The 288,358-nt window shown below is 44.1% G+C and overlaps 1 protein-coding gene across 1 annotated transcript; it reads left to right on the top strand.

Annotated features, from left to right (window-relative positions):
* The first annotated feature begins 123,331 nt into the window (after positions 1-123,331).
* On the top strand, positions 123,332-288,156 carry LOC126412918 (head-specific guanylate cyclase-like). Its single transcript, XM_050082807.1, has 7 exons — positions 123,332-123,733; positions 148,415-148,594; positions 163,641-163,779; positions 176,185-176,351; positions 269,487-269,630; positions 274,917-275,071; positions 286,785-288,156. The coding sequence occupies exons 1-7, from the start codon at positions 123,332-123,334 to the stop codon at positions 286,969-286,971; spliced, it is 1,374 nt and encodes a 457-aa protein (XP_049938764.1). The 3' UTR covers positions 286,972-288,156.
* Positions 288,157-288,358: the final 202 nt, after the last annotated feature.

Here is a 288,358-nt window from a genome sequence, read left to right as displayed (position 1 = left end):
CTGTATACCCGCACGGTAAAATTCTGCACCAACCTGTTGGAGCCACTGTTTGGCAGCGTGCACAAGGCAGTCATCATCTTCAAACCTTGTTCCACGAAGAGTGTCTTTCACCTTCCGAAAGAGATGATAGTCACATGGAGCCAGGTCAGGACTGTAAGACGGGTGTTTCAGTGTTGTCCATCCGAGTTTTGTGATCGCTTCCATGGTTTTTGACTGACATGTGGCCGTGCATTGTCGTGCAACAGCAAAACATCCTGCTTTTGCCGATGTGGTCGAACATGACTCAGTCGAGCTTGAAGTCTCTTCAGTGTCGTCACATATGCATTAGAATTTATGGTGGTTCCACTTAGCATGACGTCCACAAGCAAGAGTCCTTCGGAATCGAAAAACATCGTAGCTATAACTTTTCCAGCAGAAGGTGTGGTTTTGAATTTTTTTTTTCTTGGGTGAATTGGCATGATGCTACTCCATTGATTGCCTCTTCGTCTCTGGTGAAAAATGATGGAGCCACGTTTCATCACCTGTCACAATTCTTCCAAGAAATTCATCTCCACTATTCTCGTACTGTTCCAAAAGTTCGCTGCATACCGTTTTTCTTGTTTCTTTGTGAGCCACTGTCAACATCCTGGGAACCTACCTGGCACAAACCTTTTTTAACGCCAACACTTTCAGTATTCTGCCAACAGTTCCTTCCCCTATCCCAACATAGCGTGACAATTCGTCCACTGTGATGCGTCTGTCCGTAGGCACCAATTCTTTAACTCTCTGTACATTGTCTGGAGTGTGTGCAGTACGAGGCCTGCCGCTGCGAGGACAACCCTCAATATTGCCGTGCCCGCTTTCATCACGTAACCTGCTTGCCCACCGACTAACTGCACTGCGATCAACAGCAGCATCTCCATACACCTTTTTCAACCTCTTGTGGATGTTTCCCACTGTCTCGTTTTCACGGCACAGGAATTCTATGACAGCACGTTGCTTCTGGTGAACGTCAAGTGTAGCAGCCATGTTGAAGACATGCTCTGACGGCGCCACTCACGGGAACAGGTTGAACTAAGTTTGAAAACAAGCGGGAAGTCTGTATCTACACAATGTAAAACTCTCACACATGCAGAATGAAAACTGTATTTTTACAAAAAGAGTGTGCATTTCCTTTGGAGTGACCCTCGTAGATCAGATCAGGTCATGCCCATGCATCTGGAAAATCTGTGGGAATAACACGTTCGTAAAAGGCTGCATTAATCAGGTCTTTCACTGGGCGAGTGGCGTGGGGTGTTGCCCACCATGCATGAAAACAGTAGTTTCCATACAGTTGCGCCCTTCCAAATGAGGGATCACATGCTGTACAAGGAGGACTCGATGAATCTCAGGCTTCACGGTACATCTGACAGGCACTTTGGGTGTATTCTCTTCAAACAAGAACAGGCCGAGAATCCACACGACACAGACTGCAATGGCTCTTCGTGCACAACACGTGGTTCAACAGTATTCCGGATTTCGCAGTTGTGTGTATTCACTGCACCCTGTAGTGTAAAATATTCCAAATGTCGTTCCATAGAATGTGATTCCATAGAATATTTCGCGGCCACATGTCGTCAACTTCGATACGTGTCAGAAACCGAAGAGCAAATTCAGAACGTTGCTGTGGATCATATGGTTCCTTTTGCTGCACTGTTTGATCTCGTTCGGGCGCCAGTGTAAAACAGACCGCAAAACTGTTGACGCAGGCACTACTCGGGGTAAGTGCTGCACGGTCAGTTACAGCAACAGCAACGTCATCAATAACTGCCACCAGGGTAGGAGGTCTCCCTCTTCCAGGTGCCACACCAAGCTCACCCCAGTTTCCAAATTTCATCATCATCTTCCTGAAGCCATTAAATGAAACCGGGGCTCTCCTCATACCTTTCATTCGGTGATACTCCTTCAGTGCAGCTCTGTAAATCTGCCGTCCACGTAAATCAGTTTCAGTGGCAGCGCGCGGTCTCTCTTCTCGACAGCCATATTGTTCACTCACGTTATGGCTTGTCAAATCCAGCGTGAATGTCATAGCGTCCTCCAAACCGTGTAGAGCACCAGATTTGCACTTGGTGGCCAAAATTGGAACTAATTTTTTTTTTTTGGGGGTGAATCGTTCCGCATATCTACCAAGTTTCGCTGTCGAACAATAATCACAGCTCACACTGGACCTCTACGAATAGCTGCACTTCGATTACAACCACCCGGTACTTAACTGACTGCGGGTGTGTAGAGAGAGGCCTTGCACCGTCGTTTGTTCTGGGTGCTGGACAGGGGGCGAGAACTGCGGGGTGACATTCGTGTGCGCCAGCCTTAACCCTGATGCGGAGGCCGCCCTGGAGGGCCAAGAGCAGACAGCGACGCAGACGCAGACACAGCTGACGGTGTCGACAGCGAGTCGCGCCGGCGCACACCTGCTGGCGGGCAACCTGCGCGGCGTCGCCCGCCTCGTCTACGACACCGCCGTCGATGTCAGCGTCTCCAGCGGCGACGACCCCGGCGTCTACCGGTGAGTCCACATCCCGTACTCCTGGCCACAGTCCTGAGGCCGACTGGGTTTTATTGCTCTCGTTATTGGTTATTCAGCCATATTGGTATCGAAACCCATGGGTGCGAGAGTAGATGGGCGTCTCTAGTGTGGTGAATCCTGAGTTCCCTCAACCCTCTAATCCCCTTATCTTTCAACTGAGCTAAAATACACGTTTCAGTCCTTAATGTGACAATCGCCTCCGTTCGATTTCAACGTGCATAGCCACTCACAGACAACACATGACAGCACTAGCAGTGGAAGGTACACGAGTGGCCATTAAAATTGCTACACCACGAATATGACGTGCTACAGACGCGAAATTTAACCGACAGGAAGAAGATGCTATGATATGCAAATGATTAGCGTTTCAGAGCATTCACACGAGGTTGGCGCCGATGGCGACACCTACAACGTACTGACATGAGGAAAGTTTCCAACCGATTTCACATACACAAAAAGCAGTTGACCGGCGTTGCCCGGTGAAACGTTGTTGTGATTCCTCGTGTACGGAGGAGAAATGCGTACCATCATTTTTACGACTTTGATAAAGGTCGGATTGTAGCCTATCGCGATTGCGGTTTATCGTATCGCGACATTGCTGCTCGCATTGGTCGAGATCCAATGACTGTTATTAGAATATGGAATCGATGGGTTCAGGAGGGTAATACGGAACGCCGTGCTGGATGGCAACGGCCTCGTATCACTAGCAGTCGAGGTGACACGCATCGTATCCGAATAGCTGTAACGGATCGTGCAGCCACATCTCGATCCCTGAGTCAACAGATGGGGACGTTTGCAAGACAACAACCATCTGCATGAACAGCTCGACGACGTTTGCAGCAGCATGGACTATCAGCTCGGAGACCGTGGCTGCGGTTACCCCTGACGCTGCTTCACAGACAGGAGCGCTTGCGATGGTGTGCTCAACGACGAACCTGGGTGCACGAATGGCAAAACGTCCTTTTTTCGGATGAATCCAGGTTCTGTTTACAGCATCATGATGGTCGCATCCGTGTTTGGCGACATCGCGGTGAACGCACATTGGAAGCGTGTATTCGTTGTCGTCATACTGGCGTATCACCTGGCGTGATGGTATGGCGTGCCACTGGTTACACGTCTCGGTCACCTCTTGTTCGCATTGACCGCACTTTGAACAGTGGACGTTACATTTCAGATGTGTTACGACCCGTGGCTCTACCCTTCATTCGATCCCTGCGACACGCTACATTTCAGCAGGATAATGCACTACCGCATGTTGCAGGTCCTGTACGGGCTTTTCTGGACAATGAAAGTGTTCGGCTGCAGCCCTGGCCAGCACATTCTCCAGATCTCTCACCAACTGCCTCGTCACAATACGCTAGTCACTACTCTTGATGAACTGTGGTATCGTGTTGAAGTTGCATGGGCAGCTGTACCTGTACACGCCATCCAAGCTCTGTTTGACTCAATGCCCAGGCGTATCATGGCCGTTATAACGGCCAGAGGTGGTTGTTCTGGGTACAGATTTCTCAGGATCCATGCACCTAAGCTGCGGGAAAATGTAATCACATGTCATTTCTAGCATAATATATTTGTCCAATGAATACCCGTTTATCATCTGCATTTCTTATTGGCGTAGCAGTTTTAATGTCCAGTAGTGTATATAAAGCGTGTCGGGGGACGTGGAAAACAGTGCAGCCGTTCTCGTAAAGCGGAAACAGAGCGACTTATACGACGTTCAAAGGGACATGATCGTTGACTTTCGCGCCATAGGTGAAAACATCTCCGAAGCACTTTGTAATTTTTTTTTTCATACAGTGGTGGTTGAAGTACACCTTGCATAGTAAAATGGCGCTGTGGCGCCAAGGCAACTGTGATACGTGACAGAACGTAGATGACAAGGTTGAATGACGGCTGCAGAGATGAGAACAACAACATGAACCAAGGGGCTACCAACGGAGTCTCCTCACTGACAGTTCAGTGAACACTGCTGTGTACGGGCCTCCGCAGCAGGCATCCATGCTGACTGCTGTTCACTGGCGACGAAGGCTGGAATTTTCACACCATTACCGAAACTGGGCGTCCACTGAGTGGCGACAGGTGGCCCTTTCAGATGAATCACCCCGAGCCGTGGCTGGCTCATGTTATGCGCTGGATTAAACCTTCGTTGCGATTCTGTGTTTAGTCTCCCGCGGTTATCGCGATTATACTGTTATCCTCTCCTTCCGTCGGTGGCAGCACCGGTGTGTATCGATATCCGCACCTTGGACTATGTTTGACCTGGCGCTTATAGTTTGCGGCTGGGTGGAGTGCGACCGGTCGGTCCGTTGGCGTGGAGCAGCTAGGAATCCCGGCCGGACGTAATTTGGTCAGGGCCGCTGGCAGACTCTACCCGTTGCCGGAGTGTGTGGGGCTGTTCCCATTGCTACGAGGTCCGTGGCTCACCGACTCCGAATACGAAAGTTGAGTTTTGATTTACTCTACCAGCAAGTCAAGGCTGTTCACACTGTGTCGTTTGCAGTTCTTTGTCGGCTGTTGGGATATTCTCACGAGCAACTACGTGGTTTTTAAGTTGGAAAATTCTAGCCACCCTCCGCTGGAGTTTCACTGTATTTGGTTATTTGAACTGAAGTGCATCAGCGGAATCTTCTGCCTTGTGGCCGTTAACGTTCCGTTTACCTGCCCTGGCCGTTGACGTTAATTTGAGGCAGTGTAGTTTCCTCATCGTGTTGTTGGTGTCCAGCACGGTGTGTGGTTTGACAGCTCCATGTATCATTGGTTGTGGGCGCCAATATCTTCTACGTTGTTCCGTTGAACTCCCCTGTTATGTCCTGGTAGGGTGAAGTGGAAGTTATGTTGTCGATGAATACTCGTGTAACACGTCATGCTGATTTTAGGCATTCATAATTTTGCAGCCACACAGAAAATCCGGAATTCGCAATTTCGTTTTTACGGTTTATCCGCGATTACTCTCCGACACTCCGCCATCGACTTTAGACCACACTTCCGCAAAATTAAAAAATCTTTTCAGATCTGATGTAAACACGTCAGATCTCGATGGTAGCTGACCTCCGAAGCCACTCCAGTCTCCACAAAGTCATTCTCTACCCCTCAAAAATACGCTCAAATGTCCTCTCTCCTGATTGGCGGAGGAACGTCATACCCACTCAGCTTACAGACCTAAACCGCACTATCCTACGTCTTATACTTTAGATCAATCACAACGTAGTATCTTTTCAGAGAGATTTATTGAATAAACAACTTAAGAATACCCACAAATATCAAAATAATTCTGTCTCTGGATTGTCGGAGTATATTACTCATTTCCCCAGTACCAGACATTGGTGAAATATGCATTAGAAATTTATCCTGAACATATGAATGACTCACGCTGAAACTTCCCCTTTGAACAATTTATACATGACTGTGCTTAAACTGACACACAATATTTTGTTAGCGCAACGCAATCTGACTTTCAATAATCCCTACAAAAGAATGGGCCCTGACTAACAGTAAACTATACCTTTCACAAATCACTTACCTCACAAAAATCTTCGCTACTCAAGCTACTGCAATACAGCGAGCGCCACTACTGCCAGCTAAATAAAAGATTCAAACTACTGAAGGCACTAACTACTGATAGGGATAGTTAGCAAATGAAAGATATTAATAGAGAACAAACAATGTATTTACCTTGATATCATCATATATAAATATAGCAGTTCATGACAAATTTCAAAACTCCGCCATCTCTCTCCCCACATCCACCACTGCTGGCGGCTCACCTCCAACTGCGCAACGCTACGCGCTGTTCACAGCCAGCTGCCGCTGCCCAACACTACAATGGCGAGTATTACAACAATGCAAAGCAGCCACAGACTGCACACAGCACAGCCAGTGATTTTCATACAGAGGTGGCGTTACCAATAAAAAAACCTAAACAGCTTACTTACATAGCCCCCATACTCCCCACAAAAAATTTTACAAATTGGATTGGGCAGTGGCCAATACAGATTTGAAAAAAAATTTTCATAATTACAATAACAGAGAAATCAAATGCACACACTTATTGATACAATGTTGGTCAAAAGCTAAAAATTTCTCACAGTCCATAAAGACAGTCCAGATTGTTCATCACAGTAAAAATGCAGAGTTTTTTTTTTCAAAGTCTGAGCAGTAAAAGAAAATGCACACAGAAGTAGTGGATTTCCATGCAGTCTTGAAGAAGCAGTGTTGTCCTTCCAACGGAAAGACAGTGCTGACTCTTGACATGCATACAGGTAATGGGCCACAACAGAGCAAACCCACAGCAGAGTCAGTCGAAGTTTTGAAGAATATTGGTAGGTAGGTCATCACAGAGTAGACCCACTGTAGTCCTGGTAGAGAGTATGGTATTGGTGGGCCACCATAGGTGCAGACCCACTGTAGTCCATGTAGAGATAGCTAGCAGCCATCTGTTGCGACTGTGCAGGTGCACAATCATCGAAGAGTCTTGCAGAGAATATAGCAAGTCCATAAACCACAACTTGTGCAGTCACAAAGTTTCTGGAATTGTCCTTAGAACCAGCAATGCTGTTATCCAGTCCCTTGCTGAATTATTAACACACATGCAAACACTATCAGTCCCTACTTCTCACATATTGTCCATATACTATGACCAACAGAAACGTGTGCAGTGAAATGTAACTTACAAGTTAATAATAAGATGAACTGGTGTCAATTACAATTTTATAACATGAGAATACAATTACAAAGGGACAAAATACATCATTAAAAACATAACAATACAGATAACATTTGTAGTAAAACAGGCGTTACAAAAGAATAGAAATAGACATATACGTCAGTGTTACAGGAATTATGACATGAGTACATACATAAAAGATCAGAATAACTTTCGAAACATCAACTTCACACATGAGCATTAACACAAAACAAAATAAATAATGTCTAAACATCTTTACAAAGTAAATAACACATTCTTAAAGCCAATTGTATTTGAGGATAACAGTATTCCTCATCATAGTGAATGTAACTTAGTATTAGAAGAGAAAAAAGTTCTATGAAACAGTACACAGAGACAGGAAGAAAACAAATACACAAGGGTACACAAACATATAGTGGGATAACACAAAAGGGAAAGGACAGGGTTTGTTTTACTGCAGTATTTTGCATGGAGATCTCCCTTTGTTCATCATTATTCCCAAAAAGTCCTATCTAAGCCTGCTTTCTGTATTCTGTTCATATTTCTTTCAAAATAATTATTTCTGATTGTACAATACTCATTTGGGCCCAAATCTTTTTCATATAACTTCGCAATGCATTCTTTACCTATTCTCCATAGTCAGTTTCTTATATAGTCTACCCCCTCTTAAGCTAACTTAAATCTACTGAGCTCAGATGCTAAACTAAGGGACGAGGCAATGCAGCAGCACATAAAACAATTAATATAAACAGCAATAAAAAAAATGGAAAATCGCAAAGCAAGCTACAGTAAATCTAAATTACCAAGCAATTCAACATTACAACTAATATGAGGCAATGCGCAGCAAACAAAAAAAATAAATCTGGCTTAGCAGTGTAACACAAATTAAAGTTCAGTAGCACTATGCCTGGCAAACAGCAGCCTATATCTAAACATGACATAGCTCAAGCAAAAAAATATTACACTAAAAATGCCCATGTCTGATACCTATGTCACATCTTAACACTAGAGTGATGCATCACAAAAACTTACTCTGCAAGAAAGTTACCAAGTCAATAAAAAAATTGTTTATGCAATTCCTGTGAAAGGAAATGTCTATTTGTGCTCTCTTTTCTAAGAAAGTATATCATAAACGTATTCTTTACTGGGTCTGTAGACAGAAAATAGTGATATTAGTACATATATTAAATTTTATAATAACCAATGCTGCAGTGCAGCTAGAAACTAGATATGAAAGAAAATGAGCAAATATATACAAAGGAAGGCATGAAACATCATTCATTAGCCATATGGCATTTCATAAGGTAGTAAAAAAATTCTCTCAATTCTCGAGAAAGACGCTTGTCATAATCAGGTGGGCAGATGTAAATATCTTTCCAAGTAATGAGCGTGTCGTATTTGCGGTGCTTTCTACAAAGGAACGTCAATAGCGAGGAGAATGGCCTCCCCCTTTTTTCTTTTTTCTACCTGTGCCGCTGAAAGGCTAATGGCTTTTTTTTCGGGCGGCTGTCGCCCAGGTGGGTGCCCGCGACGCATTACGTGCAGGTGGTCACTTAACTTTCTTACGGAAATATTTACGACAGCAGTTTCCGCTACAGTGACAGTCTCACATAAAAATATTTCACAGGTCAAGAATTAGCGTTACAAATGTGTAGAAAGAAAATCCTATAAATATAAATGTCCAAATAAAATATTCGTCAGCATTGTGACACAGTCACGCATTTACGCACATTTCATAACTCTTAAAGTACGATTCTTGGTTTCCAACATACTTCTTATTCCTCATATATGGTAGCATCATCTTATTGATCATAAACATATCTCAACAGCATAGTACACATCGTCGTCGTAATAATAACATCATAACACCTCAGTCAAATCTCAAAATCGTCGTAGCTTCCTCCAATAATTTCAAAACCCAAAAAGAATTCTCTGCTCATTTAAATAGTGTCACCTACCTCAAACGTACTTTAAAATCATGCTCTCTTACCAAATACATCATTCAAAGCTCTCATAGTATCACAATGATTCCGAAAAAATATGATCAGTTTACAAAGTACAGACAAAATACAGTTTCATAAGTGTGAAGTTACCCAACTGTGTATTGCGTAAACATGTGTCACTGATGTAGTAAAAAAATGTTTATCTCTCAGTTAAATGATCAGATAGCTGTGTAATTTGTGTGTTAGAGAAATATGGTACCGATGTGTAAAGTTGTATAAGCAAATACCATATTAGCTAGGGTTCCTTGTGGTTGCCACACACATGGTACACAAAGTAAGCGTGTACCCCCCTGAGGATTAATGAATAATGCCCTCAGGTGTTACAGATTATTGCAATGGAATGAAATGTGTCACGGAAAACCTTCTTTGTAATTCAAAAATCTTTAAAAATAAATGTTTTAAGTACAAAATTAATCACTCAAATACGTGTACTGTAGCGCTAAATGTGCGTCTTGTTGCAACATAATCTGTGTGGAAGTGTCGTAGTTATCGTCCTCCGAAAGCTAAGTTCTGTAGAAGTCTATGTACTTACCTCATGATACACAAAAGTGAAATGCTTTGTGTATAGATATCGTAGTTATTACGCTTATTGTTGTGATGAAGAAAGTACTGTGCTGTAACGTATTGTTGTGCTACGGAAAAGGCAGTCTCATTGTAGCTATACCACAAAAGTTACTACTAAAACATGTTTTACTTTCCAGAATAATTCAGAAAAACTGTGCAGATATAAAGCAGAAACACCGCAAAAGCAACATTGTAAATTGTCACTCATTAGTAGCGTCGTGATAAAATCGTGTAGTTGTCACATAAACTAACCACTGTGTCGTCTGGTATCTCACAGAAAGTACTTTAAATCCAGAATGTATTTTCAAGTAAACCAAAATGTTGCATTAAAATCTCATTAGCAGTACTGATAAATGTTCTAAGTATGTAAGTCTTATAGTCATTCCATAATCGTGCAACTAACAAGCAAGAATGTACACACACAATAACACTGTGACGTCTGTTCACTCTAACAATGCATTCGTCATTTCTGTTTCAATAAGTTCTCTTGGTTCTTGACTGGATATTTAACTTCAAACATTGTTGCATGTTAACAGATTCTAAGTCTGACAAGCATACTAGTAATGTAAAGTGAAAAGTTTTATGGCAATGACAAAGTTAAAAATCCGATTATCTTTCAATAAACGGTTTTACATGTGAAATGTGGTGTAAACCTTTACTCTTCCTAGTACGCAGAGTTTCAACTTCAACGCAATCATCATATTGTATACGTCGGTAAGGAATGCTAAAATTTTTCTCAAGGTTAGTGTGTATGCTATTTTTTCCTGAGCCAGCCGGCGCAGGTGTCTGCCTGCGGTGCGAGTCATTGTCTTTTTCTTTGTTGGCGCGCGCCGTTATTGGGATTAGGAGACCGAACTTCTACAAATTCACCTTGCCCAGAGGGCCCAGCCCTGTTTAAATCCCGCCAGTTCTGATGAAATTCGGGTCTGTCGTTATGATTATATCCTCTGTCGTCATGTCGGTAGTTCCTGTAGTTTCTTGTTTGTCGGTCATGTGGTGGAGAATTTCTCCCGGAATCGTAACTGCGCGATGAAATGTTGCGTCTGAAGTTGTTCTGTCTCCCTTGATAATAATTATTTTGGTTCCCATATTGTCTGTTTCTCCTATTGTCTCTGTGATAGTCATTACCACGGAGAGGTGATCTTTCCCTGTAGTTATTACTACTCTGCCAACAGTTGTCATACGGGTGGTGTCTGTTTTGGTCACGATTTGTGTTGTGAGAATAGCCTTGTCGTGTCAAGTTATTGTTTCTGTCGTCACGGAATTGTGACGGATGTGACCTGTAGTGATTGTTTTCCTGTTTTCGCATCCCGCGATTGTCAGTGTCAATTTCTAATTCTTGTAACAGTCCCTGAAAAGCTTCAATGTCGTCTTTGCAACGTCCTGCCAAAATAATGTGTCGTAAATGTTCAGGCAATTTGATTAAGCAAATGTGGATAAGTTCTGAGGGGCTGTATGGGTTTGAAAGATACTGATTCTTATGCAACATGTCTTCAAAATATTTCATAAGACTGGAAAATTCAGATTGTTCGAAACGTTTCATCATTATGATGCTATGTTTTACTCGGTCTTGTGTGGCTTGAGACCAATATGCTGAGAGGAAGGCATGGTAAAATTCTCCTTCACTGTGACAATCGTGAATGACCGATCGCATTCTTACAGCTGGTTCATTCTCTAAATAGCCACACATAAATTCTAACCTGTGCTCCAATGACCAGTTGGGAGGAAAACAATGAGAGAATTGATGGAGCCACGCTTGTGGATGAATGTCGTTGCCGGAATTCTTAAAGGTTTTGAATTTACGTGTAGTAATGAACAGCTTATAGTCAAAATCAAGATGTCGGCGAGTCGCATATTGGTCATTGTTACGTCGTGTCGGCTGTTCAATCTCAAAATTCGGTGCACATTGCCAATTTCTTTCATAATTTCCGAAATGCGCTGTGTTATTATTTTGTGGCTGTTCCGTATTTCTGTGTCCCTCTTCCCGTATTGGGGTGCGAGTATCCTCTGAAATACGTATTTCTTGTACTACTTGTGCCAACTGATCTTGCACTTCCCGGATTTCTCTTTTGTACTGTGTATTGATTTGATTTTGATTCTGTTTGAATTTTCTAATTTCTACATACTCTTCAGTGTCAGTGAAGGCTACAGGTGTTGTGTTATGCAGATCATCATCTACCTTTGTAGATAAGTTAGTGAACTGATCTGAAAGTTCGGCTACTTTATCCGATAGTGAAATTATTTCCTCTGTATGTTTTTCTGAACCAAGTTTCAGAGTACCTACTGTGTCCGTTAAGTTTTCCTGAGTTTTTGCAAGTTGCGTAACCGAATCGGTAGATGCAACTGAGTCAATTTTAGCTTGCAAGGTGTCGTGATTTTCATGAACAATGGTTTGCAGTTCTTTTATGGCTGCTTCGTGATTCTGTAATACATTTTCATGCCGCAAGAAAATAGGTTGAAAATGCTCACAAATTTGTGTTTTTACGTCATTACAGACTTTTCGACATTTCGATTCAATGTTATGTAACTCAGTAGTTAAATCTTCACGTGTTTTTTCAAGTGTGGTCTCTAACTGTTGAAGCTTTTGCTGTGTTTGTCTCTGATTTTGTTCCATTGTGTCTAACTTTTGAAGATTTTGTCCCATTTGTTTCTGATTTTGTTCAAGTGTTGTGTCTAACTTTTGTAGCTTTTGTCCCATTTGTTGCATTAACTGTAATAACAATGCACTGGTGTCTGAAACATGTTCCCCAGTGCTTTTCGGCAGTGAATTTGCACCGGCAACATTCACATTTTGACAAGCGGAAAACGTGTCTTGACTCATTTGGGAAAACGGTGAGGACGCAAAACCTGAATCTACAGTATTTGCAAAATTGTGTCCTGTCATTTCGGATTCCTGAGGCGAGCTGTTGCCGACCGATCGATCGATAATGCTTCCCTCTTCACTAATTGTTTCACTGACCACGCCATTGTTTGCCGCCCGCTCCATTTCCCTATGCACAATTACCAAATTACTACTTTGAACATCAGTTAATTCATTACTCGGTGGCGCTAACACACTGCTTTCATTTTCACTGTCATTTCTCAGTTTACTTTGGAGCCTAGTATTACGTTTTTCACACGCCATTATTGTCACAGTATTTCACACGACAACACAGAAAAACACAATTTGAAGATCAAAAATAAGAGAACACATTAACATAGCACTGAAAATAATATCTAGTTAATTGCAGCTGCGAAATACTTGGTGCAAATCTACATGCATGCCACAACTGTTTTACAACAATGAAAAACCACAACTACCAAGGAGATTCTCTCTACAATTACGCAGTAGCAATAAACAAAAGCTACACTAATTACGCAAACTACAAGAAAAAATCAGAAGATTCCAGTGAGGTATCCTCGGCTAAGGGTCGACATATGAAACTTCCCCTTTGAACAATTTATACATGACTGTGCTTAAACTGACACACAATATTTTGTTAGCGCAACGCAATCTGACTTTCAATAATCCCTACAAAAGAATGGGCCCTGACTAACAGTAAACTATACCTTTCACAAATCACTTACCTCACAAAAATCTTCGCTACTCAAGCTACTGCAATACAGCGAGCGCCACTACTGCCAGCTAAATAAAAGATTCAAACTATGAAAGGCACTAACTACTGATAGGGATAGTTAGCAAATGAAAGATATTAATAGAGAACAAACAATGTATTTACCTTGATATCATCATATATAAATATAGCAGTTCATGACAAATTACAAAACTCCGCCATCTCTCTCCCCACATCCACCACTGCTGGCGGCTCACCTCCAACTGCCAACGCTACGCGCTGTTCACAGCCAGCTGCCGCTGCCCAACACTACAATGGCGAGTATTACAACAATGCAAAGCAGCCACAGACTGCACACAGCACAGCCAGTGATTTTCATACAGAGGTGGCGTTACCAATAAAAAAAAACCTAAACAGCCTACTTACAACGCTATCCAGTTACTAATCTCAAGCTACCTTATGCGCAGTGGATTACTTGCTATTCACACCTTCATTCTATCTAATAATTGAACACATGAAATCAGCAGCAATGAATGGTAAACATAGAATTAATAAGAGACAAAAATTATTTACGAAAATACATTTTTTTTCTTTTTTGACTGCTTAGGATTTCGCTGCCTGAATGGTAGCGGCATTTCTCGGCTGCAGCCGTAAAGTATTAGCGCCAACTAGACCGTAAGAGCACATCTACCATGACTCAACGGTATCTGTATGTCAGTACACGGTATCGTCAGACTTCTATAATAATGATGCATGGTGCTGAGCCGCAATCTGTCGGGGTCTGAAGAGTGGACCTTCAGATGTCATTATTCGATCAACTTTTCGGCTAGTGGCCGACACATGACGACTTGCCTTTCCCTCGTCTGTCTGTCGTTCCTACTTTGTCTGGTTACTACAGACCATGGCGTCATTTGGATGTTTGTAACTCTGGCATATCTACCATCCAGAACAACAAAGGTGGGTTCAAGGTTAATCTAGACGCCCAGCAGATTTAGCCGAAGCAACTGACGGTAAAGGTATTGGCCGACAGTGCGGTGGTAGAGGCAAAACATGAAGAGAGTCAAGATGAGCACGGCTACATACCGCGCTACATGCAGCATCGCTAATTGCTGCCGAAGGACGTAGTGACTGAATAGGTGGAGACGCAACTGTCATCGGGAGGTGTCCTCACTGTCACGTCGCCAAAGAAGGCTCTCCCTCCAGTGGAAGGCGGTGAGCGAGTAGTACCAGCAGTGCAGACGGGTGTTCCAGCAGTTACCAACCAGCAACAGCAGGGAGAGAAGATGGAGCAGTGAATAATCCATTCCTGGTGTGTAAGCTTATTGGTCCGTCACTGACATAGAAGACCGCAAACCTTCTTTCATTCCCGTCTGAGTAAGCTGTGCAGTGACTAGAATACATCTAAAGCTTACTGGGACAGGGTAAATGCTAGCTACAATGAAGTCGATAATTCGATTGTAATATTGGCATTTTCATTTGAGATCCCCCACAATTCACAAAATTTACAAAAAAGATGTGAATTTCTTTGTCCACCCACACACTCCTGTAATGGCACATTAACAATTTGCAATTACGCGCCCCTATTACCGGCAGCTGCGTTGATAAATACTCGGCACCTCGCAAGGATAACTACCAGATCAAGAATAATAGGTAAGTTGTTGGAAGTGGTTAAGCGTTGATGAAAATCTCACTTCTGAGCTCACAAAGAACTCTAACCACAGAACTCTGCACGGGACATGCGTTGGTGAAGTGCTGCGGTACAGACCGTATATCTCCCCTCGAAGATGATGGCCAAGACTCCGTCTCCAAGTCAGTACCGCTCGATGGCTGAAGGCGAAGTCCTCTCTCTCCACAATTCTCCCGTCTCCCACGTGTACGGAAACGCGGCGGAAGAATACTCAGTTTCGGGCAATGTCGAACTCTCTATCACCGCCGAAATCCCTCCAACGGCATTTCTGAGATCTACCGAATGATCGAGTAGGTCTCAACACCCCTAGGCAAACGAAATTCCCGTCTTCGTCACGTGTTGCCCAGCACAGGTGGCTCCGGATGTGGGCTATCCCCAAAAGCACCGTATTGTCCCACGTTTCCGGTGACCGCTACCTGCCGCCCACGGCGACCCGGCGAGCTACGACCATCTGCAGACTTTATATTTCACAATTCTCAACTTCCGACAGTTTTCACCAACGCTTTAAGTTAGTGACTTAATCATGCAGACATTCAGGGAATACTGCTCGAGATTGCCTCATATTTATCATAATTCAATAAAGTCATCATCTGATGCCCTTGCCAGTCCCTTTATTATTAATACTAATGTTGGCAAGCTAACGTGTAAATGCCCGTGTCCTGGCACCTTACAGGTGTATGAACTAAGTTTTATTTTTTATTTTTTTTTCATTGTTCCTCCGTTCCAGAACTTCAACACTTCTCTTTTCTGCTTCCCATCAAGGAGGCGTTTTCTCTAAGTGCAAAACTATGTTTAATACACAACTGTTCCAAGAACATATTTTTTGTACTGTTTGTAGTGATGTTTAATTCTCACATTGTAAGACTGAGCGTTTTTTGTACTGCTGTTCAATAAACACTTTCTATTAAAAAAAAAAGTAGGCGACAAGGTACTGGACGTCGACGCCTGATCAAAGACGTGGAGGTGGAAGGCTTTTCCACTACGTAAGGAAGAACTGGAGGTCATCTGTGACAGATGGAATGACAGAGTACTATGAAAGTGTAGGAACAAACAAAAAAAGGGCATGATGAGGCACGTGATCATCGGTAAATCTTGGCAGCTCATGCTTTTATCAATCTCAACCCAAAAGGTTTGTGAATCCCAGAGCTTGCGATCAAGACAACTATTTCGGGTGCCGATTACGTGCCACTAGAGCCCTTCAGTTTCTAATCAATATCGACAGTTGACACCTAGTGTCACTATATTCATTTAATCTAGAGTGTTGCAGGCTTTGACACGCCATGCAATCTGCAGTGCGGTTTGGTGGAGAGCCCATCCATATTTGTTCCCCACAGTGAAGTCTATTAAGATCGTTATCTAATATGAAATCTACCACCAGAAACACGGTGTGAACATCTAGATCGCTCATTCTGATCGATTCCATAATCCTATTGAAATAAGACTAAGAGGTCTCAGTCTAGTTTTTAGTAGAGTCACCTATTATAATACATACGGGAAGTGTGGCTATTATGGGACAGACGAATGCAGCGAGTAGAGGACAATGAAGCAAACAATGGACCCAATTGATTTTTTCTGTCAGGATATTTCAAAGCTTTAGTATATTCTAGCCCTGTTGATAGTGCCGATGAGTCCGGGAACGCAATTGTGGATGGTGGACAATGTATTCGGAACACGCCTTGGATTTTTGAACGTTAAGAAAACCGGTCAGGAGACGTATTGGAGACTGCCTTCACATGAACGGTGGCCACAGGGAGCACTCGTTTGAATGCGTTTGTCCGCAAATGCTTTTCTGCAGTATCTTCGGGGACTCTGTTATACGGTGTTCACGTACTCAGTTATAACATGCCATATCGCGAAAACCATTGGTGTTCGAACCAAGGACCATTGTGATTATTTGCTTGTTTCATTGTCCTCTGCTCACACATTTCGTTTATACCTGAAATAGTAAATCATTCTGCACTATTTTTAACAAAAGTTATACAAAAATTTTCTCGTTGGATAATTGCTTTCAAAATCTTCTGTCCTCTTCTTTGTTTCGGAGAGATATAGTATGGGAACAATGCCCTACAAGTTTCGTGACTTCCGAAGGCATTCAGGACGAGGAGAAAGCGTGGCAGGGGGTGGGGGAGGGGAGAGGGGATCCTTTGGTTGCAGAGGCTTCACGTGTGAGTCTTGAGTCTCTAGCAGGCCAGCCAGCGTCACGTAACGTGATGAAGGGCGCTTCTGTGAGCGGCCGCTGGCGCCTGCTGCCGTCCTGGGCTGACGCGGTCGCTTAACTGCGGGTCTCAACGCCCCCTTTGTCCTCGGCAAGTGCCGCGCGTGAGACACACACACACACACACACACACACACACACACACACACACACACACAAAACGAAACGCGTTAACTCTGTGTGCTTTTTTCTGTCCCAGCAGCGGTGGAGAATGTTTTTGGCCCGTTAACCACGCTATGAGAGGGAGGACTTGTATGATGAAGTGACAGAAGAAGAAATAGGAGTCGACACGGAAGACGTAGCTATCCAGTATTAGAGTCGGAGTGTAACAGGGCTTTGGAAGATTTGAGATCAAATAAAGCAGGAGGGATAGATAATACACCTTGGGGCAAGTGGCAACCCAACAGCAACATAACTTCGTGTGTAGAACCTACGCAACATACCATCACATTTTTGGGAAAATATCAGTCACACAGTCTAGGAGACAGCAAGGCCAAATAAGTGTGAGAACTATCTCATAATCAGCTTAACAGCTCATGTAACCAAGTTGTTGACAAAAATAATAAACAGAAGAATGGAAAAGGAGATCGACCAGCCGTTAAATGACGGAGAGTCTGCCTGTGTGTTGAATCAATGAGAATGGAGACTTATTATCAGACAGCCGGAAAAGTATCATCCACACAATACCGAAAACAGTAACGGCAGATAAGTGCCAACTATATCGTACTGTCAGGATAACATCTCGCGCATCCATGTTCTTGACAACAAGAATGGAATGGGAAACTGATGATCTGTTGCATGACGATTATTTCGGATTTCAGAAAGATAAAAGTAAAAGAAAGACAGTTCTAACGTTGCACTTGACTGCGAAACGAAGATGTAAGAAAAATCAAGACACCTTCAAAGGAGTTCTCGCTCTGGAAAAAGCGTTCGATAGTGAAAAATGAAACGAGATGTTTGAAATTCTTGAAAAAATAGCAGTAAGGTACAACGAAAGACGGCCAATATACATTATGTACTCGGACAAAAAATAAAACAGCACAATAAGAATGGAAGACAAACAATGTAGTGCTCCGATCAAGAAGAGGATAAGTTTGGGTTACAGACTTTGGTCACTCCTTTACAGTGAAGAAACAATGGTGAAAATGGAAGTTAGTTTCAATAGTGGGATTAAAATTCAAAGTGAAAGGATATCAATGACAAGATTCGCTGACGTCATTCCTGTCCTCAGTGGAAGTGAAGAGAAATTACAGGACGTGTTGAATGGGATGACAGCCTAAGGGGTACAGAATATGCACTGAGAGTAAACCGAAGAAAGACGAAAGTGACGAGGATCTGCAGAAATGAGTTTATTGATAAATTTAACATTAAAACTGATGATCACGAAGTAGATGAAACCAGTAAATCCTGCTCTCTTGGAAGCAAAATAACACATGACGGAAGAAAAAAAGGAGGATATAATAATCAGACCAGCACAGACCTTAATTATATATGTGGTGTCTGTTCTGCCGGACACCACACACACACACACACACACACACACACACATTTACATATACATATAGCTGAGGCGCGGACAGCCAGTGATTCACTCAGTGCAGATGCGCACTAGGCTTGAACTCTTACGGGAAGTCCCGCGAGTAATAAGGATAATGGAGAAGAGGTACTACATTCGTAGTGTGTGGACAAGTTGAGAATTTGGGTCAGCCGGGAGGCGTGGTAGGGTAGTCAGTGAAGCTGTGATGACGACTGTGCCCGGATGGCGCAGTAGTCGACGCAACTGCCTCGTAAGCAGGAGACATGGGTTCGAATCCTGGTCTGGCACAAATTTTCAACCTTACCCATTGATTTAAATAAATGTCCTCTGGCAGTCAATGTCTATAATTCCTTTGTATCTTAAGTCATAGTTGCTGCTGCTGGATCAAATGTAAACCTTAATCTCACTAAGAATTTCTGTGAATGTATGTTTGGAGCACAGCATAATATGATACTGAATCTTTCGATTATTCCCTTTTAAGAGAGCTATTGAACTTGAGTAGTCATGATTTCTTATTCTTTCTTCGTTCTTCCCAAATTCTCTTCATATGTTCACTGTGTTCTCTCTTGCGTTCTTCCGACTATCTTTTTCCCGTTCGGTTCTCCGTATGTTCTTGTTCAGGTGTGTGTTTCCTTATGATGTTTCTAAACTGTTCTCTCTTATTTATGTGGTCTTACGTGATCCTCAGTTCTTTAATGTCCTCTTCTGTTTCAGTGATTCACTTTGTCATGTTTTTACTCTTGTTTACTATCTCAAAGATTTGCCTTGTGAGTCTGCTTTTATTCCTCCTACTGATATGTAAATAAAATTTCATCCTTCTCTTTCTAATAGTGTCTTTTATTGTTTCTATGTCTTTGTAAATCTCTGTAGTTGGCCACTTCATCCAAATTCCTTTCCGAAACACTGGTCCATATATCTTCCTCAGACTTTTTGTTTCCTGCTTTTCAATCTCTCTGACCTTCGTACGACCGTGAACCACTGTAGTTTCTGCAGCATAAAGTGCTTCTCGTTGGACTAATGTGCTGTAACGACTTAGTTTAGTATTGACAGAAATTGATTTCTTATTATAGTGATTCCAAGACAGCTTATATGCTTTTTGTAATCTGGAGATTCTATTTTTATTGGCAATGGAGGGAGCTGTAGAGGGTAAAAACTATAGGGTAAGACAGAAATACGAATATCTCCAACAAATAACGAAGGACGTAACGAACAAATACCACTTTGAGGAAGAGGAGATTAGTGTTTAACGTCTCGTGGACAACAAGGTCATTAGGGACGAAGCACATGCTCGAATTAGGGAAGGATGGAGAAGGAAATAGACCGCACCCTTTCAAAGGAACCATCCCGGCATATGCCTGAATCGGTTTAGGAAAATCACAGAAAATCTAAATCAGGTCGGGTGGACGCGGATTTCAACCGTCGTCCTCCCGTACGCAAGTACTCCAGTGTGCTGATCACTGCGGTACCCTGCTCGGTAAAATGCTACTCTGAAGTGAAGTGTTAGGCACAAGTGACGAATTAGTGGCAAGCAGCGTCAGACCATTCAGAAGATTGATAACTCAAAAAATGAATAAAGAAAGAAAACTTGGGTTTAGAGCAGAGGGAACAGTATCGTGTCGCAGACAGCGTAGAATACTGACGAGGGAGCAGATCCGCTGTATCAGTCCGCTTTCCCCATACAAGTGTGTTCTCTGTAAACGTGTTAACTCACTTCCATCTGATTTGGCGTAGATTTCTGTGAAAGACCGGAAAATTTAGTTAGGGGGAGGATTACTATCTTTGGCCCGAAAAAAGCATGTTCTTTGAGAATTTTGTTCTCGGGATGTGTTACAGATATAAATGTCAAATTTGGTCAAAATGTTTATTGACATTTCGTCTACAAACTGGAATTTTTTCAAACGGAAATGTCGAAGAGCAAAGGCGGAAGTGCTGTCGGAACGAAACAAAATTTCGATGTAGACCTCCGCGTGCGGTATGTCACAGGTCAGCCGGCTCTTCTGAAATCAAAATTGAGTTGACGTTAGCGAAGTATATAATATTCTTTAAGAGTTGTACCTCGCTTAAGCTATTTGGACCATAGGAAACAAAATGGATGCCATTTGAAAAAAAAGGGTTTTTTCATCGATTTTTCGAATTCGTCGGCCAAGTAAAAATATTTATAGTTGATGGATCGGAATAAAAATGCTACAGCTCCTAGACAATTTAGTTAGCTTCGTCTGAAACAAAGAATTATGCCAATCGGTTCACTATATTTGAAGTTACCGTACCGCGTGATGAAAAAAACGTCATTTCGAGAAAAAAGCGTTTGAAGTTTTGACTACGTATAAATGCAATATTATGCAACGTACGTTCAATCGGCTATTCCGGGTCCATAAAGTAGTCCTTCCTCTTCCTCATAGAGGGCGTTCTGCTTGACCTGGGTCATCCTGTGCTGCTCCAGATCCGCTCGTACGGCCGGTGACAAGCGGTTTTCGGCAGCTTGAATCCGGTGGTCGTCCAAATGCTTGGCGAACTGCGTCGAATAGAGTCCCAGGGTAACGTCCATCGTTGTCATGGTATTCAGAATTGCTGAATACCCTTCGTTGAAGCTGCTCACTGCCAGCAAACTATCGATCTCCACAGTCTTCGCATCAGAATGCAAATGCTTGGGGGCTAACTTCCAAACACACGCGTTAAAACTTTCATTTGAATTTTGTGTGTTTCCTCCCAAGTACAGGTACAATAACTCTTACTCCGAAAGAAATAAACTGGCGCGTAAAAAAGGACGATTTCAGGCCGGTGCATTTTTTTGTTCAACCGCGAATAACAAACATATCAGTTCCGTATTCGGAAAAACCTTTTCAGGGCTGGATTCTAAACACTTTTATGGATCCAAAAATGCAATTTTTAAAAAATCGATTTTTTGAACCAAAAGATAGTAAACCTCTCCTTAAATCGTACCTGTGCTGGTAGATAAATTTTTCGCAACATTTTTCTGGAAAGTTTATAATGGGAACGGGGTGAACTTCATTATCTGAAGTGTTTAGTGTCACTTATGGCGCGAAATACGGAGAAGACGAGACTCTTGTACTTGATAAGTAGTGTCATTTGTAAGGTTCTACAGCTGTTCTTCAGTTAACCATCTCGTCACTTTGTCAACTCATGTCATGAACTGTTTTCTGCCGAAATATCAGACTGTGGCTACGTCTTTTGATTTGGAGAAAGCCTACGACACTTGCAGGAAGACTGGTATCCTCCACACTCTCTGCACGTGAGGCTTCCGAGGCCGCCTGCTCCGTTTCCTTCAAGAATTTTTAAAAGACTGAGTTTTCAAGTTCCGTGTGGGATCTGCCTTGTCTGGCACCTTTATCCAGGAAAAGGGGATGCCTCAGGGCTCCGTTCTGAGCGTCGTCCTCTTCGCTATCGTCATTAACCCTACTACAACCTGTCTCCCACCGGGCATCTCCGGCTCCCTTTTTGTCGATGACTTTGCGATCTATTGCAGTTCTCAACAGACTTGTCTCCTTGAGCGGCGTCTTCAGCGATATCTGGATCGGTTTTACTCGTGGAGCATCGACAATGGCTTTCGATTTTCCACTGACAAAACCGATTGTATCAATTTCTGACGGCGCAATGGGTTTCTTCCATCGTTCTTACATCTTGGGCCTGTTGCTCTTCTGTTCGCTGAAACAACGAAATTCCTGGGGATCATGCTTGATAGAAAACTTTCTTGGTCCTTCCACGTGTCTTACTTGGCCTTCCGCTGTACCCGGTCCCTCACTGTCCTAAGTGTCTCAGTGGTACTTCCTCGGGAGCCGATCGGACCAGCCCCCTCCGTTTGTGTCGATCCATTGTCCGTTCAAAACTACACTCATGCTCATAAATTAAGTAGAATGCTGATACATGGTAAAACAACGCTCTGGTGGACGGTTTGCTGGTTTAAATCACCTCGGGATATGACCATGCGGTGCATTTGACCTGCAGACGTCGCACGGTGGCGCTGGCAGCACTCCACATACGCAGACTTGTGTTGGTGCGTGTCAGAGTACGGTGCAGCGAGTAAGTGTGCAGGCGTTTTCAGACTTGCTAATGGTGACTGTGTGTTGAAAATGGCTCAAATAACACATATTGATGACTTTATGAGGGGTAGAATACTAGGGCGACTGGAGGCTGGTCAAACACAGCAAGTCGTAGCACAGGCCCTCCATGTTCCACGAAGTGTGATCTCAAGATTATGGCAACGATTCCAGCAAACGGGAAACGTGTCCAGGCGCTACAGTACGGGACGTCCACAGTGTACAACACCACAATAAGACCGATATCTCACCATCAGTGCCCGCAGACGGCCACTGAGTACCGCAGGTAGCATTGCTCGGGATCTTACCGCAGTCACTGTAACAGTTGTCTCCAGACACATAGTCTATAGACGACTGAACAGACATGGTTTATTCGCCCAGAGACCTGCAAGGTGCATTCCACTGACCCCTGGTCAAAGGACAGCCCGTAAAGCCTGGTGTCAAGAACACAGTACATGATCATTGGAACAGTGGTCCCAGGTTATGTTCACGGTCGAGTCCAGGTATAGTCTGAACAGTGATTCTCGCCGAGTTTTCATCTGGCGTGAACCAGGAACCAGATACCAAACCCTCAATGTCCTTGAAAAGGACCTGTATGGAGGTCGTGGTTTGATGGCGTTGGGTGGGATTATGATTGGTGCACGTACACCCCTGCATGTCTTTGACAGAGGAACTGTAACAGGTCACGTGTATCGGAACGTCATTTTGCACCAGTATGTCCTCCTTTTCAGGGGTGCAGTGGGTTCCACATTCCTCCTGATGGATGATAACGCTCGGCCACACCGAGCTCCCATCGTAGATGAGTACCTTGAAACAGAAAACATCAGGCGAATGGAGTGGCCTGCCTGTTCTCCAGACCTAAGCTCCATCGAGCACGTCTGGGATGCTCTCGGTCGACATATCGCTGCACGTCTTCAAACCCCCAGATCGCTTCAGGAACTCCTACAGGCACCGGTGCAACAATAGGAGGCTATACCCCAGCAGCTGCTCGACCAACTGATGGAGAGTATGCCAACCCATTGTGCGGCCTGTGTACGTGTGTATGGTAATCATATCCCATATTGATGCCGGGGTACATGAGCAGGAAACAGTGGCGTTTTGTAGCACATGTGTTTCGGGACGGTTTTCTCAAATTATCAACAACACCGTGGACTTACAGATCTGTATCGTGTGTGTTCCCTAAGTGCCTATGCTATCAGCGCTAGTTTTGTGTAGTGCCACGTTGTGTGGCACCACATTCTGCAGTTATCCTTAATTTATGAGCATGAGTCTAGATTATAGGTGTCTCCTTTATACATCTGGACGTCCGTCCATCTTACGTCTAAATATAATCCACCATTGTGGAATCCGATTGGCCACCAGCGCCTTTTACACTACCCCAGTTGAAAGTCTCTATGCAGAACGCTGTGATACCGGTGTATTGTTCTACTCAGTGGATATTCACGCCCTTTGTCTGCCACGCGCTGCCACCCATCCTATGCCTCCTTCTTCGATGACTCCTTTGACCGCTAGTATGGGGCACGTCACTCTTCTTTGTTACCTCCTGGTGTTCGCTTTCAGCTGCTGCAAGGTTAGCGTAACGTCGCGCTACCTGGCACTGTCCCAATGTATGTGCACCCTTCCTCACCTTGGCGTCGAGCGGTGGCCAGTGTTTACCTTGGACTTCATTGGCATCCGAAGGAAACTACTCCAGATTTGATCTATCGCTGTACGTTTCTCGATTTTGGCACTGAAGTTAGCGGTAACACTGATGCCACTCGGATTGACCGTGGTGTCGGGTGTGCCTTCGTCATTGGCACCAACGATTTTTGGTATCGGCTTCCGAAACACAGCTCAGTATTTACAGCAGAGTTCTTCGCCGTGTATCAGACCACGCAGTACATCCTGCAACACAGGTTTCCAATTGTGTCATCTGCTCCGAATCTCTCAGTGCCCTTCAGAGCCTCTGTGTGCTGTACAAAGTCCATCCCTAGTGCAACGGGTCCAGGAAAGCATCCACTTGCTCACTCTTGAGGGAGCCACTGTGATGTTCATGTGGGTTCCTGGTCACGTCGGTCTGATGGGAAACGTGGCTGCTGAGGCTGCTGTAGTCCTCCTACCTCGGCCTGCTGGTTCCTCCACTCCTTCTGACGATCTGCGATTGGCGCCAGTCATAAGGTTGTGCCAATTTGGTATCACCGCTGGTCTTCCTTTCATAGGAACAATCTCTGGGAAATTACACCTCTCCCAGCGACTTGGCCAACCTCCTCTCGGCCCTCTAGCCGCAAGGAGATGATTTTAGCTGCGTTGCGTATTGGGCACTGTCGTTCTAATCATCGCCATTTGTTATGTGGTGATCCCCCACCGCTTTTTGCTCATTGTCATCAACCTTTAACGGTTCGCCATTTACTGGCTTACGTTCTAATGTAAGTTAGCTGACCCGTCAGGGTAGCCGAGCGCGCTAACGAGCTGCTTCCTGGACTCGGGTAGGCGCGCCAACCCCGGATCGAATCCGCCCAGCGGATTAACGACGAGAGCCGGTGTGCCTTTTTAGGCGGCTTTCCACATGCCGCTAGATGAACACCGGGCTGGCCCCCACGTTTCGCCTCAGTTACAGGCGTCGCAGACATTTGAAACCACGTTCGCACTATTTCACGATTTACACTAGACACAGACAGTTGGGCTACACTCATTCCGTCCTGGGGGGGGGGGGGGGGGGGGGGGGTTCAGGGTGGCGGCAGGAAGGACATCCGGCCACCCCTTACCATTAACATGCCAAATCCGTTTAACCATGACCAACCCTGCGTAACTGCGGGACAAGGCGCAAGTGATAATTCTAATGTAAGTTAGCCGTCTGGGTTATGGGCCGTTTTAGCGAAAGACGCATGGGCTGTCGACCGCGTTTTCTTTTTATCCATCATAACAATACATTGAAGGACATTTAATTCGGAGCCTTCGTTGTGTCTACGGCATATGTTGTGGACCGCCGGCCGAAGTGGCCGTGCGGTTAAAGGCGCTGCAGTCTGGAACCGCAAGACCGCTACGGTCGCAGGTTCGAATCCTGCCTCGGGCATGGATGTTTGTGATGTCCTTAGGTTAGTTAGGTTTAACTAGTTCTAAGTTCTAGGGGACTAATGACCTCAGCAGTTGAGTCCCATCGTGCTCAGAGCCATTTTTTTGTTGTGGACCTTTCTCCAAGAGGAAGTCCTTGTTCTTAGCCCTATTTTCTTCCATCAACTGGGCTTAACATGTAGTTGTATTTCATTCCTTTCTCGCGTTCCAAGGTTCTAACGTGGTCGCGTATGACCTTTGTTATTATTGCGCCGTAAAACAAAACAAAATAAAACGAACAAAACAGCTGTGAAAATCAATATTTGACCAAGTTCATGTGAAACCTCCGTTGCAGCGTTGAGGTATTTATTTATGGCTTGATGAGTTTAGTACGTGTTTCGCACAGTGATTCGGATTCCCCGCGAAGCCGCACTATTGACACGGAGTCTGAGATACGGCGGCTGCCAAGCGGACAGAGTTCTCCGCGTCTCCACGGACGGCGCAAGCCGAGAGTACACTTGCCGTGTCCTCTGGCGGAGTTCGAGCAGTCACGTCCGGCCATTTGCCTGTTTCAAGCCTTCAGTCCTTGCTATTCGATACTGTACTCGACTGTTGCTTGTTGTACTGTACTGTTTCTTCTCTTTAGGTATTCACTCTTGAGTTATCTTTTATGCATACGATGGTTTTGCTGTTTTGTACTCTGTTTCTAGCCATCCGTCCACTACGTGAACTTATCCGTCACTGACCACTCGGCATCAGTGTATGTGTGTATGTGAGTGTGTTTGTGTGTTTTTGTGTGTGTGTAAGAAAGAGCCCCTAGCTGTTCGCAAAAATCTGGACATGAAGAAGCCTTGTGTGCCATGGTCAGTGAATTTTTATAAAAAAAGTACGAAGAAGAAGATTTCAACGCAAAAGGTGACAATTTTAGGCACACTCCAGAGGGACAGTCCTCGGATTAGTGAGCTTGGTTAAAAGATGAATTCATCATCACATTCCTCTGTCCTCAGTTAATCAGTCAATCAATGCCCTAAACGGAAGATTCAAGTAGCACCGCGTTCTTTGGTGACTCAGAAGTTAAATGCGAGAGTCTATTTTGCACTCACAGATATCGTGGTGTGTACCACGTTGATAGAGGGGTTAGTCGTAGGCGATTGTCTGCACGCTCGTTTCGCAACTCAGCTGTTCGTTTCTGGTCAAGGTATTAGGATGTTACTCAGGTTGTAAGGCGAATACCTGAACTGTCCCCGACAGCACCTTCCGAATAAATCCTCAATTAGGAGACATAATAAACGCTCTAGCATCACAAAAATGGTTCAGATGGCTGTAATCACTATGGGACTTAACATCTGAGGTCATCAGTCCCCTAGACTTAGAACTACTTAAACCTAACTAACCGAAGGACATCACACACATCCATGACCGCGGCAGGAATCGAACCTGCGACCGTAGGGGTCGCGCGATTCCAGACTAAAGCGCCTAGAACCGCTCGGCCACAGCTGCCGGCCAAAAAAATAATAATAAAGATGCGAACAGCATAAAAAGACCTACAGCCGAAATAAGCATAAATAAGCCGTCAAATAGCACGCCCTCCTCCATAAGATAAGGGAATGAAAATTACATTTTATTAAGAAAAAAAGGTACGGTGTCGAGCCAGATCCCACCGTAGAACATACTGCAGTCCCTGATGAGTTTTCTCCGCCTGCTATGGTCTTCGGCGAGCTCCTTTCATTTGTCTACTCTGCATTAAAAGCGTTCATATTGTGGTTTCGTGCAATCTTTAAAGCGCAGTACATGTCTTCCGAGTGGTCGCTTGAAAAGGGGCATCTCACGTAGTAGGGAGCGTCGGGGAAGATGGGAGTGATGCGTACGACAAGTGTCCTAGCCACTGCAGGCGACTTTCTTTGGGATGGGCTGTGATACTCGGCAGATTCGCAGCATTCAGGTCCGAGTCATTTTTGACATGGTCCCTCTATATTACGCCTAGGATATGTCGAAAGGATCGTAGATGAAAGGTGCTAAACTTACGTTATTGTTTGGCATATGTTGTCCAAGACTCGGTACCATGCAAAATTGGGCCCTGCACACCTGCTTGATAGACGAGTACTTTTGTGGCCACTGTAAGGTGTTCATTGTCCCATACTCCTGCGCGAAGCTTCCCGAAAAGTAATCGCCGATTTGCCAAGTCTCGTGTTTATTTCGTCGTACAGGGAAAGTGATTCTGACACTAGCGAGATAAAATAATGTCTTGGCTAGGGCCTCCCGTCGGGTAGACCGTTCGCCTGGTGCAAGTCTTTCGATTTGACGCCACTTCGGCGACTTGCGAGTCGATGAGGATGCAAGTATGATGATTAGGACAACACAACACCCAGTCCCTGAGCGGAGGAAATCTCCGACCCAGCCGGGAATCGAACCCGGATCCTTAGGATTGACATTCTGTCGCGCTGACCACTCAGCTACCGTGGGGGACCCTAGCGAGCTGAAGCAGCAGAATTTGTCAGCAAGGTTATCTTATCTTATGCCATCATATCCATGTTTTCTTACGCCATAATCACTATCTTCTTTTCACTGGCCTTTTCTTTTCAACTAAGTTTGTTAGATATTTGCCATTAAATATGGATTATTATTTATAAAAGTCCTTTGGTTTGGGTTGACCGGTGTTGAAAAAGTAAAGAGCTTGCGCTCAGCTGCAAATTTTTCCACCAGCCTTTGAAGATCGTTTTGATTGTATGCTAAGAATGCTGCATTGCCATCGAATAAAAGGTTGTTAACAAGTAAGATAACTCTTGGATCTGAGTAGACAGAAGATGCAAAATTTTCCTGTCAGCTCTGCTATATGAATGGATGTCAATGTTTGCTTCGCTGAAAGCAACTTTGAATCTCGTTTCAAATTGTATCGAACGGATGGACGTTAAACAGTTCTGCTGGCCACCAGACTCCTAAAACATTAACATTATTGAACATATCTGGAATGCCTCGTAACGTGCTGTTCAGAAGAGTTCTCCACCCCGTCGTACTCTTATGGATTTATGGACTGCCCTGCAGGATTCATGGTGTCAATTCCCTCCAGCACTACTTCAGACATTAGTCGAGTGCATGCCACATCGTGTTGAGCACTTCTGCGAGCTCGCGGGGGCCTACAAGAAATTAGGCAGGTTTACTACTTTCTTTGGCTCATCAGTGTATTTTGAGTTTCAGCATGATCCACAAGAACACACGTTTTACGAAATTTCAAAAGCGCAGAACATTAAAGACACAGAGCTGTAATTTGGATTTATCTTCCTTTTTATGTAAAAACACATTGTACAGGGTAGAAGTCACCTCTTCTTTCAAGTTATTAAGTAAAACCTAATTTTTGTACTAAAATTCGTAAAATTATGATAGATTAACTGGTGTTTACAAGTAAGTTGCGATGATAAAATTACAGAACTAAGTTAATTATAAGTAGTGATGGAGTCGTACCAGATTGCAAGACAATTATGTACACTACTGGCCATTAAAATTGCTACACCACGAAGATGACGTGCTACAGACGCGAAATTTAACCGACAGGAAGAAGATGCTGTGATATACAAATGATTAGCTTTTCAGAGCATTCACACAAGGTTGGCGTTGGTGGCGACACCTGCAAGGTGCTGACGTGAGGAAAGTTTCCAACCGATTTCTCATACACAAACAGCAGTTGACCGGCGTTGCCTGGTGAAACGTAGTTGTGATGCATTTTACCGAGGATAAATGCGTGCCATCAGGTTTCCGACTTTGATAAAGGTCAGATTGTAGCCTATCGCGATTGCGGTTTATCGTATCGCGACATTGCTGTTCGCGTTGGTTGAGAACCAATGACTGTTCGCAGATTATGGAATCGGTGGGTTCAGGAGGGTAATACGGAACGCCGTGCTGGATCCCAACGGCCTCGTATCACTAGCAGTCGAGATGACAGGCATCTTATCCGCATGGCTGTAACGCATCGTGCAGCCACGTCTTATTCCCCGAGTCAACAGATGGGGACGTTTCCAAGACAACAACCATCTGCACAAACAGTTCGACGACGTTTGCAGCAGCATGGATTGTCAGCTCGGAGACCATGGCTGCGGTTACCCTTGACGCTGCATCACAGACAGGAGCGCATTCGATGGTGTACTCAACGACGAACCTGGGTGCACGAATGACATTTTTTCGGATGAACCAGGTTGTGTTTACAGCATCATGATGGTCGCATCCATGTTTGGCGATATCGCGGTGAACGCACATCGGAAGCGTGTATTCGTCATCGCCATACTGGCGTATCACCCGGCGCGATGGTATGGGGTGCGATTGGTTACACGTCTCGGTCACCTCTTGTTCGCATTGACGGCACTTTGAACAGTGGACGTTACATTTCAGATGTGTTACGACCGTGACTCTGCCCTTCATTCGATCCCTGCGAAACCGTACATTTCAGCAGGCTAATGCACGACCGCATGTTGCAGGTCCTGTATGGGCCTTTCTGGATACAGAAAATTTTCGACTGCTGCCCTGCCAGCACATTCTCCAGATCTCTCCCCAACTGAAAACGTCTGGTCAATGGTGGCCGAGCAACTGGCTCGTCACAATACGCCAGTCACTGCTCTTGATGAACTGTAGTATCGTGTTGAAGGTGGATGGGCAGCTGTACCTGTACACGCCATCCAAGCTGTGTTTGACTCAATGCCCAGACGTACCAAGGCCGTTATTACGGCCAGAGGTGGTTGTTCTGGGTACTTATTTCTTAGGATCTATGCACCCAAATTGCGTGAAAATGTAATCACATGTCAGTTCCAGTATAATATATATGTCCAATGAATACCCGTTTATCATCTGCATTTCTTTTTGGTGTAGCAATTTTAATGGCCAGTAGTGTAATTTTTCAGAGGTTGCAAACTACCCTCAGTTCCGTTAGAAAAGTGTTATAAGTCGGAATTTAAAAGTTATCTATCTATATTTTTATGGAAAGTGCATAGAGAACAGTACTGCTCTTAGAAAAGTTGGGAAAATTGTTAGTCTTTAACTAACAACGATATGGTAAGATGTTGTACGGTATCATTTGAGCATTGCTGAAGTCGCTCAGTGCATTCTAACTGCAGGTGTTCTGTTTACAGTCCGGTGCGAAAACGCACCGTCAGTATGAAATGAACCCGTGTTGTTATACGGGGTGTTTTCTATCATTGTCAGTTGCCCGTCATGTATCTCTCTACAGTTCAGGGTGTGCTGTACTTCCGTCCGCGACCGCGTACGCTAAGGCTCGCGTGGCACTGAAGGCGACCTGAGCGTTTATCAGTGGAATTAGTTATCGCTCATTTTGCGTAAATGTGTGGAGGTGAACTTCGTTCGACTGATAATTTACTTGAAAGCCTGTTACTTTCGATGTTTTTGTGCGCCAGCTGTAGTGGTGTAGAAAACTGCGTGGAAAGTGGCGAAGCTTATTCACTACTCTTAAGGCGAGCAAATAACTGCACTTCATTAAAAGTTAGAGAGGTAATTAGCAATACTAGAAACTTCGAGGAGAGGTCGTCTCTGTATTGTATCGAATGTTCATTACGATAGCAAAACTTTGATGAATTTGAAAAAATACTAATCTTTGTATGTGAACTTTCCTTGACTGTAGTGATCTGTTAAAACAGGCAACGTTCATATATCGGCGTGTTGATTATAAATATGAGTTAGGACATTTTATTTCAGTTCGGTGAGCTCAACTGTTCAAATGGTTCAAATGGCTCTGAGCACTATGGGACTTAACTTCTGAGGTCATCAGTCCCCTAGAACTTAGAACTACCTAAACCTAACTAACCTAAGGACATCACACACAATCATGCCCGAGGCAGTATTCGAAGCTGCGACCGTAGCGGTCGCGCAGCTCCAGACTGTAGCGACTAGAACCGCTCGACCACTCCGGCTGGCAGCTCAACTGTGCACCTATGTACTGGAGATTATATGTAGCAGGTTTCTCGAATACTTCTAGCTGTCGGCACAAGTAATAATCAGGTCCTTGTAAACAGTAGCGGTATTAAAAATCGCACAAACGCATAGTAAATGCACCAGAAGCAAACACTACCTCATGAAGCAAAAACAAAACTTTTAACCGTCGGTGACAGAACGATAGTTGAGCGTATGTTTCTTAAGAACCGTGTAATTTTACTCAAACATCGATTGCAAGATCACCAAAATTTATTGATAAAAGAAACTTCTAATGCGAGTCTACGATCACTTCGCGTATTAATATGTATTTCCCGTTTAGCTCCTAACATAAGTTTATTAGCTGTCATCCGTGAATGAGCAGCCATAAATTTATTTTGAGTGTTAATGTCAATTCCGGGCTCCGGCCCTGGGGGACCAGTCATTGCCGACCGGCTGTCCTGTAATCCTCTGTAACTGGCGTCTTTCGGATGCAGCTTGGAGGGGCATGGGATGAGCACACCGCTCTCCCGGCCGATGTCAGCTTCCCAGACCTTGGAGTCCCTGCTTCTCATTAAAGTAGACCCTCAGTTGGTATCACAAGGCTGTATGGATCCCGGTCCAGCCGTCACACCGGCCGGCCGTTGTGACCGAGCGGTTCTAGGAGCTTCAGTCCGGAACCGCGCTGCTGCTGCGGTCGCAGGTTCGAATCCTGCCTCGGGCATGGATGTGTGTGATGTCCTTAGGTCAGTTAGGTTTAAGTAGTTCTAAGTCTAGGGGACTCATGACCTCATATGTTAAGTCCCATAGTGCTTAGAGCCATTTTGAGCCAGCCCTCACACCAAGGAAAAATCGCTGGCGTTAAGGGAACTGAACACGGAGCCTCCACGTGGCAATCTGACACGCTGATCACCTAGTTGCTGATGAGTAGAACGCATATTAATAAACCACAAAATAGCGAACATTGTAGTACTCTTTCATAGTAAACGCAAACTTCGCAACAAATTAGCATCCACAATTACTCAAATGCGTTAGTTCGCTTTTCAGTTGGTTGGTCTGATGACTCCGCTATGACAGGTCGTCTTGGGCAACACGAGTCACCCAATTCAGTCATCAAATACAGCGAAATTCAGTCCTGTGTGTGTGCAATGTATGGGGAGTCCCTCGAGGTGACACCTGTGTGAAGTTTGTTGGCATTTTCTTGTAACTGTGCCCCAGCGAGAGCCACCAAAAGCAGGAAAGTCTGTTGAAATTAAACATTGTTTTGTCGTGTTGCTAAAGTGACAACGATGAGTATGAGGTGTGACAACCGCATCCTCAATAGAACCACATGAAGCTGGACCTTCAAGCAGCGTGACAGTCAGCAATAAACGGTGTTACTTCGCTTTGTCTAGAGCGCCCTCCCGCGCGAATCCACTGGTCGTCGCTACCTATATAGTGGTGGAACTCAACACCACCTGCCCCGGCTTCCCGACTCATCGTCAGAGAAGCATTTGCTGTCATTTTCAGATTTCGCGTAGCCCTCATCAACTCCACAGTTAGCTAAGTTCTCTGCCATAAAGATGTGCCGTAATGGAGCGGCGCAAAAAAGTGAAAGTTCACTGCTGGTTTCATAGCACTCTAAAGACCCAAAGGCGAGGATACCTGTATAATAAGCATAAAGTATGCAGATCATCTTGCTCCTCATCTAACAAAAATCTATCGCAGGTCACTGGACGAACAAAGTAGTTCAAGTGACTGGAAGGATGCGCTGATTACTCCCATTTCCAAAGATGATTGTTGAACAGATGTGCACAACTATAGATCCACATAGGTAACGTCAGTCTGTTGTATAATACTGATACACTTTTTATGCTCGCCAGGTATGACCTTACTGGAGACCAAAATCCCCTCTACAGAAATCAACATGGATTTTACAATGATATCGTAACACCCAACTCACTAACTTCATCCACGAGACCCAGATACAGTTGACACGTTGATTCCATGTTTGTCGGCTGCCGGAAGTCGTTCGATACAGTTCCACGTTGTGGCCTTATTAATAAAATACAAGCGTACTGAGTATCAGACCAAAATTGTAGTTGTATTCACATGTTCTTAGCATGTAAACAGAGTATGTCTTTCCTAATGACGATAAATCCTCAGTCATAAAAGTACCCCAAGAGAGTGTTACAGAACAGGACCAAATATTGAAACACTTAGGTTTATTCACGTTTCTCTCGCACGTGAATAGAAACTTTCTGTGCAATATTCAGTCGTTGTTTACGTCCTGAAATGTATATTACTGAAAGTCAGAGTAATAGTAAAAAACATAAGTTGCAAACGCAAGAACACTTGGAAAATCTGCATGCAAATAGCATCTGTGGGTGTAGGCAGAAATCAGACGAAAATGCAACCACTGACGGCATTTTAAGTAAATAAAAAGAAACGCTAAGGTAAAATAAATACATATTTAAAGTATTTGCGAACACTTAAGTAACTTAAATAGTTGTTCAACAAGTAGTAACACAATGCCCGAAGAACCTACTTGCCTGTTGATAGTTGCAAAGTAGACATGTCACGCACTCTCTCCTTCACACAGATGTTTGCGGATGAGGATATCAAGTGCTTTGATCGAGAAAGGATTTCCTGTGGTGGACGTTGAATTTTTAGGAAGCGTGGTCGCTTGATAAAGTAATACATTACAGAGAAAGCACTTTCGTAAACACAACTGTGCCTGAGGCCAAAGCAAAGAGAGTCAAACCGACAAAACCATCGCTTTCCACATGCACTGTTATTACCTTCACTGTACTTTTCTGGACAAACTGGTATACCAAAGGTCCTGCTCCCACATCTACTACGTGGGTCTTACACATAAACTACACACAAAACAGTTTCTAATACTGGCGATAAACTATCGTAAATCACAATTAGTAAAACATCACTAAAAATCTGAACTCTTTCGTGTTAGCTACACTAATCGCAACTATCTGATGATCAATGATTCAAAAAATGACCGCCAAAATGACTCAGACACGAGGCGCTAGCAAGTTGCACTGTTGCTTGAGAGGTGTGGTAGGGTGGTGTGCGCACTCATCCTCGCGCTAACGGATGGCGCTGCGTCAGCTGCGAAGTACGGGGCGGCGTCTGAGCTGTTCTCAGCTTGAGAGCCATGACAAATTATCGAGATAATAATGCTGCTTCTCCGAGGATAATGGTTGCACAAGCTTCAAAAAACGAATGTGTGTCGCGCACGACGCCTCCTGCCGAATTCCTCGCCATAAAGTAAATGGGGACGCTTATAATTAAACTTTATGCTATCTACATCTACATCTATACTCCGCGAGCCACCTTACGGTGTGTGGCAGAGGGTACTTATTGTACCACTATCTGATCCCCCCTTCCCTGTTCCATTCACGAATTGTGCGTGGGAAGAACGACTGCTTGTAAGTCTCCGTATTTGCTCTAATTTCTCGGATCTTTTCGTTGTGATCATTACGCGAGATATATGTGGGCGGTAGTAATATGTTGCCCATCTCTTCCCGGAATGTGCTCTCTCGTAATTTCGATAATAAACCTCTCCGTATTGCGTAACGCCTTTCTTGAAGTGTCCGCCACTAGAGCTTGTTCAGCATCTCCGTAACGCTCTCGCGCTGACTAAATGTCCCCATGACGAATCGCGCTGCTTTTCGCTGGATCATGTCTATCTCTTCTATTAATCCAACCTGGTAAGGGTCCCATACTGATGAGCAATACTCAAGAATCGGACGAACAAGTGTTTTGTAAGCTACTTCTTTCGTCGATGAGTCACATTTTCTTAGAATTCTTCCTATGAATCTCAACCTGGCGCCTGCTTTTCCCACTATTTGTTTTATGTGATCATTCCACTTCAGATTGCTCCGGATAGTAACTCCTAAGTATTTTACGGTCGTTACCGCTTCCAATGATTTACCACCTATGGCATAATCGTACTGGAATGGATTTCTGCCCCTATGTATGTGCATTATATTACATTTATCTACGTTTAGGGAAAGCTGCCAGCTGTCGCACCATGCATTAATCCTCTGCAGGTCCTCCTGGAGTACGTACGAGTCTTCTGATGTTGCTACTTTCTTGTAGACAACCGTGTCATCTGCAAATAGCCTCACGGAGCTACCGATGTTGTCAACTAAGTCATTTATGTATATTGTAAACAATAAAGGTCCTATCACGCTTCCCTGCGGTACTCCCGAAATTACCTCTACATCTGCAGATTTTGAACCGTTAAGAATGACATGTTGTGTTCTTTCTTCTAGGAAATCCTGAATCCAATCACAAACCTGGTCCGATATTCCGTAAGCTCGTATTTTTTTCACTAAACGTAAGTGCGGCGGAACCGTATCAAATGCCTTCCTGAAGTCCAGGAATACGGCATCAATCTGCTCGCCAGTGTCTACGGCACTGTGAATTTCTTGGGCAAATAGGGCGAGCTGAGTTTCACATGATCTCTGTTTGCGGAATCCATGTTGGTTATGATGAAGGAGATTTGTATTATCTAAGAACGTCATAATACGAGAACACAAAACATGTTCCATTATTCTACAACAGATTGACGTAAGCGAAATAGGTCTATAATTATTCGCATCTGATTTATGACCCTTCTTGAAAATGGGAACGACCTGCGCTTTCTTCCAGTCGCTAGGTACTTTACGTTCTTCCAGCGATCTACGATAAATTGCTGATAGAAAGGGGGCAAGTTCTTTAGCATAATCACTGTAGAATCTTAAGGGTATCTCGTCTGGTCCGGATGCTTTTCCGCTACTAAGTGATAGCAGTTGTTTTTCAATTCCGATATCGTTTATTTCAATATTTTCCATTTTGGCGTCCGTGCGACGGCTGAAGTCAGGGACCGTGTTACGATTTTCCGCAGTGAAACAGTTTCGGAACACTGAATTCAGTATTTCTGCCTTTCTTCGGTCGTCCTCTGTTTCGGTGCCATCGTGGTCAACGAGTGACTGAATAGGGGATTTAGATCCGCTTACCGATTTTACATATGACCAAAACTTTTTAGGGTTCTTGTTTAGATTGTTTGCCAATGTTTTATGTTCGAATTCGTTGAATGCTTCTCTCATTGCTCTCTTTACGCTCTTTTTCGCTTCGTTCAGCTTTTCCTTATCAGCTATGATTCGACTACTCTTAAACCTATGATGAAGCTTTCTTTGTTTCCGTAGTACCTTTCGTACATGATTGTTATACCACGGTGGATCTTTCCCCTCGCTTTGGACCTTAGTCGGTACGAACTTATCTAAGGCGTACTGGACGATGTTCCTGAATTTTTTCCATTTTTGTTCCACATCCTCTTCCTCAGAAATGAACGTTTGATGGTGGTCACTCAGATATTCTGCGATTTGTGCCCTATCACTCTTGTTAAGCAAATATATTTTCCTTCCTTTCTTGGCATTTCTTATTACACTTGTAGTCATTGATGCAACCACTGACTTATGATCACTGATACCCTCTTCTACATTCACGGAGTCGAAAAGTTCCGGTCTATTTGTTGCTATGAGGTCTAAAACGTTAGCTTCACGAGTTGGTTCTCTAACTATCTGCTCGAAGTAATTCTCGGACAAGGCAGTCAGGATAATGTCACAAGAGTCTCTGTCCCTGGCTCCAGTTCTGATTGTGTGACTATCCCATTCGATACCTGGTAGATTGAAGTCTCCCCCTATTACAATAGTATGATCACGAAACTTCTTCACGACGTTCTGCAGGTTCTCTCTGAGGCGCTCAACTACTACGGTTGCTGATGCAGGTGGTCTATAGAAGCATCCGACTATCATATCTGACCCACCTTTGATACTTAACTTAACCCAGATTATTTCACATTCGCATTCGCTAATAACTTCACTGGATATTATTGAATTCTTTACTGCTATAAATACTCCTCCACCATTGGCGTTTATCCTATCCTTGCGGTATATGTTCCATTCTGTGTCTAGGATTTCGTTACTGTTCACTTCCGGTTTTAACCAACTTTCCGTTCCTAATACTATATGCGCACTATTTCCTTCAATAAGAGATACTAATTCAGGAACCTTGCCCTGGATACTCCTGCAGTTTACCGATATTACGTTAACTTTTCCTGTTTTTGGTCTCTGAGGACGGACGTTCTTTATCAACGATGATAATGTCCTCTCTGGTAAGCCGTCAGGTATTTTATCGTTTCGCCCAAGGGGGGGTCCCTCTAACCTAAAAAACCCCCGTGTGCACGCCACACGTACTCTGCTACCCTAGTAGCTGCTTCCGGTGTGTAGTGCACGCCTGACCTGTCTAGGGGGGCCCTACAGCTCTCCACCCAATAACGGAGGTCGATGAATTTGCAACCATTATAGTCGCAGAGTCGTCTGAGCCTCTGGTTTAGACCCTCCACATGGCTCCAAACCAGAGGACCGCGATCGACTCTGGGCACTATGCTGCAGATATTAAGCTCAGCTTGCACTCCGCGTGCGATGCTGGTTGTCTTCACCAAATCAGCCAGCCGCCGGAAGGAACCAAGGATGGCCTCAGAACCCAAGCGGCAGGCGTCATTCGTTCCGACATGTGCTACTATCTGCAGCCGGTCACACCCAGTGCGTTCAATAGCTGCCGGAAGGGCCTCCTCCACATTACGGACGAGACCCCCCGGCAAGCACACCGAGTGCACACTGGCATTCTTCTCCGACCTACCCGCTATTTTCCTAAGGGGCTCCATAACCCGCCTAACGTTGGAGCTCCCTATAACTAATAGGCCCGCCCTCTGTGACTGTCGGGACCTTGCCGGAGAATCGGCCACTGGCCCAACAGGCGAGGCATCCTGTGGTGGCTCGGAAACGATGTCATCACCACTAGGAAGCACCCCGTACCTGTTGGAAAGGGGTAAGGCAGCTGCCACGCGGCCAGATCCCACCTTCGCCTTTCGGCCAGGCACGCGCGAGCCCACCACTGTCCGCCATTCACCCTGGAGTGATGGCTGACCGGTAAGATGCTCACTGCCGGAAGACGCAGCGACATCAGGGGTTTCATGTGATTCCAAGGCCACCGAAGTAGGCATAGGTCTCACCACAGTTGCCCCAACGCCACTACGAGCCGACGCCTGCGCCTCGAGCTCGATGAGCCTAACAGACAAAGCCTCCACCTGCCCCCGAAGAGTGGCCAATTCTCCTTGCGTCCGCTCACAACAACCACAGTCCCTACACATGACTATGTTTACCCTACTCTATACGGTGACAAATTCCCAAGATAATCTTCTGATGAGCTACTCTGATAATCAAGAAACACTCACTGAAATACGAGACGCGAAAACTACGCTAGGTTTTCCCAGAAAAACTATTTAAAAGCTAAGCGCAGCAAATAAGTACAAAAACGCTTTATACAAACAGTACTCGCTGCTGCTGGTGCTCTCGCTCTGGCTGTCACAAGACAACTGCTGATTCAAGTGACTAGTGGCTAACGGCCGCGAAACAAACAAAAGACGGTTTTAGGGCGCTATCTGTTCTAAACGATCAAGAAAACACTAAGAAATCTAACACGAAAACTACGTAAAGTTTTATCAAGAACTGTTAGTTACTATGCAGAGCAGATAAACACAAATAGAATCCCTTCCTTAGTGGAAGGTCGTAAACAAAATGCAAAATAAACGCTTTATACAAACAGTACTCGCTGCTGCTGGTGCTCTCGCTCTGGCTGTCACAAGACAACTGCTGATTCAAGTGACTAGTGGCTAACGGCCGCGAAACAAACAAAAGACGGTTTTAGGGCGCTTTCTGTTCTAAACGATCAAGAAAACACTAAGAAATCTAACACGAAAACTACGTAAAGTTTTATCAAGAACTGTTAGTTACTATGCTATTTGGGCCAGTGTAGGCGGAAAACTATTAACTGTGTGGTTACCCAGCTTTATAGTCAGTGTAGGTACCCAACTTGATAGTCAGTGAAGGCGGAAACCTATTTACCGCGTGGGTACCCAACTTCATAGGAATGATGTTCAGATTGTGCGCTACAGAATTTGCGTTGTAAGTCTCGATGCTCATGAGCGAGTAGCAGCCGCGCCTGCTCGCAGTGAGATCGCAGCATCAGAAGCCGTTTCGACACGCGGCGGCATCGCAGCGATAATTGCGCAGTAGTAATAGATTGGAAGCCAAACAGTATGCACGCAGGCAGAAGGAAACATGCAGTGTTTGCTAATTTCGCTTACGAATACATTAAGAGACGCTACAGGATGTTTTGCACTCACCGAATGATTAGTTCCCGGCTGCTGAAAGGAGCGTTCGTGACACTGCTTATAGAGTTAAGCGAAGATGAAAGTCCATTCTTTATTTTCGAATGAATGTGCAGACGTTCCATGAATTAACAGTAAGACAACAGCTACAACGTCAACTGATAATCATTTTCAGAGACCTGGTGTAGCGATTTTTTGTGTATGTATGCGTCCGTGTATGGGTGCGTATCTTTGTGTGTGTGTGTGTGTGTGTGTGTGTGTGTGTGTGTGTGTGTTTGTGTATATATTTGCGCTTTTAATAATTCGTCGTGAGACCCCGTGAGGCTACATACAACACATTCACGAAAACTTCATTCCATTGGCAGATAAGCTTTCCATATTCAAGTGCCCGATAAATAAATCACTTAAATTAAGAACAGCTCCGTGTCAATACTTTTACTTTTAGTTATATCTCAGGCTTCTAACGGAATGTCTTTTCACATGAATAACAGTTTATCTTTCGTAAGTTAGCGTGTAGAAACACCTTTTCCGTGGTACACTTATTATTAATTCAAAGTTGAGATCTTTCTTACTACTCTTTGAAAAATGAATGAAACTAACTTGACTTTAGTCTGTTTATTCAAGAAATTAATCGCACCCATCTCCCTTTTGCTTTAAACCACGTAATATTGAAATTACAGCTCGCGCTGTAACGCACGTTATTAATCTCTGAAAAAAATGTACAATTAATTTTTTATATATGTAGCGATACTAATGCTACTTAAACAAATGGTTTGGTTATTAATGACAGGATCTATTTACCACGTCTGCCCGTAGTAAGATTCGAACCAGAGTAAAATGGCAATGAAAATCTGTTTCTCTTGTTTTCATTGTTCTCAGTATCTTTACCACAAAACATAAATTATCATGAAATATCGATACTGATTTTCATATACGAGTACATTACGGTGGAGTAATTAATATTTTTACGTACTTTTTCGTATACAGAATAACAGTTCGTTTTATTACGTTAACATTTCGAGTCAACCATAAATAAATGTTTCTCGTTCCCAGAGGATCAATACACTGGGCAATGGCTGCACTCTAATTGATCTGCATTGTCAATAAAAAATCGGTCACGCAACATTGTGTACCACAGCAATTAAAGTTTGTAAAACTGTGTGAGAAGTCTTGCACAAATTCACAGAAGAAAAGCGGCTAAATTTTCCAGTAACTTTGAAAAGCATTCAAACTTCCCCAACTGTTTACGTGCCTTCGATGACAAGCATGTGAGAATAATTAAACCAGATATCAGTTATTCTCGGTACTTCATTCCGCAATCCTCTTTGTGGTTGCAGGCGCCAACTGTCTGTTCAACTACGTAGAAGTTTGATCTCGTAGTAGAGAATCTGACAGCACTATCTTCAAAACCCAAAGCTGCATAAAATGCTAGAAAGTGGCCAGGCAAGCCTACCAAAAGAACAGTCTGTACCTGGAACTACAGAACTTACCATGCCTTTTACTTTATTGGGGGAAGAAACATTTTAAAGTATTATTTTATAATGAAACCATACACTGGAACTTTCCCCTCCTACAAGAAATGGATTTTAACTACCTTTTAAGTCGGCTCAGACGTATGTGAAGTGGTCATTTCGAACTCTAATGAATAAATGGAGAATATTTCACAAACCTATGAAGTTTGAGCTGAATTTTACTCTTAGAATTACGACATGTTGCTGTGTCCGTCACAACTACTGCTGTTTTAACTTTGAATACTTTTTAAGTATGGAGGGGCTGTGTAATTTGGATAATGAAATTCAATTAGCCCAAGGAGGAAGTTCACTTAACAGTAGAAGGAATGTTTTTCCGCTGATTACTTTGCAGATGGTGGTGGCAAAATACCATGGCAAGACATTTGTCTCTGATTTTATGTTCACTACAATTGTTATCGACCAGATTTAATGTGTTCCCAAACATTAAAGACTATTCAGTTTATACCACTATTCAAATGTGTGGAACCATGTATTTTGTGGGTGAAACACTATAAAGCATTGATTACATTCAACCGGCTGAGGTAACAGAATATAAACAGTTATTGCTAACTGAAGATTTGTTCCTTCACATAAACTGGCCCCCATCAGGGAGTAAAGCATTTGCTGCTTAGCACTATTTGAAGTTTTAAATGCCGACATTCGAGGAAAAACGCCACCTCCAGAACACTAACAAAAAATTGTTTAACAGCGATGTTGACCTGTATCATTCCTCTCCTGATACGGTTTCGCAGCAAAAACCTGACAAAACTTCACACACACATGGAACCATGAGGCTCTCCTCTTATTTCTATAGTGATAGTTCTTGCGAAATGTGTCCCATATTTCAGGGTATTTTTTTACCCCTTCATTGAATAATTCCCTGTTTACATCGGTTGCATCCATGGCAGGTTGACGTTAGCTGCTGCCGAGATTTCGAACGCGTCTGCACTGCCCATTCACTTCAACGCTTCTCGGCAGTGAGCGAGATCGCTGCGATGTTGTACCGTCACTGCCGTAGTGTGCTAGGCTCCAATGTTTCACATACACTGCTGAGTAGCGCGAGAAACTCACGCAAGAAGCTCACGATAATAAATCGTTCGTGTGAATTGAGTCTTATTATTACTAGTACTAGTGTCATGACTTGCCGTTAGGTACCGGTATTGGCACTGTGACGTAGACAGAAACCCAAGAATTACACTCCTGGAAATTGAAATAAGAACACCGTGAATTCATTGTCCCAGGAAGGGGAAACTTTATTGACACATTCCTGGGGTCAGATACATCACATGATCATACTGACAGAACCACAGGCACATAGACACAGGCAACAGAGCATGCACAATGTCGGCACTAGTACAGTGTATATCCACCTTTCGCAGCAATGCAGGCTGCTATTCTCCCATGGAGACGATCGTAGTGATGCTGGATGTAGTCCTGTGGAACGGCTTGCCATGCCATTTCCACCTGGCGCCTCAGTTGGACCAGCGTTCGTGCTGGACGTGCGGACCGCGTGAGACGACGCTTCATCCAGTCCCAAACATGCTCAATGGGGGACAGATCCGGAGATCTTGCTGGCCAGGGTAGTTGACTTACACCTTCTAGAGCACGTTGGGTGGCACGGGATACATGCGGACGTGCATTGTCCTGTTGGAACAGCAAGTTCCCTTGCCGGTCTAGGAATGGTAGAACGATGGGTTCGATGACGGTTGGGATGTACCGTGCACTATTCAGTGTCCCCTCGACGATCACCAGTGGTGTACGGCCAGTGTAGGAGATCGCTCCCCACACCATGATGCCGGGTGTTGGCCCTGTGTGCCTCGGTCGTATGCAGTCCTCATTGTGGCGCTCACCTGCACGGCGCCAAACACGCATACGACCATCATTGGCACCAAGGCAGAAGCGACTCTCATCGCTGAAGACGACACGTCTCCATTCGTCCCTCCATTCACGCCTGTCGCGACACCACTGGAGGCGGGCTGCACGATGTTGGGGCGTGAGCGGAAGACGGCCTAACGGTGTGCGGGACCGTAGCCCAGCTTCATGGAGACGGTTGCGAATGGTCCTCGCCGATACCCCAGGAGCAACAGTGTCCCTAATTTGCTGGGAAGTGGCGGTGCGGTCCCCTACGGCACTGCGTAGGATCCTACGGTCTTGGCGTGCATCCGTGCGTCGCTGCGGTCCGGTCCCAGGTCGACGGGCACGTGCACCTTCCGCCGACCACTGGCGACAACATCGATTTACTGTGGAGACCTCACGCCCCATGTGTTGAGCAATTCGGCGGTACGTCCACCCGGCCTCCCGCATGCCCACTATCGCCCTCGCCCAAAGTCCGTCAACTGCACATACGGTTCATGTCCACGCTGTCGCGGCATGCTACCAGTGTTAAAGACTGCGATGGAGCTCCGTATGCCACGGCAAACTGGCTGACACTGACGGCGGCGGTGCACAAATGCTGCGCAGCTAGCGCCACTCGACGGCCAACACCGCGGTTCCTGGTGTGTCCGCTGTGCCGTGCGTGTGATCATTGCTTGTACAGCCCTCTCGCAGTGTCCGGAGCAAGTATGGTGGGTCTAACACACCGGTGTCAATGTGTTCTTTTTTCCATTTCCAGGAGTGTAGTTTGCGTTACAATTGCAGACAGTCAACATGGGTCTGGGCAACGTGAGCAGCTCTTTACTCGTAAAACAACAGCAATGTTTCCGCGAAGTTTCACTGTCCTATGCTCACTCGTTTCCATTGAGTCCCCTCAGTTAGCATATGTTTCATAACAAACACCCTGTTTATGTCATGAAATATTTCATCACGACCTCTTTTATTTTTAATCAGTCGTTCCGCCCACGAATTTCTCTCCCGTACTAACTTCGTCACAGAACAGCACTTATATCCAACGTCCGTAATTATTTGTTTTATGTATTCCAATCTCTGTCTTCCCCTAACGTTTCTTCCTGTACAGTTCCCTCGAGCACCATGGAATTATTCCTCGATGCCTTAACACGTATGCAGTCACCTTGTCCCGTGTTCTTGTAAGTGTTCTCCATATGTTTGTCTCCTCGCCTACTCTGCAGAACCGGCCAGAGTGGCCAAGCGGTACTAGGCGCTACAGTCTGGAACTGCGCGACCGCTACGGTCGCAGGTTTGAATCCTGCCTCGGGCATGGATGTGTGTGATATCCTTAGGTTAGTTAGGTTTAAGTAGTTCTAAGTTCTAGGGGACTGACGACCTCAGAAGTTAAGTCCCGTAGTGCTCAGAGGATTTGAACCATTCTTTTTTTTTCTCTATTTTTTTAAATTTTTTTTGACCCTGCAGAGAATCTTCTCGTTTCGTAACCAGTCAGTCCACCTAAGTTTTAACATCTTCTATAGCACCACATAACCTTTCGAATCATCAGTGGAACTTCTAGCAGGCAGGCAAAATCAACCGAAAGAAACAGCGATAGTTCTGGGCTGTTAGGTGACCTAGGAGGAAGACTGGGAGGAAAATACTGTCGCCAGTTATCCCGGCCCACACATTCCGGCTGCACCAACGCTGATGATTCGCTGTTTTAACATCTTCTATAGCACCACATAACCTTTCGAATCATCAGTGGAACTTCTAGCACCCAGGCAAAATCAACCGCAAGAAACAGCAATAGTTCTGGGCTGTTAGGTGACCTAGGAGGAAGACTGGGAGGAAAATACTGTCGCCAGTTATCCCGGCCCACACATTCCGGCTGCACCAACGCTGATGATGTCTGTGGCAATATCTCTCCTATTTCGCGATAATACAAAACGAGCCGCCCTTCTTTGAGCTTTTTCGATATCATCCGTCAGTCCCACCTGATGCGGATCCCACATCGCCTAGCAATATTCCAGAATAGGGCGGACAAGTGTGGTGTAAGCAGTCTCTTAAGTTCTATTGCACCCTCTAAGTGTGCCAATGAACCGCAAAAATGGCTCTGAGCACTATGGGACTTAACATCTGTGGTCATCAGTCCCCTAGAACTTAGAACTACTTAAACCTAACTAACCTAAGGACATCACACACATCTATACCCGAGTCAGGATTCGAACCTGCGACCGTAGAGGTCACGCGGTTCCAGACTGGAGCGCCTAGAACTGCACGGCCACAGCGGCCGGCTACAATGAACCGCAGTCTTTGATTTGCTCTACCCACAACATTATCTGTGTGATCGTTCCAGTTTAGGTTACTTGTTAATGGGATCCCTAAGTATTTACTTGAATTTACAGCCTTAGCGCGTAATCGAAATTTAGCGGATTTCCTTTCCACACAGATATCTTATCTAAATCATTTTGCCATTCATTTTGGTCATCTGATGATTTTACAAGACAATAAATGACAGCATCATCTGTAAATAATCCAAGAGGGCTACTCAGGTTGTCTCCTATGTCGTGAATATGGATCAGGAACAATAGAGGGCATATAACACTTCCTTGGGGAACGCCGGACATTACTTCTGTTTTACTCGATGACTTTCCGTCTATCGCTACGAACTGTGACCTCTCTGACAGGAAATCAAGAGTCCAGTCGCACAGATGAGGCGATATTCCATAGGCACGCAGTTTGGTTAGAAGACGCTTGTGAGGAACGGTGTCGAAAGCCTTCTGGAAATCTAAAAATATGGAATCATTTTACATCCCTTGTCGATAGCACTCATTACTTCATGAGTATAAACAGCTAGATGTGTTTCACAAGAACGATGTTTCCCGAATCAGTGCTGAGTATGTGTCAATAAAACGTTTTCTTCGAGGTAATTCATAATGATAGAATACAATATATGATCCAAAACCCTACTGCAAATCGACGTTAGGGATATGGGCCTATAATTGAGCGAATTACTCCTATTTCCCTTTTTGGGTATTGGTGTGACCTGAGCAATTTTCCAGTCTTTAGGTAGGGATCTTTCTGTGCGCGAGAGGTTGTATATAATTGTTAAATATGGAGCTATTTTACCAGCATACTCTAAGAGAAACCTGACTGGTATACAATCTGGACCGGAGGAGTTTCCTTTATCAAGTGATTTAAGCTGCTTTGCTACTCCGAGGATATTTGCTTCTATGTTTCTCATCTTCGCAGTTGTTCTTGATTGGAATACAGGAATATTTACTTCGTCTTCTTTGGTGAAGGAGTATCAGAAAACGGTGTTTAATAACTCTGCTTTAGTGCCACTGTCATCAGTGACTTCGCCGTTGTTACTGCGCAGTGAAGGTATTGATTGCGTCTTACCACTGGTGTGCTTTATGTATGACCAGAATCTCTTTGGGTTTTCTGCAAGGTTCCGAGACAGAGTTTTGTTGTGAAGATCATTAAAAGCATCTCGCATTGAAGTTTCGAGCTTCTGCAAAATTTTGCCAATCTTGGGGTTTTTGCGCTCTTTTAAGTTTGGCATGCTTTTTTCGTTGCTTCTGCAACAGCAATCTGACTCGTTTTGTGTACCATGGGGGATGAGTAATATCACTTATTAATTTATGTGATATATATCTCTCAAGTGGCGTCGATACTATCTCCTTGAAATCATTCCACATTTTTTCTACGCTTAAGTGATCAGATCGGAAAGAGTGGAGACTGTCTCTTAAAAAGGTGTTAAGAGCATTTTTATCAGCTTTTTTAAATAGATATACTTTCCGTTTCTTTTTGATGATTGTAAGAGTTACGGTATTCAATCTAGCAGCTAGTGCCTTGTGCTCGCTAATCCCTGTATTCGTCACGATACTCACTATCTATCTATGATTCTTTGCTGCTAAGAGGTCAACCATTTACGCTTCGAGTGAGCTCATGAACTAGTTGTTCAAAATAATTTTCTGAGAAAGCATTCAGTACAATTTCGGATGACGTTTTCTGCCTACCGCCGGTTTTAAACGTATAATTTTCCAGTACATCGAAGATAGGTTGAAGTCTCCACCGACTATAATTGCATGAGTGGGGTACCTATTTGAAATGAGACTCAGGTTTTCTTTTAACTGTTCAGAAACTATATTTTCTGAGTCGAGGGGGAGGGGGGGGGGCTGTAAAACGATCCAGTTAATAGTTTAGTCCGATTGTCAAGTATAACCCATAGTATTTCGTAGGAACTATCTAATTCAGTTTCACTACAAGATAAACTACTTCTGATAGCAATAAATACTCCACCAGCAACTGTATTTAATCTATCCTTTCTGAACACTGTTAGGTCGTTTGAAAAAATTTCGGCTGAACATATTTCCAGTTTTAGCCAGCTTTACCTACTTATAACTATTTGAGCTTCAGTGCTTTCTATTAAGGCTTGGAGCTCTGGTTATTTCCCGACCCAGCTACGACAAGTTAAAACTACAATACCGATTGTTGTTGTGTCTGGGGGGAGGAGACCAGACAGCGAGGTCATCGGTCTCATCGGATTAGGGAAGGAAGTCGACCGTGCCCTTTCAAAGGAACCATCCTGACATTTGCCTAGAGCGATTTAGGAAAATCACGGAAAACCTAAATCAGGATGGCCGGACGCGGGATTGAACCGTCGTCCTCCCGAATGCGAGTCCAGTGTGCTAGCCACTGCGCCACCTCGCTCGGTACAGTACCGATTGTTTCTACAACTACATTACTGTGTTTCACCTGCCCCCTTTTAGATGGACGCATTTCTGTGGTCTAGTGAGACCCTATAACCATTAAAAAACCGCCCAGTCCCTTCCAAACAGCCCCCACTACCCGTGTAGCCCCTTCCTGTGTATAATGGACTCCTGACCTATTAAGCGGAACCCAGAACCCCGCCAGCCGCTGGCGCAAGTCAAGGAATCTGCAGCCTACTCGGTCACAGAACCGTCTGAGCCTCTAATTCAGACCCTCCACGTGGCTCTGCACCAAAGGACTACAGTCGGTTCTGTCTACGGTGCTGCAGTGCGGAGTGATAACAGTATAAAGGAGGCCCGCCGTAGCGAAGACGGTCACTCTAAATACACTGAAGAGCAAAAGAATCTGGTATACCTGCCTAATATCGTGCAGGGCTCCCACGAACACACAGAAATGCCGCAAAACGACCTGGCATGCACTCGACTAATGTCTGAAGTAATGCTGTAGGCAACTGATACCCTGAATCCTGCAGGGTTCTCCATAAACCCGCAAGAGTACAAGGGGGCAGAGATCTATTCTGAACAGCACGTTGCAAGGCATTCCAGATATGCTCAATAATGTTAATGTCTGCAAAGTTTGGTGGCCAGCGTAAGTGTTTAAACTCGGAAGCGTGTTCCTGGAGCCACTCTGCAGCAATTCTGGAGGTGTGTGGTGTCGTGTTGTGATGCTGGAATTGCCCAAGTCCGTCGGAATGTACAATGGACATGAATGGATGCAGGTGATCAGACAGGACGCTTACATACTAGTCACTTGTCAGAGTCGTATCTAGACGTATCAGTGGTCCCATATGACTCCAACTGCACACGCGCCACACCATTACAGACCCTCCACCAGCTTGAACAGACCCCTGCTGACATGCAGGCTCCATGGATTCATGAGGTTGTCTCAATATCCGTACACTTCCATCCACTCGATACAATTTTAAACGAAAATCGTCCAACCAGGCAACATGTTTCCAGTCATCAACAGACCAATGTCGGTGTAAACGGGCCCAGGCAAGGCGTAAAGCTGTGTGTCGTACAGTCATCAAGGGTACACGAGTGGGCCTTCGGCGCTGAAAGCCCATATGAATGATGTTTCGTTGAATGGTTCGCACGTTGACACTTGTTGATGGCTTAGCATTCGGTTGCTGTTTTGTCACATTGAGCGATTCCCTTCAGTCTTCGTTGATCCCATTCTTGCAGGACCTTTTTGCGCCCGTAACGATATCGGGGATTTGATGTTTTACCAAATTACTGATATTCATGGTACACTCGTGAAATTTTCGTACGGGAAAATCCCCATTTCATTTCTACCTCGGAGAAGCTGTGTCCCATCGCTCGTGCGCCGTCTATAACACCTCATTCAAACTCACTTAAACCTTGGCAACACGCCCTTGTAGTAGCAATAACCGATCTAACAACTACGTCAGACACTTGTTGCCTTATATCGACGATGCCGACCGGTACACTTTATTCTGCCTGTTTACATGTGTCTCTATTTGAGTACGAATTTTACCAGTTTTTTCGGCGCTTCAGTGTGTATCTACATCTACATCAATGCTATGCAAGCCACCGTATGGAGTGTGGCGGAGGAACCTGTGCCATTACAACTCATTTCCTTGCCTGTTCTACTCGCAGGTAGAACGAGTGAAAAACTACTATCTATATGCCTCCGTATGAGCCCTAATTTCTCGTCCCTTGTCTTTGTGGTCCTTATGGGCAATGCATGTTCGCGCCATTAGAATCATTCGGCAATCAAGCTTCAAATGCCGGGTCTCTAAATTTTCTCAATGTTTTTTCTCGAAAAAGAACGGCGCCTTCCTTCCAGGGATTCCAATTCGAGTTCCCGAAGTATCGCCGTAACACTTATATGTGGTTCGAACCTACCGGTAACAAATCTAGCAGCCCGCTTCTGAATCACTTCGATGTCTTCCTTCAGTCTGACCAGGTACGGATCCCAAACACTCGAGGAGTACTCAAGAATAGGTCGTATCAGCGTCGCTCTTTCCTACAATTCTTCCAATAAACCGAAGAAGACCATTCGCCTTCCCTACCGCTGTTCTCGCATACTCGTCTCACCTCATTTCGCTCTGCAACGCTACTCCCAGATATTTCAACGACTTGACGGTGTCAAGCAGGGCACTAGCAACATTGTACCCTAATATTAAAAATTTGACCTTCCTACTCATCCTCATCAACTTACATTTTTCCAAATTTAGGGCTAGCTGCCTTCCATTCATGACACCAACTAGAAATTTTGTCTAATTCGTCTTGTATCTTTCTACAAACACTAAACTTCGACATCTTACCGGACACCACGGCAGCTTCAGCAACTGTAAATTGCTGCCCATCCTATCCGTCAAATCATTTATGTATACAGGGCGGTCCATTGATCGGGCCAAATATCTCACGAAATACGCGTCAAACGAAAATAGTACAAAGAACGAAACTTGTCTAGCCCTTAGGGAGAAAACAGATGGCGCTATGGTTGGCCCGCTAGATGGCCCTGCCATAGGCCGAACGAATATCAACTGCGTTTTTTTATTACATATTCGTGTAGTACGTAAAGAAATATGAATGTTGTAGTTGGACCACTTGCTTTCGCTTTGTGATAGATGGCGCTGTAATAGTCACAAACATATGGCTCACAATTTTAGATGAACAGTTCGTAACAGGTACGCTTTTTAAATTAAAATACAGAACGTAGGTAAGTTTGAACATTTTATTTCGGTTGTTCCAATGTGATACATGTACCTTTGTGAACTTATCATTTCTGAGTACGCATGCTGTTACAGAGTGATTACCTGTAAATACCACGTTAATGCGATAAATGCTCAAAATGAAGTCCGTCAACCTCAATGCATTTGGCAATGCGTGTAACGACATTCCTCTCACCAGCGAGTAGATCGCCTTCCGTAATGTTCGCACATGCATTGACAATGCGCTCACGCATGTCGTCAGGCATTGTTGGTGGATCACGATACCAAATATCCTTCAACTCTCCCCACAGAAAGAAATCCGGGGACGTCAGATCCGGTGAACGTGCGGGCCATCCACCTGTCATGAAATATGCTATTCAAAACCGCTTCAACCGCACGCGAGTTATGTGCCGGACATCCATCATGTTAGAAGTACATCGCCATTCTGTCATGCAGTCAATATCTTGTAGTAACATCGGTAGAACATTATGTAGGAAATCAGCATACATTGCACCATTTAGATTGCCATCGATGAAATGGGGGCCAATTATCCTTCCTCCCATAATGCCGCACCATACATTAACCCGCCAAGGTCACTGATGTTCCACTTTACGCACCCATCGTGGATTTTCCGTTGCCCAATAGTGCATATTATGCCAGTTACGTTACCGCTGTTGGTGAATGACGCTTCGTCGCTAAATAGACGCGTGAAAAAAATCTTTCATCGTCCCGTAACTTCTCTAGTGCCCAGTGGCAGAACTGTTCACGACGATCAAAGTCGTCACCATGCGATTTCTGGTGCATAGAAATATGGTACCGATGCAGTCGATGTTGATGTAGCATTCTCAACGCCGACGTTTTTGAGCTTCCCGATTCTCGCGCAATTTGTCTGCTACTGATGTGCGGATTAGCCGCGACAGCAGCTGAAACACCTACTTGGGCATCTTCATTTGTTGCAGGTCGTGGTTGACGTTTCACATGTGGCTGAACACTTCCTGTTTTCTTAAATAACGTAAATATCCGGCGAACGGTCCGGACAATTGGATGATGACGTCCAGGATACCGAGCAGCATACATACCACACGCCCGTTGGGCATTCTGATCTCAATAGCCATACATCAACACGATATCGACCTTTTCCGCAATTGGTAAACGGTCCATTTTAACACAGGTATAGTATCACGAAGCAAATACCGTCCGTACTGGCGGAATGTTACGTGATACCACGTACTTACACGTTTGTGACTACTACAGCACCATCCACCACAAAGCGAAAAAAGTGGTCCAACTAAAACATTAATTTTTTTTTACGTACTACACGAATTTGTAATAAAAAATGGGGGTTCCTATTTTAAAAAAACGCAGTTGATATCCGTTTGACCTATGGCAGCGCCATCTAGAGGGCCAACCATAGCGCCATCTGGTTGCCCCCTTCAAGCTAGACAGTTTTTTTTCCGTTTGACGCTTATTTCGTGAGATATTTCGCCCTGTCACGATCAATGGACCACCCTGTATATAGTATAACAGCAGTCCTATCACTGAAGACTACGGTACGGTACGCTATCGAAATATCGTGTTACGCAAACGACTGCAACCGTCAGGACACCCGACAACAACGCAAAAAATTTATTTGTCAGGAAAGCTTAAGATCATGTTACAAAAAAGTCGTTGCTGTATCTTGCTACGCGTTCATAATTTTCTGTAGTGAACTAATTTTTCAGGCGACATGCTGCATAAAGATGGAATAGGGTGGAATGGACCATGGACTCGAGGGCACTGCCACTCAAGGAAGGCGCACTGCATAAACTGGCAAAAGGAGCAGACCTAGAAGCTGCATGGTCACTCATTAAGAAACACCTCCTTTGCATAATTTCTGACGTCCCACCAACACGACACCCACCTACATTTCAATCCTCGCAGCGTAAACCACTCGCGGAGTTTGACTTGAGAAAATATCACCTGGATATCTCGTCGAAGTAAGACAAATGTCTTGTGCTCGGAGAGTGACCCAAGTGCTCTGCCTTGCACGCTCCGCTGGCGCCAGGAGCGCGGAGACATCTACTCAGACATTCAACTGTGCTCCCCAGCTGCGCAACTTTCTTGGAACGTGGGCACAGATCGACCCGCGATAGGAATACACCTGGCAAGCGATGCTGCAGCGAAGGCGCAAACATCATGACTGTGTCTCCAGGCAGTTCTTGGAACTTGTTAACGTTATCTGAAGTGGCTGATAAAATCGCACTACAAACGCTCTATCTGTTTAGATCGTAGCACACGTCTCAAAAAAGAGAAGACAGAGGTGAAACCTCAATTTTATAATCTCAATTAAATTTTCCGTGGATTCTGCAATCCAGTTCAACCAGACGTGTGGAATTTTGTAAAGAAGTTCACTGCTTCTTCACTTACCATAAATTTTCGTTACTGGGCAAATATTCATATTCTCGTGACCTTATCATTGGAGGGACAGTACACTAACGAAACGTAGATGTTAAATTAATTGGTGCAGTAATTTTAAGGACATGTTTATAGTTTTATTCTTGCTAAACACATTTCGTGTGGGACAGTCACCTTCAGTGTCTTCGTTGCTTTCCTTACACTACAACAAGTAGACATACATGGTCTGACAGTTCAACAGGTAAACTGAAGAAAGATTTCGTCCTGTAATAGCGATGAGGTTAATCATTTTTTCCATGCATTAATTATTCTTCTGGTGCAAGTAAATATCAGCATACGGATATATTTCATCAGTTTAATCGTAGCATCACAGATGTCTTTATCAAGGCCGAAAAAATTAACAAAAAAGAAATAGCTCTGCCCATAATAAAGGTAACAGAAAGCGTGTACCAAGGATTAGAAATCGCCACTGCAGCAAATAGAAAATCTAAGACCAGAACAAAATAGGGAGTAAGACAAGGATACAGTTTGTCTCCGATTCGTTTTAATATTTATACTGACGGCATGCTGAGGCATTGGATAAGTAAGTTAAGGTTTTATAATTATAACTTCAACGAAAAGAATTATTCTGTGACATTAATCTTTGCTGATGATCAAATTTTGATTGCTAATACCGAGTAAACACCCTAAACAGCTGCTCATATTTTATCCACAACAGCTAAGTTATATAATTTATTAGAATCTTCAAAGAAAACAAAAGTTATGACTTTCAGGGGCCTGGATCACAAAGTAGAAAGAGTAAACTCATTCAGCTTCTTAGGAAACACTATCACATTCACGACAGAAATGAGCATACAAAACGAAGTAGAAAGATTTAAGTACAATAACGGAATAATCTACATAGCCCTCAGAATTACAATAGGAAAGGAAACTACTTCATTTCGACGCAACGATGTCAGTACTAACCAGGACATATGGAAGCGAGTCGTGCACTGTAACAAAAAGAAGTGAATATAGAACATAAGTATGAAAGATATGATTCCTAAGAATTGTATCTGGGTTCACAGTATCCGACAGGAGAAGGAATGGTGACCCCAGAGAAGAACTGGAAGTGGCAACCATAAATACAGAGTTTAAGGAATACAGGAAAAACTGGAAGGATCATGTCACAAGAATGGAAAACGAAAGTGGGAAGAAGAACTTTAGGAAGACCGACGGAAAGGCGGAAAAGATCAGCAATTTCAACCAAGAGAACATAGCAGGTAAATGCCTAATACATGCAGAAAAGTGAATGAGAAATTCTCATCACTTTGGTGGTATTGTCAACAAACCTAACCGGCACGATCAATGATTCCTGTGAGGTCTCACACGAAATTTGGTGACACTGTCCCAACAATACGAGTGCACAGCAGTTCCACATAACAGAACACATGTAATGTGTGGCACACGAGGAAGGAAACGGAAGCAGCACTGTTGCCCTACAACTTTCGTAAATTCTCAAACGTGGGGAGTTCGACTGTTAAGTCTTTCACGCTGGCTGCCTTTGTCAGTTCTGCACCGCTTAGGTTATCAGGGTGCAGCAGCTAGCCGCAGCGATGACATCACCTGTTTACCAACCAGAAGTACGGGCGAGAAGTACGGGCCCCACAACGAACTGGTTACGTCACACTATTCGCGTTGCCCGCTATACTTGGCGAATGCTCGGCTTCGTACAAGACCCGTGGGAAATCAGTATGTCAGTGGAAAGGTAGTCACTAAACGTCGTTACTCTAGCGTGTACTATCGAGAGCTTGCATGCATTTAAAAGCACAGTCAAGCAAACTACTCCGAATTAGCTACTCACCCTCCGCCAAAGGCGGCTGCTGGCACTCGTAAGACCTGCAGTGTTATGTGCCGTGATGTATGCGCCATGGCCTTTCTTATTCATGAGCCTCGTTTACCAACAAAGAAGGCACCCAACTCTAGGCGTTTGTGGCTGAGCATGCTACCGTTTTTGGCTCCTCGTCGCCTCACTTCCAGGCTGTCCAGACCCTACTGTATCAGCCCTTTCCATAGGAAACGCTACATATGAAGTTTTCTGGGTGACGTGAGCTTTAGCAAAACCATTCTGTATTAAGTTAAGAGTGAACGTCAGATGCCCTGGGAATTACAGAAGTAATATCAAGTTTAGAATTTCAAAATTGAAAGATGGTTGTTCTGGGCCTTCAGTCCGAAGACTGGTTTGATGGACCTCTCTGCGCTAGTCTGTTCTATGCAAGTCTCTCAATCGCTACCTAACTATTGCGTCTTAAATCCTTTTAAAATGCAAACTATATGAAAGCCTCAGTCTCTCTCCACAATTTTTAGCCATCACCGAATTAAAAATTCGCTAAGGTCTCATGACAATCCCTGTCAACCTTTCCTTTCGTTTAGTCAAGTTGTGCCACAAAGCTCTTTTCTCCTCGATTCAGTGCAGTACCGCTTCTTCAGTTATCCAATCTATCTATCTATCTTCAACCTCGTCCTGTAGCATCACATTTTAGACGCTTCTGTCCTCTTCTTGCATACACTGTTTCTCGTCAGTAGATGACTCCCATGCAAAGCAACACTCCACACAAATATCTTTAGGAAAGACTTCCTAACACTTAAATTTTTTATCAACTGTCAAAATATTTTTTTTTCTTTTTAGGAAAGATTATCTTGCTATTTATAGTCTACATTTTATATCATACGCTCTATTTTTGTTGACGTCACTTATATTCTGCCAAAATTGCAAACCTCATTTACTACTTCCAGCATTTTATAGGCCAATCTCTACCCTCTGGCATCACCAAACTTCATTAGTCCGCCCCGGTAGCTGAGTGGTAAGCGTGACAGACTGTCAATCCTAAGGGCCCGGGTTCGATTCCCGGCTGGGTCGGAGATTTTCTCCGCTCAGGGACTGGGTGTTGCGTTGTCCTAATCATTATCATTTCATCCCCATCGACGCGCAGGTCGCCGAAGTGGCGTCAAATCGAAAGACCTGCACCAGGCGAACGGTCTACCCGACGGGAGGCCCTAGCCACACGACATTTCAATTTCACCAAACTTCATTTAATTACACTCCAATACCATAATTTTAATTTAATGGTGTTAATCCTGTAACACGCTGTCAAGACACTGTTCATTCCACTGAACTGGCATGCCAGCTCATTCCTGTCACTTCCAGCACCATCGGTAAACCTAGAACTTTTTAGTTCTCCTCCCTGAACCTCAATTCCTTCTCCAAATTTCCTCGCTTTCCTGTGCTGCTTGTTCTATTAATTTTCTTCCCTCGGTTATTAGTGCTCTGTTAGCCTCCAAAGCTGAGACGTCAGCCCGTCTTATTGGCATGTGTGGCATTCGGGATCTATTCCCGGTAGTGACAGGGATTTTTTGTTGGCAGGATGATTGGCGCGGGGTCCACACGGCCTCCGTGATGCCCGCTGAACAGCTACTTGAATGAGAAGTATCAGCTTCAGTGCCTGCAAAGCCTAAAGCGGCAGGGAGAGCGGCGTGCTGACCGACCGGTCTCAATAATGCATGCAAATGACGCCACGACACGGCGGTCGATCGCTCCCGATTGGTCCGTTTGCATCCATAACGGCGGAGCTTTAGTGTTTGTTGTTGATTAGTCTTTTAACTGACTCATACAGGATGCCAGGATTTTCTCTTCTGCGCTGATCTCAGGACACCACTTACACTCAGCATTCTCAATTTACAGATTTATAAATATTGTGGTCCATTGATAGTGACCGGGCCAAATATCTCGAGAAATAAGCATCAAACGTAAAAACTACAAAGAGCGAAACTCGACTAGCTTGAAGGAGGAAACCGGATGGCGCTATTGTTGGCCCACTAGATGGCGCTGCCGTAGGTCAAACGGATATCAACTGCGCTTTTTTTAAATAGGAATCTCCATTTTTATTACATATTCGTGTAGTACGTAAAGAAATATGAATGTTTTAGTTGGACCACTTTTTTCGCTTTGTGATAGGTGGCGCTGTAATAGTTACAAATATATAAGTACGTGGTATCACGTAACATTCCGCCAGTGCGGACGGTATTTGCTTCGTGATACATTACCCGTGTTAAAATGGAACCGTTTACCAATTGCAGAAAAGGTCGATATCGTGTTGATGTATGGCTATTGTGATCAAATTGGCCAACGGGCGTGTGCTATGCATGCTGCTCGGCATCCTGGAGGACATCATCCAAGGGTCCGGACCGTTCGTCGGATAGTTACGTTATTTAAGGAAGCAGGAAGTGTTCAGCTACATGTGAAACGTCAGCCACGACCTGCAACAAATGATGATGCCCAAGTAGGTGTTTTAGCTGCTGTCGCGGCTAATCCGCACATCAGCAGAAGACAAATTGCGCGAGAATCGGGAATATCAAAAATGTCGGTGTTGAGAATGCTACATCAACATCGATTGCTCCCGTCGCATATTTCTATGCACCAGGAATTGCACGGCGACGACTTTGATCGTCATGTTCAGTACTGCCACTGGGCACAAGAGAAATTACGGGACGATGACAGATTTTTGCGCGCGTTCTATTTAGCGACGAAGCGTCATTCACCAACAGCGGTAACGTAAACCGGCATAATATGCACTATTGGGCACCGGAAAATCCACGATGGCTGCGGCAAGTGGAACATCAGCAACCTTGGCGGGTTAATGTATGGCGCAGCATTTTGGCAGGAAGGATAATTGGCCTCTATTTTGTCGATGGCAATCTAAATGGTGCAATATATGCTGATTTTCTACGTAATGTTCTATCGATGTTACTACAAGATGTTTCACTGCACAACAGAATGGCGATGTACTTCCAACATGATGGATGTCCGACACATAGCTCGCGTGCGGTTGAAGCGGTATTGAATAGCATATTTCATGACAGGTGGATTGGTCGTCGAAGCACCATACCATGGCCCGTACGTTCACCGGATCTGATGTCCCCGGATTTCTTTCTGTGGGGAAAGTTGAAGGATATTTGCTATCGTGATCCACCGACAACGCTTGACAACATGCGTCATCGCATTGTCAATGTATGTGCGAACATTACGGAAGGCAAACTACTCGCTGTTGAGAGGGATGTCGTTACACATATTGCCAAATGCATTGAGGTTGGCGGACTTCATTTTGAGCATTTATTGCATTAATTTGGTATTTACAGGTAATGACGCTGTTACAGCATGCATTCTCAGAAATGATAAGTTCACAAAGGTACATGTATCACATTGGAACAACCGAAATAAAATGTTCAAACGTACCTACGTTCTGTATTTTAATTTAAAAAACCTACCAGTTACCGACTGTTTGTCTAAAATTGTGAGCCATATGTTTGTGACTATTACAGCGCCATCTATCACAAAGCGAGAAAAGTTTTCCAACTAAAACATTCATATTTATTTACGTACTACACGAATATGTAATAAAAAATGGGGGTTCCTATTTTAAAAAACGCAGTTGATATCCGTTTGACCTATGGCAGCGCCATCTAGCGGGCCAACCATAGCGCCATCTGTTTTCCCCCTAAGGGCTAGACAAGTTTCGTTCTTTGTACTATTTTCGTTTGACGCTTATTTCGTGAGATATTTGGTCCGGTCACGATCAGTGGACCACCCTGCACGCTAACGGCCAAACCCGCAATACCAAGAAAGAGCTCTGTGACATAAATGAAAGTTGGTAGGCGTATTTCTACATTTGAAATATGTTGTGTTTTCAACTTTCGCGCCAGTCGCGTTGTAGCGCCACTATGACGATGGAAGTCAGGTTGCTTTAAATACACACGCCGTAACGGTCATGAGCGATAGCTACCTTTAAGACTGAACCTGCTGAGTTGATATTAGTCAAGCATGCTCTTAAAGCGACAAAGACGCCATTATCAACACCTCACAGAAGTGTAATGGGCCTATGAGAGGATGAATCTTCCTTCTGCCATATTGCAGAATGATTTGGCAGGAATGTAGCCATTGTACATGATTGCTAGCAGCGGCGGTCACGAGAATGTACTGTCGCAAGAAGACGCGGGTCTGGACGAAATGGTTCAAATGGCCCTGAGCACTATTGGACTTAACATCTCAGATCATCAGTGCCCTAGAACTTAGAACTACTTAAACCTAACTAACCTAAGGACATCACACACATCCATACCCGAGGCAGGATTCGAACCTGTGACCGCAGCGGTCGCGCGGTTCCACACTGAAGCGCCTTGAACCGCTCTGCCACCATCGGCCGGCTGGGTCTGGACGGCTACGTGGTACTACCGAGAGTGGAGACCATCGTGTGAGGGTGGGTCTGGCGCATCCTTGCAACTGCAGCAGCAATTTGAGCAGCAGTTGGCATCACAGTGACACAATGAACTGTTACAAATAGGTTATTTCGAGGACAGCCCGGAACCAGGCGCCCTGTAGCGTGCATTCCACTGACACCAAAATACCGCCATTTGCGATTTCAGTAGTGTCAAGCGAGAGGTCATTGGAGGCCGGGTGGAAGCCTGCTGTTTTTTTCTGATGAAGGCTAGTACTGCCTCGTTGCCAGTGATGGCCGAGCGTTGATCAGAATGAGGCCAGTTGAAGACCTGCAACCAACGTGTCTGCCTGCTAGACGCACTAGACTTGCACCTGGAGTTGTACTCTGGTTATCCCACGCACCCACACTGAACATGTGTACGTCAGTCTGGTGATTCGACCTATTGTGCTGCCATTTATGAACAGCATTCCACGTGGTGTTGCCGGCCGGAGTGGCCGTGCGCTTCTAGACGCTACAGTCTGGAGCCGAGCGACCGCTAAGGTCGCGGGTTCGAATCCTGCCTCGGGCATGGATGTGTGTGATGTCCTTAGGTTAGTTAGGTTTAATTAGTTCTAAGTTCTAGGCAGTTAATGACCTCAGAAGTTAAGTTGCATAGTGCTCAGAGCCATTTGAAACATTTGAACCAGGTGGTGTTTCCCAAATATACTGCTCGCCCACATACCGCCGTTGGAACCCAACGTGCTCTACAGGATGTCGACATTTGCCTTTGGCTGCACGACCACCTGATCTGTCTCCAATCGAGGACATTTGGGACATCATAGGACCACAACTCTAGCTTCATCCACGACCAGCATTAACCGGTCATTTATTGACCAACCAAGTGCAACAGGCATGGAAATCCATCCCATAGACAGCCATCCGGCACCTGTACAACACAATGCATGTACGTTCGCGTGCTTGCATTCAGCGTTCTGGCGGTTACACCGGCTGTTAATCTATCGGCATTTCACATTTTCAATGGTTCATCTCACTCTTACATTAACCTGTGATTTTGAAATTTTAATCAGTTAGATATGATACATACACAAATGTATTTCCGAAATTTCATTACTCTACATTAATTATTTTTTGGTGATGAGATTTTTTCCGTAATTCTATTTATGGTTACCATACCTCTGCCAGGCACTTAAATGTGATTTGTGGAATATCCATGTAGATGTAGATACATTTTAAGCTGAACTGACCGGTTAATGTCACACTGGCTGTGATCCAAAAGAACTAGGATTAAAGTTTAATATCCCGTCAACGACATGATCATCGTGTCGGAGCCGAGTTCAGGTTGGGGAATGGAATCGGCCTTTGCTTTAGGGGAAACTTGCAAAACCTAAATGCTGACACTCTGGAGGAGATTTGAGCGACCGTCGCCCCGAATGCAGCTCCAACGTCTTAAGCGCTGCAGCAGCTCAGTCTGTTGCCTGTACACTGGGAGCATCGGTATGAAATTGAGGATGTACAGCGCTAAGATGGCCCGAAATTATTGTGGTTGAATGGAGCTCTCTGTTTAGAAAGCTTTTTGTTACACTTTGTTCGATCAACAATGTTACTTGTACTGATGGTTTGATGTACGTTAAAATAATGTCTTAAACAATTCCGTTTCAAAGTTGTGACGAATTTAAAAAAAAAAACATAACTTCTTCCTCTTCCAATTTGAAATAATCTCACTATTTCCTTTCATCAGATTAAAAATTAGTGATTTTAAATTGGGAATAATCTTCTCCTTTAAAAGATAAAATGAAAGAATTCTCTCGTAGTTTCACTGCTTACTGCAATAAACATTCATAAGCTTCGTCCCTCCCCCTCCTCTTTGTTCGAAGGAAATTCAGGCACTGTATTTGTAGGTAGGTAGACATAACAGAATCATTAACCTAACTGACATAAATCTTATCAGACAAGAAAAGAGCCTACTAGAAAAAGGACCGAAACACAACATTATCATAAACATATCACACAAAACAATAGCAAACCTCATAACAGAATCAGAACACATTATGAAAGAACAAGAATAGACTTAGCTCACCAAATTTTAATGCAAAGTTGACAAGAGAATTAGTAGCTGCAGAAATAACACAGATAATCAGAACTCACAAATCCAACATTATTTCTAATAACAGAACATCAGAGGAAATCACAGCCAAATAGCTAAAAAAATTAAAACAGATCAATGCCCAAGTAACAAGAGCAGACTAAGAGAATATTACTGTAATTATGGATGAAATGCAATACATAGAAAAAACACTAGATTTTGTCAAAGACAACAACATCACAAAACTGACCAGTGATCCAAGAGCAAGGTACCAGAAAAACATTCAACAGACACTGAAAAAGATAAAAAATAGACATTTTCTAAAGGCCAGGTAAAAAGGATGACACAGAAAAATCCAAAAGCACCCACCCTAAATTCCCTACCAGAGGTTCTAAAGGATAATATCCCATTAAGGCCCGTCATCAACTTCCGAAATGTTCCATCCTACCACCTAACCCAACAGACACACACATTACTAAAAGGAATGGTACACTTTTGATAATAACAGGAACCTAGAAAACTCAAAGGAATTAATCGACAGAATCAAGAACATGCACATACCAGACACAGCAACCCTTATATAATTTGATGTCACATCAATGTACACTTTTATTCCAATAAATGAAGCAATCAACACCATCACACAAAGATTAAAACAACAAGGAACCACACAGGGCACACACATCAATGAAATAACAACCATACTCAAGACCATAACATCACAAAATTATTTTGTGCTCAACAAAGAATTTTATTCTCAACATGAAGGACTGCCAATGGGATCACCAATTAGTGGCCTCCTAGCTAACAAATTTATGAACAACCTAGAGAACATGATCTTCAGATACATAATAAAACAAATAAAAAACTACAAAGTTGTATGCTGGTACCTGACTGATGAATGATATACACACATAGAACAGCTACACAATCAAATAAACAACTTACATCCAAAAATTAACTTCACATTAGAAACAGAAACTAACAACACACTACATTTTCTAGATCTCACCATATATAAAACAAACAACACACACAACTTCACAATATTCGGAAACTGACAACCACAAGCACCACTATTCCCAACTTATCGAACCACCCACTGAAATACAATCAAGCAGACTTCAGATTCATGCTCCATAGATTAAACAGAACACCCATGAACAAACAGAACTACACACAAGAACTAAACACAATAAAACAAATATCAGTAGAAAATGGTTATGAAACCCAAATTAAATCAAAAAATATGTAAACAGTACAAAAATGAACACATAAGACACACACACACACACACACACACACACACACACACACACACACAAAGTCCTCACCCAACATAGAACAACACAAAATACAAACAATGACCACACACAAGACAACAGAGCAACAACACACACACAGAACGAAATGGCATATACTCAACTAGAATAACAAGATTGTTCACAGAATGAGCAACATATTAAGGAAACAGGGACTCCAAATAGGATACAGGACAGTGAACACAACACAGAAAAAGATCAGAACACAAGAAACACCCAAGGATAAATTTAACATATCGGGAATATATGAACTCACATGCAACACTTGCAGTCAGTGTACATAAGACAAATATTCAGAACATCTCAGAGCTTTAAAAAGCAACAGCTCCCATAGTACATTTGCTGACTACCTAATAGCCCACAATCACCACCCAACTATAATAGAAACAGACTTAAGAATACTAAAACCCAGCCACAGCCTATACAGCAAACTGACTATTGAGGAAAACTTCCACATACAGAAGGCAACAGCAGAAGAAAAACAGGTCATAAATGAATACACACACTCTGCATGGGCACACTATGTAACACATTAAAGGAACTTTACAAGAAAGACAACATAAACAGCTAAAAAGCCTACACACACACACAAACACACACACACACACACACACACACATGATAAATGGAAACACTATACTCTGCAAAGACTCGCCACTTTACACACAAAACGAACGCCACGTAAAAGATAACACAAACAGATAAGAAGTGTACAGAACAAACATACACACAAAGATAAATGTAAACAAAATTCAAATTTGGCGCCAAACTCAGTGGTGAACAAATGAACACTGCCTTGGCTGGGCACACACCAACCACAATTTCTGTGTGTTTTGGTGAAGTGCAAAGTGCTTTTACAACCATATTTGTGAAAATACGTCTTATATTTATGTGTGCTTCACAACACCTCACCATGACGCTGAGAATAAAAGTGCATGCCACACAAAGACATAAGAAAACAAATATAGGCGCGAAATACCGCGACAAACTAAATTACGTTTAGAGCATAAAATGGTAGGTTAACTCACAACAAAATTTCTCATCAACATCGTTTTGTTGCAGATGACAAGCTACCTGTAATAAATAGTACACAAGTGGTCCTGAAAAACCATGCAGACCGAGTCTAAAGGTATTAATAAAAAGAAACGATTTGTTGTTTGAACTAATTATTCCCATATTTTTGTAATCATGTAGTAAAAATATTCACATTACAAGTTATATAAAACAGAAACCCACTGATGATGGCACAGGTGCTGAAACATGTTTGGGAACTTGGAACAAACGGTGTTTTGCATAACTGGCGGACCTTACATCCAACACCTTTCAATATATCTCAGACCTGGATGGCACTATTAAGCCGCTTTCGTGTCTGATGTGTGGTAGAGTGTACTTTGTGTACTACTGCTGTATCCCCCATTTTTCCCGTTCCACTCGCGAATGTTTTGCGGTAAAAACGATTACTGGTACAGCTTCGTATGAGCTCGAATCGCTTTCATTTTTATCTTCACGGTCTTTTTGCGAGATATACGTAGGAGGAATCAATATATTGATTGAATCAGGCAAGTACGAACTGAAACAAACGTGAAATTTGTAATCTCATCAGATGTTTGAAATAGAATGAAAAATTCTCTATACACAAGACTAAAAAATATAAAATAGCAATTTAATTTAAATACTTTTTAATATAACATGCTTTCAAAAGGGACTAAAGGTACAAAATAATTTCTCCTAGGCCCACACAGAGCCCTAACGCTGTATAGATAGTCCCGAAAATTTGTGCTTGTGAATTTTTAATACCTATGACAATTTCAAATGAAAAACGTAGAGCGCTTGTTGTAAGGAATGTGGAGAGTAGCTGTCGTTGAGAAAATTCACACAGCAGTTTGCATCATTTGCAGTGCAATAAAATTGTAGCTTCGGCGAATTATTCATGTGTCAGTTATCATCTGCACGCGCTCCTTGTTTTTCGTTTGAAATTTTACACACTTTGTTATAACTATTAAAAATTCACAAACACAAATTTTCAGGGCTACCTGTATGGAGTTAGGAATCTCAGTAGGGCTAGGAGAAACTATTTTATACATTTCAAATATTGTTATATTACAAAAGTTTTATTCAAATAATTATTTTTTAAGTACGTCTGGTGTGCAACTAAGTCGCAGTCTAGCAGGATGCTGCGATAGGTACGCATCGCAAGTTCGCCTGCAGTGTCGTTCGCGATCACGTGATGCATATGCTGCAACATATAGCGTGGAGACGTAACACTGAAGACGCGGCGCGGAACGCCTGCGCCAGCGGAAATGAGTGGCTGGCCCGGAATAGTGGGAGTGACGGGACAAGACAGGGTGTGGAGTCGTGACGTCAGAGGAAGAGTTGCGCAACTCCAGGTGCCGTCGGGCGGACGTCGTCGCAGCTACCGGCGTCTTAGGCGGCGGCTGTCGCTCCTCGAGGGATAAGGCGGAGAACAGCAAGCAGACCCACAGCAGACACCAGGCTTCACGAGAAAACACGCACATACACACTACCGCTGAACCTACCTGACCAAGCCAAAGTGCGTACTGTGGCATGAATCGAGGAGGAGAAAGGAGGAGATTAGCGCTTAACGTCCCGTCGACAACGAGGTCATTAGAGACAGAGTACAAGCTCGGATTAGGGGCGGATACGGTAGGTCATCGGCCTTGCCCTTTCCAAGGAACCATCCAGCCATTTTCGAGAGGTGATTTTGGGAAATCACGGTAAATCTAAATCACGATTGTCAGATGAGTGTTTCAACCGTCATCTGCATGACTCGAATCATGTCCTTGTCTCTCGTTGGCATTTCTTTAAAATTCTTTTCTTTGCGTTTTTTGTTCTCCGTTTACTCCTTCGAGTCTTCCTCGATGTCGATGAATAACTTAAGTCTCCTCTAATAATTATTCCTTCGGAAGTTTTCATATCTTGCTATAGGCATTCTATGAAATTAAATAGAAATAAAGAAGCAATGGTGCCTTCAGGTGGTATCAACATGAGAAGAAGTAAAATAAAATATCAATATTTATGAATCTTCTTGGCGAGGAATGATCTGGTCATAGATACATCTACATCAGTATTCCGAAAGCCACCCGATGGCGTGTGGTGGAGAGTGTTTCTGGTACTACTAATTGACCTCTCTCCTCCATGTTCCACTCGCGAATGGTGCATGGGAAGAATGATTGTCGGTGAACCTCTGTATTAGCTATAATTTCCCGAATTTTCTCGTAGTGGTCATCTCGCAGGACGTATGTGGGAGGAAGTAATATGTTGTCCGACTGTCCCCTTAGCGTATTCTCTCGGAATTTCAATACCAAATCTCTCCGTGATTCACAACGCATCTCTTGCAGCGTATGTCAGTGGAGCTTGTTTAGCACCTCTGTAACGCACTTGTGCCGATTAAATGATCCCGTGATGAAGTGCGGCGTTCTTCACTGGATCTTCTCTTTCTCTTCTAGTAGTCCTATCTAGCAAGGGCCCAAGGCCCGAGAGTGATGAGCAACATTGTAGAACCGGTCCAACAAGTGTTTTGACACGTCTTCCTTGAATGAGCTACATTCCAGCAAGATACGTCCTATTAATCTGTCTGGCATCTGGTTTACCTACTATTGGTTTTATGTGGTCATTTCCATTTGAGGTCGCTCCAGATATACTTCACGGTCGACACTGCTTCCAAAAATTAGTCATAAATGATGTGGTTGTACAATAGTGGATTTGTCCTCCTACATACGAGCAATATGTTACATTTATTGACGCACAGGGTCAATTTCCAGTCCCTGCACCACCCATTAATCCTCTACAGATGTTTTTGTAAATCGCTGCGTCTTGTGATGCTGCTACCTTCTTATAGATAACCGCATCATCTACGAATAGTCTTACGAACCTTCTGACACTTTCTACTACATTATTTATATATATTATAAACTGTAAGGGTCGTATCATACTTCTTTGGGGTACTCCTGAAATTGCCAATACGTCTATCGAATCTGTTCCGTTAAGAACGACTTGTTTAGTTCTACCTGCAATGAAGCCCTGAATCGAATCGAAAATCTTTTCCGATACCCGTAAGATCGGTTTTTTTGCTTGGTTTTACTAAAAGGCAATGCGGGACACTAAAATACCTTCCTGAAGTAAAAGAAGACAGCACTCAACGTGAGCGCCGACGTTTACAGCACCGTGGAAGAGTGCGAGACGAGTTCCACAAGATCCGTGTTCCTGGTGCCAGTAACTGGTGGCCATGTTGTTTTCCACAGAAGAGGTTTTAGTTCCCCAAAAACCTCAAAATACGTGGGCACTAAACATGTTTCGCAATTCTACACCGCATTGGCGTCAGCGATACAAGCCTATAATTGCAGGCGTCTGTTCTATGATCCTTCTTGAAAACTGAAATGACCTGCCTTTTTTTCTAGTCTCTATATACTCTTTGTTGCTCCAACGACCTACAGTAAACTGCCGCCAGAAGGGGAGCAAGTTCTTTCGCGCAACATCTGTACAATCTTATAAGTATCTCATCTGATCCTGATGCCTTTCCACTTCTAAGGGATTTTACTAACTTACCTTCATGTAGTTGTCCCAACGATGTAATTGGGCGAACGTTGTTTATACATATGAAGATGGTATCTGTTCTTTCGGACATGTTCTTTGTTGATCCGTTCACTCAGTTTTTTATTTTATTTTTTTTATTTTTATTACAGAGGGTAGCTAACCGTCTGACTAAGCACGCTGAGCTACCGTACCAGCTGTACATCCGAGCCACCGAGGACACAGAAGATAGTGCGAGTGCAGGGATTTATCTCTGGCACGCCTCCCGTGAGACCCACATTCCCAGCTTATTTATAGTGCCCCTGCCCATTATACTCATTACTAGTGGCGTTTTTGCCGTTTCCCATAAAAGTTTGGGCACTGTTTGTGCATCCGCACAAAAGAAGACGGTCAAATGGCCGGTGAGCCTTATATATATAGGGTGTTACAAAAAGGTACGGCCAAACGTTCAGGAAACATTCCTCACACACAAAGAAAGAAAATATGTTATGTGGACATGTGTCCGGAAACGCTTGCTTTCCATGTTAGAGCTCATTTTATAACTTATCTTTAATGTGATGTATCATGGAATGGAAACACACAGCAACAGAACGTACCAGCGTGACTTCAAACACTTTGTTACAGGAAATGTTCAAAATGTCCTCCGTTAGCGAAGATAGATGCATCCACCCTCCGTCGCATGGAATCCCTGATGCGCTGATGCAGCCCTGGAGAATGGCGTCTTGTATCACAGCCGTCCACAATACGAGCACGAAGAGTCTCTACATTTGGTACCCGGGTTGCGTAGACAAGAGCTTTCAAATGCCCCCATAAATGAAAGTCAAGAGGGTTGAGGTCAGGAGAGCGTGTAGGCCATGGAATTGGTCCGCCTCTACCAATCCATCGGTCACCGAATTTGTTGTTGAGAAGCGTACGAACACTTCGACTAAAATGTGCATGAGTTCCATCGTGCATGAACCACTTGTTGTGTCGTACTTGTAAAGGCACATGTTCTAGCAGCACAGGTGGAGCATCCCGTATGAAATCATGGCGGCGAATCGAGGAAGTACAGTACATACTGACAAAACTAAAATGAGCTCTAAGATGGAAATTAAGCGTTCCCGGACACATGTCCACATAACGTCTTTTCTTTATTTGTGTGTGAGGAATGTTTCCAGAAAGTTTGGCCGTACCTTTTTGTACCCCTATATATATATATATATATATATATATATATATATATATATATATATATATATATATATATATATATGGTATCAGTTCTTTCGGACGTGTACGAAAGAACAGATACCATCGGTAACCATGCAACTCGTTAGAATGAAATTACAATGAAATGAATACCCCTAGCTGCATACAGGCATTGATATAAGTCAACGGGGACAATTGAAAGAACAGATACCATCTTCATATATATATAAGGCTTACTGGCCATTTGACCATCTTCTTCTGTGCGGATGCACGAACAGTGCCCGAACTCTTACGCGAATCGGCAAAAACGCCGCGAGTAATGAGTATAATGGGCAGGGGCACTATGAATATAGTGCGGGACAATAAGTAGGGAATGTGGGTCTCACGGGAGGCATGCTACAGGTAAATCCCTCCAGTCGCACTATCCTCTGTGTCCTCGGTGGCTCAGATGGAGAGAGAGTCTGCCATGTAAGCAAGAGATCCCGGGTTCGAGTCCTAGTCGGGACTCACATTTTCAACTGTCCCCGTTGACTTATATCAACCCCTGTATGCAGCTAGGCGTATTCGTTTCACTGAACATTGTTTGTGGATAATGTGTATACAGTTTTTAAGTACAGTCGCTTCTGAACAGGGCGGCTATAAGGTCGAAGCGATACAAGCGGCAACTTGGAGCACCAAGATATTCATAGCCACTTGCAAAATGTCTACGGAGACCTGGCAGTTAATAAAAGCACGGTGAGTCCTTGGGCAAGGCCTCTGTCAACATCGCGACAAGGTCGCGCAGCCCTGTTCGGTCTCCCACGTGGCGGCCTACCGCACACTGCCGTGACCCCTGCAGTACTGGAAGGGTCGGACTCTTTCATTCGAGGTGTTCGACGGATCGCAATCAAACGCCTCGCTATTGGTAGTGCTGACACACTCGTTCACAGTTGTGGTACTCAAATTTGTACGCCTGCTCGGTTTTTCGCCACCTAACAGAAGACCGCAAAACAGCAACGAAGGACCATCTGTGCGGAACTGCTCGGGTTTTACGAGGCCGATCGTGACAATTTTTTTGTCGAACATCGTCACAGGCGTTGAAACATGGGCTCACCTCTTCAAAACGGAAATAAAACGGCAATCCATGGAGTGATGCCACACCACCTCTCCTCCGAAAAAAAAGTTCAAAGCCGCTCTCTCAACAGATAAAGTCTTAGTGATGGTCTTCTGGGACTCTAAAGGGGTTATTCTGTTTGATGTCCTCCCTCATGGTGCAACGATCAACTCTGAAGTGAACTGTGCTACACTCAGGAAATTGAAGAAAAGACTTTGGCGTGTTCGTCGCCACAAAAATGCAAGCGAACTTCTCCTTCTCCATGTCATCGGAAGGCCCCTAAGCAAATTTCATTGGACTGTTCTTCCTCATCCATCCTACAGCCTGCATCTCGCACCTTCCGACTTTCATTTATTTGGCCCAATGAAGGATGCACTCCACGGGAAGTGGCAGGGTGGTTGGCGGGGAGGTTATTTATGCAGCAAGTTGTTGGCTGCGACGTCGATCAGTGGATGTTACCAAACGGGAATACATGCCCTCCCAGTAAGGTGGCGCAAGACCATCGCATTGAACGGAAATTGTGTTGAAAAATAGCATTTCGTAACCAAAAGAGTGGGGAATAACACGGCGTTTTAGAATCCTGAATACAACCAACCTATCAGAAAAAAACGTATTGCATTACTTATTGAACACTCCTCGTAGAAGCAAAAACTTCCCAGTAAACATTGGCCCGCAAATGAACCTTTTGCGCGGTAGTTGTGAATTTGTGGTTACGAGACATCATTGACTCCGTTGTGGTGTATAGTCCTAGTTTGCAGAAAAGTATTTGAAATGTAAACTAAACCCACCTAGTTTAGCTCAGATTTCGTCCAGGGCGTACCTTAATAAGAAATGCAAAACCACCTCAGCATGTTAAATGTTTTGGAGGTAACACATTTGGAGGTAACACCAATATTTTCAAATAACCTCAGATCATATCGTAAATCTTCACAGCAGTGCACAGTTCGGCGCTCCATTTCTTCAACCGCACAGAGGGAGTGCTGTACACTTCACCTTCGAGGTAACTCAAGATACAAAAACCCAGAGAACTGAGATCAGGTGATTTTGCAAGCCATAGTACACGCCCTTCCCGTCATATCTATCGTGCGTTATACAAGCACGTTACGTGTTCCTTTACGTGAGCACCAAAATGTGCCGCTGCCTCATCATGGTCTCTGTGTCTCTGTAACATATAACCTGTGTATGTGAGGTTGACCGATGTTGTCTCCACTATGGAATTCTGACGCCTACAAACGAGTAAGATGATACTGCCATTGACAACGTAGATCTATGGATTTCCGTAAAACGAAGTATCCTGTTGTGGTTATACTTCGCTTCAGTTTTAGCACATCAAACCAATCATTCCTTTTGACTGTTGTGTTGTTGTTGTGGTCTTCAGTCCTGAGACTGGTTTGATGCAGCTCTCCATGCTACTCTATCCTGTGCAAGCTTTTTCATCTCCCAGTACCTACTGCAACCTACATCCTTCTGAATCTGCTTAGTGTATTCATCTCTTGGTCTCCCTCTACGATTTTTACCCTCCACGCTGCCCTTCAATACTAAATTGGTGATCCCTTGATGCCTCAGAACATGTCCTACCAACCGATCCCTTCTTCTGGTCAAGTTGTGCCACAAACTTCTCTTCTCCCCAATCCTATTCAATACTTCCTCATTAGTTATGTGATCTACCCATCTAATCTTCAGCATTCTTCTGTAGCACCACATTTCGAAAGCTTCTATTCTCTTCTTGTCCAAACTATTTATCGTCCATGTTTCACTTCCATACATGGCTACACTCCATACGAATACTTTCAGAAAAGTTAGCAGCTTTCACTCAGTTAATACTAGGCAGAAATCAAATCTGCATGTGGAAAGCACTTCCTTGACTCTTGTGTAGAATGGGGTGCAGTCTTCTGCTGCATCCATTTTCAATAAGCTACCACAAGAACTCAAAAATCTTAGCAGTAGCCCAAACACTTTTAAGTCTAAACTGAAGAGTTTCCTCATGGCTCACTCCTTCTATTCTGTCGAGGAGCTCCTAGAAGAGCTGAAAAATTAAGCAAATTCCAGTGTTACATTGTTGATTTTCTTTATTTAAACTTACGACTTGTCGCCTGAATATCTTTCATATATTTCATTTTATCTGTTTCTACTATCGTGTTATAATTTCATGTATTGACTCGTTCCATGACCATGGAGACTTCTCCTTTATTTGGTCCCACGGAACAATAAATAAATAAATAAAAAATTCCTACCGGGACGCTATTAGAATGCATCAGAACGTGAATGCCGTAAATTATTTACTGTCAAAAAACATGTAGAGGCAACAAAATGTGTAAATATGAAGTACACAATGTGAGATTCTAACCTGCATATAATTTCGAGACTGGCAGAACTTACATTTGACTTTCTTTAGACCCCCATGGTTATTAGAGGTACTAGATGAACACAGAGGCGCCTGCTGCTGGTTAGTGGTAAGAAACAGAAGACTTTCATGCTGACTGTCACTTTCAGAAAACGCTCAGTGCACAAGCAAACGGAACTGAACACATTTACTATTAGTGTATCTCTGATCGCCAGACCGGAGTGTGCATGTCACCTACTGAAATACTTACAGCGGTAGTATGGCACCAATGACCTGCTACCAGGGTCGTTGACCTCTCTGTAGACGGCGTACGTAGCATACCTGCAATTCTCTGCCTACACAGTGCACTCCTTATGTCGTCTGGAAACTCTTAGGGCTGAAAATACCTCAAGTCGCGAGTCCGCCCCTGCAGAACATGGCAAGTCTCCTCCCAGCCCATCTTCGGCAGATAGCGACTTCTGAGGAATGTGTGACCCACTTCACCCTCCCTGTCAGTCCTCACTAGCCAGGAAAGAAATTCGACTAAAGTCCTCCACCATAACGAAGCACTTCAGTGTGTGTCAGACTCCACAGAGAGCTAAAGAATCTTTACTTTGCGTCAAGAGAATAACAACTCTGTTACAGAGAAACGACTTCTTGCACTCCGTGTGTTGAAAGCAACACTTGATAAAATTTATACGCCCGATTCTCCACTGTAGCTCTCATCAGCGAAGTCTCTAGGTCGATTCCTGGAGGGAACTGTTTTCAATCGATGCTGGCCGGGATGTGCCATCCATCGTTCCCCGGAGGGACGGGTTATCTCCACATCATACCCCGCCCCCTCCTGGACACGCCGCGACTACATTTGCACTCAGGCGACGAATCCCAGCGGCCATTACAAAATCGTTACCTACCACTACGTGGGTCACAAATCTGCCAGCCAATTACCCGAAGCTCGTACGCCTTTCAGATGATTTTCCGAAAGATTCTGTCCCCCCCCCCCTCCCTCCCTCCTACAACCTTAGCAGTCTGCCAATCAAAAACGCGCCTCTGCATTTTGGAAGGAAGCACGACCCAGCGCTTTCCGTGGGAAGATTCCTCCGAGGTCAGCCCATGGCCATCGTTCGTGACACTATTCGTTCTTCACACTAAAAGTACGTCTTTTCGCCGTGTTCCGCCCCCAATGCTTTTTCTTCAGGTATACTATTCTGAATTTTTTTACATTCCAACACCGAGTAATATCCTACCCATTCTGTCGGTGCTAAGGGGGCTCTGCAGGCTTCTGGAATTGTAAACGGGTGGCTCTATGCTTTTCTCTCTATCAGGGCAGTAAACGCCCGCCCCTGCAGAACATGACAAGTCTCCTCCCAGTCCATCTTCGGCAGATAGCAACTTCTTAGGAATGTGTGACCCACTTCACCCTTCCTGTCAGTGCTCAGCTGTAACTCCCGGATACGTAGTACTACAGAAACTGTTAGTACATGGTGGTAGCCAATAAGATGATTAATAATTGGGTTTTGCATCAGAAACAGTGATCTAATATAAATATAAAAGAATATTAAATGTATCGTTGCAAAATCTTTCTGCCTTGCGGTATACACTGAAGCGCCAAAGAAACTGGTATAGGCATGCGGATTCAAATACAGAGATACGTAAGCAGGCAGAATACGGCGCTGCGGTCGGCAACGCCTTTACAAGATAAGTATCTGGCCCAATTGTCAGATCGGTTACTGCTGCTACAGTCAGGTTATCAAGATTTAAGTGAATTTGAACGTGATGTTATAGTCGGCGCACGAGCGATAAAGTTGGGATTTTCCCTTACGACCATTTCACGAGTGCACCGTAAATGCCAGGAATCCGGTAAAACATCAAATCTCCGACATCGCTGCGGCCAAAAAAATATCCTGCAAGAACGGCACCAACGACGACTAAAGAGAATCGTTCAACGTGACAAAAGTGCAACCCTTCCGCAAATTGCTGCAGATTTCGATGCTGAGCCATCACCAAGTGTCAGCGTACGAACCATTCAACGAAACATCATCGATATGGGCTTCCGGAGCCGGGGGCCCACTCGTGTACCCTTGATGACTGCACAACACAAAGCTTTACGCCTCGCCTGGGCCAGTCAACACCGACATTGGACTGTTGATGACTGGAAGAACATTGCCTGGTCGGACGAGTCTCGTTTCAAAGTGTATCGAGTGGATGGACGTGTACGGGTATGAGGCCAACCTCATGAATCCATGTCAGCAGTTGACTGTTCAGTCTGGTGGAGGCTCTGTAATCGTGTGGGGGCGTGTACAGTTGGAGTGGTACAGGATCACTGATACGTCTAGATACGACTCTGACAGGTGACACGTACGTAAGCATCCTGTCTGATAAACTGCATCCACTCATATCCATTGTGCATTCTGATGGACTTGGGTAATTCCAGGAGGACAATGCGACACCCTACATGTCCAGAATTGCTACAGAGTGGCTACAGGAACACTCTGCTGAGTTTAAACACTTTAGCTGGCCACCAAACTTCCCAGACATGAACATTATTGAGCATATCTGGGATGCCTAGCAATGTGCTGTTCAGAAGAGATCTCCAGCCCCTCGTACTCTGGCTGATTTATGAACAGCTCTGCAGAATTCATTGTGTCAATTCCCTCCAGCACTACTTCAGACTTAAGTCGAGTCCATGCCACGTCGTGCTGCGACACTTCTGCGTGCACGCGGGTTTATGCAGGTGTACCAGTTTCTTTGGCTCTTCAGTGTAGTTATTTCGGTTTCCACTGAAAACTTTTAAAGATTTTAGGAATTACTTAAAGCGAAAATAAATTGTTTTCTCTCTTAATATTTAGTACTGGAATAAGATTCGTAAAATTAATTCTGTTACAAAAGTAAAATAAAAAGCAACCCATTTCTACTACCAATTAATTTAGATTTATTTTCAGTAGTTCAAGGAAGGCAACTCATGTCTGGCGGAGGTGGCTGGGACAGAGGAGGTTTGGTGGTCGGGGGGCACAGGGATAGTGTCGTCAAATGATTTGTCGACTGTGAGGAAAAACGATCTCGAACCAGTCTACACCCAGGATGTCTTTTACTGCGGGCGCCTTTAGAGCCTGGGTAATACATTCCATCAGTATGGTTGAAAATTTACTTCATATTTCCGCTCGAGCTTATTTACTGTACTGCTGACCATTAAAACTGCGCCGCGCGGGATTAGCCGCGCGGTCTGAGGCGCTGCAGTCATGGACTGTGCGGCTGGTCCCGGCAGAGGTTCGAGTCCTCCCTCGGGCATGGGTGTGTGTGTTTGTCCTTAAGATAATTTAGGTTAAGTAGTATGTAATATTAGGGACTGATGATCTTAGCACTTAAGTCCCATAAGATTTCACACACATTTGAACATTAAAACTGCAATATCACCTAAGCGACATTTAACAAATGGGATCCTCGAATACGCTAATAACTAGTGTTTCAGCGTAACCGCATAACGCAGGCAGGGATAAAATAATTTTTTCATCAGTTACCTGACTGGTTTTATGTGAAATGATTTATTACCATACACTCAAACAATGCTGTGCTCCAAACGTGTATGTCAGAATATTCTTTCTCACATTAAGACCTATTTTTGATATTAGTTTGATACTAGTAGACTTTCTTTTTACTAGGAATGCCATCTTTTCCTGTCCTAGTCTGCTTTTTACCTCCTCGTTGATTCGTCAGTCATATGTTATTTTGCTTCCAAGTTAGGAAGAGTCCTTAAAGTCGTCTGTCTCATGGTCACCAATTTTCATGTTGAGTTTATTTCACCAATTTTAATGTCAAGTTTATCGCTAATCATATTTCTGCTGCTCCCCATTGCTTTCGTCTTCTTCCGATTCTCTATCAATCGGTAATCTGTGCTCGTTAAACTGTTCATTCTATTCGACAGGAACTGTAAGTCTTCACATTCACTGAGGACAGCAATGACTCTTGTTGTCACTGATATCATTTCACCATGAATTGCAATCCCACTCTTAAACGTATCTTTTATTTTCGTCATTGCTTCCTCGGTGTATAGATTGAAACATAGGAGTGAAAGACTGTATAGCTGTCTCACACATTATTTTGATTGGAGCACTTCGTTCTTGATCATCCATTCCCTCTTGATTCTTGTACCTGATGTATATTATTCTTGTCAGAAACTTGGATGCACGAGCTGTTAAGCTCATTGTATGATAGTTCTCACACTTATCTGCCTTTTCTGCCTTCGTTACTACTGTGTGCATGATACTTTCTTGAGAGTCTGATGGAACATTTCCAGTCTCACAGAATCTATACAACAGCTTGAATAGTCGTTGGGTTGCCACGTCCCTAACGATTTTAGAAATTTGGAAGGACTTTTATCTATGCCTTCTGCTTTACATGCTTGCAAGTCTTCCAAATCTCTGTTAAACTCTGACTAATACTGGATCTCTCATTTCTTCTTCTATCACGTCATTTGGCAACACGTGTCCCTCGTAAAGGTCTTCAGTGTACTTTTTCCAACTGTCATATCTCTGCTTTGAACTTAACAGTGTTAATTCCCATTGCACTGTCTGCCCTGCTTTTAATTTCACCTAAGGCTGTTTTGATTTTCTACATGCTGCGTCATACCTCCCGACGTTCATTCGTTTTTCGATCTCTTCACATTTTTCTTGCAGCCACTTCGCCTTAGCTTGTCCGTATTACGTATTCGTTCCTAAGCGACTTACATTGTTGTATTCCCGTCTTTTCATGAACATTTTTCTACTTGCTTCTTTCATCGATCAGTTGAGGTATTTCTTCTATTACGAAAGATATCTTTGCATTTACCATCCCTGCACATGCATTTCTTTGTTCAGTATTTGTAATTGTCCTTTTTGGAGATGTTCAGACCTATTCAACTGAACTGCCTACTCCGGTATTCATTACCACAGTATCAACAGCCTTAGAGAATTTCAAACGCATCTCACCATTTCTCGGTACTTCAGACTCCCACTTCTTTCCTCATTGATTCTCCTAAACTTCAGCCCACTTCTCACATCACTATATTCTGATCTGAATCTATATCCGCCTCTAGGTACGCCTTACAATCCAGTCTCTGTTTGACCATGATGTAATCCAACTGGAATCTTCCATGTCCGCGGGTTCTTTTCAAGAATACCATCCTTCACTGTGATTTTTAAATAATGTATTTGCGACCTCTAGGTGAAATTTGTGGAAGAACTCATGTTGTCTTTCTCCTATCTCACTTCACCAAGTACATATTCCCCCGTAACTTCTTTTTCTATTTGCTCCCCCATTTTCGAGTTGCCGTCTCGCAAGAATACGTAGTGCATTACTCGCCCAGTATCCTCATATACATGTTTTCCCACTTCGTCTTCTGCTTGTGACGTCGGCTCGTATACCCTAACTATTGCTGACTGCGCTGATTTGCTGTCGATTACGATGAGAGCAACCGCATCACTGAACTGTCCACAGTAACTCAGTCTCTGCACTAGCTTCCAATTTATGACAAATCCAGCTACCGTTACACCATTTCTGCTGCTGTTGAAGTGATTCAATACTCTTCTGACCAGAAATCCTTACTTTATTTCCATTTCACGTCGCTGACCTCCACTATACCTAGATTGAGCCCTTGCATTTTGCTTTTCAGATTTTCTAGCTTCCCTCAAACACTCAAACTGCTAGCATTCCTTTCTGACTCGTAGAAACTAACCTTTCGTTTATTATTCAGCCATTTTCTCATGTTCAACTCCCTCTTGGCAGCCCTCTCCTGGAGATCCAAATGAGGCATTAACCCGGAATCCTTTGCCAATGCGCTACAGTCTGGAACCGCGCGACCGCTACGGTCGCAGGTTCGAATCCTGCCTCGGGCATGGGTGTGTATGATGTCCTTAGGTTAGTTAGGTTTAAGCAGTTCTAAGTTCTAGGGGACTGATGACCTCAGCAGTTAAGTCCCATAGCGCTCAGAGCCATTTGAACCTTTGCCAATGGAGACTTTCTCAATTACAGACCACATGTCCTGCAGACACAATTTATGTGTCTTTTATGCAGTGATTTCCATTGCGTTCTGCCCGTTAATCACTGCTGTTTCTTCCGGCTTTTAGGTGCAGTTTCCCATACCAAGAGCATGAGAGTGTTGGGAACCTCTGTGCGCTCCTCAGCCCTGTTTGACAAAGCCGCCGGCAGATCCTCAGATGGCTCTTTATGCCGAAAGTCTTGGGCCGCCATTGCTGACGACTTTTATTCAAAATTTATGCAGTGGCTATCATCCAACCCAGGACGTCTTGTTTACTAGTCAAAAACACTGCCCCTATATCACAGACTATATTCTATCCTGCAATTTTGGCTGCTTGAGAGACGATAGTGTTATGGCACGTGTAATAAAATGAAACCTCTACCAAAGGGTCAGCCATACTACACGCCAGCCCGATATGTAGATCTAGACTCTGCCTTTCTCGGCTTTGCTCGGTACTTCTTGGATACACTCGGTACAGCGCGACGTGTCAATTAGCATTTTTCGGTCGGAACGACTTTCTTCAGTTTGGCAGATCGCTGTTTACCCTTTGCTATTTATTTCTGGTGTAAAAGAAGTTCACAGGCTCAGGGGTTCTTTGCATAAAAAGAGGCAATGTAGCGGTCTATTATCATTAGCCTTTAAAAATGAGTGGGAATGACAAAAAACAAGGATCTACAGAGGGGTATAAAAATGTATCCACTGTTTAAAAGTCCATAACTGGCAAACTAATTGACGGAGTTGTCTCATCTTTGGTAGTGTAATAGTTTGTAGTTCCGGCAATCGCCACACAAGCGTTGTATTGCGTTGTTTTGTTTTGTCAGACAACAGTCGACAGATAGTCATTGTTTTGTTCTTAGTTGCACCTAGGTACTCGAATAAACATGGCTGGCGCAAGGCTTACATTCGATGAAAGGAAGTCAGTTTTGAAGTGGTATTTTAAGTACGAAAACATTAATGAGGTTCAACGGCAATGGCGAAATGAGTATCAAACAGAGCCACCGACACGTCGCATTCGAGACAAATTTGAAGCCGAAGGCTGTGTTAAAGATGTACACAAACAACGATCTGGACGACATGTAACAGTAACAAGTCCAGTTAACTCCCGTCGTGTGTTGCAACAATTCACTCGCTCACCACAGAAGTCTGTGAGACAGTGTGCCCGTGAAACTGGAGTGAGTCGCTCAAGTGTTCGGCGAATTTTGAAGACAGCAGAGTGGAAGTGCTACATCCCACGATTGCTACACGCAATGAACGAGGACGACCCAGATCGTAGAATGGAGCACTGCGAGTGGTTTACTAACATGGTGCGCAACGATGAAGAGTTTGCAGCGATTGTGTGGTCTGCTGAGGCACAGTTCAAACTCAGTGGTACAGTAAATCGCCACAATTGCATCTACTGGGCCGCCGAAAATCCGAACGTCCTTGTAGACAAAACCGTGAATTTGCCAGGAGTAAATGTGTGGTGTGGGTTGTCTTACCGGGGCTTGATTGGGCCATTCTTCTTTGACGGCACAGTTACCGGTGAGGTGTACCTTCAGAAGCTTCAGACATACATTTTACCTGCCATTCGAGACTTGTATGGAGACGGAAGAGTTTACTTTCAACAAGATGGTGGCCCAGCCCCCTACCAAAATCGTGTTAGGGCGTATCTCGACGAAAATCTACCAGGAAGATGGATAGGCCATAGAGGTGCTGTGGAGTATCCACCACGTTCCCCTGACATAACTCCTCTAGACTTTTACCTGTGGGGAACACTAAAGGACGTCGTTATCGACAAAAGTCACGCACACTGGATGAAGTTCGAGAATCCATAGTACTTTCATGTGCAAATATCCAACTGAACACGCTGCAGTCAGTAGTTCGTGCTGCAGTTCGGCGGCATAGTTTGTGTGTGGGTGTTAATAGTGACCATTTCGAACACCTACAGTGATATCTTTAAGTTGGACTTTAAGCTACACTTTCACCAAAAATGAGACAACTCCGTCAATTAGTTTGCAAGTTATGGACTTTTTAAAAAGTGGATACATATTTTGGACCTCTCTGTATTGTGCGATACACAGTTGCATAATAGACGGGTACTGCAGATTTGCTATGGAGTGACATTACAACAGCATGCAGAAAGAAAATAAAGATTTAGTTCACGAAGGAACAGAAAAAAATTACGTATAACAATTGACAGACGATATTCATTTTTTCGCTCATCAAGAATTGGCTGTACGAATAGTAAATTATCTGAAGTCGTACGCGCATTAATCCACTATCAGTTGGAACAGTTTTTGGTGGACTTGAACGAAGAATATAGAGACTTTATATATTATTGCGAAGTACGTTGGTTACGTCAAGCGAAGCGCATGGAACGGTTTTTAGATTTAAAATCCTATATTGCAGAATTTATGAAGGAGAAAGGAGAGCAGGAAAGAAAGCTAGAACATCCGAAATGGATTTCAGACCCAGCATTTTAAGTGCACTTGACTGCACAGTGCCCATAGTAACATACTGCAAGATAAGAAACATCTTATTTCTGATTTGACTGGGATGCGTTTGAAGAGAAAATCGCATTTCGGAAGGAAAAATTCTGACACGAAACTTCATCCATTTGCCTAAGCTCACTGGCGTCAAAGAAAATTCAAGGTTTGAGGAATTCATTGTGACCTTTAAAAATTACTACGATTCTTTTATAAACGTTTTGAGGACATTGCCAATTCTAGATCTGTTTTCGAGACCGTTTGCCATTTGAGTTGAAAGTGCCCTTGTGCATATGAATATGGAACTGATTGATCTGCAATGTAATTTCCATTTAAAAGGCAAATTCGTTCACATTAAAACTGTCCATGAGGAATACATTGTTTACCTCAGGCAGAGTTTCCACGTTTCCACAAAGAGGTTGCAAACGTGATAAAATATTCCCATGAATGTGTGTGTGTGTGTGTGTGTGTGTGTGTGTGTGATTGGGTTTTTTTCAATTATCAGACAACTAAGTAGATCACGATTACATGGAAGCCTGAGTGCGAATATCCGGCAAACAAACTGTATCTGCCCATATGCCGACATTTTGTACCAGACAACAATTATATTGTATTTTACGTTCGACAAAGGGAATTAAATAATATGGAAAATTTGTATTTTTGTGACCTATGATGCTGAGATATATGATATATTAAATCAAGTAGTATGCAGTGCTATTACATTGCCATTTAAATGCGGCGCTTTTACAGTTTCCCCCTCTTCCGCTCTTAAGCTCAGACAGCGTCGTGTGGCGGTGTGCAGTCAGGTCGCAGGGCTGTGGCACACGAGCAAGAGCACTGCTCGCATGCCGATTTCTTGGCTGTCTCTGATCTACCAGCAACTGTCTGAATCACACGGCACCAAGATCGTACCCTTCGAGACTACAGTTTACATTCCAAAATATTGCTGCCTGCTTTGGTTGGGATCCCGTGTCTGTCATGCGAATATTGAATCAATGGGTTCAGGAGGGCCGTATTCACTGTCATGCAGGGACTCAATATTCCCATGTTAACAGCGCCAGAGAGGGCAGCCTTATTGTTTACACATTGGATCGTGCATCTACATCACGTAAGTTAAGTCAGAAATTGAACTTCTCTGCAGCAAGACAAGTGTCCACAAAAACAGTGGGACGGCGCCTGAGGCACTACAAATACACTACTGGCCATTAAAATTGCTACACCACGAAGATGACGTGCTACAGACGCGAAATTCAAACGACAGGAAGAAGATGCTGTGATATGCAAATGATTAGCTTTTCAGAGCATTCACACAAGGTTGGCGCCGGTGGTGACACCTAAAACGTGCTGACATGAGGAAGTTTCCAACCGATTTCTCATACACAACCAACAGTTGACCGGCGTTGCCTGGTGAAACGTTATTGTGATGCCTCGTGTAAGGAGGAGAAATGCGTACCATCGCGTTTACGACTTTGATAAAGGTCGGATTGTAGCCTATCGCGATTGCGGTTTATCTTATCGCGACATTGCTGCTCGCGTTGATCGAGATCCAATGACTGTTAGCAGACTATGGAATCGATGGGTTCAGGAGGGTAATACGAAACGCCGTGATGGATCCCAACGGCCTCGTATCACTAGTAGTCGAGATGACAGGCATCTTATCCGCATAGCTGTAACGGATCGTGCAGCCACGTCTCGATCCCTGAGTCAACAGATGGGGACGTATGCAGGACAACAACCATCTGCACGAACACTTCGACGGCGTCTGCAGCAGCATGGACTATCAGCTCGGAGAGCATGGCTGCGGTTACCCTTGACGCTGCATCACAGACAGGAGCGCCTGCGATGGTGCACTCAACGACGAACCTGGGTGCACGAATGGCAAAACGTCATTTTTCCGTTTGACTCCAGGTTTTGTTTACAGCATCATGATGGTCGCATCCGTGTTTGGCGACATCGCGGTGAACTCACATTGGAAGCGTGTATTCGTCATCGCCATACTGGCGTGATGGTATGGGGTACCATTGGTTACACGTCTCGGTCACCTCTTGTTCGCATTGACAGCACTTTGAACAGTGGACGTTACATTTCAGATGTGTTACGATCCCTGGCTCTACCCTTCATTGGATCCCTACTAAACCCTAAATTTCAGCAGGATAATGCACGACCGCACGTTGCAGGTCCGGTACGGGCCTTTCTGGATACAGAAAATGTTCGATTGCTGCCCTGGCCAGCACATTCTCCAGATCTCTCACCAATTTAAAACGTCTGGTCAATGGTGGCCGAGCAACTAGCTCGTCACAATACGCCAGCCACTGCTCTTGATGAACTGTGGTATCGTGTTGATGCTGCATGGGCAGCTGTACGTGTACACGCCATCCAAGCTCTGTTTGACTCAATGCCCAGGCGTATCAAGGCCGTTATTACGACCAGATGTGGTTGTTCTGGGTACTGATTTCTCAGGATCTATGCGCCCAAATTGAATCCAGGTTCTGTTTACACTATCATGATGGTCGCATCCGTGTTTGGTGACATCGTGGAGAACGTACATTGGAAGCGTGTATTCTTCATCACCATACTGGCGTATCACCCGGCGTGATGGTATAGGGTGCCATTGGTTACACGCCTTGGTCACCTCTTGTTCGCATTGACGGCACTTTGAACAGTGGACGTTACATTTCAGATGTGCTACGACCCGTGGTTCTACCCTTGATGCCGGCCGATGTGGCCGGGCGGTTGTAGGTGCTTCAGTCTGGAACCGCGTGACCGCTACGGTCGCAGGTTCGAATCCTGCCTCGGGCATGGATGTGTGTGATGTCCTTAGGTTAGTTAGGTTTAAGTAGTTTCAAGTTCTAGGGGACTGCTGACCAGAGATGTTAAGTCCCATCGTGCTCAGAGCCATTTGAACCATTTTTCTACCCTTGATTCGATTCCTGCGAAACCCTACATTTCAGCGGTATAATGCACGACCGCATGTTGCAGGTCCTGTACAGGCTTTTCTGGATGCAGAAAATGTTCGACTGCTGTCCTTGCTATCTCATTCTCCAGATCTCTCACCAACTGAAAACGTCTGGTCAATGGTGGCCGAGCAACTGGCTCGTCACAATACGCGAGTCACTACTCTTGATGAACTGTGGTATGGTGTTGAAGCGCATGGGCAGCTGTACCTGTACACGCCATCCAAGCTCTGTTTGACTCAGTGCCCAGGCGTATCAAGGCCGTTATTACGGCCAGAGGTGGTTGTTCTGGGTACTGATTTCTCAGGGTCTATGCACCCAAATTGCGTGAAAATGTAATCACATGTCAGTTGTAGTATAACATATTTGTCCAATGAATACCCGTTTATCATCTGCATTTCTTCTTGGTGTAGCAATTGTAATAGCTAGTAGTGTAGTTAGCTGGGCGACCACTGTTGCGGTGTTTTCCTCAACGCTGAAACACAGAGAGCCACACGGATAGCGTTGTACCCCACGACAACACTGGATTTAGGAGTAGCACAATGTTATAGTTTAATGTACACCGTCACGATCGACGTATCCGTGTGTGAAGTATCTGAGGAGAACGAACGCAGCCAGGTAGCATCCGACATCGCCATCGTCACATGGGACCAGCGTCTGGCGTGATGGTATGGGGTGTCATTAGCCACATAACACGATCAACTCTCGTTCACATACCTGGTAATCTGAACAGTAGCCGTAATTTTTCTGAAATGTTAAAGCTGGTAGTAGTGTTCTGTCTTAGAAATTTGCGTGACATTATCTTTCAATGAGATAACAGAAAACCCCATGTTGACCGTGCTGTAAAAACCCACCACGATACATAGCGTTTCGATGGTTTCCCTGTCCGGCGCGTTTGCTGATCTCTCATCCACATAAAACATCTAATCATGGGTTGCCGCGGAACTGAAAGTGTTGCTCGTACAACACTGTTATGCCCAGTAACTAAAATTTCGTTAGTCGTTATCCTGCTGGTGCTGCAGTGTTAATGGACAACAGTGTAATCCACGTACTATTGTGTAGAACACATTTGGATCGGTTGATTTACATCGCGAGGTCGAAAGGTTTGTAATGTTTGGTCTGCGGCTATATGCTGTAATGATTTTAAGGTAAAGTGGTTGTGCAATGTAAACAGAAATTTTTTTGAGATCTAGCTTCCCCATATCACATAGTGTTTTCACATTTAAAAACAGGGAGCTTTCAGTAGGGCGAGGCACCACAAAACTAAAAGTCAGCTTACAGTTTGCCTTGTGATCAGAACTGGCCTTGGTAACATGACTGCAATGTGCTGGATCTTAGACAAAACATACTTGTTCACGAAGAAATGTATACGGTAGAGTTTGTAACACCTATATCGAATAGAAGTAGGTTTATACAAGGTAACTTTGTATCTGTGATTATGAAGTGTTTGTTCTTTGTTACTTAAGGTAATTGATTTGTGACAGGAAATTTAAAGTTTGTAATGTATGTATGGAAAAAACTAAATAATGTATAAAATAATTAAATTTTATAATATATGTATGTTTATAAAGAAAATATTGTGTATTGGAAGCTGGTTACAGCTTAGGACACTTGTATTGTTTAAAGTAAAAGGTGTAGAGAAGTCCCTCCGCAACGGAAGCGGTTTGGAGCGATGTGAAAGGTGGTTTTGTCGGTCGAACTGGGCGGCTCCTCGGTGTGAACGGCTCGCGGTCAGTGGCTTCCCGTTGCACGGAACACATCGAGGGTGCCAAGGGAGGCATTTCGAAGCCGTTTTCCAAGGAATTTTGCCTCGGATGTGGATTTGGCTGTTGCATGGTACTCCCGGCAATAAAGAATGGAAAATTTGGAAATTTGTGGTAAGGTCTTATGTGACCAAACTGCGGAGGTCATCGGTCCCTAAGCTTACGCACTACTTAAGTTAACGTCAACTAGCTTACACTAAGGACATCACACGCAACCATGCCCGACGAAGGACTCGAACCTCCGACGGGGGGAGCCGCGCGGAATAAGGAATGGCTCTAACACGTTAAAAATCCGTCGCCAAGAGGAAATTGTAAAGAGCATTCAAACATGAAGAGCCGTGTGTACAGTTAGCCGCCACGTCGCGTGCCACCACTACTTTGCCACTGCTCCATCTACTTCATGCATACGGATATGCAGCAGAGCATGGACCAGTTAATCTGTGTGTTTTCAATAATAATCCAAGTGCTATAAACCTGTGTTTAGAACCGTATCTTTTATTCTAATCATGAACCTATTAGGATCCCCTCCTAAGTGTTCAGAAAACAAACTATCCTGTTTTAAACAAACTAGCAATTTGTGATGTTTAAAGCTTTCCCGGCGTACTGATTGTTCCATAAAAACACGGGAGAACTGCCGGATATCAGTAACGTCCTACCCCGATATTTCGGCGCAGAGTCTTCTGGCCATCTTCAGGTGAGCACCATTGCAGTAGTACTGGCGAGTACGCACTGAGCTCTGCAATTTAAAGCTTTAAATAGCAGAGCTCAGCGCGTACTCGCCAGTACTACTACAGTGGTACTCAACTGAAGATGGCCAGAAGACTCAGCGCCGAAATATCGTGGCAGGACGTTACTGATATCCGGCAGTTCTCCCGCGTTTTTATGGAACAAACTAGTAATTTATTTCTGTGTGTTAAATGTGCTAAAATTCAGTGCCACACTGTGTAAATGTTGCTGTCTAAAATACCTGCTTCACAGGTGATGAAAAAGGCACATAACTTAAAAATTATTTGAAACACAATTAGCGTTTATTGCTATAATGAACGATTTTTTTTAGGTTAATCGAGCTCAGTGTTGAGTAATTTGCTTTGAATGATGAAAGCATAAACTATTCCAAGTGAGGCTAGGAACTGAATTTAGTTGAATTGAATTTTGTTACTGAAATAATCATAGAGTTTGGCTGGTGAGACAGTATTAGTTTATGGGTCCCCACCATATTCTTCTCCTATTAGAAAGATAATTGGAATATTATTGCTACTAAAGATATCTGATACATTTTTATAAATGGGAATATAAACAGTGTAATTGTAGTATTATTTAATTTTATTTATGGTATTTATATGTCAGTCAAGCCCACATCCAACTTTAGTTCGGTGCTTCCTGCAGTAACATATCAGTACTGAATCATGTAATGATCGTGATGGTAACTGTCATTATTATGGGTTGGGTATAATTTTGCTTTCTATGATCGCAGGTTTGTGCATTTATGGTAACTACTGCTACCCACAAATTAGATCGCCCTGTATTCATGTCTATCCATGTGCTATTCAAAAGGAATCTTAATGAAAGTCACTTCAACAACTAATATTCAATTTTCTTAAACATAATATTTCAAAGTAATGTGCCTAATTGGGCTGGCGATCGTTTATTATTTCTACTTTCATTAGACCCAAAGTAAAGCCTGTTTAGTTTTTCTATAAATTGCAATATATTCAAAATTCCTGTCCGATACACTTTATCCATTAGACAAACACGCGGTCAAAACTCAAAATCCTCCCAGAGAGTAATATTGGTTTGCGTCACAACAAGCGAGAGTTATAAGCTCTTCATTTCCATTCAGCAAAGTTATAACGAGAGCTATGTTGGGCTAATTCCGTGCGGTCATCTATCCCGTCTGCGCTGTGACACACACTCCGAGTTATTTCCTACTGATAATCTGGGACATCCATGTACGCGATAAACTATGTTCACCTTGCCCTAAGGTTGAAGCGACGCGTTTGTTTTGCGATTAGACGCCATCCGTTGTCTGTCTGGCAGACAGCCAACCTCTGCACTCCGTACCAGCCGCCTCAGAGCTCCGGTCTGCCGTAACCAGTTGTCCACTCCTCTCCCAGCTTCGCAGAAACTCTTGTGTGACCGTTGCTGAACTAGCACTCTTGTAAGAGAAAGTGCAGCAAGGAGTAACGAAAGGAAAGAATATTAGAGTACAGTGTCCAGTCGATGGGGTGGTCGCTATAGACGGAGCACAAGCCTGGATTGTGTGAAACTTTTCTTACACCGCTCCTTAGTTTCTCTGGCGAAGTCTAACTAGCGACTGAGGCCAGAATCCGCGCATTCTTTTGCAGTGATCGGCGTACTTCTCCATAGATTTACATGACATTTTGTTGACGGCCTTAGATTAATCCAGTGTACTGATACAGATATGGAATCAGTCTATAAGGAGTATTCAAAATTAAACGGTCCAGAGGAATGATTACAGAAACAGAAACCAGTACCTGTATGTTAGAAGTACTGACCCTCGCTATTGAGACACTAGTCGCACTACGACACAAGGCGGTGAATGGCTGTCTTATAAAATTGCCGGGGCTGCGATGTTAACCAGTTCCGCACGTACAGCTGGACGTCGTCGTCCGAGGTGAATCGTTTGCCCCTCAGAGCTTTTTTAAGGGGACCGCCGCGCTGTCTAGCCGCGCGGTCTCAGGCGTCTTGCCACGGTCCGCGAGGCTCCCTCGTCGGAAGTTCGAGTTCCCCCTCGGGCATGGGTGTGTGTGTGTCGTCCTTAGCGTAAGTTAGTTTAGTTAGATTAAGTAGTGTGTAAGCTTAGGGACCGATGACCTCAGCAGTTCGGTCCCGCAAGACCTTACCACAAATTTCCAATTTAAGGGGACCACTAGTGGCCCCCTTCTGATTCACTTCCTGCAGCACGGGTCAACAGTGAACGCCCATCGTTACTCGCAAACGTTGACCACCCTTCACCAAGCGATCAAATCAAAGCGACCAGGCAATATCACCAGTGGGGTCATTCTGCTCCACAACAGTGCAAAGCCTCATACGGCCAACACAGTCGTGGCACTCCTGCATAAATTCAAATGGGAGGTTCTCGGTCACCCTCCATGCAGTCAGGACCTATCTCCCTGTGATAACGCCATTTTTGGTCCCCTTAAAAAAGCTCTTAGGGGCAAACGATTCTCCTCGTCCGGCCGTTGTGGCCGAGCGGTCCTAGACGCTTCAGTCCGGAACCACGCTGCTGCTACAGTCGCAAGTTCGAATCCTGCCTCGGGCATGGATGTGTGTGATGTCCTTAGGTTAATTAGGTTTAAGTCAAGTCTAGGGGACTGCTGACCTCAGATGTTAAGTCCCATAGTGCTCAAAGCCATTTGAACCATTTTGATTCACCTCGGGACGTCCAGCTGTATGTGCGTAAGTGGTTGACATCGCAGCCCCAGGAATTTTATGAGACAGCCATTCATCGCCTTGTGTTACATTGCGACAAGTGTCTCAACAGCCAGGGCCAATACTTCTTACAGGTATTGGTTTCTCTAATCATGGCTCCGGATCGTTTCTTTTTGAACGCCCCTTATAAATAAGGGCCGTGGGCCTCGCTTTGACCCGCGATACAGGATTAAAACTGACCATACAGTACACGTTTTCATGGCTGGTATTATGCCTTCTTGGTGATTTTAGTTGAGTGGGAATTAGGTTGTGGTTTAAGGAATGTTTCTGTGCTCAACATTTTATCTCAGGGAGGCGCTGGAAAATCCTCAGAAACCAGGATTGAGAAAAAACGCGCATATTTAAAAAAATGGGTAAAGTTGAGTTTTATTGTTTTTTGGATTTTTTCAACTTTGTGATTAAATACTCCGATTTAAATACGTATGATTAATTTATTCGAAACATTAAGCCATCATTACAACTACTTTATTAGCTTTTTTTCTTTCCCAGCCAGCACTGCATCCATTGAGATTCTTCTCTATGAGCTCGTTTGGTCAAAATTAAGAAATAATTTAGAAGGGAAATGACTCGCGAAATTAGTGAACATCCACAAATTTCTGTACTTTTCAGTCGTTACTATTCTACATCAAGTTTGTCTTTTCTGGGAGTTATTTAACTCTTTTTCTTATAATGCAAGAAAAGTTAAAACACAATAATACATACAACTAAAGCTACGAAGAGAGATTAAAATTGCCACTACTGCCACACCACTAACAAAGGGCCTGTAGCATCTACATTCAGAAAGTTTCAGAGTCCGCCCTTTGAAATGGAAAACAGAGATCACTTCCAGCTCGTGACTTCTGCCGACGATTCCACGATTACAAAATAGGAGTACAATTCAAAGTCAATAATTAAAAGTGACACAAAAATAGCACACTTCAAGTTTCCACAACAACATTTATTCTACTGGTAACAATTAAACCTCGACAAGCCTGCCACTTTTATAAAACACCACCTCCAACTAGCTGTTTGCTTCCCGCTCCTCTACGAGGCCTCTTCCTGCCGAGCGCGTTTGACGTTTCCCGTGGGTGGGGTCGATAGAAATAAATTCTGAGCTCCCATTCAGTGACGTCACAAATACAACTTGTCGATTTCATCAATAACATGTGAGTTTATCAGACTGCAGTTAAATCCTTGTTTCTGGTCTCAGATCTCATTGCTATCAGTTTTTCTATGTCTCATGTGAACACTAGCAAGCTAAATCACGTATTTTTATCACAATAATTATTTCGTAAACACATTAAACAAGTATTTCATAGTAACTACAGACATCCGACATATTTAGGCACTGTTGCCAACCGACATTTTGGTAACACTGACAGAAATAAAAGTATTGAAGGCATACACGACTTATTGTAACATCAGTTGACTGAACTGCATTTTGGCGTCTCCCTGAAACGTGTTTACATACATCCCTGTCCCAACCAGAGTAAGGGATATGAGGTTGCAAAATTGAAGTATAAATATACACTTCTAAAATGAAGTGGTTGGCTATGACTGGCCACAGTTGTGTTAATTTATGTTAACGTTAGTTTAAAAGAATTTCCTCTTTGCATGTTTAATTTGACTGAATGTGTGTTAATGTGGTAGCAATCACACTTCAGTCCATTATTCTTTCAACAACCCGCTCTGCCATCTAAGCAAAACAAAATAAATATAACTTTCTAAGAAATTTAAAACGACTGAGAACTGGTGCGTGAAATGTCTCATCTTGAAGGAATTTTTGTGCTGGTTCCAAGATTGGTCTTAGAATTTGTGAGTGTGTAATATTTCCCAAATTGAGGAGAATTTAATATTATGATTAATATTTCAGAAATATTAACTCAGATGATGCGTTTGGGTTACAGTTGTATGACTAAAACTTGAGCTTTTGTCCACCATCATCGGCTGAATAAATGTTACTCTTGAAACCAGTCGTGTAACTGAAATTTAATGTTGCACCATAGCTTAGTTTGTTGATATGTAATACAATTTTGAAATTAACCAAGAGTAAGCCCCATGAAACCTATTACCCAGTTAAAGTTTTTCGTTGTCACAGATCCACAATCCCTGATAGCAAAATATGGGACGATGAATTTAACTGGTTTCAACATTCGAAATATGGATTTCTCTCAGGATTCCTAAAATACAATTTCAGAAGGATTGAATGGTATCTATGGATTCAAATGGTTCAAATGGCTCTGAGCACTATGGGACTCAAATGCTGAGGTCATTAGTCCCCTAGAACTTAGAACTAGTTAAACCTAACTAACCTAAGGACATCACACACATCCATGCCCGAGGCAGGATTCGAACCTGCGACCGTAGCAGTCGCGCGGTTACCGACTGCGCGCCTAGAACCGCTAGACCACCGCGGCCGGCTCTATGGATTCAGTAAACAATCAGCAATGTTGTGCTTTTGTTATAAACATGTCTTATGTATAACAAAATTGAATTTACGTCATATCGATGTACACTACTGGCCATTAAAATTGCTACACCACGAAGATGACGTGCTACAGACTTTAACCAACAGGAAGAAGGGGCTGTGATATGCAAATGATTAGCTTTTCAGAGCATTCACACAAGGTTGGCGCCGGTGGTGACACCTACAACGTGCTGACATGAGGAAGTTTACAACCGATTTCTCATACACAAACAGCAATTGACCGGCGTTGCCTTGTGAAACGGTGTTGTGATGCCTCGTGTAAAGAGGAAAAATGCGTACCATCACGTTTCCGACTTTGATAAAGGTCGGATTGTAGCCTATCGCGATTGCGGTTTATCGTATCGCGACATTGCTGCTCGCGTTGGTCGAGATCCAATAACTGTTAGCAGAATATGGAATCGGTGGGTTCAGGAGGGTAATACTGAACGCCGTGCTGGATCCCAACGGCCTCGTATCACTAGCAGTCGAGATGACAGGCATCTTATCCACATGGCTGTAACGGATCGTGCAGCCACGTCTCGATCCCTGAGTCAACAGATGGGGACGTTTGAAAGACAACAACCATCTGCACGAACAGTTCGACGACGTTTGCAGCAGCATGGACAATCAGCTCGGAGACCATGGCTGCGGTTACCCTTCACGCTGCATCACAGACAGGAGCGTCTGCGATGGTGTACTCAACGACGAACCTGGGTGTACGAATGGAAAACGTCATTTTTTCGGGTGAATCCAGGTTCTGTTTACAGCATCATGATAGTCGCATCCGTGTTTGGCGACATCGCGGTGAACGCACATTGGAAGCGTGTATTCGTCATCGCCATACTAGCGTATCACCCGGCGTAATGGTATGGCATGCCATTGGTTACACGTCTCGGTCACCTCTTGTTCGCATTGACGGCACTTATTAACACAGGACGTTACATCATATGTGTTACGACCCGCGGTTCTACCCTTCATTCGATCCCTGCGAAACCCTACATTTTAGCAGGATAATACACGACCGCATGTTCCAGGTCCTGTACGGGCTTTTCTGGATACAGAAAATGTTCGACTGCTGCCGTGGCCAGCACATTCTCCAGATCTCTCACCAACTGAAAACGTTGGTAAATCGTGGCCGAGCAACAAGCCAGTCACTACTGTTGATGAACTGTGGCGTCGTGTTGAAGCTGCATGGGCAGCTGTACCTGAACACGCCATCCCAGCTGTGTTTCACTTAGTGCCCAGGCGTTTCATGGCCGTTATTACGGACAGAGGTTGTTGTTCTGGGTACTGATTTCTCAGAATCTATGGACCCAAATTGCGTGAAAATGTAATAACATGTCGGTTCTAGTATAATACACTCCTGGAAATGGAAAAAAGAACACATTGACACCGGTGTGTCAGACCCACCATACTTGCTCCGGACACTGCGAGAGGGCTGTACAAGCAATGATCACACGCACGGCACAGCGGACACACCAGGAACCGCGGTGTTGGCCGTCGAATGGCGCTAGCTGCGCAGCATTTGTGCGCCGCCGCCGTCAGTGTCAGCCAGTTTGCCGTGGCATACGGAGCTCCATCGCAGTCTTTAACACTGGTAGCATGCCGCGACAGCGTGGACGTGAACCGTATGTGCAGTTGACGGACTTTGAGCGAGGGCGTATAGTGGGCACGCGGGAGGCCGGGTGGACGTACCGCCGAATTGCTCAACACGTGGGGCGTGAGGTCTCCACAGTACATCGATGTTGTCGCCAGTGGTCGGCGGAAGGTGCACGTGCCCGTCGACCTGGGACTGGACCGCAGCGACGCACGGATGCACGCCAAGACCGTAGGATCCTACGCAGTGCCGTAGGGGACCGCACCGCCACTTCCCAGCAAATTAGGGATACTGTTGCTCCTGGGGTATCGGCGAGGACCATTCGCAACCGTCTCCATGAAGCTGGGCTACGGCCCCGCACACCGTTAGGCCGTCTTCCGCTCACGTCCCAACATCGTGCAACCCGCCTCCAGTGGTGTCGCGACAGGCGTGAATGGAGGGACGAATGGAGACGTGTCGTCTTCAGCGATGAGAGTCGCTTCTGCCTTGGTGCCAATGATGGTCGTATGCGTGTTTGGCGCCGTGCAGGTGAGCGCCACAATCAGGACTGCATACGACCGAGGCACACAGGGCCAACACCCGGCATCATGGTGTGGGGAGCGATCTCCTACACTGGCCGTACACCACTGGTGATCGTCGAGGGGACACTGAATAGTGCACGGTACATCCAAACCGTCATCGAACCCATCGTTCTACCATTCCTAGACCGGCAAGGGAACTTGCTGTTCCAACAGGACAATGCACGTCCGCATGTATCCCGTGCCACCCAACGTGCTCTAGAAGGTGTAAGTCAACTACCCTGGCCAGCAAGATCTCCGGATCTGTCCCCCATTGAGCATGTTTGGGACTGGATGAAGCGTCGTCTCACGCGGTCTGCACATCCAGCACGAACGCTGGTCCAACTGAGGCGCCAGGTGGAAATGGCATGGCAAGCCGTTCCACAGGACTACATCCAGCATCTCTACGATCGTCTCCATGGGAGAATAGCAGCCTGCATTGCTGCGAAAGGTGGGCATACACTGTACTAGTGCCGACATTGTGCATGCTCTGTTGCCTGTGTCTATGAGCCTGTGGTTCTGTCAGTGTGATCATGTGATGTATCTGACCCCAGGAATGTGTCAATAAAGTTTCCCCTTGCTGGGACAATGAATTCACGGTGTTCTTATTTCAATTTCCAGGAGTGTATATTTGTCCAATGAATACCCGTTTATCATCTTCATTTCTTCTCGGTGTAGCAATTTTAATAGCCAGTAGTGTAATATAGGGTTAAAGTGGCTCTTGCAAGGGGTCCCGATCGACTTTGCTTCAGTAATCGGTAATCGATTGTTAAATCATATTTCAATGTGCCGCTAACTGAACTGCACCACTCATCTAGAAGCCGGGAAGTGTCTACACAGAATTCCGGGCCTGCAGACGGAAACCCACTTAACAGTGCTTGTAGGATTTTCATACTGAAGAAGTAGCGCAATGACTACCACTTAAAAACTCCATCTCCTCCCCAGTGAATATATCAATTGCCTCCTACATCTGCAGGGGCAGTCGGCCCACTCCACCACTTTCTGGCCTCCAAGCAGCTGCAAGAAATCTATCTCTTCCAGCCAGGAACAGAATTAACACAATTCAGCCATTTCCACTGGCCATCTTCTGTTCCTCCTGACAGCACTCCTCACCAAGGATCTGCTTCCTACCAGAACTTTTGAAAGTTTACTTCCAGCAGCTGCTGGAAAACATCTGCCGTCACAGAAAAGTCAGCCATCATAGTATGCACCGAGTGCAACCGATTTGGAAGCAATGTTTTAGCAAGGTTGTGCTCCACAACTGTAATACGTTTAATGAAAGCACCATCGGCTGCTGAATAAACTTTATTAAAACGTGCTACTACTTTCGATCCGTATCGGTCATCTGAATGGCAGTGGTCAAAAATTTGTTGCAGTGTTCCACTTTCAGATGTATTATACATCTACAACTACATCTACATACATACTCCGCAAACCACCTGACGGTGTGTGGCGGAGGGTACCTTGAGTACCTCTATCCGTTCTCCCTTCTATTCCAGTCTCGTATTGTTCGTGGAAAGAAAGATTGTCGGTATTCCTCTGTGTGGGCTCTAATTTCTCTGATTTTATCCTCATGGTCTCTTCGCGAGATATACGTAGGAGGGAGAAATATACTGCTTGACTCCTCGGTGAGGGTATGTTCTCGAAACTTTAACAAAAGCCCGTACCGGGCTACTTAGCGTCTCTCTTGTAGAGTCTTCCACTGGAGTTTATCTGTCATCTCCGTAACGCTTTCGCGATTACTAAATGATCCTGTAACGAAGCGCGCTGCTCTCCGTTGGATCTTCTCTATCGCTTCTATCAACCCTATCTGGTACGGATCCCACACCAGTGAGCAGTATTCAAGCAGTGGGCGAACAAGTGTACTGTAACCTACTTCCTTTATTTTTGGACTGCATTTCCTTAGGATTCTTCCAATGAATCTCAGTCTGGCATCTGCTTTAATTTTATATGGTCATTCCATTTTAAATCACTCCTAATGCCTACTCCGAAATAATTTATGGAATTAACTGCTTCCAGTTGCTCACCTGCTGTATTGTAGCTAAATGATAAAGGATCTTTCTTTCTATGTATTCGCAGCATATTACACTTGTTTACATTGAGATTCAATTGCCATTCCCTGCACCATGCGTCAATTCGTTGCAGGTCCTCCTGCATTTCAGTAAAATTTTCCATTGTTACAACCTCTCGATATACTACAGCGTCATCCGCAAAAAGCCTCAGTGAACTTCCGATGTCATCCACAACGCCATTTATGTATATTGTGAATAGCAATTGTGCTACGACACTCCCCTGCGGCACACCTGAAATCACTCTTACTTCGGAAGACTTCTCTCCATTGAGAATGACATGCTGCGTTCTGTTATCTAGGAACTCTTCAATCCAATCACACAATTGGTCTGATCGTCCATGTGCTCTTACTTAGTTCATTAAACGACTGTGTGGAACTGTATCAAACGCGTTGCAGAAGTCAAGAAACACTGCATCTACCTGGGAACCCGCGTCTATGGCCCTCTGAGTCTCGTGGACGAATAGCGCAAGCTGGGTTTCACACGATCGTCTTTTGCAAAACCCATGCTGATTCCTACAGAGTAGATTTCTAGTTTCCAGAAAATGCATTGTACTCGAACATAATACGTGTTCCAAAATTCTACAACTGATCGACGTTAGAGATATAGTTCTGCACATCTGTTCGACGCTCCTTTTTGAAAACGGGGATGACCTGTGCCCTTTTCCATTCGACGTCCCTTCTTAAAAACGGGGATGAGTTGTGGCCTTTTCCAATCTTTTGGAACACGACGCTCTTCTAGACCTACGGTACACCGCTGCAAGAAGGGGGGCAAGTTTCTACGCGTACTCTGTATAAAACCGAACTGGTATCCCATCAGGTCCAGCGGCCTTTCTCTTTTGACCGATTTTAATTGTTTTTCTTTCCCTCTGTCATCTATTTCGATATGTACCATTTTGTCATCTGTGCGACAATCTAGAGAAGGAACTACAGTGCAGTCTTCCTCTGTGAAACAGCTTTGGAAGAAGACATTTAGTATTTCGGCCTTTAGTCTGTCGTCCGCTCTTTCAGTACCATTTTGGTCACAGAGTGTCGGAACATTTTGTTTTGATCCACCTACCGCTTTGACATAAGACCAAAATTTCTTAGGATTTTCTGCCATATCAGTACATAGAAACTTACTTTCGAATTCGTTGAACGCCTCTCGCATAGCCCTCCTTACACTACATTTCAACATAATGTTGAATACTGTAACCCACTTTTGCTACTTCTAGTGCTATATTTTGCAGTTGATACGATTAACGTATCCAAATAGTCTGATCCCTGTCAGGAGCTTTGTAACTGCATCTGTCTGTATATTGCAACTGATGCTTTGTTTAGGGCAAGCAGGTAGTCCCGAGATGCCACAGCGAGCTGACATAGGTCAGTGGCCATCATAGTGTACCTTCTAAAGCATTCACGAAAATAAACGTATTTGATGCCTAACGATTAATGTTTTTGCAATTAATCACAGTGGAAATATGGGGAGGGCAGTGAGTCCTCTCACACTATATCCTCTTAACTTAACTGTGGGAATGGAGGAGCCAAAGGCCTGAATGTGTACAGTTTCTTACACATAGATTCTTTAATTTTGACTTCAATAGGCTAACATCAGTTACTGATATGTAATACAAATACTAAATACGAATGTTTGCATTTGTAAGTCAGAGGAGATTCTCGACCTCCAGAAAGGTCACAACGTAATAAGGAATTATCCGAATCGGGCGCAAATCGGTAGATGTGATGTACGGGTATAATTAAAACAAATGGTTACGATTACAGAAAAGTTGGTTGATATTTTGAGAAAGAGCATCACAAACAGAGCAAGTCAATAACGCATTGCTCCACCTCTGGCCCTTATGTAAATAGTTATTTGACCAGGAATTAATTACCAGAGTTGTTGGATGTCCTCCTGAGGGATACCTTGCCAAATTCTGTCCAACTGGCGCGTTAGATCGTCAAAATCCCGAGATGGTTGGAGGGCCTGGCCCATAATCTCCAAACATTCTCAATTGGGGAGAGGTCCGGCGACATAGATGGCCAAGGTAGGGTTTGACAACCATGAAGATATGCAGTAGAAACTCTCGCCGTGTGCGGATGGGCACAATCTTGCTGAAATGTATCCCCACGATAGCTTGCAAAACGAGACGTAGAATACACTCCACGTAATGCTGTGCTGGAAGGGTGCAATGGATAACAACCGAAAGGTTTCTGCTATGAAACGAATTGGGACCCCAGACCATCACTCTTGGTTGTCTGATCGTATAACATGTGACAGTCAAGCTGGTACCCTACCGCTATCTGGGTGCCTCCAGACGCGTTTTCGTTGGACATCGGCGATGAATTCGAAGCTACCCTCATCGCTGAAGACAATTAGATTTCAGGCCGAAGATGTGTCTAGAGACGCCCTGGACAGCGACGGAATACCAACACTACTGTCGTCCACCATGCGGTCGACAACCAGCAGTTGGTATGCCATTACTTATCATAGCAGGACCCCTTTGGTTGTCATCCGAGGCACTCTTACAGCACAGCAGTAGGTCGATGATATCAGACGCCCAGTTTTGTTGCCCTTAACGGCAAACCGCCCCGGGCTTACGTTTCAGCAAGATAATGCCGGCCCACACACCGCGAGAATTTCCAGTGCTTATCTTCCTGCTTGCCAAACCATACCTTGGCCATCAAGGTCTCTGGATCTCTCCCCAATTGTGAACTTGTGGTGCATTACGAACAGTGTCCACAACCAGCTCGGGATTTTGATGATCTAACGCGCCCATTGGACAAACTTGGGCACCATATTCCTCAGGACCTCCGCAACCACAATCGATCAATGCCAAACCGAAGAACTGCTTGCGTAAGGGCCATAAGTGGACCAGCGCGTTGCTGACTTGCTCAGTTTGTGTAGCTCTTTCTCCTCAATGAATTATCCAACTTTTCTGAAAGTGTCATCATTTGTTAGTCTGTATACGAATATCACATCTACCAATTTCAGTCCCATTCGCATAATTCCTTCGTAGTGCGTCGATTTTGTTTGTCGTCGAGTGCACGTTACCTCATTTTTCTCACTTACCAGGGTGTTTAAAAAATGTCACGAACTCCTACATGCGGTAGTATTAGTTAAAACCAGAAGGAACCTTCCTACTTTTATATAATTATACGGAAACTAATATCTGTTTATATATGGGCCGTTTTACTTGTGACAAGTAATGTTTAGTATATACAGGTGAGGCAGGACTTAAACGATATAGCACAGTAACTTACCACCGTTTGCACTTGTGGGCAGATGCAAACCCTCTATCAGTCACGGACTGAAGCAACAGGACCGCTTCGGTGTCAATAGATGAGCAGGAATCATCCGTACAGACACACAGGGCCATACACTTTACCAAATAGATTAAAAGGTGCCGTGCGTCTTCTGCCAATGAATTACTGCCGCTATTGGGAAACTTGATTATTGCAGAAAGATAACGGCTGTGGCTTTATAAACGAAGAGGCACACACCATATTTTGTACGAATCGCGAGATGGATTGGTCGAGGATGTCCAGAAGCAAGGCGACCAAAATTCACCGGACCTCAATGCATTCGATTTTCGGCTATGTGCAAATGTAAAGGCATTGGTGTATGTATAATCCATTGTCAATGTGGAGATATTGCAGGAGCGTATGACTGTCTACTACATTTGACGTAATCTGAATGCAGCGAGATGTGCACTACTGGCCATTATAATTGCTACACCACGAAGATTACGTGCTACAGACGCGAAATTTAAGCGACAGGAAGAAGATGCTGTGATATGCAAATGATTAGTTCTTCAGAGCATTCACACAAGGTTGGCGCCGGTGGCGACACCTACAACGTGCTGACATGAGGAAAGTTTACAACCGATTTCTCATACACAAACAGCAGTTGACCGGCGTTGAATGGTGAAACGTTGTTGTGATGCCTCGTCTCAGGAGGAGAAATGCGTACCATCACGTATCCGCCTCTGTTAAAGGTCGAATTGTAGCCTATCGCGATTGCGGTTTATCGTATCGCGACATTGCTGCTCGCGTTGATCGAGATCCAATGACGTTAGCAGAATAGGGAATAGGTGGGGTCAGGAGAGTGATACAGAACGCTGTGCTGGATCCCAACGGCCTCGTATCACTAGCAGTCGAGATCACAGGCATCTTATCCGCATGGCTGTAAGGGATCGTGCAGTCTCGTCTCGATCCCTGAGTCAACAGATGGAGACGTTTACAAGACAACAACCATCCTCACGAACAGTTCATGGACGTTTGCAGCAGCATGGACTATCAGCTCGGAGACCATGGCTGCGGTTACCCTTGACGCTGCATCACAGACATGAGCGCCTGCTATGGTATACTCAACGACGAACCTGGGTGCACGAATGGCAAAACGTCATTTTTTCGGATAAAACCAGGTTCTGTTTACAGCATCATGATGGTTGCATCCGTGTTTGGCGACATCGCGGTGAACGCACATTGGAAGCGTGTATTCGTCATCGCCATACTGGCGTATCACCCAGCGTGATGGTATGGGGTGCCATTAGTTACACATCTCGGTCACCTCTTGTTCGCATTGACGACACTTTGAACACTGGACGTTACATTTCGGATGTGTTACGACCCGTGTCTCCGCCTTTCATTCGATCCCTGCGAAACCCTACATTCCAGCAGGATAATGCACGACTGCGTGTTGCAGGTCCTGTACGGGCCTCTCTGGATACAGAAAATGTTCGACTGCTGCCCTGGCCAGCACAATCTCCAGATCTCTCACCAATTGAAAACGTCTGGTCAATGGTGGCCGAGCAACTGGCTCGTCACAATACGCCAGTCACTACTCTTGATGAACTGTGGTATCGTATTGAAGCTACATGGGCAGCTGTACCCCTACACGCCATCCAAGCTCTGTTTGGCTCGATGCCCAGGCGTATCAAGGTCGTTATTACGGCCAGAGGTGGTAGTTTTGGGTACTGATTTGTCAGGATATATGCACCCAAATTGCGTGAAAATGTAATCACATATCAGTTCTAGTATAATATATTTGTCCAATGAATACCCGTTTATCATCTGCATTTCTTCTTGGTGTACAATTTTAATGGCCAGTAGTGTATTTGAAATAATGCGTGATTCGCTCCGAAGAAGTGAGAGATCCTATCAGGATTCGTTTTAACCGCATGCAGCACTGCTTACTGTGCCTACTTCTGTGTAACAGTCGTATAAGAATGAGAGAACAGACTGGCTCACAATCTCAGTAGACATTAGTTACGGACACATAATTACACCGAAATTTTCTTCTAACTTTGACCAATACTACTACTTTTAGGAATATGCAAACTTCTTTATTACACACTCTGTACAGGTTACAGTTGTCCCCGTCTTGAAATTTAGCGGGTAGAGATTGACAAGGGGTGCAGACGAATCTCCATCATTTGAACGCGGCACATAAACCATAAGTCCCAAAACGCATTTTCAAGTGTATTCGCGGAAATCAGTCTCGTCCCGAATGTTGCTACACTGCTCGGATGATCCATCCCGTGTCGCCATTCTTGTCCTTTTTCTTCTTCTTCTTCTTCTTCTTCTTCTTGGTGCCTTACACTTGTAATGTGTCGGCTGCTCACAGCCGGCGTTCCCTTGCTTCGTGAACCAGCTCTTCAAAGTTGTTGATGCTAGTCCATGTCTTGATATTCTGTGACAGTGATTGCTTCCTTCTACCTGGTAGGCGCCTTCCTTCTATTCTTCCTTCTAGAATTAATTGCAGAAGCTCATATTTCTTTCCTCTCACAATGTGCCCATTAGTTCTCTATCCACCCCGGCTCCACGCAACACTTCAGCATTGCTCTCTTTCTCAATCCATGGTATTTTTAGCAATCGGCGCAGGAACCACGTTTCTGTTGCTTCTAATCTCATTATAGTAGGTGCTTTAATTCACGAAGTTTCCGCTCTATAGCGTAGGACGGGGATAACATAGCATTGTACCACCCTTATTCTCTGATGGAGTGGTAGGTCTGTGTATATCAGCAGATTTAGTAGTTTTCGGAACGTTTCTTTGGCAATCCCACAGCCAATCATAATTTCCTCATCACAATAAAGTTTAGAGTTTATCACAGATCCTAGAGATTTAAATTCGGTTACTTTATCGATTTTACTACCATTAATGACCAGGGACTCATTTTCACCAGGGGTTCTTTCAATTGGCATCAATTTAGTTTTCTTGGCATTTATTCTGACACCAAAATGTTGACCAGCTTTATCTATTTCTGTTAGTATTTTCTGTAGCTCGGCTACGGATGGCGCAACCAAAGCTGAGTCGTCGACATACCGTAAGTTCCATACTCACTCCATTTACTTTTATACCAAATAATTCCGAGTCTTGACTGGATCGAAAAATCTTGTCCTGATACAAATGGAACAGTAATGGGGATAGTATACAGCCCTGGCGGACTACTTTCAGTATTTGCACAGATTCTATTTTTAAATTTTTGTTAATTCTGATCTCTGCTCTCTAATTTCAGTATATTTGCTAAATGATTCTTATGTCTTTACCATCCAATCCTATTTCTCATAAGATTGTGATAAGGGGTCATGCTTAACGGTGTCCAGTGCTTTCTCATAGTCGATAAAGCTTATATGGATATCCTGGTGATAGTCATAAGTACCTTCATGCCAAACAACGCTTCTCGGGTTGCTATTCCCTTCATAAAACCAAACTGGGTTTCTCCACAATGCTCCTCACATTTATGATAAATTCGGTTACGTATAATTCTTAGAAAAGTTTTCAGAGCATGACTCATCAACGACATCAATCGAAATTCTGAGCACGTTTTTGCATTTGCTTTCTTTGGTAATGGGAAAAACGTTGATTTCAGTCACCCATGTGGGATCTGGCATGAGCTGTAAATTTCATTAAATAGGACTGTCAACGTTTTTGGGTCTATGCATTTTAAAATTTCAGTGCGCAACTTGTCGCCACCAAGCACGTTCCTGTTCTTTGTTACTTTCAGCGCATATTCTGCCTCTGATTGTAAGATATGTGGATCAGATTCTTCTTCATTTTGTTTTAGTGTCGTGTCTCTTTTGTCGCGAAACAGAGATGATATGTAATTCTCCCAGTATTTTGACATTTTTTCCTATTCGAGAATAATCCCATTATCCTCATCTCCTAAAGCAGTTAGATTCTGCTTCTTAAAGTTTCCGGATACAACCCTGATCATCTTATGAAAACTATATGAGTCATGGAAATTCAGCATTTCTTGCGCTTCAGTGCGTTGTTCCTCAAAAAAATGGCTCTGAGCACTATGGGACTCAACTGCTGAGGTCATTAGTCCCCTAGAACTTAGAACTAGTTAAACCTAACTAACCTAAGGACATCACAAGCATCCATGCCCGAGGCAGGATTCGAACCTATGACCGTAGCGGTCTTGCGGTTCCAGACTGCAGCACCTTTAACCGCACGACCACTTCGGCCGGCGTTGTTCCTCAATCCACTTCGCTTTTGCTTCACTAACCATCTTCTTTATTTCTTTATGCGTCTGTTGGTATTCCATATTTTATGATGCATCTTCTGTATTATACGTTCTTCCATTTTCAGTAGAATATCTTCTGTCATCCAGGGCTTTGACTTCTGTTTCTTACATGTACCAATTTTGGCTGTAGCAACTTGGATGGCTGCATTGCGTACCTCTTCCCAGGACTCATTCTAACTACGCCTTTATCGACGCTTTCCGCTCTACCAGCTCTATTGATAGCCATCCATAAACGATCTCTAAATAAAGTGTAGAATGCAAACGACGGTGGTCGCTGGGCGTACACAAAGCGAGCTTCACACAGATTCGCAACTGAAATCTCTCTGTAGTGCAACGACAAACAATGTGCCCTCGCCTGCTGGAATTCTCTCATCAAAATGCGGTACAATCGGAATAATAACGCATTTTTTAACCTTTTGTATCGAATATCTCGCGTATGATTTCCAGTTCTAACTCTTCAACATTATGCATGTATTTCCGCCAGATATCAGACAAAAAACGTGCAGATGCTCAGATAAAAAGAAAAAAATACACTAATCATCCAGAAAAATATGACTACCTACCTGATAGCCGGTATCTCCCCTTTGGCACGGATAACAGCGGCGACGCGTCGTGGCGTGGGAGCAATGAGGCCTCGGTAGGTCGCTGGAGGGAGCTGCTGGCACCACATCTCCGCACACAAGTCACTCAAATCCCGAAAATTCCGAGGAGGGGGGCTATGAGGTCTGACGCCACCTTCAATCACATCTCAGATGCGTTCGATCGGGTTCAGATCTGGCGAGTTTGGTGGCCAGCACATCAACTGGAACTCTTCACTGTATTCCTCGAACCACTCCATGACAATCCTGGGCTTGTCACATGGCGCATTATCTTGACGAAAAATGTCACTGCCGCCGGGAAGTCGGCCGGTGTGGTTGAGCAGTTCTAGGCGCTTCAGTCTAGAACCGCGTGATCGCTACTGTCGCAGGTTCGAATCCTGCCTCGGGCATGGATGTGTGTGATGTCCTTAGGTTAGTTAGGTTTAAGTAGTTCTAAGTTCTAGGGGACTGATGACCTCAGATGTTAAGTCCCATAGTGTTCAGAGCCATTTGAACCATCTGAGCAACCGGGAAACATGATCGTCATGATGGGGTGTACGTGGTCTTCAACCAGTGTACGATAATCCTTGGTCGTCATGTTACCTTTCACGAGCTCCACTGGACCCATAGATACCCACGCGAATATTGCCCAGACCATAATGGAGCCGCCGCCAGCTTGTTTCCGTCCCTCGTACAAGTGTCAAGGAGCTGTTCCCCTGGAAGACGACAGATTCGGGGCCTCCCATCGGCGTGATAAAGAATGTATCGGGGTTCACCGTAACATACAACGCTCTACCACTGCTCCAGCGTCCAGTGCCGATGGCCACGTGCCCATTTCAGTCGTAGTTACCGATGACATTGTGTTAACATTGGCATATGTAAGGTCGTCGGCTGCGGGAGGCCCATCGTTAGGAGTGTTCGGTGCACTGTGTACTCAGACACACTTAGACTCTGCCCAGCATTGAAGTCTGATGTTAGTTCAGCCACAGTTCGCCGTCTGTCCAGCTTTACCAGTCTGCCCGGATTACGACGTCCGACTTCTGTAATGAAGGGTGGCCGCCCAACCCCACGGCATCCAGACGTGGTTCAGAATGGTTCAAATGACTCTAAGCACTATAGGATCTAACATCTGCGGTCATCAGTCCCCAAGACTTAAAACTACTTAAACCTAACCAACCTAAGGACATCACACACATCCATGCCCGAGGCTGGATTCGAACCTGCGACCGTAGAAGCAGCGCTTCCGGACTGAAGCGCCTAGAACCGCTCGGCCACAGTCGCCGGCTTCAGACGTGGTTTCGTCCTGGTTTCACCACGTGTTGAAGACACTCACCACAGCACTCCTCTAACACTCGTGCAGTTTCTGCAGTGCTCTTACCGAGCCTTCGTGCAATCACAATCGGTCATACTCACAAGGGAACCTCCCCATCGCACCCCTCTCAGATTTAGTTATAAGTTGGCACAGTGGATAGGCCTTGAAAAACTGAACACAGATCAATTGAGAAAACAGGAAGAAGTTGTGTAGAACTGTGAAAAAATAAGCAAAATATACAAACTGAGTAGTTCAAGGGAAGATAAGCAACAATAAGGACGACAGGAACGCAGGAGCGCTGTGGTCTCGTGGTAACGTGAGCAGCTGCGGAATGAAAGGTCCTAGGTTCAAATCTTCCACCAAGTGTAAATTTTAATTTTTTATTTTCAGTTTATGTGACAAACTCTTATGTTTTCATCACTTTTTTGGGAGTGATTATCACATCCACAAGAAAACCTAAATCGGGCAAGGTAGAAGAATCTTTTTACCCATTCGCCAAGTGTACAAGTTAGGTGGGTCGACAACATATTCCTGTCATGTGACGCACATGTCGTCACCAGTGTCGTAGAGAATATATCAGACGTGTTTTCCTGTGCAGGAATCGGTTGACCTATGACCTTACGATCAAGTTTTCGGTTCCCATTGGAGAGGCACGTCCTTTCGTCTACTAATCGCACGGTTTTGCAGTGCGGTCGCAAAACACAGACACTAAACTTATTACAGTGAACAGAGATATCAATGAACGAACGGACAGATAATAACAACGCAAAAATAAAGAAAGTAAAATTTTCAGTCGAGGAAAGACTTGACCCAAGGATTTCTCGTTCAGCAGCTGCTCACGCTACCACGGGACCACTACGCTTCTAAGCACACTTCGTCCATGATGTTGCTTATGTGGCCCATGGACTACTCAGTTTGTATATTTTGCTCATTTTTTCACAGTTCCACACAACTTCTTCCTGTTTTCTCAATTGATCTGTGTTCAGTTTATCAAGGCCTATCCACTGTGCCAACTTATAACTAAATCTGAGGGGGGTGCGATGGGGAGGTTCCCTTGTCAGATAGATCGCGCGCCTTCCCCATTCGACACTGATACTTACTGAGTCTTACTAATTGTCATTCCTCGACAGGTGACGCTGATATCGCCTGGACGTGTATATATCAATAGTAGGGCGGTGGTCATAACGTTCTAGCTGGTCAGTGTAAGTTTCTTGCTGTAGCACATGTTGGACGTGGTGCCCCGTGCGCCGAAACTGCCTGTTGTTCCTGCGATGCAACCTGCTGACGCGCAGAGCGCTACACTCCTAGCCTAAGCTACACGGGCGTCCGTGCAGATCCTCATACGACTATGAGGCTAGGTAGATGACCGCAGGATTGGGCGACACCCATCGAAGGCTCTGAGTGCAGCACCTTTTTTTTCCTAGAGTAACGTTATGAGCAAAGAATAGTTTGAAATGTCAGGTATGGATCAAATTATAAGCTGAACGTATAAGAGTCATGTCATTAAACAGCTTCATTTTGAAAGCCGACACCAGCTCATACACTTCTTGGTTTCCAATTTCCGTTGTTTAGTGGCATCTATCACAGACGTTCATCCCGTCTTGTTCTATAATAAACTAATCAAAGTCAGTTTTGGAAACCATTCAGACGTGAAGAGATAAGAATCAGTCAGCTGTAGTTAGCAGACTGTGCTGCGATAGTGCTTGTATGTACTCTTTAAACTAAAGCAGACTGAAGACGCCGGCCGCTGAGACCGAGCGGTTCTAGGCGCTTCAGTCCGGAACCGCGCTGCTGCTACGGTCGCAGGTTCGAATCCTGCCTCGGGCGTGGATGTGTGTGATGTCCTTAGGTTAGTTATGTTTAAGTAGTTCTAAGTCTAGGGGACTGATGACCTCAGATGTTAAGTGCCATAGTGCTTAGAGTCATTTGAACCATTTTAGACTGAAGACACGAGGAGGAATATCACTACTATATTATAAGTAATTACATTTGAAAAGGCTTAAATGTGTTGATACTCTGTTAACGATATGCACACATACAGAAGACGGTACTATCGGCCACATAAGGTATAAAAGGGTAGTGAGTTGGCGGAGCTGCCGTTTATGGTTTCCGACGTGGTTATGGCCGCACGAACAGAATTAACAGAGTTTGAGCGTGGAATGGTAGTTGAAGCTAGAAGCATGGGACATTCCATTTCGGAAATCTTTAAGGAATTCAACATTCCGAGATCCACAGTGTCAAGAGTGTGCTAGATGTACCAAACTTCAGGCATTACCTCTCATCACGGCCTTCCCTTAACGACCTAGAGCATTGGTGTCAGCGTTGAGTTGTCAGTGCCAGCAGATAAACACCATTGAGTGAAATAACAGCGGAAATCAATGTGGGGCGTACGAAAAAGGTATGCGTTAAGACAATGCTGCAAAATGTGACGTAATGAGTTACGGCAGCAGACGTCCGACGCGAGTGCCTTTGCTACCTGCACGACATCACCTGCAGCGCCTCTCCTGTTCTCGTGACCGTATCAGCTGGACCCTTGACGACTGGAAAACCGTGGCCTGGTCAGATGAGTCCCGATTTCAGTTGGTACGAACTGACGGTAGGGCTCGAGTGTGGCGAGGACCCCATGAAGCCATGGTCCCAAGTTGCCAACAAGGCACTGTGCGAGCTGGTGGTGGCTCCATAATGGTGGGGACTGTTCTTACATGGAATGGCCTGGGTCCTCTGTATCAAAAATGGTTCAAATGGCTCTGATCACTATGGAACTTAACATCTATGGTCATCAGTCCCCTAGAACTTAGAACTACTTAAACCTAACTAACCTACGAACATCACACAACACCCAGTCATCACGAGGCAGAGAAAATCTCTGACCCCCCCGGGAATCGAACCCGGGAACCCGGGCGCGGAAAGCGAGAACGCTACCGCACGACGACGAGCTGCGGACTCCTCTGTATCAACTGCATTGATCATTGATTGGAAATGCTTATGTTCGTCTACTTGGAGACCATTTTCTGCCGTTCATGGAGCCGGCCAGTGTGGCCGAGCGGTTCTAGGCGCTTCAGTCTGGAACTGCGCGACCGCTACGGTCGCAGGTTCGAATCCTGCCTCGGGCATGGATGTGTGTGATGTCCTTAGGTTAGTTAGGTTTAAGTAGTTCTAACTTCTAGGGGACTGATGACCTCAGATGTTAAGTCCCATATTTCTCAGAGCCATTTGAACCATTTGAACCTTCATGGACTTCTCTTCCTAAATAACTATGGAATTTTTATGGACGACAATGTGCCGCGTCAGAACATACTGGAGAATTCGAAAGAATAATTTGGCCACCCAAATAGACCGACATGAATCCCAAGGAAATATTTGTGAGACATAATCGACAGGTCAGTTCGTGCACAGAATCCTGCTCCGGCAACACTTTCGCACTTATGGACAGCTATAGAGGCAGCATGGCTGAATATTTCCGCAGGGGATTTCCAATGACTTGTCGAGTCCGTATTAGGAGATATCACGTGACTTTTGTCACCTCGGTGTACATTCAATGAACGTACTCTCCGCACACAATGTTGGAAGCTAAGATTGTTTAGTGACCGGAAACAATTGGTTATCAGTCCGAAGTCATAAAAAGTCTTTACACATGTGTCTAAACAACTGCTCGTCAGCCACTGTTCTGAGAGTATTGTTAGAGTGAACGACTCATTTTGTAAATTCGAGGAATACCAATAGCGTAAAAGGTAATGTACAAACAGTACTTATCACCTTAAATTACTTGCACCAACAATGACGATTATAGTGCCAGGACTATTGCGCACAGATTTCATTTGATCGCAAAAGTCGGCAGCGAGAAGAATTAGTATATATATTAGTTGCTCGAATTCCAACGACATCTACCGATTCTGATCTAGCCTGACGAGAAGCCAAGAAAATGTGGGTTGTCTACTGGAACTGGGTATACAAACTGCACTGGCACAAAGACGAATGCTCACACGCTCTATTTAATTATATCTAAGCAGAAACAAAAATGACATATCGCACTTCTCTCCGTTTATAAAACGCCTTCGCTTTAAAATTCGTATTAAATTTCTGACAAAACTACAGCTTACTGTTTGAAATAAGTCCACAATCGTTAGCAGTTTTTTTCAAAAATCTAAATTTCTTACGAAATGTCCACGGGAACCGTGCTTTTTAAGACGCCACGGTGACACACTCGATTTGCCGAACAATTTCTATGCAAGCGAATGCAGAGACTACAGAGTGCGGAAACCTCATAGGAGAATGTATAATTTGCAGTTTTCCGATGTTCCTGTGATTATAAGATTAATAAAATTTGTCCTTTTCCAGCACAAACTGCGTCAGGCAAACATTGATAAAGTCTAAACGACTGGTTTGCACAATAAAATTACGCTAAATATAACTGCAGCGTCTAAGACCTCCATATTCATTAAATATGCATACTTGTGAGAATGTATGTTTTGCGAGTGCAGAAAGATGCAATCGATTTGACGCTTTTGGTGTTGGTGCCACGCACTGGTGGAACTTGGATCTGAGATGGCTTACCTTCTGACTGCTGTCGTGAATCCATGTTCTTACTGCAATTGGCGGTTTTCGTAAGATTTTGCCCACTGGGAACGGATACGTCCATGTTGCTCGACAGTCGTCTGGTCCCAGACTGATGCCTAGCAACTGCGTGGGCCGCTGCAAGGAACACCTGTATTGTTGAAAATTGCGTCACATCGCGATGTGTTGGTTACTCTAAAAGGATATACGAAAATTGGTAACACTCATTTCACAAGACTTTCTGCAAATGTGATTTCATTTTGATGCCACGCACAAAATCGACAACTGCAGTAAATGCTATCGACTTTCGTTAGCGTTCGATACGGGCCTCTCATAAGACTTCATGCACGCGTAGCAGAGATTTATATACACATGTCGTTCTTGGTACGATTTAATATAATTATTGATAGAGTTAAACGTCATACAATGATTCATCGACAGTTAATGCTTTCGTAAAGAGTGCTCTATCAGGAGTGAGTTGTTATCGACAATAATTTACAAATTAAGCTTGAAACACGTTTGTACTGTAACTTGGTGTATGCTATTGAAAATTTATAACAAACATGTCACAAGTATCGTTAAATGTCAGTTAATGACTCATCAACGATACAAGCCTTCAAGAAATACTACGATATCCAAGACAGGAGACTACTATTACATGACGAAGTGCTAGCCTAATGGACAATGTCATGGTTTATGGTCTCGAAAGATGTAGTTTCACATTCCGCGACATGCAAATACTTTTTTATGACACATTCTAGAACTTTCGTAAAATTGTAATACAAGCATGTTGTGCAAAATTCGGTGCTATTTACGCTTCAGTCTTATTAGAGAACGAAGGATAAAACAAATATTTGTCCATTTCCGGTTGTGTGGTTAGGCAGCAACCTAACAGGACAGGTGAAATTGGTGCCAGTGAAAGCAGAAGCAATAATATTCATATTTTTACTCGTCACAAAGTCGACAGTAATTCCTGAGGTTGTCGATACTGCATGTGACGTCAAAGTGCAGTACCCTACGAAAATAATCACCATACAATTAGGAAAAATATACAATGATAGTACCAAGGGGGTAACTAGACTGGGACGACCGGGGCAATTACTCCGAGTACAAGGTAAGGCGCCTCTGCAAAGAAAAGAAAATCAGGAAAAACTAAAATGGATAGAAACCCAGAATTCACTCTGATGAAAAGACGTGTTAACCATCTATCTTCTTCACCCAGCTCAAAGCTCAATCTTCACTGGCACACGAACATTAGTTAATTGAGCATATACTACGAAAGCGACTAGATGTGAGGAAGCGTTTTGACCAAAACTATGATGGAGCATCCAAAAATAACTAGGCAAAAAATAACCAGAAAAAATAATCAGGCTGCAGTTTAAATTTAGACCGTAAGGCGCTGTAGGGGCAAGGAGGCTGATCAAGAAACATCTCTGTATTTCGTAACAGTTGAGAACACCCGCATATTATTTTTTTGGCCACGGCATGCTATGGTGGTAGGATTCAAACACTGGCTCCGAGAGTACTTTCAAGGTAACACTAAAACTATCGAATCCACGCGGTGGACTGACTGACAAGAAATCTTCTACACACTTAAAGAGAGATTCATTGACTCTTTTAAAGCTCTGAGAACCATAATTCGTAAGAACAAGAAATGTAACGAACAAGGTGTAGCAATAGGTCTTCAAAACATAATCTTACTCTCTTCAGATTTAATATAAACCACTTGAATGAATTAAACATCACCTAAGGCACTTCAGTCTGAAAGTGAGGACATTGCACTACATACGACTTCTTAGGAACAGCGCCGTCAGAAATAAAGACGGACGATAAGGGTTTAACGTCACGTCGACGACGAGGCCATTAGAGACGAATATAAAACTCGGGCAGGAGAAGGTCTTATAAGGAAATCGACCATATATGGAGGGGGGGGGGGGTGGTGAATGACGGAAACTCTCAATCTGGATAAACGGATGAGGTTACGAATTGCTGTCCTTCCGAATTAGAGTACAGTGTCTGTCTTACCACTGCAAAATATTGCCGTCAAAAGAGGATATACGGAAAATAGTCACCACCCAAGTGAGGAAACTTTTTACAATAGTAGTAGAGGCGAACTAGATTGGAACGAGTGGGGGACTGCTCCCGAGGATTGGATGCCTCTGAGAAGTAAACATATCAGGTAAAATTAGAATTGAAGGAAAAGTGAAAATAATTGGTAAAAGCCATCAAATAAGACAAATTTCTCGCTACGTTAAAACAATGAAATATTTTTGTTTTTGGTACCCATTCTGATGTAAAGATGTACAAATCGTTCATCTTCTGTACCAGGGTGAAATATCAAAGTATCATACGTTAAACTGCTTGGTGAAACTATCAACATCTGTGAAAGATGGTCTATTGATTTTAAATTGTCAAAAAAAAAAAAAAATAAAGCAGTAGAGAAGCTCTTCGGAAAGTTTTGCGAGGAGACAGGCTGACAGAGCCAGCAACAGGACTTACGTCAACACTTTTCTTGTGCATTGATTGACAACATATTTTATATACAATTAAGTACCTGGTTTTAGGAAATTATGTATGTTACACAGATGTACAAAACAGTACCTACAGCCTGTGACGAAGATCTTAAAAAAGAAGCACTTAAGTTGTCCCATGACATTTCCCCATGACATTTTATCTCCTTTGTCCAACATAATTTATATCGATGTAAACTTTACTTAAAGTACTAATGTAAAAAAAGTCTGGTGTAGAAGACTTATCAGAGCTGATGTCGAGTTACTGTGTCCTATTCAGAACCGTACCGATATATCTACTCCTATAAAAGGTACAGTCGTTGCAAAAACTGAACTAAAATTTTTCTTAAACGATATATTCATTTTACAACGAGTTTGGTGTGGTTATCCGATTTGGCAGTACTTTCAATAGAAGAAGGGCAACGCGAATGATCACAGACTCGTTTGACTGGTAAAAGTTTAACAGAATGTTTAAAAACCTTAACTGTTAGAACTCAAAGCAAGACACCTATGTTTCAGTGCAGAAACAATTAATGTTAGTCCCCTACATAGTGGTCCCTTAGAGATCGTGCATATGAAATTAGACTCGTACATAGGCTTAGAATTATTTATTCTTCACATCCTGCATTCTCGATTGGAAGAGGGGCAGATTTCAGTGAGTTGTTCAATAAAGAGTATTATGTGCGACGTACTTAATAGTGATCCGCACAGTGAAGATGAAGATATAGGTGTATTAATTTATGCAGAAAATCAAAGGACACGAAACACTGATTTTTTTCTAAAATAACGAAACATTTTGCACATACGAGAAAAAACACATTTGGGTAAAGCTTGTTTTATCGGCATTAGGCTGTGGTCCACGCATGTTTTTGCGCTTGACGTTGCGTCTCCTAATGCTGGAGACATCATCAGAGGCTATAAAGACACGTTCAGTAGTTACAAACTTAAACAAGCTCAGTGAGCCCAAATGTTTCCGAGCTCGTAGTGAGCAGTTGTTAGCGCTGTTCGCGATATTTAGCACTAAGGCTCACAACTTATCTAATTTCAGTCTTTCAGAAGCACAGAAGCAGGCTGAAAGAATCGTCCATCAGAAAAGAAGCCTTCAAAAGTGTGAAAACATCTTTGACAGAAAACCTCGCCACTTAGGCAGTGTTCTGATGACGCCGCCAGCCGACCGTTGGGCGGATACATCTATATTTATACTCTGCAAACCACCTTGCGGTATGTGTCGGAGGGTACTTCTTGTAGCACTGTTAATTCCCCCCCCCCCCCCTCCCGCCACCGCCCTTTCCAGATCCAGTCGCGAATGGTTCACGGGAAAAACGATTCCCAGTAAGCCTTCATGTGGGCTCAAATCGCTCCAATTTTACCTTCGTAGTCTTTCCCCGAGAAACAGGTAGGAGGAAGCAAAGTATTTGTCGACTCTTCCAGCAACGTACGCTCTCGGAAGTTTAACAGTGAACCACACACTGATGCAGAACACCTCTCTTGCAGTGTCTGCCACCAGAGTTGGCTGATCATCTCCGTGGCGCTTCCATGCTTGCTAAATGTACCTGTAACGAAACGCGCTGCTTTTCTTTGGAGCTTCTCTGTTTCCACTGTCAATCTGGCCTGGTAAGGATACCATACTGACGAGCAGTATTCAAGTATTGGTCAAACGAAAGTTACGTAAGCTACCTCCCTTGTTGACGGAATACCTTTCCTGAGGACTCTTCCAAAGAACCTCAGTCTGCCACCTGCGTTGCTGTGGTTAGTTTTATGTGGTCGTTCCACTTTAAGTCGCTCCGTACGTAAGGAGGAGAAATGCGTATCATCACGTTTCCGACTTTGATAAAGGTCCGATAGTAGCCTATCGCGATTGCGGTTTATCGTATCGCGACACTGCTGCTCGAGTTGGTCGAGATCCAACGACTGTTAGCAGAATATAGAATCGGTGGGTTCAGCAGGGTAATACGGAACGCCGTCCTGGATCCCAACGGCCTCGTATCACTACCAGTCGAGATGACAGGTATCTTATCCGCATGGCTGGAACGGATCGCGCAGCCACGTCTCGATCCCTGAGTCAACAGATGGGGACGTTTGAAAGACTACAACCATCTGCACGAACAGTTCGACGACGTTTGCAGCAGCATAGACTATCAGCCCGGAGACCATGGCTGCGGTTACCTTGACGCTGCATCACAGACAGGAGCACCTGCGATGGTGTACTCAACGACGAACCTGGGTGCACGATTGGCAAAACGTCATTTTTTCGGATGAATCCAGGTTCTGTTTACAGCATCATGATGGTCGCATCCGTGTTTGACGACATCGTGGAGAATGCACATTAGAATCGTGCATTCGTCATCCCCATACTGGCGTATCACCTGGCGTGATGGTATGGAGTGCCATTGGTTACACGTCTCGGTCACCTCTTGTTCGCATTGACGGCACTTTCAACAGTGGACATTACATTTCAGATGTGTTACAACCCGTGGCTCTACCCTTTATTTGATTCCTGCGAAACCCTGCGTTTCAGCAGGATAATGCACGACCGCATGTTGCAGGTCCTGTACAGGCTTTTCTGGATACAGAAAATGTTCGACTGCTGCCCTGGCCAGCACGTTCTCTAGATCTCTCACCAATTGAAAACGTCTGGTCAATGGTGGCCGAGCAACTGGCTCGTCACAATACGCCAGTCACTACTCTTCATGAACTGTGGTATCGTGTTGAAGCTTCATGGGCAGCTGTACCTGTACACGCTGTCCAAGCTCTGTTTGACTCAATGTCCAGGCGTATCAAGGCCGTTATTACGGCGAGAGGTGGTTGTTCTGGGTAGTGATTTCTCAGGATCTATGCACCCAAATGACGTGAAAATGTAATCACATGTCAGTCCTAGTATAATATATATGTCCAATGAATACCCGTTTATCATCTGCATTTCTTCTTGTCGTTGCAATTTTAATGGTCAGTAGTGTATAAACAGTTCGGCTTGTTGAGCTTGCTTAAGTTTGAATCTGTTGACCTAGTCTTTATAGCAGCTGATGATGTCTTCAGCACTAGGAGACGAAACGTTAGCTATATAGATATGCCGTGAACCACGGCCTAATCCACATAAAACAAAACTCACCAAGGCGCAAATACCGGCCGTGAAAGCCTGAGTTGTACGATCACAGAAATAAGACAGGACTTGAGATAACTAAGAATGCGTTTGACTAGCAGTTTACAGATTTACATGGATATTCAAACTTAAGTATTTCTCTGAAATTATATATCCTATTTCGTTTCATGTTGCAGTACAGTATTAGATGTTATTTCAGTTTTTGTGACATTAGTCAGTGTTGTAAATAATTAATTTTTAATATTTTTTCTCAAATCTAAACGCTTGCCTTAATAGTTAAGTGCAGATTCTCATAAGAAGTAGTTTGCTTTTGTACTTATTTAACATGCACTTTGGGCAGTGTGCAGTATCTGTTACGTTCATCGGCGCAATGCTGCAAGGAAGAAATATTGTTACGATTAAACTTCGCTTAACCAAAGCATTCAAAATGAAATAGACTTTATGAAAAGTTTATTTTATTTATTTCACTTTTTGACTCAAGTGACAGAAGAGCTACCTAGAAATGATGTAATATAGTGTCCGTGTATGTGACGAGATAAAAAGGGGGGCTGTGAGAGACGACGAATGGCCGGCGGTTTGTGGATTTGGGGTAGGATGGGGTAGAGGTAAGCATATAGGAAGGGGAAGAGCCCTCACTTAATGCAGTTCCCCCGCGACTACCATGACTGTACTGTCGCCTTCAAAAAAAGTTCGTAGCACAATAAAGAGAATCATGACAGTATGATTTTTCACAGAACACTTCACAGTTACGGAGTACCACCTACCAAGATTATTATAGTGATATTTTCATTGACCTAGTTCGTCTCATGTTGCATGTGTGGTTCCACAACACTGACGATATGTCGCAAGAGACCTCTACTTTACGGTGTTGTCCCACTTCGAGGGAGGTCTGACAAACTTGCGAAAAAACGACCGCATCTTTCATGGCCAAGGGCAAAGATCATAACTACTGCGATGCCATGGTCTCTGAACACGTTTGAAATCAAGGCTCTGATTCGTGACGGTCGCTTCCCTTGCGTCTGATCTAGCGGTTACGAAACAGCCTGTTTGATTTCATAATGAATGATACTTCTGTGCGTACTATTTAGAACTCTTTATTTTACTTTTACAATCATCATCATCATCCATCAAAATGTCCCTCCTTTTGTCCTTTAAAATATTTTTTACCAGTCTGTCGATAATGATTAGTTCGTTTTGGTAGCCGATTATTGCCCATTCAAAGGACATGAGCGAGCCACTTTTGCCTATAGTATTCGATTTTTCCACCATTTACAAGATACTCAGTTCCCTTAGTATGTCCTCTTCGTGGATGTGTTACGGTCTGCAGCAACCCTCGTGTTCTGTCGGAAACTAAAGGCAGATATTGCGTTAAGGGCACCACCTGATGCCTGCTGAGATATGGCAACTAAAACTTCAGAAACGCTTTATCACTTAGAACCTCTGCCAGCAAATAATCCTACTCTCGCGTCCTCGAAGACGGAAGACTCGTGGGTCTGGATAATGCACTCGGAGTGGAACAGGCGCTTCCTTCAGAATAAGCGAGGGAATCCTCACAGAAAATTAGGCAGGTCTTGGATGCCTTGAAGTGGTAACAACCATCGCCTTCACAGTCTAATTAGGTGTTGGTGACCTCTAATAGGTAAACAAATATACTCGTAATTCGTCAAGAAGTTTTAGACGACTTTTGTATTTAAAATTGTACTAGATGTTACGAGAGACGAACTTTCCAGTATAAAAACAGGCGGGAAGTGTTGTGTCGTTACCAAAGAAGTTCAACGGGTCAGTCAGAAGAGATCAGTGACTTCGAAACTGCGCTAGTCACTGGACCTCACCAGAGCAACAGATCCACCAGGGAAATTTCAGCCCTTCTAAAGCTGTCGAAGTCGGCTGTTAGTGCTGTGACTGTGAAGTGGAAATCCGAAGGAATAACTACAGCTAAACGAACACCAGGCAGGCCTTATATAGGCCTGTTCACGGACAGGAACCGTCTAGCACGGCGGAGGGTGGTTGTGAATTCAGCAGAAAAAAATCACTGATGAGTTCCAAAGTGCTACCAATACTACAGTTAGCACAAGGGAGCTACAAAGAACGGTGTACAATGGTTGTGTTCTTCATAAGCCATACATTCCTGTAGTGGTTCAGATGGTGCAATGAGCGACTCCACTGGACAGTGAAACGACAGGAAACGAGTGATATCGAGTGATGACTCACTCTATATCCTTTGGCAATCCTTTGGAACGTTACCTGCCATCGTGTATAGTGTCAACAGTGAAGTACTGAAGACGTGGTGTTTCAGTACGGCGGTGTTTCTCGTGGCTAGAGTGTGCAACGAAACGAAGCATTTGAATAAGAGATTAGGGCAGGACGTGTTGAAATCGTTCAGATTTGCGTGGGCGGTCTGGCTGGAGCGTGAGTAAGATGTAGACAGTAGACCTTCGTAGAACTGAGTAAGGCGAGCGATGTTGTGGCGCCTATGAGGGCCAGAGCCTTCCTATAGTCTTTGAGAGCAGCGAACGTCAGCCAATCGTCCTTCGTTGCCCACCTAAACAAGATGGTAACTGCCGAAATACAAAAGGGACAAATCAAAACGCGGCATTTGAGTTGTGTACAGTATAAAAAGAGTTTTCATATTCAGAATGTATAGGCAAAGAGGTGTATCATCAGCATACTGTTTCTGAATGATTGTAATAGGGTTTTACTTGTAGTTCCGTAAAACAATTGCAAGTGGTGAATGATTGTAGCAATAAAATCTAGTTTTATCTTGATTTCAATTTGCCGGCCGGTGTGGCCGTGCGGTTCTAGGCGCTTCAGGTTGGAACCGCGTGACCGCTACGGTCTCAGGTTCGAATCCTGCCTCGGGCATGGATGTGTGTGATGTCCTTAGGTTAGTTAGGTTTAAGTAGTTCTAAGTTCTCGGGGACTGATGACCACAGATGTTAAGTCCCATAGTGCTCAGAGCCATTTGAACCATTTGATTTCTATTTGCTTATTTCCGAGTTCGGATTCGGTGGAGACCTTGGCGCTTTGATAATGACTGCTGATGTTGTGCGCCTACTGTATGCAAATGTGAAGTATACCTGTTCTGCGTCACGGCACAGAAGTGAAAATATGAATTGGGAACAGACGCGTTAGGGCATAATTAGGCGGATCTCGGTCCACTACTTCCGAAGGCGACGGAATTCAGCATACGCTAAGACAGCTCGTTCACGGCGTTACACTCGCAATAATGCTACCAACACTATATTCTTTCATAGGTGCACTCCCCTTACTGCATTTAAAAAACGCTGCTTTTGAACTATGTGGACACTTTTTGCAGCATTGTGTACTGAGTACTGTTGAGCAACAGTCGGGAGACTGTGATTGTATCAGTAAGACAATTCACAGCGTCATAAATCAGTATCTGTGAGGCAATGATTTGTGGACAATAACATTCCTTAAACAGACTAGCCTTCCCAGAGTTCCAGCTGGAAGCGAAAGGAACAGCTTTCGATGACGTAGAACGTCGACTTCGCTGCATGAACCCAGCGTCCAACACCATTACCTTCTCTTGTTCGGCTCCTGAGGAAGAAAGGGCTGCCATTCCTCCGCAGATATTCGCCATCTCACTATTAGTGTCTCCAGCACAGTTCAAATCAACAATAACAAAGCGAGTAAAATAACGGACATGCCTGATAATAATTGGATTAGTAACTTTATACACTATCTAATCCTGAATATCCAAGTCATCAATAGTAGCAGTTCGTTTTAGCCAACAATCTCTGATTAAGATCCGACGCATCACCTTTCACTGTGCTTGGACTACATGGAGCGAAACCACCAGGTCCGTGCATTTTTCAGAATTTTTTTGTGATCTTTCTCGATACGTCAGGACCCACCTGTTACCCCACAAGGATTGCAGTTCCATAACGAATGAGACCAGTACGGTGGACACAGTGGTAACATTTGTAGAGGGAAAGTTATTACACACAATCAGTCACTTTACCTCGTACTTCCGAGCCTTCTTACTGTAAACGGGATTAGTGACTGAACATTCTAGACTAGCGGAATTGTCCTGTTCATGGTTGGACACACAAGCGTTTCCTATGGAAATGCACTGAAAAACCAAGTTTACTTCGACTTCCATACTTCTTGTGGACAAAATAGTATGACAAAGAGGTTTCTGACCACATAAATTTTTCAAATCATGAGAGTGTTGCAAAGTACTTCTTGTGCAGATTGAAAGATGTGTGTTACATTGGCAAATTTCAATATTTAGTTTCCTACTTTCACTGTTCAGTTATTTCACTTATAATTAACGCAGGTTACATGCAAAGATGCAAAGAAGTAATTCTGTACCCAGTTATCCATAGATCACAAATTTATCTTTGGAACAATAAACAAGGCTTACGGGAAGTATAAATTGAACTCTGGCTCAGCAGACCAATCAGTGCACGGCCCGCCTTGCCACGAACGCTGAATCGAGAGTTTGAATAAGCACTTTGAGTCCTGGCGTGCTTGAAGTATGGCTGGTTTTGGAGCATGATTTCAAGGGTTGCTGTTTGCTGTACATTGTGGTGACAAGATGTAGTTTAGCTTCGTGCAGGTAGACCACACACGCAGTTCGAATTATAACAATCATACACATCATATTTCCTTTACGAAATTATTGAAACCTACATGATTTGGACGAATGTCTCACATGTGGAGATCCTATTTTTGTGTCTTTGTGGGAAGATTATATATCAAAGCCCGATACAGAATCTGTTTGTTATTAATTCATCCTAATGGTGGAATTTTTAATTTCATCACAAACCCTACCAGTAAAGATTTGACAGTGTTTTGTGACTTTTTGGAACTCTGTACACCACACATTTTCATAGCATTAATATTACACGTGCTCTTGTGATTTAATTACTTTTGGGAGGCAAAAACAGGGATTTACACTTAAATGTTCTTTCAAATCGCTTTTCCTTGTCAATCACTCTCCTATTTCATGACTTTACGCCGACTCCCACAAGGGAGTTAGCATATGATCATTCGGCGTGAACTATTTGCCTTCAGCATTTAATAGAACCTTTATGAACTGCTTACTGCCGTCAATTTCAAAACTGGCATCAGTTACTGTGAATATCATACTCCGACTTTTTTGCGTGATTTTCCGGCAGAAATTGATGCAGCTTATGAACAGACGTCAGTAAATAGGGTAGAAAGCTCCAAATTTTTGGTTGTGCATACTGATGGAAACTTGAATTGAAAGAAGCACATTATTGAACTTATAAAACAATTAAGTTCACCTACTTTGCTCTGTGTTTAATTGTTAGCCTTGGAAGCAGATAAATCAACCCCTTGTCAGACTCAGCAATGTCTTACGGAATAATTTTCTGTGGTAACTCATCACTTAGATAGAAATTATTGATTGCACAAAAGAAAGCAGTAAGAATAGTATGAGTTCACCCACGGTCGTCATGTAGGTACCCCCTCAAGGATCTGTGGTTTTAACTGCACCAGAACAATACATATATTCGCTAGTGAAATTCGTCACAAATAATGCACCACAATTTGAGAAGAATAGCGATATCCGTAACTACAACCCTACAGGAAAACATTACCTTAATTACCCATTATTTAAGCTATCAATGGCTAACAATGGTATTTAATATGCAGCAACAAAAATTTTCGATCATTCGCCCAATACCATAGAATATCTGACAGATAGCAAAAACAAAGTTTTAAATAAAACCTAAAACCATTTCTCTTGGACAACTCCTTATATTCCATGGACGAGATTCTATTTAAAAATTGGTATCCTGCAGCAAAAAAGTAATAAAAAGTAAAAAAGACTTATCATTTATATCTGTAAAATGATTTGTTTCAAATCATTACTATAACAGAATCGTTCAAATAATCTTTGGAACATGTGACTAACTACCTGAAATGAGGGGTTGTGGTATTGTTACTGGCGTAGCGGGAAGAGCCTTCATTCTGCATAAAGTGTGGCTGGCTGATACCTTGTAATATTGAGCTATCAGAACAGCTCTGCAACCAGCTATTACCCAATTTGCTATAGATATTTTTCACGCATGGTGAATTGCTTGTTACTACGTATTATTCTGGTTCACCTAAACTCAGTTTCCTCTCGATATGCCGATTATATATCGTTGTGCAGAAAAGTAATCGTTCACTTGTTAGACAATTTTATAAAAACTCTTTGCAGCCATTAGCTTTACTAGTTTTATTCATGGTCTAAATATTGTTTACTAGCCTACTCCCGCAGCTGCACCCGCATATCTGTTCGACATGAACACTGAGCATGCCTTCTCCTGCTCCTCCTTTTCCTCCTCCTCCTCCTCCTCCTCCTCTCTGTGTCCACCTCTTCCTCCCTCTGTGTCCACCTCTTCCTTCCTCTGTCGACCTCATCCTCTCACCTCTTTCTATCTCCTGCTCTACACTATCTCTGTCTCTTCATATCGTCCTCCTTCTCTCTTTGTCCATCTCCTCCAGCCCCTTCCTCTGACAACATCCTCCTCAACATCTCTCTCTCTCTCTTTCCATATCCAATCGCCCTCTTATTTTTCCACTTGCCCACTACCCCTCTAAATCTTGCACCCGCCTCATGCCTCTCCCCCATCTATCCCATCCCCGTGCATTTCTTTCTTCCCCTCACTCAGTCCATCCCCTTCTCTATCCATCTCAACATTCCCCAGTTATTCTCACTATCACATGTAGCTGCTTCAATACAGCTCAATAAAGGAGGATACTACTCCCATAACACACCTGTCATGAAATACAGCCTACACTACAGTGGCTTGAAAACCATTTATTTGCCCCTGACGTACAGGCTGTGGTGCAAAGCAGGTCAATAACGCAGTCCCATACTACTCCATCGGAACACACCACGCTGGTCATCCTGGGCAGCCTACATGTCGGACCCAGAAAACTGTTTTTTGCCTCTGGCATGTAGGCTGCCTCCACAGCAGCTTGATTTGGTAGGTTGGTGCTGTCCCCACACAACATACCTGTCATGCAGGGCAGACTATACACCAGGGGCTGGAGAAAACCTTTCTATTGCCCCCACGTCCGCTCCTACTGGAGCCAGGATGTTATAAAAAACATAGTTCTGACACTCATGAGGCCCACTGTTTGAGTGCCTAACATGGTTTAAATCGATCCACACGTTTGAGAGGAAATCCCAGACATATGTGCAAACACACATAGCCTCTGCCTTACGTATAAACATTAAAAAACCAAAAGACTGGTTCACCTGCCTAATATCATGTAGGGCCCCGCGAGTACACATAACTGCCGCAACAAGACACAGCATGGACTTGACTAATGTCCTTAGTAGTGCTGGAGGAAACTGACACAAGGAGTCCTGCAGGGCTGTCCATAAATTCATAAGAATACGACGGGGTGGAAATCTCTTCTGAACAGCACATTGCAAGCCATCCCAGATATGCTCAATAATGTTAATGTTTGGGGAGTTTGGTGGCAAGCAGAAGAGTTTAAACTCTTCTGTGTGTTCCTGGAGCCACTCTGTAGCAATTCTGAACGCGCAAGTGCATTGCATTGTCCTGCTGGAATTGCCCAAGTCTATCGGAATGCACATTGGACTTGAATGGATGCAGGCGATCACACAGGATGCTTATGTACCTATATATACATGTAAGTGATTCCATATCACTCCAACTGCATAAGCCCCACACCATTACAAAGCCTCTACCTGCTTGAACAATTCCCTGCCGACATGCAGCTGACATACCCGTACACGTGCATCTGCTTGATACAATTTGAAACGAGATTCGTCTGACCAGGCATGATGTTACCAGACATCAACAGCTCAATGTCAATGTTGACAGGCCCAGGCGAGGGATAATGCTCTGTGTGGTGCAGTCGTGAAGAGTACAGGAGTGTGCCTTCGGCTCTGAAAGCTGATATCAATGATGTTTCCTTGAATGGTTCACACACTGACACTTGATTCTGGCCCAGCACTGAAATATGCAACAAGGGTTGCACTTATGTCACGCTGAACGATTCTCTTCAATCGTTATTGGTCCCATTCTTGCAGGATCTCTTTCCGGCCGTAGTGACGTTAGAGATTTGATGTTTTACCGGATTCCTAATATTCACGGTACACTCGCGAAATGGTCATACAAGGAAATCCCCTCTTTATCGCTACCTCGGAGACGCTGTGTCCGATCGCTCTTGCTCCGACTATAACACCACATTAAAACTCACTTAAATTTTGATAACCTGCCATTCTAGCAGCAGTAACCGATGTAACAACTGTGCCAGACACTTGTTGTCTTATATAGGCGTTGCTGACAACAGCGCCGTATTCCCCCCGTTTACATATCTCTGTATTTGAATAAACATGCCTATACCAATATCTTTGGCGCTTCAGTGTATATAGCTTCAGGGCATATACAGCCTTAACTTTCATCACTAATCCATTTTCAAAATTTAGCAGGAATCTCGCAAACTCATGAGAATAGATGCAAACTTGCGTTTCAGCATCCTGGTGACGACTTTTGCTGAGGCCAGCGAGCAGCCCGCGGATCTGGAGGAGACGGTGGCCGACGCGGACGCGGCGGCGGAGCGCGAGGCGCCGTCGACGTGCGCGTCGGCGCTGCCTCTGCCGGTGCGCAGCTTCTGCCGCGCCTTCCCCTGGCACCTGGTGCTGGACGCCGAGCTGCGCCTCACGCAGCTGGGCTCCGGCTTCGCACGCCTGCTGGCGCCCCTCCGTCCGCTCGCCGACCCGCCGCCGCCGCTGGCGGACCTGTTCTCGGTGCGCCGGCCCCGCGGGCTGCCTCTGCGCTTCCGGGACCTGGCGGCGCGCGCCAACTCCACGTTCGTGCTGCAGCTGCTGGCACCCTGCGCGGCGCAGGTGACTTAGCGGTGCCTCCTCAACCAGCGGCGTGAGCGCGCTACAGTCTGTTCAGAATTACACTACTGGCCATTAAAATTGCTACCCCAAGAAGAAATGCAGATTATAAACTACATTCGACAAATATATTATACTAGAATTGACATGTGATTACATTTTCACGCAATTTGGGTTCATAGATCCTGAGAGATCAGAACCCACAACAACCACCTCTGGCCGTAATAACGGCCTTGATACGCCTGGGCATTGAGTCAAACAGAGTTTGGATGGCGTGCACAGGTACAGCTGCCCATCAACTTCAACACGATACCACAGTTCATCAAGACTAGTGACTGGCGTATTGTGACAAGCCGGTTCCTCGGCCAGACGTTTTCCATTGACGAGAGATCTGGAGAATGTGCTGGCCAGGGCAGCAGTCGAACATTTCCTATATCCAGAAAGGCCCGTACAGGACCTGCAACAGGCAGTCGTGCATTATTCTGCTGAAATGTAGGGTTTCGCAGGGATCGAATTAAGGGTAGAGACACGGGTCGTAACACATCAGAAATGTTACGTCCACTGTTCAAAGTGCCGTCAATGCGAACAAGAGGTGACCGAGACGTGTAACCAATGGCACCCCATACCATCACGCCGGGTGATACGCCAGTATGGTGATGACGAATACACGCTTCCAATGTGCATTCACCGCGATGTCGCCAAACACGGATGCGACCATCATGATGCTGTAAACAGAACCTGGATTTATTCGGAAAAATGACGTTTTTACATTCGTGCAACCAAGTTCGTCGTTGAGTACACCATCGCACGGGCTCCTGTCTGTGATGCAGCGTCAAGGTAACCACAGCTATGGTCTCCGAGCTGATACGCCATGCTGCTGCAAACATCGTCGAACTGTTCGTGCAGATGGTTGTTGTCTTGCAACCGTCACCATCTGTTGACTCAGAGACCGAGACGTGGCTGCTAGATCCGTTGCAGCCGTGCGGATAAGATGCCTGTCATCTCGACTGGTAGTGATACGAGGCCGTTGGGGTCCAGCACGGCGTTCTGTATTACCCTCCTGAACCCACCGATTCCATATTCTGCTAACAGTCATTGCATCTCGACCAACGCGAGCAGCAATGTCGCGATGCGATAAACCGCAATCGCGATAGCCTACAATCCGACCTTTGTCAAAGTCGGAAACGTTATGGTACGCATTTCTCCTCCTTACACGAGGCATCACAACAACGTTTCACCAGGCAACGCTGGTCAACTGCTGTTTGTGTACGAGAAATCGGTTGGAAACTTTCCTCATGTTAGCACGTTGTAGGTGTCGCTACCGGCGCCATCCTTGTGTGAATGCTCTGAAAAGCTAATCATTTGCATATCACAGCATCTTCTTCCTGTCGATTAAATTTCGCGTCTGTTACACGTCGTTTTCGTGGTGTAGTAATTTTAATGGTGAGTAGTGTAATTTACAATTTACAGCTACGAAGAAAGTAGTGGGTGAGGATCTCGAGGAAGACGTGGCACGAGGTACATAGACTAGAAAGGCAGGCCATTCCTGGGCGTAGGCTCTCAGTAGTCGGCAAAGTGTTACGCCACTTGACAGCCAGATCAGGTGCAGTCGCGTACTCTCTTGCAGCAATCTCACACGGAAATATAATTTTTTGCTCCTCTTCTTTTCTTTCGATTTTGAGCATCTCACTGATAAGGTAAAAGCCGTTACGAAAGAATTACTGTCTGAAGTATTCGAAAGGCAAGGCACGCATCAAGTCGATGTCACGAGACCTGTGGCCGCTGCAGCTACCCGTGGTTTCCAGACATTCGCCCCTACTACGACACCACTTGCTCCTTGCACTGTGATTCAGATTTATAGACAGCTGTCTGTCGTGTATGATTGTTCGTCGGGCGGTGAGACTTCGTTTTCGTTATTTAAAGTAGCAGGATTACATATTTACTATTGTGTGTTGTGTGATGGCAACGGCCTTGCTGCAGTGGGTACACCGGTTCGCGTGAGAGCACCGAAGTTAAGCGCTGTCGGGTGTGGTCGGCACTTGGATGGGTGACCATCCAGGCCGCCATGCGCTGATGCCATTTTTCGGGGTGCACTCAGCCTCGTGATGCCAATTGACGAGCTACTCGACCGAATAGTAGCGGCTTCGGTCAAGAATACCATCATATCGACCGGGAGAGCGGTGTGCTGACCCCACGCCCCTCCTATCCGCGTCCTCCACTGAGGATGACACGGCGGTCGGATGGTCCCGGATGGCCTGAAGACGGAGTGTTGTGTGATACTTAACGATATCACAAGCATGCGCGTCAAATGATATTCGGTGCAAATGTTTGATGTCACTCTCTCAGCCAGGGCATTGTCATACGAGGTCAGTCGAGAGAAATGGATTACGCCTTACGTGCCTACACAGGAACAATTGTTCTCGGTATGTTCCCAAACAATCTGTGGTTCTTGTTGACGAGATATCTACCATGACATACCGCGTAAGTGATAAACGTGAAGAGGACGAGCTCATGGATTTAATAGTGCTCTCCAAAAATTAGGGACGAGATACATAAAGTAACGCAATATATTAACTAGTCAGTGGGAATGAATGAAAGTACGGTAGCATGTTGTCGGAGGTCTGTCTCATGCACAGAAAGCTGGAATCACATGGTGAGAGGTCAGCGTGACTACAGCGCCAATTGGGGCAGGCACCACAACACGAGGTAGTTGAAGGAACAGAAAAAGAGTGAGAGTCAATCAGCGAACAGTCACTGTGCACTGTGGTGGTGTTCTTTATCACGACATGACGCGGGGACAACATTTGAATGAAATTTCGTGGCCATTAAAACAGTGGGCTGGATCGAGTCTCGAACTCGGGACTTCTGCCTTTCGCGAGCAAGTGTTCTTCGAATGAGATACCCAAGCACCACACGCAACCCGTCCTCACGGCTTAAATTCTGCGATTACCTGGTCTCCTACCTTCCGAACTTCACAGAAGCTCTCCTGCGAACCTTGCAGAACTAACACTCCTGGAATAAAGGATACTGCGAAGACAAGGCTTAGCCACAGCCCGGGGAACGTTTCGGGAATGAGATTTTCAGCAGGAGAGCTACTGTGATGTTTGGAAGGTAGGAGATGAGGAGATGAGGTACTGGCGGAAGTAAGGCTGTCAGGACGCGACGTGAGTCGTGATTGGGTAGCTCAGTTCGTAGACCACTTGCCCACAAAAGGCGAAAGTCCAGAGTTCGAGTGTCGGTCCGGCACATGGTTTTAATCGGCCTGGAAGCTTTACATCAGCGCACACTCCGCTGCAGAGTGAAATATAGTTTTGGGAATGTCCCCCAGGCTGGGCTAAGACATGACTTCACAATATCCTTTCTTCCAGGAGTGTTAGTTCTGCAAGGTTCGCAGGAGAGCTTCTGTGAAGTTTGCAAGGTAGTAGGCGAAGTATTGGTAGAACTTAAGCCGTGAGAACGGGCCGTGTTGGTTTAAATGGTTCAAATGGCTCTGAGCACTGTGGGACTTAACTTCTGAGGTCATCAGTCCCCGAGAACTTAGAAGTACTTAAACCTGACTAACCTAAGGACATCACACACATCCATGCCCGAGGCAGGATTCGAACCTGCGACCGTAGCGGTCGCGCGGTTCCAGACTGTAGCACCTAGAACCGCTCGGCCACCCCGGCCAGCTAAGGGTCGTGTGTCGTGCTTGGGTAGCTCAGTTCGTAGAACACTTGCTCGCGAAAGGTAAAAGTCCCGAGTTCGCGTCCCGGTCCAACAGACAATTTTAATCGGCCAGGAAGTTCCATATCACCGCACATTCCGCTGAAGAGTGAAAGTTTCGTTCTGGGAACATTTGGATGACTTCACAAGAGGAAGAATCATCGGGAAACTGGAAGACGGACGGGCTCTGATGAGTATAGGTCAGCAATTTGGTACTGCTCACAGTTCTGTTTCACGTGCATAGGAAGCGTTCCGAACAACAGGTACTGCTACAGCAGCAGATGACCGCTACGTTGTGCAAGAGAGGACCCTCGTCAAACTGCGGGTGCAATTGTAACTACATTTAAGAAGACTCTAAGGCATACAATCTCACACTCCATATTGGCATGACGACTGCAATGGAGTGGTATCTTTGCGCGACGAACATACGTTGTGCAATGTTGACACACCCACAACGGCAGCACCGTTTACAATGGTGCGAAGAACATAGGGACTAAACCAAAGACGAATGGGGTCGCGTGCTCTTCTCGAATGAAGCAAATTCAGTAATAGTAACGATTTTGGATGTACCCCCGTACGGCGAGAGGTGGAAACAGAAACATTGTCGAACGTGATTCTTTTGGTGGACCAGGTGTTACTGTCTGCGGAGGCACGAATTACCGTGTTACGTACTGTCCTCCAAATGTTTGAACACGGCACACTGACCTATCAACGTTATTGTGACACTGTACTCCTTCCCACATCCGACTTTTCAGGGGTGCATTCGGCCCTGGCTGCATTTTTATGGATGATAATGCGCTACTTCATCGAATAGTGGAGGTGGAGCAGCTCTTGGAACAAGATGAAATGCAGTTAAGAAAAGGACCTACCCGTTCCCCCAACCTATCGAGCGCGGTGGCGCAGTGGTTAGCTGTTAGTAGTAGTTTATCCTGTAGTGAAGTAGAAGTGGATAGTTCCTGTGAATTATTATGGGTGGAGGTTACACTAAACAACCGAACTAGGTTAATAATTGGCTCCTTTTACCGACCTCCCGACTCAGCAGCATTAGTGGCAGAACAACTGAGAGAAAATTTGAAATACATTTCACATAAATTTTCTCAGCATGTTATAGTCTTAGGTGGAGATTTCAATTTACCAGATATAGACTGGGACACTCAGATGTTTAGGACGGGTGGTAGGGACAGAGCATCGAGTGACATTATACTGAGTGCACTATCCGAAAATTACCTCGAGCAATTAAACAGAGAACCGACTCGTGGAGATAACATATTGGACCTACTGATAACAAACAGACCCGAACTTTTCGAATCTGTATGTACAGAACAGGGAATCAGTGATCATAAGGCCGTTGCAGCATCCCTGAATATGGAAGTTAATAGGAATATAAAAAAAGGGAGGAAGGTTTATCTGTTTAGCAAGAGTAATAGAAGGCAGATTTCAGACTACCTAACAGATCAAAACGAAAATTTCTGTTCCGACACTGACAATGTTGAGTGTTTATGGAAAAAGTTCAAGGCAATCGTAAAATGCGTTTTAGACAGGTACGTGCCGAGTAAAACTGTGAGGGACGGGAAAAACCCACCGTGGTACAACAACAAAGTTAGGAAACTACTGCGAAAGCAAAGAGAGCTCCACTCCAAGTTTAAACGCAGCCAAAACCTCTCAGACAAACAGAAGCTAAACGATGTCAAAGTTAGCGTAAGGAGGGCTATGCGTGAAGCGTTCTTTGAATTCGAAAGTAAAATTCTATGTACCGACTTGACAGAAAATCCTAGGAAGTTCTGGTCTTACGTTAAATCAGTAAGTGGCTCGAAACAGCATATCCAGACACTACGGGATGATGATGGCATTGAAACAGAGGATGACACGCGTAAAGCTGAAATACTAAACACCTTTTTCCAAAGCTGTTTCACAGAGGAAGACCGCACTGCAGTTCCTTCTCTAAATCCTCGCACAAACGAAAAAATGGCTGACATCGAAATAAGTGTCCAAGGAATAGAAAAGCAACTGGAATCACTCAATAGAGGAAAGTCCACTGGACCTGACGGGATACCAATTCGATTCTACACAGAGTACGCGAAAGAACTTGCCCCCCTTCTAACAGCCGTGTACCGCAACTCTCTAGAGGAACGGAGGGTTCCAAATGATTGGAAAAGAGCACAGATAGTCCCAGTCTTCAAGAAGGGTCGTCGAGCAGATGCGCAAAACTATAGACCTATATCTCTTACGTCGATCTCTTGTAGAATTTTAGAACATGTTTTTTGCTCGCGTATCATGTCATTTCTGGAAACCCAGAATCTACTATGTAGGAATCAACATGGATTCCGGAAACAGCGATCGTGTGAGACCCAACTCGCCTTATTTGTTCATGAGACCCAGAAAATATTAGATACAGGCTCCCAGGTAGATGCTATTTTTCTTGACTTCCGGAAGGCGTTCGATACAGTTCCGCACTGTCGCCTGATAAACAAAGTAAGAGCCTACGGAATATCAGACCAGCTGTGTGGCTGGATTGAAGAGTTTTTAGCAAACAGAACACAGCTTGTTGTTATCAATGGAGAGACGTCTACAGACGTTAAAATAACCTCTGGCGTGCCACAGGGGAGTGTTATGGGACCATTGCTTTTCACAATATATATAAATGACTTAGTAGATAGTGTCGGAAGTTCCATGCGGCTTTTCGCGGATGATGCTGTAGTATACAGAGAAGTTGCTGCATTAAAAAATTGTAGCGAAATACAGGAAGATCTGCAGCGGATAGGCACTTGGTGCAGGGAGTGGCAACTGACCCTTAACATAGACAAATGTAATGTATTGCGAATACATAGAACGAAGGATCCTTTATTGTATGATTATATGATAGCGGAACAAACACTGGTAGCAGTTACTTCTGTAAAATATCTGGGAGTATGCGTACGGAACGATTTGAAGTGGAATGATCATATAAAACTAATTGTTGGTAAGGCGGGTACCAGGTTGAGATTCATTGGGAGAGTGCTTAGAATATGTAGTCAATCAACAAAGGAGGTGGCTTACAAAACACTCGTTCGACCTATACTTGAGTATTGCTCATCAGTGTGGGATCCGTACCAGGTCGGGTTGACGGAGGAGATAGAGAAGATCCAAAGAAGAGCGGCGCGTTTCGTCACTGGGTTATTTGGTAACCGTGATAGCGTTACGGAGATGTTTAATAAACTAAAGTGGCAGACTCTGCAAGAGAGGCGCTCTGCATCGCGGTGTAGCTTGCTCGCCAGGTTTCGAGAGGGTGCGTTTCTGGATGAGGTATCGAATATATTGCTTCCCCCTACTTATACTTCCCGAGGAGATCACGAATGTAAAATTAGAGAAATTAGAGCGCGCACGGAGGCTTTCAGACAGTCGTTCTTCCCGCGAACCATACGCGACTGGAACAGGAAAGGGAGGTAATGACAGTGGCACGTAAAGTGCCCTCCGCCACACACCGTTGGGTGGCTTGCGGAGTATCAATGTAGATGTAGATGTAGATGTAGAATGGGCTCAAACACGCGACCGGCCATTCTGATTTGGTTTTTCCGTTGTTTCCCTTACTTGCTTTAGGCAAATGCCAGCATGGTTTCTTTTAAAGAGCATAGCCGATTTCCATCCCCGTCCTTCCCTAATCCGAGCTTGTGCTTCATCTCTAATGACCTCGTTGTCGACCGGACGTTAAACACCAATATCCTCCTCCTCCTCTTCCTCCTCTTCGTCCTCCTCCCACGACTTAAAATGCCATCGAGCACGTGTGTGATGCGGTGGGGAGACGTATTTCAGTGTCTTTACATACACCAGCGACCACCTTGCAGTTGTCAGCTGGTGGAGGAATGGATCACTACCACAGGAACTCCTCACCAACCTTGTGGCCCGAATGAAATCACAGTGCAGAGCACGCACTGCTATCCGTGGTGATCACACACACTATTAAGAACCATGCCCCGCCTTTTAAAATGCTCATTCGGCCATCATAAATTGTGGTGGCTTCAGTGTAACGATTGTATTTTAATAAGAACCTCGTATCTGTTCGTCTTGTTAGGAAAATACAGGCTGTTGATGTTACCGAATTTTCGACATGCGAGAACCTCTAACGTTATCGAATTCCTATGAACACATTATGCCAATGAAGTCTTAAGTAAACGGCATATTCTTATCTGATTCGAAACAGAATTTTCCGAGGATCCCTAACAGGAGATAATTTGATTTAAATGTGACGCCTGGTGCTGCGTTCGCACGTCACTACTTCAGCAGCGGCCCGTTTGGTTTCATCGAGAGAAACCTAGCGCTAGTTAATGATTTACCTATGGTTGTTGCAAAATACTAACACGAATTCCTTACAGATGAATGGAAAAACTGGCAGAAGCCGACCTCGAGGAAGATCACTTTGGATTCCGTAGAAATGTTGGAACACGTGAGGCGATACTGACCCTACGACTTATCTTAGAAAATAGATTAAGGAAAGGCAAACCTACGTTATATCATTTATAGACTTAGACAAAGCTTTTGACAATGTTAACTGGAATACTCTCTTTCAAACTCTGAAGGTGGTAGGGGTAAAATACAGGGAGCGAAAGGCTATTTACAATTTGTACAGAAACCGGATAGCAGTTATAAGAGACGAGGGCCATGAATGGGAAGCAGTGGTTGGGAAGGGAGTGAGACAGGGTTGTAGCCTCTCCCCGATGCTATTCAATCTGTATATTGAGCAAGCAGTAAAGGAAATAAAAGAAAAATTCGGAGTAGGAATTAAAATCTATGGAGAAGAAATAAAAACTATGAGGTTTGCCGATGACATTGTAATTCTGTCAAAGAAGGCAAAGGACCTGGAAGAGCAGTTGAACGGAATGGACGGTGTCTTGAAAGGAGGATATAAGATGAATATCAACAAAAGCAAAACGAAGATATTGGAATGTAGTCGAATTAAATCGGGTGATGCTGAGGGAATTAGATTAGGAAATGAGACACTTAAAGTAGTAAAGGAGTTTTGCTAGTTGGGTAGCAAAATAACTGACGATGGTCGAAGTAGAGAGGATATAAAATGTAGACTGGTAATGATAAGGAAAGCGTTTCTGAAGAAGAGAAATTTGTTAACATCGAGTATAGATTTAAGTATCAGGAAGACGTTTCTGAAAGTATTTGTATGGAGTGTAGCCATGTATAGAAGTGAAACATGGACGATAAATAGTTTGGACAAGAAGAGAATAAATCTTTCGAAATGTGGCGCTACAGAAGAATGCTGAAGATTAGATGGGTAGATCACATAACTAATGAGGAGGTATTGAATAGAATTGAGAAGAAGAGAAGTTTGTGGCACAACTTGACTAGAATAAGGGATCGGTTGGTAGGACATGTTCTGAGGCATCAAGGGATCACCAATTTACTATTGGAGGGCAGCGTGGAGGGTAAAAATCGTAGAGGGAGGCCAAGAGATGAATACACTAAGCAGATTGAGAAGGATGTAGGTTGCAGTACGTACTGGGAGATGAAGAAGCTTGCATAGGATAGAGTAGCATGGAAAACTGCATCAAATCAGTCTCAGGACTGAAGACCACACCAACAACATGTTTTCTGATTAAACTTTTTTGCCACATCGTGTCATCTTCTCTACTATACTGTAACCGTTCTTCCTATGTATGGTCTAAGGCTCATCGAACTATGTTACTTGGCAGTGCCGCATCACACATAAGTTGCTATCGTCGATTCTTCATAATTCACAGTTTTCCATATATGAATTCGAAGAGGTGGCAAAAGCATACAGGCATACAGTCACAATGCTGCCACCTTCCCACTGCTGTTTCAACCTAACAGCGTTAGTATATTTTCAAATTGAGCTTTAGGTCACCCGATATAATGAAAAATAAGTTGTCTGCAGCCGAGGCACTCAGAAGTTGTAAGGAAAGTCACTTCTGAAGATTGGACATTCGTGCAACCAGGTTCGTCGTTGAGTACACCATCGCACGGGCTCCTGTCTGTGATGCAGCGTCAAGGTAACCACAGCCATGGTCTCCGAGCTGATACGCCATGCTGCTGCAAACATCGTCGAACTGTTCGTGCAGATGGTTCTTGTCTTGCAACCGTCACCATCTGTTGACTCAGAGACCGAGACGTGGCTGCTAGATCCGTTACAGCCGTGCGGATAAGATGCCTGTCATGTCGACTGCTAGTGACTGCTAGTGACTGCTGTGACGCGAAAATGGAGCATCGTACGTCACATTTAAATCAATTTATCTCTTGCTGCAGATCTCCGGGAGAGTTCCGGTTTGGAGCAGATGAGAACTTGCTGTGTACCTAAGGCTTAGTTCGCATAATGTTTTCATCTAAATTCAATAACCGTAAAGTTTCACGCATGTCGAAAATTCGGTAGCATAGACAGGCAATGTGCTGTATTTTCCTAAACTTTCCGTGTATCGTCTCAAAAATAGCTGATGCAAAAAAAATTAAACGAAAACATACGGCAGCTCTTCTAGAAGACAGATTCGTCAGTTTCATCTTTGTACATCGAATAGTTTGCGAGTCTGAGCGGGTTGAATGAAATGTAAAATTACGTGTGTTCTCTGCGATGCGTTGCTACATATTCCTGCTGAAGAGTCGATCCGAAAGTAATTTTCAACAGACTATACCTACGCTACTCAGAATTAACATTACTACATCAGGGCGGAAAGTAAATAACGACATTTTATTTGCTATGATTGTTTGATGTTTCCTTAGTTCCTTTTACATGATTATTATTATTATTATTATTATTATTGGTAGTAGTAGTAGTAGTAGTAGCAATGCCTTTTTGACGATGTGGTCCTTCTACGCAACTACACAATTAAAAATTTTCACGAACAAAGAGTCCTTGCGATGGTAAAGAAGGTAACAACTGACCAAAGTAAAATAAGTAATGAGTCACTGATCATCTTGGCCACAAAAACAATAACAAGCCGAGATGTAGAACATGTGGTTGTCGTGATCTTCAGTCCGAAGACTGATGTGATACAGCACTCCATGCTAGTCTATCCCGTGACATCTTTCTTCATCTTTCTATAACTTCGGCTACCTACATCTATTTGAACCTGCTTATTAAATTCATTCCTCGATCACACGAATCAGTTCTTATCCCCCACCCCACACATACACACACCACCACACACACATACCACAGACCACATTACCAATATGACGAATGCCTGAAGACGTCTCCTGTCAAACGATAGTTCCCTTCAGTGAGGTTCTACATCTACGTGATTACTCTTCTATTCACAATAAAGTGTCTGGCAGAGGGTTCAATGAATCACCTTCAAGCTGTCTCTCTAGCGTTCCACTCCATAACGGCAAGCGGGAAAAACGAGCACTTAAATTTTTCTATGCGAGCCCTGATTTCTCTTATTTTATCGTGATGATCATTTCTCCCTATGTAGGTGGATGCCAACAGAATGTTTTCGCAATAGGAGGAGAAAACTGGTGATTGAAATTTCATGAGAAGATCCCGTCGCAACGAAAAACGTCTTTGTTTTAATGATTGACACTCCAATTCACGTATCATGTCTGTGACACTATCTCCCCTATTTCGCGATAATACAAAACGAACTGCCCTTCACTGAATTTTTTCGATGTCATCCGTCAGTCTCCCCTGATGCGGATCCCACACCGTACAGCAATACTCCAGAATTGAGTGGACAAGCGATGTGTAAGCAGTCTCTTTAGTAGACTTGTTGCACCTTCTGTGTTCTACCAATGAATCGCAGTCTTTGGTTTGGTCTACCCACAATATTATCTATGTGATCGTTCCAATTTAGGTTATTTGTAATTGTAATCCCTAAGTATTTAGTTGAATTTACAGCCTTCAGATTTGTGTGACTTATCGCGTAATCGAAATTTAGCTGATTTCTTTTAGCACTCATGTGAATAACTTCACACTTTTCCTTATTCAGGGTCAGTTGCTGCTTTTTGCACCACACAGATATCTTATCTAAATCATTTTGCAAGTCGTTTTCATCATCTGATGACTTTACAAAACGGTAAATGACAGCACCATCTGCAAACAATCTAAGACGGCTACTCAGGTGGTCTCCTATGTCGTTAATATAGATCAGGAACAATAGTGGGCCTATAACACTTCTTTGGGAACGCCGGATATTACTTCTGTTTTACTCGATGTCTTTCCGTCGATTACTACGAACTGTGACCTTTCCGGTAGGAAATCACGAATCCAGTCACACAACCGAGGCGATAATCCGTAGGTACGCAGTTTGGTTAGAAGACGCTTGTGAGGAACGGTGTCGAAAGCCTTCTGGATATATAAAAATATGGAATAAATTTCACATCCCCTGACGATAGCACTTATTACTTCATAAGTATAAAGAGCTAGTTGTGTTTCACAAGAACGATATTTTCTGAAACCGTGCTGACTATTTGTCAATAAATCGTTTTCTTCGAAGTACTTCATAATGTTCGAATACAGTATACGCTCCAAACCCCTGCTGCAAATCGACGTTAGTGATATAGGCCTGTAATTCAGCGGATTACTCCTACTTCCTTTTTGGGTATTGGTGTGACTTGAGCAATTTTCCAGGTACTGATCTTTCTGTGAGCGAGTGGTTGTATATAACTGCTAAATATAGAGCTATTTTATCAGCAATCTCTGAGAGGAACCTGACTGGTATACAATCTGGACCAGAGGCCTTTATTAAGTGATATAAGCTGCTTCGTTACTCAGAGGATATCTACTTCTGTATTTCTCATCTTGACAGTTGTTCTTGATTAAAAATCAGGAATATTTACTTCATCTTCTTTGGTGAAGGAGTTTCGGAAAACCGTTTTTAATAACTCTGCTTTAGTGGCACTGTCATCAGTGACTTCACCGTTGTTATCGCGCAGTGAAAGTACTGATTTCGTCTTGCCACTGGTGTGCTTTATGTATGACCAGAATCTCTTTGGGTTTTCTGTCAGATTTCGTGGCAGGATTTCGTTGTGGAAATTATTAAAAGCATCTCGCATTGAAGAACGCGCCATATTTGGAACTTGTGTAAAACTTTCCAATCTTGGGGATTTTGCAATCTTCTAAATATGGCATGCATTTTTCGTTGCTTCTGCAACAACGAACTGACCCGTTTTGTGTACGCTGCGGGAACAGTACCATCACTTATTAATTTATGTGGTATATATCTCTCAATTGCTGTCGAAACTATTACTTTGAAAACATACCACAACTTTTCTTCACTTACGTGATCAGATCGGAAGGAGAGAAGACTTTCTCTTAAAAAGGTGTTAATAGCATTTTTATCAGCTTTTTTGAATACATATACTGTGCGTTTCTCTTTGATGGTTTTAGGTGTTACGGTATTAAGCCTAGCAGCAACTGCCTTGTTGTCGCTAATTCCTGTATTCGTCACAATACTCACTATTTGGCCAGGATTATTTGTTGCTAAAAGGTCAAGTATGTTTTCGCTACCATTTACGCTTCGAGTTGGCTCATAAACTAATTGTTCAAAATAATTTTCTGAGAACGCATTCAGTACAATTTCTGATGACGTTTTATGCCTGCTGCCGGCTTTAAACGCATAATTTTTCCAGCATATCTAGGGTAGATTAAAGTCACCACCGACTATAATTGTATGAGCGGGGTACTTATTTGAAATGAGACTCAAGTTTTCTTTGCACTGTTCAGCAACTATATCTTCTGAGTCGGGGGGGGGGGGGGGGGGGTCGGTAAAACTATCCAATTAATAGTTTAGTCCGATTGTCAGGTATAACCTCTACCCATACTATTTCACACGAACTATCTACTTCAATTTCGCTACAAGGCAAACTACCTCTGACAGCAATACATACTCCACCAACAACTGTATTTAATCTATTCTTTCTGAACACTGTTAGATCGTTTGAAAAAAATTCGGCTGAACTTATTTCCAGCTTTAGCCAGATTTCTGTACCTACAACTATTTGAGCTTCAGTGCTTTCTGTTAGGGCTTGTAGCTCTGGTTCTTTTCCAACACAGCTACAACAGAATGAGATTTTCACACTGCAGTTGAGTGTGCGTTGATATGAAACTTCCTGGCAGATTAAAACTGTGTGCCGGACCGAGACTCTAACTCACGACCTTTGCCTTTCGCGGGGAAGTGCTCCACCATCCGAGCTACCCAAGCACGACTCACGCCCCGTCCTCACAGCTTTACTTCCGCCAGTGACTCGTTTCCTTTCTTCCAGGAGTGCTAGTTCTGCAAGGTTCGCAGGAGAGCTTCTGTGAAGTCGGGAAAGTAGGAGACGAGGTACTGGCGGAAGTAAAGCTGTGAGGACGGGGCGTGAGTCGTGCTTGGGTAGCTCAGATTGTAGAGCACTTGCCCGCGAAAGGCAAAGGTCCCGAGTTCGAATCTCGGTCCGGCACACAGTTTTAATCTGCCAGGAAGTTTCAAAACTACAACAATTTACAACTACAATACCAATCGTTTCTACAACTACCTTACTGTGTTTTCCCTGTCCACTTTTAGACGGACGTCCCTTCAGTGGTTCCCTGAGACCCTCCAACCTAGAAAAACCGCCCAGTCCCTTCCACACAGCCCTGCTACCAGTGTAGCCACCTCCTGTCTGTAGTGGACTCCCTACCTATTAAGCGGAAACTGAAAGCCCACCACCCAATGGCGCAAGTCAAACAAGTCAAAGAATCTGCAGCCTAGACGGTCACGGAACTGCCTGAGCCTCTGATTCAGACCCTCCACTCGGCTCTGCACCAAAGGGCCACAGTCGGTTCTATCGACGATGCTGCAGACTGTGAGCTCCGCCTTAATCTCAGAAGCAAGACTGGCAGTCTTTACCATTTCCGCTAGCCGCCCGAAACCAGACAGAATCTGCTCTGATCCAAAGCGACACACGTCATTGGTACTGACATGAGCCACCACGTGCAGATGGCTGCGCCCTGTACTCTTCATGGCATCCGGAAGCACCCTTTCCACATCCGGAATGACTCCCCCCGGGATGCGCACGAAGTGCACACTGGCTTCCTTCCCCTCCTTGGCAACCATGTTCCCAAGGGCCCCAAAACGCGCCTAACGTTGGAGCTCCCAACTGCCAGCAACACCACCCTCTGTGAATGCCCAGACCTTGCGGGCCGAGAAGCTTCCTCTGGAACAAGGGTGGATGACTGCATCCAGCTCAGAGACATCGTCAGCCACAGATAACGCCCGAAACCTGTCCGTCAAACGAACCGGGGAGGCGCTACGATCGGCCCCCTGGAAAGTTTTTCACTGCCCCCCACTCGACCACAGGTGAGGGGTCAGCCTCAGTGCAGGCAGTACCCGGGGCAGCCACAGCAGTGGACCGATCGGAGGACACGTGAACTTTGCTCGACGCCCCTCGCATCCCCACGTTCGATCCACCACAGTGATCCCCCTTGGCAGCAGCCTCAAGCTGTGTGACGGAAGCCAAAGCAGCCTGGAGCTGTGAGCGAAGGGCTGCCAACTCAGCTCTCATCTGTACACAACAATCACAGTTCCTATCCATTACTGCAGTCGCTCCTGTTTGATTCTCATAAAATTATGTAACAAGCGAAAGGTGTAATCGCCTTATTAGTAGCAGGAACTCGTGGCACTGCTCTCGCTGACGGTCTAACCGACACTGTGCTGTTCTAACCAAACAAACAAAAGCCTGTATGATACGAGGGTCGATACAAGCGTTGATAAGAACGGTGGTACTGTACACTACAATGTTATTGAAATAAAAGGTTGTGCCTAGTAAGCACCCAAACACGCAAGAAATTACAAAAATAAACTAGTAACTACCCAGATAACTGAAAATAAGTCGCTCCTGTTTGAGGCTCGTAAAAATATGTAACAAGCGAACGGTGTAATCGCCTTATTAGTAGCAGGAGCTCACGGCGCTGCTGTCGCTGACGGTCTAACCGAAACTGAGCCTTAAACTGCTTTTCTCCCCAATTCAATCTAGTATATCTTCATTAGTTACTCGATTTACCCATTTAATCTTCAGAATTCTTCTGTAGCACCACATTTCAAAAGCTTCTACTCTCTCCCCATACGAACTTCTTGTCGCTCATGTCACAATACACAACAGCCAAGAAAAATACCTCCAGGGTAGACTTCCTACCACTTAAAATTACATTAGATGTCAACAAAGTCCTCTTTTTCAGAAATCATTGTATTGTTGTAGCTAGTCTGCATTTTAGTGCCCAAATAGCAAAACTAGTCTATGGTTTCTAGTGTCTCAATTTCTAGCCTATTTTCCTCATCATTGCATAATGTAATCCGGCTACATTCCATTAACCTTATTTTAGTTTTGTTGAAGTTCACCTTATAACTTCTTTTCAAGATGCATTTCTTTCTGTTCAGCTATTCTTGCAACTCCTTTCTCGTCTCTGACAGAACTACGTCATCGCCACTTCTCAAAGATTTCATTTCTCCTCTCTACACTCTAACCCCATTCTCAAATTCTTCTTTGATTTCCTTTACTGCTTTCCAGGTTACAGATTGAAGTAAGTCAGAGATAGGCTACAATCCTGCATCTTTCCTTTCTCAGTCATTGCTTCGCTTTCATGTCTTTCGACTGTTGTAACTGGTCTGATTTCTATATAAGCTGTAAATAACCTTACGTTCTACGTATTTTACCCCTACTACCTGTATAATTTCAAATGGTATATTCCAGTGCACATTGTCAACAACTTTTTCTAAAATGGTTCAAATGGCTCTGAGCACTATGGGACTTAACTTCTGAGGTCATCAGTCCCCTAGAACATAGAACTACTTAAACCTAACTAACCTAAGGACACCACACACATCCATGCCCGAGGTAGGATTCGAACCTGCGGCCGTAGCAGCAGCGCGGTTCCGGACTGAAGCGCCTATAACCGCTCGGCCACACTGGCCGGCGAAGTTTGATGGTATTCCGCCTGTTTCACATGTCTTTCACATCAGGTGTGACACATCACCAGGTTAAATAATAAGCTACTTAGTCCACTCACCACTAGCCTACTATTTAAAAAAATGCGGCTCCCTCCACTCACTTTTCCCTCCTTTCCCCAGAGCATCCATCACCACACAAAATAGCACAAAAACCTCCACAACAAAACAAATCAGTGTCAAAATGCATGCGGATGCCACAAAGCAAACAAAATACCGAAAAAGATACTGCGACAGGTGGTGACACTGTACAGTAAACATAGATAAGCAACACAGGGGTTAGAAAAACATACACTGGAAGCGGTTTTCATGTGAAATGTGCTCGCAAAGGCCAAAAATTGGAGATCCTGGGGCACGCAGGCCAATGAGATACAATTCCAGGGCGATACATAGGTGATAACAAGATCTAAAAAAATTGTAAACAGAACCCGACAGCAATTTAGCCTCACGAAATTTGCGCTCCAGAAAGTTGTTTCTCACCTAAGAGTAGGAGAATAACGAAAAAGCTGTAATACAGTAATATATCTAAAAACACATTTATTATATGCGTGCAACACACAAATATTACAGGTCACTGAAGATGCTCTGCAACAGAAACGCATATACCATAAAAACAAACAACCACTTATTTAGTTGCGCAGACGGATCACATCTCCAAGAAGATAATTATAATTTACTTGTTGTGCACATACATATATCTTGATCACTCCAAATAACGTTTTCCCCAGAAGAAAAATAAAAAAATTTCTGAAATAAATCTTACTTAGCTATCATGTTGACATTAATCAGGATGATTGCCCTTCTTGTAACTATTTGTTACGAACATATGAACAGCAGTACGTCTTTTTTAAATAGGGCCCTATATTTTTTATTCGATAATCCACTTCGTCTCATGAAGACCAGTTCAAAAACGCATCGCTGTGTATCATACACGTAAACATGATTTTGTTGAAAACGTAACATAAAATTAACTTTTGACCTTCCTGTACTAGTGTAGGAACCCAGGGTAACGTAACTCGTCTACTTGTTGGAGTTTCCAGCAAGTAAATACACTCCTGGAAATTGAAATAAGAACACCGTGAATTCATTGTCCCAGGAAGGGGAAACTTTATTGACACATTCCTGGGGTCAGATACATCACATGATCACACTGACAGAACCACAGGCACATAAACACAGGCAACAGAGCATGCACAATGTCGGCACTAGTACAGTGTATATCCACCTTTCGCAGCAATGCAGGCTGCTATTCTCCCATGGAGATGATCGTAGAGATGCTGGATGTAGTCCTGTGGAACGGCTTGCCATGCCATTTCCACCTGGCGCCTCAGTTGGACCAGCGTTCGTGCTGGACGTGCAGACCGCGTGAGACGACGCTTCATCCAGTCCCAAACATGCTCAATGGGGGACAGATCCGGAGATCTTGCTGGCCAGGGTAGTTGACTTACACCTTCTAGAGCACGTTGGGTGGCACGGGATACATGCGGACGTTCATTGTCCTGTTGGAACAGCAAGTTCCCTTGCCGGTCTAGGAATGGTAGAACGATGGGTTCGATGACGGTTTGGATGTACCGTGCACTATTCAGTGTCCCCTCGACGATCACCAGTGGTGTACGGCCAGTGTAGGAGATCGCTCCCCACACCATGATGCCGGGTGTTGGCCCTGTGTGCCTCGGTCGTATGCAGTCCTGATTGTGGCGCTCACCTGCACGGCGCCAAACACGCATACGACCATCATTGGCACCAAGGCAGAAGCGACTCTCATCGCTGAAGACGACACGTCTCCATTCGTCCCTCCATTCACGCCTGTCACGACACCACTGGAGGCGGGCTGCACGATGTTGGGGCGTGAACGGAAGACGGCCTAACGGTGTGCGGGACCGTAGCCCAGCTTCATGGAGACGGTTGCGAATGGTCCTCACCGATACACCAGGAGCAACAGTGTCCCTAATTTGCTGGGAAGTGGCGGTGCGGTCCCCTACGGCACTGCGTAGGATCCTACGGTCTTGGCGTGCATCCGCGCGTCGCTGCGGTCCGCTCCCAGGTCGACGGGCACGTGCACCTTCCGCCGACCACTGGCGACAACATCGATGTACTGTGGAGACCTCACGCCCCATGTGCTGAGCAATTCGGCCGTACGTCCACCCGGCCTCCCGCATGCCCACTATACGCCCTCGCTCAAAGTCCGTCAACTGCACATACGGTTCACGTCCACGCTGTCGCGGCATGCTACCAGTGTTAAAGACTGCGATGGAGCTCCGTATGCCACAGCAAACTGGCTGACACTGACGGCGGCGGTGCACAAATGGTGCGCAGCTAGCGCCATTCGACGGCCAACACCGCGGTTCCTGGTGTGTCCGCTGTGCCGTGCGTGTGATCATTGCTTGTACAGCCCTCTCGCAGTGTCCGGAGCAAGTATGGTGGGACTGACACACCGGTGTCAATGTGTTCTTTTTTCCATTTCCAGGAGTGTAGAAACCCAAGGACATCCTCTGCTTGGATAGCATTGCGCCTACCCCAACAACAATACAATCAAAGATATGATGAGATAATTTTTAATGAAGGACTGCCTTTACTATACAGAATATAACGTTTGAAAATACTACAGTACTGTACTACGTGTGCCCATATGGTAAACAAAAATACATTATTGCAATTAGTGTTCCGCTAACTTCCATTCTCCACAGATGATTAGCATTTGTGCTTTCTTTCCTTGGTGTGCACTGTAGTCACACAGACCTTCAACTGATGACAACTGAATGGATGAGCAGTGGGCATTTTCCTTGTATGACGACTGGGACGCGGTTACAACAGGAGGAGGCGTGTATGAATTCTTCCTAAGTTTGAGGGAAAGACTTCAAATTAAGTACATTCACCCATCGAGGGATATGATCCATTTTTTACAAGACGTGAGCTTATCCCACGTATCTTAATAGCATGGTACAACAGCTTAACGGTAAGTCTGATTGTAGAGTAATTTGAACTCTTTTCGCCCCTGTGTCCATTTCAGAGACTTTGCTGAATGGAGGACTGTACATAATACAGTATAGTACGGGACGAATCACTGTACCACACGTTAATCCAAATTTCTGAGAAGGTATCCAGCAGAGAGATGGAGATTTACCTTCAAAGGAAAGAGAAGACAATGATTAAGTGACCAAAAGGAATAAATTATATAAAAATGTAAGTGAAGACATGTAATAGGTGATCTGGACCGCCAGGAGTTACAACTTTTGTGTACCCTGGGTATCCTCTACGACATGTTGCATTAGAGAAAATATGTTTCTTTTCTGGAGTCATGAAATCAACGTCAGTGCCAGAAGACGTATAGTAAAGACATAGACACAAAGTGGGACTCTGAAACTTAGAATATGTTCTAAAACTATTGAAAATCAGTGCAAATTTTTAAGGGAATCCAGAAATTGCATTATTTCGGCTCTACAACCTGGTAGAGATCTGAATTCTAGAAACGCTGTACTAGTGCCGGCAGCCGCAAACCTAATGCTATCTACATTCTAAAACGAAAAAACGAAACATCACAATGGAATTATCTGAAATCGATAGATGTGACGTACAAACAAACAAATGATTACAGCTTCAGAAAAATTGGGTGATTTATATAAGGGAAGGAGCTTCACAACTTGTACAAGCCAAGAATGCGTTCGTCCACCTCGGATCATTATGCAAGTAGTTATTCGGCTTACCATTGGTTGGCAGAGTTGTTGGACTCCTCCTGAGGAATATCGTGCCAAGTTCTGTCCAACTGGCGCGTTATATCTTCCAAATCACGGGGTGGCTTGAGGGCCCTACACATAGTGCTGCAAACGTTCCAATGGGGCAGATCGGGCGATTATGCCCACAAAAGCATGGTATGGCAACACGAAGACCAGCAGTAGAAACTCTTCCTATGTACGGACGGGCATTATCTTGATGAACTGCAAGCCCAAGATGACTTGCCATGAAGGGCAACAAAACAGACATTGAATATCGTAGACGTAGCGCTGTGCTGTAACACTGCCGCGGATGACAGCCAAAGGAGTCCTGCTATGAAAAGACATAGCACCCCAGACCATCACCGTGGGCCGGCCGCTGTGACCGAGCGTTTCTAGGCGCTTCAGTCTGGAACCGCGCTGCTATTGCGGTCGCAGGTTCGAATCCTGCCTCGGGCATGGATGTGTGTGATGTCCTTAGGTTAGTTAGGTTTAAGTACACTCATGCTCATAAATTAAGGATAATTGTAGAATGTGGTGCCACACAACGTGAAACTACACAAAACTAGCGCTAATAGCATAGGCGTATAGGGAACACACACGACACAGATCCGTAAGTACACGGTATTGGTCATAAGTTGAGAAAACCGTCCCTACACACATGTGCTACAAAACGCCCCTTTTTCCTGCACTTGTACCCCGACATCAATATGGCATATGATCACTATGCACACGTACACAGGCCGCACAACGGGTTGGCATACTCTGGATCAGATGGTCGAGCAGCTGCTGAGGTATAGCCTCCCATTCTTGCACCAGTGCTTGTCGGAGCTCCTGAAGTGTCCTACGGATTTGAAGATGTGCAGCGATACGTCGACCGAGAGCATCCCAGACGTGCTCAATGGGGTTTACTCGTAGATCTGGAGAACAGGCAGGCCACTCCATTCGTCTGATATCTTCTGTTTCAAGGAATTCCTCCACGATGGCAGCTCGGTGGGGCCGTGCATTATCATCCATCAGGAGGAAGGTGGGACCCACTGCACCCCTGAAAAGGCAGACATACTGGTTCAAAATGACGCCCCGATACACTTGACCTGTTACAGTTCCTCTGTCAAAGACGTGCAGGGTTGTACGTGCACCAATCATAATTCCACCCCACACCATCAAACCACGACCTCCATACAGGTCCCTTTCAAGGACATTAAGGGGTTGGTATCTGGTTCCTGGTTCACGCCAGATGAAAACCCGGCGAGAATCACTGTTCAGACTATACCTGGACTCGTCCATGGACATAACCTGGGACCACTGTTCCAATGACCATGTACTGTGTTCTTGACACCAGGCTTTAAGGGCTGTCCTGTGAACAAGGGTCAGTGGAATCCACCTTGCAGGTCTCCAGGCGAATGTATCATGTCTGTTCAGTAGTCTGTAGACTGTGTGTCTGGAGACAAATGTTCCAGTGGCTGCGGTAAGGTCAGTCTTCGTGTGGTGTTGTACACTGTGGACGTACCGTACTGTAGCACCTGGAAACGTTTCCAGTCTGCTGGAATCGTTGCCATAATCTTGAGATCACACTTTGTGGCACATGGAGGACCCGTGCTACGACTTGCTGTGTTTGGCCAGCCTCCAGTCGCCCTAGTATTCTACCTCTCATAACGTCATATGTGTTCTTTGAACCATTTTCAACACACAGTCACCATTAGCACGTCTGAAAACGTTAGCGCACTTACTCGCCGCACCGAATTCTCTGACATGCACCAATACACCTCTGCATATGTGGACTGTTGCCAGCGTCATCGTGCGACGACCGCAGGTCAGATGCACCGCATAGTCATACCCCGAGGTGACTTAAACCCGCAAAACGCCCACCACAGCGTTGTTTCACTATGTATCGGCATTATCCTTAATTTATGAGCATGAGTGTAGTTCTAAGTTCTACGGGACTGATTACCTCAGATGTTAAGTCCCATAGTGCTTAGAGCCACTTGAAACATCACTCCTGGCTGTTGGGGCTGTATAGTGGGCGACCGTCAGGATGGAACGTATTGCTGTCCAGGACGTCTCCAGACACGTCTTCGGTGGTCATCGGGGCTCAGTTCGAAGCGGGACTCACCACTGAAGACAGTTATACTCCACTCAATGAGATTCCAGTCCGAGTAAGTGTCTGGAGACAGTGGGATACCAACCTGAGTGTTGCCTGCCATACCGCCCGACAACCAGGAGCGATGATCTGGGGTGCCACATCTTTTCATAGCAGAGCCCCTGTGGTTGTCATCCGCGGTATCCTTACGGCACTGCGGTATGTTGACGATATTCTATGTCCATTTTTTCCCTTAGTGGCAACCAACCTCGGCCTACACATCAGCAAGTTAATGCCCCGCCAGCACACTCCTAGAGTTTCTACTGCTTATAATCGCGCTTGCGAGACCCTACCTTGGCCAGCAAAGTCGCCAGATCTAACCGCAATTGAGAACGTTTGGAGCAGTATGGGCAGGGATCACCAACCAGATAGGGATTTTGAGGCGCCAGAGATGGACCAACGCGTTATTGACTTGCTTATCTGTGGAGCTCTTTCTCTTGTTCTGAAGTTGTAATCACTTGTTAGTGTTGTTAAAACTGGTAAAAGTATGTAATCTAGGATGCAAGAAGAAGAAGATTTAATGATATGAGTCAGTTAGCGGGTAAAATATTTTTTATGGACATGTAACAAACAAGTCTTCTCGAATTACGCGTGAAGCGATTTCTTCCTTTTATTTTGTTGTTTTCGCTAATACCTCCACAACTACTTCTTAGTCTGCTCTTTATAACCCGTACTGCGTTCTCTTGTTTCTAGTTACTAGGTCAAAGGGCATATTCCTAATGTTATTGAAAGTTGCGGCGGCGCGATTCTTTCCGTCCCTTTACGACGAACGTGCACCAACCTGTGAACATTATCTCAGAATATCATCAGTAGGGAAGCCGAGCGAAACCTACTGTACTTCGACGTGAACCAGGCTGCAATTAAAGTCACTAATCTACGTTTCGGGAGAAAGTTTTCACACGAAATGAAAGGTTGGAAATTTTGTCCTCAGTTAATATATTCTGAAACTTATGTGAACAAGTATCACTGCCAAGCCCGTGCTAGTCTTAACACAGTCACTCACAATCCCTTTCACTCACGTTAGCAAGTTTATGGTGTTGCATTTCCCGAAAACGTAATAGCTACAAGAATACTGATTGTTTTTGATTGATAATGCTCGCCAAATATTAAGTCTGTCGGTACCACATGTAGTCACAGTTTTTAGCCACTGACCTGCTCAATACGCGACGCGGAATATATGTCTTTTCTCGTCACAAAACTTACTTAAAATTTCCGAAATTTCTACACGCCCATCGGAATAATTATGCCGTCACTTTACCACACTTTCGATGTATGAAACACTGTTAGATCCGGCAACTTCTCATTTCCAACGGAACTACTACTACACACGTCCGAACTGTTTCATGGCCAGGCTCCCACTCTTCTCCAGAATACTCTAAGTCTTCTCTACCAGCAGAGAAAGGCGCGCGAAGAATACTGCGTTACCATTGGTCAGTTTACTCAACAGCCAATAGCAAAACAACACTCTCCCGCGTCAGTCCGCGCTTTTCATCAATAGCCAATCGCAAAATAGTAAACCTAACGACTGCACGTTTTACCGACGTAATTATCTAATATGCTGAAGTTTTGTTTATTCATAAAGTTATTTACTATTGTTATTTATACCTGAATTAACTTTCTCTTTACCATAAACTTACTTTACAAATCTATGCTACAAAAATCCCCTTTGTCCATATCCATACTTCTTCGAAATGTTCCCGCACTAAATCCTAGTACATAACACGTTAAACAATTATCTTCATATTAACCTTAAACCACACTCACGCGTCATTCATACTGCTAAAACACGTTTATAATATTTTACATACAAAAAAAGACGTAATAACACTCTATGAAAATACTAGAATAGTTTATGAAAAAGATTCTATTACTTTAGTGCACTCTGGTGGGCACAATCGAAACTAAAATCACAGTCCCCCTATCCAATATTGTCCTCTATCGGCTGATACATGAACTACGTGCGCGTCCAGTTTCGCATCACCATCTGTCTCTATCCAGCTCTGAGACACATCTCCCACGTAACCGCCTCCAAGGCAGGATCGGTATACGGCGCTACGCCTCGAAGTGTCTGCACGAAATTGGTGCTGTATACGCCTGCAAATCTCAGTAGTATGCTCCTCCTCTGCACTCTGTGTAGGATTTGTTTAGTTGTAACTAGTCTTGCCGCGAGGTCTCACACACCTGCAGCCGGCTGCAGGACAGCTGTTGAGAGAGTGATACTTGCCGGCAGGGCTTGGAGCTGAAGGGCCAGATGGTGCCGTGTCCAGAGTCGGGGTCGCTGCTGTTCGTGGGCTCGCCCGACCTGGACGGGCTCGAGGGCCTCACCAGCCACGGGCTCTTCATCTCGGACATCCCGCTACACGACGCCACGAGGGACGTCATCCTGGTGGGCGAGCAGGCGCGAGCGCAGGTGAGCGGGCGGCCTCGTTTGGTCTCCTCGCTGGTCTGGCACTGTGCTCCGCTTCCCTGTAACCCACAGCCGTCTCTTCACCTCACCTTCACCTCAACAGCTGCCCTACCCAACTCCAGGCCTCCTCATTTACTGTTGTCACTGGCTAGATGAACAGATACGAGGTGCGACAATAAAGTAATGAGACTGATGTGAAAAAAAAAGTTGCTGACCGTTTTAGTCAAGTTTAGTGTTGTATCCTTCAAAGTAGTTCCCTTCTGATTGCACACACTTTTTCCAGCGCTTCTGCCATTGATGGTAACATTTCTGGAAGTCATCTTCTGTGATATGGCTCTGAGCACTATGCGACTTAACTTCTGAGGTCATCACTCGCCCAGAACTTAGAACTAATTAAACCTAACCTAAGGACATCACACACATCCATGCCCGAGGCAGGATTCGAACCTGCGACCGTAACGGTCGCTCGGCTCCAGACTGTAGCGCCTAGAACCGCACGGCCACTCCGGCCGGCGTTCTGTGATATCCTCCAAGACCGTCGTCACAGCTTTTTGGACGTCTTGTGTTGTTTGAAAATGGTGTCCCTTGGCCGTTGTTTTGACTCTTAGAAAAAAGTCGCACGGAGCGATATGTGGTGAATAAGGTGGCTGTGGTACTACTGAAATTTGTTTTGAGGTTAAAAATTGTTGTACCGACAGAACAGTATGGGATGGCGCATTATCGTGATGCAGAATCCAATTATCAGCAATGTTGGCACAGGCACGAAGAACTCTTTTACGAAGTCTTTCTAAAATTCCTTTGAAGTTATATTGGTTAGCTGTTTGTCCAGGAGGCACCCACTCTTTATGAACAATTCCCTTGGAATCAAAGAACCACACAAGTATTCATCTCACTTTTGACTTTGACATACGAGCTTTTTTAGTCTGGGTGACCTCTTTGAGCACCATTGCGAACTTTGGCATTTTGTCTCTGGATCGTACTGAAAAAAACAACTTTCATCACCAGTGATAACACGGCTCAACAATTGTGGATTGATTTCCGTCTGCTCTAACAGATCGGCTGCCACATTTTTCCGTGTTTCTCGCTGTTGTGGTGTGAGATTTTTGGGGACAGTTTTTGCACAAATCTTTCTCATACCAAGATCTTCAGTTATTATTAGACGAACCCTTTCTCGATTGATGTTCAGTTATTGTGCAATCATTTTTAGGGATAAATTTCGATCAGATCGTACGAGTTCACCCACCATGGCCAAGTTGACATCGGTCAGTGAGGTTGATGGTCGTCCACTGCGGTCTTCATCGTAATATTCGTTCTACCTTCACTAAACATTTTATGCCAACGAAAAACTTGAACTCTTGACATAACCTCCTCTCCAAAAGCCTTCTGAAGCTTACCGTAAGTTGTCGTCGCGTTTTCACCCAATTTAAAGCAAAAAGAAATAGCATACCGTTGCGCAGTATTATGCGGTTCCGTTTCCGTGACGAGAGACACAAACACGTGTTAACTTATTACAGCACAACTCACGACTGAGCAGTTGCATCGATGTGCCGCTTGGACTAGAAGCAGCTTATAGACCAAGGTCAAAGATATTGTGCCTACGCAAGCCTGCAGGGATGACACATCTTGCAAAGAAAATGAGTCTCATTACTTTACTGTCGCACCTCATGTACCTTTTGTTCCATAGGTCCATAGTGAGTTGATCCTCAATGATGTACTGGGTCGTCACTTAAGTTCGTGCCGTTATTACAATGTCACCATTTTATTTCTGTTGTTAATATGCACTGCGTTACATTACAGCACACAATAACAAGCCTGATACACTAATTATTGATGTGATCTCCATCTTCGTCTATGACCGCCTGCTAGCGTTGAGGCAGGAGTTCTGTGCTTTATCTGCGTAACTGTTGGGGTTTCGAGTTGAAGAAATCTTCTAGCCAGTTCCTAAGAGAAGCTTCATCATGAAATACTGTAATTGGTTTACAAAACTTTTTATTTTATTTTGGGAACTAAAACTTTAACTGAACTGGTTTGCTAGTTTTTGACTTTGTGTGTGTGTTTCTGTTGTAACCCTGGACAATGCAATGTAATTACGAAAACGCTAGCTGATAAAAAGAGTCGTCAAATGTTTGAAACTGCGCAACTGTAGTTTAATTAACTTGTACGAAAATAATCAGAAAAGATAAAACTGTATACTAAATAAGTTGTCCAATGAAATGTGGTATTGCGTAGTGCTGTGAATGGTGCTAAATGCGTGACGTCACAGTACACGACTTGCAGTTCCAACACTCAAAGTCTAAAGAACAAAAATGTTACACAAAATTGCAAATCGTATTTTGAAACAATAAATAACCAAATTGCTTTTCCAGAAAAGCCCTGTGAATTTCCGTGTGTAAACTGACTACTGACTAAATAAAATTCCAAACACTAGATGACACAAACGCAAATAAAGCACTCCACTGTAAGCATAAGAAATGAACTCAGAACTGACCTTCACCTAAACTGAGCCTGATATTAATTTTCAAAAAGAAAGCTTAACTGTGAATGACTTTATTGTCCTGACTGTAATGTAAATCTGGCCCTAAGAAATTTTCATAGCTTGCCTGTGGTAACAGAAACTCGTTACTGCTTTAAAGTGGTCAACATTAAAAATACAGAACAGCAACAAACCAGCTAAGGACAAAGAAAGCCTTGCGTAGTGCAACGCAATGACATGCAACTATGCTAAGCCCATTTGGCTTTAGATTTACTTTTGTGCGACTGTGTTCCGCTCAATTCAATACAGCGACAATATTATTACAAAACCAAACTTTCGTGAAGAGACAGTGAAGAACATTCAGTTTACCGAAAGATTTAAAAGACACTAACACTCCAAAACTGCACTGAAAACTGCATTGAACCTCTGATACCTTAACTGTTGTCATCATCTTTACAAAAATCACTTACACAAATATACATCCTCCCCCACCCCCACCCACCCCTGAATGATGGACCTAGCCGTAGGTGGGGACACTTGCATGCCTAAGCGATACAGATAGCCGTACCGTAGGTGCAATCACAACGCAGGGATGTCTGTTGAGAGGTCAGACGAACGTGTGGTTCGTGAAGATGGGGAGCAGTCTTTTCAGTAGTTGGAAGGGCTGACTGATCTGGCCTTGTAACATCAATCAAAAAGGTCTTTATGTGCTGGTACTGCGAACGGCTGAAAGAAAGGGGAAACTACAGCCGTAATCTTTCTTGGGGGCATGCAGCTCTACTGTATGGTTAAACGATGGGTAAAACATAGTCCCCCATTCGGATCTCTGGGTGGAGATTACTCAGGAGAAACAAAACTGGCATTCTACGGATCGGAGGGTGGAATATCAGATCCCTCAATAGGGCATGTAGGTTAGAAAATTTAGAAAGGGAATTGGATAGATCAAAGTTGGATATAGTGGAAATTAGTGAAGTTCGGTGGCAGGAGGAACAAGATTACTGGCCAGCTGAATACAGGGTTATAAATACAAAATCAAATAAGGGTAATGCAGGAGTAGGTTTAATAATGAATAAAAAAATAGGAGGGCGGATAAGCTTCTACGAACAGAATAGTTAACGCATTATTGTAGCCAAGATAGACACGAAGCCTACCCCTACGCCAGCAGTACAAGTTTATATGCCAACTAGTTCCGCAGGCGATGAAGAGATTGAAGAAATGTATGATGCGATAAAAGAAATTATTCAAATTGTTAAAGGAGACGAAAATTTAATAGTCATTCGGGACGGGAATTCGACGGTAGGAAAAGGAAGAGAAAGAAAAGTAGTAGGTGAATATGAACTGGAGGTAAGGAATCAAAAAAGAAGCCGCTTGGTACAATTCTGCACACAGCACAACTTCATCATAGTTGATACTTGGTTTAAGAATCATGGAAGAAGGTTGGATGCATGGAAGAGACCTGCAGACACTGGAAGGTTTCAAATATGTTATATAATGGTAAGGCAGAGATTTAGGAACCAGGTTTTAAATTGTAAGACATTTCCAGGGGCAGATGTGGTCTCTGACCACAATTTATTGGTTATAAACTGTAGTTTAAAATTGAAGAAACTGCAAACAGGTAGGTATTTAAGGAGATGAGAATAAACTGAAAGAACAAGAGGTTGTAGAGATATTCAGAGCCCTTGGGAACGATTGACAAGAGCAGGGGAAAGAAATACAGTAGAAGAAGAATGGGTAGCTTTGAGAGATGAAATAGTGAAAGCAGCAGAGGATCAAGTAGGTAAAAAGACGAGGGCTAGTAGAAATCCATGGGTAACAGAAGCGATATTGAATTTAATTGATGAAAGGAGAAAATATAAAAACGCCGTAAATGAAGCAGGCGAAAAAGAATAGAAACGTCTCAAAAATGAGATCGACAGGAAATGCAAACTGGCTAAGGTGTGATGGCTAGAGGACAAATGTAAGGCCGTAGAAGTATATGTCACTAGGGTAAGATAGATACTGACTACAGGAAAATTAAAGAGACCTTTGAAGAAAAGAGAACTACCTATATCAGTATCAAGAGCTCAGATGGAAAACCAGTCCTAAGCAAAGAAGGGGTAGCAGAAAGGTGAAAGGAGCATATAGAGGGTCTATACAAAGTCAATGTACTTGAGGGCCATATTATGGAACTGGATGAGGAAGTAGATGTAGACGAAATGGGAGATATGATACTGCGTGAAGAATTTGACAGAGCACTGAAAGACCTAAGTCGAAACAAGGCCCCGGGATTAGACAACATTTCACTAGAACTACTGATAGCCTTGGGTAAGCCAGCCATGACAGAACTATTCCATCTGATGAGCAAGGTGTATGAGACAGGCGAAATACCCTCAGACTTCAAGAAGAATATAATAATTCCAATCCCAAAGAAAGCAGGTGTTGACAGCTGTGAAAACTGCCGAACTATCAGTTTAATAAGTCACGGTTGCAAAATACTAACACGAATTCTGTACAGACTAATGGGAAAACTGGTAGAAGCCGATCTCGGGGAAGATCTGTTTTGATCCGTAGAAATGTTGGAACACGCGAGGCAAGACTGACCCTATAACTTATCTTAGAAGATAAGGAAAGGCAAACCTTCGTGTCTAGCATTTGTAGACTTAGAAAAAGCTCTTGACAATGTTGACTGGAATACTCTCTTTCAAATTCTGAATGCGGCAGGGGTAAAATACAGGGAGCGAAACGCTGTTTACAATTTGTACAGAAACCAAATGGTAGTTACAAGAGTCGAGGGGCACGAAAGGGAAGCAGCGATTGAGAAGGGAGTGAGACAGGGTTGTAGCCTATCCTCAAAGCCTATCCCCGATGTTAATCAATCTGTATATTGAGGAAGCAGTAAAGGAAACAAAAGAAAAATTCGGAGCAGGAATCAAAATCTATGGAGAAGAAATAAAAACTTTGAAGTTTGCTGACGACATAGTAATTCTGTCAGAGGTAGCAAGGGACCTGGAAGAGCAATTGAATGAAATGGACAGTGTCTTGAAAGGAGGATATAAAATGAACGTCAACAAAAGCAAAACAAAAATAATGGATGTAGTCGAATTAAATCAAATGATCCTACGGGAATTAGATTAACAAACGAGACATTAGAGTTTCGCTATTTGGGCAGCAAAATAACAGATGATGGCTGAAGTAGAGAGGATATAAAATGTAGACCGGCAATGGCAAGAAAAGCATTTCTGAAGAAGAGAAATTTATTAATAGCGAACATACATTTAAGTGTTAGTAAGTCGTTTCTGAAGGTATTTGTCTACAGAGTAGCCATGAACTGAAGTGAAACATGGACGATGAACAGTTTAGATAGAAACAGAGTAGAAGCTTCCGAAATGTGGTGCTACAGAAGAATACTGAAGATTCGATGGGTAGATCACGTAACAAATGAGGAGATAGTGGCAACTATTTATTTACAGCTCATACAAAAGAGATACGTGTTTAAAAGTTTTACTGAACTTCAAAGAAGTCACCAGCATTGAGTTTAACCCGTTTCCAGCAATGTGGAAATCTTAGGATACTCTTAGCAGTGCCTGTTGTGTTGGCAGTTCTAGCGGCGCGGTCTATTGCCGGACGAAATTGTAGCAGTTCTGAAGCGAATGCCGTGAAGTATTTCCTTCAGTTTAGAAATCGAGTTGAGCTCACGAGGGCTTAAGTCAGGGGAGTGCAGTAGGTGGTATAGCACTTAGCAGCCCCATCAGTGAAACAAATTAGTAACAACTTGCACTGTACGTGCTTGAGCATTGTCCTGCAAAACGATGGCCAGGTCCTGCAGAAATTGTCATCATTTCTGTCTCTAAGCTGGCCGTCGGTTGTGTTCCAAAAATGAACAGCATAGAGACAGAAGTGATGACACTTTCTGCAGGACCTGACCATCGTTTTGCAGGACAATGCTCAAGCACGTACAGTGCAAGCTGTTACTGATTTGCCGGCCGAAGTGGTCGTGCGGTTAAAGGCGCTGCAGTCTGGAACCGCAAGACCGCTACGGTCGCAGGTTCGAATCCTGCCTCGGGCATGGATGTTTGTGATGTCCTTAGGTTAGTTAGGTTTAACTAGTTCTAAGTTCTAGGGGACTAATGACCTCAGCAGTTGAGTCCCATAGTGCTCAGAGCCATTTCATTTTCTGTTACTGATTTGTCTGACTGATGGGGCTGATAAGTGCTGTACCATGTGCTTCACTCCCCTGACTTAAGCCCTCATGAGTTCAACTTGATTTCTAATCTGAACGAAACACTTCACAGCATTCGCTTCAGAACTGCTACAAGTTCGTCGGGCAATAGACCGCGCTGCTCGAACTGTCAACACAACTGGCACTGTTAAGAGTATCCTATGACTTCCACATCGCTGGGAACGGGTTATACACAATGCTGGTGACTACTTTGAAGGTCAGTAAAACTTTAAAACAGGTATCAATTTTGTACGTGCTGTAAATAAATAGTTGCCAGTATTAAAGTTATAACCCTCGTACAACACTTAATACAGCATGGGAAACAACCAAAAACGCAGATCTAGAAAATAATTTGTGTCGAAATTTCTTACGGGTTTGGTTTTATAATGTCGGTTTGAGATGCAAAAAATAATAAATGCCGCAGTTTACAGTGCCAAGAAGATGTTAGTTGTCCATAAGCCCAAAAAAATTTGTGTGAAATCTTATGGGACTTAACTGCTAAGGTCATCAGTCCCTAAGCTTACACACTACTTAACCAAAATTATCCTAAGGACAAACACACACACCCATGCCCGAGGGAAGACTCTAACCTCCGCCGGGATCAGCGGCACCGTCTATGATTGTAGCGCCTTAGACCGCTCGGCTCATCCCGCGCAGAGGTCCATAAGTAATTTTATGAATTTTCTGCTGTCTGCCCAAGCCGATCGGTGTAGAGGATGCCTAGGCACTCCACTTGTGAAAACTCTTCTTCCGACCTTGCAACCAATATCACAAGGCAAAGTTCTCTCTTTATAGCGACTAGTGACTTACAAAACAATCTTACATCCATTAAAGACTGTTTTACTAAAACGTGTCCATTAAGCACTGTTACACGACTATGATCGCCAAAATAACTGCTGCTGCGTGGCTGCCACAACGTGTAGCGTGCTTTCTTATGGATAGGTGAACAAATCTTAGATTGCCAGAAAAAAAATTGACTCACTTGTAGAAGTTTCCATTTCAATCAATATTTATTGTTGCTACAGTGCACGTGGAGTGCATGAAATGATAATGTTTACAGAACTACAGGATAAGTGGTGCTGAAGTATCCACTCATACTGAAACACCCAAGTGCCGGCCGAAGTGGCCGTGCGGTTAAAGGCGCTGCAGTCTGGAACCGCAAGACCGCTCCGGTCGCAGGTTCGAATCCTGCCTCGGGCATGGATGTTTGTGATGTCCTTAGGTTAGTTAGGTTTAACTAGTTCTAAGTTCTAGGGGACTAATGACCTCAGCAGTTGAGTCCCATAATGCTCAGATCCATTTGCACCATTTTTTTTTGAAACACCCAAAACAGTACGTGATGTAGCGTCCACGGGCGGCAAAGCAGGCGCTGAATCTGGCATCCAGTCGATCGTACAGATAGCGAATACTGTCCCGGAAGACGTAATTCCACACATACTCCACCTGTTCATGTAGTTCAGTAAGAGTTGTTGACTGACGAGTCGTACGGGTCGCTTCTCGTCCCATCATATCCCACAATTGTTCGATTGGAGACAAGTCCGGAGATCGTGCTCGTCTGGGAGATTGCTGCACGTCTTGTAGAGCTCGATGTGTTTCATGGGCTGTGTGTGAGTGAGCATTACCCTTTTGGAACAACACTTCACCTTCCTGTTGCGACAAGGGCAAAGGAATGGGTCTAACAACATTTTGCATGTTCCGAGATCTGATTAGCGACTCCGCCAGAAGCGCGAAACATGAAATCACTCAACAGAGGAAAGTCCACTGGACCTGACAGGATACCAGTTCGATTCTACACAGAGTACGCGAAAGAACTTGCCCCCCTTCTAACAGCCGTGTATCGCAAGTCTCTAGAGGAACTGAAGGTTCCAAATGATTGGAAAAAAGCACAGGTAGTCCCAGTCTTCAAGAAGGGTCGTCGAGCAGATGCGCGAAACTATAGACCTATATCTCTGACGTCGATCTGTTGTAGAATTTTAGAACATGTTTTTTGCTAGCGTATCATGTCGTTTCTGCAAATCCAGAATCTTCTCTGTAGGAATCAACATGGATTCCGGAAATGGCGATCGTGTAAGACCCAACTCGCTTTATTTGTTCATGAGACCCAGAAAATATTAGATACAGGCTCCCAGGTAGATGCTATTTTCCTTGACGTCCGGAAGGCGTTCGATACAGTTCCGCACTGTCGCCTGACAAAGTAAGAGCCTACGGAATATCAGACCAGCTGCGTAGCTGGATTGAAGAGTTTTCAGCAAACAGAACACAGCATGTTGTTCTCAATGGAGAGACATCTACAGACGTTAAAGTAACCTCTGGCGTGCCACAGGGGATTGTTAAGGGACCACTGCTTTTCACAATATATTTATAAATGACCTAGTAGATAGTGTCGGAAGTTCCATGCGGCTTTTCGCGGATGATGCTGTAGTATACAGAGAAGTTGCAGCATTAGAAAATTGCCGCGAAATGCAGGAAGATCTGCAGCGGATAGGCACTTGGTGCAGGGAGTGGCAACTGACCCTTAACATAGACGAATGTAATGTATTGCGAATACATAGAAAGAAAGATCCTTTATTGTACGATTATATGATAGCGGAACAAACACTGGTAACAGTTACTTCTGTAAAATATGTGGGAGTATGCGTACGGAATGACTTGAAGTGGAATGATCATATAAAATTAATTGTTGGTAAGGCGGGTGCCAGGTTGAGATTTATTGGGAGAGTCCTTAGACAATATAGTCCATCAAAAAAGGAGGTGGCTTACAAAACACTCGTTAGACCTATACTTGAGTATTGGTCATCAGTGTGGGATCCGTACCAGGTCGGGTTGACAGAGGAGGTAGGGAAGATCCAAAGAAGAGCGGCGCGTTTCGTCACAGGGTTATTTAGTAAGCGTGATAGCGTTACGGACATGTTTAGCAAACTCAAGTGGCAGACTCTGCAAGAGAGGCGCTCTGCATCGCGGTGTAGCTTGCTGTCCAGGTTTTGAGAGGGTGCGTTTCTGGATGAGGTATCGAATATATTGCTTCCCCCTACTTATACCTCCCGAGGAGATCACAAATGCAAAATTAGAGAGATTCGAGCGCGCACGAAGGCTTCCCGGCAGTCGTTCTTCCCGCGAACCATACGCGACTGGAACAGGAAAGGGAGGTAATGACAGTGGCACGTAAAGTGCCCTCCGCCACACATCGTTGGGTGGCTTGCGGAGTATAAATGTAGATGTAGATGTAGAACTGGAGTTGCAGCTTATCGCACCCCAAACCATCAGTCCTGGGGTTGGCCCAGTGTGTCGGGCGAATGCACTCAACGATACAGCGCTCACCAGCTCTACATCGTACACGCAAATCGCCATCACCTGCGAGCAAGTAGAATCTGTTTTCATCACTGAAGACCACGGCGCGTCATACCATCTCCCAAGTGATCCTCTGGCCATTCGAGCCATGTACGGTGATACTGTGGGGTGATTAGAAGACAGGCTAGAGGTGAGCGTGCCCATACTCCCACTGCTAATAATCGTTTCGCAACAGTTCGTGTTGAAATGTCTGGGCTCACAAGCCTTCAGCCTGTGGTGTGGTAGCTGTATGATCTTCCACTGCCGCGCTTACAATGCGACGATCCTGGCGGGGGTGTGTGCTATGTGGACGTCCAGTACCTGGTAAACGGGCGTGAGGATGGCCATGTGACCAATGATAGCAGCATCGTTGCACAGCTGACGCAGCACGTGTAACTTGTGTGGTAATTCTCCGAAAGGACCATCCCTCCACTCGGAAGGCCACAAGCGTACCTTTCAACTTCGCTTTTGCTGTAGGTAGCACGAGTGCCTCTCCGTGGCGTTGTTACCTGCTTCCTTCACAGGTTTGCATCACACTGAACCTTCTGGTTGTGAACATTTCCTATTAAAGTGTAGACACAGATGGCACTCTGGTAGCAATACTGCTACGCTGTTAGCGGACGACTTTGAAAGCATTATCAGTACATCTGCTATCCTCCAGGTGACATACGCCGTTATCGGATCAAAATCGTCGTCGTCTTTCGAGGGCTACTAATTTGTTTTTTCTGGAACTGTATACTCCAGAATTTCTTCTGAAGCTAGTGTACGTTCAAGTCTTGCTAGCCACCCCTCTAACTGTTAAGCAACGTTAAGAAACATAGCATTAGAAATTTCTAAATTAGTAGCTCCCAAGAGGGGGGCAATTGCCCCTGGGGTGGAAGCGGGAGATTAAATTGATATTTGTTGTGGAGTAAAAATAATAAGGATTTGATTATGGCTCAGTTATCAGGCTAAATTATTTCAGTAAAAATCATCATTGCTATAACTGTTTCGTTGGAATCTAATCTTTACAAGTGACTAACCCTTAACTAATATTTTCAAATACGATCATTAGCGAATGACGAAACTTGGCGGAAGCCGCAAGCTGTGAAATGAAGGTCCGCACAAGGGCGTATGAAATTCACGAAGCCAGTGAGCTGGGTTTGACCGAGTTATCGTCTCGCTTGTCGCTTATCGTTTCCATTGTTTCGTTCTTCGGTTCTTTGCTCGCCGACCCTGTCGAAATAAGAGAGAATGTTTTATTGTTTCCAGATGGGTATGCCATGCAGAAATAACTACGCTCTAGCTTCGAGTACAAGGAAATATCGTGTACGTTTTATTAAGAATAATGTTGTCAGTTTTCTTTAGCAACTGGAACTTCAGTACGCAGGGTTGAAGTTATGGACAGTTCTTCATTTTCAGTACAGGTCACGATGATCTAAGCAAGTAATGAAAAATGCTCACTCACAGGTTAAATAACTGTTCACTTATCATAATAAAATCTTTTTCAACTACTTTCATGATGTGGAAAATCGTCAGGAAATACCTGGGCCCACTTCGTGAAAGAAGGAGTACTTTCAAATAGCGAAATTCGATACGCAGTAGCTACAGTTTCTTCTTTGTGTCGCTCTCGGGTGTCTAGCCGGGAGCAGTCGTTTACGAAAGATGATATTTCGACAGCGTACCTCGCTGACATCTTCAGATAATAGCTGTCGAAATATCGTGTTTCTCAATCGACTGTACATGGGCGGAAACGCGAGAGCAGTACAAACAGTTGTTCATTGAGAAAGCTAAAGACAACGCACAATTTCTTGGATTCTGCGAAGACAGACAAAGAAAATAGATAGAGCTCGTAACATTTTAGTGAAAGGCTGCTGGCTACCGTCCACTAACAGAAAAATCCTACAGACTATATTTTCATGTCCCACAATTTACAACGCGAAAGGAGAATTCCTACTTTGGTACCAATGAAAAAAAAAGTTAGGAACTGAATGTACTTGGAGGATGACTCACGATGTTGTTTGGCGAAGACCAATCCCAATATAAGAAACATTGTAATAAATACACAGTAATCCTGCCACTTTTTTAATTGTTTTTTATTTTAAAACATGCGGATATCATTTGTTTGATCAGTAACTAAATGTTACTTATCATTCATCATTTAAAAAGCAGCGGGGCTAAAAAAGGGCTACTTCGATGACAATTTTAGGTAGCTGCTTAATTTTATTGAACCCGTTCAGTGGCAACGGGCTCAGAAATGTTATGGCATTTGGTGGCATCTACAGTTCATGGCCTAAAGTTCTGAGATAGTTTTCACTAGGAAGCAAATATTGCAGCTTACTCTTTCGTTATCAGTGAAGAAAACTGTCGTCTCTCTATCTAGGCGTCTCTTTTCCTTCTGAGAGCACGGGTACTAAGAGCATTTTTAAGAATTCGTAAATTTTCCATTACTCCAGCATAGAATTTTTGGATTGATTCTCACGTTCAATGCCTCCGAATGTCTTTACACACGTCCTTCAAATCAGTCCCTCCAGATAAATAGTTTTCTATATACATTTTTCCTCGCATATTCCTTGTAATACTTTTTAATTTAATGCACTGTCGATGAATCCATTCAAACTCAGAAGATGAAATAATTAGAAACCTTACAAACTCATAAACAAAATATTATAATAATTTATTTTCTGCAAGAGTAGGACATGTGTACATATCAGTTTCAGAAGGCACGTCCTTAATTTCCTGCTCCACTCCATTATACATCAGTTTCAGAAGGCACGTCCTTAATTTCCTGCTCCACTCCATTAAACCTACACTGCACACACTACACGCGTACTCATATCTGACGATAGTAACATGTGAAATCAATGCGTAGCTATTCTCGCGTTCCGGATTATCAGAAAATAAGTCAGCATTTCTCCATTATGAATGATCTGCTTAGCTCAGAAAAATGAAAAAGATTTGCATCAATACTGTAAACTAGACAGTCATTTGTATTTTCTTTAATACGACTGTTTTTTAGATTACATAAATTTATTGCGAGATACACTTTAACGTCTCTTTAAAGCAAGTCTGCTTCATATATCTTGTTAATCTACTTAGGTCATTCATTGGAGTCTTATTCCCTGGCAGAAAATCCTATTTTGGTGATTAGTTTCCTTTTTTTGCGGTAAATGTAAATCTGAACGGTTTGTTACAGCCTTCTATATTACACTCCTGAAATGTTTCTATTTTTTTCTTCAACAGTTTTACTAATCTCACGTTAGCATTTGAATCCTTAATCTTCTTCTACAAAAACGAAATTTTAAGAGTGATTTTGAACCATTTGTTGTATTGACTCAAGCTGAATTCATTATTAAAAGAATGTACAGGGTGAACCAGAAATCCACCGACAAACTTTCAGAGGTGGTAGTATGGACAAAAACAACAAAAAAATGTCAAGTAAACCAGGGTTCTAAAATGCATACCTTAAGAGCTATGAGCACTTGTTCATCTTGCCTACAATGAAATACTCTTCTTCTACTGAACAAGTGCTCATAGCACTTAAGCTATGCATTTTAGAGCCCACGTTTACTGCAAGTTTTTTCTTGTTTTGGTCCTCACTACGTGTTCACAAAATATGGAACTTAAAGCAGAAGAGGTGTATTTCAAAGTACGAAAGAGGAAGAAGCACTCATAATCCTTAATGTATGAATTCTGGAGTCCATGGCCGGCCGTGGTGGCCGAGCGGTTCTAGGCGCTACAGTCTGGAACCGCGCGACCACTACGGTCGCAGGTTCGAATCCTGCCTCGGGCATGGATGTGTGTGATGTCCTTAGGTTAGTTAGGTTTAAGTAGTTCTATGTTCTAGCGGACTGATGACCTCAGAAGTTGAGCCCCATAGTGCTCAGAGCCATTTCAACCATTTGCAGTCCATGTTTACAATACATTATATTCTCATTTTGGTACACATTACGACCTCTGAAAGTTTGTCGGAGTTCTGGTTCACCCTGTAGACAGGACCCTTTCCTTCTTTAGTGTCAGCTATATTTCAGGCACACTGCTAACATTATTCGGCTACACTCGCTAGTATGACCACCCCACTACGTCTAGAATGCAAGTAAATGCCAATATCTAAACTTCAGACTTCCCTCTCTGAAGCACAGTAAGATCATGTTTCTGTATCTTGTCTTGGTGGAAACTAATTATATCACTCAGAAATTTATACTGGAACCTCACTAGAAATATTTCTGCGGTTCATTGAACCGTATTCATATGAATCTTTCAGACAACAGTGAGGTGTACGGGTTCGTGATACTACCTGACGCACTAAAACTGTAATACTAAAATTCGAACACGAACCCTCGCTCTGCGCCATTAATGCTCTTACCAATTGAGCTAGATCCCAACTCAAAGATTCGCAGTGTCTACAACTTGTGTACCACTCTGGATTAGCCCTCTTGACTTCTTAGCGTCACCCTTTCAAAAGATGAATTTGCTGTCAACCCTCCACTTAGAAATAAGAAAATGAATCTTAGAGGCATTTCCAAAGTTAACTGGATCAGAGTGTGGTTCGCTTCTCTGTCCTTCACATATCAACGATCAGTGTAGAATCTAAAATATCATTTCCATTGCTAGCCTCAAATTTTACAGTTCAGTTCTTGTTGCCCCTCGCTCCGTGAAGGACATGGCTACACAGACGTGCGACCTCAAATTTGGCTCTGAGGTTGTGAAGTCACGCAGTGTCAAGGCATCATCACCGTCACCCCGTCCTGCTGTGCAACGAACTGTCAAACTCTCGCCTCATGAGGTGAAGCTGCCCACTACACAACCGGCAGGCAGGACAGGCCAGAGGGTGTACTCCCAGGAACACTTCCTCCGTCCCTCCAGCCAAGCGTCCAACGATTGCAAAAGAGTAAAAATTTTACAGGCCGATATTTTGAGATACGTTAGAAAGATTTGTACTAAAACAGTGTTTTTCTTTTATTGTTTGTATAAAATATTAAAAGGTGGTCCCAGTACCATGGCATGTCCAGTAGTGAGAGTTACTCGTCGATGGATGACACTAGTACTGCTTGCTACTGTTTGTCTGCTAGGACGGACTGCGGCGGCGCATGGACAAGCTGAAGGGCCGCATCGAGGAGGCGAACCGCGCCGTCGATGCCGAGCGCCAGAAGAACGTCAGCCTGCTGCACCTCATCTTCCCGCCGCACATCGCGCGCCGCCTCTGGCTCGGTCAGTACACTACTCCCGTATGCACTGGCCTTGCTCGCCTTCACACAGATGGCACGACGTAGTACTGTTATCACTCTTTCCTTATATCCGCGGTAGATGACACGGAAATTTCAATTCTACACTACTGCCTATTAAAATTACTACACCAAGCAGAAATGCAGACGATAAACGGGTATTCATTGGACAAATATATTATACTAGAACTGAGATGTGATTACATTTTCACGCAATTTGGGTGCATAGCTACTGAGAAATCAGTACCTAGAACAACCACCTCTGGCCGTAATAACGGCCTTGATACGACTGGGCATTGAGTCAAACAGAGCTTGGATGGCGTGTACAGGTACAGCTGCCCATGCAGCTTCAACACGTTACCACAGTTCATCAAGAGTAGTGACTGGCGTATTGTGAAGAGCCAGTTGCTCGGCCACCATTAACCAGACGTTTTCAATTAGTGAGAGATCTGGAGAATGTGCTGGCCAGGGCAGCAGTAGAACATTTTCTGTATCCAGAACAGCCCGTACAGGAACTGCAACATGCGGTCGTGCATTATCCTGCTGAAATGTTGGGTTTCGCAGGGATCGAATTAAGGGTAGAGCCACAGGTCGTAACACATCTGAAATGTAATGTCCACTGTTCAAAGTGCCGTCAATGCGAACAAGAGGTGACCGAGACGTGTAACCAGTAGCGTCCCATACCAACACGTTGGATGATACGCCAGTATGGCGATGACGAATACATGCTTCCAATGTGCGTTCACAGCGATGTCGCCAAACACGGATGCGACCATCATGATGCTGTAAACAGAACCTGGATTCATCCGAAAAAATGACGTTTTGATATTCGTGCACCCAGGTTCGTCGTTGAGTACACCATCGCAGGTGCTCCTGTCTGTGATGCAGCGTCAAGGGTAACCGCAGCCATGGTCTCCGAGCTGATAGTCCATGCTGCTGCAAACGTCGACGAACTGTTCGTGCAGATGGTTGTTGTCTTGCAAACGTCCCCATCTGTTGACTCAGGGATCGAGACGTGGCTGCACGATCCGTTACAGCTACGCGGATAAGATGCCTGTCATCTCGACTGCTAATGATATGAGGCCGTTGGGATCCAGCACGGCGTTCCATATTACCCTCCTGAACCCACCGATTCCATATTCTTCTAACAGTCATTGGATCTCGACCAACGCGAGCAGCAGTGTCGCGATACGATAAACTGCAATCGCGATAGGCTACAATACGACCTTTATCAAAGTCTGAAACGTGATGGTACGCATTTCTCCTCCTTACAAGAGGCATCACAACGTTTCACCAGGCAACGCCGGTCAACTGCTGTTTGTGTATGAGAAATCGGTCGGAAACTTTCCTCATGTCAGCACGTTGTAGGTGTCGCCACCGGCGCCAACCTTCTGTGAATGGTCTGAAAAGCTAATCATTTGCTTATCACAGCATCTTCTTCCTGTCTGTTAAATTTCACGTCTATAGCACGTCATCTTCTTGGTGTAGCAATTTTAATGGCCAGTAGTGTAAATAGCTCTGGTTTTGACGTCACGTTATTTTTTTGCTGTGGCGTAAGGAAACTATTTTTAAAACAATTGATACCTTCGTGTCTTATAGTCGTACATCGTAGATAAGTAACGAACTAGTTATCTTTGCATTATTGGTCACAACTACCATAATGCTTGGAAGTGGCAAGTCCTACGCGCAGTTATGGAGAGTGAAGAACTGCTGGATGAAATGCACGGATACGGCTGTTCTTTATTCGACATTAAGGAGGAAACTCTTAACATCGCTCCCTTTGCGAAGTGTGTGTCTGGATGCGTGCTTTGCGATGGTTCAGCGACGAACTTTGCAGGGCTGTAGTAAGCGACCTCTGTACCTCAGGGACCATCCAGGTATCAATTATTCAAAAACAGTTTTAATCGCATTTATTATTATTATTATACCGCCAACCGGTTTCAACCCGACGTAGGAGTCATCTTCTGGGCGTTTACACCATTGGTCAACTGCTGGTGGTGTCACTCCTGTCTACATAACGGCATATAGTTTCCTGCCGTTGTGTAGACAGGAGTGACATCACCAGCAGTCGACCAATGGTGTAAACGCCCATACGTCGGGTTAAAACCGGTTGGTGGTATAATAACAATAATAATAATAATTGCGATTAAGACTGTTTTCGAATAATTTGTTAGTCATACTAATCGCTGCTTCATCTCCACAACCATGTTGTCCAAAAACCATCCAGGTAGTCTGCAGGGCGCTGTATACGAGTTTCCTCAGAAACGACCCACGTTTGCTGTTCCGGTTATTTTACCGGTGGTACCATTCAAGACCGTTAGAGCCGACTGCTTAAGAGCACACAGCACTGGAGCACTAGCTGCTTGGCTGCCGGAAGCGCCGACGGCAGGGGAAAGCACTTCACCCGTCGCCTCAACGCAACCGATAGCTCAAGAGCTTCCGGTGGCGAGGAGCACTGCGAAGAACGGGAACTAGACTTGGCCACGGCAGAGATACCGGTCTGCTCACAAAATACCCGATACAAGAACCAGTAAACGAGCCATCAGTTTCGTAGATAAAGCACATTGACAGAAAAGTAGTCACCTGCAGTAGACATCACACTAGTCGCTTGCAACCTCACCTCTAACAATTGGCGAGGAAGAGAGCCTACAGGTTTCTTCAGGATTTGTGTATATGTGAATTACTTTACACTGAGGAGACAAAAATCATAACTCCTAATATCGTATCGGACCGCCTTGTGCCAGCTTGATGTGGTGTGGACTAAACATGAAGGTCGCCGTAGAAGTGTTGAGCCACCTGCCTCTATAGTCGTCCATAATTGTAAAAGTGTTGCCGGTGCAGGATTCTGTCCTCGAGCTGACCTGTCGATTATGGCCCACAAATGTTTGATGAGATTCACAATCGGCGATCTGGGTGGCCAAACAATTCGCTCGAACTGTCCGAAATGTTCTTCGAACCAGTCGGGTACAATTGTGTCCCAGCGACATGACGCATTGTCATTCATAAAAATTCCATCGTTGTTTGGGAACATGAAGTCCATGAACGGCTGCAAAAGGTCTCCAGGTAGCCGAACATAACCATTCCTAATGAATTATCGGTTCAGTTGGACCAGAGGACCCAGTCCGTTCCAGCCCACACCGTTATGGAGCCACCACCAGTTTGCACAGTGCATTGCTGACAACTTTGGCCCCTGGCTTCGAGGGGTCTGCCCCAGACTCGAACCCAACCGTCAGCTTTTACCAACTGAAATCGAGACTCATCTGACCAAGCCATGGTTTTCCACATCCAACCGATATGGTCACGAGCCCAGGAGAGGCGCTGCAGACCATGCAGCGGTGTTCGCAAAGACAATAGCGTCGGTCGTCTGCTGCCGTAACTCATTATCGCCAAATTTAACGGATACGTTCGTCGTACGTTCCACCATCATTTCTGCGGTTGTTTCAGGTATTGTTGCTTGTCTGTTAGCACTGACGAGTCTACCCAAACGCCGCTGCTCCCGGCCGTTAAGTGAAGGCCGTCGGCCACTGCATTGTCCGTGATGAGAAGTAATAGCTGCAATTTGGTACCAACGGCACACTCTTGATTACTGTCTGTCTCGGAATATTAGTTCCCTAACGATTTCCGAAATGGAATGTCCCATGCTTCTAGCTTCAAATACTATTCCACGTTCAAAGTCTGTTCATTCCCATCGTGCTGCCATAACCTCATCGGAAACTTTTTCACAGTGATCAGCTGAGTACAAATGACAGCCGCGCCAATGCACTGCCCTTTTATACCTAAGGTACGCGATACTACCGCCATCTGTATATATGCATATCGCCATTCCATGACTTTTGATCCTGAGTTGAATTTTGTTGCTCTTCAGTTATAATACCAAGACATGGCCAATATCCCAAAAGTACTACTACATTCAATTGAAGCCTCACATTGATGACTAATTCCTTTAGAGCTACTAAATTACAGGGATGTTGATTACTACACTCCATTCATTATTACAACTGTCCCAGACATTTTCAGTCTGATACAGAGTTCGAGATATCCTGCGCCAGACGAGGTATGATAGATTGCATGAATAATCGTCAGCCCAGAACATTAGCGAGAAGTATCATTAACGAAACTGTTATCTTCCTGGAAGACGCATCCTGAGGATATAAAAGAAAAAGCAACGCTTCGTCACCGAAGATGTTGACATAGACATCAAAAAATGTTCAAATGTGTGTGAACCCTTATGGGACTTAACTGCTAAGGTCATCAGTCCCTACGCTTACACACTACTTAACCTAAATGATCCTAAGGACAAAGACACACCCCCATGCCCGAGGGAGGACTCGAACCTCCGCCAGGACCAGCCGTGCAGGCCATGACCACAGCGCCTTAGACCGCTTTTTTTTTTTCCTTTTTGCTCCTTGTTGATCGTTGTGTTTGGTCGTTGCGGACGTCACATGACATCCGTTAAGGTTCGTTTGTTGATCGTTCCATTCAGTTTTTGATCACAGAGGCCAACCAGCTCTCTGAACGAACACGCTGAGCTACCGTGCCGGCTACCGCTCGGCTAATCCCGCGCGGCACATACACATCGTTGCCCATGTCCACGGTAACTTGAATTAGTGAGCTCAAGTCATGGCACGAAAAACACTCGTACCTTTTATCTCGTCAACTGTGTGTAATGATTGCAACAAAAAGATCACAATGGAGGGATGCAAGATCAATGGCCCAACAAGAACCAGTATTCAGCCCTTTGCTCTTATCATTATAAGTTAATGATGTGTCAACTATTCTCCCGAGCACGGAGTCCCGGGTTCTATTCCCGGCGGGGTCAGGGATTTTCACCTGCCTCGAGATCACTGGGTGTTTGTGTTGTCCTGATCGTTTCATCATCATTCATGAAAGTGGCGAGATTGGATTGAGTAAGGGTTGGGAATTTGTACGGGAGCTGATAACCGCGCAGTTGAGAGCCCCACAAACCAAACATCATCATCAGCTATTCTCTCCCACTGCATATATCACCTGCACGTTGATAACATTCATTTACATCTAAGTGCAGATCCAACAAACCTGTGTACAGCCATCCACCATGTAAATGCCGATTTACTTCCCCTATCAGTGTTGGTGCACAGCACAGGTTTAAAACTTAACCCATCAAAACGGAATCGATCTTAGACGCTCATTCAGAGAATCTCTTCCACCATTAATCCTAAACGGCACACAAATAAGCTTTTCTTCTTCTGCAAAGAGCTTGCGGGCATAATTATGAACTATCATTCAGACTGGATTGAACTCACAAGTGCAGTCTGTAAGAAAGTGTCAGCTTCACTTCACTCAGTACAGGAATATAAAAATGTAGTTCCTCTCGAGCTTAAAAACTAGCTTTTAGAGACCCTAGGATTCCCCATACCTGACTGTGGTGATACTATTCTCCAAGGACTTTTATACGAAAGCTCATGCGGACTGGAACTGGCGATGAATGCTTATGTACGGTATAGTTGTGTCTTAAGCTTTTTCGACAATGTCACACCGGCCTACGAACAGCTATCATGGCTACGTGGCTATAAGCGTAGAGGCTCTCATACTCTGTGTTTGCTCTATCGTCTTCCAAATCATTGCACTCCGTCTTATTGGTCTTCAGCTCTCACTATCTGAACAGCACAGTAGAAATACTCGTTCTCAACAAAGTAAAATTCTCTCTGGACCATCACCGAGCACTGCCATGTTTTCTAAACCATTTTCTGTATCAAGGACCTGACTTTGGAACAATAGTCCTCAAAATAGGGAAATTAGATTCCTTCTAAACTTCAAAAGACAGATAATGGTCCACCTTATCTCTTGTATTCTGTGCACCTCATTATGATCAGTCCCCCTCCAGAACTTGTCGGCAGAGTTCCTGAACTGCATTCTGTTCTTTCCTAACAGGCATTCTCACTATCATTTCAGTCTTATTCTCTTCCTTTATCCATTCCGCTTCTAATGATACTAAACATGGCTTCAGATGTGCTAAGCTAATCTGTGCCACTCTCAATGCTCTATTCTGTTATAATTACAATTATTTTCATTTTGTTATTAGTGTCAGCTACTATTACTGTTATTATTATTATTATTATTATTACTATCATTAAAGGAATTTTTATAATATCTTTTGTGTGTGTTGTGCTCCTAGTCAGATGTAACAATGGGCCAGCGGCCGTTCAAAAATGGTTCAAATGGCTCTGAGCACTATGGGACTCAACTGCTGAGGTCATTAGTCCCCTAGAACTTAGAACTAGTTAAACCTAACTAACTTAAGGACATCACATACATCCATGCCCGAGGCAGGATTCGAACCTGCGACCGTAGCGGTCTCGCGGTTCCAGACTGCAGCGCCAGAACCGCGCGGCCACTTCGGCCGGCTCCTAACGGCCGTAATCTGGTCAGGCCAAATAAGCAATAAATAAATAATAAATAAGGCGTCACAGGACCCCCTGCGGTCTGAACTATACCCTCCACACAAAGCGAGTTAAACGCCTCATTGCACCTTCGATGCACTCGACGGTATATTTCCTTTGAAAAGTGGCAAAATCAAGACTCCTCGAATCACACTGGACGCCTCCAAACAGCTAACTTTCCAGTTCCTGTGTTGTTAGGCCCATTGAAGACGTACAGACGTACGTGCTATTGTGAGCAATGCTTTGCAAATGTCCCTTTCAGGTAGTCGCCTTTGCAGAGTTCACTATGATGCTGATTGATATGGACATGTAGTCACAGAGAACAGCAATTCTTGTTATGTTTGAAACCGGTTGTCATTGCAAGGCAAGACACATTCTCCGGTTCTTGTTTGTTTCGACCTCTTTGCGACCACTCTTCTTATTCCGCGTGTCCGCATGTCTGGTCTAGTGCTCAGTGTCATTAGCTCTAGATCTACAGTCCCAGGTTCGGTTCCTACCCAGGTCGCAGATTTTCTTCAGTCGGGGAACTGGGCGTTTGTGTTCTCCCAGACATTTCATCTTACCTTCAGCTAAGCGCAAGTCGACAAAATGACAGGCGGCCAAACAAGCGCAGAGGGGGGTCTCCGGACAATAATGCCATATGATCATTTATTTCACTCCGTGATACGTGGCTGCGACTGGTACACTATTCGTTGTAGACATGTAGGACATCCACACTGCCATGCCAACAAATCGGAAAACTTTATTCACTATATGGTCATGGGCAAGTCTAAACATGACCAATAATTTCTTGTCAGCTATTGATAATGAATAAGAAGTCTGTCAAAATCGGTTGGCCATTTAATAATTTTCGCGAATTCACTGAAATAGACTTTGATGTCAGGAAATAACGGAACGGAACTGTGGAGGGCAAAATTGTAAGGAACGACATAGACCGTATCATACAAAACAAATACAGTGGAACCTCGCTTATCGAGCACCTCCCGCAGCGCACAATTTGCACAAGGAGCATAACAAATTGTAAAACATAGACTCGCTTAACGAGTGATGTTTCGTATAAAGACTGACGACGATTTAGTGTGACGTCACTAGCCGTTCGCGCCTCCCGGTGGGAACGTTCAAGAATATGAACACTTTTCACTGTCGAACGTAACTCTGAGGCATTTGAGGCAGTACCTGTGAAGCCTGTAGTCAGCGATATTGTGTCTTTGGCCAAGAGCATGGGACTAGAAATGGATAACAATGATATCGAGGAGTTTGTGGAAAATCACAACCAAGAAATGACCACCAAAGAACTTACGGAGATGCAGTGTGTTTCACAGCAGGAAGTTGTGGAGGTGAGTTTTTCAGAGAACGAGAAGGCGGCTGTAACATCAAAACAGCAATCTTCTGGCGCAATAAGAGAAATGCTGAAAGCATGGGAATCGGTTGCATCGTATGTTGAATTTCGTCAGCGCAGTAAACCAGTGGCAGCCGCGCGGGGTGGCCACGCGGTTTGAAGCTTCTTGCACGGACTGCGCGGCCCCTCCCGTCGGAGGTTCGAGTCCTCCCCCGGGCAGGGGTTTGTGTGTTCTTGTTAGCATAAGTTAAAGATAGTTTAATTAGTATGTAAGTCTAGGGACCGATGACCTTAGCAGTTTTGTCCTTTAGGAAGTCACACACATTTAAACATTTTTTGAAACCAGTGGCTACGTGAGCTACAAATTTATTTGTCAATAATGTTGTGTCGCATTTTGGCTGGGTGAGGTGCGCGGGTTTGAATTGTATTTGGTGTCAGTGATGTATGGTTTATGTGGGTGTGCGTGTGTGCGTTGAGGACTTGGGCAGAGAGGGAGAGAGAGAGGAGGGGGGCCGAGGGAGGGAGAAGGATTTCTTTTTTTTCCATCAGTACTTTTGGTGTGGGTTCTGTCGTGGCGAAGAGGGTTTTGTTGCACAGTAATTGTATTCATTGAGTGCTTTCTTTCCTTGGACTATTGACTTTTCGATGTGATAGTTTTCTTCTATGGTTAATTTTTGGTATAAGCTGCTACTAGTTTTTATGATGTGTAAGGCAGTTTCAATGTTTGTTGGGTGGTGATTGTGTGCTATCAAGTGGTCTACAAATGTTGAGTGTGAGCTATTGCTTTTCAGTGCTCTGAGTTGTTCTGTATACCTGGTTCTGAAATTCCTACATGTTTGGCCCACATACACAGATTGACAGCAGTTGCAAGGAAGGTGGTATATACAAGACCTGCTGTATTTGTCAGTGTTGGTGGTATTTCTTCCAAGTCTGCTTTGTATTGTGTTGTTGGTTCTGTATGCGATGTTGAGTCCTTGTTTCTTTAGTATATTACCCACCATGTGTGTGACTTTGTTGTTGTAAGTCATTATGTGCCATTTGTTGCCTACTGTCTGCTGATTTTTTTGTGTTGTGTTGTGTTTATGTGTGTGTTTCATGGTTCCGTGTTGTTTGTTTTTGTATTTTGTGGTTTATTTTGTCTACTCTCTTTACATCAATTTTACAGTTAAAAATAAAAAATTTAACCCACTGATGATAGCACAAAAGTGCTGAAACATGTATGGGTGTAACAAAAAAGGAAAAAAAAGGGCCGGCCGCGGTGGTCTAGCGGTTCTAGGCGCTCAGTCCGGAGCCGCGCGACTGCTACGGTCGCAGGTTCGAATCCTGCCTCGGGCATGGATGTGTGTGATGTCCTTAGGTTAGTTAGGTTTAAGTAGTTCTAAGTTCTAGGGGACTGATGACCATAGATGTTAAGTCCCATAGTGCTCAGAGCCATTTGAAAAAAAAGGTGTCTTGCATAAGGCGGAATTTCTCATCCCAAGTAGATTCCTTTCTGAAGGTCATCTTCCTTATCTGCTAGGATCACTGCATCATCAGCATATAGTAAATTATTTAAAAGACTGTTCCTGTCTAGGTAGATCCCTTGATGCCTTAATGCATAGATGCCTTGGTCTTGTTGGTTTGTTATTTGTTTAGTTATTTTCTTCCATTTTGCGAAAAGATCTATTCTGGAGATTAGTAAGAAATTATCTGATCCTATATCTTGTCCCCTATAAACTCTTGTAACCCTTACTTGGCCCGCTAGCTAATCATTTACTAAGATGTAGTCAATTATTGATCTAAGACCTCTGCTGGTCCAAGTATACTTGTGTATATCCTTTCTCTTAAAAAGTGAATTTGTGATTTTTAAATTGTTGCAAGTGCGAAATCTCTTAGTAATTTTCCATTTTCATTACATATTGGTTCTCCAAATGGACCTATAACGTTTGTTACTGGGATATTTCCTATTCTGGCTGGTAACCAACTCTCAGAAAACACAGACTACTCCCAGTACTCAAACGAGCCTCGGAAACAGGATCGTCTCAAAGGTAAATGACAAGGCTATGAAAAAGTACAAACGAAGATGGATAAATGGCCACATCAAAGTAGAAACATGGAATGTGAGAGGAATTTCCCAAAAGAAGGTAGAATTAGTAAATATACTAAGCGACATGAATGTCGATGCTGCAGCACTCACAGAAACTAAAAAACATTAAGAGGAAATAAATATGTAGGGGATTACATTATATGCTATAGTTGTTTTGAACAACATAAAAGACCAAGCAAAGGTGTAGCACTACTCCTGCATAAAAAATGGGAAAAAGACTTTCAAGATTGTACATCCGTAAGTGAAAGAATACTTGTAGTCAGGCTGAAACTGATAACCGTATATGCACCTGAAGAAGGGAAAAAAGATGAGTCTGAAAGCTTCTATGAAGAACTAGAGAAGACTCTGAGTAAATACAGTGCTACTGATCAGATTATTATGATGAGTGATTTCAATGCCCCCATCTAGGAGGACCAGGATTTTCTTTCCGTGTTATCTCCCTTAGCCAATATGTTCCGGTTATATAAACGCGCCGGAAATAAGTTCGCCTTTCATCCTCTCCCATTGGCTTTGTAGCCTGTATCCACTTTGTGTCATACATTGCCTAGGGGTTCCTCACGACTCATGCCTTCTAGGATGTGGGAGTAGGGTTTATTGGCAGAGCTGCATTAAAATCCATGAGGTCCGATTGATTTCTCAAATTTCAGTGGACATTTCCGAGAGGTTTGTTTCTGCAAACAAGTATCGGCAACCTGAGTAGACTCCAGTGTCCTTTGCCAACCTTTGATTGTTGGAGAATAGAATACGAGTCTATTCTCCAACGCATGATCGTATTTTACATTAATTTATATGGGATAAATTGATTCGCTTAACGAATGTTTCGCAGTACGAGTAAGATTCTGGAACAAATTATGCCCGCTAGGCGAAATTCCACTGTAATTGAGGACGTTGGTGTCGACTTTGGTGTAGGTGCTACTCTGAGAAGAAGATAATGGCGGGAATCGTCGTGAGCCACATGGTACCATCCAGAAAACTGATAAACATTTCCTCCACCTCAATCCATTTTCCCACACCTCTGCCCCCCAAAAACATTTAAAAACTGGGCAAACTGTTTCCATGCAACTAAATGATAGTGCATGGTGTTTCAAAATGAATAGGACAGACTACAGTAACAATTTATTTCAGAAATAGACTTGTAGACTGAAAGCATAACTCTCACAGTTTGGGTTGGCAACAATCAAACAAAGGAAAGCTGTCGTCATTGTTCACTGCTGACGTTAGCATTAGATTAAATTTGATCAAGTGGCACAACACTGCTAGATGGGCAAAGTAACTCGGAGAGACAGGATGTATATTGCGCAAGCAAAAAACCACAAGACGGCCATCTGCCGATAATGATGTATTGGAAGACATCCGTACGTTCTACGAAAGAAGCCCCTGAAAATCCACGCCTCGTGCCAGCAAAGAAGTGAATGTGTCGTAATCAACAGTGTAATGCCTGTTGCACAAGCGCCTGCAATTCACGGCTTACAGAATTCAAATGTTGCAAGCGCTAAAACCAGCCGATGACCGAAAACGGAGGCGATTTTGCATTGATTTTCAAGCGCGGAAGAGGTGGATGGTTTCGCAAAAAGATTTCTGAGGCAGCCATATTTCACTTAAGTGAGAAGATGAACAAGTATAATCTGAGAATATGGGGTGCACAAAACCCTTGAGCCTCTGTGAGACATCAGCGTCATCCTCCGAAATTTAATGTTTTCTGCGCCATAACTAATCGTAGCAGTCAGACGTGAGTCTAATGATATGTCGTTCCTGTTGTGTCCCGCAAGTTGCCCGACCTTACACCATTAGTTTTTCTTTTGGGAACGTATGAAGGATATGGTTTATGTACGCACCTTCATTTCCTCAGGACTTACAGCAGCATCGGATAGTTGGCACGGTTAACTCCGTTGATTGGGAATGGGTCTTACAGGAAATGAAGTGCCGGATAGACATCTGCCGTCTCACAAATGGAACATCTGTGAATGCCAATGGAAACTATGAGAATTAACCTTTCAGTCTACATGTTTATTTCTGAAATAAGATCATAACTGCAGTCACAGAAATACTTTGTGTCCCATTAATTTTGAACCACCCTGTATTCATTCTCCCGCGTGTGGCGGGTGAAATGCGGTAGCAGTTTAGTGCGTCTTGCATATTTACAAAGTAATACTGTGACACCGTCCAGTTCTAAGACACACACGGCGCGTGCAGAGATCACGATCTTCCACAACCCGCTCCACGACTGAAACAGCTGTCACCACTGATCGTCTTACTCGATTAATCGGTCAGTATTTCTCAGACAATTAGAACCGTGTCACCAAAAAGGTTTATCAGTGTAAAACATCTTCTTTCAAGTGTTTGTTCGTGCACCATATGTACCCATGTGGGCCTACGTTCCTATTTATTATTATCTTCCCACAGTCTTCTACTGTCCCAGTAAATGTAAGGAGAATTTAAATATATCCCGTACAGTTTGTGAATAGAAACTGCATGCCGTTTCATCGCGTTAACTGAGTGGAGTTAAATAAGAGTCGGTATTTATGCTTGGGAATGCCACCATTATAGGTAAAACCATCGAAGCGACGACGCACGACAATGTGACGATGTTGTTCAGCGACATCGTCGGCTTCACGTCCATCTGCTCCAACGCCACGCCCATGATGGTCATCAGCATGCTCGAGAGCCTGTACAGCCAGTTCGATGTCTTCTGTGGCCAGCTGGATGTTTATAAGGTAAGTATACTCAGCTTTTATTAATTAGTTAGTTGGTCAGTTACTTTCATGTTCCATGGAGCATGTTGCACTATAGATCGTAATGATGTGGAAAGAATCATTTTACATTCACATCGAAAATTAATTTATACATATGGATACATTTCTAACTTTTTCCAGAAAGGAAAAATGATATACATATTTTGTGAGTCAGTGAGTCCCACCCACCACCTGTTACACGTTCAGTAATGGAAATTCTTCTACGGAACAGAACGAATTCTCAAGGAGAAATTTTCTCAGTTTGTTTTCAAATTTTAATTTGCTGTCTGTGAGATATTTTATATCGCTGGGTAAGTGATCAAAACAAGTCTTTGCAGCACTGTGCAGCTCTTTTTGTCTTAAAGACAATCTTCCTGTGGAGTAATGATTATCATTTTTCCTACTGGTATTGTACAGTAATTGCGTACATCATCGTTCATTTTTAACTGTAGTGGATTATTTACAAGAAACTTCGTGAAGGAATAAATTTACTGTGAAGCAGTAGCCAGTATGCGCAACTTCTTAAACAGATGACTACAAGAGGTGGTAGGTGAGCACCGCATATTATTCTTTAATAATACATCTCTTTTTCCAACTAACTGCTTAGTACACAGTATCAATACTAGGAATAAGAACAATACACATAAAGATTTAAAATCACTTACTCTTGCCCAGAAAGGAGTCCAGTATTCAGCAACGCACATTTTCAATAAGTTACCAACAACCATTGAGAGTTTAGTTTCAGACAAGGCACAATTTAAACATAATTTTAAAAAATTTTTGGTGGCCGACTCCTTCTATTCCACCCATAACTTTCTCAACAAGTGCAGTGGATCATTTTAATGAAAATTTATTATACTTTAATTTTTAACAATAGTTGGTTGTAACAGCCAAGTAACTACCTACTGTGTGAATGATGGATGTATGGAATGATGGATGTATGGAAAGCAGATGTAAGTCTTAAGTCTGTAAATAGTGGAAGTTTAATTTTAAAACTTGTACATAATCTGACTGTTCTTAACTGAGGATCACTGAAATGAATAATTTACTTTAATTTATGACAATACTTGATTGTAATAACCAAGAAACTGGCAAATGTCTGAATGATGGATTTAATGAAAGCAGATGTAAGCATTAAACCTGTAAATATTAGAAGTTTAAATTTAATTCATGTACCTAATTTTACTATTTATTGACTGAGGATCATTAAAATTAATGAAACTCAAGTTTTTCTAATTACGTTTTTGTACTGTGTCTATCTGACATGTTCCACACCGAGGAGGATTCCCTATTTTATGGATCTATGTAATGAATAATTAATCTAATCTAATCTAATCCAACAGCATGTTTTTACGCAATGAATACTTTCTTTCTTAAAGATGAGTTACCTCAGAACATTGTTCAATATGACATTATCGAAGGAAATTATGCAAATCTGCCAGCTTGCTGATTTCTCTCTCCCCAAGGGCGGGAGAGCGCTGTTCTGACCACATGCCCCATATCTATATCCAGTGTCGCCTGTGGGCTGAGGATGACACGTTGGCCGGTTGGTATCATTGGACCTTCGTGGTCTTATCGGCCGGATTTTAGTTTGTAAGACTGGGTATGGCTCCAGGTGAAAACATAGCTGAACTAAGTTGTTTGATGAGGTCCAGAATGTGCTTTTCCCAGTTTAATCCTCATCAATATGTACATCTACAATTCTGAAGTTTCCACCCTATTTATTTCCTCGGCAGGTGTTACACTGATCATTGGTGTAATTCCCTTAGATGAGCTGAACTGAATATGTTATGTCTTTTTAAAATTGGGGGCGAAACTATTCGCAGAAAACCAGTCAACGATACTTTTAAACATTTTGTTTACAATTTGTTCTGTTTCTGTATGTATGCTTGGGCTAATTACAATACTAGTGTCATTTACGAAAACAACTAACTCTACTTGTTGTGTGTTAGACGGAAGATCGTTTACATATATAAGTATCAGTAATGGACCTAAGATAGAGCCTTGGGGAACCTCATACATGTTTTTCTCCCCAGTCCGAATTACGAACCCACACTATATTCACTGAATTACTGATTGCAACTTTTTGAATTCATTTGGTTAGATTTGACATTATTCATTGGTTGGCTATACCATTGGTCCTATAAAACTTCAATTTATCTACGAGAATATTATGATTCATACAGTCAAATGCCTTAAATAAGTCGCAGAAAATAGCAACCGGCGCTATTTTATTATTTAATGCTTGTAAAATCCGGTGACTGAACATGTAAAAGGCATTCCCTTTAGAGCAACACTTCTGAAATCCAGACTGGGATTTTCTGCGTGTATTATTGTTGCTAAGATATCAATATTCTTAAAGAGGGGTTTAACAACGGCATATTTCAGTCTTTCTGGACAAATGCCTTGTATTAGTGACGCATTACATATTTCAACGGCACGTCACCGCAAAAGCAGGTTACAACGTGTACCTGGTGCTCAGCTGGATCAAAAGAGTTAACCATCGCAAAGTATAACACCAAACGACAGTTTGCAGTTACGCAAATGGCATATGATTACGATCCAGCCATAACATGAACTTCTACGCATCGTAATAAAAACGATCAGTACCGGTCTGTTTTGCTTCAATACAAGTGCGCGAAGACCAGTGTTTAGACAAATCCCAACCGCATTGGACGCTGCTCTCATCGTGATCTCGTGGTAGCAAAATGTTCAAGAAATAAATAAATCAAGAAAATTGTCTGAGAACTTATAAAAGTCCCGCTGACAGAAAGAAATAATGGCACTGAGAGATTGATAACAGACAATAAATATTCACGGTAAACAGACAAAGAAGAAACAAATCCGATTGATCAGTAATAGAAAATTAATTAAAATGAGTCGCGCGGAGTGGCGGCGCGGTTTGAGGCATCACGTCACGGACTGCACGGCGTCTCCCGCCGGAGGTTCGAGTCCTGCCTCGGGCATGGCTGTGTGTGTTGTTTTTAGCATAAGTTAGTTTAAGTAGTGGGTAAGTCTAGGGACCGATTACCTAAGCAGTTTGGTCCCTTAGCAATTCAGACACATTTGAACATTTTTTTAAATTAAAATGACTCATGTTCTCTCTCTCTCTCTCGCTCGCTCGATTTTGTACACACATGTATTTGCACAATAAACAGGCTGATTACACAGTAATGACGTCATAACAGAAAATACTGTTTCGTTAATCTAGTTGAGTCAGTATTGTGCAAGGTGGTTTTATAGTGATTTATTAATTATGAAAACACTAAGGCGTTGCTTCAGATAACGAACTGTGCAGTGCGCCACATTGGTGTAATATGGCGGCACTAATTAACCAAAGCACAGAGAAAATTAGTCAAGACGATATTGTGGAGAGTGAAAGCGTCGGAAATCGCACGTATGTTCATAATTCCTGATAATGGATACATAGTTGTGCTAAATGATGATGTGATGCATGTTACCGTCGAATAGATATATAGCTGTGATAATGGGATAAAGGCCTTTTAGAGAGCAAACCTACATATGGTGTAAATGATCTGGGCCACTCTACCAAAGGGAGCATTGTTGCATGTGATGGTAGCAAATGGTGCGTTGCTCATTTGTCTAAACCTCACTTAGTATCACATTTTGTACGGCCCGTCTATTATTGTTGCACTATTTGATAAATCCTGGCAAATTACATAGGTTTGCAGGAAACGTTCACGACAGGCACGCTACAACACGATTTCTAGTGGCTAGTTCTCAACTGTCCTACAATCGCTGCTGGAGTCACGCACTCAGGTTTCGAACAATAGTCGTGTTTAACCTAGTAATACCTTACTTAGACCTTCACGCAGTCATACTATTTTGCGTATGCTAAACAACTTTAGACTATTGCCATGTTTACATTTCCTACCACCTACCAGAAAGGTCAGCACTTCAACATCATATACGGTTATCGATTTCTGCACTGTGTGATATGAGAAATATCAGGTTGAGTACAAATTTTATCAGTTTCGCTGCAGGTAGCAGCATCATCCGGCTACACTTCGTATAAAATAGCTCTGTGACTCACGTTCGGCCAGTCGAGTTGTTAGAGCCAAGTGCACTCGAGCGTACACAAAAGCACACACACACACACACACACACACACACACACACACACATGCACGCACACAGGCGCGCACGTGCACGCACGAGGGCGCGTAGCACTCTCTCGCTGTGTTGTATATTTTATAAGTACATACGGAGGCAAGAGAGGCTAGTTACACGAAGCCAACACTGACACTCTCCACCCCCGCACATCGGTCTGTCAATCACAAAGTTGTTATTTATTCGAGCTACACACCCAAATACTGCTCAGCGTCAACAGATAGTACCGCTAGCAGCACAAACTAAATATTACATCAAATACCAAAATGACAAGCAGAAAAACAGAATACATCTCTAGAGACGAATATGAAGTCGTAGGAGGGTAGCAAAGCTTCCGTTCCAGAACAGAAAACATAGCTTCTGTTATGAAATATAAAGTAGGATGAGAGAACATCTGGAAACATCACATGCCACGGGTGACCGCTTAATGCTCTCAGGCACCACTGAATATACTGACCTGCTCACTTGCTGTCATCTTCAAGGAGGGACCATAGAAAACTCAACATAGGGTCAGACATCAGAGCCACAACTTGTCTCCACAATGGTCCTTATCCTGGATTCCATTCGCAATGACCAACAACGTCCATACCAAATACATGAATCCTGAGAATATTAATTCACTCGACTGTGTTGGTTCAGCAGCGAGAACGCTATTGTGTGTGCACCATCTATCTACAAATTTCAACTTCATCATTGCCCAGAGTAGTAGAGGAATGCACTATCTAAGCTGCATGGCTGTAAACGTTTATTGCCCAATAAGGTTGCTACGATAATGTATTGTGAACTGCAAAATGCTGACTCGTAGAAAAAAATGAGTATACAGGGTGATTCAAAAAGAATACCACAACTTTAAAAATGTGTATTTAACGAAAGAAACATAATATAACCTTCTGTTATACATCATTACAAAGAATATTTAAAAAGGTTTTTTTTCACTCAAAAACAAGTTCAGAGATGTTCAATATGGCCCCCTCCAGACACTCGAGCAATATTAACCCGATACTCCAACTCGTTCCACACTCTCTGTAGCATATCAGGCGTAACAGTTTGGATAGCTGCTGTTATTTCTCGTTTCAAATCATCAATGGTGGCTCGGAGAGGTGGCCGAAACACCATATCCTTAACATACCCCCATAAGAAAAAATCGCAGGGGGTAAGATCAGGGCTTCTTGGAGGCCAGTGATGAAGTGCTCTGTCACGGGCTGCCTGGCGGCCGATCCATCGCCTCGGGTAGTTGACGTTCAGGTAGTTACGGACAGATAAGTGCCAATGTGGTGGCGCTCCATCCTGCTGAAATATGAATTGTTGTGCTTCTTGTTCGAGCTGAGGGAACAGCCAATTCTCTAACATCACCAGATACTGTAGTCCAGTTACAGTAGCACCTTCGAAGTAAAAGGGACCAAAAACTTTATTGGCTGAAATGGCACAGAAAACTGTTTATACCAACGTTTAATACACCACCTATCAGGAGGTTTAACACCATACTTCGTTCGAAATCCACGCTGAACAACTGTCGTCGATTGACTTCTGCCGTACTCAATAACACAAAAAGCTTTCTGTTGAGCGGTCGCCATCTTAGCATCAACTGACGCTGACGCCTAGTCAACAGCGCCTCAAGCGAACAAATGTACAACTAAATGAAACTTTATAGCTCCCTTAATTCGCCGACAGATAGTGCTTAGCTCTGCCTTTTGTCGTTGCAGAGTTTTAAATTCCTAAAGTTGTGGTATTCTTTTTGAATCACCCTGTATAGTAAGACATGACTGCAACATAGTGATAGTGTAAAACTGTTTGGTAGTGAGTGGATAAACAGTTTTGAAAAGTTATTAGTGATGGTGATCTGCTTTAAGGCACAACAACGCACTTTTCGTAAATATGCCTTTCACAGATATCTGTTTAGGGCAAATCGTGTGTTCATTTACAAGAAAATGGCAAACAGAAAAATAATTGTAGTTCAGGCACATAAACAAACGCATACGTATAACAAAAAATGGTTCAAACGGCTCTGAGCACTATGGGGCTTAACATCTAAGGTCATCAGTCCCCTAGAACTACTTAAACCTAACTAAACTAAGGTAATCACACACATCTGTGCCTGAGGCAGGATTCGAATCTGCGACCGTAGCAGCCGCGTGGTTCCGGACTGAAGCGCCTAGAACCACTCGACCACAGCGGTCGGTGTGTAACAAGCTCCGGAGGGCGTACAGTTATACTTTTTTAGCTATTGACACTCATTTTTTAATTACAGGGAAGCCGTTACAATTGCTTTGACGTTGCTGTTGTTGTGGTCACCAGTCCTGAGACTGGTTTGATGCAGCTCTCCATGCTACTCTATCCTGTGCAAGCTTCTTCATCTCCCAGTACCTACTGCAGCCTACATCCTTCTGAATCTGCTTAGTGTATTCATCTCTTGGTCTCCCTCTACGATTTTTACCCTCCACGCTGCCCTCCAATACTAAATTGGTGATCCCTCGACGTCTCAGAACATGTCCTACCAACCGATCCCTTCTTCTAGTCAAGTTGTACCACAAACTTCTCTTCTCCCCAATTCTATTCAATACCTCCTCATTAGTTATGTGATCTACCCATCTAATCGTCAGCATTCTTCTGTAGCACCACATTTCGATAGCTTCTATTCTCTTCTTGTCTAAACTATTTATCGTCAACGTTTCACTTCCATATATGGCTTCACTCCATACAAATACTTTCAGAAATGACTCCTGACATTTAAATCTATACTCGATGTTAACAAATTTTTCTTCTTCAGAAACGCTTTCCTTGCCATTGGCAGTCTACATTTTATATCCTCTTTACTTCGACCATCATGAGTTATTTTGCTCCCCAAATAGCAAAACTCCTTTACTACTTTATCTTATTTCCTAATCTAATTCCCTCAGCATCGCCCGACTTAATTCGACTACATTCCATTATCCTCGTTTTGCTTTTGTTGATGTTCATCTTATACCTTCCTTTCAAGACACTGTCCATTCCGTTCAGCTGCTCTTACAAGTCCTCTGCTGTCCGTGACAGAATTACAATGTCATCGGCGAACCTCAAAGTTAGTGTACGCAATATCTAGTCACAATAATGTGACAACATGCCAAAGCCTGGATAGAAACCTTTTTCTGCACGGACCGCAGCGAAACGTGCAGAAATAGAGTCAATGAGGTTCTGGAAGGTACTGACAGGGATGTGGAGCCGTGCCGACTCCAGTGCTGTGGCCAGCTCCCTTATGATTCCCTGTTGGAGACCCATGCCGCGAACAGCCCGATCGAGTTGGTCTCACAGATTCTCGACTGGGTTCAAATCCAGAGAATTTGGTGGCCAGGGGAGTACGGGAAATCCATCCCCGTGTTCTTCGAACAACTCACGTTCACTGTGAGTTCTGTGACACGTCGCATTGGTTCAAATGGCTCTGAGCACTATGGGACTTAACATCTGAGGTCATCAGTCCCCTAGAACTTAGAACTACTTAAACCTAACTAACCTAAGGACATCACACACATCCATGCCCGAGGCTGGATTCCAACCTGCGACCGTAGCGGTCGCGCGGTTCCAGACTGTAGCGCCTAGAACCGCTCGGCCACACTGGCCGGCACACGTTGCATTGTCCAACTGGTAGATGTCATCGTGCCGAGGATAACCGAAATGCATGTAGGGGTAAACATGGTCCCTAAGGACAGATGCATACTTGCGATGATCCATTGTGCCTTTCAGAAAGGCGATATCACACAGGTAATGCCACGGAATCATTCCGCAGACCATATCGCTCCCTCCTGGTTGCACGGTGTTCGGTTCAGGGCGTTTCACGCCATACACGTCAACGGCTATCTGTATGACAGAGCATAAAACGTGATTCGTCTGAAAAGGTTACCTGTCGCCACTCAGTTGACGTTCAGTTGCTGTACGGCGTGCAAATTCGAAACTTCGTCGTCGATCGATGGGTGCATGAACCAACCGCCTGCTGTGGAGGCTCATACGCAGCAGCGTTCGCTGAACTATCGTTGACGAGACACTGTTGCTAGCCCCGTAGTTCGTCTGGCTGCTCAGCTGCTCAACAGTTGCTCGTCTGTTCGCACGTACTCATCTCTGCAGCCGATGTGATCCGTCACCCATGATGCACCACAGTTGCTTTGGAGGCCGTTTGGGTAGTGCCAATTTGTGATGCACGGTATAATTTAACCATGGCTACGCGTGAACAGTTTGCATACATAGCCGCTTCAGAAATTCATCCCCCCTTGGCCCAAAAACGAATGATCATGCCGTTTTGTATCTCAGATAAATCATTCCGTTTCCGCAACACAACGGCTGGATTGTTTTTCGCGTCACCCCGACACGCTTTATACGCTCTCCACTGGTAGTGTTGCCACTTTCCGTCGTTGAGCATTTATTGCATTTTGACGTCAACCGTAGGTGGTATTCACAGAAATGTGACTGGACCGTGTATAGAGAATTATCATCTTCATTTACGACGCTTTTTGTGCAGAAATATCAAGCTTCAGGGACCAAAAATCCCTTTATAACGCAACACTTAGGTTTTCAGAGTTTTATAGGCTTCAGTTTGTCACTTAACAATAAATCATCGAGATCATTATCAACTTTAAGAAAATAACGAATCAGACGGAAATTAATGTACAAGTAGAGAGTAATGATGACCTTCAGTCAGTCTCTGGATGTTTGCCGTCTGTACAATGAATAAATGACCTCTACATTTACATTCACACTTTACGAAAGTCAATATTATGACCTAGCACTGAAGGAATCAAATGCGTTCTCACAAATTGCTATTTCTAAACAGATCCCCATGGTTCTTAGATGTAGTGCAGTTATACAGCGTGGTCCATTGATCGTGACCGGGCCAAATATCTCACGAAATAAGCATCAAACGAAAAAACTAGAAAGAACGAAACTCGTCTAGCTTGAAGGGGGAAACCAGATGGCGCTTTGGTTGACCCGCTACATGGCGCTGCCATAGGTCAAACGGATATCAACTGCGTTTTCTAAAATAGGAACCCCCATTTTTATTACATATTCTTATATTACGTAAAGAAATATGAATGTTTTAGTTGGACCACTTTTTTCGCTTTGTGATAGATGACACTCTAATAGTCACAAACGTATAAGTAGGTGCCATCACGTAACTTCCCGCCAGTGCGGACGGTATTTGCTTCGTGATACATTACCCGTGTTAAAATGGACCGATTACCAATTGCGGAAAAGGTCGATATCGTGTTGATGTATGGCTATTGTGATCAAAATGCCCAACGGGCGTGTGTTATGTATGCTGCTCGGTATCCTGGACGACCTCATCCAAGTGTCCGGACCGTTCGCCGCATAGTTACGTTATTTAAGGAAACAGGAAGTGTTCAGCCACATGTGAAACGTCAACCATGACCTACAGCAAATTATGATGCCCAAGTAGGTGTTTTAGCTGCTGTCGCGGATAATCCGCACATCAGTAGCAGACAAATAGCGCGAGAATCGGGAATCTCAAAAACGTCGGTGTTGAGACTGCTACATCAACATCGATTGCACCCGCAACGTATTTCTATGCACCAGGAATTGCATGGCGACGACTTTAAACGTCGTGTACAGTTCTTCCACTGGGCACAAGAGAAATTACGGGACGACGGCAGATTTTTTGCACGCGTTCTATTTAGCGACGAAGCGTCATTCACCAACAGCGGTAACGTAAACCGGCATAATATGCACAACTGCGCAACGGAAAATCCACGATTCCTGCGACAAGTGGAACATCAGCGACCTTGACGGGTTAGTGAATGGTGCGACATTATGGGAGGAAAGATAATTGCCCCCTATTTTATCGATGGCAATCTAAATGGTGCAATGTATGCTGATTTCCTGCGTAATGTTCTACCGATGTTACTACAAGTTGTTTCACTGCATGACAGAATGGCGATGTACTTCCAACATGATGGATGTCCGGCACATAGCTCACGCGCGGTTGAAGCGGTATTGAATAGCATATTTCATGACGGGTGGATTGGTCGTCGAAGCACCATACCGTGGCCCGCACGTTCACCGGATCTGACGTCCACGAATTTCTTTTTGTGGGGAAAGTTGAAGGATATTTGCTATCGTGGTCCACCGACAACGCCTGACAACATGCGTCAGCGTATTGTCAATGCCTATGCGAACATTACAGAAGGCTAACTACTCGCTGTTGAAAGGAATGTCGTTACACGTATTGCCAAATGCGTTGAGGTTGACGGACATCATTTTGAGCGTTTATTGCATTAATGTAGTATTTACAGGTAAACACGCTGTAAGAGAATTCGTTCTCAGAAATGATAAGTTCACAAAGGTACATGTATCGCATTGGAACAACAGAAATAAAATGTTCAAACGTACCTACGATCTGTATTTTAATTTAAAAAACCTACCTGTTACCAACAGTTCGTCTAAAATTGTGAGCCATATGTTTGTGACTATTACAGCGCCATCTATCACAAAGTGAAAAAAGTGTCTAACTAAAACATTCATGTTTCTTCACGTACTGCACGAATATGTAATGAAAAATGGGGGTTCCTACTTTTAAAAAAACGCAGTTGATATCCGTTTGACCTATGTCAGCGCCATGTAGCGGGACAACTATAGCGCTATCTGGTTTCCCCCTTCAAGCTATACAAGTTTCGTTCTTTGTAGCTTTTTCGTTTGACTCTTATTTCGTGAGATATTTGGGCCTGTCACGATCAATGGACTACCCTGTATATCACATACTTATTTAATCTTCACTGAGTTATGGGAAGATGCAACCTTTGTAATGAGCATTCCGACATTATGTTGATTAATTGGGTTTCTGCCGGTTATTCACGTCTTTCCTGCACGGTATTTCAACTACGTGACTCGCAGTCTTCTTCAGGTGCCGTCCGCTGAGTATCGGACTGAACCTGAAGAAGACTGCGAGTCAAGTAGCTGAAATATCGCGCAGGAATGACGCGAATAACCGGCAGAAACTCGATTAATCAATATGACAACGCCACGCCGGGAAAGCCTGAAGAATTGTATTCCGATATTACGTTGTACCCTCTTGACTTCTATAAGACAGTAGAATACCAGGATTTTATGTAAGCATTTAGCAAACAGAATGGTATCATCTACGAATAGATTAAGTATTCTTGACCATAACATTGTAAATAAGAATATTTTATTGTAGTTACTGTTTTGCCAACTTACATTCGCCATAGATGAGTAGCATTTCTCCCTTCTCTTCGTTGGTGTGCATTGTACTTATACAAACCTTCAACTGAAGACGGGTGACTGAATGACCGTTGTGCATTTCCCTTAAGCTTCCATTTGTTTACTGTCGGCTTCAGCAAGTGGACGAGTTACATTGCCCTAAGTTGTTGCAGTGTGTACTGGTAAAGGAGAGTCAGAGTTAGCTTTGTGTAACGTTTTTAATAACGACATGTTTACGGGAATGGTACGCTGTGATACGTTTTTGAACTGGTCTTGAGAAGAGGAAGTGGATTACCGAATAAAAAATACAGGGTGCTATTTATAAAAGACGCACTGCTTTTCATATCTCAGTAGGGAACAAAGTTAAGAGAAACGCAATGATGCTGTTTAATGTCCCCCTGGTTAGCTAAACAACATTTCATCACAACCACAGTGACTGGAGACATGGGTCGTGTCTGTGTGTGTGTGTGTGTGTGTGTGTGTGTGTGTGTGTGTGAGTATGTGTGTGTATGTGGGTGGGAGGGAGAGACAGAGAAAGGGAGAGAGAGTTCCGTTCTTGGTTGTGCATTTTCTACATCCAAGGTAGGACTTTCTCGTCGGAAAGCTTAAATGTTTAGAACTCTTTTCATTCTTCCTGTCTGTGACTCTACTCCCCCTCTCTGCAGTGAGAAGCAATCTATCCTTTTCATAATATTGTTGTATATACACAGGCAGATTCTGCGATGATATTACAAACTTTCACGGATAATAGAGAAGTATAAATGTATCAATTTGAGATAAGGGACACTGCTCTAAAGCCGGCCGCTGTGACCGAGCGGTTCTAGGCGCTTCAGTCCGGAACCGCGCTGCTGCTACGGTCGCAGGTTCGAATCCTACCTCGGGCATGGATGTGTGTGATGTCCTTAGGTTAGTTAAAGTAGTTCTAAGTCCAGGGGACTGATGACCTCAGATGTTAAGTCCCATAGTGCTTAGAGCCACTGCTCCGAAACCACCGAGTCGAAATATAGAAGCGAAACCGTTCTGCTACTTCTGACACTGGAATATTTGCACCAGTGCTGTTGTTGCTAAGCCTGTAGCGAGACACCTGTCAGGGGTGGTAGTATGGGACACAACATGAAAAAATGCCCAATAAACATAAGATCTACAATGGATTCCTTAAGAGCTATGTGCTATTGTTGATGCTGGATACTGTGAAACACATCTCATCTGCTGAAAGCTCTTTAGTTTGCATACTCGTATTTTTCGAGGAAGTAGTATGGACAAAAGCAAGAAAAATATCTCCAGTAAATATCGGCTTAAAATTACATACCTCAAGCTATGGGCACTTGTTCTGCAGAAGAGATGTTTTTCACTGTACTGAAGCTTAACAACTGCCCATACTACTTAAGGTATACATTTTACAGCCCATATTTAGTGGACAGTTTGCACTTGTTTTGATCCACACTATCATCTATGACAGTTAGCTGCCATAGAAACTTAGCAACAACAGTATCGGTATATGTATTCCACTGCCAGAGGTATCATAACGATTTTCACTTGCAATTTTCGAATCAGTCGTTTCCGGACCAGAGTATCTTTCCTCAAATTGATATAGTTACGCTTCTCCAAATTTCTTAAAGTTTGCAACATTATCACAGAGTCAACATGTGTGTGTGTGTGTGTGTGTGTGTGTGAGTGTGTGTGTGTGTGTGTGTGTGTGAGTGTGCGTGTGTGTGTGTGTGTGTGTGTGTGTGTGTGTGTGTGGAGTGTGTGAAGAGAGAGAGAGAGGGGGGGGGGGGGGGGAGAGAGAGTGATAGGGAGAGAGAGAGCGAATGTGTCAGTGAGTGAATGAGAAAGAAAGAATGAGAGTGAGAGCGCATGAATGACTGCGTTTAAGAAGGAAAGAGGCAATTTGTGTGAAAGGAACAGAGAGCGACTGTACTCTTTGTAGGGTATTACTGTGGTTTATTCATGTGTGGCCGCTGTTTTAAGAGACAGTCGTGTTTGAGCACAGCAGGCTAATTTGTTATACTCTCTATCCAGTGATACAGTATGTGTGCCATTAAAATTGCTACACCACGAAGATGACGTGCTACAGACGCGAAATTTAACCGACAGGAAGAAGATGCTGTGATATGCAAATGATTAGCTTTTCAGAGCATTCACACAAGGTCGGCGCCGGTGGCGACACCTACAACGTGCTGACATGAGGAAGGTTCCCAGCCGATTTCTCATACACACAGTTGACCGGTGTTGCCTGGTGAAACGTTGTTGTGATACCTCGTGTAAGAAGGAAAAATGCGTACCATCACGTTTCCGACTTTTATAAAAGTCGGATTGTAGCCTGTCGCAATTGCGTTTTATCGTATCGCGACATTGCTGCTCGCGTTGGTCGAGATCCAATGACTGTTAGCAGAATATGGAATCGGTGGGTTCAGGAGGGCAATACGAAACCCCGTGCTGGATCCCAACGGCCTCGTATCACTAGCAGTCGAGATGACAGGCATCTTATCCGCATGGCTGTAACGGATCGTGCAACCACGTCTCGAACCCTGAGTCAATAGATGGGGACGTTTGCAAGACAACAACCATTTGCACGAACAGTTCGACGACGTTTGCAGCAGCATGGACTATCAGCTCGGAGACCATGGCTGCGGTTACCCTTGACGCTGCATCACAGACAGGAGCGCCTGCGATGGTGTACTCAACGACGAACCTGGGTGCACGAATGGCAAAACGTCATTTTTTCGGATGAATCCAGGTTCTGTTTACAGCATCATGATGGTCGCATCCGTGTTTGGCGACTTCGCGGTGAACGCACATTGGAAGCGTGTATTCGTCATCGCCATGCTGGCGTATCACCCGGCGTGATGGTATGGGGTGTGATTGGTTACACGTCTCGGTCGCTTCTTGTTCGCATTGAAGGCACTTTGAACAATGGACGTTACATTTCAGATGTGTTCCGACCCGTGGCTCTACCCTTCATTAGATCCCTGCGACACCATACATTTCAGCAGGATAATGCACGACCGCATGTTGCAGGTCCTGTACGGGCCTTTCTGGATACAGAAAATGTTCGACTGCTGCCCTGACCAGCACATTCTCCAGTTCTCTCACCAACTGAAAACGTCTGGTCACTGGTGGCCGAGCAAATGGCTCGTCACAATACGCCAGTCACTACTCTTGATGAAGTGTGGTATCGTGTTGAAGCTGCATGGGCAGCTGTACCTGTACACGCCATCCAAGCTCTGTTTGACTCAATGCCCAGGCATATCAAGGCCGTTATTACGGCCAGAGGTTGTTGTTCTGGGTACTGATTTCTCAGGATCTATGCACCCAAATTGCGTGAAAATGTAATTACATGTCAGTTCTAGTATAATATATTTGTCCAAAGAATACGCGTTTATCATCTGCATTTCTTCTTGGTGTAGCAATTGTAATGGCTAGTAGTGTAGAATCTGGCACCTCCATATTTTCCAGTGTCTCTTTGTTTTAACTTGGGTGTAAATGAATGACTAGAATGTCCGTACGGATTGATGGGAGCCAGTGTTCACAGTTTTCGCACTCGGAGAAGACGCGCTGTGCGCTAGAACGAGCACGCCGCAGGACCAGAGTAACGCCTGTGTTACGACAGCAGGCAGCCGTGACCTCACAGCCGTGCAATAGTGAAAGCTCGCTCCGTGCAAAGAGCAAAGGCTCGCCGCGGCTGGGGCGCTGTCTGAGGAGAGAGCGGCCAGGTTCTGCAGAGCTGGTCTTACCTGTGCTCTCTGCACGCCTGCCGTGCTTTAGCCCCGGTAAGGGCTCACTGCTTTCATTTCCATTCTTCAACAGCTGGTGCCTCTGACAGCGAACAGGTAACGGCTAGGCCCGCGCCTGTCGTTCTAGGAGACTTGCAGTTGAGTCTGGCACGGAATTAACGTCTGCTACAGTCGTGACGGTCTCATTCTGGAGAAGAATTCCACTCGTTTCACCAATCGCTGGTGCTTTCCTGTATGTATGCAGCGCAGAAGTCAAAAGTGCAAAACAAGTGCATTTTTTGTCTTGAGGCAACAAAATATCTTAAAAACTATGCATCTGATTAAAAAAACGGAAAAATACATAGTGAGTATTTTAAAACGTGCTATCCGGCGATACCAACGGAGAGCCCCCCAGTCCCACCCCTCAGGAGGTTGGAGTGGGGGCAACATTGAAATCTTTAAAAGTAACATTCTATTTTTATTGTAGAATCTGATTGTACGGAAAAACATACGTAACATTCATATGAAACATCTTTGTCATGGCGCGATAGATGGCGCTGTAATCGACAAATAACGAAATTGTGTTCCAAACCGATATTATCTCGAGAAAAATGCATTGGATAAATAAATAAAACCAGACGTGTTCATTAAGTGTGACGAAAGCTTGTCTGCTGGCTGCTGTGGTCGAGCGGTTCTAGGCGCTTCAGTCTGGAACCACGCGGCTGCTACGGTCGCAGGTTCGAATCCTGCCTCGGGCATGGATGTATGTGATGTCCATAGGTTAGTTATGTTTAAGTAGTTTTCAAATTCTGAGTGTGGCAGGGGTAAAATACAGGGAGCGAAAGGCTCTGGTACTGCGAACGGCTGAAAGCAAGGGGAAACTACGGCCGTAATTTTTCCCGAGAGCATGCAGCTTTAGAGAGAGTTGTAGGCTATCCTCGATGCTATTCAATCTGTATATTGAACAAGCAGTAAAGGAAACAAAAGAAAAATTCGGAGTAGGAATTAAAATCCATGCAGAAGGAATAAAAGCTTTGAGGTTCACCGACGACATTGTAATTCTGTCAGAGACAGCAAAGGACTTGGAAGAGCAGTTGAACGGAATGGACAGTGTCTTGAAAGGAGGGTATAAGATGACCATCAACAAAAGAAAAACGAGGATAATGGAATGTAGTCGAATTAAATCAGGTGATGCTGCCGGAATTAGATTAGGAAATGAGACACTTAAAGTAGTAAAGGAGTTTTGCTATTTGGGGAGCAAAATAACTGTTGATGGTCGAAGTAGAGAGGATATAAAATGTAGACTGGCAATGGCACGGAAAGCGTTTCTGAAGAAGAGAAATTTGTTAACATCGAGTATAGATTTCAGAGTCAGGAAGTCGCCTCTGAAAGTATTAGTATGGAGTGTACCCATGTATGGAAGTAAAACACGGAAGATAAATAGTTTGAACAAGAAGAGAATAGAAGCTTTCGAAATGTGGTGCTACAGAAGAATGCTGAAGATTAGATGGGTAGATCACATAACTAATGAGGAGGTATTGAATAGAATTGGGGAGAAGAGGAATTTGTGGCACAACTTGACTAGAAGAAGGGATCGGTTGGTAGGACATGTTCTGAGGCATCAAAGGATCACCAATTTAGTATTGGAGGGCAGCGTGGAGGGTAAAACTCGTAGAGGGAGACCAAGATATGAATACACTAAACAGACTCAGAAGGATTTAGGTTGTAGTAGGTACTGGGAGATGAAGAAGCTTGCACAGGATAGAGTAGCATGGAGAGCTGCATCAAACCAGTCTCTGGACTGAAGACCACAACAACAACAACAACAGTTATAAGTCTAGGGGAATGATGACCTCAGATGTTAAGCCACATAGTGCTTAGAGCCATTTGAACCAAAGCTTGTCTGAGGTGTGTCCTCTCACCTCTCACCGGCAGGGTGCTCGTTTGAGCCGTATCCTCTCACCGCTCACGAACTGGGTGCTTAATTGTAAGAATTATTTTACAGTAAGTGCTCATAAATGTCGGCGTGCGGTTCAATGTAATTACTTATGCAGACAGAGAATGATTTGACACTATTGAGAAGTGCTTCCCAGATAATCTTTTGACGTGCATTGGTGATACGGTAAGTCGTGTCATCGAGCGTCGCTAGCACTTCATTATAAACATCACTCTTCGAGTAACCCCACAAACGAAATTCATGTCAAGTAAGATCTGACGATCTTGCAGACCAAGGCAGTGGTCGGCCTCTTAAGGTCCGCCGACGATTGTACAAGAGATCTAATATTTCCCAGGCTGCTACAGAATAATTTGCTGGCAACCATCATGTTGAAACCATATTGTTTGTCGCAAGTCCAAGGACCGGTCCGCAAACAGTACTGTAACATCGTTCTTCAAGAATGTTCGATATTTACCATATAAGGCGTAATCGACAAAGAATGAACTAATGAATTTGTCAGTTATTCTACACCAAACATTTACAAAAAATTGGGGTCTCTCTGTATATTTTCTGAAGCGGTCACTGATAAAATGATTCCCGGTTCTGGATATTACTGCCATGAAGTTCCTGATGGAGGGAAATATGAAACAGATGAAATTTTCAACGTTTCAAAATTTGGCAAACTATAGTCTGACTAATTCCCGATTCACGACTTAATTGCTGAGTGCTTATATGAAGGTAATGGTTCACAACAACTACTATCGCAGTTTCATTATTCTCTACAGCAACTATTGTTCAGCGACCTGTTCTGTCTCCTCGGTGGAGAACGACCCGACAAAAAGAAGCAACTGATCGTACCCTATTTGGAAAAAGTGGACAGTACTATCGACATTCATGCCACTTTCTCCAGAAATATGTTGTCCGCACCCGGTAGCTGAATGGTCAGAGTGACGGATTGTCAATCCTCTGGGCCCGGGATCGATTCCCGGCTGAGTCGGGGAATTTTCTCCGTCCAGAGACTGGGTTTTGTGCTGTCAACATCAACATCATCCTATCATCCTCACCGACTGCAGGTCGCCGAAGTGGCGTCAAACTGAAAGACCGGAACCCGGCGAACGGTCTGCCCGACGGGGGGCCCTAGCCATATGATAAAATAAAAATCCAGAAATACAGACCATTTCAGTTTTCTCTTCTCCCGATACAACCTGCATTCTAACTAATAACGCAGTCAGGTTATGAAGGAACACATTTAAGAAATGAGGTACGACGTCTACGCAATGAGATCATCTCAAATGATGAGTGAATGAATGTTTCAGAACAGCTACATGGAGAAAACTGCAAAACATTGAGTCGTTGCCACACACATCTGTTTTTTTATGTTTTTTGATTCATTGCATTTTTCTCAGGATAATACCGTTTTGGAGCGTTTCATACAAAAGTTATGTATTTTCCCTGTAGATTCCGATTCTACAATAAAAATGGGATGTTGCTGTTTAATGAACACAGCCCCATCACATGAAGTTGTCACCATTGATGTCGCCAGATAGCATTTTTGAAAAATATTGAACATATATTTTCCCGTATTTTAATCCGATGCGTAGTTTTTGAGATATTTCGTTGTCCCAAGATAAAAATCTCAATCTGTATATCATGATTCTTAAAAATGGTTCAAATGGCTCTGAGCACTATAGGACTTAACATCTGTGGTCATCAGCCCCCTAGAACTTAGAACTACTTAAACCGAACTAACCTAAGGACATCACACACATCCATGCCCGAGGCAGGATTCGAACCTGCGACCGTAGCAGTCGCGCAGTTCCGGACTGAGCGCCTTAACCGCGAGACCACCGCGGCCGCCCACGATCCTTAGCTGCAAATAAACGAGAAACACAAAATAAAATCGTTACGTTGTTTGCAGATGAAAGGCTGTAAAAAGAATGGTAAAAAAGCTTTCATCACACACAAGTTATAAGGTATGTAAACAAATACATGTATAGCCGTTATTATTTCCAAATTTAACATAAAACTGATACCTTCAACATACCGTAAATGAACAACATACAATGCCTCAACTCAGTGACATATATCTCAACTCTACACTGTGTGTAGACCAATATCAGATATTTGACACCCAATGATTGCACTTTTGCAAATCTAAATACGTTTGAACCAAAATTCATGTAACCTATACAAGAAATTAACGTGTAAAAATAATTTTTCAGAAAGAAAATAAAAATTAATGCTCATTGAAGATAGTAAGTAAATTGCTGAAACGTATCTGCGTAAAACAAAACTATAAAACGGTGTTGCTGCTGGTAAACCTTTCGGGGTATAAGGTCGTGGTCCACGAAACTCTTCTGTTCCTAACATTTCGTCCAGAACCTCGCTGGACATCTTCAGAAGCGTTGCTCCTTCGTTCAGTCTTGCCGACGGCAAGACTCGACGGAGAAGCAACGCTTCTGAAGATGTCCAGCGAGGTTCTGGACGAAATGTTAGGAACAGAAGAGTTTCGTGGACCACGACCCTATACCCCGAAAGATTTACCACCAGCAATGTCATCCGGTCGTGGAAGCCTTCATCCTATCATATAAAATGGTATCTTGCATAAGGTGGAATTCTTTCGAGATATTTTTCTCGTCGTCCGATCACAGAATCGTTTCGTTACGACAATCACGTTACATAGTAGTACGCAAATGGACGTTGGAAAAATCAACCGATAGTAAATTCTGTAGCAGGATATAAAATTACCGACCGTTCGTCACCCTCCGAAGGGGTCACGTATGCTTTTTCGCCACGCATGTGTTGCTTCTTGTTTTTAGTCAGCCGATTGAATTGCATTCCTTGAAACGAACCCTTGAGAGCAATGACTAGGCATGCTTTTATAAAACAGATCTGAAATTGGTCATTACAGACCGAAACCGGTAGTCAGAAGGGAAAAAAATTGTGACCATAGACGTAAAGTAAAGGAAAACGATGTATCGATGTTGTCGACTTATGTTCCAGATTTTAAACAAATAAAATTTACCTTCCTAAAATGGACACCAAGTTTCATTTCATTAATGTACTTAATTAAGATAAGTAAATGTTTTTAATTCTTGAAGTTCTATCGCGAACGCCATTCTGATCCATAGTATGAGGTTAAATACTTGCAAGTAAAGTATCAAAGCGTGCTTCACGTTCTGATGTAGGTCCAAAATTTTCGCGGATGTGATCTCAATCTTTCATAAGACCCACTGAAATGATCTTACACTTATCATTTTATCCTACATTTCTTGCGTCTCAGTTTATTTTAAAACCTATTTTTGTCATAAATCTGTGTGTTTTGGTCACTAACTCTGAGGTTGGTGTGTTGCGGCTTGTCATTCCTGTATCTGCAGCGTGCCATTTCATCGTCAACCTGTCTGGTGTGCTTATACTTAGGTCTGCCCCCACGTATACCTAGGTCTGCCACTGCTTGTACCTAGACCTGTCCATTCTCTCCTTTCTCTATGCCATTCCTTCGAATATAGTACGTTGTAACATGTGCACCATCATTCTGTTTGTTCACTTAATTTTGGTCGTTGTTAATTTCTTTTTCGTTCATTCATTCCAAGAAATTCCTTTCTCGTTCAGTCCACCATACCTTTGATAACCTTCTGCAACATCATACTTCGAAGATTTCTGATAGTTTCATTTCTGTCTTTGCTACTGTCCGCGTTTTGCACCCGATAAGTCCATAAACCGTCACACGTGTGAACAGTTCTAGCCTAATTTACGAAAGTTCAGTGACTCCCGTTATCGCTCAAGTAAAGTTGGTTGACCAAATATTGGTCATGCACGCCTAGCCTACCTAAATCCACGGCGGTTACACCTTAAATGGTTTGTGGCGAATCCATTTCAACATTTGAGTGTACACTGGCAGCGGAGAGGTGTGGTAGATGCACCATTAAGCGCCACCGGCGGTAACCCGTTAGACGCGGTATGCCTACCATGGGTCTCATAAGGACTGCCCGAGAGCCTGCGGTAACCTGGGCTCGACAGTGGGTAGGTCTTGTCAACTCGGACCTAAGCTGGGTATACATGTGATAGATTTTGACTCTCAGAGAGCTTTTGTGAATACTACGTGTCGCGTAAACAGTGCCGAGAACAGCTCACCGGCAGTGTCCGAGAATGTGTAAGATCTCAAATGGACGCGCTCTGAGAGTTTAAACCTCTCGTGTCGACGGCAACCTCCATCTCTCGATAGCTGCTCGCCGTAGCTCTCAGACAATAGAATATATACTGGCATTGTCGGAAGAGCTTAGAGTACTCGGAGAGGCTGAGCGGCCATACGGCATCACAGCACAGATTTGTGCCGTATTTCACAGTTTGTACACTTTCACATCTGGGTAACATATTTGGTCGTACTCACACACACGTTAAATAAAACTGCTTGCTTTGAGCAATGATATGTGGCCGTGGAGTGTTTGTGAGAATCGAACATTTTACGTTCTGAACGAACACCACGAGCAGTTAGCATGATTCGAAAGTACTAGAATTACGCAGCAAATAACATGAAACTGCATGTTAGACATCTTATGTAGAATTAACAAATGAAAATAAAAAAAAAAAGTCACTGATTAGATGTGATTCCACGTTTATATGAAAATATGAATCTACACCTAGCTCGCTAACCACTATCCCACGGGACTGCAACGAGATCCTGTATAAAAGTGTGGAAACAGCTGAGACTTGTCACGATGGGTACTCACAGTGAGTGAACATCAGCGATGTGACGTCAAAACTGTAATGAAGAAAGCTGCCAGGAAGTGGACTGAGGATGAAGTTGTGCATTTAATTAGTTTGAACTAGGAGAGACCGGTTTTGTAGTATGTACAGGTATTGGACTACAGGAACTGAGAATTTGTTGGCTGAAATGGCTACAGCTTTTAACATCTCCACAGATGAAATTTACTAGAACATCCACAGCTCAAGGAATCAGGCGAAGTAGTTTAATAACATAGATTGATTAACATACAAGAACAAGTGAATTTCTATTTGAACGTAATCGTTTTCGAACTCGGAAATCTGACATTTGACTGCAAGTAATACAGCTGTATGGCCTGTCTCGTATTTGTTACTTTATCAAACATTTAAAAAAAACCTAACTCATGCTAGAAATATTAGTGTCACAAGCAGTCAGTTTTTAACACTAATAGATTTACGCCTAACAGTATCCAGATTGACCATTTTGGGTCCGATTATAAGAAGCATTTCTTCCATCTCCATCGCTGTCATTCTCGTAAAATTCCGATACTGTTGTGGATTTCGCCATCAAAAGCTATAGACAATGAGAATCTTGGATGTTCCAAAATCATCCCGCCACCAAATCGACTGTCTTATCCAAGATTAACACGGTCGTTTACGCAATGTTGCCAGATGCAGCAGTCTCGAAATCAGGAGAAAGAAAATCGAAAAAGCAGGAGATATCAGTAGATACTCGACAGCCTATTCTCCACCGTAATACTCCATTGCTATACGTTAATAAACATGTTAGGTAAAGCACGCACTAAATTAGGAAATTATCACAATGGCCGGCCGGAGTGGCCAAGCGGTTCTAGGCGCTACAGTCTGGAGCTGCGCGACCGCTACGGTCGCAGGTTCGAATCCTGCCTAGGGCATGGATGTGTGTGATGTCCTTAGGTTAGTTAGGTTTAAGTAGTTCTAAGTTCTAGGGGACTGATGACCTCAGAAGTTAAGTCCCATAGTGCTCAGAGCCATTTGAACCATTTATCACAATGATTTCACAAACAATGTATCTAAAATTATTGCCCTTTTTACCACGTTATAGCCAAAACTTAAAGGTAGCTTCACTTTCCCACTCACTTTTGTAGTTTAGAGTGTACTTTACTTGTTTCGAGCTCCGGGTTTTCTCATTTACGCGTTTAACTTTCACGAAAACAAAATATCTCAAACCTTTGCACACTAACTGTAGGCCTAGAAATATATACCACGCACTACTAACAGCGAACTGAGACATCTTAACTCCAATGCAGTAAAGCAACAATTTTTAGCAGTATGCACTGCGATAACCGGTTACATTATTTATGTTAAAAAGAGTACAAATGTGTGTGAATTCCTAGGGGACCAAACTGCTGAGGTCATCGGTCCCTAGACTCACACACTACTTAAACTAACTTACGCCAAGAGCTACACACAAACACACACACACACACACACACACACACACACACAAACACATGCCCGAGGGAGGACTCGAACCTCCGGTGGGAGGGGCCGTGCAAGTCATGACATGCGGCCTCTAACCGCGCGACCACTCGGCGCGGCTACGTTTTCCAACCTCTGACTCATACCATACCAGTAACTCAAAACAGTTGATCCCATAGTTTTGCAGGCATTTCAGACATTGTTACCTAAGATTATCACAAAATTTTAGGTACGAAAATACAGACACCATGTGAACAGTTGTACTTTCGTGAAACGAATAACGAAGGAGCTATTGCAGACTTATTTTGACGACATTATAAGCAAATAAATGACGGACACTTTATTTCCTGCTGAGACTGTTATGAGTCGTTATACTGTACTATGAAAGTCTGTTTAGCTTATAGCAGCCAAGCATAGTGTGGGTTATCACTGCCTAGGCACATATTATAGTCGTCTGGAGTGGCCGAGCGGTTCTAGGCGCTTCAGTCTGGAACCGAACGACCGCTACGGTCGCAGCTTCGAATCCTGTCGCGGGCATGGATGTGTGTGATGTCGTTAGGTTAGTTAGGTTTAATTAGTTCTAAGTTCTAGGGGACTGTCGACCACATCAGTTAAGTCACTTAGTTGGTTCAAATGGCTCTGAGCACTATGGGACTCAACTGCTGTGGTCATCAGTCCCCTAGAACTTAGAACTACTTAAACCTAACTAACCTAAGGACATCACACACATCCATGCCAGAGGCAGGATTCGAACCTGCGACCGTAGCAGTCGCACGGTTCCGGACTGCGCGCCTAGAACCACGAGACCACCGCGGCCGTCAAGTCACTTAGTGTTCAGAGCCATTTGAACACATATTATAAACAGATAGGCAGAGCAAATTGTCTCAGGGCTTGTAGCTGATTAGATAAAAGTCTGTGAGATAAGGATTTCACCGAAGGGATATCCAAAACTTACTGAGAATCTCGATAAAAAAAGAGTAAATCAACTGGTGTACCAGCATTCACGAAGATGAAAATTACTTTGAAGGAATAGACACGAATGTGATAAAAAACGGGAGATTTCCCCTTTTATATTCTTTGTATCAGTAGAGACGTAGATTTAAAAAAAAAAATTAAGGAGCTCTGCTGCAAGAGCAGTAGGTCTGACAACACTGCGTTTACGTTTTTTCTTTGTCACTGAAAGTACCAAAAGTGCAGCTGCAGGCCGATGCTCTTCCATTGCGACCTCTTCCTTTACGCACAGAACTACGACAGAATTATTACAGAAACTCTCATTCTGCTGTGTGTAAGCTCTTGTGACATCTGCTTTCGCAAAACTCTCAGACACTTACAGTAAGTACTCGTTACGAACTATCACACGGTAACTATCAGCGAAAACTCGCCCCTAGTATAAACAGTTCTGTAAATCCTATCTGAGAGTACCAAACTATCTGAGAGCAAAAAACTGTCATGTGTGTTACAGCCCTAAGCCCATACTCGCTATGTAGTGCGCAAACAGAAGAGCGAGCGGCGCCCGTGGTGGGGGAAGTAACCTTTCCCGGGAGAACGTTACGACTGCCGTTCACACACACTCCCCTGATAACAGTGTACTGCAGCGTATTTTACGTAGCGTCTGTTCGTGTGGTTTCTTGTGTTATTGATATCAGTGTCTAGTGTCAGGTAGTTCATTCATGTCACCATTAGAGTGTGTGTCCGTCACTCATGGAAGATCTCTGTGGTTTGTAGAAGACGGTGTAGTTAAGATCGAGAAAAACGCACCAGGAGTTGTGAGACCATGCATGTAAACATATTCTGTCACTAAACCTGTATCTCGATAACTATTCATCCGATTCTAAGGAAAAACTTTCGCAACAGCTATGCTGAACAGTGCTGAAAACTCCATCAAACCTCCAATAATGACTCTCAAGTTTTACTTGAAAAAGTCTGAGACGTTTCGAGAACTGTTTCTTTTCAATAAATCCTAATCCATCTCTTAGTAACAAACGACTCTTTCTCTTTTAATAAGTAAGGAACTGTCTCAAATTCTTTTAAATAGTTGAACAACATCTTATTTAAAATCCTAACGAAATACATCCATCTGTTGAAAAGGCGATAGATGAAATTTCTAGGAGTTTGTAAATTTGTACTGACAGGGATTGGGTTCTGCGTAAGTGTACACAAAAACCTGTCAGTTTTGTTACTTTCTCTCCTGTGTAATTTACTCACCAATGTTGTCACATTCCGTATTTCATACAATGCAAATGCATTTAGTGAAAATAGGTTAGTCGTATTAAAACACACGAGGGTGGCACATTGACTATTATAAAGCATCTCATTCCATTTCAGTATTCTAATTTACGCCTAAGTTACGATTTCCTGCTTAGAAACGTGTACAACAGCTTCAGGCAAGAGCGCTACTTGACATTCGGCTATGAGCAGAAAGCCACAAGGCAAACGAAGACTGAAATAGCTTTTAAGTTTAGGAGAGTTACATCCTTTGTTAGTAAACGAAAGTCGCTCGGAAGGGTACGGTTCTGGAACTCGATGCTTTATCAGACTTTGCACTTATCACTTAGAGCAGTTCTTGAAGTTCCATTGCCTGAGCTGCCCTCTACGCAACATAAGGCTAGAGTATCTTTGTTGCTCTTTCGTAGGATCCACAGTGTCAAGATCCTATGGTTGTTGAACATCTGAAAGTCGTCCCTGGCGTTTACACTGTTCTGAGATGACTCAGGCAAGGATCAAAGGCACACGGGACAATCCTCGAGATGGTGCTGATAGTTTTGGATTTCAATGGCTCACTGTAGTACAGTCACCTGTCATTCCTCGTTAAGCGATGCAACTGCAGCCACTAACTAAACGAGTTCACTTTCCCTTAGTTCGTCATCCACGGTTTTCTGTCCTACTTGGGCAGTGATGACCACGCTTTTTAGCGCCCGTAAAGCTCAGACACACCCACACACCCACCCACACACACACACACACACACACACACACACACACACACACTGTCCTACTCTGCGTAGGAAGAACACAGTTTATGTTAGTTCGTTCTGGTGGTAACGCAGAAACCGCTGAAAAAAAAAGAACAGCGGTTTCTGAGGTCAATGACGAAGTTAACTGCTATCAGAAAACTAAGTCGAGAGCGTAGGAAAATCGTTGTAAACGTGCGCAAACAGTCTACGGAGCAGTCTGTTTCGAAAAAGTCTAACAGGCAATGTCAATTACTTTCCTGTTAGTGGCGCGTATTGATGGCTTCATGGAATAGCGAGAAGTGACTGTCAAGCCTCAGACAGCGGTATTTCCATGGCCCCACGTGACACGCCTGCGGCTGCTGCGGCGCCCCGTGCAGAAGCCGGCAGATACCAGAGTATGAAGACCGAGAATCTCTGAACTGTCCTCCAGATCGAAACTCGGGCTGAACGGGGAATCTGAATCACTATCGGATACTAAACGCTCCTCCATTTAAGCAGCACGTAGGGTTAATGGCCCAGCCTGTGCCAACTTTGTCGAAGAAATGGAAAGACAGGTTTTTATTTATTATTTATTTATTCTTTGCAACTATCTGAAAAGCTAAAGTGAGCCATCCACTTCACATTTTCGTGAATAATAATAAATGTATGTACATCCTAAAACAAGAAGGAATTATCCGAATGGGACAGAAATTGATAGATGTGATGTACATGCACAGTCAAACAAATGATCACAATTTCAGAAAACTTGAATGATTTACTCAGAAGAAAGAGCTTAACATATAGAGCAAGTCAATAACGCGTTTTCCACCTCTGGCCCTTATACAGGCTGTTATTCCTCTTGCCATTGATTGATACAGCTGTTGGATGGCCTCTGGAGAGATATCGTCAGAAATTCTGTCCAATTGGAACGTTAGCTGATTGGTAGGCCCTGCACAGACGTTCTCAATTGGTATCGATCCTGGGAGCTGGCCAAGGCAGGATTTGGCAAGCACGAAGACAAACAATAGAATCTCTCGCCGTTTATGGGCGGGCGTTATCTTGCTAGAAAGTAAGCCCAGGATGGTTTGTCATTAAGGGCAACAAAACAGGGTGCTGAATATCGTCTACGTATCGTTGTGGTGTAGGAGTGCCGTGGTTTGCGATCAAAGGAGTCCTGCTATGAAAAGCAATGGCACTGCAGATAATCAGTCCTGGCTATCGAGCTGTATGGCGGGCTACATTCAGGCTGGAATCCCATAGCTGTCCAGGCCGTCTACAGACACGTCTTTGCTGATCATCAGGGCTCAGTTCGAAGTGGGACTCATCACTGATGTCAACTGCACTCCATTCAATGAGAGTCCAGGCTGAATATGACTGACACCACTGCAAACGGGCTTGTTGGTGTACAGAGGTCGATGGTAATCGGCACAAGGGGCGCTGTGAGCTCAGCCCCGTTTCCGTGAGCCGCCTACTAATAGTCCTTGTGGTCACTGAAGTACCAGTTGCACGTCGTATCGATGATAATGCCTCTCTGATGATTGCTCGTTCCTCTCGTTCTGTCTGGCGCAGACCGCACACTCTTAAATATTGAGCTCGTGAAAGTAAGTGGTTAATTCTGCAATAACTGTCAATTAAGTTAATAATACAGCGTTGTTGTTATTGTGGTCTTCAGTCCAGAGACTGGTTTGATGCAGCTCTCCATGCTACTCTATCCTGTGCAAGTTTCTTCATCTCCCAGTACCTACTGCAACCTACATCGTTCTGAATCTTCTTAGTGTGTTCATCTCTTGGTCTCCCTCTACGAGTTTTACCCTCCAAGCTGCCCTCCAATGCTAAATTTGTGATCCCTTGATGCCTCTGAACATGTCCTACCAACCGGTCCCTTCTTCCTGTCAAGCTGCACCAAAAACTCTTCTTCTCCCCAATTCTATTCAACACCTCATCATTAGTTATGCGATCTACCCATCTAATCTTCAGCATTCTTCTGTAGCACCACATTTCGAAAGCTTCTTCTATTCTCTTCTTGTCCAATCTATATATCGTCCCCGTTTCACTTGCATACATGGCCACACTTCATACAAATACTTTCAGAAATGCTTCCTCACACTTAAATCTATACTCGATGTTAACAAATTTCTCTTCTTCAGAAACTCTTTCCTTGCCATTGCCAGTCTACATTTTACATCCTCTCTACTTCGACCATCATCAGTTATTTTGCTCCCCAAATGGCAAAATTCATTTAGTACTTCCCCCTCATTCTGCTTTTGTTGATGTTCATCTTATAACCTCCTTTCAAGACACTGTGCATTCCGTTCAGCTGCTCTTGCAGGTCCTTTTCTGTCTGACAGAATTACAATGTCATCGGCGAATCTCAATGTTTTTATTTCTTCTCCATGGATTTTAATTCCTACTCTGAATTTTTCTTTGTTTCCTTTACTGCTTGCTCAATATACAGATTGAATAACATCGGGGCTGGGCTACAACCCTGTCTCACTCCCTTCCCAACCTCTGCTTCCCTTTCATGCCCTTCGACTCTTATAACTGCCATCTGGTTTCTGTACAAATTGTAAACAGCCTTTCGCTCCCTGTATTTTACTCCTGCCATCTTTAGAATTTGAAAGAGAGTATTCGAGTCAAAATTGTCAAAAGCTTTCTCTAAATCTACAAATGCTAGAAACGTAGGTTTGCCTTTCCTTAATCTTTCTTCTAAGATAAGTCGTAAGGTCAGTATTGCCTCACGTGTTCCAATATTTCTACGGAATCCAAACTGATCTTCCCCGAGGTCCGCTTCTATCAGTTTTTCCATTCATCTGTAAAGAATTCGCGTTGGTATTTTGCAGCTGTGACTTATTAAACTTATAGTTCCGTAATTTCACAACTGTTAACACCTGCTTTCTTTGGGATTGGAATTATTATATTCTTCTTGAAGTCTGATGGTATTTCGCCAGTCTCATACATCTTGCTCACCAGATGGTAGAGTTTTGTCAGGACTGGCTCTCCCAATGCTGTCAGTAGTTCTAATGGAATGTTGTCTAGTCCCGGGGCCTTGTTTCGACTCAGATCTTTCAGTGCTCTGTCAAACTCTTCACGCAATATCGTATCTCCCATTTCATCTCCATCTACATCCTCTTCCATTTCCATAATATTTTCCTCAAGTACATCGCCCTTCTATAGACCCTCTATATACTCCTTCCACCTATTGATATTCATACAAGTGGTTCTCTTTTCTCCAAACGTCTCTTTAATTTTCCTGTAGGCAGTATCTGTCTTACACCTAGTGATATATGCCTCTACATCCCTACATTTGTCCTCTAGCCATCCGTGCTTAGCCATTTTGCACTTCCTGTCGATCTCATTTTTGAGACGTTTGTATTCCTTTTTGTCTGCTTCAGATACTGCATTTTTATTCTCCTTTCATCAATTAAATTCAATATTTATTCCGTTACCCAAGGGTTTCTAGTAGCCCTCGTCTTTTTACCTACTTTATCCTCTGCTGCCTTCACTACTTCATCCCTCAGAGCTACCCTCTTCTTCTACTGTATTTTTCCCCCATTCCTGTCAATTGTTCGCTTATGCTCTCCCTGAAACTCTGTACAGCCTCTGGTTTAGTCAGTTTATCCAGGTCCCATCTCCTTAAATTCCCACCTTTCTGCATGATGGTGTAGAATATGATATTGTGATCTTTGAATGTCATCCACTCTCATGGCGTGACGTTGCCATATATGCTAAATTGATGTCTATATCTGACATTCCTCCAATCATCCCTTCGTAAGTTGGCGGAATTCAAAGTGTATTCAATACCTGTAGATTGTGTTCCATGGTGGCTTCTTCTACTTGCCTCCAACGGGCACCAGTCACAGTTCTAACTTCGCGTCAGTGGCGTGGACAAGAGTCTCAGATCGTCCTAGGTGGCTAATAAGATTCTTTAGCCTTACCAGATACTCGTCGGTCTCATCAGTAAACTGAGAATACATGGAAGCTAGAATGCAGCTCTCCTTTGCAGATAACATCGGTGTCGGATAGACTGTCAGTGACAGAGCACCTCGTGTACCTGCTGCTAAGAAGTTGAGTACACCGTTCGTTTGTTGTATATTTTTACGAGCTTCCAGCAGGAGCGACTTATTTATTTTCAGATACCTGTGTAGTTACTAGATTATTTTTGTAATTTCTTGCGTGTTCAAGTGCAGGCACAAGCTTTTATTTTAATAACAGTGTAGCGTACCGTACTGCCGTTGCTATCGACCCTTATATCATACAGGCTTTGTTTTGGTTAGTATAGCTCATTGTCAGATAGACCGTCAGTGACAGAGCATCTCATGTTCGTGCTGCTAAGAAGGCGAGTACACCGTTCGTTTGTTGTATATTTTTACGAGCTTCGAACGGGAGCGACTGCAGTAATGGATAGGCACTGTGATTGCTGTGTACAGATGCGAGCTGAGTTGTCGACTTGTCGACCCTTCGCTCACAGCTCCAGGCTGCGTTGGCTTCCATCACACAGCTTGAGGCTGCTGCCAAGGGGCATCACTGTAGGGGGTCGGACGCGGGGATGCGAGAGATGCCGAGAACGTCCCATGTGTCCCCGTTCGGTCCACTGCTGTGGCCACCCTGGTTACTGCCTGCACTGAGGTTGACCCCTCACCCATGGTAGAGTGGGAGATTATACCAAAGTCTGGTGGGCAGATAAAAACTTTCTGAGGAGCCGATCGTAGGGCCTCCCCAGTTCGTTTGACGAACGGATTTTGGGAGTTACCTGTGGCTAACGATGTCTCTGAGCCGGATACAGTCGTCCATCGTGTTCTAGAGGAAGCTTCTCGGCCCGCAAGATCTGGGCGTTTGCAGAGGGTAGGTTTGCTGGTAGTTGGGAGCCCCAACGTTAGGCGTGCAACGGGGCCCTTTAGGAACATGGCTACCAAGGAGGGGAAGGAACCCAATGTGCACTCCGTGTTCATACCGGGGAGGGTCATACCGGATGTGGAAAGGCTGCTTCCGGATGCCATGAAGAGTACAGGGTGCAGCCAACTGCAGGTTGTGGCTCACGTCGGTACCAATGACGTATGTCGCTTCGGATCAGAGGAGATTCTCTTTGGTTTTGGACGGCTAGCGGAGATGGTAAAGACTGCCAGTCATGCTTGCAAGATTAAGGTGGAGCTCACCATCTGCAGCATCGTCGATAGAACCGACTACGGTCCTTTGGTGCAGAGCCGAGTGGAGGGTCTGAATCAGAGGCTCGGGCAGTTCTGTGACCGTGTAGCCTACAGATTCCTTGACTTGCGCCATCGGATGGTGGGTTTCCGGGTTCCGCTTAATAGGTCAAGAGTCCACTCCACTACACACAGGAAGCGTCTACTCGGGTATCGGGGGCTGTGTTGAAGGGACTGGGTGGTTTTCTAGGTTAGAGGGCCTCAGGGAACCACAGAAAGGCGTCCGTCTGAAAAGGGGCAGGTAAAACACAGTAAGTTAGTTGTAGAAACTATCGGTATTGTACTTGTAAATTGTCGTAGCTCCAAGCCGTAATAGAAAGCACTGAAGCTCAAATAGCTATAGGTACAGAAAGCTGGATAAAGCCGGAAATAAGTTCAGCAGAAATTTTTTCTAACTGTTCAGAAAGTGAAATTGAAGTAGTGAAATTGAAGTAGATAGTTCCTGCAAAATAGTATGGGTAGAGGTTATACTTGACTATCGGACTAAGCTATTAATTGGGTCGTTTTACCGACCCCACAGCTCAGAAGATATAGTGCTAAACAGTACAAATAAAACTTGAGTTTTATTTGAAATAGGTACCCCCACTCATATAATTACAGTCGGTGGTGACTTAAATCTACCCTCGATATGCTGGAAGAATTATACGTTTAAAGCCGCCGGCAGGCATAAAACGTCATCCGAAATTGTACTGAATGCTTTCTCAGAAAATTACTTTGAACAATGAGTTCATGAGCCCACTCGAAGCGTAGATTGTTGGGAAAGCGTACTTGACCTCTTAGCAACAAATAATCCTGAATAGATAGTGAGTACCGTGGCGAATAAAGGGATTAGCGACCACAAGGCAGTAGGTGTTGGGCTGAATACCGTAAGTCCTACAACCATAAAAAAGAAACGCAAATTATATCTATTTAAAAAAGCTGATAAAAATGCTCTTAACGCCTTTTTAAGAGACAGTCTACACTCCTACATCTGATCATGTAAACGTAGAAAAAGTTGTGTAATGATTTCAAAGGGATAGTATCGACAGCAATTGAGAAATACAGGGTGTTTCAAAAATGACCGGTATATTTGAAACGGCAATAAAAACTAAACGAGCAGCGATAGAAATACACCGTTTGTTGCAATATGCTTGGGACAACAGTACATTTTCAGGCGGACAAACTTTCGAAATTACAGTAGTTACAATTTTCAACAACAGATGGCGCTGCAAGTGATGTGAAAGATATAGAAGACAACGCAGTCTGTGGGTGCGCCATTCTGTACGTTGTCTTTCTGCTGTAAGCGTGTGCTGTTCACAACGTGCACGTGTGCTGTAGACAACATGGTTTATTCCTTAGAACAGAGGATTTTTCTGGTGTTGGAATTCCACCGCCTAGAACACAGTGTTGTTGCAACAAGACGAAGTTTTCGACGGAGGTTTAATGTAACCAAAGGACCGAAAAGCGATACAATAAAGGATCTGCTTGAAAAATTTCAACGGACTGGGAACGTGACGGATGAACGTGCTGGAAAGGTAGGGCGACCACGTACGGCAACCACAGAGGGTAACGCGCAGCTAGTGCAACAGGTGAGCCAACAGCGGCCTCGGGTTTCCGTTCCCCGTGTTGCAGCTGCGGTCCAAATGACGCCAACGTCCACGTATCGTCTCATGCGCCAGAGTTTACACCTCTATCCATACAAAATCCAAACGTGGCAACCCCTCAGCGCCGCTACCATTGCTGCACGAGAGACATTCGCAAACGATATAGTGCACAGGATTGATGACGGCGATATGCATGTGGGCAGCATTTGGTTTACTGACGAAGCTTATTTTTACCTGGACAGCTTCGTCAATAAACAGAACTGGCGCATATGGGGAACCGAAAAGCCCCATGTTTCAGTCCCATCGTCCCTGCATCCTCAAAAAGTACTGGTCTGGGCCGCCATTTCTTCCAAAGGAATCATTGGCCCATTTTTCAGATCCGAAACGATTACTGCATCACGCTATCTGGACATTCTTCGTGAATTTGTGGCGGTACAAACTGCCTTAGACGACACTGCGAACATCTCGTGGTTTATGCAAGATGGTGCCTGGCCACATCGCACGACCGACGTCTTTAATTTCCTGACTGAATATTTCGATGATCGTGTGATTGCTTTGGGCTATCCGAAACATACAGGAGGCGGCGTGGATTGGCCTCCCTATTCGCCAGACATGAACCCCTGTGACTTCTTTCTGTGGGGACACTTGAAAGACCAGGTGTACCGCCAGAATCCAGAAACAATTGAACAGCTGAAGCAGTACATCTCATCTGCATGTGAAGCCATTCCGCCAGACACGTTGTCAAAGGTTTCGGGTAATTTCATTCAGAGACTACGCCATATTATTGCTACGCATGGTGCATATGTGGAAAATATCGTACTATAGAGTTTACCAGACCGCAGCGCCATCTGTTGTTGAAAATTGTAACTACTGTAATTTCGAAAGTTTGTCTGCCTGAAAATGTACTGTTGTCCCAAGCATATTGCAACAAACGGTGTATTTCTATCGCTGCTGGTTTAGTTTTTATTGCCGTTTCAAATATACCGGTCATTTTTGAAACACCCTGTATATACCACATAAATTAATAAGTGATGGTACGGATCTTCCATGGTACACAAAACTGGTCAGATCGCTGTTGCAGAAGCAGCGAAAGAAGCATGCCAAATTTAAAAGAACGCAAAATCTCCAAGACTGGCAAAGGTTTGCAGAAGTTCGAAATATAGTCCGTACTTCAATGCCAAATGATTTCAATAATTTCCACATCAAAACTCTGGATCGGAATCTGGCAGAAAACCCAAAGAGATTCTGGTCATACATAAAGCACACGAGTGGCAAGACGCAATCAATCCCTTCACTGTGCGATAACAACTGTGAAGTCACTGATGACAGTACCACTAATGTAGCTGGCCGCTGGTGGCCGAGCGGTTCTAGGCGCTTCAGTCCGGAACCGCGCGACTGCTTTGGTCGCATGTTCGAATCCTGTCTCGGGCATGGATGTGTGTGATATCCTTAGGTTAGTTAGGTTTAAGTAGTTCTAAGTTCTAGGGGACTGATGGCCTCAGATGTTAAGTCCCATAGTGCTCAGAACCATTTGAACCACTAATGCAGAGTTATTAAACACGATTTTGCGAAACTCCTTCACCAAAGAAGACGAAGTAAATATTCCTGAATTCCAATCAAGAACAACTGCCAAGATGAGAAACATAGAAATAGATATCCTCGGTGTCGCAAAGCAGCTTAAATCATTTAATAAAAGCAAGGTTCCTCTCAGAGTATGCTGATACAATAGATGGATATTTGGCAATTATATACAACCTCTCGCTCACAGAAAGATCCGTACCTAAAGACTGGTCACACCAATACCCAAAACGGGAAATAGGAGTAATCCGCTGAATTATAGGCCCATATCACTAACGTCGATTTACAGTAGGGTTTTGGATCATATGATGTATTCGAACATTATGAATTACATAGTGATTAAAATTCTTCTGGGTTTTATGCCGCGTCATTGCTAAAAACTAATAACAAAATGCCCTGAGGAAGGCCGTTGCAATTCGGCCGAAACGACGTTTTTACTTTATTTTATTTTGTTGTTAGTTTTTAGCAATTACGCGGCATAATGCCCAGAAGAATTTTAATCACTATGACACCGGCCATGGAAGCCTACGTTCTTATATTATGAATTACCTCGAAGGAAACGATTTATTGACACATAGTCAGCACGGATTCAGGAAACAACGTTCTTGTGAAATACAACTAGCTCTTTATACTCATGAAGTAATGAGTACTATCGACAGGGGATGTCAAACTGTTTCCATATTTTTATATTTCCAGATGGCTTTCGACACCTTTCCTCACAAGCGTCTTCTAACTAAACGTGCCTATGGAATATCGCTTCAGTTGTGCGTCTGGGTTCGTGATTTCCTGTCAGACAGGTCGCAATTCGTGGTAATAGACGGAAAGTCATCGAGTAAAGCAGAAGTAATATTCGGCGTTCCCCAAGGAAGTGTTATAGGCCCTCTATTGTACCTGATCTATATTAACGACGTAGGAGACAATTTGAGTAGTCCTCTTAAATTATTTGCAATTGATGCTGTCATTTATCGTCTCGTAAAGTCATCAGATGAGCAAAACGAATTGCAAAATGATTTAGATAAGATTATATATATCGTGCGAAAAGTGGCAATTGACCCTGAATAAAGAAAACTCTGAAGTAATTCACATGAGTACTAAAAGAAATCTACTAAATTTCGATTACGCGATAAGTCACACAAATCTGAAGGCTGTAAATTCAACCAAATACTTAGGTGTTACAATTACAAATCCCCCAAATTGGAACGATCACATAGATAATGTTGTGGGTAGAGCCAACCAAAGACTGCGATTCATTGGCAGAACACTTACAAGGTGCAACAAGTCTACTAAAGAGACTGCTTACACCACACTTGTCCGTCCTATTCTGAAGTATTTCTGTGCGGTGTGAGATTCGCATCAGATGGGACTGACGGATGACATCAAAAAAGTACAAAGAAGGGCAGCTTGTTTTGTATTATCGCGAAGTAGGGGAGATAGTACCACAGACATGATACGTGAATTGGAGTGGCAATCATTAAAACAAAAGCTTTTTCGTTGCGATGGGATCACCAATTTTCTCCTCCGATTGTGAAAACGTACTGTTGGCGCCCACCTACATAGGGAGAAATGATCATCACGATAAAATAAGAGAAATCAGGGCTTGCACAGAAAAATTTAAGGCTCGTTTTTCCCACGAGCCGTTGAGAGGGGAACTGTAGAGAGACAGCTTGAAGGTGGTTCATTGAACCCTCTGCCAGGTACTTTATTGTGAATGGCAGAGTAATCACGTAGATGTAGATGTGGATTACCATACAGATTACGTATTCTAAACAATACTATGATATTTTTGTTGCTGTAGTGGCCATGTGAAATTCTGTTATTGCTGCCATATAACGTTGCCCTTTGGTTGACTATTTGGGTAATTTTTGGCGTTCTGGGGACTGTCCTGCCTCAGTACACAGTTCGTCCAGTTGCAGACGCAGTACGTCTAACGTCCTCTCTCCTGCCACTTTTCGAGCCTCATGTAATACGCTGGCACTCGTGACGACATTAAGATCAACTATTCGTATATCTATTAGGGATTATGGGCATATTAGATAATCTGGCTATTCTCGTCATCACAAAGTGCTCGTACAACATATCTCAGCGAAATAGTTCATTCCTTTTGTCAGAAACCTGTTTCATTAAATTCTCTAGTTTTTCTACTTTTTTTGATAGGCTGTTCACTTTGAAATGGATTCTGTCTACGACATCAGGTACAGGAGAAGTAACATACCCTTCTCTTGGGTACATTTCCTTACCAGATTACTTAACGCTGTAGTAAGGGTTATCAGCTCTCCCAACCTAGCCGGCCGGAGTGGCCGTGCGTTTCTAGGCGCTACAGTCTGGACCCGCGAGGCGGCTACGGTCGCAGGTTCGAATCCTGCCTCGGGCATGGATGTGTGTGATGTCCTTAGGTTAGTTAGGTTTAAGTAGTTCTAAGTCCTAGGGGACTGATGACCACAGAAGTTGAGTCCCATAGTGCTCAGAGCCATTTTTTTCTCCCAACCTAGTGCGTTGCATCATATTCTCAATGGTTTCATAAATCTGTCGCCAATCTTTTCCGGTGTATGCCCTTTTGCCTACTTATCAGTAGTAGGTATCTTCTGTGTAGCAGTTTCCAGAACGACTACATTATTAGTTTCCTTTATCATCTTTATACATATTCTCTCTTCGGTGGTGTTTATTAAGATCGTTAATTTTTGTTGCAATGTCTTTCCCTCCTCATTTGTTTTCGACTTTGTTCATAAAGTATTCTATTGTATTGTTTGCCTTTCTGCGATTTTAGAAACTGGAGCTATTTTGGCTTTATCTGTACTAGGCGTCATTGTTAGCATAGCACTTGGATATGTTTTATTTTTTTCTGTAACTTTTTTGTAGTTATATGAAGATGGTATCTGTTCTTTCGGACATGTCCATTGGTGATCTAGCAGCTCCCGAAGAATGAAATTACAGTGGAATCCAGAGCACCAGCTGCTTACAGGCTTTGATAAATATCAATGGGGACAGTTGAAAAATGTGTGCCCCGACCGAGACCTCCTGCTTACATGGGAGACGCTCTATCCCTCTGAGCCACCGAGGACACAGCGAATAGTGCGACTGCGGGGACTTATCTCTGCCACGCTCCCCGTGAGACCCACATTTCCAACTTACTGTCAACACACTACATTTGTAGTGCCCCTGCCCACTATACTCATTACTCGCGGCAGTCAATCTAACGATTCCGGCAAGAGTTCGGACAATATGAGTGCATCCGCGCTGAAGATCATTGGTCGGTAAGACTTATCTATATGAAGTTGGTATCTGTTCTTTCGGACATGTTCGAAGAACCATTGGTGATCTAGCAGCTCTCGAAGAATGCAATTACAATGAAATCCAGACCATTAGCTGCTTACAGACGTTGATAAATATAAATGAGTGTAGTGGGCAGGGGCACTGCAAATGTAGTGTGTGGACAGTAAGTTGGAAGTGTGGGTCTCACGGGGAGCGTGGCAGAGATAAGTCCCTGTGTCCTCGGTGCCTCAGTCGAATAGAGCGTCTGCCATGTAACCAGGTGATCCCGCGTTCGAGTCCCGGTTGGGGCACACACTTTCACCTGTCCCCGTTGATATTTATCAACACTTGTAAGCAGGTAATGGTCTGGATTTCATTGTAATTTCATTTTCTTTAGTTGTTGCAGCCTGCCAATTAATATCATTTGCTCTATCGCCCATTGTGACACTTTCTCCTTTAAGTTCACTTCCAATTCGCTAATTTTTGTCTGTCATTTTTTTCCCAAAAAATTCATTTTCAATAAGTGCCAACAAGTTTTTCCTAACACTGTTGTGTATTCACCGCTTCTCTAATTGATGCAGTTTACCTTCGGCATTGTCATCTGATTAACCCCTATAGTTGACGCCGTTTCTTTGCGGGTAGCTATACAGACTACATCTGTTTGCCCATTTGATATCGAACACGCTTCAGTGCACCGCCTCTTCACGTCAAGCTGCGCTGCTGACATTTATGTCGCCCTTGCTGAGTCGCCAGAACGAGCGCCATTGCTGTTGGGCGTGGGATGCTCGCGCCGGTGGTAGCTGGCTAGGAAGGCAGAGCAGCTGGGTGTGAGCACCTGAAGCAGCGTGTCGTCCTCCTCAGCCGACGCAGGGCGGGAATCCCCGCTAAAGGCTCCCGTGGCAATTCCTCGACGTGATCGCCTGGGCCGGATGCCGATACCGTCCATGGACCATCCCGCAGCATTCTTCTGCCTGCAAGGGAGTGGAATCTGACCGTGGGGAAGATGGGGACGGTTTGGCTTTCATGGGTACCTCTGTCTGAAAATGATCAACCTCTGTCGCTTATGTGCTGAGGGGTTTGCTGGTGTTGGTGTGAGAGGCAAGTGGCTTAGGGGGTGGAAGCGATTCCGCCTCCATTGCCTCCTGTCTCTGGTCATCGTCGACCATTTGCCGACGCTGAGGGTGGAGGTCATAGCAGTAGCTGGCAAGCTGTTCAGCAGGCACATCCTGGCACGGTCGCGTACGCGACGCTCATTTCACGAGTGTTGGGGAGGAGAGTGCTCGCACAACGATAGAGCTGGTCCCTGACTAGACACCCCTAGCCAGATGCAGCCTCAATCTTATGCTACCCTTCCCCCTCCCCCCTCTTACTGCCAAAGATGATACCTTGGGTCTACCCAGTATTCCAGCCTAAAGCGTGATCCCAGGTATAGGAGCCCACGCCGTAACATTGTGAGCATGCAAGGGATCCACGGAGTAGGATGCAGTAGGTTGAACATGGTGTGGGGCCTTCACCCATGTACAAGTTTGACCTGACTGTGTCCATCTATGTCCACCTCCATAGCCGAGTGGTCACTGCTGCTGACTGCCACGCGCAGGACTGGGTTCAATTCCCAGTACTGCCTGAGATTTCTCCTTGGTGGGAGGACTGGTATGTGGTACACTCAGTCTCATGAGACGAACTCAGGAGCAACTCGACTGATTAGTAGGTCAAGCAACTTGACAATGTCTGGGAGAACGGTGTGCTGACCACATGCCTCTCCATACTGCATCTGATGATGCTATTGGCAAACGATGACACGGCGGTCGGTCATGAAAGCATTGACACTTGATGCGTTTTTCTTATACAACACTGTACTTATTTACTATAACGTCACCGCGTGTGTCTGATAACGCCCAAGTGGAATGATATTGTGGTTGAGTGTAGAAGCCAAAACTTCTCAGTAAACATGGACTCGAAAACGGATACTTTAAGAGCTATGAGTAATATTGCATCTTAAACGCTGAGAAACAAATCTCTTCTACTGCATGTCTTTGCTTTCCATATTTTGGGAGGCGGTTATATGGAATAAAAAATAAAATGTCCAGTAAAAATAGCCTCTAAAACACATACCTTAAGAGCTATAAGTACATGTTCAGTAGAAGAGATATGTTTCAGAGCAAAGAAGATGAAAAAGTGCTCATAGTTTTCAAAGTACGCTTTTTACAGCCCATGTTTACTAGACATTTTTTCCTTGTTTTGTTGAGTACTAACTCCTCCTACAAGGTGGAAAGCAATGAGATTCTTTTCATAGTATCGAAGATGAAGAAGTGCTCATTGCTCTTCAGATACGCATTTAGAGCCTATGTTTACTAGAATTTTTTTATTCTAATGTCGTACCCTTACAAATATATACGATAACGCATTTAACAGTCACCTACACCTAACAGATACACTTAAGCATACAGTTGTCATACTTTGCGAGGGAAAGGTGCCTGCGGACGCGAAGGATAGAGAAAACCTTTCCAATTCGGCGGTGACCCTGTCCTTTAGGGCCTCCCAGCCATTCATGCCATACGACTTTATTTATTTATTGTGATGCACTCTTTACATCACAAATTCCACCTCGTAATACACGGCCATTACCTACCTTATACAGAGTGAGCATTAATGAAACCGACAAACTGCAAGGACTGATTCCTCATTGGAAATGGAAGAGAGAAGTTCCTATGAACATGTGTCCAGAAATAGACGGTACGCGTGAATCGACAGAAATCGTCCCGTAACACAGTACAGAGCTGCATCGCGTACACGTCACAACAGATGTTCAAAATGGTCTCCACGGGATGCAGTGCGTGCGCTCAAACGTCGCGTCATGGATTGCCGCACTCTTTCGCGCGTTCCGGCCACCCACCGAATAGCGTCACAGGAGTCGTGAACATGGTGTTGAATGCCCTCAGAAGTAAACATCCAGTGGTTTTAAGTCCGGTGATATAGCAAGCCATCATGCAGGCCCTCTGTGTCCTATCTAACGTCCGGGGAAGATGTTGCAGAGGTGTCGGCGAACTGTAATGCGGATTAAGTTGTTGTTCTGTCATGTAGGAACCACATAACATGTCGTATTGCCAAAGGCACAGTCTCAAGCAACCCAGGAAGAGTATCCGGCAGGAAGTCCAGGTACCTTCCTCCGTCTAGACATTATACAATAATAACTGGTCCAAGTTTGTGGTCGCCAAGAATCCCTGCCCACACATTGATGCTGAACCGATACTAATGAGACGCCTCAACCATTCCCCGAGGATTGTCTGTTGCCCACAGATGACGACTGTGCGGACTGATGATACTAGTTCTGGTAAAGGGTGCCGTGTCGGTAAAAGGACTGATGACAGAAGTCCCATAATTGTGATGGTCTGTGCAAATACCATCAACAAAATCCTTCATGTAGAGGGATATCCGCTGCTGATAATCCTTGCAATTGTTGCAGGTGATAGAGAAAGTAGCGGTTGTCACGCGAATACACGTGATAGTACTTTGGCTTACACCATATTGGCGGCCCAGTTGCCTGGAGCTTGTACTAGGGTTCGTCTCAACATCCTGCAGAACCCCATCCTCCAAATCTGGTGTACGCACAGTCCGCCGCCTCCTTGCACGTTAGTCTGTCTGAGAGGATCAGTGATCACAAAAACACCCAAAAAGGGCTTGAAAAGTTGTGTGATGTGATTGGTGTCTGTGAGGGTACCTGTTTTGATATAGCCGTGCTGCCTCTCGATTGTTTCCACCTGCTTGGCAGTACACAGACACCATATCGGCTTGTTTTGTTCCCGACATGAAACCGCATGAGGAAAGAAAATGGACACTAAATTATAAAAGTCAGTATCATATCCGAGTCTATGCATTCCCACACTTCCGTGGGAGCAACCAATCCTGGTCTGTAACTAATACTCCAACTATTTTACCTAACAATCCCTTCTGCAAAAAGCCATAACAGTCTCATTTAAAATATAGTATGATAAAGATAGTGCAGTCAATATTATACTAAATTTAAGCACTTTCCACAATTATAATGGACAGTGCAGAATATCTTTGATTTCTCTGTGGGGGATGACTAACACCTTAAAAATACACTGACAATGGTAAAGTTTGTGGCCGTGGGCTGTAACAGGGCTATTGACCTGACCACATAGAAATGCCAGCCTTTTTTTGACACGGCACAGAGGGGGGGGGCATTCATTTGAGGCAGGCAGAATAGACCAGACGCCGTCCTGGGGGTACTTGAATGAGGAAAAATGTCGCTGCTATCTGGAATTCAACCCAGAACCTCCAAGGCGGGTGTCTCCTGCTCTACCAACTTTTTTATTTTCTTTTTTCATTTTTCTCGTCATTCTCCTCGCCATTTGGTCTGGGGGCACGTCGCACGGCCCTCTTTCACGTTCATTGTGGAATACTTGACTCAGTTTTTTATTACAGAGGGCAGCCACACCTCTGACCGCAAACGCCGAGCTACCGTGCCGGTGCAGACACACACGGCCACATTACATTAAGTATCAATTTAAAGAGACTTAGTCTAAATTTTCGTAAACGGTATATAAGTTATATTTTCAGCTTATTCAGTAGTTCTCGCTGAATAAAATTCCGACATTAGCATCGTAGATGCAAGAATTTCAACAATATTTAGAGAAGACCACATGTCATTACAATGACTTAGGTTTTCGGGAATGTGTAACGAAGGGAGTTTTGGGCCATTGTAGAAGGAATCTTTTTCTGGGAGTTTCTCTCCTATCACTGACGATATATTAATTGATATCATCTTCCCAGAACTAAAACTCATAATCAAAGCGCTTGCCCTAGCTACTGTAAAAAATTTTAACATTGCTGATCTGTTCGGGTCGGTATGACCCAAAATGGTTAAATATTTCATTTCTAATTATTTAAATACCAAGATAACTTAACGAAATTTGGTAACTTTGTCTGAAAATGCATAAGCAGTATATTTTATATAATTAGGTGATAAATTTTAATTGTGACATATGTAACATTCAGGTCATAAGACCCGACACACATATTGCTACGCTAATATTTTTTAGTTTTCTGTTATACTTTATGCTGAATATGATTTTCATCCCTCCAATTTACTCTGAACGATTAACAAAACCTCTGTATTTACAACAATGTTTGGTTCAAATGGCTCTAAGCACTATGGGACTTAACATCTGAGGTCATCAGTCCCCTAGACTTATAACTACTTAAACCTAACTAACCTAAGGACATCACACACATCCATGCCCGAGGCAGGATTCGAACCTGCGACCACAGCAGCCGCGTGGTTCCGGACTGAAGCGCCTAGAACCGCTCGGCCACCGCGGCCGGCCAATGTGTTAGTTCATTGTTTTTTCCAAGAAACTGATTAGCACTTCTCAGTTATTTGGATCTTTATTGTGACTACTCAGTTTGAATTGTGGCACCACGACAGCTAGATCATCGACTGTCCTTGTGTCGGAAGAGTCAGTAAATTGCTCAACAGATGAAGGAACACTTTCCGAGTTTGAAGATCATGGAAGCAATGCGTCTGAAAGTAAGTGTTCTTATCGTAGTGACGACTGTTCACAGCCTGAACAAAGTGATGAACAGGCTTTTCTTTCTAAAAATGGGAATATGGAATGGCAGTTACACACAGCATCACTTTCGACCGTCCTACGGGTAGCCCAGGAATTACCACGTACCCAACCAGGGGAACAAGTGACGTAAAAGGTACTTTTGAAGCAGTATTTTGCACAATGCTTCAAAATGAAGCGACTGAGATGTCAAATACTGAGGTGCCGAATGTTCTTGGAGAAGCACGGAACGTCACTCGTAAGAGAAAACATAGCATCAAGGAAGCATTTCCCAAGATCAGAAAATTCCCTGTCAATGATCAGCAGCACCGAAAACCCTGAAGGTGTGACAATTGAGTCATAATTAGTAACAATAAGAAAACGCGCACGCTATTAGTAGTGTCCTGCAAGCAAATTCAATAAAACAAGCATATTATGTGAAAAATGTAATAAACGTGTTCGTAAAACGCGTCAGCTACTTGTATCCAAACTGCAATGAGTAAGAATAAAAGTTAGAAAATAAATGTCAGTGCTTAAAAGGTAATTGCCTATATTAAAAATAGCTGTTTCGTATTTATGGTTTTGTCAATATGTATGTGACTATTTGTGTCCAAACAGCAATCAGTAAAGCAACCAAAAAAGTATGAAAAGAAAAATAACGTGATGCTTTCTAAGAAAAATGCCTTATTGAAAATTGTATATCGTTTTAATTTACCCAACGTGAATCTTAAAGTAATAAGTTTCCTTAAATAAAGTTACGTATATTATTGTCAGAAATATTTTAAAATGAAGCTCTGAGTATTATTTTTATTATTTATGCAACTATTATTCTTATCAGCAACATATTGGTATGGCTCAAATGGCTCTGAGCATTATGGGACTTAACTTCTGAGGTCATCAGTCCCCTAGAACGTAGAACTACTTAAACCCAACTAACCTAAGGACATCACACACATCCATGCCCGAGGCAGGATTCGAACCTGCGACCGTAGTGGTCGCGCGGTTCCATACTGAAGCGCCTAGAACCGCTCGGTCACCCCGGCCGGCAACATATTGGTATATAACATTGTCAACAACTGTACGAAAAATGTGTGTTAGTAGAAGTTTCTTGCAGCAGTTAAATATCGGGTCATATTGACCCGAATAGTGCATTTGTATAGTAAGAGTGATCAGAACAGCGGGGCTATGACACTTTTTCGTCTAATAGCAAATAACTATATGGCTTTTTGAGCTATTAGTGGTGGTAAAGGTAAATTGCTCAAGCTTCTGGCGCCCTTCCAGTGACGTCAATGAAAATGAATGCAGTAGGCACACGTTGTCTGTCTGTTCGCGACTGTTTGTAGTTCCTGTGTATGCACAGCGGATGGACGCGAGCCGTATCAGTCAGAAAACTAGCCCAAGTACAGACGTAGTGTTAACAGTCGCGTGTGCTCTGGCAAACGGCAAACACGTGACGCAATATTTGCCCTCTGGTGCGCCGCACCCGTATGACCTCTGCTACGCACACCAGTCCCAAAACTGCTTGTGAGTACTAACAAGTGTCATGTGCCAGTTTAGGGGAACGCAGCAGCCACTATAACGTTATCAGAGGGTGGCGTGTAGTGAAATTAATTAGAAGAGGTGTCTGACAAATATTTCCTACCGTTCATCTGTCTGTTTATTCGGTGTATCACATGGGGGAAAACTAGCAAACAACGCTATGATATCGATGTGCCAGTTTGTATTTCACATTAACACTACGAGATCTGAAGTGTCCGGATACACCCATGTAATGCAGAATTGACCACCACTTGTTACGAAAGGCGGACTAGCCAGCGCAGGAGCTGTGGAGTATTGTCTACTCAGTGGAGATGTAACAGCAGGTTGAATCGATCAGGAGAGATTAATGACAAAATTGTTGAGGCTTTCGTGGCCACTTGTTGACAAATTGCCTATTTGCTTCCGTCTCGTGTTCTCCGGCTGATGTTCGTCTGATGATTTTACTGACGTTCCGCCAGAACGAGTAGCTGGTATTGTCAAAGCTTCACCCTCCATTGCCGATGCTGAACTGGAGCCGAGCTCTCGGCCACAGGCAATATGTACCTGGCGCGCCAATGTCCGAGGGCTTCTCCGCGGTCATTTCTGGTGCGGTTCTCCTCTTGCTGCCAGCGACGGTCGTTCGCTGCAGTACGGGATGCCAGGATCCGTTTACCTTAAGCCTTTCTTCTTTGTTGTTGAAGGTATTCCCGTGTTTGTGTATTTCTACAGCTCTGAACAAGCGGGTGTGATAGTGCTTCTCTACAGGCAGAACTTCCGTGTCGGTGAATTTTATTATATGGTCGGTCTCACCCGGCATGTGCTCTGCCACGACCGATTTCTCCACCTGCCCCAATCTGCAATGTCGCTTAAGTTCTTTGATCCTGGTGTTGATTGATTGTCCAGTCATTCCGACATCAACTTTTCCGTATGTGCATGGTCAGCGGTATATTCGCGACACTGCAAGTGGGTCCCTTTTATCCTTTGTCGATCTAAGACTTTCTTTGATCTTCCTTGTCGGTTTGAAAATTGTATATTGCATAAACACGGCGTAAAGGAAGCTCAAAGTTAAATCATCTAAAGCAGGCTTTTGAAAAGAATGGGTACTCTCGTAAGGAAATAGAGTTTTGCGACCGAATAATAGTAAGCCTAAGGACAACGATAGGACATAGCGATGGAAGAACACGGTTTCTCTACCTTTCATCAAAAAAGTAACGAATCAAATCGACAAGATGTTAAGGAAAAATAACATTTTCAGACCAACAAAGAAAATAGGCCAAATACTTCGTTCCGTTAAGGATAAACGTCCCTCTCTGTCTGCAAGTGGCGTATACAAGATTCCGTGTACATGTGGTAGGGTCTACATTGGAACTACAAAGAGAGGTGTGAATACACGGTTGAAGGAACATAAAAGTCTTCGCCGACTAGGGAAAACAGACAAGTCAGCCATGGCGGAATATGCTCTTCAGTCGGGTGATCACGTAGTGAAATTTTCGGAAACTGAAGTTTTATGTACCATGACGAACTATTATCCACTGCTATATAGAGAATCCACCGAAATATATAAACATGGGGATAATTTTAACAGAAAAGAAGAAGCCATGAAACTCAGCGATATATGACAGTGACGCTACAGAATCGATGAGAAGTTTGTATCTTTGACGTACTATGATCGATAGTTATATTTTATCCTTGACGAGGTTTATCTCTGCTGTCACGTGAAATCCAGACCACGCCCACTTTCCACGGTATTTAGGCCGTTCTTCGACATCCGACTCGTCATTCGGCAAGACTCAGCACAACCAGGAGCACCTCCGAAGATGTCCACCGTAGCTTTGGACGAAACGTCAGGGATAGAAGAGTTACATAGACCACGGCCATACAACCCGGAAGAATTCTCGGCAGCCCTTCTGTGATAGATGAGCGACCTTTTTGGCGATGTTTTTCACATCATGACCTTGGCCCATTCATTCAGGGTACCATGAACGTCAACCAGGAAGAGTATTACTACGTTGTCTGTGATCAACTGTTGCCCTTTCTTCTATATGTTCATGGTGAGTATGTTAAGGACACTCTTGCCTTGGAAGTTGATAACATCTGTATCCACAGGGCTGCACGCATACGTTTCTGGTTTGTTGAACACTCTGTCACCTCGACCGGTCAGCTAAATCCCCAAATGTTAATCCAGGGGCCGCCAAGAGTTCGGCTCGCGTGCTTGTCCTGGCATGAGTGCCATAACGTTCGACCTAGCTGCACACTTCACCTACTGCCACAGCACGCTACTTAGCATGAGGACAGGGAAACTCCAAATGCGCCACATTTAAACAGCAGTGCAGTCGAGCAGCATAAAACTTGAATTTATATTTCACATTTCTCAACAACATACATCACAAACGAAACAAATTTTCGGTATTATTTAATTGTTTTTGGCTGGCTGAAGACAATTTTTATCTAGTAGAAACTGTCAGCATGCAAACAGACGCAGAAAATTTCACAAATCTTCTTGCTCAAGTTGCCACCTAATCGTGGCTCATCTAGTTTCATAACAGAAAATAGGTCTTCCATACACAAATGCTGATCGGAATATTGTAGCACTGTTGCAAACGTATTATGGAGACGTGCCAACTCTACTTGAGGCAAACACTGAAGACATCCGGCCAATTTTAAAGTAAAAGTATTTTTACTGAAAATTGGAATTACATTGCAGACTAATCATTTGTACCTGCACATGCACAGGGATGCTTTCAGCTGAAGCAGCAAACAGTCTCGAAAACAGCTCAACAGCTGATGTAAGATTTTCAGTGTCCTGAAAACGTTTAGAAGCCTGTCCTTGTAATCCTTTCACGATCACAATCAATTATTCGAACCTCACGCCGTTTTTACTGTCAGAAAGCTTAGGTAACTGGACTGTGTGTCAAAATTTGTCGCTCCTTCTACAATGCGATTTTCTTTCCAAAAATATCCCAGTCATATCAGAAATAAGTTGTTTCACACCTCGCAACGTCTTACTGTGGGCAGTGTGCAGCCAAGTGCACTTAAAATACGAGATCTGCAATGCAGTCGTTCCTACATTCCTTTTTCCTTCATAAATTCAAAAATAGTGGGTTTTAAATTGAAAAATCGTTCCAGCAATAGCACTTGACTTAACCAACGTACTTTGCAAAAATGTTAGTGTCTTCATACTTTTTGCTCATTTCCACTGAAACCTGTTGCAACTAACAGTGAAACAATGAGTACAACTTCAGAAATTTTGCTATTCGCACGACCAATTTCTTCGCGTGCTCCTTGCCTGCAAATTTAGCACAAAGTGCTTCTTAATGTACAGAACTATGAATCCAATCTAGCGATCGTAATTTTTAGCCTTTTCATTTCAAATGAATCTTTACGTTGTTTCTGCATGGTGTTGTAACGTCGTTTCTATAGCAAATTTGCAGTACCCATTGCTAATGCGACTGCATAATATATACTGAGAATTCTCACTCTTCAGTCATTCTCATTCATTTGTAAAGCTTGAGACGATGATCGCTCTTTTTGTGGACACAGTCACTGCACCTGTGCACATCCTTCATAGCACGAACACACATAGAACGGTTAACAGCGCTAGCACCACGATTGAGACGAACTTTAATGCCGCACCGCACTACTAAATGAAACTTCGCGCTGTAGCGGGTACGTCCGAGAAAGACCGAGCAAAAGCGAGAAAAGCAGAGCCTCAACCCGCACATGTGCGGCATGTGTGCCGTTTGGCACCCATTGGCCAGCCCTCCCTTGACCCCATAGGAAATGTCTGGGGCTTATTGTGACAGCGGGCGAAACACAGCAGTCAACACCCCACAATATGCTTCTCTACGGGATCTAATCTTCAATGTGTGTCTTGAACTGGCACATCCGGTATAGTCTCTTCCTACCCATTTTGAGGCCATTATCAACACCAGAGGTGTTGTCACTTGGCGTTGGCCCCACTTAATTGTTTGGACAGTATGATTACACTCTTCAACGTTTATTCAGTGGACATACTGTGCAGTGCAGATATCAATCTGATACGTTGGAGTCGTCTGTGCATTGTTACGCCATAAAACTGATAAGCGACAGCGGTGTATTCTTCGAACACATTTCTTTTTATCTTTCATGTGAGTCACAATTTACTGAACAGTGAACTTAATAATGAGAAAAGTGTTTAGCAGTCATACACTATGTGATCAAAAGTATCCGGACACCCCCCAAAACATAAGGGTTTTTCATGTTAGGTGTATTGTTCTCCCACCTACTCCTAGGTACTCCCCGCTACGGTCGCAGGTTCGAATCCTGCCTCGGGCATGGATGTGTGTGATGTCCTTAGGTTAGTTAGGTTTAATTAGTTCTAAGTTCTAGGCGACTGATGACCTCAGAAGTTAAGTCGCATAGTGCTCAGAGCCATTTGAACCAGGTACTCCATATCAGTGGCGTCAGTAGTCATTAGACATCGTGAGAGAGAAGAATGGGGCGCTCCGCGGAATTCACGGACTTCGAACGTGGTCGGGTGATTGGGAGTCCCTTGTGTCATACGTCTGTATGCGAGATTTCCACACTCCTAAACATCCCTAGGTCCACTGTTTCCGATGTGATAGTGAAGTGGAAACTTGAAGGGATACGTACAGCACAAAAGCGTACAGGCCGACCTCGTCTGTTGACTGACAGACCGCTGACAATTGAAGAGGGTCGTACTGTGTAATAGGCAGACATCTATACAGACCATCACACAGGAATTCCAAACTGCATCAGGATCCACTGCAAGTACTATGACAGGCGGGAGGTGAAAAAACTTGGATTTCATGGTCGAGCGGCTGCTCATGAGCAACACATCACGCCGGTAAATGCCAAACGAAGCCTCGCTTGGTCTCAGGAACGTAAACATTGGACGGCTGAACAGTGGTGAAACGTTGTGTGGAGTGACGAATCACGGTACACAATGTGGCGATCCGATGTCAGGGTGTGGGTACGGTGAATACCCAGTGAACGTCATCTACCAGCGAGTGTCGATCCACCAGTTTCGGAGGCGGTGGTGTTATGGTGTGGTTGTGTTTTTCATAGAGAGGGCTTTCACCCCTTGTTGTCTGCATGGCACTTTCGCAGCACAGGCCTACATTGATGGTTTAAGCACCTTCTTGCTTCTCACGGCTGAAGATCAATCCGTGGATGGCGATTGCTTCTTTCAACACGATCGAGCACCTGTTCATAATGCACTGCCTGTGGCGGAGTGGTTGCAGAACAATAACATCCCTGTAATGGACTGGCCTGCACGTAGTCCTGCCCTGAATCCTATAGAACACGTTTGGGATGTTTTGGAAGTCCGACTTCGTGCCAGGCCTCACCGACCGATATCGATACCTCTCCTCAGTGCAGCATACCGTGAAGAATACCCATTCCCCAAGAAACCTTCCAGCACCTGAATGAACGTATGCCTGCGAGAGTGGAAGCTGTCATCAAGGCTAAGGGTGAGCCAACAACATACTAAATTCCAGCATTACCAGTGGAGGGCGGCACGAACTTGTAAGTCATTTTCAGTCAGGTGTCTGATACTTCTGATCACATAGTGTATATAGATTACTGTAAATGGGTCAGTGCTTCAGGGTGTGGTTCCCAAACTTATGTACTTAGTTATACGTAAACTGCTATCGTTTCAGTATTGGCTGACTATAAAATGAAAGTGCTGTAACGTAATATCAGAGATCCCATGTATTATAATAGAGTAACTCTGTTTTTTCTTGTCTTGTGTGAAATATCAAAAAAACTATATGTCTTTGATCGACTGTTCCGTCGATTACAGGTAGAATATTTTATACATCATGAATGAAAACACACAGAACACTGGTGTAATATTCTACAATATTTATTATTTATTTCAAAAACCGGGTTTTAGCTGTTACACCATCATCAGGTATAGACATAAGTATGTGGTGTACTGAAAATTTGTTGGGTCAAGTATTTTAAACTAGTGCATCTACTGAGTATCTCCGTTTCCAGAGGTGGAAATGTTAACAATAGGCATAGGAAAAAAAACAAGAAGGATTATTTCGGTTTGAATGAGACTTAAGATATTTAACTAAGCTAAAATATGTGACACATTAACTAAGGAACTATATACAAATTACAACAGTTGTTCATAGAAGAAAGTAAACTGAACAATAAAGTCTAATGACATGTTTCGAAACTGTGGATGAAAAAAATAATCTAGGCTTTAATAGGTCCTAAATTACAAGCAAATAAGATATACTAGTAAGATTAAATACGTAAGTGAAACAGCCGTGATTACACAAAGTAAAAATTTTTAATACAACAAGAGAAAATTATAGTAACTGAAATAAAGGAAAACGGGATATGTAAGAGAGACAATTTACAACGCGGCCTGATGGGATTATGAGTAGTATCTACAGCTACATGTAGGGAACTGTGCCGGGTCATTCGATACTAAGCTTGGGCTGATAGACATACGTTTATTAATTTCCATTATTCCTAGATAGCTCATCTTTCTTCCTTTATAGATGTGATGTAATACTTCATGTTTCACCTTGTATCTGTGGCCTTCTCTAAGCAGGTGGACTACAGAAGTAGAGTCTCCTTTTCTAAGTTTCCAACTTCTGTGTTCCTTCAAGCAGGTGCACATCGCTCTACCAGACTGACCTATATTAGCACAATTACAAGTAATTGTATATATTCCACTCTCTTCCAAAGCCGGGGTGCTATCTTTACCATTTCTCGAAAAGTGTCTAACAGTGTTACACACATAAAATGATGTTTTTACGTTCCTGGGTTTAAACTTTCTGGCCACACAGAATGAGACTTTTCCTAACTAAGGAATTTTGCACCATTTAATGTCAAGATTCCCTCCTCTGGAATTGGAGATACTCTGTAGATGCACTAGTTTAAAATCCTTGATCCAACAAAATGTCACTGTACCACATACTTATCTTGTATCAGATTATGGCGCAATACCCTAAAACCGGTTTGTGAAATAATGAATCAATATTGTAAAATATTATATCATTGTGATGTGTGTTTTCATTCATAAAAAAATTATATCATCACTCAGTTCATAAATTTTATAATAGCCAGTGATACATATTCTCTTCAAAAGGTTGTGTGCCCTAGTATAAACATATTATGTACCATTACCATATAAAATTATTATAATACTAGAGCAAAATTGGGCACGGTTATGAAACAGAGTATTTTGCACTCTGCTGCACGTAATGCACGATGAAATGCGACACTTAATTTGTACTTTCCCAATTACTTTGGTCAGTGGAGTACTAATTTGTGTCTTTTTTTCCTTTGTTCAGTGTGTATGTATTTCGTTTACGTGTTGTGTTTATTTTGGAGGGGTTGAGTGCGTTTAACCCTCCAAGTCACATAACATTATATACATGATGTGTTGTCTTGCCAGTGTTATTGCATAGGTTCTCCCATTGTTATTTATATCGCAAACATATACTAATTTATCAGCAGCTATTCGATCTCGTTATGATTTACATGCGAGGTACTAACAGTGGTCCCCAACAGGCGACCGATAATCGTGCTTAACACACTTGCACCTAGTCGGATTGCTTAGCATGGTTTCATTCATTAATAAAGGATTAATTGGGAAGCCACGGATAGTGTTAAAATCCAGACGCAACTGGAAGCAGAACAAGTTCTGCTGGTGTCCCAATCTGGCTATTTTTCTATAGAATACCAATGTTGTCCATCCAGTTACCTATTTCTGATGGTCCTATTCTTTTGTTATTATTATTCACACTATTAACCCGGCATTAATGTGGACTATTCGATGGTATAGTTGGTAGTATCTCTGTCATGTATTGGTCGGTGATGTTACTCCACGATTACACGTGTTATACTTGAAGATATAATGTAACACAAATCGACGAATTTTAATTTGCTCTTTTGATAGATACACACATGAGCTTATTGTCTTATGCTGATTCGTGTTTTTTTTTTTTTTTTCATCTATGGCACTTCACTTTGTTCGCTTTGATTGTCCCACTACGTGTAATCGACAGCAATACAATCGAACAAAACTTCACTGGCAATAGCACGGGATCCACCGACTAGCCCAGATGAAAAAGCAATGAAATACCTGAATCGCAAAAATAAAATAAAATAGCTATCAAAAACAAGTAAATGGACAAACTACATAGGTATTCCATCGAATAACTTCCAAATCGAGATACAAATGTTGTAATTGTGCCCATGAGGAAATTAAGGAAAGTCGAAGGAACGTTACTTGATAAGACATTTTTCTGACACACAGCATTAGCTATCGCTGAGCGACAGTGTTTCACAGTGTATGAGAAAAGATTTTAACGACCTGTATGCCACTAAGATTACAGTAATGGCCATCTTTTGTCAGTAAAAAAACAGGTTTTTTTGTTTTTCTGCTACCACATACGAAATGTTCACAAGAGCCCTAATAAGTTCCTTCCTTAACTACAGATGCAGCGAAGTGTTATTGGTTGTACACTACTAACGCCATACCACAGAACAAAACGCACTGATCAGCCACAACATTATTACCACCTACCAAATAGCTGGTATGACCACCTTTGTCACGGATAACAGCTGTGACAAGTCCTGGCATGGTAATAATGTGGACTTGCTGCGTCACTGGAAGGTGTTGGTTCCACATCTGCACACCCAAGTCACCTGATTCCCGTAAATTCCGGGGAGAGGAGCGTGGCGTGGAAACGCAATGGCCAAATACGATTACTATTCTCCCATTTATTCATTTGTAATTTGCTGCAGAGTCCCTGAGATTAAGCGTTTTGCAAACTTGAATGCAAGCACGGAACCTGAAATGATCAGGCCACAGTCTCCAAGCTATGATTTCGTTTCGCTCGTAAGTAACGGACACCGACCGGCCCCGCAACATTGATGGTGGTATTAAAAGATAAAATTTTTTTCTATATTTTCCAGCATTTTTCTCGATTTAGCCACTAACAAAAATGAGTCCGTCTGCTCCAGTTAATTTTAACAGTGTTCTTTCCAGTAATTAATTTCAGTTTCTACTTAAAACCAGATTATTATTACACGTTGTAGTAATGTTGTCTGCGAGCAGACGCGTCGGTAGCAGTGGGAACAGGACTACTACAATACAACATGTCGTGTCGTCAAAGTGTGAAAAGCTCCAAAGAAGCAGTACTGTGTTCTGTGCTGAATGAGTTGTAGCGTTGGTGGGGACGAAAATGTCGCCTTGTACAACTTCCCAAGACGTTTCGTTTTCGCAATCTCCCGCAACCCAGTCACTAGATTTCAGTAATATGATCATCTGGCGATTTACCCCTTATGAGCATAATCTGCTAACGCCGTGTCATAACAGTCCCAAAAAACCCTCATCATCACCTTTCCTGGTGATAGCTGCGACTACTTTTTCGGTTGGGTCCGCAGCTCGTGGTCTCGCGGTCGCGTTCTCGCTTCCCGAGTACGGGGTCCCGGCTTCGATTCCCGGTGGGGTCAGGGATTTTCATCAGCCTCGAGATGGCTGGGTGTTTGTGTTGTCCTCATCATTTCATCATCATTCATGAAAGTGGCGAGATTGTACTGAGCAAAGGTTGGGAATTTGTACGGGCGCTTATGACCGCGCAGTTGAGCGCCCCACAAACCAAACATCATCATCATAATTTTCGGTTGGACTGTTTGCTTTGCTCCATTTCAGAATCATAGTGCCACACCCAGCACTCGTCCATAAATAGGCTGTTAAACTACACTCTAGGCAAAAAAAAAGAGAACGACGCATCCGAAGAAATTTCGAATGGACGGAAATCAGCAGATGTGTTGTACATGTACAGACAAATAATTAATTATAATTTCAGAAAAATTAAATGAATTGTTCAAGAGAAAGAGATTCACAAATTCAACAAGACAATAACACATTGGGTCATCTCTGGCCATTAAGCCAGCAGTATTTGGCTTGGCATTCACTGATAGAGTTTTTGGATGTCCTCCTCAGGTATTTCGTTCCAAATCGTCTCAAATTGACGGATTAGAGCGTCAACATCCTGAGGGTTAGTTGGCCCTGCCTATAACCTCCAAATGTCCTGAATTTGGGAGAGATCTGGCGACCTTGCTGGAGAAGGTAGAGTTTGGTAAACAAGAAGACGAGCAATAGAAACTCTCGCCGTGTGTGGGCGAGTATTATCTTGCCACAGGGGTCCTGTTTTGAAATGGAATGCCACCCCAGACCAACCTCCTGGTTGTCGGGCTGTGTGGCAGGCGACAGCTCCACCACTGTCTGGGGTGTGGCCACGTATGCTTTGGCTGGTCGTCGGGGCTCAGTTCGAAGCGGGACTCATCACTGAAGACTGTCCTTCTGTCAACGATATTCCTGGCCGAATGTGTCCAGCACCTCTGAAAATGGGCTTGTTGGTGTACAGAGGTCTATGGTAGTCTACCTACCTGTGAGTCACCTATTAAGGGCCTTGTTGTCACTGAAGCACCATTCGCACGTCGAATCGATGATGATGATGAATCCAAGGCTCTGAGCGCCTCTCTGATGATTTGCTCGGTATTCACATTCTGTCGGCTCTCCGGGTCGACCACCGCATTCTTGACGCTGTGTTCGGTCATGATTCACCCATTTCTGCCAACCTCGCCGAATAGTGGCGTCTGTCATACTGAAATTTCGAGCGATTAGCCGATTACTCCAACCAGCTTCTTTGAACCCAACTACACGTCCTCTCTCAAATGCTGACATCCGCATATATTGTTCACTCGCTTCTCTGAGAAACATTGTTACTCTCCAACGACAGTACACGGAATTAAATTCACAAAGACTTTATTCCCTGTTATCGACATGTCACCTGTTGACTATTGTTGCCAGCAGCACGATGAAATTAGACTGCAGCATCACACTTTCATCCATCGGTTGCCAAAGTTTACAGTTTTGCATTTTCCATCGATAACTGTCTGACCATCAAATTCTGACACATTAGCATGACTCCTTCGTGGTGCGTTGTTTTTTCTCAGTTAGATTGTAGTCACGTGGATTGACATGACACCGTTACAACAAAAATGGTTCAAATGGCTCTGAGCACTATGGGACTTAACATCTGAGGTCATCAGTCTCCTATAACGTAGAACTACTTGAACCTAACTAACCTAAGGACATCACACACATCCATACCCGAGGCAGGATTCGAAGCTGCGACCGTAGCGGTCGCGCAGTTCCAGACTGAAGCGCCTAGAACCGCTCGGCCACATCGACCGGCCCCGTTACAACAATTTAAATTATTCCTCGTTCGGCAGTCTCTTTGAATGGGCACGAGTATCCGCGGCGGCGATCTTTGCCACTTTCAAAATGTCGTACATGATGTTGAAAACTGATCCACGACGTTTCCACACTTTCCACAATCGCCTCGTTTGTGATACACCGCTCTTCGAGCACCGACGCCGTCTGTTTTCGTGCGACTTCGCCCTTCGTCATTCAGACTTGTTTTACCACACTGAAAGCGCATGTGCAACCGAACCACTCTGTGATATTACACTAGACTCTTGTTAATCCGGCGATTCCTTGCACATCTGGATGACGGATTAGCGGAAGTGCCGGATTATTGAGAGTGTATCACATTTAGTGTAAACACATAGGGATTACAGAATGAGATTTTCATTCTGCAGCGGAGTGTGCGCTGATATGAAACTTCCTGCCAGATTAAAACTGTGTGCCAGACCGAGACTCGAACTCGGGACCTTTGCCTTTCGCGGGCAAGTGCTCTACCAACTGAGCTACCCAAGTACGACTCACGACCGTGAAAGGCAAAGGTCCCGAGCTCGAGTCTCGGTCTGGCACACAGTTTTAATCTGGCAGGAAGTTTCATATCAGTGCACACTCCGCTGCAGAGGGAAAATGTCATTCTGGAAACATCCCCCAGGCTGTGGCTAAGCCAAGTCCTCCGCAATATCCTTTCTTTCAGGAGTGCTAGTTCTGCAAGGTTCGCAGGAGATCTTCTGTAAAGTTTGGAAGGTAGGAGACGAGATACTGGCAGAAGTAAAGCGGTGAGGAGGGGGCGTGAGTCGTGCTTGGGTAGCTCAGTTGGCTGCCGGCACGGTAGCTCAGGGTGTTCGGTCAGAGGGCTGTGTGCTCTCTGTAATAAAAAAACTGAGTCGAGGAATGAACGATCAGCTTGAATGGATGTCCTGTGACGTCCGCCCAGAACAAACGTAACGAACAATACCGAACAAGATGGAAAAAAAAGTTGGTAGAGCTCTTGCCCGCGAAAGGTAAAGGTCCCGAGTTCGAGTCTCGGTCTGGCACACAGTTTTAATCTGCCAGGAAGTTTCACATAGGGATTATACTTTGCTAAATCCAAATATACATTTATTTTCATAGAAAAATTAATCCTTGGGTGTGTACATATCCAGTAATACCACACACTATGAAACGTCCCAAATTTTTAGTTGTCGGAAAGGTAATACACGATTTCAGTATGCTTTATCACACCACGGCTGCGCAACCCTTACATCGGTACAGCTTGTGTCTGGATGTTGCATAACGTACTCCTGCAAGATGTCTGCAGCTTCAGCTCCAGCAGTGCGAAATATATTCACATTCTATCCTCCTATTTCCTATTTTCCATCACTTTCATCATAAATTTCCTGTACGCTTTTGATTACCTCCTCGTCTGTCAATGTTTATTCCTAAATAGTTGCTCGTTCAGCTCTGTACTCAGAGGCAATGGCTTTCTGCGAACCATTTCAACTTATCTCTAATTTCAAATTTCTGCTTGAGGTCTGGCATAACATGTTTCGTTTTAGAAGCCATGATACTGAACCGTAAAGAACGCCACAATTTCAAACATGTGTAGCATTGTTTACCACAGTAATTAACTAACAACAATGTTGCATACGAGAATTCATTATTTATGTGTCATTTCTGCTTTAGAAACTAAAACAGTGGTTCCCAACTGAGGGTAATTACCCCCTGAGGGGTAAATGAAATTTTCTGAGGGGTAAAAACTAAAATATTCGATTCTGTTTCAGTCCGAAACTAAATTATTTTGAAAAGGTCATTACTATTCTCACAGTTTTGTAAGACTCTAATATTGATTACATAAGTTATCAATAATTACTTTTTCTCAATTAACAGTATAAATGCGATGGAGGTTACAGTTTCCTCACATAGCCCGCCCACTACACACACGTTGTGCTTGGTCCCGTACATCAATGATGATAAAAGCGAGACATAAACGTAACAAATACTAAACATCTCAAGAAAAAGTCCTCTCCAGGTTGTAAATAGTACCTGCAGTAGTCCAGAAATTGCTTCACTGTTCGTTTCGAAATAGATAAATGAATTAATTTAACGCACGACACAGCAGTAACTACAGAAGGACTACTACAGTGCTGTAAACGGTGTTATTATTATTATTGTTGTTACTATTATTACTGTTAGTGGCTGTGGTCAGGCACAAAGCATTATCAGCCTGTAGTTTTCCAATTTCTGTCAGTTCAGAAGTAAGGAATGTAGCAATCAAGTAATTTACGAGTAGTAAATATAGTGGACACATTTCAACTTGGTTGATTTTAAATATGGTTGCAGTCTGCGGGTCAAGCAAGAGCCACAAAGGAGAGGAACAATGCAGGGGAAGTATGGTTTGTAATAAATGTCTACCTTCACTGTGGATAGTTTGCTTTCTTATCTGAGGAGTTGTGAGCAGCACTTGCAATGCATTCCTTCGTCATTCATTCAACGCGTGCACACACACACACACACAGACACACACACACACACAAACTAAGCATCATCGTGGGTAATAGCTAATGTCTAATTGCACTCAGCCATAATGGTCTAAGAAAGATGACGATGATGATGATAATGATTGGTTTATGGGGCGCTCAACTGCGCGGTTATCAGCGCCCGTATAAATTCCCAACCTTTGCTCAGTCCAATCACGCCACGTTCATGAATGATGATGAAATGATGAGGACAACACAAACACCCAGTCATCTCGAGGCAGGTGAAAATCCCCGACCCCGCCGGGATTCGAACCCGGGACCCCGTGCTCGGGAAGCGAGACCGCGACCGCGAGACCACGCTCTAAGAAATATTGGGAACCTTTCTACTAGAAGCTTGATGTGGGCATGATTACTGAGAGGCTGGATTAACGAGAGTTTACTGTGTGATGTTGCATTGTTGGACACTTCCATTAACTCAGAATGAATTATTACAGAGTTGTCTCCCTTCAAATGCAGAAAGTTAATTATGCCACGGTACTGGTCGTTATCATTGGCCGCAGCTGGTGACGTGCTACGCTACTGTGGCGTTGGGATTTCAGTGTGCACCAGACCAGCAGACAAACGAAAAATTACGTAATTTTATTTATTTATTTCGAACTGATAATTAAAACTTCATGACCAGTCTTTGCACACTGGAAGCTGTGGGCTAGGTCCTTTGTGAAGCCTAACACGGGCGATATGCGTGTTGAAGCGTTTGATATGCGTGGCGAAGCGTTTCGATTGTGCTGTTTAGCATTTCGTTCGCCTGTGTCATTAGCCACGATCACGCTAGTGGGACACGAGATGCAAATTGGAGCCGTGTGGCCGCGCTCGTTAAATGGACGGTTGTGTTTATTTGGTTGCGAAATCCCTGTGCGATTATTCTGCCGATATCGAATTAGAGAGTGCTGAATTTCGCCGCCGAGCGCAGTTTTCCGCTGTATAATAACGCGGCGACACCTGTCGTGGACAGACTCGGGACCCTAAATTTTCAGTTTATTTTGTGGCCAAGGTGGGGCGCCCAACCGAGAGCGGCTGAAATACGGACTGAATTGCGCTGCATGCCATAATTCAAGAGAAAAAAAGGAAACAAAATCGTTGCAGGCTACTGGAAAATACAAGTAACTGGTGGAGAGTCTAATATGAAGGAATGAATAACGAACACATTTCGAGGCCAGTTGCAACCGTTCTGGCCGACTGTCTGTACATTAGGCTTCGTACGAATAAATGGCCCGAAGTAAACTTCACTGTAATCTATCGAAAAGTATTCACCAGCATCCATAACCATTCACAGCTCCCCGACAACTTCTGCAGTCAGCAATGATTGACTCTTATCTGCATTCTATGATCCCACAGTCTTCCGGATATAACTCAAATACTTTAAATCATTAAATTGCGTTCGTTATTCGTCAAGAAACCTTAGTAAACACAACAGCCGATTCCATTTTTGTAACAAGTAGACGGGTGTATCAAAAGCACTTGGACAAAATTTTGAGTCATATTAGCATGTCTCCGGAAAAGCTCCATTTGTAATAATAAGCATTTTATGTCGTGTACCGATAAAGATCAACGTCCTGATGAACTTTTCCAAATCTTTGATAGAATCTGCTTCAGGTAAAAATAAGAGATAGGAGGCTCCGGCGCACTTAGGCACATTGTTAGAGATGCACTGGTCGCCTTCAAACCTAACAAGCAGATGAGAATGCAGATAAGTACTTATCCCGTGGCCTACACTGTCACCCAACCTCATGTCTTGCATTTTGGTTTGTGGAACTGTGCAAAGTATACTTCACATTAGAGACACATGGTACATTTTAGACACAGAAACTGACCGCCGGCCGGCCGCCGCAGAGACTAAGTCCGAGTGGAGATGGCCAATAAAACCGACCGTCCCTGACAACGCTAAGTCGGGCCATCTGCATAATGAGGAAACACTGTAAGATGTGGAAGTATCAAGAGGAAGTGTTATCTACTTCCGAGATGTTGTCGTGTTACGTGAGCCTGTAGTCTAGTGGTTACAACGATGTCATTAAACCAGTGTGGTTTGAAGAGCAGTCCGCAGCTCGTGGTCGTGCGGTAGCGTTCTCGCTTCCCGCGCCCGGGTTCCCGGGTTCGATTCCCGGCGGGGTCAGGGGTTTTCTCTGCCTCGTGATGACTGGGTGCTGTGTGATGTCCTTAGGTTAGTTAGGATTAATTAGTTCTAAGTTCTAGGGGACTGATGACCATAGATGTTAAGTCCCATAGTGCTCAGAGCCATTTGAACCATTTTTTTTTTTTTTTAAGAACATTTTCGTCTAGAAATGAATTGCTTTGACGGTTGATCGATCAAGAGCGGTAGAGATAAAGTTTTACGAGTATACGATCAGAGGGACAAGGGCCTGAGAGACGACTTCCCTATCAGTCTCCTGTATAGTTTCATGTCTCAAATCAACAGCCGGCCGGAGTGGCCGTGCGGTTCTAGGCGCTGCAGTCCGGAGCCGAGCGACCACTACGGTCGCAGGTTCGAATCCTTCCTCGGGCATGGATGTGTGTGATGTTCTTAGGTTGGTTAGGTTTAATTAGTTCTAAGTTCTAGGCGACTCGTCTCCGGCCATCCTGATTTAGGTTTTCCGTGATTTCCCTAAATCGCTTCAGGCAAATGCCGGGATGGTTCCTTTGAAAGGGCACGGCCGACTTCCTTCCCCATCCTTCCCTCATCCGAGCCTGCGCTCCGTCTCTAATGACCTCGTTGTCGACGGGACGTTAAACACTAATCTCCTCCTCTCCTCTAGGCGACTGATGACCTTAGAAGTTAAGTCGCATAGTGCTCAGAGCCATTTGAACCATTTGAACCAAATCAACAGAGTGCGTTATCATGCAATAACACACGTGAAGTAGTTTTGAAAGGTGCCTCAATTGTTGGCAACAAATTCCAGCTGTGATGGACACCCTTGGGAAAGAATTCGTAGTGCAAAACACACTTTTGAAACTATCAGATGGAAAATATTATGTTCACACGACTCCTTGCTCGAGTTTACGTCTTTTGGTAGGGCTCAGTCTTTCATTTCCTCTTAGGAAGTTGACGATAAAGAGATCATAACTCGTCACAGGTAACAGTATTGCATAGGAATGCTCACTGAACGATCTGACGATGTTCAAGTAAAACTGCAATAATAGTCACTCCCTTGATTTTTGTTGTTTCGAGTTAGAGCATGCAGTACTCCTACACCAGACTTCTGAACCTTGCCTGTTGAATGCAAATGTAACATGATGGTTAATTGGTAATCCATCACTTATGTCAGTAGTCGAGACTTCCTTAATGTGGAAAATCACTCATATCACGACGATCTTTGTTGAAACGAGAATATCTTTTCTGGAGTATTTGTCCCAAACGCACTCGCTCCACACACAGTTCAAATCTTTGGAGCTGCCTCCTCTGCATTCACCCCTCTATTATACCAAAAGTAAATATTATGTTGCAGATACCTTTTTCCACTTGCGATCCAATTTTACAATGCTTAACCACAGTTCATGATTTTCAAGTATGCAAGATCCAATGCTTAGCTGCAAGATGATAAATAGAACTTCAAATTCGAAAATGACAGTTGATACGTACTCGGACAGGGTCGCGTTCACCTGGGCGGCGCCCGATTTCAGGCGGCGGATGGCGTCTGGCCGGTAGCCGCTGCAGCGCGAGGGAAACGCTCGAGCACAAGCTGTTCTTATCGCGACGCAGCCACGAGCTGTCCTGTGGAATTATTTCTGTGAGTATTTGTTATTACTCTTGGGTAGAATGTGAAGAAAATTATCTTAGATGTTCAATCAGACTCATAACTTTGGACGAGGGTCGAAATGTGGTAACAAAAAAAAAAAAAAAAAAAAAGTGCGGTTGGACGCGAACACGCGACCATACGTTTAGAATGCACGATGATTACCACTTTTTTTTTGTTCGTTGTTGATCGTTGTGTTTGGTCGTTGCGGACGTCACCTGATATCAGATCAAGTTCCTTTGTTGATCCTTCCACTCAGTGGTTTTACTACAGGGGCCAACCTGCTCTCAAACCGAACACGCTGAGCTATCGTGCCAGCAGCCACCAGGCCATGGGCTCACACAACAAACAACATCTCGGAACTAGATGAAACTTCTTCCTGACACTTTCGCATCTTACAGTGTTGCTAGATTGTGCAGATGGCCGGACTTACCGTTGTCAGGAGCGACCGGTTTTATTGGTCACCTTAAGTGAACGACTCGGACTTAGTCTCTGTTGCGGCCGGCCGTCGGTCAGTCTTTATGTCTAAGACTGTACGTGTACAGAGGTTGGATGAAAATATGGAAACATCAGAAACAACACATTACCATCCCTGATAAGATGTAGGAATACAGTTGGCATTCAAAACAGAACAGTCGTCTCATAATTGATATATAAGGGTCCTGTACAGTTTTCTAGGTATCTTATACCATTTCTGCTGCAAAATAGTGGCAACGTCAGGTAACGACAGTGCAAATGGATAGAGATCAGAAAAGCGCAAATAACACTGAGATATGGTAACTGTGGTGGCCAAGACACAGGTAACAATTCACCTTCATGCTCTCAAAACCAGTCCTGGACGCTGTCAGCCATGTGAACAGGGACAGGGGTCCTATCCTCTTGGAACATTGTATCACCATTATGGAACAAATATGGCCAAAACGGTCACACACACACCTTGGCAGTGTACAGCGTGTCCCAGTTCCGTTAAAATTACGTTTATCAAAAACAAAAGTCATGGATTATGTTCACAGAATCACTATATTTATTCAAAAATAGTCTCCCCCTGAATCAATACAGAGTTGAAATTGTTTTAAAAATATTTTGAAATAGTCACTGTACTCCTTTTTTCGAGTTGCAACTAGTACGGCAGTATAATTTTCTTGGATGTCGTGAAATGCAACGTAACAGAGATTTCATTGTCAACTTCAATTTGGGGAACAACCAGACGTCGGGGGGTGGGGGGGGCGGGGGCAATCCGGCGAATATGGCGGGTGATCCAGGTCTGTGATCCGTTTGCTGTCCAAAAATCGCGCACGTTCTTCACTTTTGGGCTGGGGCGTTGTCGTGGAGGGGCGAGCAGCACCCTGACTCTCTGTACCCAGGTCAAATTCGACGAATTCACTTGCTGATGCGTATAACTTAACACAAAACTTGATGTTGCCTCATTGCTCCACCGCCATTTTCCGGCGAGTGTCACACACATTTTGTTACACTCGCAGCCAGGGCGCCGTCTGCACCTCCTACACAGATCTTGTTGAAACTTCAAGGATCGTAATGCCGAAACTCGCCACAAGATGGCACTGCTCTTTGAAATTTCACATAAGATGTCCTAACCGAACTGTAACTCACTTTGGAGCGCGACCTTGCAGAGTAACCGTGGGTACCACGGAATACAACGATATGTCTGGCCAAATTATCTGCGGACCCCTGCCATGTTTCACTCTTGGAACGTAGATTCGACTGGAAGGTGCAAACAGTGTGAAACAAGACTCATCCGATCGAATGACATTTTTCCATTGCCTCATAGTCCAGGTTTTATTGGCTTTGCAACTATGACTTTCTGTTAAGTACATTAGTATTTATGAAATTCCAGCTCGCCCTTCAGTTCCCTGCTTAAGTAACGCCCTTCGTGTTATTTGGTGCTGACAGGGTTCACGAGTGCATTATTTAGTTGGGCAGCGTCTTTTGGAGCTGTCGCCCTCTCATTTTTCGTCACAGTCCTCTTCAATAACCGTCTGTCAAAATCACTCAACACACACTTTCGTCCGAGTTTTGACTTAGTGTAAGTTGTGACTTAGTGGATGATGTATAAATCTTTGATACGCTGCCTGTTGTACCACCAAATACTTCAGTTGCCTCGCTTGCAAAAGCACTCACCGTATGAGCACCAACAATTTGTCTACGTTCGAATTCACTTAGCAACGACGTAATGTACTCACAAACACAAAGAACACTGTTCTGGCCACGAAGGACACTTGCAACCTATTCAGACATAGCATACGTGCAGTTTGTTCTAAAATACACTGAAGCGCCGAAGAAACTGGTATGGGAATGCGTATTCAAATACAGAGATATCTAAACAGGCAGAATACGGCGCTGCGGTCGGCAACGCCTATTTAAGACAAGTGTCTGGCGCCGTTGTTAGATCGGTTACTGCTGCTACAATGGCACATTATTAAGATTTAAGTGAGACTGAACGTGTGTTATAGTCGGCGAGCGAGCGATGGGACACAGCATCCTCGAGTTAGCGATGAAGTGGGGAATTTCCCGGACGACCGTTTCACGAGTGTATCGTGAATATCAGGAATCCGGTGAAACAGCGAATCTCCGACATCGCTGCGGCCGGAAAAAGATCGTGCAAGAACGGGATTAACGACGACTGAAGAGAATCGTTCAACGTGACAGAAATACAACCCCTTCGCAAATTGCTACAGATTTCAATACTGGGCCACCAACAAGTGTCAGCGCGCGAACCATTCAGCGATACATCATCGATACGGGCTTTCGGAGGCGAAGGCCCACTCGTGTACCCTTGATGACTGCACGGTACAAAGCTTTACACTTCGCCTGGAACTGTCAGCACCGACATTGGACTGTTGATGACTGGAAACATGTTGCCTGGTCGGACGAGTCTAGTTTCAAGTGGTACAGAGCGGATGGACGTGTACGGGTATGGAGACAACCTCATGAATCTATGGACCCTGCATGTCGGCAAGGGACTGTTGAAGCTGGTGGAGGCTCTATAATGGTGTGGGGCGTGTGCAGTTGGAGTGATATGGGACCCCTGATACTTCTCAATACCACTCTGACAGGTGACACGTACGTAAGCAACCCGTATGATCACCTGCATCCATTCATCTCCATTATGCATTCTGAAGGATTTCGGTAATTCCAGCAGGACAATGCGATATCCCACACGTCCATAACTGCTAGAGGGTGGCTCCAGGAACACTCCTCTGATCTTAAGCACTTCCGCTGGCCACCAGACTCCCCAGACTTGAACATTATTGAGCATATCTGGGAGGCCTTGCAACATGCTGTTCAGAAAATATCTTCACCTCCTCGTACTCTTATGGATTTATGGTCAGCCCTGTAGGATTCATGGTGTCATTTCCGTTCACCACTATTTCAGATATTAGTCGAGTTCCTGCCACGCCGTGTTGCGGCACTTCCGCGTGCTCGCGGGGGCCCTACATGATAATAGACAGGTGTACCAGTTTCTTTGGCTCTTCATTGTACAATAGCACAACTTGCAGGCTTGGCTAGCATCTGTATTTATGTTTAAGCACACATTTCTCGCGGTGCTTCCATATTTTTGTCCAACCCATGTAAATCTATATCCATACTCTGCAAATCACTGTGAAGTGTACTTCAGAGGTTGCATCCCACTGTATCAGCTATTATGCTTTCTCGAAGTTGCAATAACGAATGAATCACGGCAAGAACGACTGTTTAAACGGTTCTGTGGGTGCTGCTATTACTCTAATCTTTTCATCACAATCCATACGGAAGCGATATGTGGGTGGTTGTGCAAATTCCTAGAGCCATCTTTTAAACCCGATTTTTGAAACTTTGTGTAAGTAGGCTTTCTGCGGATAGTTTACGCTTATCCTCAAAAATCTGCCAGTTCAATTTCTTCATAATCTCTGCGACACACTCCCTTGGGTCGAACAAATCTGTGACCACTTACGCTGCCCTTCTCTGTATACGTTCAATATCCCCTGCCATTCCCATGTTGTGCGCAACCCTCACACTGAAGTAATACTCTAAGATGGTTTTCACGAGCGATTTCTAAGCTATCACCCTTGTAAACTGATTGTATTTATCCAGAATTCTACCAGTAAACCGAAGTTTGCCTCTAGTTTTACTACGACTGAGCCTGTGTGATCGTTCCACTTCATATTGCTGCAAAGTCTTACACACGGGTATTTGCACGAGTTCACCGATTCCAAATGTGACTCATTGATATTATAGTTATATGATACTACGTATTTTTTCGTTTTTTAAACTGCATAATTTTACGTTACTGAACGATAATAGCAAGCTGCCAGTATTTGCATCACTTTGAAATCTTATCAAGGTCTGATTGAATATTTATGCTACTCTTTTCAGACATTACTTCATTATAGATAACTACATCGCAAGAGGTTACTATTAATATTACACTCATGCTCATAAATTAAGGATAGTGCTGATACATGGTGAAACAACGTTCTGGTGGGCGGTTTGTGGGTTTAAATCACCTAGGGTATGACCATGCGCTGCATTTGACCTGCGGTCGTCGCACGGTGGCCCTGGCAGCAGTCCACATACGCAGAGGTATGTTGGTGCATGTCAGAGTGCGGTGCAGCAAGTAAATGTGCACAGGTTTACAGAGATGCTAATGGTGACTGTGTGTTGAAAATGGCTCAAAGAACACATATGTATGTCGTTATGAGGGGTAGAATACTGGGGCGACTGGAGGCTGGTCTAACACAGCAGGTCGTAGCACAAGCCCTCCGTGTGCCACAAAGTGTGATCTCAAGATTGTGGCAACGATACCAGCAGACAGGAAATGTGTCCACAGTGTACAATACCACAAGAAGACCAATATCTCACCATCAGTGCCCGCAGACGGCCACGGAGTACTGCAGGTAGCCTTCCTCGGGACCTTACCGCAACCACTGAAACAGTTGTCTCCAGACACACGGTCTACATACGACTGAGCAGACATGGTTTATTCGACCGGAGACCTGCAAAGTGCATTCCACTGACCCCTGGTCACAGGAGAGCCCGTTAAGCCTGGTGTCAAGAACACAGTATGTGGTCATTGGAACAGTGGTCCCAGGTTATGTTCACGGACGAGTCCAGGTATAGTCTGAACAGTGATTCTCGCCGGGTTTTCATCTGGCGTGAACCAGGAACAAGATACCAACCCCTTAATGTACTTGAACCTGTATGGAGGTCGTGGTTTGATGGTGTGGGGTGGGATTATGATTGGTGCACGTGCACCCCTGCATGTCTTTGACAGAGAAACTGTAACAGGTCAGGTGTATCGGGACGTCATTTTGCACCAGTATGTCCACATTTTCAGGGGTACAGTGGGTCCCACCTTCCTCCTGATGGATAATAAGACAAGGCCCCACCGAACTGCCATCGTGGAGGAGTGCATTGAAACAGAAGATATCAGGCGAATGGAGTGGCCTGCCTGTTCTCCAGACCTAAACCCCATCGAGCACGTCTGGGATGCTATCGATCGACGTATCCCTGCGCGTCTTTAAACCCCTAATACAGTTCAGGAGGCTATACCCCAGCAGCTGATCGACCACGTGATCCAGAGTATGCCAACCCGTTGTGCGGCCGGTGTACGTGTGCATGGTGATCGTATCCCATATTGATGTCGAGGTACATGCGCAGGAAAGAGTGGCGTTTTGTAGCACATGTGTTTCGGGACGGTTTTCTCAACTTATCACCAATACCGTGAACTTACAGATCTGTGTCGTGTGTGTTTCTTATGTGCCTATGCTATTAGCGCCAGTTTTGTGTAGTGCCACGCTGTGTGGCACCACATTCTGCAGTTATACTTAATTTATGAGCATGAGTGTATCTGCAAGGTAATTAATACACAACATGAACAGCAAGGGTCCCAACGCACTCCCCCGGCTCATACCCGAAGTTAATTCCACATTTGTCGATGACTGTTCCTCGAAGATAACATGCTGTGTCCTCCCAACCAAAAAATCCTCAATACCGTTACAAATTTCGCTTGGTACCCCATAGGCTCGTACTTTTTCACAATAAGCGTAGATGTGGTACTGAGTCAAATGATTTTTGGAAATCGAGATATACTGCATCTACCTGTACACTGCCTGCTCAAACGTCCATCCATTAGTGGGCATTAATACGCGTGAGGTGTGTCCTCCCTTCACCTTTATGATAGCTTGAATTCTGCTGAGGACACTCTGAAAGAGGTGGCTGAATGTCTGTGGAGGAATGACAGTCCGTTCTTCCTGAAGGGGCGAAACCAGAGAACGTAGTGTTGTTGACCCTGGCGTCAGAAGCAAAGTGGACATTCTTACTCGTCCACTGAGTTGAAGTCGGGTCTCTGGGTAGACCAGTCCATTTCAAGAGGGTTATTGTCGACAAACCACTGCCTCACAGGTACTGCCTTATGAAAGGGTGCATTGTCATGTTGACACAAACAATTAGCGTCTACGAACTGTTTCTCTACTGCACGCAGTATATAACACTGTAAAATTTGTACATGTTGTTGTTGTTGTGGTCCTCAGTCCTGAGACTGGTTTGATGCAGCTCTCCATGCTACTCTATCCTGTGCAAGCTTTTTCATCTCCCAGTACCTACTGCAACCTACATCCTTCTGAATCTGCTTAGTGTATTCATCTCTTGGTGTCCCTCTACGATTTTTACCCTCCACGCTGCCCTCCAGTACTAAATTGGTGATCCCTTGATGCCTCAGAACATGTCCTACCAACCGATCCCTTCTTCTGGTCAAGTTGTGCCACAAACTTCTCTTCTCCCCAATCCTATTCAATACTTCCTCATTAGTTATGTGATCTACCCATCTAATCTTCAGCATTCTTCTGTAGCACCACATTTCGAAAGCTTCTATTCTCTTCTTGTCCAAACTATTTATCGTCCATGTTTCACTTCCATACATGGCTACACTCCATACAAATACTTTCAGAAATGACTTCCTGACACTTAAATCTATACTCGATGTTAACAAATTTCTCTTCTACAGAAACGCTTTCCTTGCCATTGCCAGTCTACATTTTATATCCTCTCTACTTCGACCATCATCAGTTATTTTGCTCCCCAAATAGAAAAACTCCTTTACTACTTTAAGTGTCTCATTTCCTAATCTAATTCCCTCAGCATCACCCGACTTAATTAGATTACATTCCATTATCCTTGTTTTGCTTTTGTTGATGTTCATCTTATATCCTCCTTTCAAGACACTGTCCATTCCATTCAATTGCTCTTCCAAGTCCTTTGCTGTCTCTGACAGAATTACAATGTCATCGGCAAACCTCAAAGTTTTTATTTCTTCTCCATGAATTTTAATACCTACTCCAAATTTTTCTTTTGTTTCCTTTACTGCTTGCTCAATATACAGATTGAACAACATCGGGGAGAGGCTACAGCCCTGTCTTACTCCCTTCCCAACCACTGCTTCCCTTTCATGTCCCTCGACTCTTATAACTGCCATCTGGTTTCTGTACAAATTGTAAACAGACTTTCGCTCCCTGTATTTTACCCCTGCCACCTTTAGAATTTGAAAGAGAGTATTCCAGTCAACATTGTCAAAAGCTTTCTCTAAGTCTACAAATGCTAGAAACGTAGGTTTGCCTTTCCTTAATCTTTCTTCTAAGATTAGTCGTAAGGTGAGTATTGCCTCACGTGTTCCATATCCTTTCACATTTAGCGTTTTCTTAGGAGCAATAAGAGGACCACACCCTATCCACGAAAAACACGTCCTTATCGTAACAACACCTCCTCCGTACCTCCTTGTGGGCATTATGCGTGATGGCAGGTCACGTTCTCCAAGTAATCGCCAAACCCAAACATTCCATCGGATTGCCAAAGGATATAGCATGATTCGTTTCCTGTTACCCACTTCACATCACCTCAAGCATCGCTTAGGACTAACTACAGAAATTGAATATATGTCAGTCTACTACTTATGACGATCTGCTCGATTATTGCACTTCATTATTTTTAACTTCCTAACATAGACAAGATACTAGCTAGTCTGCTGCTTTTATTTCGAAACTCACGAGTGATTCTTTCCGCTGATTTCATGCAATTTTTTACAACCACCCCCAAGACACGTGACGGTTCCCGTCCTCAGTACATGAGATCTGCATGGTCTCGGCATAGCTGTTGTTCCTCCTTTGCACTTTTACTTCACAAATACATCACCAACGTTTGACTAGGGCAGCTTTAGAAAGGCTGATATAGCCCTGACGGTTTTGTTACTCAGGTGACATCCAATGATTAGCACACGTTTAAAGTCAATGCGGCATCCTGACCTAGCCTTTCTGCCGTTCCTGCTTCTCTGGTGTCAATAAGGAAATCCTCGCTCCTTTTGTACTGGCGAGTCCGTCTCTAGTGACAGTCAGTGGTCAATTTCCCAGTATATAAGGTCACCAAATACTTTTGATCAGGTAGTGTACATTTGTTCGGTTTTACGGCCGTTTCGTCCTGCTTCACCATACATTAAATCCATTGTGCAGGTTCCTGAAACAAGTAATACTCCGTCTACGACAATCAGTCTTGAACTGTAAACTCCGTCATGGGTACATCATAAGACGACTGTGCATTGTTTTTTTGTAGGTATCGAACCAATGTCGGTGTTGGACGTTATTGTTTGTGATAAAACATCAACAGTTTATCAACACATGCTCATATGGGTAACTAAGTCAAGACCTCTCCTCGTCTAAAATGTTCGTCTTGCTTCTTGTCACAGGATATTTTTGTTCTTTTCGTTGATTACTCAGTTCACGATTTTTCGCCATCTGTACAGTTTTGATCCTAAAGTTCCGGGGAATTCTGTACACCTTGTTGTCTGTAAAAAAAACTGTGCCTTTATGAGAAAATATGGTAATTAATGGTGTAATTGTACGAAATAGGAGTCAAAGGAAATCGGCTCACAGCCTTAAATATTTTCCGAAGATAATACGGTCGACTGGTGTATCGATTCCCGGCGGCAGTAAACCACACTTCTTTCGATAGCGTGGAAACACGAAAAGCAGGGCATTGCCTCTGTCGTGAGTGACATGTAACGAGAACGAAGAATTGAGTTAATGTTAAAGGGCACGCAACTCGAGCGATTGCTAAGGTAGAAGAAATATGGATAAGTTCGTCCACGCTCTCTGAGGGTGACCTTGAAGCAGAGCAACGTTCTACATCACTGAGTGCTTAAAACGACGGCTCACGCGCCACCGCCCGCCCTCACGACTCCCAAGCAGGACCATTGTCTGTTACTAACAGGAGGACGTAATCGGCGGATGTCTGCCGGGCAGCTGACGTCACAGTCCTGCGCCTCCAGACCAACTGGTTGTCGGCGGCTACTCGCAACCCGTCCTCATACGAGCCACGTGAAAGCAAATTAAGAAAAGGCGAATAAACACTTGACGTTTGCCGATGGCGCTGTAATTCTACTAGAGACTGCAAAACACTTGTAAGATTGGGTGAAGGGAATGGGTAAGGTCTTGAAAAGCAGGTTATGAGATGAACGTCAACAAAAGTGAAACAATGATAATGGATTGTAGTCAAATTAAATCAGGCGATTCTGATGGTATTAGATAAGAAATTGAGACAGTGAAAGTAGTAGAACCTTTCTTTTCCACGGCTTTATCCCGTGTCTTCACAGAGTCGGCACGTTAATTTCGATGTTGCAGTGTTGGTGGCGTGGTAGAAGACGACCGGGTGTCTTTCTTTTCTTCCTAGTACGCACGAACTAATTTGCCCGATAGTATTGTGATGTACAAGAGTTCGTGGTGTTTTTTCATATATTTAATAAACACACCAGATACAAATAACAATGACTTAAGTCATCAGTAATATATGCTCCTTCACTATTCACAACAGTCTGCCAACGCTGCGTAACTTTTCGATTCCACCGGCCGCGTTGGCCGAGCGGTTCTAGGCGCTTCGGTCCGGAACCGCGTGACAGCTACGGTCGCAGGTTCGAATCCTGCCTCGGGCATGGATGTGTGTGATGTCCTTAGGTTTGTTAGGTTTAAGTAGTTCTAGGGGACTGATGACCTCCGATGTTAAGTCCCGTAGTGCTCAGAGCCATTTTTTCGATTCCGGGACTGCAGAAATCACGCAGTTTTGAGGCGAAAAACTCGTAGAGCCGTGTTCGGAGGGCATTCTGATTCGGAAAGGAAGCCCTTTAAAGGTTGTTCGATGGAGAGCGGAAAAGGTGAAAATCTGAGGGCGCAATTATTTGAATAAGGTGGTTGCGGAAAATTTCCCAACCCAACTCCTGTACAGCGTCTTTTGTCTGTTTGTCAGTCTAGCAGAACACGACTGTGGGGGAAGGGGGGTGGGGCTGGGGGGTTATTGTACAGTAGCATCACTTCACGCAGTCTTCGAGTTCGCTGCTCTTGCACCACGTCTGCAAGGGAGTTGGTGGCAACAAATGTCAGCAGTCATGGTTACACCTCGGGGAAGCTGTTCCACCAGATGCATCATATTATCTTTTGTGTATGCGCCCAGGTCTTTGTCTGGGAAATTACTGCTTTGTTTAGACTCAACCATTGCTTTCTTTTCCTTAAATTAGCATGAAGACAATATTTTTCGTCGCCAGTGACGATACAGGATAGAAGTCGTCGGTGTTGCTCACCACGAGCCAATTGATGGCGTGCAAGTGGTCAAGAAGAGTTTCAAGTATGGCCACCCATTGATGGCTTGAACCTGCATTACCCATATATCCATTTCTTGAACCTTCCCAGTTGCATGCAAATTCGCACGATGGTGGAATAATCACAGATCATCACATTTGCCCGTTCTCGACTGCACTGCATTGTGGGTTAATGCGTTTAAACTGTCTTCATCAAACCCCGAAAGTCTTCTTGAACGTGGGTGGTTATTAACGTCAAAACGATCGTCCCTGAAAGGAGAAAACGAGTTTCTTGCCATGCTCTGTTCAACGGCATTATCTCCATACTTGGTACAAATGTTTCTGGGTGCCTCCGCTGTTGTCACACACTCTAATGAACTGCAACAGAAGTATATGTCTGAAATGTTCCGATGTCTCCACTTGGCACGCCATTTTCTAACGTCCATAGCTCCTCTCACTATCTCCAAGTGAGAAAATGACGATATGTAAACTCAAATAGCAACAGCGAACTGCAAATAAAAAAAAAATGGTACAATCGATCAGTAAACCCATAGCAACCGGAATATCAACATGCAAAACAAAAACACTACGAAGTTATGCAACAACCAGGTACATGGTCTGCATGCCTTCCACCCGGCACCCGGCGGCAGGATACCTTTATTCCCGATTCCTCTCACTACCGACCTAGTCTAGTTCCATTCCTGCCTGCCTGTTGCACACAGTTCAGTTCTACGTCTAGAAGACGCGCTTGCACTACCTCCTCTAGAGATAAATCAGTATTAAATGTTTGACAAAGGTAAATACAAATTCGTCTTTATTGTTGCCTTATTCCAGTTCGCACGGGTCTCTCCTCCACTCGATCCCATTTCAAACACAGTGACTAGGTGCATTGTTTAACAACTAGGAATCGCGTCTGGGCAGAGAAGGAATATTGAGGTTGACGTTATGTCCACGACTAGATCATTAGTGACTAAACAAGAGCTTGTCAGTCACGTGACCAAATAAGTTCCCAGCGTATTGCAATACACGAAGTAGAATAACGCTATCAGATGTGCAGAACTATAGACCTATATCTCTAACGTCGATCAGTTGTAGAATTTCAGAACACGTATTATGTTCGAGTATAATGAGTTTTCTGGAGACTAGAAATCTACTCTGTAGGAATCAGCATGGGTTTCGAAAAGGACGATCGTGTGAAACCCAGCTCGCGCTATTCGTCCACGGGACTCAGAGGGCCATAGACACGGGTTCACAGGTAGATGCCGTGTTTCTTGACTTCCGCAAGGCGTTCGATACAGTTCCCCACAGTCGTTTAATGAACAAAGTAAGAGCGTATGGACTATCAGACCAATTGTGTGATTGGATTGAAGAGTTCCTAGATAACAGAACGCAGCATGTCATTCTCAATGGAGAGAAGTCTTCCAAAGTAAGAGTGATTTCAGGTGTGCCGCAGAGGAGTGTCATAGGACCGTCGCTATTCACAATATACATAAATGACCTTGTGCATGACATCGGAAGTTCACTGAGGCTTTCTGCAGATGATGCTGTGGTGTATCGAGAGGTTGTAGCAATGGAAAATTGTACTGACATGCAGGAGGATCTGCAGCGAATTGACGCATGGTGCAGGAAATGGCAACTGAATCTCAATGTAGACAAGTGCAATGTGCTGCGAATACATAGAAAGAAAGATCCCTTATCATTTGTCTACAAAATAGCACGTCAGCAACTGGAAGCAGTTAATTCCATAAATTATCTGGGAGTACGCATTAGGAGTGATTCAAAATGGAATTACCATATAAAATTAATCGTCGGTAAAGCAGATGCCAGACTGAGATTCATTGGAAGAATCCTAAGGAAATGCAATCCGAAAACAAAGGAAGTAGGTTACAGTACGCTTGTTCGCCCACTGCTTGAATACTGCTCACCGGTGTGGGATCCGTACCAGATAGGGTTGATAGAAGAGATAGAGAAGATCCAACGGAGAGCAGCGCGCTTCGTTACAGGATCATTTAGTAATCGCGAAAGCGTTACGGAGATGATAGATAAACTCCAGTGGAAGACTCTGCAGGAGAGACGCTCAGTAGCTCGGTACGGGCTTTTGTTAAAGTTTCGAGAACATACACTCCTGGAAATGGAAAAAAGAACACATTGACACCGGTGTGTCAGACCCACCATACTTGCTCCGGACACTGCGAGAGGGCTGTACAAGCAATGATCACACGCACGGCACAGCGGACACACCAGGAACCGCGGTGTTGGCCGTCGAATGGCGCTAGCTGCGCAGCATTTGTGCACCGCCGCCGTCAGTGTCAGCCAGTTTGCCGTGGCATACGGAGCTCCATCGCAGTCTTTAACACTGGTAGCATGCCGCGACAGTGTGGACGTGAACCGTATGTGCAGTTGACGGACTTTGAGCGAGGGCGTATAGTGGGCATGCGGGAGGCCGGGTGGACATACCGCCGAATTGCTCAACACGTGGGGCGTGAGGTCTCCACAGTACATCGATGTTGTCGCCAGTGGTCGGCGGAAGGTGCACGTGCCCGTCGACCTGGGACCGGACCGCAGCGACGCACGGATGCACGCCAAGACCGTAGGATCCTACGCAGTGCCGTAGGGGACCGCACCGCCACTTCCCAGCAAATTAGGGACACTGTTGCTCCTGGGGTATCGGCGAGGACCATTCGCAACCGTCTCCATGAAGCTGGGCTACGGTCCCGCACACCGTTAGGCCGTCTTCCGCTCACGCCCCAACATCGTGCAGCCCGCCTCCAGTGGTGTCGCGACAGGCGTGAATGGAGGGACGAATGGAGACGTGTCGTCTTCAGCGATGAGAGTCGCTTCTGCCTTGGTGCCAATGATGGTCGTATGCGTGTTTGGCGCCGTGCAGGTGAGCGCCACAATCAGGACTGCATACGACCGAGGCACACAGGGCCAACACCCGGCATCATGGTGTGGGGAGCGATCTCCTACACTGGCCGTACACCACTGGTGATCGTCGAGGGGACACTGAATAGTGCACGGTACATCCAAACCGTCATCGAACCCATCGTTCTACCATTCCTAGACCGGCAAGGGAACTTGCTGTTCCAACAGGACAATGCACGTCCGCATGTATCCCGTGCCACCCAACGTGCTCTAGAAGGTGTAAGTCAACTACCCTGGCCAGCAAGATCTCCGGATCTGTCCCCCATTGAGCATGTTTGGGACTGGATGAAGCGTCGTCTCACGCGGTCTGCACGTCCAGCACGAACGCTGGTCCAACTGAGGCGCCAGTTGGAAATGGCATGGCAAGCCGTTCCACAGGACTACCTCCAGCATCTCTACGATCGTCTTCATGGGAGAATAGCAGCCTGCATTGCTGCGAAAGGTGGATATACACTGTACTAGTGCCGACATTGTGCATGTTCTGTTGCCTGTGTCTTTGTGCCTGTGGTTCTGTCAGTGTGATCATGTGATGTATCTGACCCCAGGAATGTGTCAATAAAGTTTCCCCTTCCTGGGACAATGAATTCACGGTGTTCTTATTTCAATTTCCAGGAGTGTACCTTCACCGAAGAGGCAAGCAGTATATTGCTCCCTCCTACGTATATCTCGCGAAGAGACCATGAGGATAAAATCAGGGAGATAGAGCCCACACAGAAGCATACCGACAATCCTTCTTTCCACGAACAATACGAGACTGGAATAGAAGGGAGGACCGATAGAGGTACTCAAGGTACCCTCCGCCACATACCGTCAGGTGGATTGCGGAGTATGGATGTATATTAAGATGTAGAATTCACGGCAGCAGATTTTGATTTCGCAGCTGTGCATCATTGAGCACTTTGTTTTTAATGCACATTAAATATTTTTCAATTTATTTTCATAGGGCTTTTCTTTCATTTCCTACTCTTATTCAGTCCAGTTCCAGTCCCATTCGCAAATATACAAGTGGCCTATCTTTTATTTATTTATTTTTTTACCTCTTTAAACTTTCCTTCCCTCTTAATTATTTCAAACTGTTGCAGATGATTTTCTTTACCGCGTCGGTGTCAATATACTCCGTCTCCTCGTAAGATATCTCGAGTTCTTTCTTTCTTTTCTGCAATCAGATGCAGTCTTTTAACAATTTTCAGTGACATACTTTTATCAGCAATGTCATCTCATTTAACCCGTGTCTTTCTTAGTCTAAACAGGTACTCTTTAAATAAACAAAATTTTCGTTATTGGGCACAAAAAAGTCCTGCTCAGCTACACCAATGTCCATTGCACAGCAGCAATGTTACCGTGAGGTGCTCTGTGTCATCGTATGGCATAACAGGCCCTTATGTAGTGCTGTAGAGAACTGACACCATGAATCCTGCAGGGCTGTCCATAAATCCGTAAGAGTACGAGGTGGTAGATCTAGACGAGAATGGCCTCGGGACAACAGTGACATCGGATCGGTACGACGCTATGCACCAATTTTCGTTGGGCAGAAAACTAGAGACATTTCCACCAGACACAGAACAGCTGGTTGCAGAAAGACGGATCAACGTCACATACTGCGCCAATATCGCTGGCTGCTTTATGGTAATTGTTTGGCAACCATACTGTTTCGAGAAACAGTAATTTTCCATGGGCTCCCAGATCCCATGATCCGTCAGCGTACAATTTCTTCTTGTGGGATCACGCTAAAAGCATAGTGTATCGTAGTGGTTCTGCTACAAAAAGAATAATTTAAAACAAAGGTTTCAGAACAAGTTCCCAAAATTCCGGTTGAAATGTTACTTCGAACTATGCACAATTATCTAAGAGACTGCAGGAACATTTGAGAAACATTGGACCTCACTGGCAAGATGTCATCTGCAAGAAATAAATTTACTTTATGTATTCTTAAATCACATGTTTTTACTATTAAATGACGTAAGTAAATTTATCTAACTTTTTTTTGGTAGCAATAGTTAACTGTTATAGTTCTCCATTTCTGCGAAGCACCATGTGCCGTACTTTTCTTTCTTTGTTTATACACTGAAGAGCCAAAGATACTGGTACACTTGCCTAATATCGTGTGGGGCTCCTCGAGTACTCAGAATTGCCGCAACACGACGTGGCATAGACTCAACTAATGTCTGGAGCAGTGCTGGACGGAACCGACGCCATAAATCCTGCAGGGCTGTCCATAAATCCGTAAGAGTACGAGGGGGGAGATCTCTTCTGAACAGCACGTTGCAAGGCATCCCTGATGTGCTCAATAATATTCATGTCTGGGAAGTTTGGTGGCCAGTGGAAGTGTTTAAGCGCAGAAAAGTATTCCCGGAGCCACTCTGTAGCAATTCTGGACGTGTGATGTGTCGCATTGTCCTGGTGGAATTTCCCAAGTCCATCGGAATGCATAATAAACATGAATGGATGCAGATGATCATACGAGATGCTTACGTACGTGTCACATGTCAAAGTCGTACCTAGACATATCAGGGATCCCACATCACACCAACTGCACACGCGCCACGCCATTACAAAGCCTCCACCATCTTCAACAGTTCCCTGCTGACATGCATGGTCCATGGATTCATGAAGTTGTCTCCATGCCTGTACACGTCCATCCGCTCGATACATATTGAAACGAGGCTGGTCCGACCAGGCAACATGTTTCCAGTCATCAACAGTCCAGTGTCGGTGTTGACGGGCCCAGGCGAGGCGTAAGGCTTTGTGTCGTGCAGTCATCAAGGGTACACGAGTGGGACTTCGTCTCCGAAAGCCCATATCGATGACGTTTCGTTGAATGATTCGCACGCTGACACTCGTTGATGGCTCAACATTGAAATCTGCAGCAATTTGCTGAAGGGTTGCACTTCTGGCACGTTGAAGGATTCTCTTCAGTCGTCGTTGGCCCCGTTCTTGCAGGATCTTTTTCCGCCCGCAGCGATGTCGGAGATTTGATGTTTCACCGGATTCCTGATATTTACGGTACACCTGTGAAGTGGTCCTACGGAAAAATCCCCACTTCATGGCTACCTCGGAGATGCTGCGTCCATTGCTCGTGCGCCGACTATAACACCGTATTCAAACCCACTTACATCCTGAAAACCTGACACTGTAGCAGCAATAACCGACCTAACAACTGCGCCAAACACTTGTTGTCTTATATAGGCGTTGCTGACCGCAGCGCCGCATTCTGCCTGTTTACATATTAGTTTCTTTGGCTCTTCAGTCTATAATAAATGTGTAACATTGGAATGAAATCAGAGCGATCCCTTTGTATTTGACTCAAGAGCAATTTCATTGAAACTGTAAAAGACAGGGATTACACCATCATCTGATATCTACCTATACATATACATGTACATACAGGGTGTTTCAAAAATGACCGGTATATTTGAAACGGCAATAAAAACTAAACGAGCAGCGATAGAAATACACCGTTTGTTGCAATATGCTTGGGACAACAGTACATTTTCAGGCGGACAAACTTTCGAAATTACAGTAGTTACAATTTTCAACAACAGATGGCGCTGCAAGTGATGTGAAAGATATAGAAGACAACGCAGTCTGTGGGTGCGCCATTCTGTACGTCGTCTTTCTGCTGTAAGCGTGTGCTGTTCACAACGTGCAAGTGTGCTGTGGACAACATGGATTATTCCTTAGAACAGAGGATTTTTCTGGTGTTGGAATTCCACCGCCTAGAACACAGTGTTGTTGCAACAAGACGAAGTTTTCAACGGAGGTTTTGTGGTGTCACCGCCAGACACCACACTTGCTAGGTGGTATCTTTAACTCGGCCGCGGTCCATTAGTACATGTCGGACGCGGGTGTCGCCACTGTGTGATCGCAGACCGAGCGCCACCACAAGGCAGGTCTCGAGATACGGACTAGGACTCGCCCCAGTTGTACGGACGACTTTGCTAGCGACTACACTGACGAAGCCTCGCTCATTTGCAGAGCAGATAGTTAGAATAGCCTTCAGCTAAGTCAATGGCTACGACCTAGCAAGACGCCATTAGTAAGATTGCATGTATCTAAAGAGTCTCGCTTGTATCGCCACAATCTCCAGATGTACCAAAAGGATGGATTAAAGTTAAGTATTCCAGAAGCTACGTACTTTTCTTTATAGCATTCATTACATATCCTGTTTCAGACCTCACGCCATCCTGCTTTAGCTTAGCGCGTGCCTTTCGGCTTCCTCTCATTGTGTCTAGGCTGTCTTGTCTAGACACAACAGGTTTAATGTAACCAAAGGACCGAAAAGCGATACAATAAAGGATCTGTTTGAAAAATTTCAATGGACTGGGAACGTGACGGATGAACGTGCTGGAAAGGTAGGGCGACCGCGTACGGCAACCACAGAGGGCAACGCGCAGCTAGTGCAGCAGGTGATCCAACAGCGGCCTCGGGTTTCCGTTCGCCGTGTTGCAGCTGCGGTCCAAATGACGCCAACGTCCACGTATCGTCTCATGCGCCAGAGTTTACACCTCTATCCATACAAAATTCAAATGCGGCAACCCCTCAGCGCCGCTACCATTGCTGCACGAGAGACATTCGCTAACGATATAGTGCACAGGATTGATGACGGCGATATGCATGTGGGCAGCATTTGGTTTACTGACGAAGCTTATTTTTACCTGGACGGCTTCGTCAATAAACAGACCTGGCGCATATGGGGAACCGAAAAGCCCCATGTTGCAGTCCCATCGTCCCTGCATCCTCAAAAAGTACTGGTCTGGGCCGCCATTTCTTCCAAAGGAATCATTGGCCCATTTTTCAGATCCGAAACGATTACTGCATCTCGCTATCTGGACATTCTTCGTGAATTTGTGGCGGTACAAACAGCCTTAGACGACACTGCGAACACCTCGTGGTTTATGAAAGATGGTGCCCGGCCACATCGCACGGCCGACGTCTTTAATTTCCTGAATGAATATTTCGATGATCGTGTGATTGCTTTGGGCTATCCGAAACATACAGGAGGCGGCGTGGATTGGCCTCCCTATTCGCCAGACATGAACCCCTGTGACTTCTTTCTGTGGGGACACGTGAAAGACCAGGTGTACCGCCAGAATCCAGAAACAAGTGAACAGCTGACGCAGTATATCTCATCTGCATGTGAAGCCATTCCGCCAGACACGTTGTCAAAGGTTTCGGGTAATTTCATTCAGAGACTACGCCATATTATTGCTACGCATGGTAGATATGTGGAAAATATCGTACTATAGAGTTTCCCAGACCGCAGCGCCATCTGTTGTTGAAAATTGTAACTACTGTAATTTCGAAAGTTTGTCTGCCTGAAAATGTACTGTTGTCCCAAGCATATTGCAACAAACGGTGTATTTCTATCGCTGCTCGTTTAGTTTTTATTGCCGTTTCAAATATACCGGTCATTTTTGAAACACCCTGTAGATACACCGCAAACCACAAGGCGCATGGCGAGGATACCCTGTACCACTACTTGTCATTTTCCCTCCTTTTCCACACGCAAATTGGCAAATAGAGCGAGGAAAAACGACTGTCTGTATGCCTCCGCATGAGCTCTTTGTGGTCCTTACGCGCGATGTATGTTGGCGGGAGCAGAATCTTTCGGCACTCATCTTCAAATGCCGGTTCTCTAAATTTCTTCAATAGTGTTTCATGAAAAGAACGTCACTTTCCCTCCAAGGATTCCCATTTGAGATCCAGAAGCATCTCCGTAACCTACCGGTAACAAATCTAACAGCCCTCCTCTAAATGACTTCGATATCTTCCTTCAATCCGACCTGATACGGATCCCAAACACTCGAGCAGTACTCAAGAATAGGTCGCATCCGCGTCCTATATGCGGTCTTCTTTACAGGTGACTCACTCTTTCCTAAAATTCTCCCTATAAACCAAAGCCGACCGTCTGCCTGCCCCACTATAGTTTTCACATGTTCCTTCGACCTCATATCGGTTTGCGTCATTGTACCCAGATATTTAAACGACCTGACTGTGTCAAGCAGGACACTAGTAATACTCTATCCGAATGTTACAGGTTTGTTGTTTCTACTCATCTGCATTAACTTACAGTTTTCCATATTTTGGACTAGCTGCCACTCATCACACCAACTGGAAACTTTGTCTAAATCGTCTTGTATCTTCCTACAGTCACTCAAATCCGATACCTTACCGTACGCCACGGCATCATCAGCAAACAACCGCAGACTGCTGCCCACACTGTCCGCCAAATCATTTATGTATACAGAGAACAACAGCGGTCCTACCACATTTCCCTGGGGAACTCCTGGCGACACCCTTGTCTCTGATGAACACTCGCCGTCGAGGACAACATACTGGGTTCTATTATTTAAGACGTGTTCGAGTCACTCACATATCTGTGATCCGTGAACTCGTTATGCTCGTACCTTCGTTACCAGCCTACAATGGGGCATCGTGTCAAATCCTTTTAGGAAATCTAGAAATATGGAATGTACCTGTGGCCCTTCATCCATAGTTCATAGTATATCATGTGAGGAAAGGACAAGCTGAGTTTCGTACGAGCGGTGCTTTCCAAAACCATGCTGATTCGTAGACTTAAGCTGCTTATCCACAAGAAAGTTTATTATATTCGAACTGAGAAATGTTCAAGGATTATGAAGCAAATAAAAGTTACAGGTAACAGAAGGTAGCAATATTAATCTGTAATTTTGCTGCTCCGTTCTTTTACCTTTCTTAGACAGTCACCTGTGCTTTTTTCCAGTCGATTAGATCATTTGCACTTTGGAGTCCACCATGAATTTCTCCGGCAACACACGAATCCGTAGCTGAGGTCGCAAAACAAATGCCTCTTCGGTGGCGTGGGAGGTTTAACCCCTGATGGTGACACAAATTCTTACCATCCCTATTTGGCCGGAAAGGGTAGGAGAGGCGGTGGCGTAAGGTCCTGACCACCAGTCTTCGCCGTGCAAGTGTCCAGAGTTAAACTGCAAACCCCTTCAGTGTTTCATGGAGTGAGGACGTCTGATACTGTTGATGGTGATCCGTCCGTTGACGTTCCTTCGTGCTCCATCCCTTGCTTTTGTGTTAGAGTGTATGCATATTAAGTCGATTAGTCATTTTATTATTCCTATGAGCCATATTGCTCACAAATCTATCCAATTGTAGATTCACATTTATCTGGCGTGGGACCGTATGCTGGGTAATATGAAAAGAATACTTCATCACAACTGTTGCTACAATATAATTTTGTAGCCCACTAAAAACTGAACAAAAACATCAGAGAATTAGACCACAAGTGCACGAGACGTAAGTCTTTTTAACGAAAGAAGATTTTATAGTGTTTGTACGTTCTTTTTTTTACATGGTGTAAGATGAGGAGGTTCACCCCAGTATTTTCTTAGAATACGTATTTTACACCTGCCATATACAAGTAGATTTTTAGATGCCTATAGAAACAGCGTCAGTAGAAAGTGTAGACAGCCTAATTCACACACAAAAACTCCTCTTCCAGTTCTATGCTTGTTGCACGAGATTATAATTAACGTGAAAGCTTTTTGTTGAAAGAACATCTCTCGGTACTTACTCTGTGTGTGTGGGTGCTATTCTGTCATTCTGTGCAATGGATTAATCTGAGATGTACCCTTTACCCTGTGGCTCCTGCAAGATGCAATTTCCACCCACACACTGCAACAGAAGTCAGACAGACGCTCCTAACGTTCTAAAGAGAAATGCCTGAAAAACTTTCAGCAATAAATATCTTCTGGAGTCGTCCGCTGTAAGGAAATGACACAAAAATTCACAAAATTTCTTACATAACTAGTGGGATACTTGGGTACTGGAGTAGTGTTAGTTAGTGTAAGAAAAACACGAAACTAACAAAAATTATTATTTATTTTGCAAAAATTCTGAGAAATCACAATGGCACCTTTAGTTATAAGCTAAACAAGTTATTTCCGGGTTCTTTTCGGAATGTGAAGTTACTTCTCAAGGATAGGAATCGCTAATAAAATTTCTATACAAAATTTAAGATTGTTATTGACTTGGCAGAATGGCTGAGAGCCGCGCCTACTCAACTTGAATAATTATCCGCTAGAAGTCAAGGACTAATATTCGCCCCTAGAATAACTATTGGTGCGGAACACTGGGCAGATAACCAGTCCACCGCGATGCCTCTCAAAAATTCGCTCGCAGGCATTTAACTACAACTCTGTCCATTCACACCGACAATAAGTGTGGCAGCCAACACAGTGAACAACGCTTAATCACAAGGACTCAATATAGAGTCGCACTCTGATTTTCTCTTGACAAAGGTGCTCTCCCAGTGAAGTACTGAGGGGAGACTTGTTCCTTGCTCTTTGAGTACACGTACAAGCGCACACCCTCTCATTACGTGTTCTCGCTCCAAGAGCGACAATGGAACGGCCCCTCTTCACGCCAGACGTGAAGGGGTACATCTTTCGGTCTCTTCCATTACTCCTTCAGCACAAGGCGTCAGAAATATCGTCTGCCAATCAGCATTGCTCTTCTAAAACGGGAGAATGACGTTTCGTTTAAGGCGACCAATCCGGAAATCTGTAGCATCGGCGTTTGGCGTTTGCTGTCTCCCTGTGAAAATCTCTGAAACTGCGAGCTATTTTTCTAAAGAATGCGTAGGCTGGGTGCTCCCATACAATGTTGTGGAATTTGCTTTTAAGCCAAACACGGGGTCGTTCTTCCTTTCCCTCAGGTAAATGCTGTCTGCTCTATGGGCGGTCACCGGCCGACGTAGATAGGCTGAGTCATCCTCTGAAGGGACTGGCCCCCTGGCGTGCTGTTTGCATCTCCCGAACTAAAAGCCCCTGCGACCGTCGTGTCTTGAATGTGTGTGTGTACGCCAGCCTCGAGTATTTCAACGTCGGTGTGCACTTGCGGATTATTAGTTATTTGCATATCGTTTACATGAATTCATACAACATTGACTTTATCTTATCGAGTTTGTGTTCGAATGAAGCGTCTTGATGTGCGGAATATGTGAGGGTGGAATATGTCAGCAATGAAGGTCAGGAGACCATGACGTCTCACAACTTTCTGTGGCTGGAAATAGCAGTGGATGTCAGAACAAGCAGTTCTGCGGGAGACTTCCTGCTTTGCGTTCAGATAAACTTCTGATAAGGAATTCATGGCCGGAATTGTATCGTTTGGATGCAAAATAAGTTTGACGATCGAATCGCCTTCAAATCTCCCACGTGACAGTACCCACACAACAGGGACAATGAGCTATGACATCAGTGACCTTGCTGTTCGTTACGCATGGTGTATCTGCAACACATTCTTTGATGCGCACTCTTCACGAAGCCTAGTGCGCATCAGTGGAGCAACAGAGTCAACCATTCTAGTTACGAACGTACCAGCTTTCTTGCAGCCTTTGTTGCACTCAGAGGTAAATGGTATGTGATGAATTGAGGCGATGTTGACACTTCTTTTGTGTAGCAAGAGATGAATGTACATTCCCAGATATGCATTCCTTATCAAAATTTTATACAGAGTGGTCCAATGATCGTGACCGGGCCAGTGTCAAACGAAAAAACTACAAAGAACGAAACTTGTCTAGCTTGAAGGAGGAAACCAGATGGCTCTACGGTTGGTCCGCTAGATGGCGCTGCCATAGGTCAAACGGATATCAACTGCGTTTTTTTTTTTAAATAGGAACCCCCATTTTTATTACATATTCGTGTAGTTCGTAAGGAAACATGAATGTTTTATTTGGACCACTTTTGTCGCTTTGTGATAGATGGCACTGTAACAGTCATAAACATATGGCACACATTTTAGACGAACAGTTGGTAACAGGTAGGTTTTTTAAATTAAAATACAGAACGTAGGTACGTTTGAACATCTTATTTCGGTTGTTCCAATGTGATACATGTATGTTTGTGAACTTATCATTTCTGAGAACACATGCTGTTACAGCATGATTACCTGTAAATACCACATTAATGCAATAAATGCTCAGTCCGTCAACCTCAATGAATTTGGCAATACGTGTAACGACATTCCTCTCAACAGCGAGTAGTTCGCCTTCCGTAATGTTCGCACATGCATTGACAATGCGCTGACGCATGTTGTCAGGCGTTGTCGGTGGATCACGATAGCAAATATCCTTCAACTTTCCCCACAGAAAGAAATCCGGGGACGTCAGATCCGGTGAACGCGCGGGCCATGGTATGGTGCTTCGATGACCAATCCACCTGTCATGAAATATTCTATTCAATACCGCTTCAACCGCACGCGAGCTATGTGCTAGACATCCATGATGTTGGAAGTACATCGTCATTATGTCATGCAGTGAAACATCTTGTAGTAACATCGGTAGAACATCACATAGGAAATCAGCATACATTGCACCATTTAGATTGCCATCGATAAAATGGGGGCCCATTATCCTTCCTCCCATAATGCCACACCATACATTAACTCGACAAGGTCGCTGATGTTCCACTTGTCGCAGCCATCGTGGATTTTCCGTTGGCCAATAGTGCATATTATGCCGATTTACGTTACCGCTGTTGGTGAATGACGCTTCGTCGCTAAATAGACCGCTTAAAAAAATCTGTCGCGACAGCAGCTAAAACACCTACTTGGGCATCATCATTTGTTGCAGCTCGTGGTTGACGTTTCACATGTGGCTAAACACTTCCTTTTTATTTATTTATTTATTTATTTATTGTTCCGTGGGACCACATTAAGGAGAAGTCTCCATGGTAATGGAACGAGTAAATACATGAAATTATAACACGATTGTAGAAACAGATAAAATGAAATATAAGAAACATATTCAGGCGACACGTCGTTAGTTTAAATAAAGAAAATCAATAATGTAACACTGGAATTGGCTTAATTTTTTAGCTCTTCCAGGAGCTCCTCGACAGAATAGAAGGAGTGAGCCATGAGGAAACTCTTCAGTTTAGACTTAAAAGCGTTTGGGCTACTGCTAAGATTTTTGAGTTCTTGTGGTAGCTTATTGAAAATAGATGCAGCAGAATACTGCACTCCTTTCTGCACAAGAGTCAAGGAAGTGCATTCCACATGCAGATTTGATTTCTGCCTAGTATTAACTGAGTGAAAGCTGCTAACTCTTGGGAATAAGCTAATATTGCTAACAGAAAACGAAATTAAAGAAAATATATACTGTGAGGGCAATGTCAGAATTCCCAGACTATTGAATAGGGGTCGACAAGAGGTTCTCGAACTTACACCACACATAGCTCGAACAGCCCGTTTTTGAGCCAAAATTACCCTTTTTGAATCAGAAGAATTACCCCAAAAAATAATACCATATGACATAAGCGTATGAAAATATGCGAAGTAGACTACTTTTCGTGTTGAAATGTCACTTATTTCAGATACTGTTCTAATGGTAAATAAAGTGGCATTTAGTTTCTGAACAAGATCCTGAACATGGGCTTTCCACAACAACTTACTATCTATCCGTACACCTAGGAACTTGAACTGCTCCGTCTCGCTTATAACATGCCCATTCTGTCTGATTAAAATATCAGTTATTGTTGAATTGTGAGTTACAAACTGTAAAAACTGAGTCTTACTGTGATTTAGCATCAAATTACACTCCTGGAAATGGAAAAAAAGAACACATTGACACCGGTGTGTCAGACCCACCATACTTGCTCCGGACACTGCGAGAGGGCTGTACAAGCAATGATCACACGCACGGCACAGCGGACACACCAGGCACCGCGGTGTTGGCCGTCGAATGGCGCTAGCTGCGCAGCATTTGTGCACCGCCGCCGTCAGTGTCAGCCAGTTTGCCGTGGCATACGGAGCTCCATCGCAGTCTTTAACACTGGTAGCATGCCGCGACAGCGTGGACGTGAACCGTATGTGCAGTTGACGGACTTTGAGCGAGGGCGTATAGTGGGCATGCGGGAGGCCGGGTGGACGTACCGCCGAATTGCTCAACACGTGGGGCGTGAGGTCTCCACAGTACATCGATGTTGTCGCCAGTGGTCGGCGGAAGGTGCACGTGCCCGTCGACCTGGGACCGGACCGCAGCGACGCACGGATGCACGCCAAGACCGTAGGATCCTACGCAGTGCCGTAGGGGACCGCACCGCCGCTTCCCAGCAAATTAGGGACACTGTTGCTCCTGGGGTATCGGCGAGGACCATTCGCAACCGTCTCCATGAAGCTGGGCTACGGTCCCGCACACCGTTAGGCCGTCTTCCGCTCACGCCCCAACATCATGCAGCCCGCCTCCAGTGGTGTCGCGACAGGCGTGAATGGAGGGACGAATGGAGACGTGTCGTCTTCAGCGATGAGAGTCGCTTCTGCCTTGGTGCCAATGATGGTCGTATGCGTGTTTGGCGCCGTGCAGGTGAGCGCCACAATCAGGACTGCATACGACCGAGGCACACAGGGCCAACACCTGGCATCATGGTGTGGGGAGCGATCTCCTACACTGGCCGTACACCACTGGTGATCGTCGAGGGGACACTGAATAGTGCACGGTACATCCAAACCGTCATCGAACCCATCGTTCTACCATTCCTAGACCGGCAAGGGAACTTGCTGTTCCAACAAGACAATGCACGTCCGCATGTATCCCGTGCCACCCAACGTGCTCTAGAAGGTGTAAGTCAACTACCCTGGCCAGCAAGATCTCCGGATCTGTCCCCCATTGAGCATGTTTGGGACTGGATGAAGCGTCGTCTCACGCGGTCTGCACGTCCAGCACGAACGCTGGTCCAACTGAGGCGCCAGGTGGAAATGGCATGGCAAGCCGTTCCACAGGACTACATCCAGCATCTCTACGATCGTCTCCATGGGAGAATAGCAGCCTGCATTGCTGCGAAAGGTGGATATACACTGTACTAGTGCCGACATTGTGCATGCTCTGTTGCCTGTGTCTATGTGCCTGTGATTCTGTCAGTGTGATCATGTGATGTATCTGACCCCAGGAATGTGTCAATAAAGTTTCCCCTTCCTGGGACAATGAATTCGCAGTGTTCTTATTTCAATTTCCAGGAGTGTATTTTCCACAAGCCACCAACTTATTTCATGAACTACATTATTTGATAATGTTTCAATATTACACACAAGATCCTTCACTACCAAGCTGGTGTCATCAGCAAACAGAAATATTTTTGAATCACCTAGAAGGCATATCATTTATATAAATAAGAAACAGCAGTGGCCCCAGCACCGATCCTTGGGGAACGCCCCATTTAACAGTGCCCCATTGGGACTGAACATCATTACCACTCTCAATATTGCGGAGAATTACCTTCTGCTTTCTGTTCTTAAAGTAAGAGGCGAACCAATTGTAAGCTACTCCCCTTACTCAATAATCCAACTTCAGCAGTAATATTTTGTGGTCAACACAGTCAAAAGCCTTCGTTAAATCAAAGAAAACACCTAACGTTCACATCCTTTTATTTAATCCGTCCAAAACCTCACAGAGAAAAGAGACTATAGCATTTTCAGTTGTTAAGCCATTTCTAAAACCAAACTGTACATTTGACAGCAAATTATGTGAATTTAAATGCTGCAGTAACCTTGTATATACAACCCTCTCGATAACTTTAGCAAACACCGATGGCATAGAAATAGGTCTATAATTATCAACATTATCCCTGTCTCCCTTTTTATGAAGTGGCTTCACTACCGAGTACTTTAATCGGTCAGGAAGCCGACCACTCCTAAAGGAAAAGTTACAGATATGGCTAAGTACTGGGCTAACATACATGGAACAATACTTCAGTATTCTGCTAGATACCCCGTAATATCAATGAGAGTTCTTGGTCTTTAGTGATTTAATTATTAACTCAATCTCCCTCTTGTCAGTATCATGGAGGAGCATTTCAGGTAACAGTCTCGGAACACTTTTTTCTACGAGCGCTATATGATTCCCTGTTGGGACTAGGTTTCTATTTAGTTCACCTGCTATATTCAGAAAGTGAGTATTAAATACTGTACATATATGCGACTTATCAGTAACACGGACATTCCTACTACGCACTGATTCTATATCCTCGACCTGTCTCTGCAGACCAGCCACTTCCTTTACGACTGACCATATGGTTTTAATTTTATCCTGAGACTTAGCTATTCTATCTGCATACCACATACTTCTTGCCTTCCTAATAACTTTTTTAAGCACCTTACAATACTGTTTGTAATGGGCTACTGCATTTAGATTGTGACTGTTTCTAACGTTTTGATATAATTGCCACTTTGTTCTACAAGATACTCTTATACCTTTAGTCGGCCACCCAGGCTGCCTGTTTGAGCTAGTACCCCGTTTTGAACGTTCTAACGGGAAGCAACTTTCAAAGAGCACGAGAAAAGTCTTGAGGAAAGCATTATATTTATCGTCTACTGTATCAGCACTATAAACATCTTGCCACTCTTGTTCCTTGATAAGGTTTACAAAAGTCTCTACAGCAACTGGATCAGCTTTCCTAAAAAGTTGGTACCTATATTTAAACTGTGTTGCAGCACAAAAATCTTTTAGACTTAAAATTTGTGTATCATGATCTGAAAGGCCATTCACCATTTTGCTAACAGAATGCCCTTCTAGTAATGACGAATGAACAAAAATATTGTCTGTGGTTGTTCTACTGTTCCCTTGCACTCTCGTTGGAAAGAATACGGTTTGCATAAAATTGTATGAATTAAGGAGGTCTACCAGCATCCTTTTCCTTGCACAATCACTTATACAATTTATATTGAAGTCACCACATATAACTAACTTTTTGTATTTCCTATAAAGTGAACCAAGAACCTCCTCTAGCTTTAGCAAAAATGTTGTGAAATCGGAGTCTGGGGATCTATAAATAACAACAGTAAGAAGTTTAGCTCCACTAAATTTAACCGCACCTGCACAACATTCAAACACCTTTTCATTGTAGTACTTTGAAACATCAATTGACTCAAATGGGATACCGTTTTTCACATACATGGCTACTCACCCACACCACACTCCTGTTTTCTTATATAACGTAATTTTCCGGCAAATACTCCGGACACTTGAATGATATCGTCCACGATACCGAGCTGCATACGTAGCACACGCCCGTTGGGCATTTTGATCACAATAGCCATTCACCAACACGATATCGATCTTTGCCGCAACTGGTAAACGGTCCATTTTAACACTGGTAATGTATCACGAAGCAAATACCGTCCGCACTGACGAAATGTTACGTGATACCACGTACTTGTGCGTTTGTGACTATTCCATCGCTATCTGTCACAACGCGAAAAAAGTGGTCCAACTAAAACGTACATATTTCTTTACCTACTACACGAGTATGTAATAAAAAATGGGGGTTCCTATTAAAAAAAAACGCCGTTGATATCCGTTTGACCTATGGCAGCGTCATCTAGCAGGCCAACCATAGCTCCATCTGGTTTCCCCCTTCAAGCTAGACGAGTTTCGTTCTTTGTAGTTTTTTCGTTTGATGCTTGTTTCGTGAGATATTTGGCCCGGTCACCATCAATGAACCACCCTGTATACTGAGTTCCCTCTAGAAACTACGACTATTGATATCTTTAAAAATATTGGGTATTTCATAAAAAATGGCTCTGAGCACTATGGGATTTAATATCGATAGTCATCAGTCCCCTAGACCTTAGAACTACTTAAACCTAACTAACCTAAGGACATCACAAACATCCATGGCCGAGGCAGGATTCGAACCTGCGACCGCAGCGGGCGGGCGGTTCAAGACTGAAGCGTCTAGAACCGCACGGCCACACCGGCAGGCCGGTATCTGATATATCGATATTTAAAAAGTATCGTTATCGGACTTCGATTGACAGAATAAATGTTTCGTTGTAGCCATATATCGAAGAAAAAAATATCGGCTACATATTGTAAATATAATGCCAGTTTTAGAACTGTATATTTAAGTATTGCTTTACTATTAGATACTCTGTGCATCAACAAGCTAGCAGCCTGCCTATCCCCCTTAGAGCAAGAATTAAAAGGCAGACGATGCACTTTCACGCTTGGCAATAACCACTTTCCTAACAACGGTACCTGCGTGTAAGTGGCACAATAAAAGCTGTCCGTCGTTCGGTTTCGTCACATATGGGATTTGTCTGGAACACTGCTTGTCGACTTCCCTGTTTTTTCATTTCTATAAACGCCAGCGACCTAGCAATTGTAGTGCCAAAATTGCGTGGTGAAGTTAAACATTGCAGTTTCTGTTGGTAGCGCTGAGCGTCAATTAGGTCAGCATTTCCCCTCACACGTCTCCGACCACCGCAACGACCAATCTTCTCATTTAGATTTTTGTTCATCATTTTCAGCATCTGTTTTTGCAGAATGCCGATGTGAAGAAGTAGCACACTAGTTGCGTTAAAATTGGTTTGAAAGCTCAAAAAGTAGTAAGACTCCTTCACACGGTGAAAGTAAAACTATGTTCTATTACAATTTCGGAAGAACAATTTCAAATATTTACCGAAAATTGCGAAAAAAACATTAAAACATAAATATCGGCCCTCGATATTGCCACTTCGATATCGGTATATGGTGGGAAAAAATGTTCCGATATATGCCGATATTGTTTGTAAAAATTCTCGATACATGGATATTTCATCAACAGCTCTAGACATCTGTAATTGGAAATGTGAAACACCGTCATTGTGTACCACTCTGTCTACAGGCCACAAGTAGCCCATCGGGACCATATGACCTCCGTGTCATCCTCAGAGGAGGATGCGGATATGAGAGGCGTGGGGTCAGCACACCGTTTTCCCGGTCGTTATGATGGTATTCTTGACCGAAGCCGCTACTATTCGGCTGTTCGGTCGAGTAGCTCCTCAACTGGCAAAACGAGGCTGAGTGCACCCCGAAAAATGGCAACAGCGCATGGTGGCCTGGATGGTCATCCATCCAAGCGCCGGCCACGCCCGACAGCGTTTAACTTCGGTGATCTCACGAGAACTGGTGCAGCCACTGCAGCAAGGGTCATCGTGTAGAGAAAAATAAGACATGCCGATTATACTGAGAGGAAATGAAAAGAGTGAGAAAAATTTTTATAAACTTTTGGGGCGGATTTCAAAAACTAAAAAATAATTCCAAACTAACAGACGTCTGAAGAACCTTTGTTTTTGAGCTGTTGACAAAAGGAACTTTTATAGCGTTTATACGTATTTGTACATCTTTTAGTGCGGAGGATCAAGTCCAAAATTTTATAAAAGTGTAAATTTTACACATCCTACTGTCACAGTGGTTCACATCAGAGGACAGGTTGAGGGAAGGTAAGGGAGGGAAAGGCTGTAGAGCGGCGCTCTTCTGTTTCAGGTGGAGACGATAGGAGACGCCTACTGCGTGGCCGGCGGACTGCACAAGCAGTCTTCCACGCATGCGCAGCAGATCGCGTGGATGGCGCTGCTCATGATCGAGACGTGCGCCGCGCACCGCACACACGACGGCCAGCCTATCAGGGTACGTACACAGCCCAGCCTAGCCCATCTGGCAACCGCGCGAATGGCACACTGCGCCCAGTGAACACCATTCACTCTGTCAACACATCGTGAGTGATCATTTCGTGCTAGGACCGTGTCCGCGTTGTGACTTTACAGTAGAAAGGGTCATTAACATGGGAAAGCTGTCACTTCAACTAAATACCTATCGATTACAATTACGAACAACTTAAATTGGAACGATCACGTAGATAATGTTGTGAGGAGCAAACCACAGACTGCGTTTTATTGGCAAGACACTTAGTAGATGCATTTGGTCTACACTACATTTGTTCGTCCTCTGCTAGAGTATTGCTGTGCAGTAATGGATCTGATAACTTTCTGTGACGGAAACTATCAGATAGTATCTTATAGCCTGCACTTTGGAGACACACTTTGCTCTTTTCATGTCTGTCAACAATCATTATTTCTTCATCATATTTCCGGAATAGTCGGGTTTCTATGGTCCTTACACCTGTTCCCAGCCATCCGTGATTAAGTCTGTGGTGTCACCGCCAGACACCACACTTGCTAGGTGGTAGTTTTAAATCGGCCGCGGTCCATTAGTACATGTCGGACCCGCGTGTCGCCACTGTGTGATCGCAGATCGAGCGCCACCACAAGGCAGGTCTCGAGATACGGACTAGCACTCGCCCAGTTGTACGGACGACGTAGCTAGCGACTACACTGACGAAGCCTCGCTCCTTTGCCGAGCAGATAGTTAGAATAGCCTTCAGCTAAGTCCATGGCTACGACCTAGCAAGGCGCCATTAGCCTTACATAGCTTGTATCTAAAGAGTCTCACTTGTATCGTCAAGAGCGATGTATACAACAAGGATGGATTGAAGTTATGTATTCCAGAAGCTACGTACTTTTCTTTATAGCATTCATTACGTATCCTGTTACAGACCTATCTCTTGCCTGCGTAAACTAAACGCGTGCCTTTCGGCTACTTCCGTGGCGTGGCTGTCTTGCTACGCCACAACAAAGTCCTTTAACTCCTGCTAAGTAAACTGGCAGTCTTCGATTGTTCGATGCAGGAAACAATCTTTTCCATTGCTTCATCCATCTGTGTGAATCAAGGACTTCCTTGTTTTTCTCCACCCCTGATTGGCCGGTTAAAATCCCTCTGACAAAACCTATGACATTTAGCATTTGTAGCACAAAGGTCCTCATCACGGATACGTTACAACAATTCGCGAGCCTAGTCATCACCTCGCCTTACAGAAACCCCAATAACAGTATGTGTTAATTCAAGTTCCACCACTTTACGAACAATATTTTGCTTTGCATAGGGAAGTCTGCTAAGTTTCTCCCAATTAGCACCAGTTTCCTCACTACAATAAAAGCAGTGTTTATCAAAATCAAATACCTTCTTATATGTTCGAAGATTTGACGTTGACAGTGCAGGGCCGTTTCCCAAAGACGCGCTAATCATTTTTGTGTTACTGTACTTTTTCTGACAAGTACTGTGCACTTCACTTACAAAAAGAAAATGGAATCACTTTGACTTTCAAGTGTATGAATGTTTAATAATGCCTAAAACTGAAAAACTAGATGCTTTTGTAACATGAAATTTCTTTCTCTACAACTTTGATGACTTAACATTTGTCATTTGGAGTAGCCATCTTTAAGTTACAGGCGTTGGAGCCGACTTTTTAGCAAAACTGGTAAAAATAAACTAGAATGAGATTTTTACTCTGCAGCGGAGTGTGCGCTGATATGAAACTTCCTGGCAGATTAAAACTGTGTACCTGACCGAGATTCGAACTCGGGACCTTTGCCTTTCGCGGGCAAGTGCTCTACCATCTTAGCTACCCAAGCACGACTCACGCCCCCTTCTCACAGCTTTACTTCCGCCAGTACCTCGTCTCCTACTTTCCAAACTTCACAGAAGCTCTCCTGCGAACCTAGCAGAACAAGCACCCCTGGAGGAAAGGATATTGCGGAGACATGGCTTAGCGACAGCCTGGGAGATGTTTCCAGAATGAGATTTTCACTCTGCAGCGGAGTGTGCGCTTCTGTGAAGTTGGGAAAGTAGGAAACGAGGTATCGCCGGAAGTAAAGCTGTGAGAATGGGGCCTGAGTCGTGCTTGGGTAGCCCAGATGGTAGAGCACTTGCTCTGGATAAGCATAGGTCCTGAGTTCGAGTCTCGGTCCGGCCAACAGTTTTAATCTGCCTGGAAGTTTCAAAAATAAACTAACTTTGACAACTGATTGCGGCCAAACGGCTGCTCCGGTTTTGACATCTAAGTAGGTCATTCGACGCAAAATTTAATGCTCTTTCATTTTGGTTAGGGTAACCATTTCAGTAGAACGCATAGTTTTCGAGTAATGGGCAAACACCTGAAAAAACTGGCTAAATCTCTTGGTTTTTTGGCCACAAAAATTTGTCCCTAGGGTTTTAGAGGTCGAAAACTAGGATTCAACAGATTCTCAACTACATACACAAGATAAAAAAAATAAAATCTACTTCATTTTTTTGCAAACAAAGGGCTTTTTTGTGACCCTGTTACTGGACTACACGTATAAAATGTCTCCCCATCGTATCCCACACCTGCTCGATGCAATTTAAGTCAGGGGAACGGAGAGGCCAGGCCATTCGCTGAATATCCTTTCGTTCCAACAGTTGTTCCATCTCCGCTGTCCGATGCGGTCACACATTGTCATCCATAAAAATGAAGTCAAGGCCGAATGCACCCCTGGAAAAACGCACCTGGGGAAGGAGTACAGTCTCACAATAAAGTTGACCAGTGAGTGCACCGTGTTCAAAGATGTGGATATCAGCAGGCCCACTCAGCATTATGCTTCCCCACACCATAACACTTAGACCACAAAATCGATCATGTTCGACAATGTCCCTGGGAGCGTTGCGTGTTTTCACCTCTCTCCATATGAGGGTAGGTACAGAATCACTACTTAGACTGATCCTGCTCTCATCCGAGAAGAGCACGCGCCCCTCCTCCTCTTTGATCCAGTCCCTACGTTCTTTGGACCATCCCAAACGTTGCTGCCGATGTGCGTGTGTCAACGTAACACAACTTACTGACAAAGCGGTCATCCCCACGCAGTCGCCGTGCCTCTGAGGAGCGTGTCATTGCGTGTCTTGCACTCCTGTTAAAAATGGTTACAATTGTACCGTCTGTCTGACGTGAGTCCCTTCTTGCCTGTTGTAGGGTGTAACGATGATCTGCTGCTGCAGTTCGCCGTGGTCGAACATCTCCTCTCCTTTTGGCACCAGTGCTTGTGGTTTTAAACGCTCCCCACGCATCTGAAACAATGCAATGGGACCACACACGTCACACTTCGTCCTTCTTCCAGCTTCCCAATGATTCATCCTGTGTGAGGTCATCCAAATGTGTCCGGGCTATGTTGTAATGAAGAACGCCACCACAGTGCACCATAGCTGCTCGCTGCTTCACACACACACACACACACACACACAAACACACACACACACACACACACACACACACACACAGTCTTTTCCTCTTCCTTCAAGTGCCTCATGCTGATGGGCCGGCGTCATTTGACACTGCAGTTAGGCTGATCTCACGTCATATGATGCCCACCTTTCTGTACACTATTTGGAGACCTCTGGTAGTATGCTACCGCACTTTCATTCATTTCCACCTAGTAGTTAATATGTTATCTTACTTTACTTACCTCTTCCTTAAGTTTTGCAAATATATTACTAACATTTGTGTCTGAAGTTTGCGTTGTACAGAGTCATGTTGTGTTTCTACTTCTATTTGAAACTACCAAAATACTGGGTATATAACAGTGTTTAAATAAAAAATAAAGATAGGTTCCGTAAAATTAGGCACTAATGATATTAATTACACTTGCATATTACATAATAAATCAATAGTTACTCTGAGTAATAAATAAAAGTTAATGATAATTAATTGAAACCCTTAGCTGCCGACAGGTATTGTTGATATATCTCGATGGGGACAGCTGAAAATGTGTGTCCCGACCGGGACTCGAACCCGGGATCTCCCGCTTACATGCCAGACGCTATATCCATCTTTTTTTTTTCTTCTCTTTCTTTCTTTTCCATTTCGTTCGATATAGTTCGTTGCATTGGGTCTGGTCGGACGTCACAAGACATCCGTTCAAGTTGATCGTTGATTCCGTGATTGTGTATATATATATCAGAAAGCACACAGCCCTCTGACCGAACACGCTGAGCTACCGTGCCGGCTGTCCATCTGAGCCACCGAGGACACAGATGAATAGCGCGACTGCAGGGGCTTTTCCCTTGCACGCTCCCCGTGAGACCCACATTCCCAACTGTCCAAAATCTACATACGTAATGTACCTAATATGTTTTTGCCCATCCACACATTACTCGCGCACACTAAGGTGACGATTCTCGTAAGAGTCATCAATAGTATCTGTTCTTTCGAGAACAGTTAGCATCTTCATATATATATATATATATATATATATATATATATATATATATATATATATATATTAAGGTTACCCAGCCATTGACCATCGTCTGTGCGAATGCGCACAGGTTGCCCGAACTCTTACGGGAATAGCCACCTTAGAGTGCGCGAGTAATGAGTGGATAGGCAAATACATATTAGGTACATTACGTATGTAGATTGTGGACAGTTTGGAATGTGGGTCTCACGGAGAGCGTGCAAGGGATAAGTCCCTGCAGTCGCACTATTCATCTGTGTCCTCGGTGGCTCAAATGGATGCCGGCACGGTAGCTCAGCGTTTTCGGTCAGAGGGTAAGCTGACCTCTGTAATAAAAAAACGGAGTTAATGGATCAACAACGAACTTAAACGGATGTCTTACGACGTCCGCCCCGAGCAGATGCAGCGAACGAAACCGAACAAAATGAGATTTTAAAAAATGCATAGAGCGTCTGGCAAGTAAGCAGGAGATCTCGGGTTCGAGTCCCGGTGGGGCACAGATTTTTAGCTGTCCCCATCGAGGTATATCAACAACACCTATCGGCAGCTGAGGGTTTCAATTAATTATCATTTATTCTAGAGAAGGTGCACGGTCATCAATGGTATCTGTTCCTTCGAGAACAGTTACTAAAAGAGTGCATCGCATTTTCTGATTAGTTCGTCTAGGTCTCCTACATTACAAGTTCCACAAGTTGGGGACTCTAAAAATGTGGTTAGCGGCCAAACCTGCTCTAGAGCCATCATGACCAAGACGTTGGAGACTGGCAGCGTACCGGTGTCTGGGTAGTTCAGAGACTGTCCACTGAGGTAGCGGCGCTGTGCGCTGTTGCAGATGCGCGTCGGCCTGCACACGGGCGCAGCGCTGGCTGGTGTGGTGGGGCGCGTGATGCCCCGCTACTGCCTGTTCGGCCACCACGTCACCATGGCCAACAAGTTCGAGTCGAGCAGCGAGCCGCTGCGGGTCAACGCCAGCCCCACCACCTACCAGTAAGTCAACCAACCTCATAAGCACCACTGTCACCAGTAGCCGCTAGACATCCACTACTGGACCAGGCATGCTTCTAGAGTTTTCCATGCGTTATGGTCTTCATCTGTACACTTCTACGTTATCCCTGCTTGTTTTGTAATGCATCTTCCACTGGGCTGTCGCATCGGTCATTTTTTTTATGTCTTGGGATCCAGCAAAGAACTTCCTTGAGCCGTACCATCACTTCTGACTACATCTTCCACCCACCTCCATTTAACCTCCCTCGCAGTTGCCATTATAGACTCCACTACAATGGACTCCTGATCCATTCTTTTTTCAAATGGTTCAAATGGCTCTGAGCGCTATGGGACATAACTTCTGAGATCATCAGTCCCCTAGAACTTAGAACTACTTAAACCTAACTAATCTAAGGACATCACACACATCCCTGCCCGAGGCAGGATCCGAACCTGCGATCGTAGCGGTCGCTCGGTTCCAGATTGTAGCGCCTAGAAACGCTCGACCACCCCGGCCGGCATTCTTTTTTCCCTATCTCTCTTATTGTTCTAGTTGTGGTCCTCAGTCGTAAAACTGATTTTATACCATTCTCAACGCCAGCCTGTCGTGCGCAAGCCTCTTCACTTCAGCACAACTACCTATCGAGGTGGCGCAGTGATAAGAAACTGGACCGGCATTCAGGAGCAGTTCCGGCCCGGCCATATGCCATATGTATATTTCCGTAGCTACCCTAAATCACTTAAGGGGAGGTTTACTATCTTTGGCCCGAAAAATACATGTTCTTTGAGAATTTTTTTCTCGGGATGTGTTACAGATATCAGTGTCAAATTAGGTCAAAATGTTTATTGATATTTCCTCTACAAACTGAAATTTTTTCGACCGGAAATATCGAAGAGCAAGGGCGGAAGCGCCGTCGGAACGAAACAAAATTTCAATGTAGACCTCCACGCGTGGTATGTCACAGGTCAGCCGGCTCGTCTGAAATCAAAATTGAGTTGACGTTAGCGTAGTATATAAGATTCCTTAGGAGTTGTACCTAACTTGAGTTATTTGGCCCATAGGAAACAAAAAGGCGGCCATTTGAAAAAAATAGGGTTTTTTCATCGATTTTTCGACTTCGTCGGCCAAGTAGAAATATTTATTGTTGATAGATCGGAATAAAAGTGGTACAACTCCTTGACAATTTAGTTAGCTTCGTTGGAAACAAAGAATCATGCCAATCGATTCAGTAGATTTGAAGTTACCATACCACTCTATAAAAAGAAAGTCATTTCTAGAAAAACGGATTTGAAGTTTTGACTACATATAAATGCAATATTATGCAACTTACGTTCAATCTGCTATTCCGGGTGCCTAAAATAGTCCTTCCTCTTCCTCACAGAGGGCGTTCTGCTCGATCTGGGCCATCCTGCGCTGCTCCAGAGCCGCTCGTGCGGCCGGTGGTGACAAGCGGTTTTCTGCCACTTGAATCCGGTGGTCGTCCGAATGCTTGGCGAACTGCGTCGAATAGAGTGCCAGGGTGACGTCCATCGTTGTCATGGTCTTCAGAATTGCTGGATACCCTTCGTTGAAGCTGCTCACTGCCACGAAAGTCGCAATCTCCACACTCTTCGCGCCAGAATGCAAATGCTTGGGAGCAAAGTTCCAAACACTCGCGTTCAAACTTTCATTTGAATTTTGTGTGTTTCCTCGCGAGCACCGGTACAATAACTCTTCATCCGAAAGAAAAAAATTGGTGCTGCTAAAGGCCGATTTCAGGTAGGTGCATTTTTTTGTTCAACCGATAGTAACAAACATTTCCGTCCCATAGTCGGAAAAGCCGTTTCAGGGGTGGGTTCTAAACACTTTTATGGATCCAAAAATGCAATTTTTAAAAAATCCTTTTTTTGAACCAAAAGATAGTAAACCTTTCGTTAAAGCAAATATCGGGTTGGTTCCTTTGAAAGAGCATGGGCGACTTTCTTCCCTATTTTTCCCCAATCCAAGCTTGTGTTCCGTCCGTAACAACGTCGACGTCAGGACATCAAGTCCTAATCTTCCTCCTTGGTCTCTCTCTGCAACTTTAAGACCACACACTTACTTCTTTTAGTTAATTAGTGCCATAATTTTCTTTTTTCCCCCGTTCAGTTGAGCACCTGTTCATTAGTTATCCGATCTACCTATTCAGTCCTCAGCGTTCATCTTAGTGCAAACTTTAAGAATCAACTGTTCTCTTCTTCACTGAACTTTTAACCGTCTACGTTTCACTTCTGCTCAAAACTTCGCCCCAGACAAGTACCTTCAGAAAAGGCTTCCTAATACCCCCTAAGACAAAAAAAAGTCACATCATGAAGGAGCCAAGCAAATTAGTCACAAACTGATATTGATACAAGTATTGACGGAAAATGCAAAACTGTACACTTTAGCTGCTGATGAATAAATATGTGACACTACAGCAAAATTTCACCGCTCTGGTGGCAAGGATGATAAAAAGGGGCATGTGGATACCAGGGCATGGAGTCTTTCCGAATTTCATTCCGTGTTCAGTTGGATAGCAACTATGACTCGCAGACAGACACGTGAAGAGTACATGCAGATATCAGAATTTGAGAAATGACGTGTAGTTGGACTCAAAGAAATCAGTTGGAGTAATGGGCAAACCACCTGACATTTGAATAGGAGCGATGCCATCGTTCGACGACGTTGCCAAGAGTTGGGGAACTATGGCCGAATGCAGCGTCAAGAAGGCAGTGGTCAAGCTAGAGAGACGACAGAACACGAGGACTGGGCAGTCGTCACTCAGAGCCCCAGACTCATCATTGCCATCGATGCCACGTGCAACTGGTGTCTCAGTGACCACAAGGACCATTAACAGGCGGCTCAGCTCACAGAAAAGGGGCTGAGCTCAAGGCGATCCTTGCACCGTTTCCGTTGAACTCTACGCACCAACAAGCCTTTTGCAGAGATGTCGGGCACATTTGGCCTGCAATATCATTAACTGCAGTAGAATTGTCTTCAGTGATGAATCCGTCTTAGAAACAAGCCCCGGTGACCAGCGAAGGAATGCCTGGAGACGTTCCCAGTAGCGGTGGGATACCAATACCTGACTGTCACCCATTATACGGCCCGACAACCAGGAGTAATATTCTGTGGTGCCATTTCATTTCATAGCAGGACCGTTCTGGTCGTTATCCACGGCATCCTTCCAGCACAGCTGTACGTCGATGATATTCTACGCCGTTTTGTTGCCCTTCATTGCAAGCGATCCTGGACTTACATTCCAGCAAAATAATGCCCCTCCTGCACAAAGCGAGAGTTCTACTGCATGTCTTCGTGCTTACCAAACCCTGCCTTGGCCAGAAAGGTCGCCGGATCTCATCCATACTGAGAATGTTTAGAGCATTCTGGGCAAGACACTCCAAGCATCTCGGGATTTTAACGATCTGACGTAGCAGTTGGATAGAATTTGGCACGATATCCCTCAGGAAGACATCCAACAACTCTGTCAATCGATGCCAAACCGAATAACTGCTTGCGCAATGGCCAGAGGTGATCAAACGCCTTGTTGACTTCCTCAATTGGTGAAGCTTTTCTCTTGAATAAATCATCACGTTTTTCTGAAACTGTAATCATTTGTTCGTCTGTACATGTACATCACATCTACCGGTTTCCGTCCCATTCGGATAGTTCCTTCGTGGTGCGAATTCTTTTTCCTTTTTTTTTTTTTTTTTTGCCTTCATCTTCTTCTTCCTAGAGTGTATTTCCGATGTTGACAAATTTCTCTTTTTCACAAGTGCTTTCCTTGCTATTGTAAATCTGCATTTTATAGACTACTGGCCATTAAAATTGCTACACCAAGAAGAAAAGCAGATGATAAACGTGTATTCATTGGACGAATATATTACACTAGAACTGACATGTGATTACAGTTTCACGCAATTTGGGTGCATAGATCCTGAGAAATCAGTACCCACAACAACCACTTCTGGCCGTAATAACGGCCTCCATACGCCTGGGCATTGAGTCAAACAGAGCTTGGATGGCGTGTACAGGTACAGCTGCCCATGCAGCTTCGACACAATACCACAGTTCATCAAGAGTAGTGACTGGCGTATTGTGACGAGCCAGTCGCTCGGCCACCATTGACCAGACGTTTTCAATTGGTGAGAGATCTGGAGAATGTGCTGGCCAGGGCAGCAGTCGAAAGTTTTCTGTATCCAGAAAGGCCCGTACAGGACCTGCAACATGCGGTCGTGCATTATCCTGCTGAAATGTAGGGTTTCACAGGGATCGAATGAAGGGTAGAGCCACGGGTCGCAACACATCTGAAATGTAGCGTCCACTGTTCAAAGTGCCGTCAATGCGAACAAGAGGTGACCGAGACGTGTAACCAATGGCACCCTATACCATCACACCGGGTGATACGCCAGTATGGCGATGTCGAATACACGATTCCAATGTGCGTTCATCGAGATGTCGTCAAACACGGATGCGACCATCGTGATGCTGTAAACAGAACCTGGATTCATCCGAAAAAATGACGTTTTGCCATTCGTGCACTCAGGTTCGTCGTTGAGTACACCATCGCAGGCGCTCCCGTCTGTGATGCAGCGTCAAGGGTAACCGCAGGCATGGTCTCCGAGCTGATAGTCCATGCTGCTGCAAACGTCGTCGAACTGTTCGTGAAGATGGTTGTTGTCTTGCAAACGTCCCCATCTGTTGACTCAGGGACAGGGACGTGGCTGCACGATCTGTTACAGCCATGCGGATAAGATGCCTGTCATCTCGACTGCTAGTGACACGAGGCCGTTGGGATCCAGCACGGCGTTCCGTATTACCCTCCTGAACCCACTAATTCCATATTCTGCTAAGTCATTGTGTCTCGACCGGTTCGAGCAGCAATGTCGCGATACGATAAACCGTAATCGCGATAGGCTACAATCCGACCTTTATCAAACACGGAAACGTGATGGTACGCATTTCTCCTCCTTACACGAGGCATCACAACAACGTTTCACCAGGCAACGCCGGTCAATTGCTGTTTGTGTATGATAAATCGGTTGGAAATTTTCCTCATGTCATCACGTTGTAGGTGTCGCCACCGGCACCAACCTTATGTGAATGCTCTGAAAAGCTAATCATTTGCATATCACAGCATCTTCTTCCTGTCGGTTAAATTTCGCGTCTGTAGCACGTCATGTTCGTGGTGTAGCAATTTTAATGGCCAGTAGTGTATCTTCTTTAGTCTGTTATGATCAATCATTTTGCTTCCGAAATAACAAAAATTATCTACTACATTTGATGTCTCATTTTCTAACCTAATTCCCCTAATTTCATTCTACAACACTATGTTCGTTAGCCCTTTTCAGATACGTTTCTTTGGATTCAGAACTTTATAATGATAAGTATGTGTCCTGTGTGGTTTTCAAGGGAGTCTTATACCATTCTCCCTGCAACATAGTGGCAAGTTCAGATAACGATGGTTGAGGTGTACAGCGGTCACGCACCCTTCTCTCCTAAGTAGACCACAGAGGCTCGATAATACTGAGATTTGGTGTCTGTGGTGACCAGGAAGATGAGACAGTTCATGTTCGTGCCCACAAAACCAGTCCTGAATGATGCAGGCTGTGTGAACAGAGCATCACCATTGAAGAACAGACATTGTACCATGGGATAGACCTCATCAGCCAAAGTCTCATGATGCTTGGCAGTAATGCGACCTAGCAGTAATAGTAGTAGTAGTAGTAGTGGTAGAAGTTTTATTATTCCGTAGATCTCTTTTACAAGGATAATGGACTTATTTTGGTATTAAAATTTAAGAACAATAAAAACAAAGTAATTAATACATACAAATACTTTCACGCTTACATGTTTAACATGAGAAAAATGGGCCAAGTAGTCAGCCGTTGCCCAATAGTAGGAACCATCCCGGCATTTCCCTGAATAATTTTAGGGAAATCACTGAAAACCTAAATCAGGTTGGCTGGATGGAGATGGGAGCCTCCACCCTCCGAAATACAAGGCTGCTCAGTTTAAAAAAGTGCTGGCCCATTTGGTTTATTCCTAGTATACAATACTGTTTTACAAATAGGTTATTTAATACTGTAAAAGGCCAGTGCTATGCTGTTCATTCACTTCTCACTCCCAGTAATAAGAAGGCCTATCGAATATCACGATATGCCTGCTCAAGACATCAGCGAACCCCCTCCATGTTTCACTCTTGGGGCGTAAACATGGCCAGAAGTCGGAAACAGTGCGGAATAAGATCCATCCGACCAAATGACGTTCTTTCCATCGCGGGGAAGTCCTGGTTTCGTGGCTTCGGCGCAACGTTTTCCTGTTAGGGTCATTTACATTGCTAACGTGTCGTTTGAAATTCCAATTCGGCCTGTAATTCCCAGTAACGGAGCTCACTTCGTGCTGTTTTGATGCTGACATGATACAATCAGTTCTGCAGTGACTCTTGTAGATGTCGTCTTATTATTCGTCACAATGCTCTTCAATGGTTGTCTGACACGATCACTCAACATACACTTACGTCCACACTGTGACGTAGCGAATGATGTTTTCCCGCTTTCCCTGTATGGTGTTTAAATCTTCGATACGGTGCCTCTTGAAACGCCGTACACTTCGGCTACCTTCCCTGAGGAAGCGCACACCACACGAGCATCAGTAATGTGTCCACGCTCGAGTGCACTAAGCTCCTACGTAATGCATTCGCACCTTCATAGAACTCGGTTCTGACAACGGCTGACCCATGGTATTGAGAGCAGTGCACAGGTACAAGCCGGCCGGTGTGGCGGAGCGGCTCTAGGCGCTTCAGTCTGGAACCGCGCGACCGCTACGGTCGCAGGTTCGAATCCTGCCTCGGGCCTGGATGTGTGTGATGTCCTTAGGTTAGTTAGGTTTAAGTGGTTCTAAGTTCTATGGGACTGATGACCTCAGATGTTAAGTCCCATAGCGCTCAGAGCCATTTGAACCATTTGAAGTACAGGTGCGTTCACGAATTTGGTGCGGTGTTTCCATATTTTTGTCCACCCTCTACACTTCTGCTACTTTTTTCAAGAAATATTCAGTCATTTCCTGGATAACATATCGACACTAGCGTAAGAACTCTATTTAATACTGGACTATAGGTTTCCTCATTTTGATCCTCTGCGCAGTTGCCATTTCGTTCAGGAAGCAGTAGACCTGTTGTGTACAAGACTTCGAAGTATGCGGCATACTGCGTAGAATTAAAATAACTTCGTGGTTGACTGATTGCAGTAGGGGGTGGAATGGCTGCCAACGTACAACCAGTCAAGCTAGACAATGATCTGCAGGTACAATACCTGCAAAATAGTCAACACAGCGAGCAAATGGCGCTCGAGAAGAACTACCCTGAAGAGCCAAAGAAACTGATACACCTGCCTAATATCGGGGAAGAGCCCCGCGAGCACGTTGAAGTGCCTCAACACCACGTGCCATGGACTCTACTAATGTCTGAAGTAGTTCTGGAGGTAACTGACACCGTAAATCCTGCAGGGCTGTCCATAAATCCGTAAGAGTACGAGGGGCTAGAGATCTCTTCGGGAATAGCACATTGCAAGGCATCCCAGATATGCTCAATAATGTTCATGTCTGGGAAGTTTGGTGGCCAGCGGAAGCGTTTAAACCCAGAAGAGTGTTCCTGGAGCCACTCTGTAGCAATTACGGACGTGTGGGGTGTCGCATTGTCCTGCTGGAATCGCCCAAGAAATTCACAATGGACATGAACGGATGCAGGTGATCAGACAGGATGCTCACGTACGTTTCACCTGCCAGAGTCGTGTCTAGAAGTACCAGGGGTCCCATATCACTCAAACTGCACACGCTCCACACCGCTACAGAGCCTCCAACAGATTGAACAGTCCCCTGCTGACATGAAGGGTCCATGGATTCATGAGGTTGTCTACATACCCGTACACGTTCATCCGTTCGATACAATTTGAAACGAGAATCGTCCGACCAGGTTCTCCAGTCGTCAACAGTCCAATATCGGTGTTGATGGGCCCAGTCGATGAGTAAAGCTTTTTTTCGTGCACTCATCAAGGGTTCACGATTGGGCCTTCGACTACGAAAGCCCATATCGATGATGTTTCGTTGAGTAGTTGTCACGCTGACACTTGTTGATGGCTCAGCACTGAAATCTGCAGCAATTTGCGGAAGGAATGCACTTCTGTCAAGTTGAACGATTCTCTTCAGTCGTAGTTGATCCTATTATTGCAGGATCTTTTTCCGGACGCAGCAATGTCGGAAATTTGATGGTTTACCACATTCCTGATATTCACCGTACACTAGTGAAATGGTCGTACGGGAAAATTTCCACTTCATCGCTGCCTCGGAGATGCTGTCTTCCATCGTTCGTGCTGCGACTATATCACCACGTTCAAACTCACTTAAATCTCGATAACCTGCCATTCTGTCCGCCCCGATAGCTGCGTGGTCAGCGTGACGGATTGCTGTCCTACGGGCCTGCCGGCCGCGGTGGTCTCGCGGTTTTAGGCGCGCAGTCCGGAACCGCGCGACTGCTACGGTCGCAGGTTCGAATCCTGCCTCGGGCATGGATGTGTGTGATGTCCTTAGGTTAGTTAGGTTTAAGTAGTTCTAAGTTCTAGGGAACTGATGACCACAGCTGTTAAGTCCCATAGTGCTCAGAGCCATTTGAACCGTTTTTTCCTACGGGCCTGGGTTCGATTCTCGGCTGGGTCGGGGATTTTCTCCTGCGCCGATAGATTCCGGACGTCCGCCTTTTCTAAACAAATCCTTGTTTTTAAGCCATGGGAAAATAAACATGGGAGGAACTGCATGACCTAATGCATTTACTGCCAGTTCCACTGTAGCCAATGTTCCTCGTTCAGCAGATGCTATGGCTCCAACTTGCTTCATTCCCTTCTTGGCAATAATTTTCCTCGGCTTTAGCAGTGTGGTAACGCCTGTTTCATTTAAATTATGTATTCTTGAAGGTGGAAATCTATATTTATCCAACACTGTGCTCAGCTTTGTAAAAAAAGTCAGCAACATTGTGTTTGTTAAATAACGTCGCCCTGCTGGCACTCGTTGACTCCGGTGTTCTTATTGACAAGTGAGGATGTCATTTTAAGAAACCAGTCAGCCAGTCTGGACCAGCTTTTTTATTTTCGTGCTACGGTGGTGGAATATTGCGAGCATTGAATTTCAGTGCACATTCGTACGCTAACTTTTTGACTTCTTCTGGCAGAAGACCAAAGAAAATTGAAGCATTGCAACAGATATTCTGCTCACTTATCTTCCTGCTCTTCAGTATAGAGCAATTTTACTTTTTTGTAACCAATTGCGATATTTTCTACCCCAGATCTTTACTTTTTGACAAATCTGTATAAACTCATATGACAAATATCTAATTCTTTGGCAACAGTTTTTATTTTCCTGCTATCGTTGAGAACTGCATCTGATGCTTTTTGCATCATCTCCTCTGACACAGAACCTCGTGTTGTTTTCCGGGTATACGTCCTCATACTACACAAGAAAAGAGTAACGATATTTATATTCCATTGCTGGTAGAAATGAACTGGTGCAAGTTGTTCCGAGGTCACAACGTGCACCCGAAAACGGAACATCTAGCCCATGTTGGAATATAAGCAAGATATTGGTTACAATACGAAATATAGGTAATTTACGCATTGTGTACCAAAACGGTAGATAAATCCTTACAATAAAACACTGAAACACTAAAAGCTACTCGTTAAAATTCGTGAGATACATAAAAAATACCAAATACGAAAATATTTACTTACGTGAGCCAGCGACGCACGTGCTGTCGTTCCGATGTTCCGGGGACCACTGGCCTGTTTACGATGGCTGCCGTCGGTGCGCTGTGGCATTTCATTTCACGAAGTGTTTATTTCATATTCATATCTCTTTCCCTCGCGGAGCTATTTCAATCGGAACGACTTACCTCGATAACTTCTAGCCCCACTCTCCCCTACGTCATTGATTACCCTACTTATCACCATCCCACCTTCGTCGTCTGAAATTAGAAAGTGAAATTAGCTTTCCTCCTCATTGTTCCATCGTTAACTTCTTCTCAACGTTATCCTGCTACTGCTGTTCATGTATGCGTACACTCCAAAACTCGTTGATCTTGGTCCATTTGGTACTTCATCAATATCTCCATGTTACCTATTGTAAAGCTCACAATGAAGTGTTCTTGATATTTTATTGGCAGCAGAGTTAAGTAACCTCCATTCTTCGGTATCTTGACCTATTCTACCCATCTACATCCATATTCTGCAAAACCACTGCCAAGTGCATGGCAGAGGCTACTTCCCATTGTACCAGTTATTACGGTTCCTTCCCGCTCCTGTCACATATGGAGGGCAAGAGGAATGGCTGTTCAAATGACCCTGTGAGTGCTGTAATTAATCTTATTCTCAGGAGTCCTGACGGAGTGGAACATAGAGAGTTGTGGTACATTGCTAGTTTCATCATCGAAGGTCGGTTCTTGAAACTTTGTAAATTGGCTTTCCCGGGATAGTTTGCGTCTACCTTCAAGTAGTGTCTGCCAAATCAGTTTCTTCAGAATCACTGTGATACTGTCTCATGGGTCAAACATACCTGCTCTTCTCCTTCCACATTCAATATCCCTTGTTAGTTCTGTATTGTATGGTTCCCACATACTTGAATAATATCCTTGGATGGGTCGCACGAGTGATTTGCAAACTATCTCATTTGTAGACCGAATGCATATCCCTAGTATTCTACCAGTAAACTGAAGTCTCACACCTAATCTACCTATGACTGCGTCTATGTGATCATTCTATTTCATATCTCTACATCGTTTTACAGCGAGGTATTTCTTTGAGCTGACCAATTCCATATGTGACTCGTTGGCACTATAGTCATAGGATACCACGATATTTCGTTTTGTGAAGTGCACGAGTTTACGTTTTTGTGCATATTCACTCTCAAGTTCAAATCATTCATTACGTTTCCCCGTTCTAGTTGGTGGAAATTACAATGAGGCAGTCCAAGTTCAGGCGTCACTGTTTCTTCGCAATCGCAGAGAGCCGTTGTCCATCTCCCCATCCTGTGTAAGTGGACGGGGTACGGATCACATCCAGTAAAAATGTGCACCATTCCTTTAGCTCGATCATTTAGGCGCTCTCGTAGTCTGTCTTTAATACTTGAAATAAAGGTATACACACAGCTACCGATGGTCCTACCGCTCAAGTCGTGCACCCGTTCGTCTGTTCTCCAGGCCTGTATTTGAATTTTATTACCGTAGCTTGCACGTCATCGAGGCTGTCTTGACGTAACTGGTAGCACGCTGCTTTACATCGTATCTGAATGCAGGTTAGGCAGATCTCCAACACTGCCAGTTCAGCTTCGACAGGTGCTGTAACAATGGTCTCTGTAAGCCCGCGTTGATACACCAATAAACAGAGTAGCTTCATTCAAGCGTTGTCATGGACGCATCCAAACAAAATATCTTCTTTCTGTTATGTCTACACGTTGACCAATTTTATTTCGCCTATTCCACACAATGAACTGGCACTTACTCACCACATCATTGCCATGACTAACCTTATTGGAGGAGGGTCACATAATCGATTGGTATCAATTCCACAGCGTTCCAAAACTACCAGTGTTCTCTCTTAATGGGACAGCTATCATTTTGTCTGGCAAGCTTGTGAGGCAGCGAAGAAAAAAAAAACAACCAGCTGTTGGTTTCCACAGGTGGCTGTCGCAGACGGAGGGGTTCCAGTTCGAGGCACGGCCGCGAGAGTGCCTTCCGCGGGGCTTCCCCGACGACGTTGAGGGCACGGCGCACTTCGTGCTGGGCTACTGCCACCCTTCGCTGCCCGCCGACCGGCCTCTGGTCGAACACATCGACACCGCCCAGCGAGAGCTGCTGGGTCACTAAATACCGGCCACACTGCTCGTCCTGGTGTGGCGGCACTCAGGGACCCTTCCAGCAACACAAGGAGCGCACTTCAGTCTAAACGGTGGAACTACAGCGCTGAAGTGCTTCAGGGAACTGTATCACATTGAATACGTTGATGGAGAAAAAAGGAACACCGCCAAACGATATGTAAACAGGGTGTATTATAATCAGTAGCCAAAACTGACGCAAGTGAAAGTATATGACAGCAGTGTTGTATTCTTGTCGCCACTGTAGTCTTGTACCATAGTAATCAAGGGAGAGGCTGTTGTTTGGTGTCAGGTATCCTCTTTGTACAACACAACTGCACACATGTGTTCTTTATTTACTTGAACAGAAAGCTACCTATCTTGAGAGAGTCCATGTATTCTGTAACAGTCCACGTTAGCCTCAGTGCTGGTGAAGTACACATCCCACTATGCAGTGCATGACAGACGCCGAAATAGGATGGAGTTAGTATGCCAGTGACTGAGCTAGTGACTGAGCGACTGTGCAAGTGACTGAGACTGCTGACTGAGGCTGAGACCGGTCAGCGGCGGCGATCTAATTACTTGCGGTCGCGTGGGCGTTGGCGGAGCGTTGCTTGCGAGTCAGTCTTTGGCCTCTCTCCTGATAGGTGCGCTTGATCCAGTGCCTACTATCGATCTTCTTGTAACATCTCTGCTGATGGGTGTGCTGGCGACAGCTTACGTGAGCCCAAGCACAAGAAGAAAAGCTCCAGTGAACATTTGTCCACAAACGATCCATTTTTAGAGATAAATTCTAATGTTAGGTTACGACTCACCACTGACTTCAGTATCAACTATTGTCATAGTTAGTACTAAAATATCTGAAACGCAGTCTCTCTGATTAAATCCTTACCTTATTGGACTCAAACTTCATCCCTGATGCATGTTTGGGAAATGTATTACATGCCTGACGGTACACCAACACATTTTGCTTGTGATGTAAGACACTAATGTAAGTGCATTACTATTTGAAGATGATACAGTAATTACACAACAAACTGAAGATAAGCTCCAGCGAGTCGTACATCGGCTGAAGCAAATTCCAGTATCTACAGAACATAATCTTAAAATTTCATTACATTAGATGAAGGCTATGACCTTTCAAGGTAAATACCCAGTAGATCGAAAATAGTAATTACCAACAACGAATCTGACAGTAGAATGCTATAAAAGTGTTAGAATAGTGAAGTGATTTAACAGGTGACACATTTTAAACATCAGGGCTGTGACGCGAGCTATGATTATCATGTTGATATACAAGAAAAGATGCACAAATTTCAAGTAATTTGTGCAACAGTGGGCAGAACACTTCACTACAAAACCCCTGTTGTTGTTGTTGTGGTCTTCAGTCCTTAGACTGG

The sequence above is a fragment of the Schistocerca serialis genome, chromosome 7 (genome assembly GCF_023864345.2).
Source record: "Schistocerca serialis cubense isolate TAMUIC-IGC-003099 chromosome 7, iqSchSeri2.2, whole genome shotgun sequence".
Lineage (NCBI taxonomy): Eukaryota > Metazoa > Arthropoda > Insecta > Orthoptera > Acrididae > Schistocerca > Schistocerca serialis.
The sequence above is the reverse complement of the archived record's forward strand: the minus strand, read 5'-3'. Positions and strand labels throughout refer to the sequence as shown.

Bases quoted from the DNA above. Each gene is read 5' to 3' on its own strand.
- LOC126412918 (XM_050082807.1), top strand. From the start codon at position 123,332: ATGAGAATAGATGCAAACTTGCGTTTCAGCATCCTGGTGACGACTTTT. The intron at 148,595-163,640 runs GTGAGCGGGCGG...TTTGTCTGCTAG, and splicing joins GCGAGCAGGCGCGAGCGCAG to GACGGACTGCGGCGGCGCAT. The intron at 176,352-269,486 runs GTAAGTATACTC...CTTCTGTTTCAG, and splicing joins GCCAGCTGGATGTTTATAAG to GTGGAGACGATAGGAGACGC.